Source organism: Rhinoraja longicauda, chromosome 9 (assembly GCF_053455715.1).
Source record: "Rhinoraja longicauda isolate Sanriku21f chromosome 9, sRhiLon1.1, whole genome shotgun sequence".
In the NCBI taxonomy this organism is placed as follows: Eukaryota; Metazoa; Chordata; class Chondrichthyes; order Rajiformes; family Arhynchobatidae; genus Rhinoraja; species Rhinoraja longicauda.
The window spans coordinates 35188856-35437474 of NC_135961.1; the positions used below are offsets into that span (position 1 = coordinate 35188856).

Here is a 248619-nt window from a genome sequence, read left to right on the forward strand (position 1 = left end):
GATACTGCCCGAAAGGTTTCATGGTCATAAATCATCGGAGCAGAATTAGGTAATTCGACCTATTGAGTCTACTCTGCCATTCAATCATGGCTGATCTCTATTTCCCTCTCAATCCCATTCTCCTGCCTTCTCCCCATAACCTTTGACACCCTTACTAATCAAGAAACTGTCAATCTCCTTTTTTAAAATACCCAATGATGGCCTCCACAGCCGTCTATGGCAATGAATTCCATAGATTCACCACTCTCTGACGAAAGAAATTCCTCCTCATCTCCTTTCTAAAGGTACGTCCTTTTATTCTGAGGCTATGCCCTCTGGTCCTAGACTCTCCCACCAGTGGAAATACCCTCTCCACATCCACTCTATTCAGGCCTTTCACAATTCAGTAAATACTCATTTCTAACAATGATATCTTGAGGTGGAGATTATTGACTCCCAACAACCAAAACCCTTTGTGTTAAGTCCATGAGTAGTCTTCCACCCTCCTGCATTCCCCGCACCGCCCCCATACCCTCCACTGCCCCCACCCCTAACAAAATTCCCATTGGTATAATTTTTACCAGGGCATCTCAAGAACACGTTCAGTGCAAGGTTTGAAATACCTGCTCTCTGAAATTCAACACATTTGTCCTTGTTTGGACTGATGCTTTATTGAGGTATGGGGCTGAGAAGTCCTTGTGGGATCCTGACCAATATTACTGAGTAAGTAATTGGTTATATTTTAGATGTTATAAATAATATTTAAGGTAAATCATTGTGGACTTGGCTATGGTACCCAAGCAGTTTATTACAAATCAAATAATCAGAGGCACGTGTCCATGTCTCACTGTGGCAACTAGGGAATTTAATCATTAACAGTTAGCATCTTGCTTTAAATCTGGATTCCAACATTACTGTCTTCTTAGATACTGTTTAGTTTAGTTTAGAGCTACAGCATGGAAACTGGTCCTTCGGCCCACTGAGTCCATGCCAACCATGGATCACTTGTTCACACTAGTTCTGTATTATCCCACTCATCCTCTTCCAACACACTAGGGGCAATTTGCACAAGCTGATTAACCTACAAACCCGCATGTTTTTGGGATGTGGTACCCAGAGCAAACCCACGCGGTCATGGGGAGAACTTGCAAACTCCGCACAGAAGGCACCCAAGGTCAGGATCGAACCTAGGCCTCTACCAGCGGCACCTCCATGCCACCCTGTCCCATAGCAAAGCTGAGCATTGGAAGTACAGTTAAATTCCATAGAGGATGATCAAGATATTGATAACAAGAGAAAATATAAAGCTGATAAGAAAATCACCAAAAGATATATATATTAAAATATATAAAATGAAACAGAATTAAATTTGGGTTTCTTACATGCAGAGGCAAGAGAATTTATAATGGGCAATAAAGAGATCAAGTTAATGATTGGTAATTGCATGATAGAAGGCAGAAAAACACCCCAGAATTTGTGGAGAACCAAAAATATGCTTAGAATGAGGAACATACAGAAATTAGTGTGGGTTAGGAAATGGTTCTGGAGATGTTAATGAGGCTGAAATCCACAGAGCCCCTTGAACTGGAATTCCTTCATACAAGTTTTCATTAAAGGGAGTAACCAAAACAAAGTTGATGAATTACCTGATCCTGCTGGATGTCCTACATATCTGAACAATCACCACACCTTGGAAGGTGGCAACATTACAGCCTCTCAAGAAACAGCTTAGGGCAGAATCCAGAGGAAAGATAAAATTACTTGAACATAATAATTCCAACTAGGATGCCCAAAGAATTGACAACTAATGAGGTACTTCTGAATTGCATTCATTGAGAGTTAGCTAGAGTTAGAGCAAGCGGAATCAAGGAGTATGGGGAGAAGGCAGGCACGGGTTACTGATTGTGGATGATCAGCCATAATCACATTGAATGGCGGTGCTGGCTTGAAGGGTCGAACGGCCTACTCCTGCACTTATTGTCTATGTAAATGCTATAAATAATTTGAACACTAAGCTCCTGCAAATAACTGTGATAAAAAGCAAATTATATTATTGTAACGTTGCCTTAAGGGTTAGTTTTGGCCTAAATATCAGAGACAACTCCTCTGTTCTTCAATACCATACCATAAGATCACTTACATTGATCTGATAGATTAAGCAGCACCTAATTTAATGTTGCGGTACAGCAGTAGAGTTGCTGCCTTACAGCGGCAGAGACCTGGGTTCGATCCTTACTACCGGTGCTGCCAGTACAGAGCTTGTACGTTTCCCCCTGTGACTGCCTGGGTTTTCTTCAGGTGCTCCAGTTTCCTCCCTTACTCCAAAGATGTACATTTTGTACATGTACATGTAATTGGCTTCGGTAAATTTTAAAATAAATTGTCCCTAGTGTGTGTAGGTTAGTATATGGGGTGATCGCTGGTTGGGGGATCTTGGTGGGCCAAAGGGCTTGTTTCTGCACTGTTTGTAAATCTAAAATCTCACCTGACAGACAGGACAATCAATGGTGCAGCAATCACTTTATTATTCACCAGAGGGGCATCTAGATCTTAGACAATAGACAATAGACAATAGGTGCAGGAGGAGGCCATTCGGCCCTTCGAGCCAGCACCGCCATTCAATGTGATCATGACTGATCATTCTCAATCAGTACCCTGTTCCTGCCTTCTCCCCATACCCTCTGACTCCGCTATCCTTAAGAGCTCTATCCAGCTCTCTCTTGAATGCATTCAGAGAATTGGCCTCCAGTGCCTTCTGAGGCAAAGAATTCCACAGATTCACAACTCTGACTGAAAAAGTTTTTCCTCATCTCAGTTCTAAATGGCCTACCCCTTATTCTTAAACTGTGGCCCCTTGTTCTGGACTCCCCCAACATTGGGAACATGTTTCCTGCCTCTAACATGTCCAACCCCTTACTAATCTTATATGTTTCGATAAGATCTCCTCTCATCCTTCTAAATTCCAGTGTATACAAACCTAGTCGCTCCAGTCTTTCAACATATGACAGTCCCGTCATTCCGGGAATTAACCTAGTAAACCTACGCTGCACATCCTCAATAGCAAGAATATCCTTCCTCAAATTTGGAGACCAAAACTGCACACAGAACTCCAGGTGAGGTCTCACTAGGGCCCTGTACAACTGCAGTACTCCAGGTGAGGTCTCACTAGGGCCCTGTACAACTGCTTCGTGTTCAGGGCTGGAGGTTTGGTATTTTAATATAAAGAGCGCTTCCAAAGGGCCACAGGTGATACAAGTTAGTGTTAGATTAAAAGCTGGAAACTTTTAGTGAGTTAAAGTAAGACTAGGTAAAGTCAACAGTGGTGAAAACACAGAACAGTACAGCATAAGAACAGGCCCTTCAGCCCACAAGGGCTGTGCCGAACGTGATCTAAGACCAACTCATCTGCCTGCACATAATCCATATTCCTTCATTCCTTGCATATCCATGTGCCTATCCAAAATCTCTTAAGTGCCATCAACCACCACCCCTACAGGTAGATGACCAGACAATACAGTGGCAGATCAGGTTGAGAAATAAGTTAATAAAGCTTGCAAAAGTATCAATTTATCAATTGGATATTGGTGTTTAAATGTAGGGAAATCATGCTGAACTTTAATAAACATATAATAATACAGAGCAGGAACAGGCTATTCAGACCACAATGTCCATACCGAACATGGTCAAGTTAAATTAATCTCCTCTGCCTGCATGTGATACATATCCCTCTATTCCTTACATATCCATGTGCCTATCTAAAACTCTTGAACGCCACCATCATATTTGCCTCCATCACTACCCTGGCAGCGTGCTCCAGGCATTCGCCACCCTCTCTGTAAAAAACTTGCCCCACGCATCTCCTTTAAACTTTTCATTCTCCTTAAAACTATGCCCTCTTGTCATTCATTTTTCCATCCTAGGATAAATGTACTGACTGTCTACCCTGTCAAGAACTTTCATAATTTTATGTACTTCTATCAGGCCTCCCCGCAACAATCCAAGTCTATCTAACTGCTCCTTGTAGATAATCCAGGCATCATTCTGGTAAACTTTCTCTGCACCCTTCCAAAGCCTTCACCTTTTTTCCTGTAATTGGGCGACCAGAACTGTTTGCAATACTCCAAATGTGGCCTAAACAAAGTCCTATAAAGCTGCAACATGATTTTCTGCGCCATAACTTTGGGGCAGCACAGTGGCGCAGCGATAGAGTTGCTGTCTCACAGCGCCAGAGAACTGGATTTGGCCCACCAGTCCTGACTACGGGTGCTGTCTGCAGGTTCTCCGGTTTCTTCGCACACTCCAAAAACGTGCAGGTTTGCAGGTAATTGGCTTCTGTAAATTGCCCCTTGTGGGTAGAATAGAACTAGAGAATGGGTGATTCTGGTCGGCATGGACTCGTTGGGCTTAATGGCCTGTTTCCATGCTGCTAAAACTAAAACCATTCTATATTTCTATGAAGGCACAAGTGACTGCAGATGCTGGAATCTTGAGCAAAACACAAAGTGCTGGAGGAATTCAGTGGGTCGAGCAACATCTGGGGAGGAAATGCACAAGCACCGTTTGGGAAGGTCTGAAGACCCAAAATGGCGCCTGTCCGTTCCGTCCCCAGATGCTGCCTGACGCCCACTGAGTTCCTCCACCACTTTGTGCTCTGATTTTGTGACTTTGTGAATATGTCAGAGTAAGGTACCAAATATATAGTGATGAAGAGAATATATAGTGATGAAGAGAAATGTCTTAACTCATTGGATTGTGAATCCTTCGAATGTTTTTTGTACCCCACTGTCAATTGTCAGTCATTGAGCATATTTAAGAGAGGGAGAAATAGATTATTCAATATTGTAGGAACCAAGGAATATGGGCAAACTGCGGAAAGTAGTATTGAAATATTATATAACTGTTCTTATTGAATAAAGAGCAGTCTCGACGGGCTAATTAGCTCACTTGCTCCAATTTATTATTTTCTGTGGTAAGGTTCAACTTTGCTGCCTTTACACAAGCCAAAAGGCAGAGAATTAAGGCGAGAAAGCCAAGGTCCAAAGGTTTCCATGGTCAGGGCAAATTTGCACATTAGTTACAGGACGATCTCTTGCTCAGTGTTGGTTTTATGAGCTGCACTGTTGTTACACCAGCCGCAAATCCAAACTACATACCAGAGTGAGGTGTGGACAGAGGGTGGAGTCATTTAACTAACTCACAACTCCCAAATTACTCTATTAATCATAACAATTATCTTTTCAAAATCCATCCTCAATTTCCTTTATCAACAAATAATTATGTTATAACATACATAGAATAGTTCACAGTATCAATCATGAATTGGAAAAACAAACACATTTTTAAAAGGGCAATTAAAAAGTAAGTATTTTACATGGACTTTTCAAATCCTTCAACCTTTTTATTTTGGCATTATCTTCCTCTCTGCAGACTTAAATGGGTTGAGCATGTAGACCCTACTTTCTAAATAAACTGATCTATTCTATTTTATCTACCCTCGTTCTCTTTTCAATTTGTAAGATTACATTTGATGTAAAAGGGAATAATGACGAGCAGCCCCTTTTAATTTAGAAACTGGCTACCATAATAGAGTCATACAGCGTGAAAACAGGCCCTTTGGCCCAACTTGCCCACACCGACCAATGTGTCCCATCTATAGTCCCACCTACCTGTGTTTGGCCCATATCCCTCTAAACCTGTCCTATCCATAATGATGACTACACTTCCAAAATTGTTGTAAAGTGCCTTGTGACAAGATCAAGATCTTAAGTGCCATAAAAGATTCATCTCTCTTTTCATGCCTTCACCCACATCATTCCTTAGCGAGACCTTTGGCAAGATCCCACATAGGAGGTCAGATTACATGGAATTCAGGGTGAGCTGACCAATTGGTTACAAAATTGGCTTGGTAGAATGAGACAGAGGGTAGTTTTTCAGATTGTAACCAGCCTGTGATCAGCGGTATGCCGTATTGATCTGTGCTTGATCCACTGTTGTTTTGTCCTATATATTGATGATTAGTAAGAGAACATAGCACGTATGACAAGTAAGTTTGTGAATGACACCAACATTGGAGGTGTGGTGGACATGAAGAAGTGCCTACAACAGGATCAAAATCAACTGGGAAAAGAGCACAAGGATTGGCAAATGGAATTTAACTCAGACCAATGCAAAATGATGAATTTTAGAAAGTGAAACCAAGACAGGACAAACTCAGTAAATGAAAGGGCCCTGGCGAGTGTTGTAGAGCAGAAAGGGTTACAAGTAAATAGTTCCCTGAAAATGGTGATACAAGTAGACAGAATGATGAAGAAGGCTTATGACATGCTCGCCTTGACAGGGCTTTGAGTACAAAAGTTGGGGCATCATGTTACCTGGAATATTGTATACAGTTCTGGTCACCATATTATTGGAAGGATGTGATTAAGCTAGAGAAGGTGCAGAAGATATTCATAAGAATATTGCCTGGACTGGAGGGCTTGAGTCATAATGAGAGATCGGATAGGCTGTAACTGTTTTTCCTGGAGTGAAGGTGACCTTATTGAGATTTATAAAGTTACCAGTGTTGTAGATAAGGTGGGCGGTCAGTTTTTTTCCCCAGGGTTGGGGTTGAGGTAGATACGATAGTGATATTTAAGAGACTTTTGGATAGGCATATGGAGAAACAGGGAATGGAATGTTTGGTATGTGCTGGCAGATAAGAAGTGGTCTTGGCATCATGTTCAGAACAGACATTGCGGACTGAAAGACCTGTTCTTGTGCTCTCCTGTTTGACATCCTATGTTCTCATTTTTATTGATTTATGGAATCTACCTCACAATTTTATGTTTCTTTATCCCAGGAACCTTCCAAGTAAATCTATTATCTGAGCACCCTTCCAGTTCTGTGAAGCTAAGGAGTGCCATGTCCTACTGTTGTCTGCTTAAAGTTTAATATGTGCTTTACCAATACAAATTTCTGACATTTGTCTTATTTGTTTTTCCTATTTTGATGGCAATCTAATTGGCATCTGCCACTTTTTGTCCATTTAACAATTCTCTTATACACATCTTCTTCCAGTTTTCTTTGGCTTTCAAGATAATTAGAAATGACTCTAATTTTGACATTACCTGAAGTTTGGATTCCATTAGATATTATTACCAACTGCACTGAAAACAGCCCTTTGTTCCAACTCTGTTTCTTCCCTTCCAACCAGTTTTGGTTGCCTTTGGTGGCAAAGCTTTCTATCCAATATATTCCCTCCCACTAATTAGACAAAGCATCAACAGTTTCTGTAGATTGATCATGTCTATGGATTTTTTTGCAAAGAAACCATCTGAATATTATCTGCACTTACTGCCAAGAAAGCACGTCAATGCCTCTACTTCCGCAGAAGGCAAAGGAAATTCAGCATGTCTCCAACTAATCCTACTAATTTCTACAGATGTACCACAGGAAGCAACCGATCTGGATACATCACAGTTGGTACAGCACTGTCCAAGACCGCTAAAAATTTGCAGCGAATTGTGAAAGCAGCCATGTCCATAATGGCCCCGAACCGAAACATCCCCTATCCATGTTCTCCTGGGATGCTTCCTGACCTGCTGAGTTACTCCAGTCTTTACTTTAAACACAAATGGGTGGCACAGTGGCACAATGGTAGAGTTGCTGGCCTACAGCACCAGAGACCCGAGTTCACAAGAACACAAGAACAGAAGAAAATAGGAGCAGGAGTAGGCCAACCGGCCCCTCGAGCCCGCTCCACCATTCAATATGACCATGGCTGATCCTACCCCAACCCCCTTCCCACTATCGCCCTTCTTCCCACCCAAAAGAACCGTGTGATCTCCTGGGAGAGGCGAAAAACCGGATAAAAACCCAGGCCAATTTGGGAAAAAAATCCGTGAAATTCCTCTCCGACCCCAAGCTAGGCGATCGAAACTTGTCCAGGAGATTACTCAGGTCTTACTATACTAACCATAGCTCTTGTCCACTTCCCGCTCCCCGTAACCCCTAATTCCCTTGTCTATTAAAAAACAATCTATTTCTGTTTTAAATTTATTTAACGTTCCTGCATCCACAGCTCCCTGAGGCAGCGAATTCCACAGAGTAACCACCCTCTGAGTGAAGAAGTTTCTCCTTATCTCAGTTTTAAAAGAGCCCTCTCTTATTCTAAGACTATGCCCCCTAGTTCTGGTCTCCCCGATCATTGGAAACATTTTTAGCGCATCCACCTGATCAAGGCCCCTCACGATCTTCGATCCTGACTATGAGTGCTGTCTGTACATAGTTTGCGCATTCTCCATGTAACCCCGTGAGTTTTCTCCAGATGCTCTGGTTTCCTCACACACTTCAAAGATGTACATGTTTGGAGGTTAATTGGCTCCTGTAAAAATGGAAATTATCCCTAGTCTGTAGGAGAGAGCCAGTGTACAGGGTGATCGCTGGTCAGAGCGGACCCGGTGTACCAAAGGGCCTGTTTCCGCATTGTCTCTCGAAAGTCTAAAGATTTCCTTTACACTTCTTGCTGCCTCGGGAAAACAGGCAACGTAATCAAGAACCAATCCCACCCTGGTCATTGGTTCTTCTACCCTTTCCTATTAGGCAAAAGATACAAAAGTGTGATAACACACACCTCCAGATTCAAGAAAAACTTATTTCCCACTGTTATCAGACTCTTGAATGGGCCTCTCATAAGCTGCGGGTGAATTCTTGACCTCCCAATCTACCTCATTACGGCGTACACACTTCTTGTAACATGCACTTTTTAATCTGCATTTTCTCTGTAGGAATCTGCAGGGGTAACTTTTTCACACAAAGGGTGATGGTGTAGGGAACGAGCTGCTGGAGGAGGTGGTTGAGGCAGGGACTGTTGCAATGTTTAAGAAGTGTTTAGACAGGTACATGGATAAGACAGGTTTCGAGGAATATGGGCCAAATGCAGGCAGATGGGACTAGTGTAGATGGGGCATGATGGTCAGTGTGGACAAGTTGGGCCAAAGGGCCTATTTCCACACTGTATGATTCTATGAATAATAAAGCAATATTAATTCCAATTTCAAAGTTAAAACCCAATTATAACTTTGTTATTATTAAAGCTAATATCGTTAGGGGGCTACAATTGTTATGAAACAAAAGATATGGAGAAGATGTGGAGATCTGTCCTTTTTCTTTGCTTCAGCCACTAGACTCCGCATGGGCTTTGCAGCATTGTGTGCTAGGTTAAAGCACATGCTTGAGGCTCTCTCTTTCTCACACACCTGCTTGAGGCTACGTAATCACAAAAATGCTGAGCTTGCTAAAGCTAGTAGTAATCAGTAGCCCAAACCGCTGAATGTTCCAGCTCATCTTCAGAGGAGAAAAACACAATGTATAAAGAACATAAACAATAAACAGACGCCGACTAAACCTTGAACAATAGCATGTTAGAACCTTATATGGGAAAACTGACTTTGTTCCAACACTCGGCCGTATAAGGGAAAACTGACTTAATTCCAATATTGATTGGTTGTGATACTTGTAAATAACTGTGAATTCTGCGGTTTTGGGGGATAAAAGGGGCTTAATTCTAGGGGCTGGTGTGACACGTTTCCACTGGCCCCGGAGTCCGCAACTCTGTGTGTGCTTTTAGAAACCTGTCCACGAGATCTCTAATAAACTAACAGGTAAAGTCTGTGCCGTCTCTGATTATTGTCATCCAACTGACTGCGAACGCAAAGTCGAACTCGACAAAGAGATTTGTTGTCAATAGCAGGCAATCTGCACTTTAGTCAAAAACAAAGTGCTGGAGGAACTCAACGGGTCAGGCAGCATCAGGGTCAGGAGAAAACAGACAGGCGATGTTTCAGGTCGGGACCCTTCTACAGAAGGGTCCATTCCCTCCTCAAATGCTGCCTAGCCTGCCAAATTCATCCAGCACTTTGTGTTTTGCTCAAGTTTCCAGCATCTCCAGGCCCTTATGCCTCCAACATGCAAATTAATAGTAGCTGCACATTCTGCTCTGCTCATAACATTCACAAGGGAACCAAATTGCAGAAGGGCATTCAGCACTTCAGGCAAAGGTTGTGTCCTAACCAATGCTGCTACTTGCCAAACCAGTTAAAAAACGATTTAATTATCAAAGTCATTCTCTATCAGACCTACAAAGTACCCTATCAAGATTTCAAGATCTCAAGATCAATTTATGTACCAATTAAGCTACAGTGAAATTTGAGTTACCACATCACATGTATATTGAGTTACCACATCACTATCACATGTATATCTATAGTTATGTATGTACATGGGGAAGTCAGTTTGCAGGTAGCAGGGCAGACCCTTCGGGTCTGAAGAGGGGTCCCAACCCGAAACGTCACCTGGATATTCTCTCCACAGATATTGCCTGACCTGCTGAGTTCAGTTCAGTTTCGTTTATTGTCATGTGTACCGAGGTACAGTGAAAAGCTTTTGTTGCATGATAACCAGTCAGCAGAAAGACAATACATGATTACAATTGATCCATTTACGGTCCTCCAGCACTCTTAGGCTTTCCTATACTCATCCATCAAGATTATTGGCCTAAATCCACTTAGTCCAATTCCCTTTGCCTTTATCCACTGGGGTCAGAGAGTTTATGCTAAATATCCTGTTTCATAAAAGAAGCCAGGATGTAGATGAAGAAGCAGTCACGCTTGGCCAGCTAGTTAAGCTATGCCCCAGGTGATGGAACAGGAATACTTGACTTAAAGTTCGTGTGCTTGTGTGTGTGTGTGTGCGTGCGCGCATGCACGCGCGTGTGTGTGTTGGTTGCTTTGGGTAGGTGTGCTATTTTTTAACTGTAAAAGGAATGGCATGTATCGGTTCACCCTCAGGTTGGTTTTATTGTTTCCTGGCCTATTCCAGAAGTCTGAATTTTAAGTATCCCTATACTTATCCAGATTATTTTTGTTTCACGTTCATTTTATTAATGGTGCTATAACTTTTCAATCGCTCTTTGTCTCAAAACTAGCCAATTTGTACAGAAGAATGTAGAAATGAGAAACTGCGGAGGACACAAAGTGCTAGTGTGATCCAGCGAGTCAGAAAAAGGGTCTCAAAACGAAACGTCACCTATCCATGTCCTCCAGAGATGCTGCCAGATCTGCTGAGTTTAATTTAATTTAAAGATACAGCGTGGAAATAGGCCCTTCAGCCCACCGAGTCCGCACCGACCAGCGATCCCCATTACATGAGCACACACCACACACTAGGAAAACTTTACCATTTTTTTTACTGAAGCTAATTAACCTACAGACCTATACGTCTTTGGAATGTAAGAGGAAACTGGAGCACCCGGGGAAAATCTACATGGTCACAGGGAGAATATACAAACTCCGTACAAACAGCATCCGTAGTCAGGATTGAACCTGGGTCTCCGGCGCTGTGAGGAAGCAACTCTGCCACATTTGGCGTATGGTATAAACTTCTGGTTGTTGTTCATAAGTTCATAAATTTTGGGAGCAGAATTAGGCCATTCGGCTCATCAAGTCTACTCCGCCATTCAATCATGGCTGATCTATCTTTCCCTCTCAACCCCATTCTCCTGCCTACTCCCCATAAACTGACCCCGGTACTAATCAAGAATCTGTCAATGTGTGCATTGATGATGCCATAAAAAGTGCCGCTACTTCCAAAGGTAGTAATTTTCTGTCGAAATTGTAAGCTGTGTATACTTTTGTGATTTTACTCCAAATTGAAAGAGTGAAATTCTTTCTGATTTTTTGTGTCACTAACACATTGATATCTAGAGAACACATTTTTCATCTACCTGAGGATGCTCAAGGATCAAATTGGCAGACTCAAGAGGAATAGAAACAAAGTGTTAAGTACTTGTCTTTAGTACTCAGTTGTACTAAGTAACACTGAGTAGTTTGTTAGTTTAACAATATATTACTCGACCTCTTGGCCACAATTATTTACACATGTGATAAGTTTAAATACACCTTGTCTCCCCAATTAGTACAAGACATTATAGAAACATGTAAAATTATAAAAGGACTGGACAAGCTAGATGCAGGAAAAGTGTTCCCAATGTTGGATGAGTCCAGAACCAGGGGCCACAGTCTTAGAATAAAGGGGAGGCCATTTAAAACTGAAGTGAGAAGGAACTTTTTCACCCAGAATTTTGAATTTGTGGAATTCTGTGCCATGGAGGGTAGTGGAGGCCAAGTCACTGGAAGAATTTAAGAGAGAGTTAGATAGAGCTCTGGGGGCTAGTGGAATCAGAGGATATGGGGAGAAGTTGGACACAGGTTACTGGTTGTGGATGATCAGCCATAATCACAATGAATGGTGGTGCTGGCTCGAAGGGACGAATGGCCTCCTCCTGCACCTATTTTCTATATTTCTATGTTTCTATGTAAGACAGTGAAATTTACCCTACCATAAAACAATTTTGACAGTCTTTGATAGTTTTGTAATGCAATCAAGATCAAAACTGATTGCTTAGTGAAGACATACAGGATTATTTAGAGAAAAAAGACATAAAGTGTCAGAGTAACTCAGCGGGCAGGCAGCACCTCTAGGTGACATCTTGGGTCGGAATCCTTTTTCAAGATTATTTGCTTTCTATCTAAATCAATTGACAATTAACTAATTTCTGTCTGAAGAAGGGTCCCAACCCGAAACATCGGCTATCCAAGTTCTCCAGAGATGCTGCCTGACCTGCTGAGTTACTCCAGTATTTTGTAGAATTTCTGTACAGCCAGATCACCATTTCAATTTGCAATATTAAATCCCCATCCAAACTTTGGCAGAGGGATCTGATAGATAAACCTAGGCAAGTTTATAGGCAGCCCACCAAATGACGTGGTTCAATCAGTCTGGTACTAAGCCCAAGCCAGAACTAAAACTGTCCTAAGTTAAGATTTTTTTAAACTATTTTTCTGCACATTCACAAGAAAAGACCACTCACCTGCCAGCTATGTCTTGATGCTTTAGTAGTTACTGACTGAAGTGGAATCAATGTTCCCCTGAAGTACAAGATATCATTCGGTGTGTTCAGAGAAAAGTGTCTTCATTCTCCACAGCTTCTTTGTTGCTTCTCCTCTCAGTGTAGCAGGTGTACAGGAACAGTGACGCTCTACACCCGTTGTCTCTATCAACTGCAAAAGTCATCAGACAGGTTTATCAGAAAGTACACTGGGCAGGTGTGTTTTAAAATCCCCTCAAGGAGGGGCCTGGACGCATACACTGGTTTAGTCACTGAGCAATTCAACACAACATAGGCAGCCTGGAAACACAACATATCTTTGCCTACTTCCTCCTTCTTTTCCTGTGTTCACTTTAGCAAAGCTTATTGAGCTCTGCAATAACATTGCCAGAGTGAATAATTTACAAAGTGCCTGATAGGCAAATTTCTGGCCCAAAGCAAGTTAAATAAACAATTGTTTCTACACTCCCTCGTGGTTAGGGTAACTGAGTCCCACAAGCCGGAACAGTGCCAGGTTCGAAAGGGGGACAGGGATCAGATAGCTGCATTTCCCTTGATCATTATTTGGGATCACTGTGAGTAGCAGGGGTATTTGGGATCACTGTGAGTAGCAGGGGGATTTGAGATCACTGTGAGTAGCAGGGGGATTTGAGATCACTGTGAGTAGCAGGGGGATTTGAGATCACTGTGAGTAGCAGGGGGTATTTTGTTTAAAGATAAGTGTAAACGGTACTGAGTATGAGATTATTGAATATTAGTTTTAGTTTAGTTAATATTGTCACATATACGATGGTACAGTCAAAAGTTTTTCTGTTGCATGCTGTTCAGTCAAAGAAAAGACTATACATGATTACAATCAAGCCGTCCGCAATGTACAGATACAGGATAAAGGGAATAATATTTAGTGCAAGATAAAGTCCAGTAAAGTCTGATTAAAGATAGTTCAAAGGTCTCCAATGAGGTAGATGGTAAGAACTGCTCGCTAGTTGTTGACAGAATGGTTCAGTTGCCTGATAACAGCCGGGAAGAAACTGTCCCTGAATCTGGAGGTATGCTTTTCAAAATTTCATCATCCCTTATTCATTCAAGGTGTTGTCAAGTCTATTCCTTCAGAATTTCATCAAGGATAGCAAGAATCTGGAGGTATGCATTTTCAAACTTCTGTACATCTTGCCTGATGGGAGAGGGAAGAAGAGTGAGCGGCCAGGATGACACTAATACTAGATTATGCTGGTGACGTTGCTGAGGCAGCGTGAAGTTTAGATGGAGACAATGGAGGGAGATTGGTATACGTGATGGTCTGGGTTACGTCCACAAAACTCTGCAATTTCTTACGGTTTTGGATGGTGCTGTTCCCAAACCATGCTACGATACATCCCGACAAAATGCTTTCTACAGCACATCTGTAGAAGTTGGTGAGGGTTGTTGAGGACATGCTGAACCTCCTAAGCCTTCTAAGGAAGTAGAGGCGTTGGTGTGCTTTCTTGACCATTGTTTCAATGTGGCTAGGACAGGACAAATTGCTGGAGATATTTATTCAAAAGAACTTGAAGCTATTGACTACCTCTAGTTCGGCGCCATCAATGTATACTGGGATGTGTGTACCGTTTTGCTTCCTGAAGTCAATCTCAATCTCTTTTGTCTTGCTGGAACTGATAGAGAACGTATGAAGAGATTTTGTTTTGTGTATATTTTTAAATCTGAATGAGGTTTATTTTTGCAATTTAATTTTTTTTGTTGTAATCAGTGGGTAGGTGCTTATTGCAGCAATGTGGGGCTGAAGACAAATATTAGAAAAGATCTTATTGAATGACAGCAAAACACAAAATGCTGAAGTAACTCAGCGGGTCAGGCAGCATCTGTGGGGGGAAATGAACAGGCTATGTTTCAGTACCCCAACAAGAATTTTACTTTTGAAATCCATGAGGATATTCATTATTGATTTTTTTATTTCTGTATTGGGTGTGGTGTATGGAATGAGTTGCCAGAGACAGGTACTATAACAACATTGAAAAGACACTTGGACGGATACATGGATAGAAAAGGTTTAGAGAGATAGAACAGTACAGCACAATAAAAGGCCATTCGGCCCACAATATCTGTACCAAACACGATGTCAAAACCAACTCTTATCTTCAGGATATGGGACAAATGCGGGCAAATGGGACTAGCTTAGATGGGGCATTTTTGGTCAGCATGGACGATTTGTGCTGCAGGGCCTGTTTCTGTGCAGTATGATTCAATGACTTTGCTTCTGCCGATATTATGTTCTAAAGTTCCCACAACACATAAAGTTACCCACCTGCCAATTCCCTGATACCACGGCTTCCTCTAAAGAATTATTTAACACGAGTAAAAGTTCCTCTGTTATTTCTGTTAAATCTGGGTGTTCTTTGCTTATCTGCCAATCTACATCAGAAAATGGCATAATTTTTTGTCAGCTTGGATCAAAGGAAACTGATCCTAATTACGTGTACAGTTTTTGATGCTGGAAAGGTATCTTACCAACACCAAAATCAAATTGGAAACTTAATGTCTGTCAGGGAATGTTGCAAACTGGCCCACTCCAGTGCAGGAGTACGTTCTGAGGTACGTAATTAAACTTGGTGCAGCTAATATCAAGGCTCTGAGGAGTAGGACCACAGTCTTGGGTTCTTCCACTGCTGATATTGTGAGGCCAGCCCTCAAACAGGGAAGGAACATCACCTGAGGGGCCACATGAGTGGCAAGGATACAGCGCCGGAGACCTGAGTTTAATAAACAATAGACAATAGACAATAGGTGCAGGAGGAGGCCATTCGGCCCTTTGAGCCAGCACCGCCATTCAATGTGATCATGGCTGATCATTCTCAATTAGTACCCCGTTCCTGCCTTCTCCCCATACCCCCTGACTCCGCTATCCTTAAGAGCTCTATCTAGCTCTCTCTAAAATGCATTCAAAGAATTGGTCTCCACTGCCTTCTGAGGCAGAGAATTCCACAGATTCACAACTCTTTGACTGAAAAAGTTTTTCCTCATCTCAGTTCTAAATAGCCTACCCCTTATTCTTAAACTGTGGCCCCTTGTTCTGGACTTCCCGAACATTGGGAACATGTTTCCTGCCTCTAACGTGTCCAACCCCTTAATAATCTTATACGTTTCAATAAGATACTGACTATGGGTGCCGTCTGCATGGAGTTTGTATGTTTTCCCTGTGACCGTGTGGGTTTTCTCTAGGTGTTCAGTTTCCTCCCACATTCCAAAGACATACCGGTTTGTAGATTAATTGGCTTCTGTAAATTGTCCCTGGTCTGTAGGATAGAACTAGTGTACAGGGGACCACTGGTCGGTGGGGATTCGGTGGACCGAGTGGCCTGTTTGCATGCTGTGTCTATAAACTAAACTAAACCAAACTAAATTACTGAGTATGACACCATTGAATATGTAGACACGGAGATTGTCTAAGGAGTTTTTGCAGTTCTTATATTTTTTAACGTAAAAAAAGTTTATTTTAGGGGAAAAATACACATTGTAGTTCTGCAGAACATTGGGCTTTTTGTCTTGTGATTCAACTGAAATAGTATCTCTGCATCCTACCGACACTCTTCCCCCGCTCCCCCACATTCTTCTTGTTCCACCTGTTTGTTTCAGTGCTGTGCAATGTGTCCATCTCACAAGAGACGTGGTGCTAAAAAAAACAAATTGACAGCAGGCATTGATCAGATCTCAGATTGCAGGCAGCATTCTCACTGCGTTCCTGGGGGAGAGGGTGGGAGCTGGCAAGGCAATGCTAGTAATTACAAAAACAAAGAATTGCAGATGCTGATTTATACCAATGATAGACACAAAATGCTGGAGTAACTCAGCGGGTCCGGCAGCATCCCTGGAGAAAAAAGACGAGTGATGTTTTGGATTAGGATCCTTATTCACATTGGAGATGGATCCCAACCTGAAACATCACCCATCCTTTTTTCCAGAGATGCTGCCTGACCCACTGAGTTACTCCAGCACTTTGTGTCCATCGCCAGTAATTATAGGTTGTGTGTGCAGTCTTCCATTGTTGTACTCTCCTCCGAGCACTCTGCACATTCTGCAGCCCAGGGGTACCAATCAGTAGAGGTTGCAAGTTACATTTGGAACGGCAGTTCCAATAAACATCTCAGGGAAGACTCTTGCACGTTCCGAACTCTATATTCCACGTGTCCACAATGGAGTTCCCTTTGCTCGAAGTACATGGTGCCCTCAAGACAGCTATGAAGATCATAGCTCTAGTTTTAATTTTAGAGACTCAGCATGGAAACAGACCCTTCAGCCCACCGATTCCACACTGACCATTGATCATCCATTTGCACTAGTTCTTTGTTATCCCGCTTTCGCATCCACTCCCTCTCACAGGGCGCCCCTCAAGGTCCCTTTTAAGTCGTTCCCCTCTCACAAACCTATGCCCTCCAGTTTTAGACCACCCAACCCTGGGGAAAAGATTGTGACAGTTCACCTTATCGGTGGGGTGGGCGGCACAGTGGCGCAGCTGGTAGAGCAGCTGTCTCGCGTCACCAGAGACCCAGAATCCCAAAAAACCCAATCAAATTCACAAGTCCTGATTTCCCACACACAAAGCTACACTGTCCAAACCTACTCAGTCCTTATCTTTCAAAATGCATGTAAATCCTATCTCTAAGAATCTCTCCAATGACTCTCCAATGAGGCACATGATATGCAAGAAATGGAGGGATATGGATTATGTGCAGGCAAATAAGAGAAGGTCTCGACATCATGTTTGTGGGCCAAAGGGCATGTACTTGTGCTGTGCTGTTCTATGTTCTATTTTTGTTCCTCAAGACATCACTGCGAACTTCCCTGAGTTCCTAGCATTAAAGTATTCTCTCCGGTGAATATAGACAAAAAATATTAATTTAAAACCTCACCCAACTCCTTTGGCTCCACACATAGACAACTTTGTTGATCTTTAAGGGGCTTTTTTTCTCTCCCAAGTAACTCTTTTGTTTGTAATATACTGTAATATATTAATATCCAAACTTTTATTCTTGGATTCTCTGTCAAAGGTGTCTCTTGTCCCCCTTTTGCACCCCATATTTCTCTCTTGAGTACACCCCTACATCCCTCAAGAGATTCACGATCCCAGTTGACTCCACATGAGGTTTTTGTCCTTTTTCTGGACCAGAGCCTCATTATCTCTTCTCATCCAGGGTTCCACACTTCTGCCAGACTCTTACCCTTCACTCTGATAGGAACACGTTCCTTAGAAGGCTTAGGAAGTTTGGCATGTCCCCACGACCCTCGCCAACTTCTACAGATATACCGTAGAAAGCATTTTATCAGGATACATCACAGCATGGTTTGGGAACAGCTCCATCCAAGACTGCAAGAAATTGCAGAGAGTTGTGGGCGCTGCCTAGACCATCACGCAAACCAACCTCCCTTCCATTAACTCCATTTACACTTCCCGCAGCCTCAGCAAGGTCGCCTGCATAATCAAGGACCAGTTTCACCCTGGTCACTCCCTCTTCTCCCATCTCCACCAGGAAAGACGTATGGAAGTGTGAAAACGCTCACCTCCAGATTCTCGCTATCCTTGATGACATTATGATGGAATAGAGTTGGCAACACCATGAATGAATGAGGGATGCTGAAGGGTCTGAAAAGGGGTCCCAATCCAAAACCTTACTATCCATGTTCTCCAGATATGAGTCTCCATGTTCTCCAGTCAGAGTATTTAGTATAAAAGTTGTAAGGTCATGTTGCAATTGTATAGACATTGGTGAGACCGCATTTAGAATATTGTTCTTCATTTCTGCGCATCATGTTATAGGAAAGATATTGTCAAGGTTGAAAGGGTTCAGAAAAGATTTACGAGGATGTTGCTAGAACTAGAGGGTTTGAGCTATAGGGAGAGGTTGAGTAGGCTGGGTCTCTATTCCATGGAGCGCAGGAGGATGAGGGGGATCTTATAGAGGTGTACAAAATCTTGAGAGGAATAGATCGGGTAGATGTACAGAGTCTCTTGCCCAGAGTAGGGGAATCGAGGTCCAGAGGACATAGGTTCAAGGTGAAGGGGAAAAGATTGAATAGGAATCCGAGGAGTAACTTTTTCACACATAGGGCGGTGGGTATATGGAACAAGCTGCCTGAGGAGGTAGTTGAGGCTGGGACTATCCCATCGTTTAAGAAACAGTTAGACAAGTACATGGATAGGACAGGTTTGGAGGGATATGGACCAAGCGCAGGCAAGTGCGATTAGTGTAGCTGGGATATTGTTGGCCGGTGTGGACCGAAGGGCCTGTTTCCACACTGTATCACTCTATGACTCTGTAACTTAAAAGCTTCTGTAATTCTCCAAAGCAAATAGGGCAGAAATTAATTCAACCACATCATGTTACTATAAATAGCAATGCAAACTAATGGAGGCACTTAGCAATGGTAACTCAGCAGAGAATCCTGAACACACCATCTCGTCCTAGAGATAATTTTAAGTTGTATTGTTGCACAACAAATCTGCAATGACAGAAATGTTACCCAAAGCTGTTTAAAGAAAATTCCTCTTGAGACAGTAGAATTCCACTACAACAAACAAACTGCATTGGTAAAGATGCTTGGAATTCTGACACGATAAAGTTAGCCTTTTTTTTTGTTATGTTCTCACCTCACACTTCTTGTCTTCCCATCTCATTAATGACTCTGAAAATGAAATCATCGTGGCCTTATCAAACATAAGGTTTAGCACTACACGTTACCAATCCCAGCTGTGGAGACATTGGTATAGTTGTCTCGTTGTAGGACACTGATTTTTTATTATTCTTGGTTTTAAACCATGTATTGTGCTTTTGTATGTAATTTATTGTGCTTTTGTATGTAATTTATTGTGCTTTTGTATGTAATTTATGTATGTAATTTTTGTATGTAATTTATTCTATGTAATGTCTTGTCTTTTATCCGGACCGTGAGTCTGTAATAAAGTATAGGGCGACACGGTAGCGCAGCGGTAGAGTTGCTGCTTTACAGCGAATGCAGCGCCGGAGACTCAGGTTCGATCCTGACTACGGGGGCTGTACTGTAAGGAGTTTGTACGTTCTCCCCGTGACCTGCGTGGGTTTTCTCCGAGATCTTCGGTTTCCTCCCACATTCCAAAGACGTACAGGTATGTAGGTTAATTGACTGGGTAAATGTAAAAATTGTCCCTAGTGTCTATAAGATAGTGTTAGTGTGCGGGAATCACTGGGCGGTGCGGACTTGGTGGGCCGAAAAGGCCTGTTTCCGCGCTGTATCTGAAATATGAAAAATATGAAATATAAATTGATTGATTGATTGATTGATAGTCATAGAGCGATACAGTGTGGAAATAGGCACTTCAAAGCTGTCCTATCCATGTACCTGTCTAACTGTTTTTTAAATGTTGGGATAGTCCCAGCCTCAACTACCTCCTCTGGCAGCTTGTTCCATACACTCACCAACGTTTGTGTGTAAAGGTTACCCCTCAGATTCCTATCAAATATTTTCACCTTCACCCTAAACCTATGTCCTTTGGTCCTCGATGCACTTACACTGGGCAAGAGACTCTGTGCATCTACCTGATCTATTCCTCTCATGATTTTATACACCTCTATAAGATCACTCCATATCCTCATGCGCTCCAAGGAATAGAGTCCCAGCTTACTCGACCTCCCCCTACAGCTCAGACCCTCTAGCCCTGGCAACATCCTCGTAAATCTTTTCTGTACCTTTTCCAGCTTGGCAACATCTTACCTATAACATGGTGCCCAGAACTGAACACAATACTCTAAATTCGGCCTTACCATCGTCTTATACAACTGCAACATGACTGCCCAACTTCTATACTCAATATTCTGATTGATGAAGGCCAATGTGCCAAAAGCCTTTTTGACCACCCTGTTTACCTGCGACTCCACCTTCAAGGAACCATGCACCTGCACTCCTAGATCCCTGTGCTCTACAACACTCCCCAGAGTCCTGTCATTTATCAGGCAATTTAAATTGGTGATATAAGCAAGGCTCACAAAAGGGTGCAGCCCTGTTCAGGTGCAGCCCAGTGAGGGAAGTGCCCAGTGAGAAAAGTGCGAGTCTTTGGCTGCGAGTCTTCGGCGAGGAGGCTGAGGTGAGGAGGATACCATTGTTTTAAGCCAGAGCTGGTTATAGGCACAAGGTGATGGCGGAAAAGTTGGTGCGGTGCGTTTCCTGCAGGATGTGGGAAGACAGGGACGTCGCGGGAGCTTCTGGGAGCTACACCTGCAAGAACTGTGTCCAGGTGCAGCTCCTGAAGGGACGTGTGGTGGAGTTGGAGAGGCAGTTGGATGACCTCAGGGCCATCCGGGAATGCGAGAGTTTCCTCGACAGGACCTATTGTGAGGCTGTCACGCCAAGGGTCCAGGTCGAGCGAAGGTGGGAGACTGTTTCCGGGGGGAGTGGACGTGGACTACAGGAGACCCCAGTGGCTGTGCCTATTGCAAATAGGTATACCCTCTTGGGAACTGTCGGGGCAGAAGACGTTTCCAGTCCGAGTGGCGGACCTGTTGGCAAGGATACACGACAGGGGAGACCGAAGTCTGGAAGAGCCGTAGTGGTCGGTGACTCCATAGTCCGAGGGACGGATAGAAGATTCTGTGGCAGCAGGAGGGACTTGAGGATGGTCTGTTGCCTCCCTGGTGCCAGGGTTCAACACATCACAGACCGGCTTCAGAAAATCCTAGCGAGGGAAGGCGATCAACCTGAAGTCGTTGTGCACGTGGGCACGAATGACGTCGGGCGGAAGAGGAAGGAGGTGCTACAGCGGGAGTTTAGAGAGTTGGGAAAAACGCTGAGAAGTAGGACGTCGAAGGTAGTTATCTCTGGACTGCTACCGGTACCTAGTGCTGGTGAGGCCAGGAACAGAGAGATAGAGGGTATGAATTTATGGCTGAGGGACTGGTGCAGAGAGCAGGGATTTAGATTTCTGGACCACTGGGATCTCTTCTGGGCTAGGGGTGACTTGTACAAAAGGGACGGGTTGCATCTTAACAGCAGGGGGACAAACATTCTGGCAGGCAGGTTTGCTAGTGTGACACCTGTGGCTTTAAACTAAGTAGTGGGGGGGAGGGGTTAACAAATTGTGAATATGAAGATGAGGTAAAAGGGAATACAGGAGATATTGCAAAAGACTCTAGGAAGAATGGGAACAGAAGTTCCAGAGCGGAAAAGAAATTAAGGGCAGGGCCAATTGTGAACGATGTGAGAGGGGAGGTAAATACAGAAGTTAAAGTGTTGTACTTAAATGCGCGTAGTATAAAAAATAAAGTGGATGAGCTTGAGGCTCAGTTAGTCATGGGCAAGTATGATGTTGTAGGGATCACTGAGACATGGCTACAAGAGGACCAGGGCTGGGAACTGAATATTCAGGGGTACACAACGTATAGAAAAGACAGACAGGTGGGCAGAGGGGGTGGGGTTGCTCTGATGGTAAGGAATGATATTCATTCCCTTGCAAGGGGTGACATAGAATCAGGAGATGTTGAATCAGTATGGATAGAAATGAGAAATTGTAAGGGTAAAAAGACCCTAATGGGAGTTATCTATAGGCCCCCAAACAGTAGCCTCGACTTAGGGTGCAAGTTAAATCAGGAGATAAAATTGGCGTGTCAAAAATGTAATGCTACGGTGGTTATGGGAGATTTCAACATGCAGGTAGACTGGGAAAATCAGGTTGGAAATGGACCCCAGGAAAGAGAGTTTGTAGAGTGCCTTCGAGATGGATTCTTAGAACAGCTTGTACTGGAGCCTACCAGGGAGAAGGCAATTCTGGATTTAGTGTTGTGTAATGATCCTGATCTGGTAAGGGGACTAGAGGTAAAAGAGCCATTAGGAGGCAGTGATCACAACATGATAAGTTTTACTCTGCAAATGGAAAGGCAGAAGGGAAAATCGGAAGTGTCGGTATTGCAGTATAGCAAAGGGGATTACAGAGGCATGAGGCGGGAGCTGGCCAAAATTGATTGGAAGGAGGCCCTAGCAGGGAAGACGGTAGAACAGCAATGGCAGGTATTCCTGGGAATAATGCAGAGGTTGCAGGATCAATTTATTCCAAAGAGGTGGAAAGACTCTAAGGGGAGTAAGAGACACCTGTGGCTGACAAGGGAAGTCAGGGACAGCATAAAAATTAAGGAGAGGAAGTATAACATAGCAAAGAAGAGTGGGAAGACAGAGGATTGGGACTCTTTTAAAGAGCAACAAAAGTTAACTAAAAAGGCAATACGGGGAGAAAAGATGAGGTACGAGGGTAAACTAGCCAATAATATAAAGGAGGATAGCAAAAGTTTTTTTAGGTACGTGAAGAGGAAAAAAATAGTCAAGGCAAATGTGGGTCCCTTGAAGACAGAAGCAGGGGAATTTATTATGGGGAACAAAGAAATGGCAGACGAGTTAAACCGTTACTTTGGATCTGTCTTCACTGAGGAAGATACACACAATCTCCCAAATGTTCTAGGGGCTGGAGAACCTAGGGTGATGGAGGAACTGAAGGAAATCCACATTAGGCAGGAAATGGTTTTGGGTAGACTGATGGGACTGAAGGCTGATAAATCCCCAGGGCCTGATGGTCTGCATCCCAGAGTACTTAAGGAGGTGGCTCTAGAAATAGTGGAAGCATTGGAGATCATTTTTCAATGTTCTATAGATTCAGGATCAGTTCCTGTGGATTGGAGAATAGCAAATGTTATCCCACTTTTTAAGAAAGGAGGGAGAGAGAAAACGGGTAATTATAGACCAGTTAGTCTGACATCAGTGGTGGGGAAAATGCTGGAGTCAATTATAAAAGACGAAATTGCTGAGCATTTGGATAGCAGTAACGGGATCGTTCCGAGTCAGCATGGATTTACGAAGGGGAAATCATGCTTGACAAATCTACTGGAATTTTTTGAGGATGTAACTAGGAAAATTGACAAGGGAGAGTCAGTGGATGTGGTGTACCTCGACTTTCAGAAAGCCTTCGACAAGGTCCCACATAGGAGATTAGTGGGCAAAATTAGGGCACATGGTATTGGGGGTAGGGTACTGACATGGATAGAAAATTGGTTAACAGACAGAAAGCAAAGAGTGGGGATAAATGGGTCCCTTTCGGAATGGCAGGCAGTGACCAGTGGGGTACCGCAAGGTTCGGTGCTGGGACCCCAGCTATTTACGATATACATTAATGACTTAGACGAAGGGATTAAAAGTACCATTAGCAAATTTGCAGATGATACTAAGTTGGGGGGTAGTGTGAATTGTGAGGAAGATGCAATAAGGCTGCAGGGTGACCTGGACAGGTTGTGTGAGTGGGCGGATACATGGCAGATGCAGTTTAATGTAGATAAGTGTGAGGTTATTCACTTTGGAAGTAAGAATAGAAAGGCAGATTATTATCTGAATGGTGTCAAGTTAGGAGGAGGGGGAGTTCAACGAGATCTGGGTGTCCTAGTGCATCAGTCAATGAAAGGAAGCATGCAGGTTCAGCAGGCAGTGAAGAAAGCCAATGGAATGTTGGCCTTCGTAACAAGAGGAGTTGAGTATAGGAGCAAAGAGGTCCTTCTACAGTTGTACCGGGCCCTGGTGAGACCGCACCTGGAGTACTGTGTGCAGTTTTGGTCTCCAAATTTGAGGAAGGATATTCTTGCTATGGAGGGCGTGCAGCGTAGGTTCACTAGATTAATTCCCGGAATGGCGGGACTGTCGTATGTTGAAAGGCTGGAGCGATTGGGCTTGTATACACTGGAATTTAGAAGGATGAGGGGGGATCTTATTGAAACATATAAGATAATTAGGGGATTGGACACATTAGAGGCAGATAACATGTTCCCAATGTTGGGGGAGTCCAGAACAAGGGGCCACAGTTTGAGAATAAGGGGTAGGCCATTTAGAACGGAGATGAGGAAGAACTTTTTCAGTCAGAGGGTGGTGAAGGTGTGGAATTCTCTGCCTCAGAAGGCAGTGGAGGCCAGTTCGTTGGATGCTTTCAAGAGAGAGCTGGATAGAGCTCTTAAGGATAGCGGAGTGAGGGGGTATGGGGAGAAAGCAGGAACGGGGTACTGATTGATAGTGATCAGCCATGATCGCATTGAATGGCGGTGCTGGCTCGAAGGGCTGAATGGCCTACTCCTGCACCTATTGTCTATTGTCTATTGTCTAAAATACAACACCTCACATTTCTCTGATCCTTGTGCACCTATCTGCCAATCAACCCCACCCTCACCTGTATCCATCCATCACTTCCCAAGCTTTCCACCTCTCTTCCAGCTTTTCTCCCCACCCTCAACCCCCCCCCCCCCCCCACCCCACCCCCTCACTCCCCCTGCCCCCCACCACAATCAGCCTGAAGAAGGGTCCAGACATAGAGTATGCTTACTTTCATGGGTCAGGGCATTGAGTTTAAGAGTCAGGAAGTTGTGATGCATCTTTATAGGACTTTGATTAGGTCACATTTTAGTATTATGTGGAGTTTTGGTCGCCCATTACAGGAAGGATGTGGATACTTTGGAAAGAATGCAGAGGAGGTTTACCAGAATGAGGCCTGGATTAGAGTACTGGCTACAGAGAGAGTTTGGACAGACTTGGATTATTTTCTCTGGAACGCTGGAGGTTACGAGATACCTGATAGAAGTATATAAAATTAAGAGGGATAGGTAGGGTAGAGAGTCAGAATCTTTTTCCCAGGACGGAAATATCAAATACTAGAGGGCATAGCATTAAGGTGAGAGGGGTAAAGTTTAATGGAGATGTGCAGGGCAAATGCTTTACACAGAGGGTGGTGAGTGCCTGGAATGCACTGCCGGGGATGATGGTTGAGGCAGATATGTTAATGGCATTCAAAGGATTTTTGTATAGGCACATGTATATCCAGGGAATGGAGGGATATGGGTTAGGTGCAGGCAGATAAGTGTTGGGTAGGAAGGAACTGCAGATGCAGGTTTACACCGAAGAAAGACACAAAATACTGGAGTAACTCAGCGGGACAGGCAGCATCTCTGGATAGAAGGAATGGGTGACATTTCGGGTTGAGACCCTTCTTCAGACTGAGAGTCAGGGGAGAGGGTGACACAGAGATAAGGAAGTATAAGGTGTGAAAACAACACATCAAAGGGGATGCGGCTCAAGGAAAATGTAGAATAGATCATTGTCAGCTAGGAGAAGTAGACAATAAAGTATACAGAGAGAACAATTAATCAGCGGGGACAGTCAGACTGGTCGGAGAAGTAGGAAGGGGGTGGGTGGAGAGAGAGGGAAAACAAGGGTTACTTGAAGTTTGAGAAGTTAATATTCATACTGTTGGGGTGTAAGTTGCCCAAGCAAAATATGAGGTGCTGCTCCTCCAATTTGCAGTGGCGAAGGCCCAGGACAGAAAGGTCAGTATGTGAATGGGAGGGGGAATTAAAGTGTTTAGCAACCAGGAGATCAGGTAGGTTTAGGCGGACTGAGCGGAGGCTTTCAGCGAAATGATCACCGTTGGTCTTTGCATCATGTTCGGCACAGACATTGTGGGCTCAAGGGTCTGTACATGTGCTGTATTGTTCCATGTTCTATGACCTGAAACCTAGCCTATCCATGTTTTCCAGACATGCTGCCTGAACCACTGAGTTACTCTAATACTTTGTGTCTTTTTTAGAATAAAATTTACTTTACTTTAAAAAAAAATCAGGCTACAATTGCACAATATGCTGAGCAGGAGAACAACATTTATTTGACCAGTCGGATTACCAGTTGACACGCGTTAACTTCTGGTTCAAAGAATTTACTAGTGACCCAAATGAACTTTGAAAGGTTCTTTTGATATGTTCATGGTTGCTGGTCAGTGGAGAGAGGCAGCAATTGCTACTATGATGGGATTTGGCTGTTAGATAACAACCCCAACAAGGCTTATTCGTAAATATTCCACAATCGTGCTTTTATCCAAAGGAATAGGTGCAACAGTTTTTACTGTTATTCCTGAGCTTTTCCCATGCTTAGTTCTGTCGACCATTTGTTGCATAGTGATGTCTTAGTTCCGTCCAGTGCTAAGGCGAGGAAATGCAGGAGGAGGGAGGGGCACTTGAACGGGCAGCAGGTTCCAAGTAGGTCTTGGATATAGGGAGGTCATGGGACTAAAGCTCAGAATAACCACAGTGCAGGTGGGTCTGAGGGGAAAGCCAAGCACGGCACTGTACTCCGGCAAGCCGAATCCCGGCAAGGAGGATCCCAGGAAGCCACGGCCAACCCTCTGGAAGACCCAGCCCGTCTCTGAATGGAGAGAAAATATCCACAGGTGCTTTCCCTTCCTTTAAAAAAAAAATAATGCCATATAATCCTAACATTCGTCCAAAAGGCAAACAATTGTTTTGGCTAAACAAATAGCATGGTCTACTCTTCATTTTGATCAGTCTCGATTGTTATTCTCATATCTTTAAAGTGGGATACGAGCCCAGAATCTTCAGACCAAGAAACAAGTGTGTGCTATTAAGTTTGCTGATAAAAACCTTTGTGCAACCATGCCTGACATTGTCCATTTAGTTTCATAGGTTGATCATGCAAGAAACAAAACCGGTGTGCTTAAGTTCCAAAAAACACCATGAATGATTGGGCCTCTAAGTCCCAGTAGGATTCTCTTCTTGTAATGAATTTTAATTATGAACGCTGACTTGTCATAGTCACACAGCACAGAAATAGACTCTTCAGCCCATCTATGCCAACCAAGATGTCTCATCTAAGTTAGTCCCACGTGCCCACATGTGGCCCATATCCTTCCACACCTTTCCTTCCCATGTACCCATCCAAATGATGTTTAAATGCTTTATTGTACCTGCCATAACGACTTCCTCTGGCAGCTCGTTCCATATATCTACCACCCCCCCTTTGTGTAAAAAGTTACCTGTTGGTTTCCTAATAAATCTTTCCCCTTTCACCTTAAACTACGGTCCTCTGGTTCTTGATTCACCTTATTATGGGTAATGGACTCTGTGAATTCATAAAAGTATCTGTGCTTTAAACCCCAAGGACCTGTCTCAATGGAACCTAATGATCTTACAGATACGGATCATGTGTAGGCAGAGGAGATTAGTTTAACCTGACATCATTTTTGGCACAGACATTGTGGCCCAAAGGACCTGTTCCTGTGCTGTGCTGTTCTATGTAAAGTGGTTGTTAATGCAAATGACTAGGAATGAAGGAGATTAGAAAATGTGGTGAACACTACCCAGTCCATCATGGGTACTGATGACCTCACCATCGAAGGGTTCTATAGGAGGAGCTGCCTCAAAAGGCAGCCAACATCATCAAGGACCCACACCACCCTGGCCACGTTCTCATTTCACTTCTACCATCGGGAAGAAAGTATAGATGTTTCAAAACTGTAATGTCCAGGTTCAGGAACAGCTTCTTCTCAACTTCTATCAGGCTATTGAACACCATGAACTCTAACTAAAGGCCGAACTACAAACTGCCTCGGTTGCACTAGGGGCTTCGAGCTCTGTTTTGTTTTGCACTATATTGGGTTTGTTCTGTTTATTATGTTATCTGTTGAGTGTTTGCAAACCTGTTATGCTGCTGCAAGTAATAATTTCATTGTTCTGTTTCAGTACATGTAATAATTAAACACTCTTGACTCTTGTGAATAAATTGTCCGAGGAAGTGGTGAAGGCAGGAATTCTCACAATGTTTAATAGGTATCTCGATGTGCACTGGAATTACTGAGGAATGGGAGGCTGCAGCCCAAAGATGGACTGCTGACAAAGATGGACTAACTAGATTACTGCCGAATGGGTATGGGTGTTCCCCAAACGCTCCTGTCCTCTTGTCTTTCACATAAATTATGAGTCATGCATAAAAAAACCCGACTGCATTCTTTGGCTCAGCTACCTGATAATCTGCAGAACTAAATCCAGTCCCTTTTACTTAAAGTCATAGAGTCATAGAGTGATACAGTGTGGAAACAAGCCATTCGACTTCCCTTCCTTTTTAAAAAAAATAATGCCATATAATCCTAACATTCGTCCAAAAGGCAAACAATTGCTTTGGCTAAACAAATAGCATGGTCTACTCTTCATTTTGATCAGTCTCGATTGTTATTCTCATATCTTTAAAGTGGGATACGAGCCCAGAATCTTCAGACCAAGAAACAAGTGTGTGCTATTAAGTTTGCTGATAAAAACCTTTGTGCAACCATGCCTGACATTGTCCATTTAGTTTCATAGGTAGATCATGCAAGAAACAAAACCGGTGTGCTTAAGTTCCAAAAAACACCATGAATGATTGGGCCTCTAAGTCCCAGTAGGATTCTCTTCTTGTAATGAATTTTAATTATGAACGCTGACTTGTCATAGTCACACAGCATAGAAATAGACTCTTCAGCCCATCTATGCCAACCAAGATGTCTCATCTAAGTTAGTCCCACGTGCCCACATGTGGCCCATATCCTCCCACACCTTTCCTTCCCATGTACCCATCCAAATGGTGTTTAAATGCTTTATTGTACCTGCCATAACGACTTCCTCTGGCAGCTCGTTCCATATATCTACCACCCTTTGTGTAAAAAGTTACCTGTTGGTTTCCTAATAAATCTTTCCCCTCTCACCTTAAACTACGGTCCTCTGGTTCTTGATTCACCTTATTATGGGTAATGGACTCTGTGAATTCATAAAAGTATCTGTGCATTAAACCCCAAGGACCTGTCTCAATGGAACCTAATGATCTTACAGATACGGATCATGTGTAGGCAGAGGAGATTAGTTTAACCTGACATCATTTTTGGCACAGACATTGTGGCCCAAAGGACCTGTTCCTGGGCTGTGCTGTTCTATGTAAAGTGGTTGTTAATGCAAATGATTAGTAATGAAGGAGATTAGAAAATGTGGTGAACACTACCCAGTCCATCATGGGTACTGATGTCCTCACCATCGAAGGGTTCTATAGGAGGAGCTGCCTCAAAAGGCAGCCAACATCATCAAGGACCCACACCACCCTGGCCACGTTCTCATTTCACTTCTACCATCGGGAAGAAGGTATAGATGTTTCAAAACTGTAATGTCCAGGTTCAGGAACAGCTTCTTCTCAACTTCTATCAGGCTATTGAACACCATGAACTCCAACTAAAGGCCGAACTACAAACTGCCTCGGTTGCACTAGGGACTTCGAGCTCTGTTTTGTTTTGCACTATATTGGGTTTGTTCTGTTTATTATGTTATCTGTTGAGTGTTTGCAAACCTGTTATGCTGCTGCAAGTAATAATTTCATTGTTCTGTTTCAGTACATGTAATAATTAAACACTCTTGACTCTTGTGAATAAATTGTCCGAGGAGGTGGTGAAGGCAGGAATTCTCACAATGTTTAATAGGTATCTCGATGTGCACTGGAATTACTGAGGAATGGGAGGCTGCAGCCCAAAGATGGACTGCTGACAAAGATGGACTAACTAGATTACTGACGAATGGGTATGGGTGTTCCCCAAACGCTCCTGTCCTCTTGTCTTTCACATAAATTATGAGTCATGCATAAAAAAACCCGACTGCATTCTTTGGCTCAGCTACCTGATAATCTGCAGAACTAAATCCAGTCCCTTTTACTTAAAGTCATAGAGTCATAGAGTGATACAGTGTGGAAACAAGCCATTCGACCCACTTGCCCACACCGGCCAACAATATCCCAGCTACACTAGTCCAAATTGCTTGCGCTTGGTCCATATATCCCTACACCTGTCCTATCAATGTACCTGTCTGCCTCTTAAACGATGGGATAGTCCCAGCCTCAACTACCTCCTCTGGCAGCTTGTTCCATACACCCACCACCCTTTGTGTGAAAAAGTTACCCCTTGGATTCCTATTCAATCTTTTCCCCTTCACCTTGAAACTATGTTCTCTGGTCCTCGATTCCCCTACTCTGGGCAAGAGACTGTGCATCTATTCGATCTATTTCTGGAGGTGCGTGTTTTCACACTTCTGTATTGTCACATGTGTTCTTTTCTGAGAAACAGTCAAGTAGAGTATCACCATACCACCCCCGATTAGCAGTTGTAAAAATTTGTCTATCGAGCCCACATACAAGAGATGCCATGTTTGGCTCCATTTTCCAAGTCCAGTCCATTAGTTAAGAGCGGTGCCCGATTCAGGCAAGCCCCAGGATTCTGTGGGCCTTCAGCTGTCACCTTCCTCGGTCGCCTAGCAACCGAGTCCTCTCCTCGCCCTTCCACCTTTGTTCCCCCGGGGAGCCAATCAGATAGTAAGGGATTTAATTTTTGGACAACTTAAGTCAGGCATTTGATACAATTCTTACAAAGTTTCTCATTCCACAGAGAGTTTCTGGGAGTGGTGCACGGGTGGATGCCAGAAATGCTTTTGTTTTTTCTGGTAACTAAAGGAGACGCCTTAAACATTTAGTCACCTGAGATCGCAACCACAGAAATCTTACCGCCAGGCCAATCAAAGCTAAAATAAGGAAGGAATTTTGGCATGTGCAATATTTATGCAGTTGTTATAAGCAATATAGTCACAGGGGAACACAGCAAAACTCACAAGAAGGATGTAAGAAGGAACTGCAGATGCTGGTTGAAACCGAAGATAGACACAAAAAGCTGGAATAACTCAGCGGGACAGGCAGCGTCTCTGGAGAGAAGGAATGGGTGACGTTTTGGGTTGAGACGAGTCTGAAGAAGGGCCATTCTTAGTCACTTGTGACCAAAAATGTGAAAAATTGTGGAATACATCTCTTCTAATTCTGAAAACATTACAGGTATATTGTTTTGTACTGTATATATGGCTTATATATGTCAAAGTTTATCAAGTGAAATTTTTATATGTTATGCTGACAATGTTTCTTTACGGTCAGAGGTTAATTAATTCTGGTCATGTGTGTGTCCTCATGAGATCACACACGTGACCAGTCATATTTGACCTCTGACTCTAAACAAACATTGTTAGCGTAACATATAAAAAATTCACTTGATAAACTTCGACATATATAAGTCATATATACAGTACAAAACAATATACCTGTAATGCTTTCAGAATTAGAAATATATTCCACAATTTTTTACATTTTTGGTCACACACGTGACTAAGAATGGCCCAGAAGGGGTCAAGTCAAGTCAAGTCAAGTCAATTTTATTTGTATAGCACATTTAAAAACAACCCACGTTGACCAAAGTGCTGTACATCTGTTTAGGTACTAAGGAAAAAATGAAACATACAGTAGCACACAAACATAACAGCACATACAAAACAGTTCACAGCGCCTCCTCAATGGGCCTCAAACGCTAGGGAGTAGAAATAGGTTTTGAGCCTGGACTTAAAGGAGTCGATGGAGGGGGCAGGTCTGATGGGGAGAGGGATGCTGTTCCACAGTCTAGGAGCTGCAACCGCAAAAGCGCAGTCACCCCTGAGCTTAAGCCTAGACCGCGGGATAGTGAGTAGCCCCAAGTCGGCCGACCTGAGGGACCTGGAGTTAGAGAGGTGGGTTAGAAGATTTTTGATGTAGGGGGGGGGGGATGTCCATTTAGGGCTTTATATGTGAATAGGAGGAGCTTGAAGTTGATTCTGTACCGTACAGGGAGCCAGTGGAGAGAGGCCAGAATCGGCGTGATGTGGTCCCTTTTACGGGTACCCTTCAGGAGTCTCGCTGCGGCGTTTTGGACCAGTTGCAGGCGGGACAGGGATGATTGGCTGATCCCAGTGTATAGGGAGTTGCAGTAGTCTAGGCGGGAGGAAATGAAAGCGTGAATTATTTTTTCAGTGTCGTCGAATTGGAGGAAAGGTTTGATTTTAGCTGGTACGAAGTTGGAAGAAGCTGGCTTTTACCACAGCGTTGACTTGCTTGTCAAACTTTAATGCAGAGTCAAATATCACGCCGAGGTTTTTGACATGCGGTTTGACTAGGCAGGATAGGCTTCCAAGACTGCCTGTTATCGATTTGATGGAGTCGGGGGGGGCCGAATAGGATGACCTCAGACTTGCTCTCGTTTAATTGGAGGAAGTTCTGTGCCATCCAACATTTTATGTCCTCAAGGCAGTAAGAGGCAGTTTAAATTTGACCGGTTGTTGGGTTTCAGGGGAAGGTAAAGCTGTGTGTCATCGGCATAGCAGTGGAAAGAAATGCCGTGCCTTTGAATGATTTGGCCAAGGGGGAGCATGTATAGAGAGAAGAGAATGGGGCCTAGGATGGAGCCTTGTGGAACTCCGCAGGAGAGGCTAGCTGGAGAAGAGGAATAACTGCCTATGTTGATGGCGAAAATCCTATCTTTGAGGTAGGAAACGAACCAGCTCAGGGCAGTGCCATCAATGCCAACCGTGTACCGGAGACGGTCAATAAGGATGGTGTGGTCCATTGTATCGAACGCTGCGCTGAGGTCGAGAAGGAGCAGGATTGCACAGTCGCCGTTGTCGATGGCGAGAAGGAGGTCGTTGTGTACCTTCAACAAGGCAGACTCTGTGCTGTGGTGGGCTCTGAAACCTGACTGGAAACTTTCCAGGATGGTGTTTTGGTGTATGTAGGGCACTAATTGGTTTAGAATTGCCTTTTCAATGACTTTTGACAGGAATGGCAGTTTGGAAATGGGTCTGAAAAGGGGGGGTATAAATAGACAAAAACTGTCCCTGAATCTGCAGGTGTGCGTATTCACACTTCTATACCTTTTGCCCGAAGGAAGAGGGGAGAACAGGGAATGGCCAGGGTGCGACTAGTCCTTGATTATGCTGCTGACGGGTCCTCCTTTATTCTCGACGTCTCTAAACTAAACTAAACTGAAATGAACTGAACTGAGCTATCTTTCTACCATTGACAATTTGGTCATCTGCTCTCCTGGTATAGTTAGAAAGCACCTGTGGATATTTTCTCTCCATTCAGAGACGGCCTGGGTCTTCCAGCAGGTTGGCTGTGGCTTCCTGGCCTGGATTCGGCTTACCGGAGTACAGTGCCTTGCTCTGCTTTCCCCTCAGACCCACCTGCACTGTTATTCTGAGCTTTAGTCCCATGATCTCCCTATATCCAAAACCTACATGGAACCTGCTGCCAGTTCAAGTGCCCCTCCCTCCTCCTGCAATTCCTCGCCTTAGCACTGGATGGAACTAAGACATCACTATGCAACAAATGGTCGACAGAACTAAGCATGGGAAAAGCTCAGGAATAACAGTAAAAGCTGGAGCATCTATTCCTTTGGAAAGAAGCACTATTGTGGAATATTTACGAATAAGCCTTTTTGGGACTGTTATCTGATAGCAATTGCTTCCTCTCTGAGTAGCAATTGCTTCCTCTCTCCACTGACCAGCAACCATGAACCTATCAAAAGAACCTTTGAAAGATCATTTGGGTCACTAGTAAACTCTTTGAACCAGAAGTTAATGCAAGTGTCAACTGGTAATCCGACTGGTCAAATACATTTTGTTCTCCTGCTCAGCATATTGTGCAATTGTAGCCTGATTTTTTTTTCAAGTAAAGCAAATTTTATTCTAAAAAATACTCAAAATATTAGAGTAACTCAGTGGTTCAGGCAGCATGTCTGGAAAACATGGATAGGCTAGGTTTCAGGTCATAGAACATGGAACAATACAGCACATGTACAGACCCTTGAGCCCACAATGTCTGTGCCGAACATGATGCAAAGACCAACGGTGATCATTTCGCTGAAAGCCTTCGCTCAGTCCGCCTAAACCTACCTGATCTCCCCGTTGCTAAACACTTTAATTCCCCCTCCCATTCACATACTGACCTTTCTGTCCTGGGCCTTCTCCACTGCAAATTGGAGGAGCAGCACCTCATATTTTGCTTGGGCAGCTTACACCCCAACAAACTTCAAGTAACCCTTGTTTTCCCTCTCTCTCCACCCACCCCCTTCCGAGTTCTCTGACCAGTCTGACTGTCCCCGCTGATTAAATGTTCTCTCTGTATACTTTGTTGTCTACTTCTCCTAGCTGACAATGATCTATTCTACATTTTCCTTGAGCCCCATCCCCTTTGATGTGTCGTTTTCACACCTTATACTTCCTTATCTCTGTGTCACCCTCTCCCCTAACTCTCAGTCTGAAGAAGGGTTTCAACCCGAAATGTCACCCATTCCTTCTATCCAGAGATGCCCCTGTCCCGCTGAGTTACTCCAGTATTTTGTGTCTTTCTTCGGTGTAAACCTGCATCTGCAGTTTCTTCCTACCCAACACTTATCTGCCTGCACCTAACCCATATCCCTCCATTCCCTGGATATACATGTGCCTATACAAAAATCCTTTGAATGCCATTAACATATCTGCCTCAACCATCATCCCCGGCAGTGCATTCCAGGCACTCACCACCCTCTGTGTAAAGCATTTGCCCTGCACATCTCCATTAAACTTTACCCCTCTCACCTTAATGCTATGCCCTCTAGTATTTGATATTTCCGTCCTGGGAAAAAGAGATTCTGACTCTCTACCCTACCTATCCCTCTCATAATTTTATATACTTCTATCCGGTATCTCGTAACCTCCAGCATTCCAGAGAAAATAATCCAAGTCTGTCCAAACTCTCTCTGTAGCCAGTACTCTAATCCAGGCCTCATTCTAATAAACCTCCTCTGCATTCTTTCCAAAGTATCCACATCCTTCCTGTAATGGGCGACCAAAACTCCACTTCTTCAGACTGATTGTGGTGGGGGCAGGGGGTGTGGTGTGGATAGAGGGGGGGGGGGGAGGGGGGGGAGAAAATCTGGAAGAGAGTTGGAAAGCCTGGGAAGTGATGGATGAATACAGGTGAGGAGGTGAGGAGGTGAGGGTGGGGTTGATTGGCAGATAGGTGCACAAAGATCAGAGAAATGTGAAGGGTTGTATTTGGGAAGTCTAAGATAGGCTGGACCTACACAGTGAATGTTAGGGCTCTGGGGAGTGTTGTCGAGCACAGGGATTTAGGAGTGCAGGTGCATGGTTCCTTGAAGGTGGAGTCACAGGTAAACAGGGTGGCACATTGGCCTTCATCAGTCAGAATATTGAGTATAGAAGTTGGGTAGTCATGCTGCACTTGTAAAAGACGTTGGTAAGGCCGAATTTAGAGTATTGTGTTCAGTTCTGGGCACCATGTTGTAGGTAAAATGTTGCCAAGCTGGATAGGGTACAGAAAAGATTTATGAGGATGTTGCCAGGGCTAGAGGGTCTGAGCAAAAGGGAGAGGTTGAATAGGCTGGGACTCTATTGAAGGTTTTCCTTCAGCCTCCTACGCTCTAGAGAAAATAGACCTAGCCTATCCAACTTCTCCTTATAACTCAAATCTGCCAGCCCAGATATCCTGGAACTTCCTGGCCAATTGCACTTCCTTGGCCCTTCACTCGGAGGACTGAAGTGGTTCAAGAAAGCAGCTCATCAAAAATATAAAAGTATTGTTTTCTCTCTGCACTGTTTTAACCACAGTGCAAAACAAGAGAATATAGTTAAAGGCATCAGTTATGAAAGAATTCTGATCTTTCCTAAATCTTTGTCCTTAAGTCTCGAGCCAAATAATCAAATTGGTTTGGAGACACAGGAACTGCAGATGCTGGAATCTGAACCAAAACACAAAGTGCTGGAGGAACTCAGTGGGTCAGGCAGCATCTGTGGAGGGAATGGACTGACAATCGTTCCTAAGTTTCAATTAGGTTTAGACACAAGGAACTGTAGATGCTGGTTTACAAAAAAGACACAAAGTGCTGGAGTAACTCAGCGAGTCAGGTAGCATCTCTGGAGGACATGAATAGATGTATCATTTGGCAGACTTTGTCTCCCCCACAGCTATAATCAGTCTGAAGAAGGGTCTCGACCCGAGATGTCACCTATCCATGTTCTCCTGAGATGCTGCCTGACCCACTGAGATACTCCAGCACTTTGTGTCCTTTTCTTAATTAGATTTGATTATCTCTGAACCTGGAGGGAAGCATCAAGGCTGTGATGCTTATTTGGCTTCTACTAGCCCCAAGCACAGGACAGATTCAGAGTGATATCTAATTCTTAAAAAGACCAGCTATGTCACATCGGATCACGTGTGCTGGGTGTAACACCACTCTCGTTTAGTTTGGATTTCAAAACTGTAAGAGGTTGAGCAAGTCTTAAGTAAAAAATAACCTTTCTTTACCTTATTCACTGGCCATCATCCTCCGTAAATGAATGTGTAAGGTGAGAGGGGCAAAGTTTAAAGGAGATGTGCGGGGCAGGTTTTTTTCCACAGAGAGTGGCGTGTGCCTGGAACCCGCTGCCAGCGGTGATGGTAGAGGTGGTTAAGATAGTGGCTTTTAAGAGATTTTTAGATAGGCACGTGGATATGCATGAAATGGAGGGATATGGTCACGTGCAGGCAGTGGAGATTAGTTTAACTTGGCATCATGTTCAGCACGGACATTGTGAACCAAAGGGCCTGTCCCTGCGCTGTACTTTTCTATGTTCTATGTCCAGTCATTTATTGAAAACAGCCCTCAGCAGAATTACATCTCATCAAAGTAAGACGTGGATATATCACATCCTAAAGAGGAAAAAGTGAAATATATTTTTTACAACTTGCTGGTTTTCTAACTTCCCCTTCTTGCTTTATCTCTCTCCTTCCTCAATTCTCACTGAGGAGGCTACCCCACCACCGGACTAAACTCGTTTAAACCCTTTCTAATAGCGTGAGCAAACGTCCCTACAAATAAATTAATATCAGCCATGCTGAGGTAAAACACATCTAATCTGTACAGCAACCTGTCCCCAATGTGCTTCCACTTCATCAGAAATCTAAACCCCTTTCTTCTGCAGATTTCTTTGGTATTGGTATATTACTGTCACGTTTACCGGCATTCAGTGAAAAGCTGCTGTTTGCCTGCTATCCAATTAAATCAGATAATACTGATTGTACATGAATATAATCAAGCCATACCTAAATACAATAAGCAGAGATTTAAAAGAGTGGAGGGAATGTATCGAATGATAGTAGATCCAATTCTGGGACCAGTATGCAAAGAGTCACTACGCTCCAATGTCATCTTGCTTGATTCGCCATCTTTCCAGCTGTGCATGTATCTGCTTAATCCTTCTGCTTTTCTGAAAGTATTAACGGGACCAATTCTGAGATTACAAGCTGTGAGGACCTGCTATTTAATCTCTTTCCCAGTTCGGTGGACAGGTTTGATTTAGTTTAACTTGGCATTATGTTTGGCATGTACATTGTGGGCTGAAGGGCCTGTTCCTGTGCTGCACTGTATGGTTCTATGTCATATGAACAAATTCTTTACTTTGACTTTATTGAGAAGAGTTTCTCCATAAATTATCATTGTACTTTAGAGTTGCAATGGTTAAGTAGATGGAAGTGCAGAGAGCAGAAGAGAGGCTAGCCATCGTGCCCTCAATAGCACTGTGAACCTGTTGCTGCTGACTGAGAGACATTAGTGGATGAACACACACTCTGTGACACAGGGTGTCTCCTGGAACTCAGTAACTCCTGGAACTCAGTAACTCCTGGATTAAAGGAAACAGGGGAACAATAACCTCCTGAAATTTTTTTCTCTGAAAATATTGAACATTTTTGTGTGATTCAGATCACAAATTCATCTCGAACACCGGGTACAAGCAGACAAATAGTTTGAATGATTATAATTCCAGACATATTTAAGCATTTGCATCATACTGGAATTTTGTAATAGACACAAATGACTTGGATTGAAAAGGAGGGGGCATCATCTGCAAATCAAATTAGTTGTGCGGTTAGAGTCATAGTTATACAGCACGGAAACAGGCCCTTCAGCCCAACTCGTCCATGCCGGTCCATGTCCTCCCTTCTTGCCCTCTTCCTCCAACCTAGTTGTTTTACCAGTTCCACATTGTTTCTCTGAGATCACACCTTCCCTAGCCAACAACGGACATACCAGGCAACACCCTGCCTGAGGCTATTTGTAACCAGCTCTGATTGGTCCTGGCCATTTCTTCCCTCCAGCTCTTCACCCACTCCTACTTTCAGTTTGAAGAGGCCCGACTTGAAACATCACCCATCCCTTTCTCCAGACTCGCTGTTACTGCAGCACTTTGTGCCAACCAAATGTCTTGCTCTGTAACTGTATATTTTTGCACTCACAAATTGTTTCTTTGATGTCTTTTTATTTCACTGTCTTGCAGAATTTACGCATATTTGTGGATAATTTATGATGTTGGGTGTTGCCTGAGTCAATGTCTGTTGCAAGCAAGATTTTCGTTGTACCTGTACCTCACTGTAGTTGCGCACATGACAAAACATGAGTTAAAGTGTAAACACCAATTGTGCCATTTTCTTTATTTTTCTCCTTGTGGTTTTAAGTAACAGTGCAGGAATGTACTGGCCTGCTGTTGACGTTTGTTCCACCTGTGGGCGGCCTTGCAGCTGCATCTCGGAGACGTGACCCGGGCGTCGTCACCCGGGCAACGGAGGAACGGCAGAATAAGTGGGTGGGGGGAAAAACCACAAATGAAAATATCATTGTCGATTGTCGGACAAAACATTTCTAAACCAAGAGGTGGATGTGATAAATGTGTTTAATTTACCACCCGACAAGAATGAGAGGGGACGGACCCAGGGTTCCCCGGGGCCTCCACTTCCTCTGCGCTTGAAGATGGCGGCCATGGTGGGTGCGTTAAACGTGCTGGGGCAGCGCACCTCGGGAGACTCCATCCGCACTCAGAATGGTGAGGGCCGAAGGTGGTGAAGGACATGACATGACATGACGGCCGCGGACTCTCCATCCTGGGAATGATGGTCTGCGGGAGGTGGGGGGGACACACAGATACGGTCACGGGCGCCGGCTATGCCGGCCGGCCTGCCCGCCCGGGAATGTTCCAGAACCTTCTCCTTTGTTCTCGGTGCGGCCGACGGGCCGAGAGTCGGACTGCTCCCTGTTTCGGGGCCGGAGAACGGGCGAGGGCGACAGCCCCTACCCCGCGGCTGCGGTGGGCGCGCTGCCACTCGCAGCAGCGACCGGCCATCATCGGCCCGGCTCCCCATCTCCGGGCCATTGCCCAGAGCCGCCTTCCTCGTGGAGCCCCACTGACGGGCACAACCTGTACGGGCCCGTATTATGATTCAAAAGGTGGCATTAGATAACTCGGCATGAATAAAGGGGGATAAGTTGATTAATAGATAAATTGTGTGTGTATATATATACACACACATACACAATATGTGTATATATATATATATAGAATGGGTGACGTTTCGGGTCGAGACCCTTCAGACATCAGTCTGAATAAGGGGCTCGACCCGAAACGTCACCCATTCTCTCCTGAGATGCTGCCTGGCCTGCTGAGTTACTCCAGCAATTTTGTGAATAAATACCTTCGATTTGTACCAGCATCTGCAGTTATTTTCTTACACTATATATATGTGTGTGTATATACTATATGTAGATTATATATATAATATATATATATAATATACATATAGTATATTAGATTATATATATATAATCTTTTAAAATCATTAATTTGTGAGAGCATGTGCATCTCTATAATATATATATATTATATATATATATATATGTATATACAGAAATAGAAAAGGTGAAATTAGGTAACTTAGTATGAATAAAGATGGATTAATGGATATATTGAAGGGTTTTTATTTATGTTTTGTATATTGATTTATATATTTAGCAAATAACTGGGTTATGGATAAATTGAGAGTTCTTTATATACACATGTAAAAATATATATGTACGTTTCCCCATTTATCCATCTAATCATTTATCCCTCTTTATTCATGCTGAGTTATCTAATATTGTCTTTTTAATCTTGATTGGACCAAGTGGACCTGTTGGGCCAAAACCACTCCTGCAATGGTGCAGAATCCCCTCCTCCCATCCTCCTGCAGTTGCCGTAGCAACCTGCCTTCCGGCCCGGGCGGCAGCCATTAGTGGAGTGGTGGGGGGGCGAAGAATCCTGTCCCGTCCCGGTGCGGGGATGTTCAGTGATAGACGGTGGTGGCTCTCCCACTGTTGCTGAGCCGCTGGACTCTGGGCGACGTGGGGAAGGCGCTGAGCTGGCCGGGGAGAGGAGGGGGACGGGGGAGCCGAGGCCATGCCCAGGCATTATGTTTGGCATGTACATTGTGGGCTGAAGGGCCTGTCCCTGTGCTGCACTGTATGGTTCTATGTCATATGAACAAATTCCTTACTATGACATCATTGAGACGAGTTTCTCCATAAATTATCATTGTACTTTAGAGTTCCAATGGTTAAGTAAGTGGAAGTGCAGAGAGAAGAAGAGAGGGTAGACATCCTGCCCTCAATAGCACCGTGATCCTGTTGCTGCGGACTGAGAGACATTAGTGGATGAACACACACTCTGTGACACAGGGTGTCTCCTGGAACTCAGTAACTCCTAGATTAAAGGAAATGGGAACAATAACCTGAATTTTTTTTCTCTGAAAATATTTCACATTTGTGTGATTCACATCACAAATTCATCTCGAACACTGGGTACAAGCAGACAAATAGTTTGAATGATTATAATTCCAGACATATTTATGCATTTGCATAATACAAGTCATACTGGAATTCTGTAATAGACACAAATGACTTGGATTGAAAAGGAGGGGGCATCATCTGCAGATCAAATTAGTTGTGCGGTTAGAGTCATAGTTATACAGCACGTAAACCGGCCCTTCAGCCCATCTGACCCATGCCTCGGCCTCCAACAACGCCCGGCGTTGCAGCCACTGCTGCGGCCTTTCCCCTTGGCCCAACTCAAGCTCGCGGTTACCTGATCACGTCCAGGCCCAGGCCCCGGCTGCTTCCCCCGGCACCAGGCCTGGCTCGGGCCCCCAAGAGCCCTGCTCAACGGGCCCCAACTGCGCAGGCGCGGACGCGTTTGTTCTGCGCACGCGCGGATACGACGGCCATCTTAAGTAAGTACCAGATCAACGGAGCCTCAACTGTGCATGCGTGGTTTTTGAATATTAAATTGTGAATAACTTAAAAATATAAGCTTCTTTCATGGGACCACGGGACGATGGTGAGTAAGGTGGGCCTAAAATTGTCGCGCTATCGTGTACTGTTTTGGCAGTAGTTCAGGAACAGGCGAACAAACGAGAGTTTTAGTATATAGATGTGCTCTAGAATTTCTCTACTTCAGCTGTAATCTGAACACTTGAATTAATACAGAAAAGCACAATAAGTGCTGTAATAACTCAGCAGGTCAAACAACATCCCTGGTGAACATAGATGGGAGAAGTTTTGGGTAGGGACTCTTCTTCAGACTGATTATAGGGGTGGGGGGGGGAGGAAGAAAGCTTGAAGAGAGGAGAGGCAGGACAAAGCCACAGTCTGCCCAAACCTTCCATGCTTTGTCCTGCCATCCTCCTCTCATCCAGTTTTCTTCTCTCCGCCCTCCCCCAATTAGTTTAAAAAAGGGTCTTGGCCTGAAAATCACCTATCCATTCTCTCATGGGATGCTGCCTGACCTGCTTAGTTACTCCAGTACTTTGTTCTTTTTTGCATTTTATTAGTTGTACTGGTATGGAACAGTTGAATGGGCAGTAATGCTGAAGCGATGATGATTATTCTAATTTGCTATCTTGCACTGTTATTTTTGTTTTATTTTAGTGATGGCAGCAGCCTCTATTGCCAACATTGTGAAAAGCTCCTTGGGGCCAGTTGGTTTGGATAAAATGTTGGTGGATGATATTGGTGTAAGTAGAATATATTATCTTTTGGTATAGTCTAATTGGCAAAGGGATTGAATGAGGAAGTGAGAAAGTGTTTTGGTTGGAGGAAGGATGGCTACAGATTGGGGCGAGGGAAGAGGATGGATGCTTGAGGGCTGGGCAGGGGAAGGGTGGAGAGTATCAGGGTGGCCAAGGCTGAGCTGCGGAGAGGTTACGCCCCTTTTTTAGATTGGATTGCAGAAAGTTGTTGGGAAGAGCATTGATGGTGAGAGTCCAAGACAAACTACTGGGCCTAATTTTTAACGATTTCTGGTTTTCTGTGCCTTGTTTTCTTTAAAATAAAATATTTACTTATATTTAAGTAATTGGCCTGTTCATCTTCCCTGGCGATCTGTTTCTGGTAGTTAAATCCAAAGATTTCAGATTTTACCTTGGTTGAGTAATCACAAGGAGGATATGTTACACTTTTATCAGTTCTCTTTCTGTTCTGATCATGGATCAACTGAAATGTTTCTCTTTTTACAGATGCAGACTGTACTGCTCAGTATTTTCAGATTTTTGAAGCTCCTTTTTAAATGTTACTGTAATTATTGATGAAAGCAGCATAGTGGCGCAGCTGCTGCCTCAATGCCAGAGACCCAGGTTTGATCCTGACCTTGTGTGCTGTCTGTGGAATTTGCATGTTCTCCCAGTGACCGTGTTGATTTTTAAAACACTAAAATACTCCATCAATGAACTAAAATACATGCATTGGGAATTGGCGTGCTTAATAGCACCGTTGGACATAACTGGAGGAGAGAAGATTGGGGAAACGTGTGCTTTATGACTTGTCGGTCAGAATAACATCCTGATCTTTGGCATTTGATGAAATTGTGCCTGCAGACACAGGAGGCTGAAATCTTGAGCAAAAGCAGCTGCAGGAACTCTGGGTCCGGTCTGGGGGGTGGGGGTGCAATGTTTTGGGATGGGGCCCTCCAGAATATGTGCAGAATTCTGAGAAAATAAATGTGTTTAATTGCTTTCAGTACCAGCACTATGTAAATCACATTGATTTTGTGATTAGTGACTGATTGATTGAAAGATACAGCATGGAAACAGATGGTGCATGCTGACTATTTATCACCCGTTCACACCTGTTCTATGTTATCCGACTTTCTCATCTAATCTCTACGCATTAACGGCTTTTTGTGAAGGTCATTTAGCTTACAACCCCGCACATCTTTGGGAAACCCATGTGGTCACAGGAAGAACATGCTATCTCCACGCAAAAGCTAGGATGGAACCTGGTCTCGGCTGTAGGACAGCAGTTCCATTTGCTGTGCTGCCCTTAAATTTTTTTAATGATATCAATGAAAAGAAGTTTGTAAAAGTATCTCAGGGAATGAAACAGTAATTTTTTGGGGGCATATTTCCAAATTGTATATATTTCTGATCGTGTAGGATGTCACCATCACCAATGATGGAGCTACAATTCTGAAGCTGCTTGAGGTAGAGCATCCAGCTGCCAAGGTATTATGTGAACTAGCTGAGCTTCAGGACAACGAAGTAGGAGATGGCACAACATCAGTGGTGAGTGCGTTTTTATCATGTGTTGATCTGTTTAAAAATTCAACGAAGCCTGAAATATGTTTATTCTGAAATATTTTAATGATTTAGCTATTTTACTTTGAACTGGGGTGGGGGTTGCTGTGGGGTAGGTTATCGGTAAGTTCTAAGATTCAGAGTTTTAACTAATTCTGGGAAATGTGCTTTATACATATTCTCGTGAATGTAATATATTACACAATGTAATTTTACACATTAATGCTAACTTTATTTATTTTAGGAAAATGGAATGCATTACCATTTATTCTAGAAAGTCAGCAGGGATAGACCTAATAACTAAGTTGCAACATCAGTGGCAGAGAAAATCCTGAGCTATGTGATTAATCTCCATTTGGAAAAGTGGGGATTAATCAAAGATGGCCAGCATGTATTTGGGGGGAAATCAAGATTGCACATGGAGATTGGTCGAATAGAGTATGAGATCCAAGGGAAAATGGATGCAAAGTAGGGCGAATGGGAGGGTGAATGTGATGGTAGAGGATTGTTTGTGATTGTAGTTTGTGACCAGTACTGCAGGGATCGAAGCTGGGATTGCACTGTTTGTCATATACATTTTATGATTTGGAGGACATAAATTGGTGTCGATAGTGAGGAGGGTAGAGTTGGGTTATGGGAACATTTTGGCACAATGGGCAGAACAATGGCAAATGGAATTATTCCTGATCAATGCAAGGTGAAGCACTTGGGGATAATGAATGAGGGTGAGACATGCATCAGGAATGGTAGGCCTATGGGGAGTATTGATGAACAAATAGACTCTGCTGCACGTGTTTTCTCTGGAACAGAGGAGGTATAGGTGTTAAGAAATAGAGGATCGATGTTTGGGGTAGGGGTAAAGATGACCTAAGGAGCAGTAGTTGGAATCTGGTATGGTTGTTGAAAGTGCTAGCTCTCAACATTTGGGAAGTATCTATTTAATTATTTAAATTACCAAGACGGAGAAATCTGCTGAGCAAGTGCTCGTAATTGGGATTTGTGTGGGTGCTTACTCATTTTGCATGGGCATTATGGGTCGATGGGGCCTCTTTCTATGCTTCATGACTGAAATAGGGATCTGGCCTTTCAGGAAACATTTCTTCACCTGGAGAATCGTGATTCTCTGGAATTGTCTGCTGAAGAGCATAGTGGAGTCTCAGCTACTGTATTTTTTCAAGAGCGACTGGTACATTTTTAGATATTAAGGTGTTCAAGAAATATTAATGTGAGAAGGTGGTGTCCAAGTAAATAATCAGCTGTGTAATTGATAGCAGAGCACATGTTTGGTCTTAATCCTGCCTTTATTGTTCACATTGTATATGGATAAGAAAATGTGACTGAATTATTTTGATTAAACATGTATGGATAATTTTTTTCACTGTACTTCAAAGCATTTCCAGGATCTTAATTTTGTACGTGGGTTAGGTATGTCTGTCTTTGAATTTGCTGATTATTTTTGACCATGGGGAGAATTGTCGTTACTTACGATTTACAATCCATTGTCCGTAATGCAGGTTATTATAGCTGCAGAGCTTTTGAAGGGTGCAGATGAATTGGTCAAACAGAAAATTCATCCAACATCAATCATTGCTGGTTATCGTCTTGCTTGCAAGTAAGTTCTGACTGAAGAGGTAATAAATTAGTCGATCAGATGCAGGCTGTGTAATTTATGGAGTAGTTTACAGTATATGTAGATTTTAACTAGCTATTAGGTTATAATTTGCAAGCTGTTAAAATAATTGCTTGCCCTATTCCTGAGTCAAGAATTATACAGCATGGAAACAGACCTTCGGACCAACTAGTTTAGTTTAGAGATCCAGTGCGGAAACAGGCCCTTCTACCCACCGAGTCTGCACCGGTCAGCAATCCCCACACATTAACACTATCCTACACACACTAGGGACAATTTACACATACACCAAGCCAATTAACCTACATACCTGTACATCTGGAGTGTGGGATGAAACCGAAAATCTCAGAAAACCCACAGGGAGAACGTATAAACTCCGTACAGGTAGCACCTGTAGTTGGGATTGAACCCGGGTTTCCGGTGCTGTAAGGCAGCAACTCTACCACTGCGCCTCCATGGCCGCACCAATCAAAGTGCCTAACTGAGCAAGTTCTATTTGGCCTTTCCAAACCATGTACCTGTCCAAATGTGATTCGGATGCTGTAATTGTATCTGCCTCTACCACTTCCTCTGGCAGTTTGTTCCATATGCCCATCATCATTGTATGAAAATAGTTGTCCCTCAGTTTCCCTTTAAATCTTTGCTCTCATGGTAAACCTGCGGCCTCTAGTTTTATACTCCCCTATCCTGTGAAAAGGACCTGTATCCATGCCCCTCATCTATTTATATACTAAAACTCTTGTTTGTTTGTTCCTGAACTACAGCACAATAACGGTACTCAATTTTAGGCCCACCTTACTCACCGTCGTCCTTTTGGTGCTAATGGAAGAAGTTTCATCGAAATCTGTGTTATATTTTTAAAGTTATTCCCATTTTAAAGTTTAAATTTATCTCCTAGGGAGGGAGGGAGAGGAGGGAGGATAAGGGAGGTTGAGGGGGATGGAGTGGGGGGGATGGGGGGAGGAGAGGGTGCTGCACCAATGCAGGAGAGGTTTGGGCCCAACGGGTCCACGTGATCTAGTGATTTTATAAACTTCTGTATGTCACCCTTTGCTCCAGGGAAACCAGTGCCAGCCTATCCAGTCCCTTCTTTATAATTCAAGCTGTTGTCTCCTTGTGCATATTTTCTGCATCCTTGCAGCCTTTTAATTACTCTTTCCTATAGCATAGCAATCAAAATAGCACATTGTACACCAAGTGTGGTCTCGTCAATGTCTTGTACAATTATAACATGATGTCCCAACTCTTGTATTCAATGCCCCAACCAATGGGTGCCATGTACATACTTCACCGCCCTGTCTACCTGTTTTGCCAATTTAGTTTAAAGAAACAGCACGGAACAAGGCCCTTCGGATCACCGAGTCTGCGCTGACGAGTGATCCCCTCACACTTGCACTATCCTACACACACACTAGGGACAATTTACAATTATACCAAGCCAAGTAACCTTCAGACCTGTACGTCTTTGGAGTGTGGGTGGAAACCGGAGATCCCGGAGGAAAGCCACGCAGGTCACAGGGCGAATGAACAAACTCTGTATAGACCCACCCGTAGTCAGGATCAAACCCGGGTCTCTGGTGCTGTAAGGCAGCGACTCTACCGCTGCGCCACTGCGCTTCCCTATTTTCAGGGTCTTAGTTCTACAAGTCTCCAGGGTCCTGCCATTCACTGTTGTGCCCTGGTTTATTTTCCAAAATGCATCACTTCATGTTTGTCTAGTTAAATTCGATCAATCATTTCTCTGCCCACTTTTCTTGATCATGTAAAAAAAACCTGGAAAATTGTTCCCTGCAGGTAATGCTGATATGGTGTTTGTCACTTTGTTCCTCGATAATCGTTGCGGCTGACCCTTAACCATCTCCTCCATGATCCAAATATACGTGTTTCACCATCTATTTGTTGCAGTTAGACATAGGAGCAGAATTAGACCATTCAGCCCATCGAGTCTGCTCTGTCATTCGTTCATGGCAGATCTATTTTTCCTTAACTCCATTTTCCTGCCTTCTCTCCACAGCCTTTGATGCCGTACTAATCCAGAACTTATCGATCTCCACTTTAAAAATACCTAATGACTTGGCTGCCACTGCCGTCTGTTGCAATGAATTCTACAGATTCACCACATTGTGTTTTTTGCTGATTAATTCCATTTGAAACACAAACTGAACAGCTCCATGTTGCTTTGCTACTATACCGTCTGCACTTTAAACAAGATTGCATGTGATGATTTACAGGTGCCCTCCATAATGTTTGGGACAAATACCCATCATTTATTTATTTGCCTCTGTACTCCACAATTTGAGATTCGTAATAGAAAAAAATCACGTGGTTAAAGTGCACATTGTCAGATTTTAATAAAGGCCATTTTTATACATTTTGATTTCACCATGTAGAAATTACAGCAGTGTTTATACATAGTCCCCCCATTTCAGAGCACCATAATGTTTGGGACGCGGCAATGTCATGTAAATGAAAGTAGAAATGTTTAGTATTTTGTTGCATATCCTTTGCATGCAATGACTGCTTGAAGTCTGTGATTCATGGACATCACCAGTTGCTGGGTGTATTCTCTGGTGTTTCTCTGCCAGACCTGTATTGCAGCCTTCTTTAGCTTCTGCTTGTTTTGGGGGTTAGTCTTCGGTTTTCTATTCAGCATATAAAAGGTATGCTCAATTGGGTTCAGATCGGGTGATTGACTTGGCCACTCAAGAATTGACTTTTTTTTTGCTTTGAAAAACTCCTTTGTTGCTTTAGCAGTATGTTTGGGATCATTGTCTTGCTGTAGAATGAACCGCCGGCCAATGTTTTGAGGCATTTGTTTGAACTTGAGCAGATAGGATGTGTCTATGCACTTTAGAATTCATTATGCTACTACCATCAGCAGTTGAATCATCAATGAAGATAAGTGGGCCAGTACCTTCAGCAGCCATGCATGCTCAGGCCATAACACCCCCAGCTTTGTGTTTCACAGATGAGGTGGTATGCTTTGGATCTTGGGCAGTTCCTTCTCTCCTCCATACTTTGCTCTTGCCATCACTCTGATATATTAATCTTCGTCTCATCTGTCCACAAGACCTTTTTCCAGAACTGTGGTTGCTCTTTTAAGTATTTCTTGGCAAACTGTAATCTGGCCACCTACTTTATGGCTAACCAGTGGTTTTCATCTTGCAGTGTAGCCTTTGTATTTCTGTTCATGAAGTCGTGTGTGGACAGTGGTCATTGACAAATCCACACCTGACTCCTGAAGAGTGTTTCTGATCTGTCGGACAGGTGTTTGGGGATTTTTCTTTATTATGGAGAGAATTCTTCTGTCGTCAGCTGTGGAGGTCTTCCTTGGCCTGCCAGTCTCTTTGCGATTAGTAAGCTCACCAGTGCTCTCTTTCTTCTTAATGATGTTCCAAACAATTGACTTTTGTAAGCCTAAGGTTTGGCTGGTGTCTCTAACAGTGTTATTCTTGTTTCTCAGTCTCATAATGGCTTCTTTGACTTTCATTGGCACAACTTTGGTCCTCATGTTGATAAACAGCAATAAAAGTTTCCAAAGGTGATGGAAAGACTAGGTGCTGAGAGCTCTCTTATACCTGCATTAAAGAGGCAATTAAACACACCTGAGCAATTACAAACACCTGTGAAGCCATGTGGCCCAAACATTATGGTGCCCTGAAATGGGGGGACTATGTATAAACACAGCTGTAATTTCTACATGGTGAAACCAAAATGTATAAAAAATACCCTCTAATAAAATCTGCCAATGTGCACTTTAACCACATGTGATTTTTTAAAAATTACAAATCGCAAATTGTGGAGTACAGAGGCAAATAAATAAATGATGGGTCTTTTTCCCAAACATTATGGAGGGCACTGTATAGCCTCAGTTTTTATTCGTGATTCTAAACCAAATATAGCTGAATTTTTATCTGGTGATTTGTATTGCTGAATCATGACCACTTGACAAATTTGATAAATAATTGAAAAGTATTAAACCCACTTCGTTTGGCTAGCTTGACTTGTGTGGTGACTTGCTAGTTATTGTTTGTGGGGAGAGAAATATTGCCATTCACGATATTGTGCTGAATTTATTTCTGCAAAGGAATTATATGGCAATACAGATCTTTATGCCGTTAACTCTAAACTGTGGGATTGTTCCAGTGCAAAAGGGAGCAGATAGAACCCCACTATTTAGGAAAGGAGAGAGGAAACGAAGAAAACCTGGACCTGGTGGACATTTCAGTAGCAGTTGTACAGCACAGAAACAGGCCCACTTTCTTCCTGTCGATTTTATCTATCTATGCTAATCTCATTTGTCTACACGAGGTTTCTAGCCTTCCATACCTTGGAGATTCAACTACTTTAAATGCTGCTTTAATGTTGTAAGTGTTCCTGTCTCCACCTATTTAGGTGGTACATTCCACAGTCCAACACCTTGGGTGGAAATACCTCCAACTCTTGAGTCCCCTACAAACCATGCACTGTGGTGAAAACCTGGTGGCAACCCAAGGGCACAACGAACTATCGGCTCTAGAGGGCGGCGTCTTGGTGTGGGAGGCGCCAGGCACGGGGGCGGTATCTGTGTTGGTATTTAAGGCCGGGCAACGCCCGTGACCGGGGGAGTAGTAGGGAGCTGTACTAGAGAGAATAAACATGTTTAGTGCACGCAACCCGTGTCCGATTAGTTTTTGGCTGGACTCCATCGCGTTCCTGCCACAGCACCTCCCTTCTTAAATCTGTGCCCTCTTAGAAACATAATAAAATAGGTGCAGGAGGAGACCATTTGGCCCTTCGTGCCAGCACCACCATTTATTGTGATCATAGCTGATCATCCACAATCAGTAACCCGTGCCTGCCTTCTCCCCAATCCCTTGATTCTGCTAGCCCCTAGAGCTCTATCTAACTATCTTTTAAATTTATCCAGTGAATTGGCCTCTACTGCTTTCTGTGGCAGAGAATTCCACGAATTCACAACTCTGGGTGAAAAAGTTTTTTCTCATCTCGGTTTTAAATGGCATCCCCTTTATTCTTAGACTGTGGCCCCTGGTTCTGGATACCCCCAACATTGGGAACATTTTTCCTGCATCTAGCTTGTCCAGTCCCACCGGTGTCTTATCTTAGACACCGGTGGGACAAAGTTCTTACCATGTCTTATATAAGCAGACCCAGCCATGATGCATCTGAAGAACGGTCTCGACCCGAGACGTCACCCATTCCTTCTCTCTGGAGATGCTGCCTATCCCGCTGAGTTACTCCAGCATTTGTGTCTATCTTCGGTTTAATCCAGCATCTGCACATAGGATTTGTTTAGTTTCTGCACATAGGATTTCCTTCCTGCACATAGGATTTGTTTAGTTTGACATTATGGTCAGCAGAGACATCATGGACAAAGGGTACGCTGGCAAATCAAATGCCCAACCAAACGGAATGCATCATGGCTAGGTCCCTTTCGATAGGATCGATACTAAAAAATGTTGACTGAAGGGTGTCTAAGAGAAGAAGTCATAGATTTGTTACAGGTATATGGTTCAGAGGGGGTCTGTTCCTGTGGTTGCACCGTTTTATCTTCTATCGGCCACCCCCGCCCCCTCATAATTATATATGCCGCTTTTGGGGCTCCTCAGCCACCCCTACTACAATTGAGACAACCCTAGCCTATCACTATTTGTAACTGAAATGTCCTGGTGAATCTCACCTGCACCATCCCCAGTCAAAATATATCCTGCCTACTTTGCTGACCAGACCTGTACATGCATTAGATCTAGCTAATGTTTTATAAAAACGCACCACAACATCCTTGCTCTTATGTTTTGCGCCATGGCTAAACAAGGCAAGTATTCACCTGTGCAGCCACATGCTGAGATTTAGTTTAAAAAATATGTATTGGTGTTTTCTTCTTTGCTTTTGTAAATGCTTTTGAATAAATTTGAGATGAAATGTATATATTTTTTGTTTACAGGGAGGCTGTCCGTTACATCCAGGAAAATCTGACTGTTAATACAGATGAGCTGGGCATAGAGTGTCTGATCAATGCTGCTAAAACATCTTTGTCATCAAAGATAATTGGAGTGTATCTTTCTAATGAAAGTGGATGAGGCATTTTTATGTAACTTTTTATTCCCAGTTGATTTCACACTGAGCAAAATGGTTCTGTTATAGGTTCCTTAGTGGCTCTATTTTTATTTTGACTGATTTTTACAAAGTAGCTTGTCCTTGTTATTAACCAACACCTATTTGCTGTAATGTTTCAACATATCTTGTGTGCCTGTTGATTACCACAACTTGGATATTCCAGCAATTTAGATATACAGGCCCTCAGCCCACCAAGTCCACGTCAGCCATCAATCACCTATTCACACTAGTTCTATTATAATCCTCTCTTTTTCATCCTCCCTACTCACTAGTGGCAATTTACAGAGACCAATTAACCTACAAACCCACACATCCTTTGGGACGTGGGAGGAAACTGGAGCACCCGGAGAAAATCCACACGGTCACAGGGAGAACGTGCAAACTCCACGCCCAAGGGCAGGATCGAAACTGGGTCCCTGGCACTGTGAGGCAGCAGCTCTACCAGCTGCGCCACTGCAGCCCTAAAAGTCGGCAGCTTGTTTTGTGTGGGTTAGAAATGCTGCAATGATGCAACTATCCACAGCTATTTTATGCCTCACATGTTCATACGTGACCTGGTATTGAGGAATATAGAGAAAAAAACTAGATGTTGGTTTAAACCGGTTGACTCAAAATGCTGGAGTAACTCAGCGGGTCAGGCAGCATCTAGGGAGAGAACGAATGGGTGAAGTTTCGGGTTGAGACCCTTCAGACTGATGTCAGGGGAGGGGGCGGGACAAAGATAGGATGTAGTAGGAGACAGGAAGACTAGTGGGAGAACTGGGAAGGGGGAGGGGATAGAGAGGGAAAGCGGGGACTACCTGAAGTTGGAGAAGTCAATGTTCATACTGCTGGGGTGTAAACTACCCAAATGAAATATGAGGTACTGTTCCACCAATTTGTGCTGGGCCTCACTCTTGACAATGGAGGAGGCCCAGGACAGAAAGGTCAGATTGGGAATGGGAGGGGGAGTTGAGGTGCTGAGCCACCGGGAGATCAGGTTGGTTAAGGCGGACTGAGTGGAGGTGTTGAGCGAAACGATCGCCGAGCCTGCACTGGGTGTCCTGATGTAGAGAAGTTAACATCTGGAACAGCGGAAGATGAGGTTGGAGGAGGTGCAGGTGAACCTCTGCCTCACCTGGAAAGACTGTTTGGGTCCTTGGATGGAGTCGAGGGGAGAAGTAAAGGGACAGGTGTTGAATCTCCTGCGGTTGCAAAGTAACTAGGGAGGGGGTGGTTTGGGTGGGAAGGGACGAGTGGACCACGGAACGGTCTCTGCAGAAAGCAGAAAGGGGTGGAGATGGGAAGATGTATTGAGGAATAGTATATTTAATACATATTTCCATCCTTTATGTAAATTTTGAATTTGCTTTATTTGGTGTATTAAATTTTTTAAACTCGTATCTTTACAAACCTTGACCTGACATACAGCGATGCAGACTTCTTTGCCAATATGGTGGTGGATGCTGTACATGCAGTAAAATTCACAGATGCCAAGGGCCAAGCTCGATACCCGATCAAATCCATTAACGTGCTAAAGGCACATGGACGCAGCCAAAGGGAGAGCATTTTGGTGAATGGATATGCAATTAACTCTACTGTTGGTTCACAAGGTAGCGTACAAGTTTTTTTTTTCTTTTATCACTCCACTATTTACAGCTGAATGTTTCACCTTAGTCAAAGTATGGAACTGTGTTCGATATCAATCTATCAAGCGCTTCAGGAACCAGTTGATGGTTTTGTGGTATTCCAAGGGTGTCGGGTGTTGCAAGCAGATTGATTAGTAGGACTGGCTGTTACAATCCCTGATGTCTGTTCATCCCATTTCATCCTAGAGCTGTGGGTATTATCTGTCCCATCAACTGTGGACCAATAGATGTGGCATGCGGGTTCAATCCTGTTTCAGGATCAGTTCCTGTGGATTGGAGGGTAGCTAATGTTGTCCCACTTTTTAAGAAAGGAGGGAGAGAGAAAACGGGAAATTATAGACCAGTTAGTCTGACATCAGTGGTGGGGAAGATGCTGGAGTCATTTATAAAAGACGAAATTGCGGAGCATTTGGATAGTAGTAACAGGATTATTCCGTTCCGTCAGCATGGATTTACGAAGGGGAAATCATGCTTGACTAATCTTCTGGAATTCTTTGAGGATGTAACTAAGAAAATTGACAGGGAAGAGCCGGTGGATGTGGTGTACCTTGACTTTCAGAAAGCCTTTGACAGGTTCCACATAGGAGATTAGTGGGCAAAATTAGAGCACATGGTATTGGAGGTAGGGTACTGACATGGATAGAAAAATGGTAGACAGACAGAAAGCAAAGAGTGGGGATAAATGGGTCCCTTTCAGAATGGCAGCCAGTAACTAGTGGGGTACCGCAAGGCTCGGTGCTGGGACCGCAGCTATTTACAATATACATTAATGACTTGGATGAAGGGATTAAAAGTACCATTAGCAAATTTGCAGATGATACAAAGCTGGGTGGTAGTGTGAACTGTGAGGAAGATGCTATGAGGTTGCAGGGTGACTTGGACAGGTTGTGAGTGGGCGGATGCATGGCAGATGCAGTTTAATGTGGATAAGTGTGAGGTTATCCACTTTGGTGGTAAGAATAGGAAGGCAGAGTATTATCTGAATGGTGTCAAGTTAGGAAGAGGGGACGTACAATGAGATCTGGGTGTCCTAGTGCATCATTCACTGAAAGGAAGCATGCAGGTACAGCAGGCAGTGAAGAAAGCCAATGGAATGTTGGCCTTCATAACAAGAGGAGTTGAGTATAGGAGCAAAGAGGTCCTTCTGCAGTTGTACAGGGCCCTAGTGAGACCGCACCTGGAGTACTGTGTGCAGTTTTCGTCTCCAAATTTGAGGAAGGATATTCTTGCTATTGAGGGCGTGCAGCGTAGGTTTACTAGGTTTATTCCCGGAATGGCGGGACTATCCTATGTTGAAAGACTGGAGCGACTAGGCTTGTATACACTGGAATTTAGAAGGATGAGGGGAGATCTTATCGAAACATGTAAGATTATTAAGGGGTTGGACACGTTAGAGGCAGGAAACATGCCCCTCTAAACCTTTCCTATCCATATTTGAAGCGCAAGTTGTGCTTCTTGACCTGCATAGGCATTAGCTCCAGGGTGTCGAGGATATACTTTCAAGTTATTATTAGTTTTATAGAAATTGGTTAGTGATAGAGTATAATTGGGAAGGATGAGTGGTTCGTGGCTTATTAAGAAGGATGGTGGCATTTGAGGCTTTTGGATAGGCAGAGAATGCAAGGATATGGATTACGTACAGGCAGAGGATATTAGTTTTCTTGACATCATATTTGGCATAGATATGGTGGGCTGAAGGGCCTGTTCCTGTACTGTACTATTCTATGTCTGCATAAAGAGGAACAAAGAGAGACTGGTTGGTGATGTTGACCATTCTGTGCATGAAGGTGGTCATGTAACTTGTTGCTACTTGGGCTCTTGTATTACTTTAAATTAATTAAGATTAACTGAAACTTTCTTGTGTTTAGGGATGGTCAAAAGAATATTCAATGCAAAGATTGCATGTTTGGACTTCAGCTTGCAAAAGACAAAAATGAAGCTCGGCGTTCAAATTGTCATTACTGACCCTGAAAAATTAGACCAAATTCGACAGAGGTATGACAGGTTTGAAGCTGAGATTAACTCCCTTGACAATAACTGGTGAATGCTGTATCTTTTAAGCCTCTAAATTTAAAGAACATGAGAGATTTCTTGAAGGTTGTAATAAGATTTTCTTCAGATGTTTGGTTTTGTTTCAATTGACAATGAGAAATTAATTTTTTCTCTTCCACCCTTTCTCCCCTCATAGAAACCTAGAAAATAGGTACAGGAATAGGCCATTCAGCCCTTCGAGCCAGCACCGCCATTCAATATGATCATGGCTGATCATCCAAAATCAGTACCCCGTTCCTGCTTTTTCCCTATATCCCTTGATTCAGTTATGCTAAGAGCTAAATCTAACACTCTTGAAAACGTCCAGTGAATTGGCCTCCATTGCCTTGTGGCAGAGAATTCAACAGATTCACAGCTCTCGGGGTGAAAAAGTTTTTCCTCATCTCAATCCTAAATGGCCTACCCCTTATTCTTAAACTGTGACCTGTGACCCCCTGGTTCTCTCCGAAACTCGTTCATGAGACCCTGCATCCTTCTTCCACTTTCCATAAAATAGACTTGCAATATTAGCCTTGCTGTTCCTCCTGAAGTGTTCATTTTACATTTTGGTGTACAATAGAGATACTAATAATTCTGTATTTTACCTACAGAGAATCTGATATTACCAAAGAGCGAATCCAGAAAATTCTGGCTTCAGGTGCCAATGTCATTCTGACCACTGGTGGCATAGATGATATGTGTCTAAAATATTTTGTGGATGCTGGTGCTATGGCAGTACGTAGATGTCTAAAGAGAGATTTAAAGAGAATTGCAAAGGCAAGTGGAGGTAAGATCAAGAATCTGGTTTGTTGGTCTGACTACCTCTTTAGGCAATAGAAATTTACCCTTGCAGAATTCACAAATCACTGCCAAAGATTCTGCGATTTGGAATAAAAATTCACTCATGAAATTTATATGAAAAGAGTAAATGGGTAAACAATAATATGGTGCACAGCTGGTAAAGCTACTATCTCACAGCGCCAAAGACCCAAGTTTGATCCTGACCTTGGGTGCTGTCAGCGTGGAATTTGCATGTTCTCCATGTGACTATGGGTTTGTTCTGGATGCTCTGATTTTCTCCCATATCCCAAAGGCTTGTGGGTTTGCAGGTTAATTGGCATCTGTAAAATTGCCTGTGCAGTGTGTAGGGAGGAGTGGATGCGAAAGTCAAATAACATGGAACTAGTGGAAATGGGTGATCGGTGGTTGGTGTGGACTTAGTGGGTCAAAGGGTCTGTTTCCATGCTGTATCTCCAAAACTAAACTAATTTATAATTTGCCAGCCACTTCTGGAATCTTGCGCAGACGATGCAGCTTTGTGTTGCTGAAAACATTGTCGAGGAATGCAATGACCCCTTAAAGCAGGGTTTGTCTGTATCTGATCACATCTGACTCATTTGCATCTTTAAACTTCCCTTATAAATAAATAGTGATTCTTCATTCTGCTGAAGAGTAGATTTGTTTCAGTTTCCTCAAGAGTGCTTCATTGCCAAATGCACAGAGAATGGAACAATGAAATTTCTACTTGCTGCGGCTTTACAGGCACTTCAGTGTAACAACACAACAAATAAATATACAATAAATGATCAGTTATATTGGATATCCTGGCAATAATAGTGCAAGATGATTTATGTGGTGCAGTCTATCTATGTAGATCCCATTTCCTAGCCCATGCTCTTGTCAGATTCTATGCCATGACATTGCAGGTGCTCATCTTATTAGTTTTGTTAGACCCTGCCTCTCTCCTGGTTAAAATAATCTTCCTCAAAACCCTTGCAAATCTCCTAACTGTTGTCTGGGGGAGAGAGAGAATGGGGGGGGGTCTGAGAATGGGGACTGGGGATGGGGACAACAGGGGTCGTTGCGGAGGGGGCTTGGTGGTGGAGGAAAGAGGGGTACTGGGAAAAGGGGAGGTCCCCTTCACCCCTCAACCCCTTCCTCCCCCTCCTTCCCATCTCCATCCCCACTCCCTCCCCCTCCCTCCCCATCCCTCTCCACCTCCCTCAACCCTCCCCCCTAACTCCCCCCCTCCCTCCTTCCCTCCATCCCTCCCTCCCCCACTCCCTCCACCCTTCCATCCCTCTCCCCCTCCCCCTCCTTCCACCCTTCCTCCCCCCCTCCCGGTTACAATGGAAACCCTACGGGGACGGGCCCAACGAGGAAAGAGAGGTACTGGGAAAAGGGGAGGTCCCCCTCCCTCCCCCCCTTCTCCCTCCACTCCACCCTCCCCTCCCTCCCCCTCCCCTGCTCCCTCCACACCTCCCTCCTCCCTCCCTCCCTCTTCCCTCCCTCCCATCCTCCCAGTTACAATGGAAACCCTACGAGGACGGGCCCAACGGGCCCACTTGGTCTAGTCTTATATAAACCTCTGTCTGGTAATAGGAAGGAATCTTTGTTAAGGAGTGAAATTTCTCACTATCTGGGTCCCTTGTGATTTTGCATACTTCAAATCAGACTGTGCCCCCCCCTCAGCCGTCTCCAAAAAATATATTTAACCATTCCACCTCCTGGGCAGTGATACTGGTGACTGATCTCTCTATTCCCCGCCAGTGGAACCACATTCATCCAGTATGGCAATCAGAACTACATTCAGCTGAGATGCACTTCGGGCTAAGGACTTGATGTGGCATCATGTTCAGCATCATTCTGAGGAAAGGAATAATCTGTTTGTCACTCCGCATTTTAATGATGCCATTTGTATATCGCTGCATTGATTAAAGGCAAAGGCAGACTTCAACTGTTCCTCTTGTTTGCAGCAACACTCTGTTCAACACTGACAAACCTGGAAGGAGACGAGACATTTGAAGTTTCCATGTTAGGCCACGCGGACGAAGTGGTTCAAGAAAGAATATGTGACGATGAACTAATTATGATTAAAAAGTAAGTGTCTGCTGGGAAAGTGTACTACTTGAATTTTATACCCTGCATTTTTTATTTGTGGAGTAAGGGCTTAGGGATCCCAATCAGTAGCTCTGGATATTTTTCTGCTGAGACCATAAGTCCAGCTGTGGTCTTACCACACCATTATACAATTCCCATAAATGCCTTCCTAATTGCTTGTTGCAACTTGGCTTTCAGATATTTGTGTAGAACATCAACACTCTCACCATTTAAAAAAACATTCTGCTTTATTGTTAAGTGGACACCCCCCCCTGCACAGTATTTCACTTTGTATTGCATCTGCCATGTTGTGGAAGCTGGAATGTTTGATATATCTAAGATGGAGATAAATTCAAAGGTTGGTGAATTGAGGGTTGTGGGGAACTGCTGTAGAAAGGGTACACGGTCAGAGTTGATCAACTGTGATCATATTGACTGGGGGGCAGACAAGGAGCCCAGTGGCCTACTCTGCTCCTATTTTGTTCTATACAGTTAGAGCACTGGCAGCACAGTACTGGAACACAGCGCCGGAGACCCGGGCTCAATCCTGACCTCGGGTGCTACCGGTGGAGATTGCATGTTCTCCGTATGACCACATGTGTTTCCTCATGGGTGCTCAGGTTACCTCGCTCATCCCAAAGACATGCAGATTTGCAAGTTGCCCCTAGTGTGTAGGGAGTGGATGCGAAAGTGGGATAACATAGAACTAGTGTGAACGAGTGATTGAATATCGGCATGGACGCTGTGGGGCCTGTTTCCGTGCTGCATCTCTAAAACAGGCATCTAATCGTAATCATACAGCACAGAAATGTGTCCTTCGACCCAACTCAATCACACCAACCAAGGTGCCCATCTATGTCAGTCCCATTTGCCTGCATTTGACTCGTATCACTGGGGAATTTCAAATATTCAACACCCCCCACATATTCCTTACTCCTAGTTGGTTGAGGAGATCAACACTAGTCGATGTGTTCCACCAAAGTACATTGCTCGGTGCTTCGAAATGCTTTGTGGACGTTGAGGACAATGTCTAGGTTGTTTCAGTCAAATTTAAGATTTCTTTCTAATTCTAATCTGGGATTATTTGTGATCTTTGATTCTGGAACTCCCATTTATTTGCTGCCACACTTATCAGTAGTGTGACCAGTTATACGCGTGGGACAAAGAGAATTCAACCATGTCGTACTACAGCACTGCTATTGTGTTGATAGTAATGACATGGTCTGACACAAGCCTCATGCTGTTGCATGTACTCGCTACAGAGTTGTTTAGGTAGTGGGCTCATTTAGAGTTAAGTGACTTGGGTGAAGGAGCTAAATGATGGTTTGCAGATAGTACAAAGCTGGGGATGGGAATATGAGCATTTAGCACGATGCCTGTGTGATTTAGTTGGGTGAGTGGGCAGATGTAATTTAAAGTGGATAAATGTGAAGTTACCCACTCTTATTGAGTTGTAAAGCCCAAACGGGTCCTTCTGCCCACCATGTCCATGCTGCCCATTGTACCAATCCACACTTGGCAAATCGTACTCATCAAGATGCTGATTCAATGCTGTGGGAGAACTTGTCTCCTCTCCGGGCAGTGCTTTCCAGGCTCCCGTCACCATCTGTGTGGAAAAATATTCCTCTAAGCTTCCTCCCTCCTGATTGCTGGTGGGGCCAAACCAGAGATCACACCCTCCGTATACAGGGTATCCTATTTAAAAATGAGCTCAGGAGAAGTCCCTTCACCTGAAGGGTGGTGAACAGATGGAATTCGCTGCCTCGGAACAGTGGAAACTGAATTACTATTAAAATACAAAGTACCTTTGCTATAAATATCTAAACCCAGCAAAGGAAAACCAGGTTAAGCGCTCAACCAAGAAAAACAAGTCCAAAGCCAAAGTCGTAATCTAAACTGTTTATACGCACTTGTACTATAGGATAATAACTAACTGTATGCAATAATAAGCTGTCTATGATAACAAGCACATTAAAAAAAAAACAGCACGGGTGTTTCGTTGAGTTAGGGCTACGATACTGTGGGAAGGTTCAACAGTTAGTTCTGGTGTCCCAGAACCCTCAATACCTGCTCTCGCCACCTATACTACCAGTATCTACTGAATAAAGGAAACTATAGATGATTAATTCACTGAAGCAAATGCTAGACACTTGCATCCTGTCTTATGGTTATCTTAACCCATCATTAAACAATTATAGCGCCACAAATGTCAACATCTCGTATAAAACCGGGCTGCATTTAAACGGAATATACTTGCAAAGAAATACAAATACCGCGCGTTATACATTTCCTTCTGCCACCATCTGACACTCTACCAAATCCACCTACTAGCTTGCTCTGCTGCCTCTGACATCTCCTTTACGGCCTGGCGCAAAATGAATAGCTACACTCTCAGTCCTGATGCTTACTGAATTCACCTGTGCTCTCTCAATTGCTGCAGCTATACACTTCAAGACTTGGTTATGCACTGACCAAGAGAAAGACTAGTCTTACATCCTGACCAAATATGCCTCAACGTTGCCACCTCTAAACACGGGACACACCGGGCCTCCAACGACCCACTGAGGTTCTGCGGCGATGATAGTACATCATAAATAGTTCCTATAAGGAAACACATGACCCGCCTCCATGCACCAGAGGTCCCTCCAACTAAACCTCCTCTTTTCTATACTTTCCCATTCATCCACTGCCCCTGCATAACCTAGATCTTGCTGCTTCCTCCTGATGATGTACCTGTCTACAACCAATTTCCTCCCATCTATCGGACTTGCCTTACTCCACGCTGGTTTCCCACTGCTAAGCCTTAGGCCTCCTTTCCCTTGCTGTACCCTACCAACAATGTGCATGCTTTTTGTACTGCCTGCTTTGAGTTCCACTTCCTGCCTCTAGTTATATCTGGCACCAGATTACTAACTAAGGTGTCCTAGCTCCCTAATAATTGCAACTCTAACCTCACCCTAGCACACCCTAGCACACTTAAATTCCCATGTTAGACCAGACAATGGTAAATGGGGAATGCCTTTCCCACATTGCCAAGACACCATGGAACCCCTCGTACATGAATTAACCAATCTCTCAACCCTTTCCACCTTCGATACTGGCACCTTGTTTACTGTTAATGGCCACATCAACACCACAAATTCAACTTGCCTGGAAGCCCTGACCTCTATCCTTTCTAATCCATCAATAACATATTTTCTAAGTTGCTGAACCTGTTCAGTGTCATCCAACTTCTTGCTATGCCAAAAATAGTTATGTTATGGATTCATCCCTCCAGCGGGACACTTTTGCCCCTTTGTACACATCAGATTTCCTTTGCTGGGTTTAGATATTTATTTGTTAAGCTTTGTAATTTGTTCTCCTCTAAACCATTTATTTCCATCCACCAGCCCGGTTCTCTCTTTGTCTTTCTCAATGCTAAGTTCTGTTTGATAATTCATTCTGTCAAGTTCCTTGGTTTTGCATGAATGTGTATGTTTGTGCTAGTATAAATTTAAATCTCTTTCAAATTGTGACTTGTTGACCACTTCTGATGGTGCAGTAAATTAAAAATGAGTAGAATTTGATTTTGTCTTGTCAAATGGTGCTCTCGTTGATTGGACTTTTCATCTTAATTTTAAGCACAAAGAGTCGTACTTCTGCTTCCATCATCTTGCGTGGAGCAAATGATTTCATGTGTGATGAGATGGAGCGCTCCCTCCATGATGCGCTCTGTGTGGTGAAGAGAGTTCTTGAATCCAAGTCGATTGTGCCAGGCGGGGGTGCTGTGGAGGCTGCCTTGTCCATCTACTTGGAGAACTATGCAACTAGTTTGGTAAGTATTTTAATTTAAACACGCGCTAAAAAGTCAATGTATAACTTTCTTGTTTTCCCTCCTTTTCTATATTTAAATAATTTAATCCTCTTTTGATACCAGTCTAGTTGCACCTCAAGATAGTGGTTTAAAAAAGGAAAGGTTGGATTACTTGTCACTGATTTATTTTGGTGAAATTGACCTAGTTAGTGAGAATATTTAAAGTATTTGAAAAAATGTTTTCCTTTCAGGGATCACGTGAGCAGCTGGCAATTGCTGAATTTGCCCGGGCCTTGTTGGTTATTCCAAAGACTCTGGCAGTAAATGCGGCTCAGGATTCCACTGACTTGGTGGCAAAATTGCGTGCATTCCACAATGAAGCCCAGGTTAATCCTGAACGCAGAAATTTGAAATGGTAAGTCCAGATTTCTGCTTCAGTTAGCACATGTCATCTGTATTTGTGATTGTGGCCTGCTGAATGACTCTCAAACCAGAGAAAAGGCTGGTTAAACAAAACCTTTAAAACCTGTTAAAAGTTGAATTGTATTTTTTATTTACACTGTAGTAGGCAAGGCTCCTATTTTGTTATTTACGTGCTGTATAGTAACAAAGGTTCATTTAATCTGCCCAAAGATCACATTTCCAGTATCTAATAGGACTGGGGAAAGGACTACTGGACTATAGTCTGAAGAAGGGTCCCAATCCGAAATGTCACCTATCCATGTTCTCCAAAGATGCTGCCCAACCCAGAGTTACTTCAGCACTTTGTGTCTTAAGCTGTCTTTTTAATTGTCTTCTGCCTCATCTTATTGCATGGAAACATGGAATCAAAGTTGCACAGCAGTTCCACTTGCCTGTGTTGGCCCATATCACTTCAAACCTTTCCGATCCATGTTGAATACAGAAAGGAAATAGTGAGGGAAAAACATAATGAAGTCAGGAGGAGGAGAAGACATTAAAAAAATCCCAAAAGTTTATAAAATTAATGTTTAATTGGCAGTAACAATCAAATTTTTTTTAAAGGGTGCGTACATTGAAGTGTTAAGTTTACTGTTTAGTTCGGGCAGGGAATGGAGGGAGAGTTGAGAGTGTTTATTGTCTTAGGCACCAGGGAATGGAATGATGAAATTATTTGATATAGTTTTTACAGGCACATTAATGCAACACAACAAATATACAATACACCGTCGTAGGAAAATAACTGCAGATGCTGGTTTCAAATTGGAGGTAGACACAAAATGGTGGAGTAACTCAGCGGGTCAGGCAGCATCTGGAGAGAAGGAATGGGTGACATTTCGGGTTGAGACCCTTCTTCAGACTGACTCGGTTATAGTAGGTAACCAGACAGTATTAGTGCAACCTTATACAAAGTCTCTATTGGGTTGGTGCTGAGGTAAGGTTATGGTTAAGGTCATGCTGGGTGGTTCAAGAGCCAGATGGTAGATGGGAAGAAAGTGTTCTTGAAACGGGAGGTAACAGTTCTCGGGCTCCTGTACCACTTTCTCAATAGTAGCAGCGAGATGAGAGTGTAGCCCGGCTGGTGTGGATCTTTAATATCAACTGCCTTCTTGAGGCAGCGTCTCCTCTAGTTCCTTTCAATGGAGAGGTCAATACTTCTGGGCTGGGCAATGCCCACCACGTGTAAGGACAGACATTGTGGGCTAAAGGGACTATTTCTGTGCCGCACTGTTCTGTGTTCATGTTCACAGTAGATAAAAAGGCAGCTTTGAAGCAGGAATTGGAGAAGACAAAAGCAACTGTAACAGCTACATGTGCATTAGAATTTAGCTCTGACATGGTGGTCATTTTGAAGGGTTTTTATCCAATCTTGCTGGGTAAATTCTCTTGCTGACTGAAGAGGCAGAGAAGTCTAAAAATATATTTTCCTTCCCACGGTAACAGATTTGACTTGATTCAAGAATGGAGTTGAGAGATGAATGGAAAGAGGAATGAGATTTGGGGATGGTTTATTGTGGAGCTCATTGGTGGTTTGGGAACCTATTGTGTCACAGTCAAGCTCTAAGTAAGATCATTACAAAGATTGACACAAAGAGCTGGAGTAACTCAGTGGGTCTGGCAGCATCCCTGGATAACATGGATAGGTGACCCTTTAGACACCACTTCATGTACTCCAGAGCTGCTGCTGAGTTTGTGTCTTTTTTTGTAAACCAGCACCTGCAGTTCCTTGTCTACATTTTATGCAAAGGATACTTAATCTGATTGCCAAGCCTAATTTTTAAATCCCAATTTGAAATGTGCAAAACATTTTTCTTTCCTTAACAGGATTGGCCTTGATTTAGTGAATGGCAAACCGAGGGACAACAAGCAGGCTGGTGTGTTTGAGCCAACAATGGTGAAAACAAAGAGTCTGAAGTTTGCAACTGAAGCAGCCATTACCATCCTTCGCATCGATGATCTCATCAAGCTGTATCCAGAGGAGAAGCAAGACAAAGGAAAGAGTTACCATGATGCAGTTCAAAGTGGAGAGCTGGATGCTTAAAGCAACTATAGTACACCCATATCTGTCAAATATAATTTGCACTCTGTTAGTTAACAAATTACAAAATAAAATGTTCCCAGCCCTGTTGTTAGTTACAGTACACATAGTGAATATTTAAGTTACATCCATGTGTAAAAGAGGTAGGATGAAAATCCCCATCCTGTCCTCGTTGTTTTGGCCTCCAGTGGTCTGAGGGAGGCGTGTCAGTTTCTCAGCTGATAAATTGTGTGCCCTTCATTACTGGCTTGAATAAACGTCATAAAGAATAGAAATTGTGTGTTGGCTTCTGTTTCATCTCAAGTTGACAAGAGCATTTTCACATTCGCGTAATGAAATGGTGAAATAAGATCAATAAAGCTGTAAGTTGTACAGCGCCAGCTATCTTGAAGACTTGTCACACTTAAATATTCTCTGTGTATAGTGCTCTGAAGAATCATTCTGATAGCCTGCTGCTGCTTGTGTGAAATAAGCTGAAATGAGGAGTTTGAATAGGTAATGGGCTCATCTAGATGCATCTTAAACATCATTGCTTTTATTTTTGTGGTACAGGAAGATCACTCTCCCACACAATCCAGACTTTGCAACAGCGATTCATTCTTTCTAGGTTTGGTAATCATGCATGACAAATAGGCTTCAGCATTGCTTACAGAATGGACAGCCCTGGTTTTCAAAAAGCGACCATGGTCATTTCAGCAGTGCCTGTAGGTGTGCTACATTCACCACCTATGTCTTCACTTTAGAATCACCTCTTGTTTCTACTCCCACTCTGGTCATGGCCAAACACCTCTTCACCAGCTCTGCTCCTAGCTCGCTAGCTGGCTTCTTGCCCATCACCATGTCTTCAGCTGCTGAGACTTGAAGCTCTCGAAACCCCTGACCTCCCAGCCTAATCATAAGCTCACCCATCTCTCCACCACAATTAGCTCAACTGCGTTAATAGGGGGTGTGTAAAGTGGGAGCTTGGACATGTGCACAAACCAAGTGATGGAGTCATACAGCACAAAAACAGGCCCTTCAGCCCATTCATCCCTGCTGACCAAGATGCCCATCAAAGCTAGTCTCACTTGCTCATATTCCTACAATTTTTTCCTGTTCATGTGCTGGTCCCAAGTGTCTTCTCAAAGTTGATATAATACCTGCCTCAACAACCTCTGGCAGCTCGTTCCATAAATTCATTTAAAGTTGCCCCATAGATTTCTATTAAATCCTTTGCCTAGCTTTGCCCTCTAACCTTGAATTCACCCTATCATGATATACACCTCTATAAAGTCACCCTTTAGCCTCCTATTCTCCAAAGAATAAAGTCTTGATCTGCCCAGCCACTCCCTACAGTTCAGGGTTTCCAGTCCTGGCAACATCCTTGTAAATCTCTGTACTCTCCAGCTTAATTGCATCCTTCCTATAGCAAGGCGACCAAAACTCAACACAATATTCCAAATGCGGCTTCACCAACATCTTATACAGCAGTAACTTTGGACAGCCTGTTAATGGGCCAGTGGCTCCAACTTTCAATAGGTTAACAACATTCATGTGAATGCACGAGGTATGATAATGATGATGGCATAAACATGGTTGGAGGTGTTGATAGGGGGGTAGTCTTCAGTTGCAGAATTATATTGATCAACTGGTAAATTGGGTAGTGCAGTGGCAGTTGGAATTTAATGCTGATATATTATGAAGATCTAAGAGCAGGACATACCAAGCAAGAGTGGTTGGGGCCCAGGGAGCACTGAGGAGCAAAGATCTCTGAAGGTGGTAGGTAGCCCAGGTAGATAAAGGGGGCATATGGTTTGCTAGCCTTCATTACCCTGGGGCATGGAATACATGTGTTGAGATGCCGTCACAATTTTACGGAACTTAACAGTTCTGATCGCCACACGATAGGGAGGATATAATTACAATGGAGAGTACACAGGAGATCCCCTCGGGTGGAAGGTTTCAGTCATGAGGAGAGACTGGACAGTCTGGGTTTGTTCTCCTTGGAGCACAGGAGGCCGAGAGGAGACTCGATAAGAGGTCCACAAAGTTATGAGGGGCTTAGATCGATCATTAGCAAGAAACCTTTCCTCAAGGTAGAGGGATACGATTTAAGGTGAGTTAGAGGTTCAGAGCGAATCTGAGGAAGAATTGCATCACCCGAAAGGTGGTTGGAACCTGGAACGCACTGCCGGAGGGGCTGGTGGAGGCAGAAAGTCTCACAATATTTAAGAAGCATCTGGACTTGCACTTGAATCACCGAGGTGTAGTTGGCTACAGACCAAGTACTGGTAAATGGGATTAGTGTGGGTTGGCATAGACAAGGTGGGCTGAAGGGCCTGCTTCTATGCTGTAGACTCTGATCCTGTGTTTGTTCCTCTTCCTCACCAAGGGCTGCTTTTTTACCCAGCAAAGGCATAGCTGTGAACCTCTGGCCCAGCTTGTTGAAGGGCAAGGCCGGTGACAACAGGCAGGATGTGATCTGTCTTCCCTGCCCTTCGTTCATACCTAGGGTCCCTGCTGCCAGCCCTCTCCTCCGTTCATTGCCTCTCGACGCACATGGCTATTCCCATCCCACCACCGATGCATAGGGCGGCAACTCCACGGGCTCCTCCCGTCCTCTCCAACGCATGCAGGAGCGTGACGAGGATCCTGCAGCCAGACATTCCCAGCGGATGGCCCAGTGCAATTGCGCCGCCTTGGATGTTTACCTGCCAAGAAAAGATGCAATCAATTGCTGCAGCTGGCTGGAATTTCCTCATCACTCCTGGCACCCGCCACTCTTTATGTAATAAAACTTGTCCTGTACATATCCTTTAAACTTTGCCCTCCTCACATTAAAACCATGCTCTCTAGTCTTTTGACATTTCTACCCTAGCAGAAAGGTTCTGATTGCCTACCCAGCTATGCCTCTCATCATTTTATAAACTTCTATCAGGTAATTCCATTATCTCCGTTGTATTTTCTCCGATGTTGAGACTTTCTGCACGATTTTCTCTGAAATTCTTCCTCATCTAAGGTATCCCCTCTCCCTTGGTTATCCAGAAGATCCTTTGTTTTGCAAAGGAAGAGGACTTATCCCGATATCTCTTGCATCTGACTTGCTGCAGATAGTTGCGTGGGAGCTGGAAGATTCCCAATGACAGGGAATAGACAGACCAATTTTCAACACAATAAACTAGTTTCTCCATCAAATATGCATTTATGTTACTTTCAATTCTCAGCTGGGGTAATCGTGATTCTGCACTCTGTATCTTCCCAACTGCTCTAACTATTGCACTTGAATCTGAACTGATTGTATCCATGTATGGTATATCTAATCTGTTTGGACAGCATGCAAAACAAAACTTTTCACTTTATCTCAGCACATGTGACAATAATGAACCTAAACCTAATCACAAATGTGAGGATTATGGGATCTCTTGATAGAGGTATCCAATGGTGAATAAAAATGTTCGCTAAAGTTAAAGCAAGCGAGTTTCCTGCAGAATAAAAGACACGGGCTGGGAGTAAGCGGTGTGGAGCAGACACTCACTTGTCTGGTCTGAACTCTGTTATACTGCTCTTTGACAATGTTCTCAGCCAAACTCACTCTCAGCCACTGGTCTTTGCTTTATTGCTCCATTATCCAAACAGCCAGGCCTCTGGCAGCTGGTTGTTAGAGCAGAGAACAGTATAGCACAAGAACAGGCACATCAGCCCACAATGGCCGTGTCGAACATGATGCCAAGTTAAACTAATCTCCTCTACCTGCACATGATCCATATTCATCTACTCCCTGCATATCCACATGCCAATCTAAAAGCCTCTTAAACGCAACTATATCTGCCTGGCAGTGCATTCTAAGTAGCCATCACACTCTTTGAAAAAAACGTAGCCTGCACATCTTTAAACTGTGCTCTCCTCATCTTGAAACTATGCCCTCTAGTTTTTGATTTTTCTATCCTGGGAAAAAGGTTCTGACTGTCTACCCTATCTACACCGATCACAATTTTATCTACTTTTATTAAGTCTCCCCGCAACCTCCAGCGTTCCAGAGAAAACAGTTCAAGTCTGTACAACTCTTGCTGTCGCTAATATTCTCAAATCCAGGTGACATTCGATTAAATTTATTGACCATCTCTAATTGCTCATTCTGGTAAACCTCTCTGCACCCTTTCCAAAGCCTCCATATCCGACCTGTAATGGGGTGACCAGAACTGCACACAATACTCCAAATGTGGCCCAACCAAAGTCCTATAAAGTTGTATCATGACATCCAAACTCTTACACTCAATGTCCTGACCTAAGAAATCAAGCAAACCATATGCCTTCTTTACCACTCTATCTACTTGTGTAGCCACTTAGAAGGAGATTATGGACTTGGATTCCAAGACCTCCCTGAACATCAATGCTGTAATACCCCGCCTCCATCAGGTCATACCACTTCGCTCTAAGTCATATCAATACATGATTGGCTCAGATCTGTGCTGTACACGGTGTCACAGCGGTAGAGTTGTTGCCTTACAGCGCCAGAGGCCCGGGTTCAATCCTGACTACGGAGTGTATGCACTGTATGTAGAGTTTATACGTTCTCCCTGTGACCGCATGTGTTTTCTCTGGGTGCTCTGGTTTCCTCCCACACTCCAAAGACGTACAGGTTTGAAGGTTAATTGGCTTTGATAAAATTGTAAATTGTCCCGAGTGTATGTAAGATAATGTTAGCGTGCGGGGATTGCTGGTCGGCGGGGGGGGACCTGGTGGGCTGAGGGCCTGTTTCCACGCTGTATCTCTAAACTAAACTGTGACTCTGGATATCGAATAGAGAGAGGCAGGAGTGGACTGTCATTTCCAATAACTCCCTGAGTTTTCTTGTGGGGAGGACTTCTGCATCGATCACTCACCTTGTCTGGGCTCAAACCCAGCTCCTTAACAACAGCGATCGACTGTGCTGCAAAAGCTTCATTAATTTCAAACAGGTCAACTGTATCCAGCTTCCACCCAGCCTTCTCCACCTGGTGAATTGATGAAAAAGGCAGCAAATTTACCAAACAGATCCCAACAATTCCACACAGCGTGTTTTCCTCTGACCGCCGACAATACTCTCTGTCAGACTCTCTTGTCAACACTCTGCTGTGTCTCTGAAGTAAAGTCTAAAGTAAGGTAATGAGGTGACAAGGAAGGTTAATAATAAGATCTGACAGTTTCAGGAAAGGAAACGTTCTATTAATGCAAGGAAGAATTATAGAGCAGAGGGATATAAGAGTACATAGTTTCCTGAAAGTGGACTCGATGAGCTGAATGCCCTAATTCCGCTCCTCTGTCTTATGGACTCTCCTCGCGTCTACACAGATGCTGCTTGTCCGTGAGTAAGCCATATCTCCTCGTGTCTACTTGGAGTGACCTGTCCCTGTGGACCAGAAGCAGGAGCTAGCAATTTGGCCCCTCCAGGCTGCACCGGTACTCCGTGAGACCATGGTAGATCTTTTACCTCAGCATCAACTTTCCTCCAATAACCCGATCTCCATATTTCTGAAAACGTGTCTTACCGCTTTCTTTATTGCTGGGATAGGACCGGTGCCCATAATAGCAGGGTCCAAGCCAGCCTCTGCCCAGGATACAATGCGAGCCAATGGTGTCAGACCTCTCTCCTGGGCCATCGACGACTTCATCAGAATCACAGCTGCAGCCCCATCATTTATACCTGGAGGGAACAGGTACCCAAATAACATCAATTCCATTGAGATTGCGGGACCCATCCCTCTGATGCAGCAGGTGCAAGGTGCTCACTCACCAGTAGCATTACCAGAAGTGACACTCCCAGTCCCGTCACTTAAAAAGCACGGCTTCAGGTTTGATATGGTTTTGTAGGTGCTCCCGTGGCGGGGAAATTCATCTTCCACCACCTCAACATAGCCTGAAGACAGATAATATCCATGTGAGCAAAGCCAATGCTGAGAATTCAGAACAGCATTGATTACCAAAAGTTCACAGTTCAACAAGCATCCGTGACAAAAGGAAAAGTTTTTTTAACACACAGAGGCTGGTGAGTGCCTGGAACATGCTGCCAGGGATGGTGGTGGTGGAGGCAGATATAATAGTGGTGTTTAGGACTTTAGGATAGGCACATGGATATACAGGGAATGGAGGGATATGGATAAACTCTACACCTCCAACCCCCACCAGGAAGGCCTTAAAGCTCTCCGTTTCTTCCTTGACCGCTGAACCATCCAATTTCCCTCTACTCACTCTTTTCCGCCTAGCGGAGCTGGTCCTCACCCTCAACAACTTCTCCTATGACTCCTCCCACTTCCTCCAAGTCCAAGGCGTAGCTATGGGCACCCACATGGGCCCCAGCTCTGCCTGCCTCTTTGTAGAACAATCCCTGTTCCAGGCGTACACTGGGCCTATCCCCAAACTCTATCTCCGCTACATTGATGACTGCATCGGTGCTACCTCCTGCACCCATGCAGAACTCATGGACTTCATCCACTTCACCACCAATTTTCATCCTGCTCTCAAATTTACTTGGACCATCTCCAACACCTCCCTCCCTTTTCTTGATCTCGCAGTCTCCATTACAGGAAATAGACTAATGACTGACGTCTATTACAAACCCAATGATTCCCACAACTATCTTGACTACAATTCTTCCCACCCTGCTTCCTACAAAGACTATCCCCTACTCCCAATTCCTCCGTCTATGCCGTATCTGCGCCCAAGATGAGGTGTCCCATACTAGAACATCCGAGATGTCCTCATTCTTTAGGGAACGGGGGTTCCCCTCTCCCATCACAAATGAGGCCCTCACTCGTGTCTCCTCGGTACCCCGCAGCTCCACCCTTTCTCCCCCTCCCCCTAGTCCTTCCACCCCATCAGCCGTCGCATACAACACATAATCCTCCAAAATCTCCGCCACCTCCAACAGGATTCCACCACTAGCCACATTTTCCCATCTCCACCCCTTTCCACCGCCCACAGAGACCATTCCCTCCGCAACTCCCTGGTTAACTCATCCCTTCCCATCCAAACAACCCCCTCCCCAAGTACCTTCCCCTGCAACCGCAGAAGATGCAACACCTGTCCCTATACCTCCTCCTGCGACTCTGTCCAGATACCCCGACAGTCCTTTCAGGTTAGGCAGAGGTTCACTTGCACATCCTCCAACCTCATCTACTGTGTCTGTTGCTCAAGATGTGGACTCTTATACATCGCCGAGACCAAACGCAGACTGGGCGATCGTTTTGCGAAACACCTTCGCTCAGCCCGCGTGAACCAACCTGATCTCACGGTTGCTGGACACTTTAATTCTCCTTCCCATTCCTAAACAGACCTTTCTGTCCTCGGTCTCCTCCATTGTCAGAGTGAGGCTAAATGCAAATTGGAGGAACAGCATCTCATATTTTGCTTGGGCACCTTACAGCCCAGTATTATGAATAATAATTTCTCTCACTTCAGGTAGCCCCGGCATTCCCTCTCTCTCTATCCCTCCCCCACCCAAGTCGCACAAGCTTCTCATTTTCACCCCACAAACAGCTCACAATGGCCTGTTTCCTTTATCATCGTTACTTTTTTGCATATCTTTCAGTCATCGTTCTTTATCTCTCCACATTACCGTCTTTATCTCTCGTTTCCCTTATCCCTAACCAGTCTGAAGAAGGGTCTTGACCCGAAACGTCACCCATTCCTTCTCTCCAGAGATGCTGCCTGTCCTGCTGAGCTACTTCAGCTTTTTGTGTCTAACTTCAGAGGGATATGGATCATGTGCAGGCTAGATTATGTCCCAGACAGGTTCAGAAAGGGGGGGGGGAGAGATTACTTGCACTGCTCTCTCTCTCCAGACCCACAGCTGGCTCACGATTGGTGGTGAAGACGGTCGCCACTGCATGAAAGGACTTAGTCCGTACCTTTCCTGGATGCGACAGAAACGGGGACAATTTCTTTCCTGAAATATCCTGCCTTTTGTGCCATCTCCGTCTTCTCCTGAGATTGCAGAGCAAAACGGTCCTGGGCTTCCCGGCTCACGTCCCAAATCTTGGCCACGTTTTCGGCTGGGGAGTGAGAGGAGAACAGCATTATAAAACGCCACTGGAGAAAAGAACTGATTCTGCCATCAGCAATTTCAGGTTGAAGTAGGGGACTGTGCGACTTGATCAGGCAGCTGATCCATTTCTGGGGTGGCAGAGCGCAGCGGTGATAAAGTCCTGGTTCTGTCTGAACAAGCAGCAGGAGCTGCTCTGAGGGGTCAGGGGGCAGAGTTTACCTGTGATTCCCATGTGGTAACTGTGGAAGGCGTCCATCAACCCGTCACACAGCAGACTGTCCCGAAGAGGCACTTCACCCATTTTGTGCCCGACTCTCATCTGCACCAAGTGTGGAGCCTGGTGAACAGAAGCAAAGCAACACTCACTCTCATGCCCAGCACCAGTCAGTGTTTGCCACAGGTACACTCAGCGAAAGGCCAGAAACCTCATCATGGCAGCATAACTCCATCTGCCAATCATACGCCACTTCTACACCTCTCCCTCATTGAGGTTCCTTGGATTCTGCCCACCTCCTCACTGTTGACCACAAAGTCATACAGCGTGGAAACTGACCCTTCGGCCCAACTTGCCCACCGACCAACATGCTCCATCTACACTAGTCCCACTTCCCTGCATTTGGCCCATATCCCCCTAAACCTCTCCTATCCATGTACCTGTCTAAATGTTTATTAAACGTTGTAATCGTACCTGCCTCAACAATCTCCTCTGGCAGCTCATTCCATATACCTACCATCCTTTGTGTAAAAAAATGCCCATCAGGTTCCTATTAAATCTTTACCACCTCACCTTAAACCTATGTTCCCTGGTTCTCGATTACCCTACTCTGGGTAAAAGTCTGTGTTCATCCATTTTATTCCTCTCATGATGTTATACACATCCTTAGTCTGGTCTCATCTTCAGACTTTACTTTCCGTTCTCAAGTCAAGTCAAGTTAAATTTATTTGTCACATACACATACTCGATGTGCAGTGAAATGAAAGTGGCAATGCCTGCGGGTTGTGCTCAAAAAGAATTACAGTTACAGCATATAAATAAAGTTAATAAGTTACTAAACATAGCACAAAAAGTGTCGACAAAAATTTAGTCTCTGGGGTTATAAAAGTTGACAGTCCTGATGGCCTGTGGGAAGAAGCTCCGTCTCATCCTCTCCGTTTTCACAGCGTGACAGCGGAGGCGTTTGCCTGATCGTAGCATCTGGAACAGTCCGTTACTGGGGTGGCAGGGGTCCCTCATGATCTTGCTTGCTCTGGATCTGCACGTCCTGATGTATAGGTCCTGCAGGGGGACGAGTGTAGTTCCCATGGTGCGTTCTGCCGAACGCACTACTCTCTGCAGGGCCATCCTGTCCTGGGCAGAGCTGTTCCCAAACCAGACTGTAATGTTGCCGGACAGGATGCTCTCTACAGCCCCAGAGTAGAAGCAATGAAGGATCCTCAGCGACACTCTGAAATTCCTCAGTTGTCTAAGGTGGTAAAGGCGCTGCTTAGCCTTACCCACCAGTGCGGCAATGTGCGTTGCCCACGTCAGATCCTCTGCGATGCGGACTCCCAAGTATTTGAAACTGCTCACCCTATCCACAATAGACCCATTTATCTCGAGTGGCGTGTACGTCCTTGGATGTTTAGCCCTTCTGAAGTCCACAATCAGCTCCTTTGTTTTAGTGACATTCAAGAGGAGGCTATTGTCCTGACACCAGAGTGCCAGATCAGCCACCTCCTCCCGGTAGGCCTTCTCATCGTTGTTGGAGATCCGGCCCACCACCACAGTGTCATCAGCAAACTTGATGATGGAGTTTGAGCTGAACCTGGCCCCACAGTCATGTGTGTACAGGGAGTACAGTAGGGGGCTAAGGACGCAGCCCTGGGGGGATCCTATGTTCAGGGTGAGGGAGCTAGATGTGTGTTCCCCCATCCTGACCACTTGGGGCCTGGCAGTGAGAAAGTCCAGGACCCAGGCACACAGAGGGGTGCTAAGCCCCAGTTCCAGCAGCTTCTCAACCAGTCTGCTGGGGACTATTGTGTTGAATGCTGAACTAAAGTCAATGAACAGCATCCTCACATAGCCCCCCTGGCTGTCCAGCTGAGAGAGAGCGGTGTGTAGAACCTGGGAGACCGCATCATCCGTGGACCTGTTCGAGCGGTATGCGAACTGTAGTGGGTCCATGTTGCGAGGAAGGAGGGCGCAGATGTGCTTCTTGACTAGCCTCTCAAAGCATTTCATGACAACCGAGGTGAGGGCCACCGGTCGGTAGTCATTTAAACACGCTGGAGAGGCATTCTTTGGCACCGGTACAATGATGGATCTTTTGAAGCATGCAGGGACCTCGGACTTTGCCAAGGAGAGGTTGAATATTGTGGTGAGCACTGGAGCAAGCTGAGTAGCACAAGACTTTAGTACTCGCCCAGATATACCATCTGGGCCTCCAGCTTTCCTCGTGTTCACACGCGTCAGAGCCCACCTCACCTCATGCTCGGACACCGAGAATGTGTGCACATCCCCGGCGGTGGATCCCCCTCCAGCCTCGCTAGCCAGCGCCCCTTCGGTGCTGTTTTTAGACGGCGAGCTGGTGGTGTTACCCGTCTCAAACCGTGCGTAAAAAGAGTTCAGGTCATCAGCTAAGGAGGAGCCGGCACTTCCGGTTGAAGGGGTGCTGGACCTGTAGCTAGTTATAGTCCGTAGCCCCTGCCAAAGGCGCCTGGTGTCCTGCTGCTCCATTTGTGACTCCATCTTGTCCCGGTACCTCTTTTTTGCATCCTTCACTGCCCTTCGCAGTCGGTAGGACTCTCCCTTGTAGTCGTCCATGTTGCCGGATGCCAGGCCGGAGTTGTAAGCAGCGGTGCGAGCATTCAAGGCCACGCGAATAGACCTGTCCACCCAGGGTTTTTGGTTAGGGAAGATACTGACCCTTATCGTGGGGGTCTCGTTCGACAAATATCCCATGCAGTTATTGCGGTACCTAGCAATGATCCCAGGCAGCAATTCCAGTGGTCCCAGTAGCGGGCAGGGATCAAGGGAACTGATCCTGGCACAGAGCAACAATCCTATCTTCATGCCGTCCATAGGCTGCCTCCAGTGGCTCTTTGTTTTGACAAAAGATTACTGACCGTGATCTTCATTAACCATTTTACATCACTTGCACTAAACATTATACCCTTTATAGTGTACCCTATACCTGTACATTGTGGATGGCTTGATTGCAATTCATGTATAGTCTTTTTGTTGACCTTAATAAAACTGAAGCACTACTCAGGTTTTATATAGATCAGCTATAACCGCACGATTCCATACTCCAATTGCACTTAACGCGAATGATGAATGAGGGAACATTATTTGTAATACCCAGGCTAAATTAGTCAATATGCCATTTCAATTGAGAACTAGAGAACCATGTAAAATTTAACGTGTAAATTCACAAGCAGAAACCCCCCCACCCCGGGCCACTCCCTCATTTCCCCTCTCCCATCAGGCAAGAGGTACAGAAGTGTGAAAACGCACATCTCCAGATTCAAGGAAAGTTCCTTCCCAACTGTTATCCTATCACCAAGTAGAGATGACCTCCCATCTACCTCATTAGAGCCCCTCGGACAATCTTTAATCGCACCATCTTGTACTAAACGTCATTCTCTTTATCCCGTATCTGTATACTGTAGACAGCCAGATTGTAATCATTAGTTTTTCCGCTGACTGGATAGAACGCAACAAAAAAAAATTCACTGTATCTTGGTACACATGACAATAATAAACTAAACTAAAACAAAGCTAAAACTAGCTTGGGCTGGCTGCCACTGTAGACCGCAGCGCCCAATGCTATACCGGGCACTCAGCAAGGTGGGAAGAGCTGGGCTCACCCACGGCCACTCTTCTATGGTGGTGGATGTGAGGGATATGGTGGTGGATGTGAGGGAGAGAGACAGTGCCGCACCCATACCTTGCTCATGCTCTCCATGCCTCCGGCAATCACGATATCGGAGCTCCCGGTCAGGATGGCCTGTGCAGCCAGGGAGACCGCCTTCAGTCCAGAGCCACACACCATCTGACAGCCCCACGCGGGCACGTGGTAGGGGATTGCTGCGGCGATGCTGGCCTGCCGGGCCGGATTCTGTCCTTGGCCTGCAGAGCAGAGGAAGGTTATCGCGGGAGCACCACCACGGTACCGTACCCCACACTGCCAACAACAGACAACCCAATGTCCCTCAAAAGCATGTCCTTCTCTCAAGCACGATAGACTGTTTCGTTGCATGTGTTTAAACATTCTCTCTCCTGAGTCACTGGTCCCTATACTGGTTCATACTGGTCACTGGTGCATTCTCCCAGTATCCCCAATCCCACACTCCCTAAACACATAATCATACTTTATTAGCCATGTTTGGCAACATACGAGGAATTTGATTTGCTATAGTCATACCAATCAAAAGCAATAAGGCACGCAAAATACATTTTAACATAAACATCCACCAATGACCTCTCCACATTCCTCACTGTGATGGAAGACAACAAAAAAAATGATCTCTTCCCTTCTTTGTTCTCCTACTCTCATTGGGGACTCAATCCCATGCTCCCGATAAACTCACTGGAGATGTGACCCCTCTCTCCCAATAAACCTATTGGGGCCTGACCCCACACTCTCAATAGACTCACCCGGGACCTCACCTCAGGCACCCTATAATCTCACTGAGGACCTGACCGAACTCTCTCATTAAACTTACAGGGACCAGCTCCCTGTAAACTACCCGTGGATCCACTCCCACGTTCCCTGTAAACTCAGTGATCTTACCCAACACTCCCTGTAAACTGACCAGTGACCTTACCCCATGCGCCCTGTAAACTGACCAGTGACCTTACCCCATGCGCCCTGTAAACTGACCAGTGACCTTACCCTACACTCCCTGTAAACTGACCAGTGACCTTACCCTACACTCCCTGTAAACTGACCAGTGACCTTACCCCATGCGCCCTGTAAACTGACCAGTGACCTTACCCTACACTCCCTGTAAACTGACCAGTGACCTTACCCTACACTCCCTGTAAACTGACCAGTGACCTTACCCTTCACTCCCTGTAAACTGACCAGTGACCTTACTCCATGCGCCCTGTAAACTCAGTGACCTTACCCCATGCGCCCTGTAAACTGACCAGTGACCTTACCCTACACTCCCTGTAAACTGACCAGTGACCTTACCCTACACTCCCTGTAAACTGACCAGTGACCTTACCCTACACTCCCTGTAAACTGACCAGTGACCTTACCCCATGCACCCTGTAAACTGACCAGGGACCCAAACCCATGGTCGCTGTAAACTGACCAGGTAACTGATCCCATGCTCCCTGTAAAGTCATCAGGGACCTTATCCCACACTCTCTAAACTCAGTGACTTTATCCCATGCTCCCTGTAACCTCACAATTACCTTACCTCATAGTTCCTGTAAACTGACTGGGGACCCAGACCCATGGTCCCTGTAATCTCACCAGGGATCTTGCCCCACACTCCCTGTAAACTCATCAGGGAACGGATAGAAATACTCCCTCTAAACTCACTGAGAACCTTACCCCATGGTCCCTGCAAACTCAGCGGAGATCCCCTGTAAACTTACTAGTGACCTTAGCCCAAGGGGTCAAACTACCAGCCCGCAGGCCGTATCCGGTCCGCAAAGGGGTCCAATCCGGCCCGCGGGATGATTAGGGGGAAAAAAAAGTATATTCACGACCTCCAGCAGTTTGTGTTTTGTTTGCTCAGATTTTTATATAAATGCAGCCGGCGCGGTTAGATTATACACAGAAAGTGAGCTACATGACCGCTTAAACTCGCAGGAAATATGAATTTTGCACAGAAGGAAAAGGCAAGTCTGATCTGCAGCTGTCAACCCCCCACTGCCCAGCTCCCGGGGGTGAGTGGAAACTACGCCCATATCCGGCCATGCGGTGACGCGGGCGGGAAGGGGCCGGCGCTGGGGAAGGTGGGGAGTCTCCGCATTGTCATGGACACAGGGAAGTGCCTGGACTGCCCCCACAGAGACTGCCACCATGTACTTGAGATCCAAGTGAATGCGTGGATAGAGGCTGGTGGGAAGTCGCCGCAGTGTGAATGGTACAGCAGCCAGCGATCCAAAATCTGAGCTGCTCTCCAGGGTGGGGGCTCTGGGTTTGGGTTAAGGTTAGGTGGGATGTGAAGACGTGCTGGTAGTTATGTGGGAATAGGGAAGAGAAGGTGGTGGTAAAGGAAGGGGAGGGGGAGCAGATGAGGGAAGGGAGGGTTTTTAGGGATGAGGAAGGGAAGAGGGGGTGTCGAGGGAGGGGAGTGGGGGAAAAGAAAGGAAGTAGGGAGGGAGGGGGTGATGAAGGGAGCAGATGAGAGAAGGAATGGTGTTTCGGGATGAGGGAAGGGAGGGGATTTAGGGACGAGGTAAGGAATGATAGGATGAAGTAAGGGAGGGAAGTGGGGGAATAGTTGGAAGGAAGGAAGTGGGGATGAGAGAAGGAATAGGCTGAGGAAAGGAAGATAGCAGGTGAGGGAGAAGGTGAGGGTAGAGGACATGAGAGGTGAGGGGAGAGGATGTGAGGGGGAAGGAAGAAAGACATAAGGAGAAGGATGGGAAGCAGGGCCTTCAGGTGAGATGATGGACAGACCATCTTTCACCAGCTGCTGTTTGGCTGTTCACCACCCAGCCAATCCATTGTGGGCAAAACATAAACACTGTAAGAAGACTATAAGACAGGGGAACAGAATTAGGCCATTTAGCCCATCATGTCTACTTTGCCAATCAACCATGGCTGCTCTATTTTTTCTCATCCACATTATATTGTCTTCTTTCTCCCTGTAACCTAATCAAGACCTATCAATCTCTGAGAATAACTGAGAAAGGGAGGCAATGCCTTGAGGCAGCAGAGGACTAGCAGTGCCTCTGAGATTAGCAGTAATCCAGCAGTCTGAAGGGTCTCAACTGGAAATGTCAATTATCCATGTCCCTCTACAGATGCTGCCTGATCTGCTGAGTTCTCCCAGCACTGTTTTTTGCTCAAGATCCCAGCATCTGCACTCTCTTATGCCTCAGTCTACTCTCTTTGCCCCATCCATTCCACCTGCCACAATTTCAACTACTTTTGTTTTCCATCACTATTTCCCAGTTCAGATGGCAGGTCTATGATCAGAAACATTACCACTGTTTCTCTCTCCAGATGCTGCCTGACATGCTGAGTGTTTCCAGCATTTACACATTTCCAGTGTGTGCAATTTATCCTTTTTTTCCTTAAGCAATTCAATTGAAAATTTGTGTGAAATCTCCAACTTTATTATAACTCATTTCCTGTACTGTACCTGCAGTTAAAACCTGCCCTAAAATCACTTCAGACACATCTTGTGGTTGTACATTTGCTTTCTTCAGAGCTTCCTTTATCACCACTGAGGCCAGTTGATGGGCATCCAGACTCGAAAAACACCCATTGAAGGAACCTGCAATGACAATTAAATTCAAAGCATCCAAATGACCACAGTTAACACAAGTAAATGCAACATAAATGAAACTTTGAATATAACCTCACAAAGCCACGCCAGCTAATTACTGCCTGATCACTCTAGCCTCAAACAGCAGAAAAGTAATGAATATTAGAGGGATATGGATCATGCGCAGGCAGATGGGATCAGTTTAATCATGATTAGCATACACATAAGGTGAGAGAGGAAAGATTTAATAGGAATCTGCAGGACAACTTTTTCCACACAGAGGGTGGTGTGTACATGGAACAAGTTGCCAGAGGATGTAGTTGAGACAAGTACTATGACAACATTTAAAAGACATTTGGGGGGGGGAGAAGGGAAAGACATTGTGGCCTTCCATCACAGTGAGGAGAGAGAGGACTGGAGGAGACTCACTGTGATGGATGTTTCTTTGATGGATGTTTCTTTTTTTGTGTGTTTTTGGGGTTGGGTAATTTTAATGCCTATTTAATGCTTTTATTGTTGGACTGTGTTTTGGGGGTTTTGGGGTTGTGTAATTTTAATGCCTATTTAATGCTTTTATTGTTGGACTGTGTTTTGGGGGTTTTGGGGTTGTGTAATTTGAATGCCTATTTAATGCTTTTATTGTTGGACTGTGGGTGACCGAATTTCGTCCAATATTGGATGACAAATAAAGCTATCTTGATCTTGATCTTGAGATCTTGATCTTGAAAGGACAAGCAAGGTTTAGAGGGATATGGGCCAAACGTGGGCAGGTGGTACCAGTGTAGATGGGGCAGCAAGTCAATGACAATCGAGGGTAAAACATTGCAGTTTTATGTTTCATGTTTGTTGGTTTCTCCAATTAGTTCCAACACTGGTATCTAACTGACAATGTGGAAAATTACCCATTTCACTAAAACAGAGAGCAATCCAATTCAACTGCCCAACCAGTCAACTCCCAAATCATCAGCAATGTGATGGCAAGTGGCAACAGCTATGCCATCCAGCAGAACATGTTCGCCAGTAATTAGCCACCAATGCCCAGTTTGGCCAGTCATTTTTAGATATCACAGAAAAAGACACAAAGTACTGGAGTAACTCAGAGGGTCAGGCAGCATCTCTGGAGAACATGGATAGGTGATGTTTTGGGTCGGGACCCTTATTCACGGGTCCTATCCAAGTTCTCCACAAATGCTGCCTGCCCTGCGAAGTTACTCCAGCAATTTGTGCCTTTTTTTGTAAACAAGATCTGCAGTTCCTTGATAAACACATCAGTTCCTTGTTTCTCCAGTTGTTACAGCCTACGTCTAGAGATGAGGCAAGTGGGAAGGCAGGTTTTTCACCTGAGGAGAGATGAGGCAGACTGGTTTTGAACTGTCTTCCTCACCTGTATCCACCTTTTCCTTGCTAGGCTTTGCCTCAACCCTTAACATTGTTTCTAATCTCACCCCCCATTCCATCAGACTGCGAATGTCCCGATCCAAAACATCATATGCCCATTCCCTTCACAGATGCTGCACATATATATTAAGAATGGTCGTGCTAATTGGTCTGATATTTATAAGAATTAGGGGAGGGATTCTGTACAATGCCAAGAAATTCTGACAGGACTGGACAAATTAGAAGGAGGAAGGGGAAGGACCCAACCCAAAACATTTTAGTTTAACTTAGAGATACAGCGCGGAAACAGGCCCTACGGCCCACCGAATCCGCGCCGACCAGCGATCCCCACGCATTAACACTATCCTACACACACTAGGGACAATTTGCATACACCAAGCCAATTAACCTACACACCTGTACGTCTTTGGAGTGTGGGAGGAAACCGAAGATCTTGGAGAAAACCCACGCGGTCACGGGGAGAACGTACAATCTCCGTACAGACAGCACCCATAGTCGGGATCGAACCCGGGACTCTGGCGCTGCAAGTGCTGTAAGGCAGCAACTCTACCACTGCGCCACCGTGGCCACCCACTTTCTGTCTATTTCCCTCCAGAGATGTCGTCTGACCCAGTGAGTTCCTCCAGCAGTAAAATGGAGATACAAGCAACTGCAGATGCTGGAATCAGAAGCAAACCATAAAGTGCTGGAGAAACAGCACGTCAGGCAGCATCTGAGGAGGAAATGGACAGGTGACATTAAAGTTCAGGAGATTTTTTTCAGAGTTTTTCCAGCAGTTTTTTTTCAAGAGTCAAGAATGATTAACTGTTCTCCAGAAATGCTGCTTGACCTGTTGAGTTACTTTGTGTCATTTTATCTTTAATTGACATTGGAACTGACAACATAACAATCAGGCATGTGAGTGAGGACAAAAAAAAAGAGGAAGTGCCAAGCGCTTGCGTACAAAGGGGGTCAAAAAATTGGAGACATTTTGAATATTTACACAAATAATTACCAGTTTCAAGGCTCTTTTAGTGCATTTCAAAGTAAAAACAGAGTACAAAATAATGTGAATATATCACTGTACACTAATAACATTCAAGTAAATTCGCACATTAATTGATAATCAACCCAAAAAGGTGGTAATTGGCTTTTCTGCTGTTTTATATATTAACCTCAGTTTTAAATGGCCTCCCCTTTATTCTAAGACTGTGGCCCCTGGTTCTGGACTCCCCCAATATTGGGAACATTTTTCCTGCATCAAGCTTGTCCAGTCCTTTTATAATTTTATATGTCTCAATAAGATCCTCTCTCATCCTTCCAGTGAATATAAGCCTAGTCTTTTCAATCTTTCCTCATATGACAGTCCCGCCATCCCAGGGATCAATCTCGTGAACCTACGCTGCACTGCCTCAATTACAAGGATGTCCTTCCTCAAATTAGGAGACCAAAATTGTACACAATACTCCAGATATGGTCTTACCAGGGCCCTATACAACTGCAGAAGAACCTCTTTACTCCTATACTGAAATCCTCTTTTTATGAAGGCCAACATGCCATGCCATCAGCTTTCTTCATTGCCTGCTGTACCTGCACGCCAACTTTCAGTGACTGGTGTACAAGGACACCCAGGTCTTGCTGCACTTCCCCCTTACCTAACCTGACACCATTGAGATAATAATCTGCCTCCTTGCTTTTGCCGCCAAAGTGGATAACCTCACATTTATCTACATTATACTGCACCTGCCACGCATCTGCCCACTCACTCAACATGTCCAGATCACCCTGCAGCCTCCTAACATCCTCTTCGCAGTTCACACTGCCACCCATCATCCAAATCATTAATATATATTGTAAATAGTTGCAGCCCCAACACCGAGCCTTGCGGCACTCCACTCGCCTCTGCCTACCATTCTGAAAAGGACCCTTTTTACTCCTAATCTTTGCTTCCTGTCTGCCAACCAATTCTCTATCCATGTCAACACCCTACCCCCAATACCATGTGCTCTAATTTTGCTCACCAATCTCCCGTGTGGGACCTTATCAAAGGATTTCTGAAAGTCTAGATACACTACATCCACTGGCTCCCCTTCATCCATTTTACTTGTCACATCCTCAAAAAATTCCAGAAGATTAGTTAAGCATGATTTCCCTTTCATAAATCCATGCTGACTTGGACTTATCCTTTTACTGCTATCCAAATGCACCGTTATTACCTCTTTAATAATTGACTCCAGCATCTTAAGGATAGCGGAGTCAGGGGGTATGGGGAGAAGGCAGGAACGGGGTACTGATTGAGAATAACATAACATAACATAACATAACAACACTTTATTGTCACTCGGCACAACACCGAGCGAAATTTCAGCAGTCACACAAAATACAGCAAAAAGAAAAGAACACAGGACACCCGACCCCAACACAAACATCCATCACAGTGACTCCAAACACCCCCTCACTGTGATGGAGGCAACAAAACTTCCCCTCTCTTCCCCCCGCACCCACGGACAGGCAGCTCGACCCCTACCAAGGCAAACGACACGCACAGCCCCCGCAAGGGGATGGAAGGCCCCCCGGCCGAGCCGCCCCGGGCACCGAAACGTCCCGCGGCCACACCGGGCGATGTTAAGTCCAACGGCCGAGCCGCACCGGGCACTGAAACGTCCCGCGGCCGAACAGCGCTGACGATGTTAAGTCCAGCGGCCAAGCCGCACCGGGCACTGAAACGTCCCGCGGCCACACCGGGCGATGTTAAGTCCAGCGGCCAAGCCGCACCGGGCATTGAAACGTCCCGCGGCCGAGCCGCACCGGGCACTGAAACGTCCCGCGGCCACACCGGGCACTGAAACGTCCCGCGGCCACACCGGGCGATGTTAAGTCCAGCGGCCGAGCCGCACCGGGCACTGAAACGTCCCGCGGCCGAGCCGCACCGGGCACTGAAACGTCCCGCGGCCACACCGGGCACTGAAACGTCCCGCGGCCACACCGGGCGATGTTAAGTCCAACGGCCGAGCCGCACCGGGCACTGAAACGTCCCGCGGCCGAGCCGCACCGGGCACTGAAACGTCCCGCGGCCGCACCGGGCGATGTTAAGTCCAGCGGCCGAGCCGCACCGGGCACTGAAACGTCCCGTGGTCGAGCTGCGCCGGCAATGTTAAGGCCCGCAGCCGAGCCGCACCGGGCACTGAAACGTCCCGCAGCCGAGCTGCGCCGGCAATGTTAAGGCCCGCAGCCGAGCCGCGCCCCGGGGAAGAGACCTAATAAAATAAAGGTTTCCCCCCGCCCCACCCCCCCACCCCACCCCACACCCCCACCACACACCCCCACCACACATACACAGCCAAAAACAGAAACAAAAACCATCCCAACACCGACACAAACAAAAAAAAAGAAAAAAAAGACAACAGACTGCCAGAGAGCCGCAGCCGTTAGGCGCAGCCAACTCCTCCCATCAGCCATGATCACATTGAATGGCGGTGCTGGCTCGAAGGGCCGAATGGCCTCCTCCTGCACCTATTGTCTATCTTCCCCACCACCGATGTCAGGCTAACTGGTCTGTAATTTCCCATTTTCTTTCTTGCTCCTTTCTTGAAAGGTGGGATAACATTAACTATCCTCCAATCCACAGGAACTGATCCTGAATCTATTGAACATTGGAAAATGATCACCAATGCGTCCACTATTTCTAGAGCCACCTCCCTGAGTACCCTGGGATGCAGACCATCAGACCCTGGGGATTTATCAACCTTCAGTCCCATCAGTCTACCCAATACTATTTCTCGCCTAATGCAAATTTCTTTCAGTTCCTCTATCCCCCTAGATCCTCTGTCCTCTAGTATATCTGGGAGATTGTTTGTGTCTTCCTTAGTGAAGACAGATCCGAAGTACCTGTTCAACTCTTCTGCCATTTCCTTGTTACCCATAATAATTTCACCCGCGTCTGCCTTCAACGGACCCACATTTATCTTTGCTAATCTTTTTCTCTTAACTTTTACTGTCCTTCTTTATATTCTTGGCCAGCTTCCCCTCGTACTTCATCTTTTCAGCCTGTATTGCCCGTTTTGGTACCTTCTGTTGTCCTTTGAAAGTTTCCCAATCCTCTGGCTTCCTGCTACTCTTTGCTGTGTTATACATCTTTTCTTTTAGTTTTATTCCATCCCTAACTTCCCTTGTCAGCCACGGTTGTCTCCTACTCTCCTTAGAATCCTTCTTCCGCTTTGGAATTAAATGATCCTGCATCTTCCGGATTATGCCCAGAAATTTCTGCCACTGCTGTTCCACCGTCATTCCTGCTAGGATCCCTTTCCAGTCGACCTTGGCCAGCTCCTCTCTCATGCCTTCATAGCCCCCTTTGTTCAACTGCAAAACTGACATTTCAGATTTAACCTTCTCCCTCTCAAATTGTAGATTAAAACTAATCATATTATGATCACTACCTGCAAGCGGCTCCTTTACCTCGAGTTTTCTTATCAAATCTGGTTCATTGGACAACACTAAATCCAGAATTGGCCTTTCTCTGGTAGGCTCCAGCACAAGCCGATCCAAGAATCCATCTCGGAGGCACTCTACAAACTCTTTCTTGGGGCCAGAACCAACCTGATTTTCCCAGTCTACCTGCATATTGAAATCCCGCATCACCACAGTGGCATTACCTTTGTTACATGCCAGCTTTAACTCCTGCTGCAACTTACACCTTACAACTGAGCTACTATTTGGGAGGTCTGCAGACAACTCCAATTAGCGTCCTCTTACCTTTACAATTCCTCAACTCTATCCACAGTGACTCTACCTCGTCAGTCCCTATGTCACCCCTCGCAAGGGACTGAATTTCGTCCCTCACCAAGAGAGCTACCCCACCTCCTCTGCCCACCTGCCTGTCCTTTCTATAGGATGTATAACCCTGAATATTAAGTTCCCAGGCCCGATCCTCCTGCAGCCAAGTCTCTGTAATCCCCAGTCATATCTACCAATCTCTAACTGAGCCTCAAGCTCATCTACTTTACTTCTTATACTTTGCGCATTCATATACAATATTTTTAATTCCTTACTCATCTCACCTTTCACATAACATTCTGTAAACACAATACTCATAGATAACATATAATAAACAAAAAAAATCAATGTTTTACTAACTGCATTACTAGTGCAAACAAAAAAGACTGATAGCCTTTTACTTTTATAGGTACAGGACGTTCCGGACAGCTGCAGAGGCAAAGTACAAGGGGTCACACCACGTAGGAATAAAACAAGATATTTCGTCACTTAGAGGATGGTGAATCTGTGGAACTCTACGACAGAGGGATGCAGAAGACAAATTGTTGAACATATTTCATGGAGTTGCACATTGTTCTTGAGGTCGCTGGAAGAAGGGAGAGGACTAGAAGGGAGAAAGTTAGAAGGGGGAGGGCTGAGTTTGCGTTTAGTTTATTGTCACGTGTACCGAGATACAATTATAAGGTTTTTGTTGTGTGCTAACCGGTCGGAGGAAAGATAATACATGATTACAATCGAGCCATAGTCTAGATGTATGATAAAGAGCATAACGTTCAGGGCAAGTTAAAGTCCAGTAAAGTCCGATTAAAGACAGTCCGAGAGGGAGATGGCTGAATGTGGATGGTCTGCCATGAATGTAGTGAGTGGAGGAGCGGTAGCCTTGATCTGCATTCCAGGCTGTTCTCGTGATCAGTCCCCGTGCAGGTTAACAGGACGGCTCCCGCAGTGGGTGCAGACGCCACACCGCGGCCGCTCCAGCAGAGCCCGGGTGCGGCGGCACCGCGTTGGGTGCAGACGCTGCAGTGGATGCCGGCACCGCGGCCGCTCCAACAGAGTCCGAGGGTGGCGGCACCGCGTTTGGTGCAGATGCCCCCAGCAGGCTGGAGAACACAGCCAATCACTGCACAGCCGCGCCGCCGGTCAGCCAATCACTGCACAGCCGCGCCGCCAGTCAGCCAATGACGGCACAGCCGCGCCGACCGTCAGCCAATCACTCTCAGCCATTCTCAATCACAGTCAGCCAATCACCGCACAGCCGCGCCGCCGGTCAGCCAATCACCGCACAGCCGCGCCGCCGGTCGAGCGATCATTCGAGACGTGTCGCGAGCTGTGATTGGCCGAGGCCGAGGCTTAGGCTGCGCTGGGCCCGGGCGCGAGCTCCTCGGCTCGAGCCGGCCAGCCGTTGGTCCGCGGGACGGAGCGACCGCGGGCCCGCAACCGCCGCCGATCCCCCCACTTTCTTACCGATGGGGCTGCGCACGGCAGCAACGATCACTACAGCGTCCAGCTGGTTCATAGTGCGGAGGCAGAGTGGGAGAGGGCGGCTCGATACACGTCTCCACCCCCGATCCAACCTCCGTGCCCGGCCCCGCCCCCAGCGGGTGAACACCGCCCACCCCGGCGCTGACCCCGCCCCCAGCAGGTGAACACCGCCCACCCCGGCGCTGACCCCGCCCCCGACTGTCGCTACAGCCTTTCTGCGGCTGCAAGGATCGAGATTGTTTAATTGCCCTCTGCATCGGAAGCACTGTTCCCTAAAATTCTTACGTAGGTCATAAATGATAGTAGAATGAGGCCATGCGGCCCATCGCCTACTCCGCCATGGCTGATCTATCTCCCTCCCAAACCCATTCTCCTCCCTTAACCTCTGACACCTGCACTAAACAAGAATCTATCTCTGCCTTAAAAATATCCAGACTTTGCCTCCACAGCCTTCTGTGGTAAAGAATTTCTTAGATTCACCACCCTCTGACCAAATACATTTCTCCTCATCTCAATCCTGCGATACAACCAGTCAATATGTTCTCTACCATACTGTAGTAGATCAATAGAGTATTCAATCTTCTGAGGAAGTGGAGGTGTTGATGAGCTTTCTTTGTATTTGCATCAATTTAATGGGCCCAGGACAGATCTTCAGAGATAGGCATGCCCAGGAACTCGAAGCTGCTTGCTCTCTCCCACATCACCCTCCGATGAAGACAGGTTAATTGATATCTGGTTGTCCACTTCTGAAATAAGCAGATTTTTTGACAACTTTGAGAGCAAGATTGTTGTTCGGGCACTATTCAATTTGGAACTCTTACGCCTCAATCACTGACACCCGCCACATCACCTGGGGATCTGTGCACTGAACCCCACCCATAGCACCTATGGATCCTGGCACTGACACACACCACAGCCGAGGATCCCTGTACCTGTCAGCTCTGGCAATGTTGTTGAGATGGGGAACAAACAAATTCAGAGAGTAAATGGCTTCAGGTCATTGTGAACGGTGGTCGTAAAACCTTGTTTGTGTGTTAGCCAGTCAAATCATGCTGTGCATGAAAACTATATGGCCATACACAGTTAATACATTGAGAAAAATATAATGCAGAATATAGTGTTACAGCATTATAGCATTACAATTATAAAGAAAATGCTAATAAAAAAATGCAAGGGCCACAATGAGATAGATCGGAACTATACCCTTAGCTAATAAGAGGACTGTTCAGTAGTCGGATAATGGTGGGGAAAAATTTGTTGGTACTTGCTTTTCAAGCTTTTGTGACTTCTGCCCAGTGATAGGGAAGAATGACTGGGGCGTGAAGTGTAGAAGGGGTCAATGAGGGAGGAGGAAGGGAGGCTAGTCTGTGTGATGGACTGGGCTACATCCACAACTGCAATGTCTTGCGGTCTTCGGCAGAGCTATTGCCAAATCAAGCTGTTTTCTCATTCTTATGTTGGCTCAGTTTTCTCTAACATCACCTGCTGGCATTTCTCAGTTCTCAGTTTTACATTCCTTTGTATTTCCTTTCTCTCTAACTGCCTTAATTAACTTCTCAACCAGATAACTTTCTGTTTATCATCACAGCAACCCTGTCATCACCATGTTGAAGATATTCCTTTGTCCTACCCATCCCTCTTTTACTCACTCTGCAACTATGTTCTCTTTCTTTCTCAGTGCTTGCCTTTCCTTATCGATTTCTTGGTTCTTCTTTGTCAAATTCAGTAATGCTCCCAATCACAAGGCCTACTAGTATTTCGGACTTTATAAGACCCTTTAGATTTAGCACCATCTTTAATTTCTCTTGTCAGCCCTGATCACTTCTACTGTTAGATAGACCCAAAGTGCTGGAGAAACTCAGCCGGTCAGACAGCATGTCTGGAGAAAAAAGATGGGTGATGTTTCAGGTCGGGACCCTTCTTCAGATGGAGACCCGAAACATCACCCATCCTTTTTCTCCAGAGATGCTGCCTAACCGGCTGAGTTACTCCAGCACTTTGTGTCTATCTTTGGTATAAACCAGCATCTGCAGTTCTTTGTTTCTTCACTTCTACTGTTTATCTGATTTACCCTAGTTCTGCATTGAACTTACTTTTAAATTCATAATCCATTTCTGATCTCTTTTTCCAAACGCTGTTTGACAAAAAAATGGTCAAAACAAGATCCAATATAGCCTTTTTCTTTAATGTAGAGAAGTAACATAAAAATTCCATGAATTAACCTTCCATCTTATTCCAGCAAATTCAATTTGTGCAGGCTATATATATGCAAGTTATCATCTTCAATGTTTAGTATGTTACCCCCCATTATTCCAACCTCTAATTCCAGTTTATGTCACACCAATCACAACTAATATTCGGTTGCCTTTCAATAACTTATTCCTATATTTTCTGCCCTAATCTTAATAAATCCATCTTAACTCTATGCCATGATCTGTTACTCCAAGATAATTTCTCACCAATGTTTTCCCCTTCAGTTTTATCACCTTTCACATCAAATAAAACAAACATTAGTTTTAAAAAAAGAGAATGTTTCTCTCCTTGTAAGGATATGTGGATGTCAATGTCATCATCAGTCAGAAACTTTATAGGAACATCCACATAAACACAAGGAACTGCAGATGCTGGAATCTTGGCCAAAAACAAATTACTGGAGGAAATGTAGACGGTTGATGATTATGGTTGGGACACTTCTTCAGACATCCACATCAATACGCTGGCCACAAAAACAGGTAAAAAGATGGGCTAATCTGAAGCAAGTGGCTCACCTCTTGAAACCCAGTACCCTTCCACCATCTAGATGCCACAATTCAGAAGGTTCCCCATTTGACCAATGAACGCAGCTCAAACAACATTTGAGAAGGTGGGAAAGGAAAGGTTGAGAGGGATATAGACAAACACAGGCGAATGCGATTTTCAAGGATGGAGCACGAGTTGGGCCAAAGGGCCTGTTTCCTTGCCGTGTCACTCTATTGCCACCATTCAGAGCAAATCATTTCTCTTCATTGGCATCACATCCACCAGTCAAAACATGCACTTCAGCACCACGGTATGTGCATTGTGGTTAGTTGTCAGGGCTACAATGACTATACTTTACAAATGCACAACTCCTACTTTAGGCAGTGGGTGCATGGCAACACCATCACCCGCAGTTCCTCAAGCGCAGACCAATATGACTCAGAAATAAATCCCTGCTCCTTCATTATCGCTGGATCCAAACCCTGGAACACCCCCTCAACAACATTGTGGAAACACCTTCAGCAGCAGGATTAAGGTGGTGCAAGGTGGGGCCTCACCATCACAATCTCTGTTTAATTAGGAACGTGTTGTCATTGCCCATAAAATCCAAATTGATAATGGTACATGCCAAAAAGTCATACATTTGTGACATATTCCAATATGTATACTTAATAACAGATGACAGCCATATAGTTCATTCTGTTCCATTGTTTTAAACATCAGTCGTTGTAACTGCATGCTTCCTCCTTACCAACCCAACATTGAATTTGGTCGTGCAATCACTATTAGGTAAATGTTATACTGTCTCAAAATAAATATATCTATCTGTGACAGAGATTGAAAGAACCAACAAGGGTATCTTGGCGGCAACTTTTTCAGAGGGGGGCGAGTACGAAGAACATGTTACCAGAGGAAGTGGTAGAGGTGGGTCCAATTACAATGTTTAACAGATATTTGGACAGTTACATGGATCGGAATAGTTTAGATGATTATGGACCAAATGCAGGCAAATGGGACTAGCTCAGTTAGGGAACTTGATCAGCATGGACAAGCTGGGCCAAATGGCCTGTATCCATACTATATAACTCTTACCACTCTAATGATCTTCCTTTCTTCAAAAGGGGATGTCCACTCACCCTCAGCAAATGAAGTGCCCATGCAGCAAGACATAGATAACTTTTCGGCGTGGGCTGATAAGTGCAAGAAGCATTCATACAATAAAGGCACCATACAATGACCACCTTCAACTAGACTCCGATCATCCATCAAAACAATTGCAATTACCAAGTTCACCATTCCATTTTGGGAGCCAATATTGATCAGAAACTCAATTAACAAGCTATATGAGCAGTTCACAACACTCAAAAGCGTTTCTAGCATCTACAAAGCACACATCTGGTAAATGAAGGAATACCTTTCACTTGTCTGGATGAATGCAGCTCACACAACACTCAAGAAGCTCATCGCTGTGGACGGCTTGATTGTAATCATGTATAGACTTTTCTTTGACTGGATAGCACACAAACAAAAGCTTTTATTGTACCTTGGTACACATGACAATAATAAACTGAACTAAACCCATTTTGATGAAGCAACATTAAACTTTTACTCCCTCTCCCACTGCACTGTTATCGATCCGCAAAATATATTCTAGGGCTATGCTCACAGCACCTGCCAAATCAGCAACTATTCCATGTCAGTGTGCAGGTGCCTGGGATCACCATCGCCTGCACGCTTTTCTCCAGTTGGAAACCACTGAGAAATAACAAGGAACTGTAGATTCCACCAGTGTGACTTGGAAATAAATAATCTTTCCCTAATTTTCGCTGATTTTTAACCTGGAACCCTCCCAAAGAGGGCGGCGGTACTTGACGACTCTTTCTGTGCTCACACAAAAGAGTATCTACTAACATGCTCTACTCCTTTAAATCTCATTTCCACCTTCAAATCTAGCCCCTTTGCTCAACCTATTGCACTCAAGTTTAGCCTGATTGTATTTATGTAGTGTTATCTGATCTGACTGGATAGCAAAACAAAGTTTTCAACATACCTAGGTATCTCAGACATTAAACCTAAATGAAAGAAATACTGCAGTTCAAAAAAAGTACTCACCATCATCTTCTCAAAGGCAACTGGGAATATACGTCCTGCTAGCAACACCCAAGTTCCAAAACAAAATAAATAACAATAGACAATCAAGCATTTCTTCATTTTGATTTTAGAGAAGTCAGAATCATACAACATGGAAACAGGCTCTTCGGCCCACCGAATCTGTACCCACCACTGAACACCCTATTTACACTAGGTTTAGAGGGATATGGGCTAAACACAAACTGATCTAGCTCAGACATCTTGGTAGACAAGCACAAATTGGGCCAGAGGGCGTGTTTCTATGCTGTATAACTCTAGTAAGACTTTAATCCAGTAGACCGCTGGATAAACTGGTAAACTGCTCTAGTAGACCGAGCGGTGGGCAGACCAAACTTTGGAAATGGCGCCAAAACAGGATGGCACCTGGATCGGTAAATATGCAAAAGAAAATTCACTGTGCAGTTGCACTTGTGACAAATAAAGTACCATTGAACCTGTTGTCTTCTCCACTTCCTTATTAACTTCCCCCAGATTCTAACGCTCACCTCCACTGTGGAGAAATTTACAGCAACAATTAACCAACCAATTTGCACAACCTCATGATGTTGGAAGAAACCAATCTGGGTGAAACCCATGCAGTCACAGGAAAAACATACAAACTCTATACAGACAACAGTTCCATCTGCAACATCACAATGTTGCACTAAAAGTACAGTAAAGGAACAAGAAAATAACTAAAGATATTAACAAGGATACATGGAATTTGACCTGAAATGGTCAACCAGATACCTCTCAATCACTTCATCAGTAGAAGTAGAATGATGTCATGCTCCTTTCCTTAAAATGAGTCAAATAGCTCAATGTTCCCGTAGAATCCTGTAGATACTATTTCTGTCTCCATGTGAACATAGAGAATGAAATTGATAGGCTGCCTAGTTCCATTTCATTTGCATCAGTGCACCGTCTTTGTAATTTCGTTCGCATCGTGGCTACAAAAATCACATTAAAGCAGTTAGATCATTTCAAAGTGATTGAACCAAAGAACAAATTGCCTTGATGCTTGAAAACCAGAATTTGAAAAAGAGAGTTCAAGGTTCTTGATTGGAATGTCTAAGATTTACAAAATGACCTTTAACACAAAAGAAAAATTGGCTGCTTGGACATGAGGAGTAATCAAGTTTTGACTGCCATCAAGAAAATCAATGCATTCATAACAAAAACCTACGTACATTCCATCCATACTGTGCCTTACAACCAATTGAGGGCAAAAACGATTTCTGGTCCATAAACCAATTAGAATGACAGGGGCATTTTTGACTTGAATAGGAACAGAAATAGACACTTTAGTCGTAAGCATGTCTGACCCATTTCCATATATCTAGGTTGCCTCTTATCTCACATCTTTAGTTGACAGATCTTATTCATCTCAAATCTTAAACTATAGGCCTAGAAGAAGTGTCATACACTGCTGCCACGGTCTGTGGTTGTGTGAAAGTGTGTCTTTATTTCACTCATTAGGTCTGGCTCAGATTATTAGACCATGGCTCTTAATGTCTGACTCCTAAACTAGCGGAAAACTATGTCAGTTCCCCTTTCTAACTGCAGATATTTAGCTATCACTTGAATCTTCTCTTGGTTGGTTTCAGTGGCACAAATCTCTAGAAACAAGGAGATAGAATGACAGAATTATAAGAGAGTATGATAGTTAAAACAGAAGGGTTGTTAAGTATTAATAATTAAACTTAAAAGGAGCCTAGGAGGATTTGGAAGCACGGGCATCATAAGTATCAAAGCTCATGTCGAGGATAAACATTAAGTCAGTCAGAGATAGACACAAAGTGCTGGAGTAACTCAGTGGGTCAGGCAGCATCTTTGGAGAAAAAGGATGGGTGATGTTTCGGGCCAGGGTCCTTCTTCAGACTAAGTCTGGAACGTCACCCATCCTTTTTCTCCAAAGATGCTGCCTGACCCACTGAGTTACTCCAGCACTTTGTGTCTATCTTTGGTATAAACGAGCATCTGCAGTTCTTCGTTTCTATATCAAGACAGTCAGGTTGGGTCACCGTTTGCGTACCAGTTTTAATTTCTGAAACAGTTAAAAGATGAGTCAAACAAACAGCAACACACGTATCAGTAGACAAGTCAAATAAGCCACAAGGAGCCTAATGCTGTCTAAAATGCCATTTTTCACATCATTCTGCAATCTAACCTTGAGGAGTTGTATTTCGTGACAACAGAACATGGAAAGTATGCTTCAAAGAATTTTAAAGAGCCGTGTATACTGCGGAGTAATGGGATTAATTAGGCACTCAATCACTGGCATAATGAGCTTAAAATATTTTTTTTCTGTGTCGTTCAATCGAAATTACAGACATATTGTGGCAATTTCCAATGTGCCAGTGTGTATCCAGGTTTGTATCTGGAGAAGTCCACAGATTTTCACGTTAAATCTACTGTTCGAAGAGGGTCAAAACAACAGAAATACAAGTCCTCCAAATTCCACATAAGTAGCTAGCAGTTAACACGGTAGAGGGCATTTGGTTTACCCCAAGCATGGCTAACCTAGAGAAGGAAAAGACATTTTAGCAGGAATTATGTATTAGTCTGAACCTGCAAGACCTTGTTCCATATATCACATCCGGCACAAATAACTCAATAGAGTGAAGTTCAAGATATAGGCTATTAAAAGACTTTATTAAGTTTGGTCAGTACAGGTGAGGGATTTCTGGGGATTTCACAGAATATGCATTACACAGGAAACAACTCTTGCCTAGAAACTGGGTAACAATATACACTAATTTTTTTTAAGCACAGCCATGTCACTGGGGATAATGCACACATATGGATGGTGTAAAATGTCACTGTAGTTAATACAAACTACACGAGACTTCCCAAACCTGAATATGCCAAGTACAACACCCAAACTTCCTTTGGAAAAGTAACTACTGCATTTGGCAAGCTAACATAATCATCACACACATTTGTGGTGCAACTTTTTCTTGTTGCAGGACTGTATAATGGGGTGGGGTAAAACGTCAATAACATTCCACTGGACTTCTAGATGTACCAGTCCCAGTTTTACACAATTTCTCCCCATGTTAAAGTTGTTATAATACATTTTATTCAGATTAAATCATATAAAAAAATAACTCGGGTCTACATGTATCAACATCGTTTCAGCAACAGCCAACGCAATTATGATGCTTTTAAAAAAATTAAACAGTAGCAACAGTTTTACAAGAAAGCAAAACACAAAAAGGCTGAACTTTTAACAGAAGTTACACACTACCTTTATCAGTCACCGGACAGCTGTCAGCCAAATGAAATTACACTATATAAAAAAGACTGCAGACAAAGCCCGTTAAATGTTACAAAACTGACCCCTGTGTGCTGACAGAGTCCAACCCATTCTGAACATGGCGGGAACCCATAGTTCTAGTACCTTTCACAAGAAGTGGTTTATCTTCCTGAGGGTCATTGATGGAGTCTGTGTCATTTGAGTGCTGTGTAAGAGAGTTCTCACTACCAGTAGGGGAGTCTACACTCTCATATCCAGGACCTAGCTGATACATGCTACTGCTGCCTGCTCGGTCCAGCCTTTCTTCACCGTGGTTTGAAAGTTTATTTCCACTCCCCGGAGATGATGAGAAATCATCCTCCGTGCTGCTTCCTTCGCGGTAGAGATTAGTCTTGTCTTGGTAAGCAGCCGCTGCTCTTCCTTGCGGGGATGAATCACCATTGGTTGGTCCATTGACGATTCGGTTGCAGTCTTTGCTAATGGTCTCCACCTGTGCAGAAGGCTCAAGGACTGGAGTCCTGCAGGTGCCATGGGGTAGCACCTGGTGATGCTGCTGTTGTCCTTGAAGCTGAGCCAACTGCTGGCGTGCCTCCTTCAGTTGCTGCTGCAGAACCATGATCGTACTTTGCATCCCTTCTACCTCCTCATCCAACTGGATAATGAAATCATTCAGCTCTACACAGGGAAAACAGAACAATTCAATAGAATCTTTTTCAAAATGAAAAACATCGGCATCAGACCGCCACACGTTTTAAAGAAACATTTTACACTTTTGAGCACAATTTACGTGCAAATAACCTCAAGTTCTACTGCTTTATCAAATCTGATCGTCAAATTACTATCCAGATACATTATATGTGCGCAATGGTATATAAAGACTTCCATATTATTTTCTATTAATATTTTTCTTCAAAAAAATTGCATTTTCCAGGCAGACCTCCCAACATTTGATTTTACAAATTTGTAACTTTGATGTCCAAAATTCAGAATTTTACATCAAAATGTGGCGCATAATGCAACTTTTCAGCAAAAAAAAAGGTATTCACGCTAAATGCGCATTCATGTGTGAAAAACTACTATTATTTCCAACAGTCTGTAGTTCCTGGACTACATGTACAATGTCAGGCCTATCATTATATTCTGCTATTTATAGAAAGGTTATTGAACAGAGATACTTTTTGCAACACATAGAAAAAATTGTTTTGTTTTGTTTTTTCTATTTTGCTTTTTCCTTACACATCCCAAATCTCTTGGTATTGAATAAAAGAACAATGGTCATAAAATGTATGACTAAGTTATGAAGAGTTGATATATGCGACTCGACTAAGCATACGGAAGTACTTGTTGAAGTAAATTCGCACATTAATTGATAATCAGCCCAAAAAGGTGGTAATTGGCTTTTCTGCTGTGTTTTATATTTTAACTCCTTCTTAATGAATTAATATAGTTATATAATCTTGCACTTAAATTTAATATTTACTCATTACAATTCCACCATTGATTTTCTGGCACTCTTGGTTCCAGAGCTTTGCTGGTTTATCCAGCCGTCCAAGGAAGTCAGCTATGGAGATAGATGTGCTGGCTCCAGCTGGGCTGGAGTTCCAGAGCTCCGGCCGCAGGTTGCAAATCTAATCCACCGATCGGCTGTGGAAGTCCTGATGAGGTCGAGATTGGCTGCCTTGCCCAGCATAGGTGCCACATTTTCGGGGAGACTTCCAGGGCGGGGGGATTTCTCGCGGAGCCCCTAGCGGCCGAATTGCCAAAATTGCAATTATCGACTGTTTTGCGGAAAAATGAGGCGAAATCGAAATGGCGGAAATGAAATAAGAAAGCGGAAACTTTCCGCCAAATTCGGAAGGGTTGGGTGTCCAGGGTTACAGGAAGCTGGAACATTTCTACATGTTTTGGCTTTGTGGCTCAATTGGTCATTAACACAGAATACCGTATCATCATACACGATTCTCTAGCCTCAGCATTTAAACAGATGTTTGTTGAAGTCTAAAGGAATTATAATATATCCCCAAAAAGTGTGGGTTTGTAGGTTAATTATACCTTTATAATTGTCCCTAGAATGCAAGGAATGCATGAGAAACTGGTGTGAATGGATTATCGGCGATCACATGGGTTTGGTGAGATGAAGGGCCAGTTTTTCATGCTGTATCTCCAGACTAAACTAAACTACGTAAAAAGGCTCCAGTTATTCACATGAAAATCAAAAGCTAAATCAAAGCTTCCTGCAATTTGTCTGCATCCTAAACAAATTATATTAACAGATGTTAGGGATAGGGTAGATCTACCTTCTCTCCTAAAAAGCTGCACATCTTTGAAGCCTCTCCGAAAACTTGTTTCAATGTGGAAAGGCAATTAGTAAACAAGAAATCAAATAGAATTGAATTATCTGATCCAAATTCTCGGTCCTTAAGGCCAAATGTTTCCATGGGCTAAATTTGGACTGCGTGTGGACTGCCCTTCTCAAGATTTCACACGACAATTTTCAGTGTTGCATGGAAGTGACATTATAAATAGTGATGTGAAATCCTACCTTACCAAGTGCACGATAACTGAATTTGCAACAGCATCAACTGGCTTTAACACCAGAAACAGGCATCTCCCCCCCTTACACCACTCCGATACCCATTCTATTCATCAAATAGTTCAAATCCTTTTATAAATCTGGACTTTTTCCTTGAATATTCTTTACTTAGCAAAACATTTTTCTTGGCTATTTTATTTATCCATGCTTTCTTCTATCACAGAAATTAAATAAAACTGAAATAAAATTAACATTAGACAATACAAACTGTTTATGTAGACTTGACACTTGATTTCTTCTTGGATTAACTCAAGCAAGAGTTCAAATAGTGTTGCAAAATTCTGGAGAAAACTTAACAAGTAGAACTCCAGTGCTCAAGAAAGTAATGACCAGTCGTGGCAAAATACATTACATTTTTGCATGAGTGCTCTTATGTAATGGATGAAGTAGCAGAAAATGGAGCTGAAAAATAGGTAACTGGCAGTGTTGAAGAGGCTGGTGGCATTTGAAGCAGAAAAGTAATTTGATCTAAATTCATGTATCCAAGGTGCTGAGGGAAACAAAGGTCAAAGTAGCCCAAACCTTGGTAAAATACATCTTAGTTTTAGTTTTTACTAAACCATCATTTTGTAAACTAAATTATTAAGAAGAGTAAACATAAGGAACTACAGATGCTGGAATCGTGAGGAAAAATCACAAAGTGCTAGAGTAACAGAGGATCGGGCTGCATCTGCAAAGAACATAGAGAGATGTTTCAGATGGGGATCCTTCTTCAGGCAGCTTGTAGGGTGGAGGGGAAAGCTGTGAGAGGTAGGGGGTGGGACAAAGCCCGGCAAATGATATGTGGATACAGGTGAGGGGTTGATTGGCAGATAGGTGTTAATTTGAACTGAATATCAGTTATCATATGGATGACAGAATCAGAATGGGGTTTATCTGACTGGAGAAAACTAGTGGAGCACCCCTGGGATTAGTTCTTGGCACTCAGTTATTTACTATCTATTAACAATCTGAAGGAGAGAGACGGAGTGCAAGGTATCCAAGCTTGCCAATGAAAAAACATAGGAGGGGGAAGTCACAAAGGTATTTGAACTATGCAACAGGATATAGATAGGCTGTCTGAGTGGGTAAAAACTTGGCAAATTGATTTTGATGTAGAAAAATGTGAGGTTGTACACTTCGCTAAGAAAAATCAAAAGGAAGACAGTTATCAAAATAGTTTGCAGAGGATTGAGGTTCAGAGCGATCAAAGTGTTCTTATGCATGATTCACAAAAGATAAACAGGCAAATGCAGTAAATAGTTAGTATGGTACATAGTCCTTTATTGCAGAGGCTTGGAGTTTAGAAATAGTATGTAGTTTTCTAGGTGTACAGGGTGTTGGTGAGACACTTGGAATCCTGTGCAGTTTTGGTCCCCTAATCCAAAAAAAGGGATACAGTCGCGTTGGAGGAAGTCTGAAAAAGATTCACAGCGCTAAATCCAGGAAGACAGTAGGAGAATGGTTCAGAAGTAAACAGACACAGATTAACTGTGATCATACTGAATGGCATGTTAGACCTGATAGCCAAAACTAGTGGCGTCTCCAGCCAAGATGTACTACAGCTACACTGGCATCATTTCATAAGCAGAATTAGGCCATTCGGTCCATTGTGTCGACCCCACCATTCAATCATAGCTGATCTATCTTTCCCTCTCAATCCCATTCTCCTGCCATCTCCCCGTAACCTTTGACACCCTTACTAATCACAAATCTATCAATCTCCGCTTTAAAAATACCCAATGATGGCCTCCACGGCCATCTGTACAAAATGAATTCCATGTTTTGGGGCATCTACCCAAAATGTGGAAAATTGTCGTGTTCACGAAAAGCAAGACAAATCCAATCCAGCTAATTACTCTCCTATCAATTACTCTCCAAAATGACAGAAGGTGTCAACAGCTGACCAGACTATCAGCTACAGAAATACTGTGACTGCAAGAGTAAGTTAGAGATAGGGTTCTGTAGTACGTGACTCACCCCAAGACCTTTCCACAATCTACAAATCACGAACGATGTGGTGAAACATTGCACTGTCCACTTGCTTTGATAATGCAGTTCCAACAATACTGTCTCTTTCTCTGGGAACTCTGGAATGAATAGTACATCAGAGAAATAGGCCCTTCTTCCTACAATGTCTGTATCGAACATGAGGCGTACTTAAACCAATCCCTTCTGTCTGCCTGTGTCCATCTGAAAGCCCTTAAAGAGTACTTTCATATCTACTTCCACCATCACCCTTGGTAGTGCATTCTCACTGCGCAAAAATATTGCCCTTCTTTAAAATTTCTTCCTCTGACCTTAAAGCTTTGGCCGCCAGTATTTGACATTACCACCCTGGAAAAAGGTCCTGAATATCTACCCTATCTATGCCTCACATTATCTTACAAACATCTCTTAGATGTTTCCCTCAGCCATTGATGCTCCAGAGAAAACAATCCAAGCTCACTCCCTCTATCACCAGCTTACCTTAGCTGGAGCAAGAAACATCCACAAAGTGTACTATAAGTATTCCACAATGCTATTTGAACAACAACTTCTCAATCTGCAACTCGGCCACCAAGAACATAGGTGGCAGGCATGCAAGGATACCACTGCCTCTTTCCCTCTATATCACGTAAATTTCCCTCTATGTCACATTTATTCGAATTTGGAAATATACTGTTGTTAAATGAGTCTAAATCCTGGAACACCACTGATCAATTGTAATTAAATCACAGCCCCTTAAGTGTTCATAATTTCATTCCATTTCTGAGATTCAATTGAAAGATCAGGGATGCCTTAACCATCAGGACCACATCCCCAATGCAAATAATGACCCTTATGAAAGGGGATGTGCTGACGGCCAAAAAGATCAGCGAGGAAGTGGTGGGATTCCGTAGGGCGGTTCCTGTGCTGTACAATCTTCCGATTCCTTGGCTATTAGCCAGAGATTCCATCATTTTTGAGAGTGGCATGGCAAGTAAAATTAGTCATTAAATACCCCACTGCAGTGGGTTTTCCAGTTTACTGGCAATATTGAGCAGATATAAATGCACTTTTTAGAAATAACTCACTTGTCCGGAGATGCAATATTGTCTTGTGACAGTACAAGGTGGTGACCTTTCCTAATTTTGAGGTACTTCACTTCGTAAGTTTGTTCGGACATCAAGAATTCACTAAGTGAATATACTGCAACTTTATTCAGTACAATGCAATTCAGCGTCAATTGCACAAAAATCTGCTGTTGCATTTTTAGACAGATTCAATGGCTAAATGTGCCATGCTCAACAAATTGCTTGAGGCACAGATGTTAACCAGGGCATTCAGTCCTCTCCTTTGAATATGACCACTGTATCTTTACCTAAACAACTAGAACATTTTCACCTACCACCTAAAAGAGGTTATAATAATAAATAAATAAAAGAAGTTTGATAATAAAGCATGTTCTAAACTACACTGCTATGTTATCCTTGAGGATGAGCTCATCCTGAAATCAATGCCAATTCACAACAGTCTGACTCTGTGGAGAGTGATGCTCGACCTAATCATGATACTTTACAAATCTGAGCAAATGAGAAAATTTGGAATAAAACATCAATTAATACAAAAAACATGCATATAATACTACACAAGCCCATCCAATTCCTTAACACCAATTCCTGTAAAAATACCTTACTCTACCACCTCATCACAACAAGAACAGTTAAGAGCCCAACACTGAACTCCACTCACCATCCTGGCTGCTTTTGAGCTCCTCACTGTACTTCTTCTGAAGAGCCAATTCAGCTTCCAGCTGTGCAATCCGTCCCTGGGACAGCTGTCTCCCCAGTTCCTGGTTTTCCTGAATTAACATCCGACACTTGGCCATCAGCTTTTTTCCCGTTTGGCTGTAAAGACAGACACTTACCATCACAGAGGGAACCAACAGTTCTTCATAAACTGGAGTTCACCAAACATGATCACATACTATTAAAGACCAAACATTTCTAACCCACTTTGGTTACGATCCCATTTTCAAATCAAGTACCAGAAACAACCATTTAAATGTTTTCCATTTTTGTTTTTATAAACACAAGTGGAAATAACATCAACCAGTTCCTGCAGGACTTTTGGTTGCAACATCAAGGCTATATTCAGTTAACATATTCACAGAGATCGTACAACAACTGGAAAAATGTCACGGTTAAATAACAAAAATCACAAGTTTACTGCATTGAAAATAACCTAAAGCATTAATGTACATAAGCAATTAACAGTAAACTCACGCCAGCTGGTGTTCAAACCAATGCATCTCAGCCGTGTCCAAGGACTCTGGTGACTACTCAGGATATCAATGACCATTAGAGTGACTGCATTTTGGGTAGGTGCCATGGGAGAAGGCAGAAATCGGCTGGGCTTCCCATTTCAGTTTAGTGCGCCCCTGTTAAGCAGCGCACTTGTACATTGGACAAAGACAGTGGAAAGTTTAGGTTGGGCTATTAATGAACAGTGGCCTACTAACATACAATAAGAGTTTGGGCTTGAGGCATTGGTGCACGTAGAACTGCACCATAAGCAATTCATGCAAGCTAACAAATATCACAAAATCTTTAAATGGCCTATGCTGTACATTCAAAATATTAAAACTAAAATGCTTCCACTGTGGATTTAACATAAGAAGCATTGAAAATAAATTGCATCCGGCCCAAATTAATAAGTCTTCAAAATTGGCTAAACAACAAAGCAGGCGATCTAAACTAGAGCTCTCATGTGTTACAAAACATAAGCTGTCACAAGCTCTCTGGTTTATGGATGTACGAATTTCAAATTCATACAATGTTCCTCAAATCTACAGATTTTAACTTTGACAACCAGGGTTGGCATCAGCAGCGGAACTACAGGAAACCAACGTATTAATCAATCGCAGCGCTCAAGGGCACCGGAACCTGTATTGTGTAGATGGAATTCTGGATCAAAGCACATTAATACAATTCTATTCCCTGCTCTCCAACTCCATTTTTTCCCACAAACCTCCCACCACCTCCAAGAAAAATAAAAGCCCCGCCCAGCCCCGATGGTGCAAATTCATCACCAAAGTGTGGGCGTCAATAGCTCAAAATGTTAAACCAGTCTGACATGAAGATATACTGCGATGCCTGGTGCTCAATTCTTACAGAACTCAAAAGAAGAATCAAACAAGACATTGCAATGATAAACAGAACGTCTGATGAGATGGAGGTTTCTAATCCTCAAGAAATGAATATATCGTTGAAGCATATTCACCATCATATTAGTTGCTCTTTTGAAATATTTCCAGTATAACATTGTGACCCGAACTTGATTGTTGGTCACATGTCATGTTGTGGCATGCAGTTTTTCTTCAATATATAAAATTAACAATTGATACACATTGACAAACAGCCACACATACCTACATGATTCATATTTTAACAAGAACACAGCTGGATTATGATGCAAGACGCAATTAATGAAAATAAAGTTTCACATATTCATACATCCCTATTTTGTTGATATACTTTACAGACACAGCCATCACTGCAAGACCTGGATGAAATTTTCCACAATATCAGTTGTCATAATATTTGAGAATGGGGTCAAACATGGTTAAATGTTGTGGTCTTTGAGAACATGCATATAGTTATGTGATCATAATCGTTTTTCAGTCAAGAGCAAGGGCATGTGCTTTTAATCAAACGTATTCTCCCAAAGGTTTGGGATCAACTTGATTAAAAAGTTAATTTCGCTGAACAGTATGAATCTCCACCAGCTTGATCTTCAACGCTTCTCGTATGGAAAGTTAGCAGCAATGGTTACCCTGATGCAATACAAAACATTTTATGAAACATGGAAATTAGTTTTTCAGTTTTAGAAATACATTTTTTTTGTTGAGACAGGCCATTTTGCAATATTGAAATAAATTAAACAGAATATGGTACAATAACTAAAAAGACCCGTACGGAAATGGGAAGAAGGTTAGACTATAATTTGCAAATTGCACTGTGACCTTTACAATGAACACTTGGAAAAACAGCAAGATAAAAGAAAACAGTGTGTACTTTGATATATATTTTCTCCCTGCCAGTTAGGAAAATAGACACGGGTTCAGTACAGAGACCAGTGATAAAAGTCCCTCTCAATTAGTACTACATTACAACTGAATTCAAATTTTAAAACCATCTACTATCTAAAATTTTGCTTCAGGAGCAATTAGTGCATCCGAGGGTCTTTATTTTTTTTTTAAACTTCCCAATATGGTTCAGAAGACATTGCAAGTAAAGCAAGTGATGCGGTACATACTCAGAAGTCCATTTCCCCCAAGGAAACCACAACCAACTTGGCATTCTCAGCTCGGAGTTGTGGAATTGGCTGAATTATGAAGTGGTACACATTTGGTGTGCCACACTGCAGGACTGGGTCTGATTTTCATTTGATACCCCATTAGTTTGCTTAGATCACAGTAATTAAAGTAACCAGCACATTTGAAAAGCCCAAGTTTGATAAAACACTGTATAATGAACCAACAAAATTTATATAATACCTAAACCAACTAGAAACATGTAGCTACAGACGTCATTCTGGCATGAATATTAACGATGTCATTTAAGTTGTATCTCTTTAAACTGTAAGGGTACATAATCTATTACCTCAAACATTTAAATCGTCTCCCATCAACGACAAAGATAAAGTTTTCCCGGAGTGACATTGCATGTCAATTTTATCCGATGCAAACCTTTTAAATGTACAGTTATTACTTGCAATTCCTGGAATTAAAACTAAATTCATTACACTTGGGTTCTACCATAGCACAAATGTGTTTCCAGACATGTCACCAGTGGCAACGTTTCAGAAATCAAGGCCCCATTACAAAAATGGCATACGTTTTAAAAACAACATTCCCTCTAATAGATAGCCGGTGAATGAGATTTAAATCTCACCACCAAAAAAACTAACCAAAGAGATAGATTTCAAGTTAAGTGCTTACATTTGTAAGTCTGCTCATCGATTGGCACATACGTTTGTTAGTTAATGATGTTAAAGAAACCATATTCACAATAGAGGGAAGGTTGCTGCAGAATGAATCAATACGAAAAGATGGCTTGCAAGTTCAACTCTAGAGTGGTGACCAGTTCAAAAAATTATTCAAATCTTTCAGACTGTGCTCTAAAGTCACTTCAATGTTTTTTCAACTCTTGACAGTTCACCGTGAACAAGCAGGAAGTCTTCAGTCTTACACCAAACTGACTTCCAGTGTCTATTGGTCACTAGCGCAACATTTGGAGTGCAGGGCATTCCACTACTTTAAACGAATTTACACGAACTCAATTCAGGCAGTGTCTGAGACGAGAAAAGCTATGTTCTCTCCTCCAAACTCAGTCTGCAAACACAGCCACCAGAACAGTGTGCAACAAACAGACTTTACACTTCCCTTTTTTTGTGCAGAAAAGTGACTTCTTTTCCTCCCTTTATTTTCTTCTAAAAAAACCAAATTTCAAGTGTCTAAACTGGGCAAGATTTTTTTTAAAGTTGGAGGCAGGCCACCTCTTCGGAACAGTCCGACTCCTTCAGGCCTCTGAAGTAGAAGGGGGGAAAAGCTGAAACAGAATGTTCATCTGATAATGTTTTACATTAAGCATAACAAGCTGAGCAGTAAATGAATCGGATTTTTTTTGCTCAAAGGCTGAGGCTGTCTTGCTCTGATAAGAGAGTACTTGGCCATCCCACCATAGCATTCTTGCAGTGGGATTGTCAGGGAAGTCTTGACTGGGGAGTATTTTGTTTGTTTACCTATCAGGTGTAAACTTCCAGGCACTCAGTTCATTTTGAGCTTGTTCCAGTTTGTCTTTAGTCTGTTCCAGTTCAGTCTTCATTTTAAGGAAAAACAAGTTAATGGAAGGGTCAACCAAGGTGCTTCGGAGTTGAGCAGCACTGGGCAGTTGGACTTGCTTGAGGTACTGAATCTGGTTCTGTTGGAAGCAAAAATCACTGTCAAAAAGGCACATTTTATTGAATAAGACAATACTAATATAAATGAGTAAGATGTTAATGTAATTCCTTTATTTCTCTAACACCATCTTAAACAGACTGCAAGAGTGCTTGATAAGGATTTATTGCCCACAGCTACATTTTCCTTTCTTTACAATCTATATTACACATACTCCAAGATTTGTATTTAAATATTTGCTGCTGGCTCTTCAGTAATGCTATGTCTCAATGCTGTAACTTCCTAATCAGCAAATGGTGGTAGAACCTTCACCAGTAGGACTGCAGAGGTTTAAGGCAGTAGTTCATCCAATACTTGGTCAAGGGCATTTAGGGATTTTATGAATGCCGGCCCTTTCAGTGATGACCAAGTACTTTTAATGGAAAGAGGGAAGTGTCTTCGCCACAGAGCTTAATCAGTCTTGTGTTATCATACAAGCAAACGCATTGTTTTCTACATGAGATCTGGCCTGTAAATCATATAAATCTAAGAGTGCCAAAGATTGGCATGGCGGGCACTCCACAGAAGAGACTGATTTGGAACTATACAGACGATCCCATTATGTATTTTAGCCACCGGTATCATTTATAGCTTGGTATCTTAAGGAAACCATTGAATTTTAATCTTTTGGATAGTATTTTGCAATGTTCCAATTGCATCTCTTATGTACTTGTTTGCACAGTGAATACAAGACCCCACATAAAATTTCAGGCAGTCATCATTTATTTACACCTCAAAATTTCTTAAAATAGTTGCTCTGAATAGAAGATACTATAGTCGTTCAGTTCTAAAGAGCTGATACGGAGGATATCCGCATTTGCTGCTCCATCTCAATGGTGATCTTCCCAAACCATTTTCTTCCATGAGCATTACTGCAAACACAGACCCGCACTCACTGCTCAAGATAGTTGAATCTTGCGTGGGTTTCCCCGATCAGTTCAAGACAATTTTTTGCTACAACTGTGCCTTTGGAGGCTTCATTCAGATCAGTTTAAAGAGAAACAACCTTCTGCTTTGAGGGAGGTTTGGTGGGAACACTGATTCTAAAACAAGCGTTAGAACATTATTTTTAAACTAGTTCTAAAAAGAAAATCTACACTAGTTCAGCAATCTGATCCTACAGCAATTCAGGTTGATCTACAAGAACCAATGCACTGGTCAAAAAGGACAGTGGCCTCTGAAATAAAAATTCCAGAGCATGCTCATTTGTAAAGCAAATATCACCAAGATTGGCTATTTTTGTTTTGTAAAGAATCTTGCCGTGATTTTAATTGGTCTCTTTGGTAATCAAAATAACATGCCAGCTTTTGGATTATGGATCCTACAGTACTGTGCCATGGATTAATTGAACAGACAGCCTCAGGTGTTGATGGGTGGGATTTTCAGCAGCCGCCGTCAGAATTTCCTTGCACTTACCTGGAGTCTATTAACACGTCAAATTCATAAATAAAGCTACCCAAATATTTCAAGAGAGGCCCTATGCAACACAGGGCCTTCCAGTTGTAATTGGCATCTCAAGAGTGATGTCTGAATAAGACTATCTCACAGAAATGCGTTGACACCAATTAAACCCCACATCTTTCCTCTCTACCCCAAACTTAACTGGCTGTCAAAACATTAAAGTACTGTTTGTAAATGTTGCTAACCTTTAAACATTCAAAGGAAAATTGCACAAAAAAACCCAAATTTAAAACAGAATAACCCAAATACATTTAGTTAACTCAAATCAAATATTGGAAATCTCTTCCAGCCATTCTTTTATGAAGAGCGTAAAATAGATCAGCCATGATTGAATGGCAGAATATACTCGATAGGCCAAATGGCCTAATTCTGCTCCTATGTCTTATAAATGGAAATGAAAGAGTTGCTCTACCTGTGTCATTACTAAATTGAGCTGGGTCCAGAACTTCCTATCTAACCAACAAGAAATCTCAGAACATTAGCACTTCACTGCCGGACTGTGAAGAATGCAACTGGGAAATCAATCATTGGAGGTGTCTTCACGATGCACATTCATACTGGATTTACTGAATATGAGTTAATGAATTTACATTGGAAGTTCCAGGCTGAAGTGCTCAATTTCTCAGGGAAGTCTTGATCATGCAAGTTAGATATTGTCAGTTTAATGGAGAAACAAGACGGCAGATTCTGGAATCTGTAGCAAGAAACAACCTGCTGGAGGAACTAGCCGCATCTGTGGAGGCAGAGGAATAGTCGACGTTTCATAGCAGGACTGAGTCTAAAGGGGGAGGTTGCAAGTATTGAGAGGTTGGCAGGCGGGATGGTGCAGGAGCTGGCAAGTGGTAGGTGGATTCAGTGAGGAAGGGCTTGATGAGCAAATGGAGCAAGGAGGGGGAGGGAAGATTGAAGACAGCTTCAGGAACTAGGAGATGATAAATGGAGACAAAAGGGTTGCAGATGTGGAACCTGATAAACCAAAAAAAGGGAGGGATGTTGGGGAAATGGGAATAGTTTGGGGAAGGCCAGATGAAGGAAGGAAAAGAAACTGAATGATAGGGGACGGGGTGGGCGCTGGAAAGAAGAGGGTGCGAAAGGACCTGGATACATCAGAAGGAGAGGGAAATGAACAGAGGGGGGGAAGTGGGTTACTTGAAATTGGAGGATCCAATGTTCATGTTGGGATATAATTACCCTTGTGGAATACAAGGTCCCTCCAATTTTGGCCTCAACCTGGCAGTACAGGAGACCGTAGAGACAGGTTAGTATAAGAATGGGAAGTGATAATAAAATGGCTAGAAACGGGGAACTCCTGGTGAACAGAGTGCAGGCGTTTGGCAAAGTCAACTACATTGGCCTCACCAGTGTAGAGGCCAAAGAGAGCACTAAATACAATAGACAAGCTTGGAGGAGGTGCAGATGAATTTCATCGCCTGGAACGGCTGTTTAGGTCCCTGGGTGGAGGTGAAGGAAGTGGTGCGAGGACAGGCGAGGAAAGTGAAGGGTCTCGACTCGAAACGTCACCCATTCCTTCTCTCCAGAGATGCTGTCTGTCCTGCTGAGTTACTCCAGCTTTTTGTGTCTATCTGAGGAAAGTGGACTTTCTCCAAGACTCCTTGCAGTAAGTAGATAGGTGCGTCAAATGACGTGCTAGACAAGAAAAGCAATCCCTATTCTATTTAGTTTAGTTTATTGTCACGTGTACCGAGGTACAGTGAAAATGTTTTTTGTTGCATGCTATCCAGTCAGCAGAGTATACATGATTACAGTCAGGCTGTTCAGTGTAGATACAGGATAAAGGGAATAACATTTGGTGCAAGATAAATTCCAGTAAATCCTGATTAAAGATAGTCCAAGGGCCTTCAATGAGGTAGTTGGTTGGTCAAGACCGCTCTCTAATTGGTGATAGGATGATTAAGTTGCCCTTAACAGCAGGGAAGAAACTGTCCCTGAAGCCAGAGGTATGTGTTTTCACACGTATCTACCTCTTGCTTGAAGGGAGAGTGGAGAAAAGAGTGTCCAGGGTGAGACTCAACCTTGATTAAACTGGTGGTCTCGCCGAGGAGATGGCAGGGAGCAGAAGTGTCGGAAATGGTGGAGATGCGGGTGGGGGCTCAATCAACCACAAAGCGACGTTTCTTCCAAAAGTAGGCCATCCGAGATGTTCTGAAGTGGAAAGCCTCATCAAGAACAGATGCAGCGGAGAAGGAGAAACTGAAAGAAAGGGATGTTGTCTTAAAAGAGATACGGCGGGAGAACGTGTAGCCTAGGAGGTTAATGAGTTGTTGGGCTTATGGTAATTCAGTGAATAGTTTGTCTCCCGAGATGGAGACAGAACCAAAAAGGGGAGAGGTGTCAGAAATTTGAGGGCAGGATGGTAGTCAGCAGCGAAGTTGATAACATTGACAAGTTCTACACAAGTGTAGTCACCAGCAAAAATACAGTCTTCAATGTAGTGGCGAAAGAATTCTGGAGTGGTGAGAAGAATCAAAAGAAAAGTTGTTTAGGACGAGAAGAAGTACTGCCAGATGTATGGGATTGTTAGTTGAAGCGAACTGGTTGGATTAATGTTTTCGAAAGAAAGGGCCCGAAGGTCTTTCTGATGGTGGACGGGTGTATACGGGTTGGATATCCATGGTGAAGATGAGGTGGTGTGGTCCAGGAATTGGAGGTGTTGAAATGGCTCAGAATGTGCAAGGTATCGTTGACGTGAGTGGTTGGGGTGGGGGTAGGAGGGAAATAAAATAGAATCTGGGTAATGAGAAAGCAAGTACAGTGGGGAAAGAGGAGGCAGAAACAATGAACCTACGAAGACAATCCTGTTTGTGGATCTTGAAGAGGAAATAGAAATGGGGATTGCAGGGATGGGGCACTATCAGGTTTGAGGCTGTGGAGGAAGATCCTCTGGTGTGCCGAGATCAGTAATCATGTGGGAGACAGTGTTCATTGGTGGAGTCATGGTCCAAGGGTTAGCTTTATATTGCATAATCATAAACAAACCTGCATGCCCAGTGACTGGCTGATTAAGAAGGGCTGAATTGATTTGTTGACCTTTAAAGAATGTCTTCTTCACCAAACTACTTGTGTTATCACTTTTGAGGAACTACCTCAAGGTCTCTCGATTCTACAACATTCTCTAGAGTCCTACCATTTGTTATATAAATCTTGTCCAAGTTTAACTTACCAAAGCGCAACACCTTACAGATGTTTAAGTTAAATTGCATCTGCCATTTTTTGGTCTACTTCCCCAATTGATTTAGACACTTGTAACTTAGATAACATTCCTCACTGTTCGGTACACCTTCAATTTTGGTGCCCTCTGCAAATTTACAAACTATGTCAAAATGTCATCCAAATTGATAATATAGATCACAGTAAACGGAGCACTGTCCACTAGTCACAGGTCTCTAGTCTGAATAACAACCACCCTCTGACTCCCTTCACCAGGTCATTTTGTACCTAATTGGCCAGCTCACACTAATCCCATGTGATCCAACCTGCCAGACAAGATTCAACATGCAGGACCTTGTCAAAAGCATACATAGACAACCTCCAGTGCCTGCCCTTATCAGTCCTCTTCAAAACTCGATCACATTTGCAAGGCCCAATTTCCCATGCACAAACCAATGCTGACTAATCTTCATCAGTGCTTGCCTTTCCAAATGCTGGTAGATCCTATCCTTCAGGATCCCTTTAGCAATTTTCCTACCACTTATAGTTAGGCTCACCTGCCTGTAGTTCCCTGGTTTGACCCGGCAGCTCTTTTTAAAGGCATAAAATTAGCCACCCTCCAGTCCTGTGGTACCTTACCCAGAGCTAAAGATGTACAAATATCAATGCAGCAATTTCTTCCCTAGCACTTTTCCATCACTTTGGGCAATGAAAATGGCTACCTGGTGCCCCTGGTTACAAGCCATTTTAATTCCTCTTCCCATTCCAACCTGCCTGTCCTTGGGTTCTTCGACTGCCAGGGTGAGGCCAAACACAAACTAGAAGAATGGTGTCTCTTATTCTGCCTGGGCAGTCTACAATCCAACAGCATGAGCATTGAATTCTCAAATTTCAGCTCTCCCTTTGTACCTTTCTCTCTTCTTCTGAGCTATCCAGGAACATAGCCAGGTCCTCTCCCATACCTTTCCACCCTCCTATCACCATTTCCTTCCTCTTCCCCCTCTACGCTATTTGCCTATCACATACACACTCCTCTTTCGGCTTCTGCTTGCTGACCCATCCATTTTTGATTCCACTCTTCCTTTCTTATCAGATTCCATAACATTCAACCCTTTGTTTCTATTTATGCCCTCCAAGCCTGTCACTATCTACCTCTTCCATCCCACACTTATCACTACTCCACTCTTCCCTCTCAGCCTGTCACTATCTCCACCCCTCCCCCACCCGGCTCCTTCTACCAATCACTAGTCCTCACCTTGATCCACCTACTGCTTGTTAGCTCTTGCCTCACCCCTACTCCTCACCTATTTATACCGGCCATCTCCTCTACTCAACATTTGACCCTAAATGTCAAACGTCCGTTACCCTCCACAGATACTATCTGGCCCAATGGGTTCTTCCAGCATTTTGTCTTATGTATCACACCATGTACATTACAAGTACAAACATAAATGGAAAATAAAGTGAGGGCAATAAACTACTGCAATTAAAACGAATAATTACAATTTAGGACAGTCCAAAAATCCTGTACTGAGCAGTGAAAAAGTTTTCACTAACTGTAATTTTTAAACAATGCCCATTTAAATTGTTTGATTGCCCTAATTTAAACTAAATTCTCTGCTTCTGATGTTTTATTAATCCAATAATGTTTAAAACTACCCAGTTACCAACTAATTTACCACCCAAATCATGCAAGTCAACTTAAAATGAATGTTAGTCCAGAGAAGGGGAAAAAAAACATACCTCATGAGTTTTAATATCCACAAGCATAAAAATACAAATATAGTTTAACGGCTGTCAATCAGCAACTTTATGTCCTGGTCAGCGTCAGTGATCATTAGTTCTCATCCCTGGTTTAATCTATATACTAAAACTCTCATGTTTGTTGTTTGTTCCTGAATTACACGACAGTGCAACAATTTTAGGTCCACCTTACTCACGGTCGTCCCTTTGGTGCTAATGGAAGAAGTTTCATTGAAATCGGTGTTATATTTTTTAAGTTAATCAAATTTTAAAGTTTAAATCTATCTCCTAGGGAGGGAGGGAGAATAAGGGGGGGGGGTTGAAGGGGATGGAGTGGGGGGAGGGGAAGGGGGAGGAGAGGGTGCTGCACCAATGCAGAAGAGGTTTGGGCCCACTTAGTCTAGCTGTTGATTAAAAACAAAATGCACATGCCTATTGGGTAAAGCCAAACATCCCTCTATCTTTAATAGTGTACAATGCTTATAATGGGCGTATAGTTTTAATTCAATTTGCCCAGAATCAGCATTTAATAAGGACTGAAATATAAACATAAACTGCTGTAAATTCTTAGATGAGGCAGTATCTGTGGAGACAGAAAGAAAGTAAATTTATCAGGTTGAATGACCATTAATTGGTATTGAAAAGGTAGAAACAAAATAATAGTAAAAACGGAAAATGCTGGAAAGTCAGCAGGTCAGGCTGTGAAGAAAAACAGGTAACATTTCAGGTCTGAAACCCTTTGTCAAAACTGGGAAAGACTTGAATTGTTAACTCTAACTTATTCCTAGATGTTGCCTGACCAGCTGAGCGTCCTAGAGTTATGGAGGCACACAACACCCGAGGTCAGAATGAACCCAGGTCTCTGTGCGGTGAGGTAGCAGCTTCATTCGCTGAGCCACCGTCCTGTCCAGTTCTTCTAGCATTTTCTGTTTTTATGCGATTTCCAGTATCTGCAACGTCTTGATTTTCAGAAACAAAACAAGCCTTAACATATTGAAGACAGGGTGGAAAGGATGGCAGCACAAGGACAGTAGGTTGCAGCTCCGAATACATTTCCCCCATGGAAGAGTACATCACTCTATCTATTGATTGTAGCGCAAGCCCTCCACAACTGGGAATCTAAACAGAAGAATATTCTGCTGTGCATTTCCACTGAATTCAATTATTTGATTCCAAAAGCCCCATCATCGATTCTCTGTACCGCTTTAAAGAAGCTCAACAAACAGCACTCCATCTCCAAGCCGGCGTTTCAAGTCTGTCAGGCTAAACATAGGATGCCAGTTCCTTGCTATTCCCAGTTGCAACTTTACTAAACCTTATTTGTCTCAGTGTCACCTCATTGTCAGTTAATCATTCTTGTCTTCTATCTTTTTACTCCACCCTCTTTATAGTTACCTCCAAGCTCTCAACAGGATTTTAGTATTTATTTTGGCTGTAACATTTCCTAGTTATGACAAAAGGTAATTAGCATTACTTCTTTTTGCAAAGATGCAGCCTGGCCCGAGTATATCCAATGTTTTGTTTTTATTTTCTAGCACCAGAGTATTCTGTTTTTATAACAAAGCTTAGTAATGATTGCAACAATGAGGCTAGTAGCAAATATTAGAACTATACAGTCAGACTGAAATGGGCACACACAGCAGGAGACGTTAATGCAAAAATGTGAAGCAATGTTTATTGGAAGGAAAAGAGATGCAGGGACAGGAAGTTTGAGGTGTACACTCACACACCAATCATTGAAGCCGATTCACATTTGTGAATTATTATAAGTGTACAAATCCTAGAAAGTCATGTTATGCTTTTATAAATCACTGTTTTACTTCAAATGTAGTATATTAGCACCTTGGAAAAGGCGAGGATGATATTTAACAGAATAAATATTTGACCAGTTATGTGGTAAGATTAAAAAAACTGAGATTGTTGTTCTTAAAAAGTGAAAAAGGGTAAAATCCCACATTAATCGCATTGTTCATTCTCACCACATTCTCCTCAACTCCCGTCAAATCAATTTTAAATTTGAAAAGGAAACTAGATATAGAATTGAAAAGGAGAGGTTTGCAGGAATAATGTGAAAACAATGAGGGGATTCATAAATTAAATATTTCTGACCATATTTCTGTGCTTTTCGTGCTATAATTGTGGAATGGCAAAATAAACAGCTGTAGGAAGCCTGCACTCCAAATACTTTTAAAGAATTACAGAACAGTTGAGATATATTTGAAAGAGCACAGTATTTGGTATGAAGCAACCTCCATTGCACTTTAATCTCTTTGCTTTTGCAAAATTAGTACACCGTTGACTTATTAATAAAGGTGGGAAACTATTAAATTGCCAAAATGTTTTATGCATTACTCTTTTTCTGTGATGGGGAATGCTCAGGGTCAATTGATTGCTTAAAGATGGTAGCCCAAAATTATTATGGCAACAATTATACCGAGATGGGTATTAATAGGCTCGAGATAATGCTTCTTGATGGCAATATATAATCAAGGTAGCAACCAAGCTTCTCTAAAAATCTTCAGCTTCAAACTTAAATGTACAAGTTGCTATCGCCTTTACAAGCACAAAATTTAGTTAAAATAAAATGAATTAAAACGCAGAATAAAATTAAGTTGTGGATATTAGATCAAGATGCAATTTATTCACAGAACGTGGGCATCAATAGCATTGCGAGCAATTAACACCATCTGTAATTGGCTATGACTAAGTGCTGGTAAACCACCACCCGAACCACTGCAGTCTCTCTGGTGAAGATACTCCAATACCGTAGGGTGTTCCACGAGTTTAACCCAATGTTGAAGTAACCATGACATGTTTCTAGCTAGAAAGTACAGGAGATAGACACAAAAAGCTGGAGTAACTCCACGGGGCTGGCAGCATCTCTAGAGAGAAGAAATGGGTGACGTTTTGGGTCGAGACCCTTCGTAGACTAAAGATAAAGGGAAACAAGAGATATTGACAATGATGTAGAGAGATAAAGAATGAAAGATATGCAAAAAAGTAACGATGATAAAGTAAACAGGCCATTGTTAAGCTGTTTGTTGGGTGAACACGAGAAGCTGGTGCGAATTGGGTGGGGGAGGGATAGAGAGGGAATGCCAGGGTTACTTGATGTTAGAAAAATCAAAGTCTGTAGAAAGGTCTCAACCCGAAACGTCACCCATTCCTTCTCTCCAGAGATGCTGCCTGACCCGCTGAGTTACTCCAGCATTTTGTGATACCTAGAAAAATCAATATTCATACCACTGGCCCAAGCTGTCCAAGCGAAATATGAGATGCTATTCCTCCAATTTAGCCTCACTCAGACAATGGAGGAGGCCTAGGACAGAAAGGTCAGTGTGGGAATGGGAAAGAGAATTAAAGTGTTTAACAACCGGGAAATCAGGTAGGTTCAGGCGGACTGAGCGAAGGTATTCAGCGAAACGATCGCCCAGTCTACTGGTCTTGCCGATGTATAACCAACGGGATCCCAACACTAGTCACATCTTCACCCTTTCCGCCTTCCGCAGAGACCGTTCCTTCTGCAACTCCCTGGTTAACTCATCCCTTCCCACCCAAAACACCCCCTGCAACCGCAGAAGATGCAACACCTTTCGCTATACCTCCTCCCTCGACTCTGTCCAGGGACCCCGAGAGTCCTTTCAGGTTAGACAGAAGTTCACTTGCACCTCCTCCAACCTCATTTACTGTATCCATTCTTCAAGATGTGGACTCTTATACATCTGCGAGACCAAACTTAGACTGGGCGATCGTTTCGCTGAACACCTTTGCTCAGTCTGCTTGAATCTACCTGATCTAAGGGCGGCACGGTAGCGCAGCGGTAGAGTTGCTGCTTTACAGCGAATGCAGCGCCGGAGACTCAGGTTCGATCCTGACTACGGGTGCTGCACTGTAAGGAGTTTGTACGTTCTCCCCGTGACCTGCGTGGGTTTTCTCCGAGATCTTCGGTTTCCTCCCACATTCCAAAGACGTACAGGTATGTAGGTTAATTGGCTGGGTAAATGTAAAAATTGTCCCTAGTGGGTGTAGGATAGTGTTAATGTACGGGGATCGCTGGGCGGCACGGACTTGGAGGGCCGAAAAGGCCTGTTTCCGGCTGTATATATATGATATGATATGATCTCCCGGTTGCTAAACACTTTAATTCTCCTTCCCATTCCCACACTAATCTTTCTGCCCTAGGTCTCCTCCATTGTCAGAGTGAGGCTAAACGCAAATTGGAGGAACCGCACCTCATATTTTGCTTGGGCAGCTTTCAGCCCAGTGGTATGAATATTGATTTCTTTAACTTCAAGTAACCCCGGCATTCCCTCTCTCTCTATCCCTCCCCCACCCAAGTCGCACCAGCTTCTTGTTTTCACTCAACAACTAACAATGGCCTGTTTCCTTTATCAGTTACTTTTTTGCATATCTTTCATTCATTGTTCTTTATCTCTCCACATCATCATCAATAACTCGTTTCCCTGGCCCGTGACTTTCAGTCTGAAGAAGGGCATCGACCCGAAACGTCTCCCATTCCTTCTCTCCAGAGATGTTGCCTGTTCCGCTGAGTTACTCCAGCTTTTTGTGTCTATCTTCGGTTTAAACCAGCATCTGCATGTATCTTCCTACATAGAAAGTACAGGATGTGGAATGTGAAATTTCCATGGACTTTCTGCCTTTTTTCTTCTTAAGATACAAGCTCTGTTTCGATGGTGCTGTGAAGAATCTTCAGCACATTTTGTAGATGTATAATTTGCAATGCATGTGATGGAGGGAGTGAAGTATAGTGACACACGAGGAGCACCAAACTTCAAGTGTCGTTTGAAATGTGTCCATTAAGACATGGAGATTATTCCATCTTGACTAAACCTTATACATGCAAAAAGGCTTTAGAGATCAGAGGTGAGTTAAAATAAACTGCCCAGGTTCTACCTAGTCATGTTGATTATGCAGCTGATCCAAATTATTCCTGTAAATTGATGAGAACATTGATGCCATGGTAGTGTGGGGAGGAGGAGAGTGGAATGGAAGAGAAAAGGTTTTAGCAATGATAATGCAGCTGAGCATTGGACTGCTACTGCAATTCACCACAGCAACTACATGTAAAAGTTCAGCAAGAGAAAAAAATTGTTAATTCATTAACTTTCTATGTTGTATCTCTAAAGTAAACTTGTTTTTCGATGTGGAAGAAACAAGTTAAAGAAAGGAATTCTGCTATTTAAAAAAAATTCAAGAAGAAAGTAGATGCATGTCGACATCCTAAAGGGATCGCGGTATGCAAGGAAAAGGCAGGAACACAGGCGTGGTGGGTGATCAGCCAGGTTCTCTGTGAGTGGAGGAGCAAGGCCAAATGGCCTCTGCCTGCTCCTAGTTTTAGAAACATAGAACAGTGAAATATAGGTGCAGGAGTAGGCCATTCGGCCCTTCGAGCCAGCACCGCCATTCAAAATGATCATCTAAAATCAGTACCCCGTTCCTGCTTTCCCCCCATATCCCTTGATTCCTTTAGCCCTAAGAGCTAAATCTAACTCCCTCTGATGTTTAATCAGCAAGGGTCACCAAAGCAAATCCCAAAATTTTCTGATCGAAGAATCAAGGAAAGATCATGTCAAATCTGAGGAAAATTGAACATTAACTTAAATTTCACAGGTGAGATTAATATTATCGAATCACTTCCTGACAAGAGCATTTAGAGTTGGGTTACAAAATATTTCTTCCATACCCGCCATTAAAATGACAGCAACAAGGCGATTTACCTTCCCTGCATCATGAATACATTAGAGCTGTGCTTGCTTGATTAGAAAATTTCAACATCTAAACTTTGAAGGAGCATATTCTTGTGTTTGCATCATCTTGTGATGCAAATTCTATATTACCAATAATATACAAAAAAAAGGACAAGAATTGTAATATGCTAAAAATGTTAATACATAAGGAGCTAAAGGAGAAGAGTTTTAGGACTTTGTAACAAAATGTAAGCTCTATAAATCGAGGCACTAAAAAGGAAAATTATATAACGCCTTTTATATATTGTCAGCTCTCTTTCAATTTTATTCAAGAGCTGGAATCCAGTACAAGAAATACCTCACTAACACCTAATAATAATTTTAATGTGATCTTTGTGCACAAGAAAATACTTACCGTACACTCTTGCATTTCATGTTCTTTTGTAGCTAGCCTCATAAGTAGGATGTTCTCCCTTCGGGCGGACTCATGTTGCTGCTGTTTTAGTTTTTCTTCTGACTCTCTTAATCCGCTTACATCATTTGCTGTTGACAGATAGAGTGCAAACAAATAAACATGATCAAATGCTTGTTCAAAATATAGCATTTAATGTCAGCTAATTTCAAATGTTATGATTTTAACAGGCAGGAATATATTTCGTAAATCTGTTTTAGTTGCATTAAATCTAATTCTGAGACTGATTTTGAATGTATTAATGTCAATTTTCAATCAGATATTGTTTACTCAAAAAAATCACTGCACATGTCAATTTTTCATTGTGGTTATATATCAATGTAAACACAAAGACTTTACCCGTCTACAGATTGTTAGTTACGCAATGTTTAAGAATATGATACTCATTATTTAATTATTTCACTTGACAACGAAATGGAATTAACTTTCCAATAGCAGCCATCTTAAGAGGAAGGTCTAACATCCCACCCCACTACCATTTGATCTATCAGTCATGGTGTCCTATAATGAGGCCCAACGCAAGCTTGAGGAAGAGCACCACAGTACGTTCCAGGCACCCACCATTCTCTGTATAAAAGAAAAACTTGCCTCTTTAAACTTTCCATTTCTCACCTTAAACCTGTGCCCTCTCGTATTTGATATTTCCACTTTGGGGAAAAAAGACTATCTACCATACCTGTGCCTCTCATAATTTATAAACTTCTATCGGTCTCAGCCCGTGACACCCTGGATAAACCAATCCAAGTTTGTTCAACCTTTCCTTATGGCTAAGACTCTAATACAGGCAACGTTTTCTTTTGCACCCTATCCAAAGCCTTCATATCCTTCTTGCAATGTGCCAACCAGAACTGCTACTCCAAATTTTGATATTTTGAATGGAGCCTAACCAAACTTTTAGAGCTATATCGTGACTAGCTAAGTTTTAAACTCTACACTCCAACCAGGAAAGGCGTATACTTGTGTTGCCACTTACAGAAAATTATACTGCCGAGGATTTCTTGTTCAAGTTTCCCTGTCCCGGGACAAGATCTCTAGAAAGTCCCTAATCAGTCCAATGCAAGAAACATTTCCCAGGATGGAAAGATCAAAGAAGAGGGCATAGCTTTAAGTTGAGAGGGCAAAGTTTAAAGGAAATATGCAGGGCATGTTATTTTCTGCACGGAGGGTGGTGGGTGCCTGGAACACGCCACCAGGGTGGTGGTGGAGGCTGATAGATTAGTGGTGTTTAAGATATATTATAAGAAAATAACTGCAGATGCTGGTACAAATCGAAGGTATTTATTCACAAAATGCTGGAGTAACTCAGCAGGTTAGGCAGCATCTCAGGAGAGAAGGAATGGGTGACGTTTCGGGTCTCGGGACCCAAACGGCACCCATTCCGTCTCTCCTGAGATGCTGCCTGACCTGCTGAGTTACTCCAGCATTTTGTGAATAAATACCTTTATATATCAAAACTCCTATGGGTCCTGCCGTGTACTGTCCCCCCCAAAAATTACAATAATTGTGTATTTCAAGAAACATTGCAGATTCACAAGAATGGATCATCAAGATTGTGTCTGTGCCCTGTAAATTGATGAATCCAAAATGAAGCCTCTATCATCCCACTGAGGTGCTCCATGATGTACAATCTGAGCCATTTAGCTGTATCAAGAGAGTTCATTTCTATCTATTCTTTACCTGACTGGATTATAGAGAATCGATTTGTATGGGTGTCAGGAGTTATGGAGGGAAGGCAGGAGAATGGGATTGGGAGGGAATGAAAGATCAGCCATGATTGAATGGTGGAGTATACTTGATAGGCCGAATGGCCTAATTTTGCTCCTATAACTTATGAATAGGTCAAATCTCACGCTCAAAAGCTAAAATTCAATTTTAAAAGAACCTCCAGGGAAACTGGCAAACTGATCACAAAGGACCACAATGAAAACTTGACTGATTTACTATTGTCATGAAGGGAACAAAACCCCTAGTCTTACCCCTAGTCTGAAAAAGGGTCTCGACCAGAAACGTCACCCATTCTTTCTCTCCAGAGAAGCTGCCTGTCCCGCTGAGTTGCTCCAGCATTTTGTGTCTCCCTTCGATTTAAACCTGCATTTGCAGTTCTTTTCTCCACCCCTAGTCTTATCCTGATTGTTCCATGTGTGATCCTAATGCTGCCACAGAAATTGTCTGGCAAACCACTCTGCCAAGCCACACACATATTCCAGTAATAAATATTAAATAACTTTATTTCCACCGTAATAAAGATTTGGCTTTATAACAGATCTAAAAAAATATAATGAACTTGCATTTTTGAGGTATACAGCTGATGAAGCAGTTTAATTGGAGATTTTCCTCCAATAGTTGCACAATGTTGAACTACCACAGATCATCATTTCAGCATAACATTGATCACCAGTTAGCTCAGCCTCACAGCCATGTTAGTGATGGCAGACAGACACATGTAAGTTTTTTCGTTCTCTATGTCATTTTTACACTAATTTGTTTCAGCTTTTGCCTACAATTGTCTTCATTCTAGTGACCTCATTAATTTTTCACCATCTCTACTCATTTTCTCCCTATTTTTTTCTTTTAAAGACAATTTACCTGCACAAGTTCCTGAGGCAGCAAGTTTACATACTAATCACTCGAGCAAAGAAATGCATCACAAATTCCGTAATGGATCAATTTGTAACTCCCGCAAATATAACCCAGTTTGGATTCCCGTTCATGCATATCCATTCCTTTCTTCTACCTTTTAGTTCTCAAAGCCATGTTTTTGGTCATTTTCACTAATACTGCCAGTTCTGTTTTAATTTTGTTTGAATACCATCTGCAAACTGCTTTGGGATATTTTGCGATGTTAAAGCTAGTTAATTAATTTTAAATTGGTTCTGATATTATCTTCACACGTCTTTTATTGCACTTTCCTCAGCACCATGATGGTTATCTACACTAATCACATTTGCCTGAATACATGCATGCAAACAGGATTAGCATCAGTGGCTTTACGGTCAGCATGAATAAGGTGGGCCAGACAATTCCATGATCATATTTATTTACAAAATGGAGACTTAAGTGCAATTCGACCAGGTAATAACAACTATGCTTATAGAAATATCACTTAACCAGTTTTTTTTAATATCAAAGGACACTTTAGCCAATGGTGTTCTGATCTTTGAAATATCCCTCTAATTTGGTTGTACGCAAAATTCATCTCTTTCTTATCTGCTACACAATGGCATGCAATGCCTGATCTTGACCAAGACCCAATCTCAGCACAGCTCAGTGTCAAAAAGCTGTTAGTATCCTCCAACATTTTCTCAGTTCTTTCATAATGTAATGTCGCAGCTCAATTAACAAACTTTCCTCGAGTGGATCTAATCAACAGAACAAACCAAAAACTTTCCAAACCCAAATCACCTTCATCAAGAACAATTTTGGTGGTCAAGCTTCAGCATACAGGTGATGTGTGTACAAACTTCATGTCATTATAGATTTGTTCACAAAAGCATGCAGAGCTTGAGGTGTACATTTAACACCTGTAAAACTAAGGTTAACTACTTGTATCCAACATCACCCCTCTGGTGTTAATGCTAACAAGGAGACACATGAAAATGTGCATGACTTCTCATATCTCAGGAGTCATCCTTTAACAAAAGTAAACACCAATGATGAAACTTGCCGTCAGTGGAAAGAGCGTTTGATGATCAAGGCCTCACACCTAGCACAAAATTCAGTCTACTGGACAGAAGTGGCATTGCCTTCCTGTACGCTTCTGACACCTGCACTTTCTACAGTACCTCAAAGCAAAGGGCAGGTACCCACCATTGCTGTTTCTGGAAAAACACATCTAAATCCACCGGCAGGATGTGAACTAATGTCAGCCACCTCACCCATGCCAACATGCCATACTTTCATGGCATTAATTAAACTTCGTTGGCTTAGACAGGCAACAGTGTTCACAGCCCGACATTAGAACACAAAATTTTAAAACTTGTCCAGGAACCCCCCGTGAGAAAGTAAACCCAACATGCCAGATTGATAGACATCCTTGGAAATCTGGAGGCACATTTTGGTGGGACTTTTGTTTGTCTGTTCTAAATGGTCATAAAAGATATTCAGCTCATCTGGTAGAGATGCTTCATTACTAGGGTTCACCCCCGACTTTGGCTTGTAGCCCATGATGGTATTCAGACACTGGCATAGTTGGCTGGCAGACACAAACTGCTGGAGTAACTCAGTGGGACTGGCATTTCTAGAGAGAAGGAACGGGTGACGTTTCGGGTCGAGACCCTTCTTCAGTCTGAAGGTCTCGACCCAAAACGTCACCCATTCCTTCTCTCCGGAGATGCTACGTGTCCCGCTGAGTTACCCCAGCAGTTTGTGTCTACCTTTGATATAAACCAGCATCTGCATTTTTCTCCTACACATAGTTGACTGGCATCTGCTTGATTTAATTAAAATCCAGAATAGGCTAAAGACTTTCTCTTACCAACCCTGATAGGTTTACGGATATTATATTTTTGGCCCTCATACAGTATAACATCAAATAAAATGACAATATACGCACAATTTGTTAATTTCAAAGCTGTTGAGGAAGTCTCTCTGCAATATCTTCCAAAACAAAGCCCATTAAATTATGGGTGTTGTGAAGAGTAGAATACATTAAGCATTCTGTCGTATTATGTTCAATTCTGGGCATAACATTACATGGGAATGTGAAGGCTTTGGAGAAGGTACAGAGAAGATTTATCTTAATAGGAATACAGGAATCACTGGCAATGGCAGGATTTATTACAAATCCGTTATTACCCCTGAACAGAGTGACCTGCCAGGCCATGTAGGTGTCACCCACATAGAGACCAGATATTGCCAATACCTCGATAGGTCACAAAGTGGCGAGGAAGGCAAATTTTCTCAGCTGAATGTCTTCATAGAGCCAGACAAATTTTTCATGACATTTTATCCAGTAGTTATGTCAGATTAGCATTTTTCTATAACATTCCCCGTCATTAAATTAATTCAAATCTCACTGTAGCCCCTGGGTTCTGGAATACTAAGACAGCAACCAAACCACAGCCATGTACCAGAATGGACCCGGGGGAAATCTGTACAGCGAAGCAGAGTTTGATCTAGAAAATACAAAGAATAAAGCTAATGTGGGCTTGTAAACCATGCACGGTGTAGAGATGTTAAATAATATTGTTTCTAATAGCTGAAGGAAAGCAGTAGACTGCAATGGTGATTTGCAAAAGAACAAGTGCCATATGATAAATTTTATTTGATATCACATTTAGGATTTGGAATACAGTGCAAGGTTGGAAGTTGCATAGAAAATTCAAAAGGAGCCTTCTACAGGGAGTTGGATAATACTTGAAATACATTTCTTCAGTGATTTTGTGTTCGAGCAGAGAAGTGGAAGATACAGACGGGATGATTTCAATGCTTCCTTTTGTTTAGTTTATGCTAATTCTTGGGCATGATGTATGAAAATCGAAAAGCAGTCCCTTTTTGAGGACATGCATTCAATGCAATAATTCTTTATGCTTTGGAAAGTACCCATGTCCCTCCCATATGCAACAAGCCACGAACTATTTATTGCATGCCACGAAAAATGCAAAAATAACCTCATGCATGTTCTTATTAGAAAGAGCATTTTGAAAGTGCATTATTTGAAACATTTAAAATTTTGAGCCACATAAGTTCAGTGTTCCACTATATCTAGCTGCTTTTCAAATAACAAGCTATTTAAGTCTGACAGGTTACACCTCAAGAGGACTCAAACCGTTATACATATGCAGGGCAGTCTGCTAGTGCTTTTGCGAAGGTGGCAATTTAGCTTAGTCAGTGGAGAGGAATATGAGAGGAGGCTCAGAAGGGAGGGAAACCAAATTAATAGGCCGTGCAAAAGGCATACAACAAATAGGATCAGAACATGGAAAAGTGACAAAAGACCAAATTTAAAGGGTATCCTATCTAAATATACACTGTATCCATTGCAAGATGGATGAATGAATGGACAAATAGTTGTAAATGGTTATAATCTGACTGCCTTTATAAAAATATCGCTGAAGGTTGACCAAACGTAAAACCCAAACATTCTGGACTAAGACAGGCACCAAGGAAAATGAGGTTGCACTACTAAGGTATGACATCAGTATAGTGATTAGTGTATCTTGGCTCAGAAGATTGTGTTCTTGAGGTAGAATTTGGCTGCCTGGAGCCAAGAAGACACTAGCCCGAGTGGACCCGACACGTTGGGTCCATGACTCTCCTGATTGCCATTCCGCCTCCTTCCGGTCCCGCTTCTTCCGTTCCACTCCCCCCCCACCATTGGTTGCTGCTCCCGTCACTAGTGCGGGTTCCGCCCCCTTCCTTCCGGCCCTGCCTCTCCCGCTCTCCTCACCCTCCCCTCATTGGCCGTCACTTGGACGGGTCCCGCCCCCGCGGCCATCTTGGGCTCGGCAAGTGGAAAAGCCATTTATTAAAGTTTAAATGGTATTTTTTAAAGTTTAAAAAGTGAATAATTTTTTTAATATATCAACCATGTGAACCACAGGCCAATGTTAAGGTGGGCCTAAAAGTGTTAAGCTATCGTGTACTGTTTTGGCTGTATTTTGGGAACAAATCTATCCACAAACCCACAAATATACAAGATGAGAGTTTTTAGTAATATATATACTAGACCAAGTGGACCCGTTGGGCCCATTCCTCGTAGAGGGGGGACAGGGAAGGGGAGAGGGTGTGACTGAGGCCACTCTCCCCTCCCCCACCGCCACTCTCCCCCACTCTCTCTTCCCCCCACCCCCCCATTCTCTCCTTCCTCACCCCCCTTTCCCCCACCACCAACCCCCCTCCCCCGCTGTCCCCCTCCCCAGTCACACTCTCCCTCCCACCACCACTCTCTCCTCCCACCCCCCCCACTCTTACTCTCCCCCACCCCCCCTTTCCCCACCAGCCCCCTTCTCTCCTCCCCCACCTCCCGCCTCCGTCCTCCCCCCTACCCTCACCCCCCATCCTACGCCCATTCTCCCCTCCACCCACTCGCTTGTTATAAACAGTCGCTGCGAGAGTGGTGATTAAAGTGGCGCAAAAATTGTGGGGCTTTGATTTGGCCAAATCACAGAAATAGATATATAGATACATACGGATATATATATATGTACACACACTAGACCGTGGGCCCGTTGGGCCCATTCCCCCACATTCTCTCCTCCCCAGCCCCACTCTTACTCTCCCCCACCCCCCTTTCCCCAGGACCCCCCTTTTCCCCACTCTCTCCTCCCCCCACCGCCACTCTCCCCCACCACCCCCTTCCCCCCATCCCCACCTCCCCAGCCCCACTCTTACTCGCCCCATCCCCTTTCCCCACCACCCCCCTTTCCCCCACTACCAACCCCCCTCCCCCTCACCCCCACTGTCCCCCTCCCCAGTCCCTCTCTCCTCCTCCCCAGTCCCACTCTCCTCCTCCCCCCCGTCCCACTCTCCCCCACCGCCCCTTCCCAACCAGCCCCCCTCTCTCCTCCCCCACCCCCCCCACTCTCTCCTCCACCCACCCACCCTCACCCCCCTCCTCCACTCCACCCACTCGCCCCCCCACGCCCACTCCCCTCCGCGGACCCATTGGCGGCGAAAGCCACTTACCGAGCGCCGGAGTGCGGCCGTTACTGTGGCCTGTCCGAGCCAAGATGGATAGAGTGGCGGCGCGCTTGGCTCGGGCGATAGCAGGGAGAGCATCGCCCTCCTGCTCGGAGTGTCCCCCGGGTGTGGGAGAGTGGGGAGAGAGGAGAGAAGCGAGGGGAGAGAGGAGAGGGGAGCCCCTGATTGCGGGCAGGCGGCTCCGCTAATGGCGTCCATCTTGTTTGTGCGAGTGAAGAGAGAGGCCGTGCGTGCCCTATGGTGATGTCATATGCACAGCACTTTGAAAAAGTGTTTAGAAATGAGTTTTAAACTATCAAATGTCTGTAACTTTAAAAAAATACTACCAATTTAAATAAAACTTGTTATAAATAGTCACCGCGAGAGTGGTAATTAAGGTGGAGCAAAAATTGTGGCGCTACGGTTTACCGTTTTGACAAAATCACAGAAATACATACGGATATATTTATATATATAAAAAGATCTGAGTTTTAGTAGTATGTAGATAAAATATATATAGATAATATATAGAATGTTTCCAGAACTAGAGTAAAAATGATGCGGGGTATACAACAACTGAAATTAGAGGTCGTAACCTCTTACAGTAATTGCCCCACCATAAGTTATTGTTCTCAAGGCAGATTCCCAGATGTTCTTTGAGGAATAAACTGGCTATCAGGCCAGATCAGGAACTCTCCAAAATTGCACATGATAGATTCTGGAATGGTTGCTGTAGTTGGAGGGTTATATGTGCCACTCAGCTATTGCAGCAGAGAGGAAGAACGGAATGATTGATTTGTTAGCCTGCCCATACCAGACCCATGCCTCCTTCTTTTTCCTGGCTAGAATCTCAATTTCACTCGTCATGCAGGGTTCCTTACTCCTCCTACCGGCCCTGTCCTTCACTCAAACAGGAACATGCATACCTTGAACTCTCAATGTTGGACTTTTAAAAGCATCTCACTTTCCGGACGTCCCATTGCCAGCAAACTGATTCCAATCAATTTTTGCAAGTTCCTGTCTATAACCAAATTCGGCCTTCCCCAATTTAGAACTTCAACTTGTGGGCCAGGCCTGTCCTTGTCCATAACTATTTTAGAAACATAAAAAATAGGTGCAGGAGGAAGCCATTCGGCCCTTCGAGCCTGGCCCACATCATCTACAATCAGTAACCTGTGCCTGCCTTCTCCCCATATCCCTTGATTCCACTAGCCCTTAAAGCTGATAGAACTGTGGCCGCTGGTAGAAAAGTGCTCATGCACTGAAACTCCAGCAGTGAGCACAACCAAACTATCAACGTTTACAGGACCTTTGCTACTTAAAAAAATCTGTTGCAGGCTATAACCAGAAATACAACGAGTTATAAATAAACTAAAACAACTTACAGCTGAGCTCTGAGCACTTAGTCTCTAATGCATGTACATAGACTTCTTGTTGTTTCCACCTGGAGGAAGAAAGAGTTAATTAGGCAATGAATCACAACTACAATGAAGTAAAGCATGTTTTGTTTCATTGTCATATATCATTGAATTTGGAAAAAAGATAGAGGTAAACCATTTTACTTTGGCTGATTTATTCTAAATTACAGTCAAGCTCTATTTTAACTTATTTTATCCAGTATGATTCAACAAATTCAGCCCAACTCGGTATAAAATTGTTAGCCGACCTGGACATGAATATACCACAGCCTCACTAATATGTTTGCAAAATGATCACACCTCAAAAAGATGGCTGTAATTTTAAGATTATACCAATGCTTCTGTACTCTGTCCGAGGAATCACTTTTTTGCTATCTCTCCCATCATGTCATCTTTTTATTATATTAATCTCCTGTAAGAATTTCATTGTTCCTTTTTAATACATACGACAATAAAACATCCCTGACTCTCTTGCCTTGACTCAATAACATCAACTCCTAATGTTTCACATTTTTTAACTATTCATCCATGGAATTTAACCAGCTTTACCTCCTAGTTAAATTGAAAGGGGACCATTATCCTTGCAGGGAAGATTTCTCATGCTTCTCAGGACAGTTTAAACTAATTTGACAAAAGGCTAGGAAATCCAATAGCAATGTGCCAGGTTGGAAGATTGACCTGAATGTAGAGGATAAATTAAGCATGTCCAGTGGGCAGAACAGAAGCATGTTAGGGAGCATGGGACTCAAATGCATTTACTAAGGCAGATGAGCTTAGAGCGTTGATCATCACGTGGAATTACAATATTATAACAATCACAGAAACATTGTGACTGAAAGGCAAGACTGGCAGCTTATAGTTCTGGGCTATAGAAGTTTAAGACATGACAGAGGATGATGCAAAAAAGGGGAAGCTGCATTACTGATTAAGGAGAGCATCTCAACAGTACTTAGGGAGGATATCCTGGGGATGTATTCACACAGGTAGAATTTAAGAAGAGAGGACTTTAGAGATACAGCGTGGAAACTGGCCCTTTGGCCCACCAAGACCACGCCAACCAGCAATCACCCTGTACACTAGCTCTACCCTACACACTAGGGACAGTTTTTACAATTCACAGAAGTCAATTAACCTACGAACATGTACCCTTTTGGAGTGTGGGAGGAGACTGGAGCAGCTAGAAAAAACTCACGTGGTCATAAGGAGAATGCACAAACTCTGTACAGACAGCACCCATAATCAAGATCAAACCTGGGCCTCTGGCACTGTAAGGCAGCAACTCTACCGCTGTGCCACTGTGCCACCCCAACAACTTTGATTTTATTGAATGGTGGAGCAAGCAGGTTTATGGGGCCAAATGGCCTACTCCTAATTTTATTTTAGTATTTCTTAAGGCATCCACCTAACTAATTGAAAGGAAAATGTATAAAGGTGCAAAAATAAAATGAGAATAAATTGGCAGGTAATGTAAAAACAGGTGTAAGATTGTCTACAAGTATGCTACAAGGGGTTACAAAAATAAGCATCAGCCCTCAATAAACTGGTTGCAGGAATTAGTAATGTACAATTTTTTTTTAAAGACTACAGACCAGCCACCTTAACATCAATTGTTGGGAAAATACTAATTATTATATAATAAATGGGCTTCCAGAAATTCAGAACATGGGCATTGGAAAATCAATATTGTTAAGATGACATAATGAAACTACAAAGATACATAGAAAAGCTTTGGCAGAGGACAATGTGAAAAATTGTGAAATCGTCTTATTTTGACAGGAAAAATAAAAAGTAGAGGATTCTAAAATTAGAGGGCATAGGCTTCGACTGAGAGGGGAGTGATTTAAGAAGGACCTCAGGGGAAACATTTTCACTCAGAGGGTGGTCTGTATCTGGACTGAGATGTCAGAGGAAGGTATGGAAGTTGATACAATTACGACGTTTAAAATACATTTGAACAGATATATGGACAAGAAGGGTGTAGAGGTATAGGGGTCAAATGTAAGCAAATGTGACTAGCCCAGGATGTTGACTTGGTCAATATGGACAAGATGAGCCTTAGGGCCTGTTTCCATCCAGATCAAAGCAATCTTCTTGAATAACATCCTTTCCAGAATCATATTGATTTTATCTACCAATGGCACACAATGGCTGAGGCAAGTGCCATTCACAAAATGCATTGCATCATGCTACCCCGAAAGCAATTCCCAAATCTGTGATCTCTGCCACTAAGGACAAAGGCAGCAATGGCCAAAGGACACCACCAGCTGCAGGTTGCGCTCCAAGTTACACACCATCCTCAAATGGAAATTCATCACTGATCCAAATCTAAAGAAGGCACAGGAACATTGATCCAATCTCCCCTTTCCGTGATGTAGTATTTCACGAACATAATTTTTGACAGTTGTTTCAATCTGGATTTTTTTAAACATAAACACCAGATTAATAAATGATTAGGATTAAAGGTAGGGGCGATATACTGGAGAAGGAGTTTTGATGTCTGGACTGGAACATTTGCAGATCATGTGCATTTCACACAAAATATTCCTTTTAAACTTGCATTAATCCAATCAATGGGAAATACGGTACATGCAGTTTCCTGTTAAAAAGACTTTATTAAGAAGCAACAACACAGATATTCTAATTGTGACTTATTTTAATTTAAAAAGTGGTTCCAGTATAAAATTGGAGAAATAACCATTGCTGAAAGCAAAAGTCCCTGAATCTAAAACTGGAGAAAACATTGGGAGCAAATGGTTACTAATTGAGGAAGGTTAGAAAGTTTCCTTGTCTGTAACATAGCATATCAGTACGAACTGAATGGAGGACACCTGCTATAGATCATCAGCAAAAAGACCCATGCTATGCTACTATTAGATATCACTTTACTGGGTGCTCAACATCCTTTCAGTAAAAGACTATGTAGCAAATATCAGTTGGAAAAGATCACTATCTGGTGTCAAACTGCGAAAATCTTGAGTCAAATAAAAAAACAATAGAATAAGAAAAGGACACATCACTTGCATCTCTTCCAACATCATCTATTGCATTTAGTGCTCCCATTGTAGCCCCCACTATATCAGCGACTGTTTCACTGAACACTGCTCTGTTTAGTTTAATTTATTGTCACTTGTACCGAGGTACAGTGAAAAGCTTTTGTTGCATGCTATCCAGTCATGCAGAAAGACAATACATGATTACAATGTTCACCAAGGACTGCTGGTGTTCCTGACTGCTATCCATTTTAACTCCCCTTCCCATTCCAATGTTTCTGTACTTGGACTCAACTGCCAGTGAGGCCACACACAAACTGGAAGAATATCACCTCTGCATGGGTAGCCTACAATCCAACAGTATGAACACAGAATTATACTATTTCAAGTAATATCCCCCCCCCCCGACCCCTGCCCCTTCTGTTCACCCAACCGCTAGCCTTTATCAGTATCTCCGTCTATCAGCCAATCACCCTCACCTGTATCCACCTATCACTCACTTTGCTTAGCCTCACCTCAACCTTTCTCTATCTTTCTCCCCCATACTCTATCAGTCTGAAGAAGGGTCCCAACTGGAAACACGTCTGTCCATTTCCCTTTACAGCTGCTGTATGACCTGCAGAGTTCCTCCAGCACTTTGTTTTTTTTTTGCTCAGGGTTCCAACATCTGCAGTCTCTTATGTCTCTACAATACTTTCAGGTGCTATACTAAAAAAAATGAAAGCAGGCTTGTTAATTTTACTTATTCGCAAAATGCTGGAGTAACTCAGCAGGTCAGGCAGCATCTCGGGAGAGAAGGAATGGGTGACGTTTCGGGTCGAGACCCTTCTTCAGACCCTTCTTCTGAAGAAGGGTCTCGACCCGAAACGTCACCCATTCCTTCTCTCCCGAGATGCTGCCTGACCTGCTGAGTTACTCCAGCATTTTGCGAATAAATCGATTTGTACCAGCATCTGCAGTTATTTTCTTATACTACTTGTTAATTTTACTCTTGGTTTCAAAATTCAATTCATTAATCATTACCTGGAACATAACTCATCTCGGGACAGAGTCTTGAAGTCTGATTCACTTAAGCGAACCTATTTGTGAAAGAAAACAAGTCAGCATTATTTTCTGCAAATGACAAAGATATTGCCTTGTTGAAGTTTATGGAAAATGTACACTCCTTTGTACTTACCTTCTTTGGCAGAGGTTCTTCATTAGTCATTCTGATTCCTGAAAAAAAAAAAATGGTATTTTAAGATAATAATCTAAACATCAACGCACTATCTTCACATAATTTGTCAGGAATTATAGAATCAGAGACATCAAAGCATAGAAACTGGATCTTTGGCACATCAAGTCCCACTTTAAGATATACAATGAAACCCACTCGGTCACAGGGAGAATGAGAATACAAAGCCGCTGAGGTCAGTATTGAACCTGCGTCATTGGTGCTGAGGCTTCACCAAATGCACCACCTGCAAATTCTGTTAATATACTACTCCAAATTCGTCACACAATAACAAATCTTACTATCAGCATGTTCCCATCCCTAAAATTTTGCATATCACAAAATAGCAAACAAAATCTACAATTCAGTTTGATTAAAAGGACTTAAATTGATAATTTCCCCACATAGCCAAGACAAAATTTCACAATGTCACTGAAATCCTAATGGCAAAATGCATTGATGGCCTCAAAGTTCACACATGCAATGCATCATGTAATACTAAAATTTTCTATTGGAAAGAGTGCATACATTCTTCAACATTGATCCTAATCTGAAAAATTTGGAAACTAAAGAAAAGTACAGCATGCCTAATTCAAAAGCACTTCAAAACCTCCATTCATTTCAAACCACTGAATTTAGTTCCTTCATATTCATTGCCATAGAAAAACACCCTATGGAACATAGATGCGAGCTGTATAGAAAAGAACTGCAGATGCTGGTTTAAATCGAAGGTAGGTACAAAATGCTGGAATAACTCAGCGGGTCAGGCAGCATCTCTGGAGAGAAGGAATGGGTGTCGTTTCGGGTCGAGACCCTTCTTCAAACTGATGTGAGCTGGCTGGGAAAAGAAGATATGTAGCATCCACAAAGGCATGAAGAAAATACACACAGAGCAAGAGAGGGAAAAGAAGATGGCAGATGTAATTTCAAGCAAGAAACTGGAGAAGTTTGCTGTAGCGGTATTAGAAAAATCCTATAAATAACAGATTCATCTAAATGGTTACATTTATTCGAAGATCTTGATTTGGTGAATCATGAAAGTAGCCTGATGCCGTTTATTGCAAGGGATTTGGGGTACATAACTAAGGAATTATTTTTACAAAGTACATCAATTTGTGTGAGACCACAACTTGCTAATTATCAAGCAATCCATGTAAATTCCATTAATTCATCTCATAACAATTGCATTATCCATTCAGACTGAGTGCCATAATTTTAATATCTGATCTGATGTCTCTATATAATTATTAAATTCTTTGTCACTTAGAGGTACAACACCAAATGGAGTTATTAATGCTGTACAATTCGTACATAAATTCATATTATACCAATTTAATTACACAAATTCTGCAAGTCAGCGGAAAAAAAACAAATCCTGGGACGGGTGAACAGTGGACCTTGTAACTGTCATTGCAATGACCATTTAGAACGTTTTGCCTTTGGTGTCCTATTCTGTTCCTTCAGTTGCAACAGCTGTTAAGCTCTGAACTTCACTCTACCATCTCCTTTATGCTATTTTAATATTATACTTTCTTAAGGCATAGGAAGTCGAGAGTCAGAGTATTTAATTGAGATATATGCACTGCCAATGGAACAGTGAAATTTTTACTTGCTGCCGATTTACAGTCCCATTAACACAACACACAAATAAACACACAATTATACAATAAGCAGTAATACTAGGTAATCAAACCATAATGGTGCAAATCCAAAGTATGGGTCGCAACCAAAGTCCATAGTAGATCATAGTTGCCCAAGTAGGATTGTTCCCATAGGTAGCAACAAGATAAGAGCATGGCCAGGGTGGTATGGGTCTTTGGTGATATTCGCTGGTTTTCTGAGGCAACACCTCCTGTAGATTCATTTGATGGGAGGTCAGTACCCATGATGGACTACCAGTGTCTACCACTTTCTGCAGCCTCCTTCATTCCTCTGCATTCACGTTAACGAACCAGACGACGATACACCCAGTCAGTATGCTCTCTACTGTACACCTGTAGAAGTTCAACGGCGTTTTTGGTGACATACTGTACCTCCTCAATCTTCTCAGGATGTAGTTGAGGAGCTTTCTTCATGATTGCATCAAATGGTCAATCCAGGACAGATCTTCAGAGATATGCATGCCTATGAAATTTAGTTGCATCGTCGTCCCATCGATGAAGACCGGTTCATGAATCCTCGGCTTTCCCTCCCTGAAGTCAACACATCAGCTCCTAGATCTTGCTAATGTTGAGAGTGAGATTGTTGTTCTGGCATCATTCAATCAGATTATCAACCACCCTCCAAGACTCTGACTTACCATTATCTGTTATTCAACAGTGGTATTGGCAAATTTAAAGATGCTGTTAAGCTATGGCTAGCTACACCGTCATAAGTAAAGAGGGTAGATCAGGGGACCGAGTACACTGCTTTGAGGTGGCTGTGTTGATGGTCATCGAAGAGGAAGTGTTGTTGCCAACTTGAACTAACTAGTCTACCGATGAGGAATTTTAAAGTGGATGATTGGGTTGAACACATAGCTGCAGTTGATGAAACACAGTCTGCCGTATGTGTGCTTATTGTCCAAATGGTCCAGTGCAGAGTGGAGAACCAGTGAGAACTCATCTGCTGTCGATCTGTTGTGGTAGCAGGCGAATTGCAGTGGGTTGAGGTCCTTAAGAAGGTACGAGTTGAGATGCATCATATCCAACTTCTCAAAGCACTTCATCAAGACGAACATCATTGCCACTGGTTTGTTTTCATTGAGACATGCCACCTTGCTCTTCTTGAGCACCAGTACTATCGATGTCCCTTCAAAGCACGCAGGGACCTTGGACCTTAGTAGTGAGAGGTTGAAGATGTCCACAAAAACTCCAGCCAGTCGGTCTGTGCAATTTTTAAGAACGTTTAGTTTAGTTTATGGTCACATGCACCAAGGTACAGTGAAAAGCATTTTTTTGCGAGCTATTCAGTCAGCAGAAAGACGATGCGTGGCCAAGTACACCAAAAGGTCCAGATGCTTTCTGAGAGTTCACCCTCGTAAAGGACCTTCTGACGTTGGCCTTGGTGACTGAGATTAGTGTGTTATTGGGGGCTTTAGGGGCCTGAGAAGATACATTGATATTCTCCCTTTTGAAACAAGCATTGAAAGCACTGAGTGAAACGCCATTGTGACAGGCTACAACTTGATTTCTCCTTATAGGAAATAATGGCCTGCAAGTCCATCCACAGCGAATCCCAATCCCCAAATTATTTCCCAGTAACCTATTCCCTCATCCAGACTACACCTCGATTTCAGACTAAGGATACTAACCTGCCAACCAGCACATTTTCCAGAAGTGGGAGGAAAGCAGCGCACCCTGGGGAAATCCAGTTGTAGAACATACAACCTCCACATGAAATACAGATACAGCACCAGTGTTCAGGATCAAATCCAGATTTCTAGAGCCACAAGGTGTTGCCCACAACCATTTCATCAGCTGCAATAAGATCTCATGCACCAATTTTTCTGATAATACTCTTGTAAAGTGGTTTGGGATGTTTTCCTGCTCTAAAAGAGATATATAAATGTGTAGGAAGGAACTGCAGGTCTTGACCCAAAATGTCACCCCTTCCTTCTCGCCAGAGATGTTGCCTGTCCCGCTGAGTAACACCAGCATTTTGTGTCTATCTGCTATGTAAATGAGTGTTCATCCTCAATGACGAGACCATCTACATCAGTGAGACTAAGCAACCGCTTCTCCAAACACCTGCTCTTTGTCCGTCAGGGGCATCTTAGCTCCTGGTTGCTAGTCCTTCAATTCCTCCTCCCAATCCCATACTGACTTGTTAGTTAGTCCTCAGCCTCCTCCACTGCCAACATGAGCCATAACAAATTGGAAGAGTAGCACCTCATGTCCCACTTGGGTAGCCAGCATGAACAATCTCAGGTAATCCCACTTTCCTTTTCTCTATCTAGCTCCCCCTTCCCACCATCCATCAATCTAGTTATACATTTTACTCCCTACTTTCCTTTATCCATTTAAAGCCATTTGTCTTCTCCACTAATCACCTCCATTACGATCTCCACCCATGACCATACCTAACTCACATGTCAATCAAATCCTCACTATATGAACCCATCTATCACTTGCCAGTTCTTGCCCCACCCCTTTCCCTCTTTCTGCCAGTTATCACCCTCTAGTCCATCAGTCTGAAGAAGGATCCTGACCAGAAATGTTGCCTGTTCTTTTCTCTTCATGGATGCTGCCTGATCGCCGAGTTCCTCCAGCAGTTTGTTTTTTGCTTGATTCCAACATCTGCAGTCTCTCTCGAGTCTCCTTTTGCTCACATCAATGGATTTTAAGGTGGAGAAAGTTACACACCATGGAGGTGGTGCTGCAACGAGGCCTGGGAATGTACAAAAAGGGGAGGATATTGAGTGCTATACAGGAGCAATGGGACCTTGGATTGAACTTCCACATATCCTTAAAGGTAGCAGGATAAGTCAGAAAGGTATAAAGGCTTAGAGGCTGCCTTCTTTTATTAGCTAAAGGTAGAGAAGGACAGGGAAGTTATGCAAAAAACCTACACACTATTTACATCAGTTTGGGTGCTGCATACAGTTGTCACATCATACAAAACTTTCAGAATGTGGACAGGATTAGAATATTGTAAGAATTCATCAATCTGAGACCATTTTCTTTGGAAGACTGAATGTAGTTATTTTAAACTATAATGGTCCTAAATATAGTATATAGGAAGGACTTTTTCTTTAGTGAAGTAATTAGTATTTCAGGGGAGTGAATGAAACCTTTTTTGCCCAGAAAGCAAGAAAAATTATAAAGGCAGAATATTTAATAAAAAATACTTGCATCAGCCATGACCTGCATAACTTTGGACTTCAATACTCAAGGTAGGATTAAGAACCAAAACAGAAGTGGAAAAGGTGAAAATAAATTAATCTGTATAATTTCACTTCTCCCTTCAGAAATGCTGCCTGATCTGTTGAATGCTTTCCGTTCCTAATAGCTGACTTTTAATTTTATTTTTCGAAGTGCATCACCTCACATAACTTTATTTTAATCCACAGCAACAAAGTTAAAAAATAGTCCAACAATCTGAAAAGCAAATAATTACAGATGTTGGGATGTGAATGAAAGCAGAAATGCTGAATACGCTCGGTCAAATTTTACAAAGAATGAAAATACCCAAATTTTCAGAACATCGAATGAAAGACCTGGAGCATTTACAGCATTCTGTTTTCGCTCCAATACTTCAGCTAAGTAATCTGAGCAAAATAAAAGTGCCATATGAACTCAGCGGATCAGGCAGCATCTTTGGAAGGGAAATGGAGAGACGACGATTCGGGTCGGGACGTCTCTTCAGGCAGTATTTAGCAATCGGGGTAATCCCTCGGAGCAATCAGAGGTCGGAAGCTCTCAGGCTCCCGCCTAAAGGCTTCAACTGTCAACAAAAGAACCACCACTACTCATGCCCTCCAATGAAAAAAATGAACACGTCGCCACCATTTCAAGTCAGGCATGAGCTCTCGTCCACCCCGCATCGTTGTAAGAGCTTTCTGAACTCCCCATCATCCACTTACAACCGGGGGTTATGTTATGATAAACGACATATTTTTATACTCAGCAAGCAATGCAGGGAGAGCGCCAGCACCTCCCATCTTTCCTCTCCTCAGGGGGAAAGCCACAGCCATGATAATAAGATATTTAAATCGGTAATTGCACGAACTAACCGCCTCGGTCCCGGGCCTATCCGAGCTAGAAACGGGCACGCCGTCGTCTGCTCCGCTCCTGACCTGACCCAGGGATGCAGGCTGCGGGCCTGTGAGTCCAACAGCGAGCCTCCGGGACCGGGAACCGCTTAGGAAATAGAGCAACGAGGAGGTTACAAAGCGCACGATCCCGGTCAGGTCCCCGGCGGAAGGAAAGGCAAGGCTGGCCGCTTCGCCCTGAACTCGGGTCCGTTCTTCGGCAGCGACACAAAATGGCGCCCACCAACCTGCCGGCAGCGGCCCCGCCCGCCCAACCTTCCCTCCGGTCCCCTGTCCGCGGGGGTGGGGCTCCGCGCCACCTCCAGTGACTCCCGTTCCACACACCGTGTCTAACGCCGCCCCCGCAGTGCTCTTCAACGAAGCGCAGGGCGGACAGCGAGCCGACGATTCAGCCGAGCCAGGCGCCAGCAGCCGTCAGCGTCCCCCGTCAGAGCCGCCATATGCAGGAGGGATGCGGCGTCCGCCCGCGAGCCGCCGGAAGGTGCGAGCGCGCGCGCCGAGCACAGGGGCGCGCGGGAGGAGCGCGAGGCCGCGCTTCAGGCGGGCGGAGTCCGACGTGCGGCGGCGCGGCTCTGCGGGCGGAGCCGAGGACCAGACGTTGAGGGGCGGCTTCCAACCACTTGGCGGGCAGGTTCATATCCGGGTGAAGGGCGCAGGGGTGGGTCTAATAGCAGCCAAGCGAACTGCTGCGTCTGTCTCTCCGTGTCCTTGAGCGGCGCCTGGGTCCCGGCAACATGCTCCGTGGAATCGGCCAGCTTCGTAGGTTAGTCTCCGCTACTCAAACATCAACCGCCACTGCCCGTCCTCCCCGAGGAAGGCCGCCCTCCTTTATGCCGCGCCCGCCTGGCGGGAACGACCTTCTCTTCAGCCTCTCCCCAGTCATTCTTACACTCCCAAGCTCTCCAACCCCCTCCCCCTCATCTGTCCCCCTGCCTACCCGTTGTTTATCCACCCCACCCTCCTCGTACCGCCCTACCCAGCCCACCTCCTACCACCGCATGCCATTGGTAATGTCCCCCTCCTGACCACCCCCCACAGCTTCCTTGGCAAATAGTTCGCAGCATTGAAGCGCTTCAGTTCCCCAGACAATGTCCAATGTTCTCATTGGGGTGGAGGTGAATTGGGCAATATCCTAGATGGAAGAATAACAATATCCTTGTTTATGGAAACGAGAAATTGTAGCGAGTTGTAGATGTTGCCCAGTCCCTGTGAAGGACGGCCACATCTACACTCTACAATTTCTTGCTGTCATCGGGCACAGCTGTTCTCAAACCAAGCTGTGATGTAACCTGACTGCTTTTGTGTATCTGTGGAAGCTTGTAAGAATTAGAGACATGCTGAATTTTCCTCAGTCTCGTCGGAAGGTTGAGGCATTGGTTGCTTTCTTGGCTGTTGTGTCAATGTGGTTGGTGCACGACAGGTCATTGGTAATGTTAACACCAAGGAACTTGAGGCTCTCAACCATTTCCACATCTGCACTGATTGGTGCATGTACTCCACCATGTTTACCAGAATGATGCCTGGATGAGAGGATATAAACTATTAGGAGAGGTTGGACAAACTTGGATTGTTTTCTTTGGAGTGTCAGAGGTAGAGGGAAGATTGATAGAAGAATGCTAAATTATGGAAGACAATTGCAGGGTAGGCAGTCAGAACTTTTTGCACCATGCTATAAAAGTCAGATACTGGTAGACATAAGTTTAAGGTGAGAGGGAAAAAAGTTTAAACAAGATATTTACACAGAGTGGTGGGTTACTGGAACACGCTGCCAGTGGTGGCGGTGGAAGCAGATATATATGATAGTGGTGTTTAATAGGCTTTTTGAGAGGAACATGCATATCCATGGAATGAAGGGGATATGGATTATCTGTGGGTAACTATTAACTTGCATTATATTTGGCATGGACATCATCGGCCAACAGGCTTGTTCCTGTGGTGTAACGTTCTATGTTGTAACTTGTTTGCCACTACTGTTAGATTCATTACCATTTGCCCTCCTTGAATGAAGACAAATGATTCTTGTAACTTTCCATAACTGATGCTTTGATGCTTGTTTTAATCCTGACTGCTACATCCTTTCTTTACATTTATAACTTCCCAACCTAACACACTATTAGAGTCATAGAGTGATACTGTGGGGAAACAGGCCCTTTGGCCCAACTTGCCCATACCAGCCAACATATCCCAGCTACACTAGTCCCACCTGCCTGCGTTTGGTCCATATCCCTCCAAACCTGTCACCATGTACCTATCTAACTGTTTCTTAAATGTTGGGATAGCGGCGGCACGGTAGCGCAGCGGTAGAGTTGCTGCTTTACAGCGAATGCAGCGCCGGAGACAGGTTCGATCCTGACTACGGGTGCTGCACTGTAAGGAGTTTGTACGTTCTCCCCGTGACCTGCGTGAGTTTTCTCCTAGATCTTCGGTTTCCTCCCACACTCCAAAGACGTACAGGTATGTAGGTTAATTGGCTGGGTAAAATGTAAAAATTGTCCCTAGTGGGTGTAGGATAGTGTTAATGTACGGGGATCACTGGGCGGCACGGACTTGGAGGGCCGAAAAGGCCTGTTTCCGGCTGTATATATATGATATGATATGATATGATAGTCCCAACATCAACTACCTCCTCTGGCAGCTTGTTCCATACACACATCACCCTTTGTGTGAAAAAGTTACCCCTCAGATTCTTATTAAATCTTTTTCCATTCACCTTAAACCTATGTCCTCTGGTCCTCGATTCACCTACTCTGGGCAAGTGGGATTCACCTACTCTTCCCATCCATACACAGCTGGTTAAATTGTTTTTTTAAATTAAGTTCTCCAATCTAATTTTTGCAGCAAATCCAGTTTCTGCTCTTAGTTTAGTGTTTCTGCTCGTATTTTGCCTCCAAAAAGATAGATGTGTACAGTATTGATTTTATGTCTGTCCTCTCCATCAGCATTTATTGAGTCTCTATTTTGTACATGTTATAAGTTTAGTTTATTATTGTCACGTGTACTGAGGTACTATGAAAAGCTTTTTTGTTGCATGCTATACAGTCAGCGAAAAGACTATGCATGATTACAATCAAACCATGTACAGATACAGGATAAAGGGAATAACGTTTAGTGCAAGATAAAGTCCAATTACAGATAGTTCGAAAGTCTCCATTGAGATAGATGGGTGGTCAGGACTGTTCTCTAGCTGGTGAGAGGACGGTTTCATTTGCCTGCTTTCGTTCATACTATTGTGTTGTAACCCCTTTATGTAGCTGAGCCATCCACAGTGCCGTAAACTTGAATCTGCCTCACGAAATGTAAATTTTACTGTGTCGTAACGATGCAGGTACTTATCTCTGTACCTTGTCCCCTCAGCCTGGTCATATTCTGCGAGAAGATTCCATCTGTTTAATTGATTTTTGTTGTTGCTGTTTTGACATTTTTTTAAATATTCACATCTGAGTTCAGGAAAGCCACTAGCAGATTGGAAAACTGCAAATGTGACTGTTCAAGAGAATAAGACAAAAAAAAATAATGAAAAGCCTGTTAACTTAGCATCTTTTGCTGGCAAGATGCTAGAGTCTATAATCACTAATTGTTCAGAAAAGCTTATTCTAATTGAACCAAGTCAACATGGTTTTATGAAAGGTAAATCATGTTTGACAAATTGCTGGTGCTCTGAGGATGTTACAAGCAATGATGGAGGGGAAAGGACATCAAGTGCTGGAGTAGCTCAGGTGAGGCAACACATCTGGAGAACATGGATGTGATGTTTCGGAGACATTTTGGGTTGGGCCCCATCAAAGGGCAGCCTGAAAACTTAGTACATTTGGAATTTCAGAAGATAAATTGGCACATACAAAGCTGGTGCACTTGAGAAGAGTTCTTGGCTTCAGATGAATTGTATTAATGTAGATTGAAAATCAGTTTAGTTTAGCGATAGTGTGGAAATAGGCCCTTCGACCCAAGTCTGCACTGACCAGCTATCATTAGTTCTATCCTACAGTCAAGGGACAATTTACAGCAATCAATTTCACAAGTGGCAAGAAATTTGATCTAAATCCTGCGAGGGCTTGACAGGTTAGATGTGACCGTGTTTCCACTCACTGGAGAATCTTGAATACATAGAATACATAGCAGTTATGTGCTTGGGGGCAGTCATGGAACACTCTATAGGAACTTTTGGTGGTTGGTCGCTACGATTCTTTGTTCCAGAGGGTTGTGGAGGCTATGTCATTGGAGTCATTTAAAGAAGACGTGGCTAAATGTGTGAACTTTTTGAAGGTTTTGGGAACTGACACGGAAACGGAGTTACGGTTTGGAACAGATCAGGCAAGCTAATATTGAATGGGAGGGCAGGCTTGAAGGGCTGAGTGGTCTCCTCCTGCGTGTATTTTCCTATGTTCTTGTCAGCAAATTAAAGTCCAGATTCTGCTTTGGGGATTGAATTTGCAACTTTACACTTAGATGTTGTGCTGAGTGAACCTCTCAAAAATGTCCCTGCTACCGCCTGAGAAGCTACATTTGAACAGTGGATCTTTGATATTTGTTTTATTTGACAAATGATTACTTTAGTTTAGTAAACTGAGTTGTTATCAGACTTCTGAGCAGTCTGTCTATAAGCTAGGGTACAGTCCTGTTTTTCCAACTTACCTCACGGCGGACATTGGACATTTTCTCTGGAATTGTTATTGTTACAATACTGAGAAGCTATATTCTGCACTCTGGTATTTTTCTTTTTGGTCTACCGGCTATACTTGTGTATGGCTTGATTGTATTAGTGTACAGTATTATCTGATTCAATTGGATAGCACACAAACAAAAGTTCTTCATTGTGTCTTGGCACTCGTGACAATAATAAACAAGCATAAAATGATATATTTATCAATTTAGATCTATTCTTTTTTTAATGTAATTTAATGTATTGATTAAGATATAGTGGGAATCAATAAGCAAATATTAACGTGTAGATCAAGTAAAATTAGTCTTATTTTGAAACTGCAATTTTTTATTTTGACTGCATGGATAAGGTTTACATTTCTATTCATTGGACATACTGGGGTGGAAGCAGTATTTGCATTCTTCTCTCTACTTACCTCATTGTCCCATAGATAATAATGGGAAAACTATCTTCCAAGTTCTTCTGCATAGGTGAGACATTATCATTAATGTCATGATTATCATAATCATGGCCTTGGACAGGCAGTACAGCATTTGGGAATCCCAGCCGTGAGTAAGAGGTCGCATGTACCCAGACGACTAAACAATTCGATGCACATACTATTTTCGTTCTGGCATGGAGGTCCACTTTCTTAACTTGCTTAATTTAGAGATAAAGCATAGCCACCGACTCCACGCTGACCATTGATCACCCGTTCATACTAGTTCTAGGTTATCCCACTTTCTCATCCGCTCCATTAACCTAAGGGACAATTTTACAGGTGCCAATTAACCTCCAAACCCTCATTTCTTTTGGGATGTGGGAGGCAACCAGAGCATCCGGAAGATCCCACACGGTCATACGAAGAAAGTGCAAAATTAGCACTAACAGCTCCCAAGGTCAGGATTGAACATGGATCTCTGCTGATGTGAGGCAGCGGTTCTAGCAGCTGTTCCACTGTTCGTTATTCTTTTGGAAACTTACATGGATGCATTCAAAACTATGTTCCAATAAAAGAGTAACAGCCTTTTTACAGATTGTACACAGAATTGGCAGAATATTAGCTATGGACCCAATTAGCAGCACCTTGAATCCCATGTGTCTTCGTCTTCTAGACCAGCCTACAGGGCCCTGCAAAGTGCCATGCTGTAGTCCATATAAACAGTGTCTACCACCTCACCTTCATCAAATTCTTTAGTGACCTGCAGAATTTGCTCTCGAATTTTCTAATGTGATTTATTGTGTGTGTTCATGGGGACTAATTAAGGACGGTCATTCGGAGATGTTAGTGTTTCAATCATCAGGCTTTGTTTGACAAGGCTGTGTAAGATGCTGAAGTATTTTAACGTTTTAAATATTTGATGCTGGGAATATTTGTTTTTATATTCAATGGCTAGTTAATTGATTTTTATTTTGTGTAGATGTGCTTCCATCACTTCTCCAGGTTTGCGTTATCTAGCATTCAAGCAGAAGCATACGCTGCCTGACCTGCCTTATGATTATGGTGCGTTGGAGCCACATATCAGTGCAGAGATAATGCAGCTGCATCATAGCAAGCATCATGCCACTTATGTCAACAACTTAAACACTGCTGAGGAGAAATATGCAGAGTCCTTAGCAAAGGGTAAGTGAGCACAAGATTTACAATGCAACTAAAAGCCTGAAAGGGATGCACAGGTCGATATTTAGTTTTAAAATGGACAAATTTTTGGCTGAATTCGTTCATCATATTCAAAGTGCTGTCAGGATGGACAATATAAATGGACTTGAAATATTGGTGATTAACATCAGTTACCAACATACATTACATTTTGATCTAATGTTCCTGTGAATTGTATGTTGCAATACAAAGCCATGTAGAGAGAGAGAGCGCGCACAGAATCGTGCCCCTCAGCCCACCAATTTCACACTGACCACCAACCATTTACACTAATCCCACTATTCTCCCCACAGTCCTATCAACTCCAAGATTCTACCACTCACCAGCACACTTGGGGCAATTTACAGCCACAGTTAACCTACCAACCTGCACATCTTTAGGATGTGGGAGTAAACCCACATAGTCACGGAAAAAATGTGCAAATTCCAAAGAAACCGCACCAGAGGTCAAAACTGAACTTGGGTCTCTGGAGTTGTGGGGCAGCTGCTCGACTAGCTGCACTGCCCCATACAGTGCCATTGGTCAGCAGACTTCCCAACCAGTGGTCCTGTTTAGTCCTTTGTTTGCATAGATGCAACATTTGCTGTTTGTTTCCCTTGCCTCTGCAGGGAGTTGGTATTTAATTCTATAATCAGATAATGGTTGCAATCTGCCCCTTACCACAACATTTCAACAATGACCTGGACTTTCCAGTTGTAACAATGTAGATGCTGCTAATTTTATAACATTGTAAAACTGACAGCAACCTTCTGAGTAAATGCACGCAGACATGAGAATCCAGAAGATGGCAACAGTGTCTCCCCATTCTTCTTTGGAAACCAGTGATTTGACATGGACTATTCTTGCTGTGAGCTTCTATCAAAATATCAGGCTTTGTGTGTGATCATTTTTGCCATAATTACAACAAAGAAATCGAGGAAGAACAGTGACATCATGCTTCTCCAACAACCATTTCCATTCAAGAATTCCTACTTTAGACTTTAGAGATACAATGTGGAAACAGGCCCTTTGGTCCACCAGGTTCATGCCAACCAAAGATCACCCCATACACTAGCACTATCTGACACACTAGGGAAAATTTACAATTTTCACTAAAGCCAATTAGCCCACAAACCTGTAGGAAGGAACTGCAGATGCGAGTTTACACCGAAGATAGACACAAAATGCTGGAGTAACTCAGTGGGACATTTCTGTTGTCTTTGGAATGTGTGAGGAAGCTGGACCACTCATAAAAAAAAACCAAAAAACATGCAGTCACAGGGAGAAAGTAACAAAATCCATACGGACATAATCAGGATCGAACCCAGGTCTCTGGCGCTGTAGGGCAGCAATTCTACCGCTGTGCCACTGCACCACCTATAATACAAAGCGAACAAGGAAGGGAAAAACAACCAATGTCTGAAAAAGGAAAGTCTGTGCCATGATTTGCATGCTCAGGGCAAGAGATTTGAGAATATATAAGAATTTTTTAACATTATAAATGGAAGTAACCTGCAACTCAATGCCTTTGAGGGTGGTGGAAGGACAATGATTTCCAAAAGAAATTAGATTGGCACACGAAGGAAATAAACGTGCAGGGCTGCAAAAATTGCACGGGGCTGGATTGGTCCACCAAGAACCTAATGATATCTAGGCTGCTATCATAACTCATGAGGCTTAATGGGCTGTTTGCTTCCATGTGTTTAGAAATATGAAACCGAGATGAAAATAGGTGCTGGGAAAAATCTGTATTGAAAAGTACTTGGTAACAGCAAAAACAAAGTGCTGGAGGAACTCGGCGGTACAGGCAGCATCTGTAGAGGGAATGGACAGACGTCATTTCGAGTCAAGTTATAGAAAGGTCCTGACCCAAAACATAGTCTGTCCATTCCCTCTACAGATGCTGCTTTACCTGTTGAGTTCCTCAAATTTTATTTTGCTCCAGATTCCAGCATCTGCAGATACTTGTCTCCACTTGCTAAAAGCAAGTTTTAGTTTAGTTTAGCGATATAGCGCAGAAACAGGCCCTTTGGCCCACCGAGTCCGTGCCGACCAGCGATCCCTGCACATTAACACTATCCTACACATACTAGGGACAATTTTACACATACACCAAGCCAGTTAACCTACTTACCTGCACGTCTTTGGAGTGTGGGAGGAAACCAAAGATCTCGGAGAAAACCCACGCATGTCACAGAGAGAATATACAAATTCCGTACAGACAGTATGGGATCGAACCCGGGTCTCCGGTGCTGTAAGACAGCAACTCTGCTGTTGCGCCACCGTGCTGTCAGCGTTGTTTAAATCATGAAGCTAAGTATTGGAACAGGTTAATTACAAATATGAATTTTCAAATATGAACGGAAATGCATATTACAACTGAAGCCCATGGCACATTGGTTACGTGAATGTATAGTGAGTTAGCATTAGAAAACAGCAATGGGAAGTGTCCATATTTCAAATTTAAGGGGGATGTTTAGTGTTTTCACAACAAAGTAGCTCAACAATGGGTCATGGAGTCATACAGCATGCAAACAGCCCGTTCGCCCCAACTTGTTCCTGCTGACCAAGATGTCTATCTTAGCAAGTCCCATTTTCTATATCACTCTAAACCTTTCCTGTCCATGTACCTGTCCAAATGTCTTTTAAATGTTGTTATTATACCTGCCTAAACGGCTTTCACTGGCAGCTCGTTTCATACAACCATCTTCCACCTTGTGGGAAAAGTTCCCAATCGAGTCCCCTTTAAATCTTTCCCCTTGTCCTTGAATGGACAGACTATGTTTCGGGTCAGGACCTTTCTACAACCTGACTCGAAATGACCTCTGTCCATTCCCTCTACAGATGCTGCCTGTTCCTCCAGCACTTTGTTTTTGCTGTTAACAAATACTTTTCAATACAGATTTTTCCCAGCACCAATTCTTATCTCGGTTTCATATTTGTAAACACATGGAAACAAACAGCCCATGAAGCCTCACGATTTAAGAGTTATGATAGCAGCCTAGACATCATTCGGTTCTTGGTGGACCAATCCAGCCCCATGCAATTCCTGCAGCCCTGCACGTTTATTTCCATCATGTGCCAATCTAATTTCCTTTGGAAATCATTGTCCTTCTACCACCCTCAAAGGCATTGAGTTGCAGGTTACTTCCATTTGTAATGTTAACATTTTTTTATACGTTCTCAAATCTCTTGCTCCGAGCATGCAAACTATGGCACAGACTTTCCTTTTTCAGACATTGGTTGTTTTTCCCTTCCTTTTTGGTTTGTATTATGGGTGGCTCAGTGGCGCAGCGGTAGAGTTGCTGCCCCACAGTACCAGAGACCTGGGTTCGATCCTGATTATGGGTGCTTGTCTGTATGGAGTTCGTTAATTTCTCCCTGTGACTGCGCGTGTTTTTTCTGGGTGGTCCGGTTTCCTCCACATTCCAAAGACGACAGAAATGAGAGAATTAGATTTTGCTCTTAGGGCTAAAGGAATCTAGTGATATGGGGCAAAAAGCATGAATGGGGTACTGAGTTTGGATGATCAGCCATGATCAGATTGAATGGCGGTGCTGGCTTGACGGGCCAAATGGCCTACTCCTGCACCTATTTTCTATGTTTCTCTCAGCTTAAAACTGAGCCCTCTAGTTTTAGATTCCCCTATCCTCTTGGGAACTGTATACCCTCTTGGGAACTGTCGGGGCAGAAAACGTTTCCAGTCCGAGTGGCGGACCTGTTGGCAAGGATACTCGACAGGGGAGACCGGTCAGGAAGAGCCATAGTGGTGGGTGACTCCATCGTCCGAGGGACGGACAGAAGATTCTGTGGCAGCAGGAGGGACTTGAGGATGGTCTGTTGCCTCCCTGGTGCCAGGGTTCAGCACATCACGGACCGGCTTCAGAAAATCCTAGTGAGGGAAGGCGATCAACCTGAAGTCGTTGTGCACGTGGGCACGAATGACGTCGGGCGGAAGAGGAAGGAGGTGCTACAGCGGGAGTTTAGAGAGTTAGGAAAAAGACTGAGAAGTAGGACGTCGAAGGTGGTTATCTCTGGACTGCTACCGGTACCTCGTGCTGGTGAGGCCAGGAACAGAGAGATAGAGGGTATGAATTTATGGCTGAGGGGCTGGTGCAGAGAGCAGGGATTTAGATTTCTGGACCACTGGGATCTCTTCTGGGCTAGGGGTGACTTGTACAAAAGGGACGGGTTACATCTTAACAGCAGGGGGACAAACATTCTGGCAGGCAGGTTTGCTAGTGCGACACCTGTGGCTTTAAACTAAGTAGTGGGGGGGAGGGGTTAACAAATTGGGAATATGAAGATGAGGTTAAAGGGAATACAGGAGATATTGCAGAAGACTCTCGGAAGAATGGGAACAGAAGTTCTAGAGGGGAAAAGAGATTAAGGGCAGGGCCATTTGTGACCGATGTGAGAGGGGAGGTAAATACAGAAGTTAAAGTGTTGTACTTAAATGCGCGTAGTATAAAAAATAAAGTGGATGAGCTTGAGGCTCAGTTAGTCATGGGCAAGTATGATGTTGTAGGGATCACTGAGACATGGCTACAAGAGGACCAGGGCTGGGAACTGAATATTCAGGGGTACACAATGTATAGAAAAGACAGACAGGTGGGCAGAGGGGGTGGGGTTGCTCTGCTGGTAAGGAATGATATTCATTCCCTTGCAAGGGGTGACATAGAATCAGGAGATGTTGAATCAGTATGGATAGAAATGAGGAATTGTAAGGGTAAAAAGACCCTAATGGGAGTTATCTATAGGCCCCCAAACAGTAGCCTCGACATAGGGTGCAAGTTGAATCAGGAGATAAAATTGGCATGTCACAAATGTAATGCTACGGTGGTTATGGGAGATTTCAACATGCAGGTAGACTGGGAAAATCAGGTTGGAAATGGACCCCAGGAAAGAGAGTTTGTAGAGTGCCTTCGAGATGGATTCTTAGAACAGCTTGTACTGGAGCCTACCAGGGAGAAGGCAATTCTGGATTTAGTGTTGTGTAATGATCCTGATCTGATAAGGGGACTAGAGGTAAAAGAGCCATTAGGAGGCAGTGATCACAACATGATAAGTTTTACTCTGCAAATGGAAATGCAGAAGGGAAAATCGGAAGTGTCGGTATTACAGTATAGCAAAGGGGATTACAGAGGCATGCCAAAATTGACTGGAAGGAGGCCCTAGCAGGGAAGACGGTAGAACAGCAATGGCAGGTATTCCTGGGAATAATGCAGAGGTTGCAGGATCAATTTATCCCAAAGAGGCGGAAAGACTCTAAGGGGAGTAAGAGACACCTGTGGCTGACAAGGGAAGTCAAGGACAGCATAAAAATTAAGGAGAGGAAGTATAACATAGCAAAGAAGAGTGGGAAGACAGAGGATTGGGACTCTTTTAAAGAGCAACAAAAGTTAACTAAAAAGGCAATACGGGGAGAAAAGATGAGGTACGAGGGTAAACTAGCCAATAATATAAAGGAGGATAGCAAAAGTTTTTTTAGGTACGTGAAGAGGAAAAAAATAGTCAAGGCAAATGTGGGTCCCTTGAAGACAGAAGCAGGGGAATTTATTATGGGGAACAAAGAAATGGCAGACGAGTTAAACCGTTACTTTGGATCTGTGTTTACTGAGGAAGATACACACAATCCCCCAAATGTTCCAGGGGCCGGAGAACCTAGGGTGATGGAGGAACTGAAGGAAATCCACATTAGGCAGGAAATGGTTTTGGGTAGACTGATGGGACTGAAGGCTGATAAATTCCCAGGGCCTGATGGTCTGCATCCCAGGGTACGTAAGGAGGTGGCTCTAGAAATAGTGGAAGCATTGGAGATCATTTTTCAATGTTCTATAGATTCAGGATCAGTTCCTGTGGATTGGAGGATAGCAAATGTTATCCCACTTTTTAAGAAAGGAGGGAGAGAGAAAACGGGTAATTATAGACCAGTTAGTCTGACATCAGTGGTGGGGAAGATGCTGGAGTCAATTATAAAAGACAAAATTGCTGAGCATTTGGATAGCAGTAACAGGATCATTCCGAGTCAGCATGGATTTACGAAGGGGAAATCATGCTTGACAAATCTACTGGAATTTTTTGAGGATGTAACTAGGAAAATTGACAGGGGAGAGTCAGTGGATGTGGTGTACCTCGACTTTCAGAAAGCCTTCGACAAGGTCCCACATAGGAGATTAGTGGGCAAAATTAGAGCACATGGTATTGGGGGTAGGGTACTGACATGGATAGAAAATTGGTTGACAGACAGAAAGCAAAGAGTGGGGATAAATGGGTCCCTTTCGGAATGGCAGGCAGTGACCAGTGGGGTATCGCAAGGTTCGGTGCTGGGACCCCAGCTATTTACGATATACATTAATGACTTAGATGAAGGGATTAAAAGTACCATTAGCAAATTTGCAGATGATACTAAGCTGGGGGGTAGTGTGAATTGTGAGGAAGATGCAATAAGGCTGCAGGGTGACTTGGACAGGTTGTGTGAGTGGGCGGATACATGGCAGATGCAGTTTAATGTAGATAAGTGTGAGGTTATTCACTTTGGAAGTAAGAATAGAAAGGCAGATTATTATTTGAATGGTGTCAAGTTAGGAAGAGGGGATGTTCAACGAGATCTGGGTGTCCTAGTGCATCAGTCACTAAAAGGAAGCATGCAGGTACAGCAGGCAGTGAAGAAAGCCAATGGAATGTTGGCCTTCGTAACAAGAGGAGTTGAGTATAGGAGCAAAGAGGTCCTTCTACAGTTGTACCGGGCCCTGGTGAGACCGCACCTGGAGTACTGTGTGCAGTTTTGGTCTCCAAATTTGAGGAAGGATATTCTTGCTATTGAGGGCGTGCAGCGTAGGTTCACTAGGTTGATTCCCGGAATGGCGGGACTGTCGTATGTTGAAAGACTGGAGCAATTAGGCTTGTATACACGGGAATTTAGAAGGATGAGGGGGGATCTTATTGAAACATATAAGATAATTAGGGGATTGGACACATTAGAGGCAGGAAACATGTTCCCGATGTTGGGGCAGTCCAGAACAAGGGGCCACAGTTTAAGAATAAGGGGTAGGCCATTTAGAACGGAGATGAGGAAGAACTTTTTCAGTCAGAGAGTGGTGAAGGTGTGGAATTCTCTGCCTCAGAAGGCAGTGGAGGCCAGTTCGTTGGATGCTTTCAAGAGAGAGCTGGATAGAGCTCTTAAGGATAGCGGAGTGAGGGGGTATGGGGAGAAGGCAGGAACGGGGTACTGATTGAGAGTGATCAGCCATGATCACATTGAATGGCGGTGCTGGCTCGAAGGGCTGAATGGCCTACTCCTGCACCTATTGTCTATTGTCTATATCCTGGGAAAAAGACTGACCAACTACCTGGGGTAGACACAAAATGCTGGAGTAACTCAGCGGGACAAGCAGCATCTCTGGAGAGAAGAAATGGGTGAGGTTTCGGGTCAAGACCCTTCTTCAGACTGATCTCGACCAGAAACATCACCCATTCTCTCCAGAAATGCTGCTTGCCTGAGTTACTCCAGCATTTTGTATCTACCTTCCATTTAAACCAGCATCCGCAGTTCTTTCCTACACATGTCCAACAACCTTATAAGTGGCCTTCATTATTTTATATACTTCTGTAGGTTCACTCCTCGGCCTCCTACACTCCAGTGAAAACAGTCCCAGCTTAGCCAGCCTCTCCTTAAAACTCAAATCCTCCAGTCCTGATATGCTGGTAAATCTTACATTCGCCCTATCCAACTTAATAACATTCTTCCTAGAGCAGGACGATCTAAGCTGCATGCAAAACTATAAGTGTGATATCATCAATGACATACAATTGGAAGATGATGTCCCAAATATACTCGGTGCCCTGACCAATGAGTCAAGAGTGTTTTATCATCATGTGTCCCAAAATGAAACAATGAAACTCTTACTTGCAGCAGCACACCAGATATGTAAACAGAAAAGTTCTGTGTGTGTGTACGTGTGTGTTTATGTACGCACACACACACACACAATAATAGTGCAGGCAAACCTTTGAAACACCATCTTCACTACCAGATAGTATCACAGCATTTAAAAAAACATTTGGACAAGTACATGGATAGGGTAGGTTTAGAGGGATATGGGCCAAATGCAGGCATGTGGGACTAGTGGTAGATTGGGCATGTAGGTCGGCGTGGGCAAGTTGGGCTGTAGGGGGTGTTTCCACGCTGTATGATTCTGGCTCCATCCTTTACCTTTCTGTCCACTTTCAGGTAAATATATACCTGTACCCCTAGGTGTCTGTTCGACAACACTTTCTGACCATTTACTGAGCTATTTACCATTTACTGCCGTTTAACTTGCCAAAATGGAACACCTTGCACTTGAACGAGTTAACTTTCATTTGCCATTCCTTCACCCATTTCCCTAATTCATCTCAATTCTACTGTAATCTTAGATAACTCTTTTCACTGTCCACCCCATTCTGGTGTCATATGCAGACTTATCAACCATGTTAACAACAATTTCATTAAAAAATAGATATAAATTACATCCAACAGTGGACCCAGCACACCATTGGTCACACCCTTCCAATTGGAACAGCAACCTCCACTATCACTCTGATTCCATCCACGATGCCAATTTTGTAATCAAATGGCAATTTCATCCAGGATCCCAGATGATCCAATCTTCCAGACAAACCTTTCTTGCGGAACCTTATCGAAGGCCTTGCTAAAATCTATATAGAACGCGTCTTATTGCACTACGTTCATTGTTCCTCGTTGTCACCTCTTAAACCTTGTGCAAAACAATTTCCCGAAAGATCACTCCTCATCAGACTTTGCCTTTCCAAATACAGGTAGATCCTGTCTCTTAGAATCTCTTGCGTAACTTCTCACCACTGATGTTACTGGCCTGAAGTTCCCTTGCTTTTCCTTGCAGTCCTTTTTAAATAAAGGCACACCAGAAGCCACACTCCAGTATTACACAACCTCACCTGTGGCCAACAATGATACAAATATCTACACAAGGGCTCCAGCTATTTACTTCCTGGCTTTCTACAGAGTCTTTGGGTACACTCGATTGAATCCCAAAGATTTAACCAGCTTAACATGCTTTAATGTCGATAAGTTGCCATTCATCATCCTTCATCTATATACTAAAACTTTTGTTTGTTTGTTCCTGAACTACACACGATAGCACAACAACTTTAGGCCCACCTTACTCATCGTCGTCCCGGGTCCTATGGAGAAAGTATCATTGAAATCGGTGTTATATTTTTTAAGTTATTCACATTTTAAAAGTTTAAAATGTGATCTGGTACTTACGTAGGATGGCTGCCGCATCCACACATGCGCAGAACAAACGCGTCCACGCCTACGCAGTTGAGGTCCGTTGATCTCGGGTACAAGCAGGGCTCGGGCGCCTGTCTCTTCGGGGTGGGAGAGCCAGGCCTGGTGCCGGGGGAAGTAGCCGGAGTCTGGGCCTGGACTTGTCCGGGTAACCGCGAGCCTGAGGTGGGCCAAGGGGAAAGGCAGCAGCAGCAACGGCGGTGAGGCCAGATGTTGGTGGCGGCCGAGGCCTGGCTCCCCCGTCTCCCTCCACTCCCAGGCCGGCTCAGCGCCTTCTCCACGCTGTGGGGGGGAGTGTGGGAGAAGAGGGTGCTGCACCAATGCAGGAGTGGTTTGGGCCCAACGGATCCACTTGGTCTAGTTTGCTTTAATTCCCTAACTACTGGTGACTTACTCTGTGATAAATACAGATGAGAAATATTCATTTAAGATCTTGCCCATCTCCTGTGGCTCCACACACAGACAAATACGTTGATCCTCAAGTGGACATATTCTTACTCTCGTTAGTCTTTTGCTCTTAATATACTTGTTTAGTGTAAAGATCCGGCATGGAAACAGGCCTTCCAGCCCACCGTCCATGCTGACCATCGATCACCCATTCACACTGGTCATATGTTATTCCGCTTCCTCAACCACTCACTACAACCCTGGGGCTATTTTTAACCTACAAACCCACATGTCTTTGGGATGTGGTCTAATCTGGCAAATTTGATGGGGCTGCTGGGAGAATTAAATAGTATTTGGGGTTGGTAGTAGTAACAAAATGAGTGGACCGAAGGGTCTGTTTCGCTCTTTATTTCTCTGTGAAGTAGTGACAGTGTTCATGTGGACATGGCTGGTGAAATAAACATACTTTTGGTTGAACTGTAATGTGCTCTTTCCGCTGACTGGTAGCATGCAACAAAAGCTTTTCACTGTATCTCGGTACACATGATAATAAACTAAACTGAAAATGGACTTAATGGGGGAAAAAGACAAGAACTAAACTAAATTTTAGGCGCAGGAAGGATTATTTTGAGGAAATGGTGAATGCATATACCCAAACCGTTGAAGGTGGTTGACACTGGTGATTCTCATTTTGTGTAGTAATATGAAAAAGATAATAAAGAAGTTATAATAAATCGTTGAAGCAGTGAAGAAGCCCTCTGCTTAATTTTCCAGTCAATTTTGACTACTGTTTGGGAAGAAAATCTTGAAAGTGCAGGGAACAGTTGCTATATTTGCCACAGGAAAAGATACAAAAGAATCAGGGTAGTTCTTACAGCAATCATGGAGGAGGAGGGATTAGCGAGATCCAAACACATTTCCTTACTTCAGTAGTGGGTTATGTAAACTGGGTTGATACAAATCTCACTCTTTGGTTTTCCACTAAGGAAAGATGTGGTTTAATTGTGTCCATTCTCACACATAGAATAACTGTTCATACAATGAGTTGATCTTAATAACTTCCTTAATATATTTTAGGTGATGTCACAGCTCAGGTTGCTTTGCAGCCTGCATTACGATTTAATGGTGGTGGTCATATTAATCACTCGATCTTCTGGACTAATCTGTCTCCGGGCAGTGGAGGGGAACCTACTGGTAGGTTTGAATCGTGGAAATTTGGACAATGTGGAATGCTTTTGCTCAAACAACTAAAAACAGCACATTGCATTTGTAAAATAATGAATTTATTATTTTTTAAAGTACAATATTGCAAAACCACGTATGGAATACATTCCTACACAGACTCCTTTGTCCTGGGTTTCCTCCATTGCCAGAGTGAGGTGACATGTAAACTGGAGGAATTTCACTTTGTATTCCACTTGGCTAGCTAACGATCCAATGAATCGGAATCAGAATAGCCTTTATTGTCATCCAAAAAAACAAGTCTTTTGGACGAAATTCCGTTATCCACAGTCCAACAATAAGAGCAATAAAAATAAGCAATACACACAATCACCAACCAACACAAAACAAAAAAAAGAAACACCCATCACAGTGTCTCCTCCAGTCTCCTCCTCACTGTGATGGAAGGCCAGAAAGTCTTTTCTCTTCCCCTGCCGTCTTTTCCCGTGGTCAGGCTGCTGAAGTTGCCACGTCGGGGCTCCCGACATTGAAGCCCCCGCCGGGTCGAGAAAATCCCGCGGCCTGTAACAGGCCGCGCCGGACGGTGAAAGGTCCGCAGCGGGCTGACCCAAGCCCCGCGATTTGGGGCGGGCGAAGACGCTGCTGCTGCCGGAGCTCCCAATATCGGCCCCCGCCCAGGGGCCTGCGGGCTTCCGATATCCACGCGGCCCACTCCAGAGCCTCCGAAGGCGAGTCGCAGCCGCACGCAGTGCCACCACAGCCTCCGAAGGCAGCCAGCTCCGCAGATGGTAAGTCCGGTCCGCGGGCTCTGCGAATCAAAGCCCCAGGTGGTCCCAGCTGGAGGCCGCTAACTCCAGGTGTTTGGCCGATGGTAGGCCGCAGCGTGAACGGAAACACGACCCAGGAAAAAAAGGTCGCGTCTCTGTTCGGAAGAGACAATTTTAGTTTCCCCCCCCCCCCACACATAGTACACAACCTCAAAAAACACTACAACACATCTAAACAGTACAATTAAGACAAAAAACAACAAAAAACACAAAAGACAAACGGACTGCAGGTGAGCCGCAGTTGCTGCACTGCGCCGCCACTTCCTGGTATTGTATGAACATTGAATTCTCCAATTTTAAGCAACATCTTTCCCTCCGGCCTCTTCTCACCCTCTGGCTCTTTCCTGTGCTCCCGCCCCAATGCGCACACATTTATTTCACTATCCAGCCTCTCTTACCCGCTCCTGTTGCCTTCCATTTATATCCCTCCCTCGTACATTACTTTTCACTCCTCTCCTTATCTTACACACTTTTGCCTCCTTTTCATCTTTGCTTTTGTTATTCCACCCATCTAATTGAGTAGGAAAATAACTGCAGATGCTGGTACAAATCGAAGGTATCACAAAATGATGGAGTAACTCAGCGGGTCAGGCGGCATCTCTGGAAAGAAGGAATGGTGACGTTTCGGGTCGAGATCCTTCTTCAGACTGATGTCGGGGGGCGGAACAAAGAAAGGATATAGGTGGAGACAGGAAGACAGTGGGAGAACTGGGAAGGGGGCGGGGAAGAGAGGGACAGAGGAACTATCTAATATTAGAGAAGTCAATGTTCATACCGCTGGGCTGTAAGCAGCCCAAGCGAAATATGAGGTGCTGTTCCTCCAATTTGCGGCGGGCCTCACTATGACACTGGAGGAGGCCCATGACAGAAAGGTCAGACTGGGAGTGGGAGCTGAAGTGCTTGGCCACCAGGAGATCAGGTTGATTAAGGTGGACTGAGCGAAGGTGTTGAGCGAAACGAACGCCGAGCCTGCGTTTGGTCTCGCCGATGTAGAGAAGTTGACATCTGAAACAGCGGATACAATAGATGAGGTGTCTTGGACAAAGGTGGGGAGGGATTTGACATGGGGGGATAGGATGGAGTCGAGGTAGGTGGAAATTAATTTGGTGTGTCTTGGACCGAATTAATTTCACCGAATTAATTTCCACCTACCTCAACTCCATCCTATCCCCCCCTGGTCAAATCCCTCCCCACCTATGTCCAAGACACCTCACATGCTCTCGGTCTCCTTAATAACTTCCGATTTCCAGGCCCCCACTCCCTCATCTTTACCATGGATGTCCAGTCACTCTACACCTCCATCCCCCACAACGATGGTTTTGAAGCCCTCCGTTTCTTCTTCGACCGTAGAACCAGCCAATCTCCATCTACTAACACCCTCCTCCGCCTAGCAGAGCTGGTTCTCACCCTCAACAACTTCTCCTTTGACTCCTCTCCTTCCTCCAAACCTGAGGCATAGCTATGGGCACTCGCATGGGCCCTAGCTATGCCTGCCTCTTTGTCGGGTACATCGAACAATCCCTGTTCCAGGCCTACACTGGCCCCATCCCTGAACTCTACCTCCGCTACATTGACGACTGCATTCGTGCTACCTCTTGTATCCATGCAGAACTCACTGTCTTTATACATTTCACCACTAATTTCCATCCCGCTCTTAATTATGCTTGGACCATCTCCGACATCTCCCTACCGTTCTGGATCTCACCATCTCCATCACAGGAGACAGACGTGACCGACATCTACTACAAACCCACTGACTCCCACAGCCATCTGGACTACATTTCTTCCCACCCTGTCTCCTGCAAAATGTCTATCCCCTACTCCCAATTCCCCTGTCTACACCGCATCTGCGCCCAGGATGAGGTGTTTAACACTAGGGCATCAGAGATGTCCTCATTCTTTAGGAAACAGGGCTTCCCCTCCCCCATTACAGATGAGGCTCTCATTAGGGCCTCCTCTATATCCCGCAGCTCCGCTCTTGCTTCCCCTCCCCCCATTCGTAACAAGGACAGAGTCCCCCTTGTCCTCACCTTCCACCCCATCAGCCAATGTATCCAACAAATTATCCTCCAACATTTCCATCGCCTCCAACGGGATCCCACTACTGACCATATCTTCCCATCTACTCCACTTTCTGCTTTCCGCAGAGACCGTTCCCTCCGTAACTCCCTGGTCCACTCATCCCTTCCTACCCAAACCACCCCCTCCCCAGGCACTTTCCCCTGCAACCGCAGGAGATGCAACACCTGTCCCTTTACCTCCCCCCTCGACTCCATCCAAGGACCCAAACAGTCTTTCCAGGTGAGGCAGAGGTTCACCTGCACCTCCTCCAACCTCATCTATTGTATGCGCTGTTCCAGATGTCAACTTCTCTACATCGGTGAGCCCAAACGCAGGCTCGGCGATCGTTTCGCTCAACACCTTCACTCAGTCCGCCCTAACCAACCTGATCTCCCGGTGGCTGAGCACTTCAACTCCCCCTCCGACTCCCAGTCTGGCCTTTCTGTCATGGGCCTCCTCCAGTGTCATAGTGAGGCCCACCGCAAATTGGAGGAACAGCACCTCATATTTCGCTTGGGCAGCTTACAGCCCAGCGGTATGAACATTGACTTCTCTAACTTTAGATAGTTCCTCTTCCCCTCCTCCTTCCAGTTCTCCCACTGTCTTCCTGTCTCCACCTATATCCTTTCTTTGTCCCGCCCCCCCCCTGTCATCAGTCTGAAGAAGGGTCTCGACCTGAAACGTCACCCATTCCTTCTCTCCAGAGATGCTGCCTGACCCGCTGAGTTACTCCAGCATTTTGAGATCCCACCCATCTAATAATTACATCACCCTCACATGTACCTACTGATTGCCTGCCCCCATCTCTTTCCCTGCTTTCTCACCTCGATTGCCCCTCCCTTCCCCCTCAGCCAAATACAATCAGTTTTGAATAAGGGTCCCCACCCAAAAAGTTGCCTATCCATTCCCTCCACAGATGCTGCCTAACCCAGTTATTCCAGCACTTTTTTGTCTTGCTGTGCAGCAATGCTATTTTTTCCTCTGATGGGTTTATGATCTGAAAGTACCATATGTGACCTAGAACCTTTTGGGCAAGAGATAACATTAATGTATCCGAGCTTAATTGGCTGTGATCCAAAACAGTGTCCTGTTGATTTATTTGTGCTTTTTGGTCATTTGTAACTGCATTGGTTGCCACTTTTAAGAGATGAGCATTGTCTTTTGTCACATCTGGAGATATTGCGGTAATACTAGACCAAGTTGGGTCCAAACCTCTCCTGCATTGGTGCAGCACCCCCTTCACCCCTCCCCTTCCCTCCCCCTTCCCCCGACCCCCTCTCCCATCCCCTCCCCCTTCAACCCTTCCCCTACCCCCATCCCTCCCCTCTCGGCCCAACCGTGGAGCCGTTGCCGGGCGGGGAGTGCCCCCGTGGCCGTGTGCCAGCAAGCGGGGAGAGGGAAAAAGCAGTGACGTCAGCCCCGTTTCTCCTGCGGAGCCGAAGCGTCTCCTGCAGCTCGGCTGCGATCTGCGGCGGGAATAGGTGGCGACGGCAAGGACCCGTTGCCGGGCGAGGTGCGTCTCCCAGGGCGCGAATGGACAGGGAGAAGGCACTGACCTCGGCCCCATTTCTCCTGCTGCGAGCGGCGGGGACGGCCATCTTGTTGGACTCTCTGCCACAGCCTCTGTCCCATTTCTCCTGCCAGCCGGGCGTGAAACCGAAGCCTCTCCTGCAGCTCAGCTGCGATCAGCGGGGAGCGGTGGGCGACAGCCATTTTGTTGGACCCTGTGTCACTGCCTCTGCGGTGCGCTGCAGCATGGGAGGAAGTTCAGGTGCAGGGCGCACCGGGACGGGCGTCGGTCCTCCCGCTGGTCCTCCGGGGGGTGGGGGGGCACATTTATTAAAGTTTATACGGTAAATTGTTTTTAAAAAGTAACCAAAGTGGGTTTATTCACACCACAGGGGAATGGTGAGTAGGGTGAGCCTAAAATTGTGGTGCTATGGTGTACCGTTTTGGCTGTGTAGAGGGCATGGTACACACACAAACACAAACAAACCGAGTTTATATAGATAGATGATTATCCATTCCTGATCTGAAATTGGAGGGAGACCCGGTTTTATTGCCCCAATTTTTGCATGGAGGTTGCTGCTTAATGATGTTCCAACTTTTTAATCGGTTTGTTTAATGTCCACTTCCCCTTCAACTTATTCCAAGACCACAAGGTCATTATCCAAAACCCTTGATGTCTTGAGTATTTAGCCATTACCCAAGGTATCAATTCCACTTTTCATACATTTCTCTCATTTTTTATTGTCAAAATGCACCTCCCCCATATACACACAGGCTATCTGAAAGAAGGCATGTATCAAGACCCTCATTGATTCCTTGACATTTAAAAGAGCAGGCAGCACCAATTTAGTTTGTTATTCATTGAAGTGAATTAGCAAGAGAACCATCATACTTGTTTTTGAGGGTTAACTGAACGCAAAGTTCTGGAAGAACTCAGCAGATCAGGCAACATTTGTAGAGGGAAATGGACAGATGATATCATATCATATCATATATATACAGCCGGAAACCCACCAAGTCCGTGCCGCCCAGTGATCCCCGCACATTAACACTATCCTACACCCACTAGTGTTTCAGTTCCCAGCCTGAAACATTGTTTGTCCATTCTCGCACTGTTTTTGCTCTATATTCCACCTACTGCAGTATTCTCCATTTGAGAATTATCCAATTTTAAGTAATATCCTTCCCCCTCCCCCAGCCCCCTCCAAACATCTGGCTCTTTCCTGTGCTCCCACCCCAATGCGCACACATTTCTTTCACTATCCAGTGAATTCTCCATTTGAGAATTATCTATTTTCAGAATAACAACTTTGTCTCTCATGTCTATGCAGCTGTATGGAGGCAGTTATTCAAAGATAAATTATGTGAATTGTTTCATCAGTTCTGTACATTCTACAGTGTGGATCTATACTATGTACTCTCTCTAGCACACAACAAAAGCTTTTCACTGCACCTCAGTACATGTGACAATAAACTAAACTTAAACTCTCTTGGGATATGGTGAAAAATATTGGTTAAGCATTCTCATTATGTCCTCTGAAATGCCCATGGCAATTTAAATGTTCACATTCTTTAATAATTACGATTTTGCCATGGAAATTCTTTTGTGAGAAACTACATTGATGTTAGATGAATTGATGAATGACTCTTAACCACATGTTTCTTTTCATTTGCAGGAGAGCTAATGCAAATGATCAAACGAGACTTTGGTTCCTTTGAGAAATTTAAGGAGATGATGTCTACAATGTCAGTGGGTGTTCAAGGCTCAGGATGGGGATGGCTAGGATACAAAAAGGATTCAGGAAGGTTACAGCTTGTAACTTGTCCCAATCAAGACCCTCTGCAAGGAACAACAGGTCAGTTTCTTGTGTCTCCATTTGAGGATTAGCTATTTAGCATCTGATTCATCAGATGGGTTGGAGTGTTTGGATGCACACTGGGATGCAGTAGTACCATGTTGTTCTGGGTGGATTCAGAGTAGCAGCGAGGGGTTTGCTGCCAAGGGTGATGTAAATAAAAAAACAAGGAAGATGCTTTGTGTAGGAAGGAACTGCAGATGCTGGTTTACACCGAAGATAGATACAAAATGCTGGAGTAACTCAGCAGGTCAGGCAGCAAGTCTGGATAAAAGGAATGGGTGACGTTTCGGGTCGAGACCCTTCATCAGAAAATCCGTTGTTGGACTTACAACACAAAAAGAAAGCCACGATTCAATTAATATGCTTAGGTAGCCATTTTGTCCCATGTTTCTCTTCATTTCCATTTTAAAAAACATAATCTGAGATTTCATTGATTTTGCAAGGGGATTAACTCATAAATTTGTGTTCCAGGTCTAAATCCCTTACTTGGAATAGATGTGTGGGAGCATGCCTATTATCTTCAGTACAAGAACGTAAGGGGCGATTACCTAAAAGCTATCTGGAACATTATAAACTGGGAAAATGTTGGAGAGAGACTCAAAGCCGCCATGAAATGAATGTCCTCAACTGGAATTAGAGCAGCAGAGTCCTGCCAGCACTCGTTTGGAATGGTGTTATTAAACACAGTTTGCACTGTTATGGGTGATGTTTAAAGCATTAAAACATTTTAAAAATATTCCGCCAATATTCACAATCTTTATTGTGCTTAACAAATATAATTGCACCTGTGATGAGTGTTCTCTAAAAATGCTTGGGTCTGTGGAATTTGTGGAGGAAAACATGTACACCTGTGTGGTTTACTGACTTGGAATGAGGTTACCATAGCATGGCAAGGCAAGCAGCTGACTACGGGTGCTGCACTGTAAGGAGTTTGTACGTTCTCCCCGTGACCTGCGTGGGTTTTCTCCGAGATCTTCGGTTTCCTCCCACACTCCAAAGACGTACAGGTATGTAGGTTAATTGGCTGGGTAAATGTGAAAATTGTCCCTAGTGGGTGTAGGATAGTGTTAATGTACGGGGATCACTGGGCGGTCACTGGGCGGCACGGACTTGGAGGGCCGAAAAGGCCTGTTTCCGGCTGTATATATATGATATGATATGATATGATATTGGGGCCCACTTTGACCACGCTGACCAAATTAGCATACTGGGAGGTCACATTTGCCTGCACTTGGCCCATGGCCCTCTAAACCTTTCCCGTCCATATATATGTCCAAATTTCTTAAAAGTCGTAACTGTATCCACTTTTATGTTGTTTCTTTTTTTTTTTCCTAATCAGATGTGCAGCACTTTGGTCAACGTGGGTTGTTTTTAAATGTGCTATACAAATAAAATTGACTTGACTTGACTTTTATGGCTTTTCCTGAGAGCTCATTTCAGATATGGATTACCTCTGAGTTAATAAGTTGCCCTGAGATCCCTTTTAGATATCTCTCATCACCATAAGCATATGCCGCCCTCTTGGAATTCTCTGCCCTGGGAAAAAGACTATGAGCGTTCAATTTATTTGTGCCCTTCATGATCTTGTACACCTCAATAAGGTCACCCAACATCCTCCCATGCTCCAAAGAATAAAATCCCAGCCTATCCAACAACTCGCTTTGACTCAAGCCTGCAAGCCCAGTTAACATTGTGGTGAAATTGTTAGAAGACTGAGGAAATTCAGCATGTCTCCAATGACTCTTACAAACTTCTATAGATGCGCCTGCTTGGAAAAGCAGCCAACATAATAAAATATGTCCTGTCGCAGTCATTCCTTCCCCTTCCTGCTCCTGTCAGTCAGAAGGTACAGAAGCTTCAACACCAGAATATTGAACATCTTCTTTCCGTTCGTTATCAAGCTTCCATAAGCTAGGGTACTGTCTGATTTACCTTTACCCCCATTGTGGACATTGGACTTTGGGTCGGGAACTGATGCTCTACTATGCTGAGAACTGTACCTTTCCCTTTGCTCTATCTATTGTACGTGACATTGACGATTATATTTGTAAAATATCTAATTGGATAGTATTCTTGATTACTACGGGTGTCAAGGATTGTGGGGAGAAGGCAGGAGAATGGGGTTAGGAGGGAGAGATAGATCAGCCATGATTGAATGGGGGAGTAGACTTGATGGGCCGAATGGCCTAATTCTGCTCCTATCACTTATGAGCTAATGAGCATGCAAAACAAAGCTGTTCACTGTACCTTGGAACATGTGACAATAATAAACCTAAACTAAAACACAAGGAACTGCAGATGCTGAATCTTGAGTAAAACAGAGTGTTGGTGGAACACAACAGGTCAGGCAGCATCTGTGGAGGGAATACATAAGCAACGTTTCGAGTCAGAACCCTTCTAGATTGGTACCTTAGATTTTGGTTGGGCCTGAACAGAAGGAACTGGAAATTGAACTGAAAGCCATGTGGACGTTGACAGCACAGGCAAGTGTTGAGGAAACACATATGGCTGTAGTAGTGAATCTGGGTCAGATCATGGTCGAAGAACAGGAAATCCCCTGACCGAAAACATTGCCTATCCATTCCCTCCACAAATGCTGACTTTCTCCAGCACTTTATATTTTACTTCACATTCTGATGAATCTCTTTTGCATCCTTTCCAATTTAATAACATCCTTCCTATAACTGGGTGACCAGAACTGCACACAGAACTTTTTGTTTTTCATGGAACACAGGAGGCTGAGGGTGATCTTGTAGAAGTGTATAAAATCACAAAGGGAATAGATAGGGTGAATACACAGTCTTTTATGCAGGATAGGGGAATCAAGAAGAGGGCATAGGATTAAGGCGAGTAGGGAAAGATTTAATAGGAAGCTAAGAGACAATTTATTCCACAAAGGGTTGTGGGTATATGGAGTACAGGGGGGAAATTGATCATCTGATTGAATGGTGCCAGAACAACAATCCTACTCAGAACGTTAGCAAGACTAAGTAGAGGATTGTTGACTTCAGGAAGAGAAAGCTGGGTATCCATGGAACTATCTTCATCAAAGAAATGTTGTTGGAGTATATCAATAATTTCAAGTTACTGGGTATGCACATCTCTGTTGATTTAGATTTTTTAGATTTAGAGATACAGCGCAGAAACAGGCCACCGGGTCCGCGCCGCCCAGCAATCCCCGCACACTAACACTATCCTACACCCACTAGGGACAATTTTTACATTTGCCCAGCCAATTAACCTACAAACCTGTACGTCTTTGGAGTGTGGGAGGAAACCGAAGATCTCGGAGAAAACCCACGCAGGTCACGGGGAGAACGTACAAACTCCGTACAGACGGCGCCCGTAGTCAGGATCGAACCTGAGTCTCCGGCGCTGCATTCGCTGTAAGGCAGCAACTCTACTGCTGCGCCACCGTGCCGCCTTTTGCATCCAGCATTAACACAAAAGAAAGCTCACCAATTCCTCTCATGTTTGAGGAGATTTAGCATGTGGCCGAATACTCTACCAAGCTTCAACAGATGTACGGCAGAGAGTATCCTGACTGGTTGCATAATGGCCTGGTTTGATAACTCGAATACCCAGTAATGAAGGAGACTGCAGAGTAGTGGATATTGCCCTGTACATCACAGATACTGACCTCCCTACCATCAAAGGGATCTGCAGGAAGCGCTACCTCAAGATGTCAGATCATCAAAGATCCACATGCTGTATCTAAACAAAAACTAAGCAAAACCACTTGCTTCACTTGAAAGGACACGGAGTCATTGGAAGGAGGAAGTGAAGATGATGTAGGGCAGATTTGAATTTACAGTTTTGTGTGTGTTCATTTCATAGCCTGAATGATCCTAGTAACAGTTTACAAGGGCAGAGTATTCAAGTGACACCAGTCACATCCTCAAAGAGCTCCAGATTTTCCTTTGATTAAACCATTCTGACTGCTCTGTCCTATTATTATGTTCAGGGAGCTGATTTATTGCATAACCAAGCAGAGCTGATGTGATTTTGTGGAATGGACATTGTTTCTGTCAGATTGGTAACTTCTATGAGGAAGTACCTGGCAAGGGGTGGGGTGAATGGGAGAAAATGTTTCTACATTTTGAACCATCACTTGGTTATTGGCCACACAAGCGGATTCTGCACAAGAGTCCTCTGCTGGCAGCTTGCAGCCCAGCGGTATGAACATTGACTTCTCCAACTTTAGATAGTTCCTCTGTCCCTCTATTCCCCTCCCCCTTCCCAGTTCTCCCTCTATCTTCCTGTCTCCACCTATATCCTTCCTTTGTCCCGCCCCCCTGACATCAGTCTGAAGAAGGGTCTCGACCCGAAACGTCAGCCATTCCTCTCCTGAGATGCTGCCTGACCTGCTGAGTTACTCCAGCATTTTGTGAATAAATATGAGAGAATCAGAATCAGTTAATATACAGAGGTGCTGTCCACCTAGTATACTGTTTCACAAATCTGCGTTTGGCCTCTCCTGGCAGTGAAGGAGGCCAGGGACAGATAGGTTAGTGTGGGAAGGGGAATTAAAATGGTTTGCAACCAGGAGCCCCAGGTGGCCATGCAAACAGAGTGCATGTGCCCAGCAGAGAGGTCGCCTAATCTACTTTTGGCATCACAGATGTAGAGGAGGCTATATCGAGGGCAGTGAATGCAATAGACAAGGTTGGAGGAGGTGCAGATGAATCTCTGTCTTGGAAGGGCTATTTAGATTCCTGATTGGTGGAGAGAGGAGGTGCAGGGACTTCTTCAGTTGCAGGAGTAAGTGCCTGGGGAATGGGTGGGATGAGCAAATCATGGAATGACAGAGAGAGTGATGCCTGTGAAAAGCCGAAAGACAGGTGGTGGGATGGTGAAATATCGAAGAATGATGCATTGGATGCAGAGGTTGCTGTGTGGAAATGTGTTCTGTTGGGTGGGAGATAGGAGATAGCAGATGTGTGGGATGTAGAGGCGGTATGGGTGGGCATGGTCAACCATGGGGGAGGGAGGCGAGGGAGGGAGTCGTTTTCTATAAAAGGAAGGCCTCAGATTGAGACCAGATGCAGATACAGAGAAACTGGGAGAAAGGGATGGTGTCCTAACAAGAGAAAGAGTGGGAGGAGGGATAAACCAGATAGCTATGGGAGTCAACCTATTCACTGACATTTAGTACAAATCCACTGACTCCCACAGCTACCTGGACTATAATATACCTCTGACACCTGGAAGGGCAGTTGTGGTCCCTGTGGAGGTGAGAGAGGAGGTGTTGTGAGGTGTTGCATCACCTGTAATTAAGAACAACAAAACACAGCACTGGAATAGGTCCTTCAGCTCTGTCTGTGTTGATCTATGCATGAAGCTGAGTTGAACTAATCTCCTGTGCCTGCATATGATCCATATCCCTCCATTTCCTGCATACCCATGTGCCTCTCTAAAAGCCTCTTAAGCACTACTATCTGCTTCCAGCACCATCTCCGACAGCGTGTTGCAGGCACTCTTTGCGGAGAAAACTTGCCCCACACAGAAGGCAGTTCTTTAAACAGTCTGACACCCTGGTAAAAAGATTCTGACTGTCTACTCTATCTAGGCCTCTCATAATTGTATATAAATACATTAGTTCTCTCCTGGGGTCAAGGAAAGAGCGTTCATGTCACGGCCCTGTTTCCACCAATCTTTCCACCACTATGCACAAGAAAGTGCAAGAAGCCAATGTATGCAGATACCAAGTGTGTTCAGCTCTGGCTGAACAATTTCTAATCTTGTGATGTGGACTCAATAAGAAGTTCTCTCCTCAATCTCTGAGGCTCTAAAGAAAGCAATTCAAGATTGTCAAAGCTCTCCTTATAACTAATACCCTCTAATCCAGAGATAAACCTGTTTTGTGCCCGTTCGAAGCCTCCACATCCTTCCTGTAAATGGGGTGACCAGAACTGCGCACAATACTCCAAATGTGGCCTAAGCAAAGTTTAATAAAGCTGACTTACTAACTCTTATACTCAATGTAGATACAAGGAACTTCAGTTGTTGGTATATATACCAGATGCCCCAACTGATGAAGGCAAGCATGCCATATGCCTTCTTACCCACTCTAGTGATTAGAATAGCAGGTTGGCTGGATGGCAGAAGACAGAGTGGCAATAAAAGAGGCTTTTTCAGGTTGGCTGCCAGTGACTAGTGGAGTTCGGTGCTGGGGCCGCTACTCTTCACGTTGTATAGTAATGATTTGGACAAGGGGATTGAAGGCCTAATGGCAAAGTTTACAGATGATACGAAAATAAATGGAGGGGCAGGTAGTTTAGAGAGAGCACGGACTTTGCAGAAGGACTTGGACAGGTTGGGAAAGTGGGCAGAGAAGTGGCAGATGGAATATAGAGTAGCAAAGTGCGGAGTCATGCATTTTGTTAGTAGGAATAAAGGTATAGAATATTTTCTAAGTGGGGTGAGAATCCAGAAATCGGAGGTGCAAAGGGACTTGGGAGTGCTGGTGCAGGATTCCCAAAAAGTTAATCTGCAAGTCGAAACAGTAGTAAAGAAATCAAACTCAATGCTTGCATTTATTTCAAGAGGGCTTGTATACAAAAACAGGGATGTGATGTTGAAGCTGTATAAGGCGCTGGTAAGGCCACATTTGGAATATTGTGAGCAATTTTGGGCACCATATCTGAGGATGTGCTGGCTCTAGAGAGAGTCCAGAGGGAGTTTACAAGAATGATCCCAGGAATGAGTAGGTTGACCTATGATGAGTAGGAAAGAACTGCAGATGCTGGTTTAAATTGAAGGTAGACACAAAATGCTGGACAGGCAGCATCTTTGGAGAGAAGGAATGGGTGACATTTCGGGTCGAGAACCTATGATGAGCGTTTGTCGGCACTGGGCCTGTACTCGCTGGAGTTTGGACGAATGAGAGGGGACCTCATTGGTTCGGTCTGGGGTTAGGAGGGAGATAGATCAGCCATGATTGAATGGTGAAGTAGACTTGATGGGCTGAATGACCTAATTCTACTCCTATCCCTTATGACCATATGAATTGTATGGAAAAGTGCCTGGGGAGAGGGAGGGATGAGTGAACAAAGGAATCATGGAGAGAGAGGCCTCTGGAATGGAGTGAGGATGGGAAGATGTGATTTGAGGTAGGATCACCTTGAACCTGTCTTGCTACCTTTTAAGGATCTTTATTCCAAAACTTCTAATCCCTGTGAATTCATAATGATTACAACTTCTACTGGACATTATAATATTAAAATGTGAGTGTTTTTTTTAAGATACAGGACTTTTTTTAGTGAGATGAAAATCTCAGTCTGAAAGGTGGTACAATTTTCATTTAGCAAGGTGAAAAATTCATACTTGCACTTCAAATACCGACCTCTTGGAGATAAATTGAAGTGCTTCTTTTGGACAGGCAGTGAGGTAATAATGGAGGGAAAGGGTTAAGTTGCCTATTCACTGTGTGTATCACTGAGCTGCTGAACTGCAGCCTGCGTCTCATTGATGCACAGATGGCTCTATGTGTTTTACCACCCAACATCATCTCTTCTGAACAAAAGGTCAGCTGATCTGCTTTCATCACAAAGAATAAAACGATGTTTCCTTGGATCCTGATGACTTCATATTCATTGTTTCCAGAAGTTATAAAAACTGAACGAGGATTGTTGCTACACTAGAACCAGCAAGCTATGGATGCAGATTATCCTTCCTTTGAAAATCCCCTCTACAAAGAACTAAAATATTTCTACAAGAAGATGAAAGGTGCTTACATGGATTTAAAGGATGAACTGACTCCCTACAAAGATGATCGGTACTATAGGTAGGAAATATATTATATTTAACTGTCCTTGTAAGATACCAAGCTGTTCTTTCGAGGTCAATAATGGAGCTTGTCTGCAAGTCTGACGTTGGGAGATATACATAAGAGGGTGAGGCAGACTGCAGCATTTTCTACCCACTGCATTGGAAACACAGCATTGAAATAGGTAGCAGACTGCGGATTGCTGTAAAAAATAATGTAAATGAAGGTTCCCAACAGGCTTTGATTTCAAAGTAATTCAGCAGTGATGAAGCTGCGACCCATTTAGGCCTAACCTCCCCGCGGAATTATAATGAGCAGAATGGTTACACTGTATATAAGAAGACAACAACAGAAATTCCAAGCAAGATGTACTTGAGCGTAAAAGTCTGATAATCATTTATCCCTTTTCTCACCAGGCCCAGTTTTGTGCAGTTTATCTTTTATAGATATGTTATATGTATGGTGCAGTTCTTCCTGAATATGCTTGAAAATACTGTTGCAATTGCCCTGTTGCTGTGGTTGTTAAAGGACTGAGAAATAATTTGTGGATCATGAATAATTTATGAATTGGCAAGTATCCTTCATTAGGAAGTAATGAAATAGATTAAAAACAAACTAACAAATATAGAACATAGAACAGGAGAGCACAGGAACAGGCCCTTTGGCCCACAATGTTTATGCCAAATATAATACCAAGCTAAATTGATCAACCTTGTCTGCATGTGATTCATATCCCTCCATTCCCTGCATACCCATATGTCTATCTAAAAGCCTATTAAATGCCACTATCGTATCTGCTTCTACCGCCAACTCAGGCGCCACCCAACTCACCCAACACTTTTAGTGTCAAAAGATTCCCTTAATCTTCCCTTATACATTTTTTTTTTTTAAACTTTCCCCCTTTCTCTTATCTTAAAGTTATGGTGTCTAGTCATTGACATTTCCAACCTGGTTCTGTCTGTCTACCCTATCATCTCATTTTATCAGGTCTCCACTTAACTACTGAGGCTCCAGAGAAAACAATCCATGTTTGTCCAATTTGTCCTTATAGCTAATACTCTCTAATCCAGGCAATCTTCTTATAAACCTCTACTGCACCCTCTCCAAAGCCAACACATCCTATGATGGTGTGACCAGAACTGCACACAATGCTGCATATGTAGCCTTACCAAAGTCCTATAAAGCTCAACAAGACTTACTGACTCGTACTCGATGCCATGATCCATGAAGGAAAGCATAGCATATGCCTTCTTTCCCACTCGATTTATTTGTGAAGCCACTTTCAGGAAGCTGTGGATTTGGACTCCATGATCCCGCAATAATGTTAACCCTTTACCTCCAAAGTGCAATGCCTCATGCTAACTGTGATTAAACAGATCTTAGTTAAATCTTGGCAGCTGAGGAATGTTGTGATTTCAAATAATTCCTATAGAGGACATAGGTTTAAGGTGAAGGGGAAAAGATTTAATAGGAATCTGAGGGGTAACTTTTTCACACAAAGGGTGGTGGGTGTATGGAACAAGCTGCCAGAGGAGGCTGTTGAGACTGGGACTATCCCAACGCTTAAGAATCAGTTAGACAAGTACATGTATATGACAGGTTTAGAGAGATATGGACCAAACGCGGGCAAGTGGGACTAGTGCAGCTGGGACATGTTGGCCAGTGTGGGTAAGTTGGGCCGAAGGACCTGTTTCCACGCTGTATCACTCAATGACTCAAAATGTTCATTTGAGTTTTATACAGGAGTGAATGTGTTTCAAGTATGTAATGTTCTGCATCTGCTCAGGCTTGCTCATTCACCACCTCTCCCAACCAATTTCTCCATTACTACACCTATTTACTTGCAGCCCTGCTGCTGGTCCTATCATAATGGAGGCCTGGATGCTACATGAGGCAGAGTGGTCCGCAAGACTGTCTTTGCCTCATGAAGGCAGATCATTAAGGATCATTAATTTGGAGAGGGTGCAGTGGAGATTCAACAGGATCTGACCTGAACTTGAGGGCTTGAGTTATAGAGAGAGGTTGGATAGGCTGGGACTTTTCTCTTTGGAGCGTAGGAGGCTGAGGGGTGACCTTACTGAGATGTACAAGATCATGAGGAACACGGATAAAGTGAATGCTCACAGTCCGCAACTTTGGAAACAGTGACCATAATTCTGAAAATTTCAAGGTAGTTTTGGAAAGGAATAAGGTTGGTCCATGAGTTAAGGTCCTAAATTGGGGGAAAGGCTGATTTCAAAAGCACAGGAGGACCTTGCAGAGGTAGATTGAGTGAAGATGTTTGTGGATAAAAAGACAGTTGACAAAGTGGAAATATCTCAAAGAGAATCAGCAAGAGTTTAGGGCCAGCACATTTGAGAAGTGTGAAAGGCAAGGATGATATGATTAGGGAACCTTAGATTACAAAGGTGAATGAAGGTTTGATCAGGGAAATAAAAGGAATCATATGTATAGGAAGAAACTGCAGATGATTTATACCGAAGATAGATACAAAATGCTGGATTAAGCCGGTCAGGCAGCATTTCTGGAGAAAAGAAATAGGTTACGTTTTAGGTCAGAACCCTTCAGACTGAAAGATAGATGAAAGATAGATTTGTTCTGGCCTTCTCTATCTTTCAGTCTTAAGAATGATTCTGACCCAAAACGTCACCTATTCCATTTCTCCAGAGATGCGGCCTTGATCCGCTGAGTTACTCCAACATTGTGTGTCTATGAAAAGGAATCATATGACAGGTATAGGCAACTGGAATCGAGGACATTCTATAAGTATGTCTGGAGCAAGATGGTAACTAGGAAAAGAGTGGTTCTCCTTAGAGACCTAAGGGGTAGTCTATGTGAGGAGACAGGCGATGTGGGCAAGATGCGAAATAAAGACCTCATCTGTATTCATGAAAGAATGTGGAAGATAGTGAGTTCAGGGAGAGGTCTGGAGTAAATCAGATTTGAGAGCGACAAAAATCAGATGTCATAAAGGGGGTTGATCAATCCCCAGGGGTAGTTGAAATCTATTCCAGGTTGCTATGGGAAGTAGGGCAGGAGATAGCCAGGGCCCTGACAGAGATTTTTTGCCAAACAAGGGACTGCAAATGCTGGTTAACAAAAGTAAACCACACAAAGTGCTGGAATAACTCAGCAGGTCAGGCAGCATCTCCGGAGAACATGGATAGGTGAGTTTAGTTGTTTATTTCATGTGTACTCAGGTACGGTGAAACGCTTTTTGTTTCATGCTACCAGTCAGTGGGTAGTCTATACATGATTACCATCCACCTGTGCACAACATACAGATGCAGGATACAGGGAATAACGTTTAGTGTAAGATAAAGTCCAGTAAAGTCCAATTAAAGATAGTCCAAGGGTCTTCAATGAGGTAGATGGTAGGTCAGGGCTCTCTGCTGGTTCAGTTGGCTGATGAAAGCTAGGAAGAAAGTGTCTCTGAATCAAGGGTGTCAGGTGACGGGAGAATTTCCATTACCACTTCTGAGTGACGGTAACAGTGACCGGCTCCGACCAACCAGCCTCTCTGCATCGCCCGCCTGCCTACCTGAGGGCCGGACCATCCACCTGAGCGCTGCCGCTGCCGCCACCTGGTGACGAGCGCGGGCTCCTCGCGCCTGACGTCACACACGGGCTCCTCGCGCCTGACGTCACACACGGGCTCGAGCGGGGGCGGTTGTGAGGTGGCGGTTGGCGGGGCTGGCGATGCGCTGCTGTCATGGAGCTGTGAGTGTCGGGGGCAGCGTCCCGGGAGCGGGCGGGGGGCGCGCGCAGAAACGTTTGGTCAGGCGACCGGATCGGGGTGTGGTGTTGGAGACCCGAGGGTCCGGGCAGCAGAGCCAGGCTGGGCCATGCCATTCAGTCCGCCGCCGGCCAGTTCCTGGTCCTTTCCACCGCTGTTCTTAGCTCTGTTCTCATGCGCCGGGCAGGACGTGAGTCCCCGTCTGCAAAGCGCCGACAGCGAACAAAACTTCACAGTAGCGTGGTGTTGATGAGGCTTCCGTGAACTTGCATTTTCCCCATCTTCCGTGTTTACATCTTTCTCTGTGCATTTTATGCATGTAAATCTTTTTAAATAGGCCGCAGTCTAGAAAGCAAGGAATGGGAACTAAACTAAAAAGGACAGAAGGAAAGTAAGGACACAAAGTGCTGTAGTAACTCAGTCGAGATCCGAAATGTCACCTATCCATGTTCTCCATTGATGCTGCCTCATCTAAGATAGACATAAAGTGCTGGAGTAACTCAGCGAGTCAGGCAGTTTCTCTGGAGAACATGGATAGGTGACACTTCGGGTTGGGATCCTTCTTCAGATTGAAAGTTGGCAGGGGAGGGAGGGAGGGGGACTGATTAGAGAAAGTCAACATGGCTCTGTGGGAAATCATGTCTCATGAATCTGGGAGTTTTTTGAAGAAGTTACAAAGAGGAATTTTGAGGGCAGAGGAGTGGACATTGTCCACATGGACTTTAGCAAGGCCTTTGACAAGTTTGCACATGTAGGCTGGTCTGGAATGTTAGATATCATAGAATTTTAAGGTGAACTCGCTATTTGGATTCAAAATTGACAGAGGAAGGAATAGAAGATAGACACAGAAACCTGGAGTAACTCAACGGGACATGCAGCATCTCTGGGAGAAGGATTGGGTGACGATTCGGGTAGCGACCCTTCTTCAGGAAGGTGTAGAAAAATAACTGCAGATGCTGGTACAAATCGAAGGTATCACAAAATGCTGGAATAACTCAGCAGGTCAGGCAGCATCCAGGAGAGAGGGAATGGGTGACATTTCGGGTCGAGACCCTTCCTCAGACTCGATGCTGCCTGACCTGCTGAGTTACTCCAGCATTTTGTGATACCTTCTTCGGGAAGGAATCACAGGGTAGTTGTTCTTGGGTTGTTTTTCTGACAGTCCTCTAACCAGTGGTGTGCCACAGCGGGTCAGTGCTAGGTACACTATTGTTTGTTATCCAATGATTTGAATGACAATGTAGTTAACAATGTTCGTGAATTTGCAGGTGACACTGGAATTGGTGATATAGTAGATTGTGAGGAAGGATATCTGTCTACAACAGATGTAGATCACTCAGGAAGATGGGTCAAGGAATGGCAAGTGGAGTTTAACTCTGACAAGTGTGAGGTGTTGCACTTTGGTATGTCACACCAGGACTTGCACAGTTAATGTAACTCCCAGAGAGTGGTATTGAATCGGAAAGTTGAATCATCATGATATGGCTGTACAAGTCATAAGTGTGACCATACTTGCAGTACCCTGTGCAGTTCTGGTCACTCATCATTTGCAAAGATGTCATTAAGTTGGAAAGGATGCAGAAAAGATTCACCAGGGTCTAGCAGAGACATGAGCTTGAGTTATATGGAGCGGCTGGGACTTTTTTTTCTATGGAGTGTGGAACACAGAGAAAAGACCTTATTGAAGTATTCAAAGTCATGAGGGGCATTGATAAAGCGAATTCTCACAGTTTCTTTCCCAGGGTAGATGATTCTAAAACTAGAAGACATAGACTTAGGTGAGAGGGGAAATATTTAAGAGGCACCTCAGGGGTAACTTATTCACAGGGATAGTCTGTATGCAGAATTAGTTGCCAGAGGAAGCAATAGATCATACTTTTATATGCATCCCTGCTTTCTGCCATATTTCAGAGTCCACAGAATTGGTGTTGACCTATGTTGTCCTCGTTCCCAAGGGACTGCCATAGTGAAGAGACAGAGCTGTTATTTAAAGCTTAAGCTTGCGCATTCACTCATGACTGGTGCAGGGGAGCTGTCCCCAGTGTCCTTACCCATATTCACCCAATCATTATTAGCTGGCTATTAGCACTTTAATGTCAGTGGATGCTTCCTATATACACTTTACCTGTTGCGTTTTCTACAATGAAATGACACACGAGTTTCATAATCAGCTGCTAAGTACATTGGCGTTTTAGCGATGGATGTGAAAACTATTGAAATTCATTATTGCAATTATATGGTTAAATTATGCTGAGGTCTACAAGCACCTTGTGTTTTGCGCAGGGGTTACATGCTTGAAAAGCATTGCGTAATTCAAAAACGTGTAAATTAAACATATACGCGACTACGCTGTCAGCAGTAAATTTGAGCACAGTATTCCAAAAATACCAGCGCATAAATCAAGCTTTGGTATTAAAGTAACAAGCGCATTTTTTCAAAAACGCATAAATCAAACACTGAAAGCGCAGGGTTCCTGTATTTTGCTTATAAAAGAAAAACTATTTAAAAAACAATAATGTTGAAAATACAAAATAATAACAAATGCAAATACTGTAAAGTCAAGTCAAAGTCAACTTTATTGTCAATTTTCAGTTAGTTTACACAGACAGAAAATTGAAATACCGTTTCCCACAATCCCGAGGAATAAAGTGCATTAAATTAAGTTAAAATTAAAAAGGCACAGCAAACAACAATCAATATAAAATATAGTCACTTCAATGAAAAAAAGATGAAGATGAATATATTACAATAAAAAATAATGAACAGTAGTGCAAAGCCTGTCCATAGCAGCGTTAAAAAAAGTGTCTGGTGCTGGATGTGCGTGTGTGTGGGGTGTTAAAGTCCAGGTCCAATGGGGGCAGGGGAGAGAGGAGGAAGGGAGGGGAGAGAGTTCAGCATCCTGACAGCCTGGTGGAAAAAACTGTTCTTTAGTCGGGTGGTGCTCGACCTCAGGCTGCGAAACCTTCTCCCTGAAGGCAGGAGGGTGAAGAGGCTGTTGGAGGGGTGGGAGGGGTCACCCACAATGCTCAATGCTTTGCGGGTGAGGCGGGTGGTGTAAAGGACCAGGAGTGTTGGGAGTGAGGCGCCAGTGATCCTCTCAGCAGTGTTCACTATGCGCTGCAGGGTCTTGCGGCTGGAGGCTGTGCAGCTTCCGAACCACACAGTGATGCAGCTGCTGAGGATGCTCTCGATGGCGCCTCGGTAAAAAGTGTACAGGATGGGTGTGGGGGCTCCCGCTATCTTCAGTTTGCGGAGGAAGTAGAGGCGCTGCTGGGCTTTCTTGGCGATGGACGTGGTGTTGTTGCTCCAGGAGAGATCCTCGGTGATGTTCACCCCCAGGAATTTGGTGCTGCTCACCTGCTCCACAGCAGCACCATTGATGGTCAGTGGGTGGGGGTGTTGGGTGTGCGTTCTCCTGAAGTCGACAACAATCTCCTTTGTTTTCTCCACATTCAGGAAGAGATTGTTGTCTGTGCACCACGCGGCCAGCTGGTTCACCTCCTTCCTGTAGTGGGTCTCGTCGTTGTTGCTGATGAGACCCACCACGGTTGTGTCATCCGCAAACTTAACGAAGTGGTTGGAGCTGTGGGTGGGTGTGCAGTCGTGGGTCAGCAAGGTGAAGAGCAGGGGGCTTAGCACACATCCTTGTGGGGCCCCCGTACTCAGCGTGATGGTGTCCGATGTGTTGCTGCCGACCCGTACAGACTGGGGTCTGGCAGTGAGGAAGTCCAGCAGCCAGTTGCAGAGAAGGGGGCTGAGGCCCAGATTTGTTAGTTTACAAACCAGCTGCTGGGGGATGATGGTGTTGAATGCTGAGCTAAAGTCTATGAACAGCATCCTAACATATGAGTTTTTAGTGTCCAAGTGGGTGAGGGCTGGGTGTAGAGCAGAGGAGATGGCATCCTCAGTGGACCGCTTAGCTCGATATGCAAACTGAAACGGGTCCAGGGAGGGGGGGAGGTTGGATCTGATCTGCTTCATGACCAGCCTCTCGAAGCACTTCATGATGGTTGAAGTCAGCACTACAGGGCGGTAGTCGTTGAAGCAGGATGGAGAAGACTTCTTGGGCACAGGTATGATGGTGGTTTCTTTGAAGCACGAGGGAACAACAGCCTGGCTCAGGGAGATGTTGAAGATGTCTGTGAGGACATCTGTGAGCTCAGCTGCGCAGTCTTTTAGCACACGACCAGGAATGTTGTCAGGTCCAGAAGCTTTCCGGGTGTTAATCCTTAACAGTGTGCTCCTCACGCTGCCTGGAGACAGACAAATAGCCTGGTCGTTGGGGGGGGGGAGTTGTTTTCTGCGCAGGTGTGTTGCTCTGTGCTTCAAAGCGTGCGAAGAAGCCGTTGAGGTCGTTCAGGAGAGAGGTCACTATCACAGGTCTGTGGTCAGAGTTTGTAGTCTGTGATAGTCCTAATACCCTTCCACAGGCTCCGTGTGTCTCTGTTGTCACTGAAGTGGGCTGTGATGCGCCGGGTGTAGTGTTGTTTGGCTTTCCTGATGCCACTGGAAAGGTTGGCCCTGGCTGCTCTGAGACCGGCTGGATTGCCCTCTCTGAAGGCAACGTTGCGGACCCTCAGCAGCCCATGAACCTCCCCTGTCAGCCATGGCTTCTGGTTAGCCCGGATGGTGATGGCTCTGGTGTGGGTAACATCATCAATGCATTTGGTGATGTAGCCTGTAACTGTCTCTGTGTATTCCTGAATGTTGGTTGTGTTGTTGTATGTTGCTGCCTGCTTGAACATGTCCCAGTCTGTAGTCTCAAAGCAGTTTTGGAGTGCAGCTGTGCTGTCCTCTGACCACACACGTACCTCTTTTGAAACCGGTTTGGTGACTTTCACCCGGGGTCTGTATGCCGGTTTCAGCAGAACGGTGAGGTGATCAGAGAGGCCGATGTGGGGGAGGGGGGAAGCCTTGTATGCTCCTTTGATGGTCGTGTAAACAAGGTCCAAGGTGTTGTTTTCTCGTGTTGGGAAATCAACATGCTGGTATACTTTGGGCATGACAGTTTTTAGGTTAGCATGGTTGAAGTCCCCAGCTACGATGAGAAAGCCATCTGGGTGTGCTGTCTGCTGCTCAGAGATGGCCCGGTACAGTTCGCAGAGTGCCTCCTCTCTGTCCTTGTTGTTGGAACTGGGAGGGATGTAAACAGCGACTAACAGGATAGCTGTTAGCTCCCTCGGGAGGTAGAAAGGCCGGCACTTCACAACCATAAACTCCACCAGCGGTGAACAGTGTTTGTAGACCAACACAGCGTCCCGACACCAAGCATCACTGATGTAAACAATCACACCGCCTCCGCGAGTCTTCCCCCCGCTAACCGTAGCTCTGTCCGATCGGTAGCATGTTAGCCGGTCGAGCTGAACAGCGGAGTCCGGGATGTTGTCATTAAGCCATGTTTCCGTAAAAACGTAAACACAGCATTCCCTCACCTCACGCTGGGTCGACCGGAGAAGTCTTATAGTGTCCATTTTATTGTCCAGTGAGCGCACATTAGCCATTAGCATGCTCGGAATAGCCGGTCTGTGTGGGCTAGCCGCTAGCCTAGCCCGGATGCCTCCGCGTTTACCCCTCTTCTGCTTCCTCTCACACCGCCTGCGGCGTCTCCTCTCACACCGCCCGCGGCGTCTCCTCTCACACCGCCTGCGGCGTCTCCTTTCCAGCCGAGGGGCAGCACTCGAGGCCGAGGTCAGGCAGAGTATTCTGAGGCCGCTAAGTTCCTCTGCAAGCGTAGCGTCCAGTGTTGATGATGTTGTTGTTTTCTTGTCCAGCAAGAACTCACGACTATACTGTCTACTGCTGACTGTCCAGAGTTGTTGAAGTGACAAACTTGACGAACTTGAAAAAACATTAAAAACACTCGAAAAATCGGGAGAGCGTGGGGCCGCTGCGTCTGCACGCGCCGCCATTTTGTGAAATAAAGACTGAAAATGTTGAAAATACACAAGTTCAAGTTATATCCAACAGTCTGATGAAAGTTGTAGACCTGAACTGTTGACTGTTACCAACGAGATAGATTGGGAGATCATGAATTTATGGACTGCAGATGCTGGTACAAATCGAAGGTATTTATTCACAAAATGCTGGAGTAACTCAGCAGGTCAGGCAGCATCTCAGGAGAGAAGGAATGGGTGACGTTTCGGGTTGAGACCCTTCTTCAGACTGATGTCGGGGGGGGGACGGGACAAAGGAAGGATATAGGTGGAGACAGGAACATAGAGGGAGATCTGGGAAGGAGGAGCGGAAGAGAGGGACAGAGGAACTATGTAAAGTTGGAGAGGTCGATGTTCATACCACTGGGCTGCAAGCTGCCCAGGCGAAATATGAGGTGCTGTTCCTCCAATTTCCAGGGCCTCACTATGGCACTGGAGGAGGCCCATGACAGAAAAGTCAGACTGGGAATGGGAGGGGAAGTTAAAGTGCTCGGCCACCGGGAGTTCAGTTTGACCAACGCGGACCGAGCGCAGGTGTTGAGCGAAGCGATCGCCGAGCCTGCGCTTGGTTTCACCGATGTAAATAAGTTGACATCTAGAGCAGCGGATGCAATAGATGAGGTTGGAGGAGGTGCAGGTGAACCTCTGTCTCACCTGGAAAGACAGTTTGGGTCCTTGGATGGAGTTATGGGGGAAGGTAAAGGGACAGGTGTTGCATTTCGTGCGGTTGCAGGGGAAAGTGCCCTGGAATGGGGTGGTTTGGGTAGGAAGGGATGAGTTGGCCAGGGAGTTACGGAGGGAACGGTCTCTGCGGAACGCAGAGAGGAGAGGGAATGGGAAGATATGGCCAGTGGTGGGGTCCCGTTGTAGGTGACGGAAATGTTGGCGGATGATTTGTTGGATCCGCTGGCTGGTGGGGTGGAAGGTGAGAACGAGGGGGATTTTGTCCTTGTTGCGAGTGGGGGGAGGGGGAGCAAGAGCGGAGCTGCGGGATGTAGAAGAGACCCTAGTGAGAGCCTCATCCATAATGGAAGAGGGGAAGCCCCGTTTCTTGAAGAATGAGGACATCTCTGACGCCCTAGTGTGAAACACCTCATCCCGGGCGCAGATGCGGCGTAGACGGAGGAATTGGGAGTAGGGGATAGACTTTTTGCAGGGGACCGGGTGGGAAGAAGTGTAGTCCAGATAGCTGTGCGAGTCAGTGGGTTTATAGTAAATGTCCGTCACTAGTCTGTCTCCTGTGATGGAGATGGTGAGGTCCAGAAACGGGAGGGAGATGTCGGAGATAGTCCAGGTATATTTAAGGGCAGGATGGAAATTGGAAGTGAAGTGTATGAAGTCAGTAAGTTCTGCATGGGTACAAGAGGTAGCACCAATGCTGTCGTCGATGTAGCGGAGGTAGAGTTCGGGGGTGTACGCCCGGAACAGGGATTGTTCGACGTACCCGACAAAGAGGCAGGCGTAGCTAGGGCCCATGCGAGTGCCCATAGCTACGCCTCTGGTTTGGAGGAAGTGGGAGGAGTCAAAGGAGAAGATGTTAAGGGTAAGAACCAGCTCTGCTAGGCGGAGGAGGGTGTTGGTAGATGGGGATTGGCTGGTTCTACGGTCGAGGAAGAAACGGAGGGCTGCGAGACCATCCTTGTGGGGGATGGAAGTGTAGAGTGACTGGACATCCATGGTAAAGATGAGGGAGTGGGGGCCTGGGAACCGGAAGTTATCAAGGAGATGGAGAGCGTGTGAGGTGTCTTGGACGTAGGTGTGAAGGGATTTAACCAGGGGGAATAGGATGGAGTCGAGGTAGGTGGAAATATGTTCGGTGGGACATGAGCAGGCAGAGACAATGGGTCTGCCGGGACAGTTCTGTTTATGGATTTTGGGTAGGAGGTAGAATCGGGCCGTGCCCTCCCATCCCCTCCCCTCTCTGCGCTCCGCAGAGACCGTTCCCTCCGTAACTCCCTGGTCCACTCGTCCCTACCCAAACCACCCCATCCCCGGGCACTTTCCCCTACAACCGCACGAGATTCCACACCTGTCCCTTTACCTCCCCCCTCAACTCCATCCAAGGACCCAAACAGTCTTTCCAGGTGAGACAGAGGTTCACCTGCACCTCCTCCAACCTCATCTATTGCATCCGCTGCTCTAGATGTCAACTTATTTACATCGGCGAAACCAAGCGCAGGCTCGGCGATCGCTTCGCTCAACACCTGCGCTCGGTCCGCGTTGGCCAAACTGATCTCCCGGTGGCTGAGCACTTCAACTCCCCCTCCCATTCCCAGTCTGACCTTTCTGTCATGGGCCTCCTCCAGTGCCATAGTGAGGCCCACCAGAAATTGGAGGTACAGCACCTCATATTTCGCCTGGGCAGCTTGCAGCCCAGTGGTATGAACATCGACTTTTCCAACTTTAGATAGTTCCTCTGTCCCTCTCTTCCCCTCCTCCTTCCCAGATCTCCCTCTATCTTCCCGTCTCCACCTATATCCTTCCTTTGTCCCGCCCCCCCCCCCCCTGACATCAGTCTGAAGAAGGGTCTCGACCCAAAACGTCACCCATTCCTTCTCTCCTGACATGCTGCCTGACCTGCCGAGTTACTCCAGCATTTTGTGAATAAATACCAATGAATTTATGGACAGTGTCCTGACTCTTGGGATATTTGGGATTCAAGCCATGATTTAGGCTGGTATTGGGGTGGAGGGTGGGTTCAGGGAGACGATGGGTGGATGGAAAATTGAAAAAAGTAGGAGTAATGCAGCAACTGACTGCTTTTGCATGGTAGAATTTAGTTTGTGCCAGAAAGCAGAATTGAAGCTAAGCTGCATTGTTTGAATTCAAAGAAAGGGAAATGTTTATTGCTTGGTTGAAAGCAGTATTTATAATTACAATTAGTTTTGTTTTGAATGATGAATTATGAGACTTCTAGGGAATTATTGGATCCACAAAAATGTAATTATACTTTCCTTCCCTGAACTGAAATACAATGCCTTAAATAATTATTTATTCATATTTTGTGGTATCTCATGACATAAAATGCGATGGCACTGATGCGTCGGAAAAATGCTATTGGTGTTAATTGTAACATTTATTACTCAGATTTCTTCTTACATTGATAATTGTAATCTCTCCTTTTTAGAATAGCGCCAATGAGATTATATACACTTTCCAAGAGGCACTTTGTCCTAGTGTTCATTGTGTTCTTCATCTGTTTTGGAGTGATAGTTTTGATCGGAATAGCTGGTGAGTACAAAATGATGGAACTTGATATATTGTATTACGTAATTGTCAGCTTATTTTTTAAATGTACGATCATGTGAAGAGATTTCTGCACTTAATGTGTAAGAAAGAACTGCGGATGTTGGTTTAAATCAAAGGTGACACAAAATGCTGGAGTAACTCAATGGGACAGGCAGCATCTCTCCAGAGAAGGAATGAGTGACGTTTTGGGTCGAGACCCTTCTACAGACTGATATCAGGGGAGTGGGAGGGACCGAGATAGAATGTAGTTGGAGTTAGTAAGACTGGTTGGACCCACCAGTCTTCCTGTCTCCGACTACATTCTATCTCTGCAGCTGGAGTGTTACTCCAGCATTTTGTGTCTACCTTTCTACACTTAATGGCAGGTTGATTTCTAGAAAAGATTCAGGATGTGGGTAACATTGGTACTGCGTTGCTTCACATCAACCTTCAGCGTCCCTGAATTAATTGCATGGCATGGCAGAGCAGAGGTGGCAAGCACCTCCCTCTCTGAGGAAAATAAGTGATCCATTGGATTTTTGCAGCACTCCAGCAATTTTAATATTCGGTGCCAAACCATTAAATATCAGATTAAAACATTATCTATAGTAAGGTCACATTCTGTGCATATTTTAGGAATTCAAAGTATATATTTGGCACAGACTGTCTTCCAAGCTTAACCGTACATATTATACACAAAAATGTGATCTGGGATATTGGACAATGGTGAACTAGGTCAAATAATTAGATAAATAATTGTACGTTCTCCCCGTGACATGCGTGGGTTTTCTCCGAGATCTTCGGTTTCCTCCCACACTCCAAAGACGTACAGGTATGTAGGTTAATTGACTGGGTAAATGTAAAAATTGTCCCTAGTGGGTGTAGGATAGTGTTAATGTGCGGGGATCGCTGGGCGGCACAGACTTGGTGGGCCGAAAAGGCCTGTTTCCGCGCTGTATATATATGATATGATGATATGATAATTATACTTGCATTAAATAAACAATACCAAATAGGTATATTATGGTGCTGTCACTGCAACGCATGCTAGCTTATAAAGATTGTTTTACCGCTGTAATTCATATTGCATAAGTAATGGTACAATCATCAACTGGCAGATCGACGGCAATCCTGCAGACAATATTGGAGATAACATTAATGACCTCTATCTTAAAATGGAAACTAAAACTGCTGAGTTCACAATTACAGAAATACGCTCTCAGATTCAATTTTGACTCCATCATCAATGATGACTTTGTAATCCTTGTAGTTTGTAAAACATATTAAGGCTTAAAGGTTTATGTAAAGTTTGGACGAAAAAGGAATCCTTTGTGCTGTTACGAGGGCAGATGTTAACAGCTAGGAAGAAACTGAGTATTAGATATCTTGGACTAACGCATGCGAAATTGGATGACAATCTTTGAATCATCGGAAATGCTTAATGAGCTGCTTTGTCTCTTCTGTGTAGATCAGGACTGTGAAAGTAGATGGTCATTTATAGGATATGCGTTGAACCTGGAGACATTCACACCCTAATTGCCCTTCAGTTGCTGCACGCATTGCTGTTAGCTAAAGTTTTGGTCCAACAATGTTGAATTAACCCAGATGGTAATGACGTGGGAAAACTTGAACTTCCTGCCATTAATACAATTGGCAGCTACTGTCAAATGAACCTTGGTAATTTTCTGCATTGCACTTTATAGTTCGGGCACAATGTAACTACAGTACTCCACTGGTGAAGGGAATATGTGGTCATGGTGGTGGTTTTGTGTGTGCGTCAAATGACTTGCATTCAAGTACTGGAGTTCCACTCAAGGTAGGTGAGGTGAGAGGGGAAAGTCATGAGCCTGGGGTGCAGGTTTTTCACTCAAAGAATGAAGCTGCAAGAGGAAGTAGCTGAGGCAGGTATCATAGCAGCATTTAAAAGACACTTGGACAGGTACATGGATAGGTAAGATTTAGAAGGATACGAGCCAAGCACGGCCAGGTAAAACTACCTTAGATAAGACATCTTGGCAGGCATGATTGAGTTGGGCCGAAAGGCCTGTTTCCAAGCTGTAAGACTGTGACGTGTCTTAATATGATGAAAGTGGATGAATCATGCCACATAATACCAAGCCTTTGGCTTTCTCTTTGCAGCCACTACGTTGTGCAGGTCAGTGGTTACCACGATGTTAATGGTGGCTGAATTGTTTCCCTTTCCATTATAATTAACTTTAGTAGGGCTACTTGATGTTGCACTTAGTCAAATGCCAAAGGATGACAGCTGATTGGCTAGCTTTTGAGGCTCTCGTCTCTTTTTATTTATGTTTGGATCAAACCCTTAATGATGTGAAGATCTTTACGCATCTGAAATAACTCAAACTAAATTAGCAGATTGTGCTGATGGAGTGCTGCTTAATAGTCAAGAGTAGCCGGGTTATATTTTGCGCAGTTGGATTTGTTCTGTTTGTGGACACGACTTCCCTGGACACTTTCCATATTGTTACATATATGTTGGTATTGTAACTGTAAAGGATCCATCTTGGCAAGAATGATTTCAGTGAGCTGTTTTCTAAAACATGAGTAGCTGCCAGAAGATGGGCATAGTACATCTCCCATCCCATTGATAACATTGACCCAGCCCCCCCCCCCCCCCCCCCCCCTCCCCTTCCCTTACCCTACCATATCTCAAGATTTCATGCTGTTCATGGGCATGTGGTGGGTCATTATGGAGCAAACAAAAGTAAGTTCTGTGATAGAGTGGAAGGCAGGAGTGATTGTGAGTGAAAGTGGTGGTGAGTGAAAGGCTATTGAATAACAGGAATTATGGCTGGAAAAGGGTAAAAAGGAAGAGATGATTTAAATCTGAATTTGAGGAAGGGAAAAAAAGCTGTTTAACATGTGACACAAGATTGAAATAGTTGTTTATCAACAAAAAATGACTGGGAGTAACTCAGTGGGTTAATGGAGAAAAATGGACAGACAATGTTTTGGGTCCAATGTTTTGAGACCCTTCACTCTGAAGGAGTCCTGACCCAAAACATCTGTTAATTTCTCTCCGCATATACTGCCAGGCCTGCTGAGTTCCTCCATCAGTTTATTTGTTTCTCATTGAATGTAGACGCTGATGGCTTGATTAGTGAGAGCAAAGGAACCCTTTCGGTGTTGTGCTTGGAGTTTCATTATCATTACAAACTTTTTCCGGGGAAGAGCAACTGATTGAACTGCTGTTACTCCACATGGAAGCTTATTCTAGAAGTTCTCAAAAATGAAACAGGTTATGTGTCTGTTCATCAGTGTATAGGATAGAAAGATAAAGGGAAAGATATTAATTTTCCACCTCCCTTCCTTCTTTACCCTGTACATATTGGTGCATTATTTTCACGTACACGCTGTCTGATTACAGGTCCAGAAATTATTACATCCAGAGCATTGCCTCCAATCTCACCCACCACAAAGGGTAATCTGGTAAGTGAATAACATCAAGCATGAATTGAATGCACAAACTACAGTTGCAGGAAATACACTCTTGGTCAGGAAGCATGTGTGAATAGAGAAATGGTTTGCATTTCAGGTCTGTGAAATCTCTTACTGAGATTTTAAAATACTTTACCCTTTGTTCTTATTTTGCAGGTTACAAAGGTTTTAATAAGATCACAAACTTGTAACATTATTGGTAATTCATGAAAATATTGAATACTGTTAGAGATATGATCTCCCAGAACAGAATATTATATCAAGATGAAGTTCTGAGAATATCCCTTTGTTAGGGGGCATTAACATTTAGCCTGTTGTCCTGTTATCACTGTTCAACAACACCAGGAATGGGTGCAAGGGTAATAGTTTCTTGAACATTGATGAAAGTTGTCTGATCTGTGGCTTAAAATTCACCTTCCTGACAAATTTGCTGTAGACTGTAAATGTCTGCTGTGATCTTGAATATATATAACAATTCAACAATCACCATTCTCTCGGATTGGGAATTCCGAATACTTGTCTCAAGAAAATTTTCCCCCACAATTTGTCATTAGTGGGTCAATTATTGGGACTCCCTGCTAGGCGAAATATCCTACAATATGTAACTGAACACCACTGAATATCAAAATCTAGATTATCTGGTTCTTCGGGTGTCCAGAGCCCATTCTGCATAATTCTTCTTCATAAGACCAGGAACATTACCCCAGGAATTACATTTATTCACAATAACCCTAACCCTAATGTCCTTACCATTTTGTGTAGGAAGGATCTGCAGATGCTGGTTTACACTGAACATAGACACAAAATGCTGGGGTAACTCAGCAGGTCAGGCTGTATCTCTGGAGAAAAGGAATAAGTGAAGTTTTAGATCGAAACCCTTCTTCAGACTGAGAGTGTCTCCTTTTCTCCAGATGTGAAGGCCATCCCAGGCCAGGCCTCTGGCCATCTAATATTCTCGCTCTTTCCACTAACTCCAACCTCCGAACCATTCCCAGCCCTGATGCAACCTCTTGATTGTCCATAGGTACTTTTTTTCCCAAGGATTTTCTGCCCAGCCTGACATTTGTCTGTCCCCTCCATCTGAGTGTTCTGTTTCTAACTCAGTTCTTCACTGCTCTAATGCGCATAGCAACTCCAAATACAAAACTTTGTAAACTAAATTCAAACTACTAATGGATATTCAAAATTAGCCCGTTATTGATCTTAAATTCTCAGATAGCCGAGATCAAGCTGAATTATCTTGATTTCATATAAAATTGAAATAATTTAGATCATCATCTGGGGGTAAAATTTAACTTTTCTTTCTTTCTTCTCCAGACAAGCCCTTTAAAACTGCAAACACCTGGACTGTCCACATACAATCAGGAATTATGGTTAACATGTCAGTTTGAACAGAATTCAGGTAGGGAATAACTGAATAAAGAGCAAGCTATTCTGCTTTACACTTTGAACATGTGCAATTGTTCCTGACCTTCGAGTCCCTGACCAACCTCTCAGGCACTGTAAAAGCAGGTGAGAGGATTGGAAGGATAAATTACATTTATTTCATTGCCAGGAGTCTGATTGGTAAGGCAGATAAACTTGGAGTATTGATCAGTACATGGGAATATGAAATTATTGCAATCACAGAGATGTGGTTGAAAAAGAAGCAGGGCAGGCAACAACATCCAGAGTACAGAAGTTTAAGTTGTGATCCGGCAGGAAATAAAGGAGGGCGCATTGCAATAATAGGGAAGGAGACAATCACAGTAATGAGGGAGGACTTCGTTTTAATTTAGAGATACTGCATGGAAACAGGTGCTTTGGCCCACATTGACCATCAATTATCTATGTTGGGATAACATAGAACCTCACTAGTTCTATGTTATCCCAATCCCTACAAATTAGGGGCAATTTATGAAGGCCACTTAACCTACAAACATGCACATTGTTGGGATGTGGGAGGAAACCCACAGAGTCATGGAAAATGTGCAACCTCAACACCTCAACACAGACAGAACCTGGGTCTCGCACTATGAGGCATCAGCTCTACCACAATGCTGTCCCCGAAGGCTCTTTGAGTGAGGACATAAAAAGGGGAAATCACTTTGCTGTGATTAGACTACAGGCCTCCCAAGAGTCAGCAAGAGATGGAGGAGCGGATATGAAGGTAAATCACAGAGGTCTAAGAATAAATCTTTGGGATTTCAATTTAGGATTACCTTGGTATGAAAGAATTAGATGGTGAGTTCTTTTTAAAGTGCTTCCAGGGAACTGTTTGCACTAGTAATGCTTCCAGGGATGGGACAGTGCTCGAGCTAATCCTTGCCAGTTAAGGGGGAAAGTGGATGTAGTGTCAGTAGGTGAGGACTTTGAGGATAGTGACCATAACTGTAAGTTGCAAAGTAGTTATGGAACGGATAGTTAAGTTTCTGAATTTGGGGAAGGCCATTTTCAGCATCATCAGGCAGGACCTGACAAACGTAGATGGGGACACAAAAAACTGGAGAAACTCAGCGGGACAGGCATCATCTCTGGAGAGAAGGAATGGGTGATGTTTCGGGTCGAGACCCTTCTTCAGACTGGTTAGAGATAAGGGAAATGAGAGATATAGACAGTGATGTGGAGAGATAAAGAACAACGAATGAAAGACATGCAAAAAAAGTAACAATGATAAAGGAAACAGGCCATTGTTAGCTGTTTGGAGGGTGAAAATGAGAAGCTGGTGCGACTTGGTGGTGATGGAGAGAGAGGGAATGCCAGGACTACCTGAAGTGAGAGAAATCAATATACTTAATTTGAAACCACAGGATTGCAGTATCTTCTTGGCAATAATATAAAAATATTAAGTTCCTATTAAATCACAATTTTGATTTTTCAGCTGTGGAGATCCGGACGAATGTGTCCATGATGGTTACAATAAGTGGAGTCACGCAAGACACCAGTGTGCCAAACATCAGGGTACATCCCCATAACCACACTCGGACTCTTCACTGTGTAAATGTAAGTTTCGGCAACTGTTAATCACAACTGTTCACATAACCTCTGATAATCACCCTCTGGTTTTTTACAGTTGTACCTATATTGTGAAATATAGTGGGGACTGGTTCATCTGTGGGTCAGGTTGTTATAAAGTTGAATGTAAGATGAGGAAATCCTACCCAATCTTGATCTACAAAGTTCGTGCCAGGTCCCCATTTTACACCCTCTATTCTGATGACGATCTTCTCCCAGTCCAGTTACCCTGTTGGCGACCTACCATTTGGAATTCTCAGTTCCAAAGTTAAAAATAAAGTCAATATTTTAATTTTATACATCGGGAGATTGCTCTTTTGATATTTTTTAAATTGGACGCACGGTTGGTGCTGCTACCTTAAAGCTCTAGGGCTTCATTTTCGATCCTGACGTGTGTTGCCAGTGGGGAGCTTCTACATTCTCTTTGAGGTTTCCTCAGTGTTCTGGTTCCCTACCACAAAGACATTGCTGCTGTAAGTTATCCCTTAGTATTGGTTATTGGCAAAAAGAATCAGAAGGATTAATCAACATGATATGTAGAGGCACAGGGGAAATGCGGTGAAGATAAATTGGGCCAATAAGGTAGTCCCCTGTAAGGGAGTTTCTTGGACCCAAATGGCTGATAGATTCCTTTATTGGCATTAAAAATATAAAATATAGAATTGCGGATGATGATGTCAGAATATAGAAGCGAGATCGATCGACTGACCAAACGGTGCCAACACAATAACCTTGCTCTTAATGTCTGTCAGACCAAGGAACTGATTGTGGACTGTGGAATAGGAAGGAAGGTTGGGGGGACCAGTGCAGGTACATCGTTCTCCCTTTCAAAGTGAGCGTAGAAAACTCTGATATATGTATATAAATATATGGGAGGAAACCGGAACACTCAGAGGAAACCAATGTGGTCACAGGGGGAACATGCAAACTACGCAGCACCCAAGGTGAGGATCGAGCCAGGATCTTTGGCGCTGTAAGGCAGCAACTCTACTAGCCACACCACTGTGCCGCCCACAAGCTGTTCATCTGCTATTTCTAGTATTTCCTGGTTTCCAACAATTTTGTAATTCTGTTGGTGTTCGTGGCAGTATTAGTACAGTTTTACATGTTTATAACATATGCTATATAAACATAAGCATCTTCGCTTTTCGTTTAAACATAAATATGGTCAAAAGTTGTAAAAGTCGGATGTGTACCCCATGCTGTAATATATCATTCAGCTACCATTAACCCACTTGATTATTACTGTTGCACCAATATTTTTGTTATAAAATGACTAATCAGCATTTCTATTTTATTTCAAAGCGGCTCTGTGATGAAATAATTGTGTTACATCTCGGTTATCTGAACTACACAGAGTATGTGATCACTGTTACCTTTTACAATCTAATGAGCTCAGAGTTTCCAATTAAAGATGTGAATTTCACTGTAAGTACACCATCCATTTTTGTTTTTCATTATCAACTGTTTTGTGAATTTAAATCCTTTGTTTTTACAAACAGTACATGTAAATACACCTTTTAAAGATCCCTTATTTAGTTATAGTGTTCAAAGGTGTGTAAAGTTTTTTTTCTTCATAAGTGCACCTTGCTGGTGTGGCTGGTTATATATTGTTCATTTAACTGCATTGCCTTTAAGTAATTGTAAAACAGAACTGTGTGAGATTTTAACATGTGACTTAAAAACACATCATTTCCAGATTACCTGTATTACTCGTTTTCACTTTTCTGTTAACAATTTTCCCCTCCATTTAGTATTTGCTTTATTGAAAATACCATGTTTTAACTGACATTCTCTGATAGGCAACCTTATGGGGTTTGGTGAAATGGGTCTTGTACAATTATTGTTGTTTTCCAGGTATCTTATAGGCTGGCAACTGGAGAACTCAACAGCCAAAAAAAGCATAGCTAAAGGTCTTAACAACTCAGTTTAGTTCCTGTAGGATCAAGGAACCGCAGATGCTAGTTAATGCACAAAAGGATACAAAGTGCTGGAGTAACTCAGCAGGTCAGGCAGTCACTCTGGAGAACATGATTAGGTGATGTTTCGGGTTGGGACCGTGTTCTCCAGAAAGGCTGCCTGACCTGCTGAGTTACTCCAGTACTTTGTGTCTCTTCTTATAAACCAGCATCAGTTGTTCCTTGTTTCTCCATATCGACAGCCACACGGTCTGAAGATACAGCCTCCTGTATATTGACTAAGTCGTTTTATGTGGTATATGCTGCTTGGAGATGGCAGCTTGATCAATTCTAAATGGACATTACATATCTACTCTCTCTTAATAAATGGATGAGAAGAAAATTAAAATGTAATTTATCCCTGGATGAAAATGATTTAAAGATATTATTTGGTCTCTGTAATATTGCTGTTCTGGGAGCTTCAATTGCACAAAGTCGCACTTCCTATATCACAGTGACCAACCTCAAACACATTGGAATAACCATAGAAATGCGGGTCAGGCAGCATCTCTGGAGAACTTTGATAGGGAACATTTTGACTCAGGACCCTTCTTTAGACTGATTGAATGGGGGGGGGGGGGGGGATGTAAGCAGGGAGAGAGGAAAGGCAGGACAAAGCATGGCAGGTAATATAATAGGCGGACACAGGCAGTGGGTTTTGATAGGCAAATGGCTGGAACAAAGACCAGAGATTAAAGCAGATGTGAAACAGATGGATTGAAGAGTTGCAAATTGTGAAGGCAGAGGAAGGAATGTAGCAGGAGGGGAGAAATGGGTGCTTCTGGAGAATCATTTAATGCTTGTATTATATTATCTCCTGGCAGCTGAAGATGTATAATGCCTCATTTTCACAAGTGGAGATCTGGTTCCGATTCATCTTTGTCGTTTTCACTTTCATGGTTACGGTAAGTACAATGTGTTCCAGGAGTGATTTTTATTTTGGTGGATGACGATATTTTGAATAATAGTACTTAGCTTCCATCTTGACATTAAAAAATGAAACAGATCTAGATTCATTCAGCACACAAACCAGCAATCCAACTCACTATGTCCATGCTCTATCAAATACTATCCATTGGCAAGATCCTGGTGTCACTAATCATAAATTTGGGTGGCGCAGTGGTAAAGTTGCTGACTTACAGTGCCAGAGACCCGGGTTCGATCCTATCTACGAGTGCAGTCTGTATGGATTTTATATGTTCTCCCTGTAACCATGTGGGTTTTCTCCGGGTGCTACAGTTTCCTCCCACACTCCAAAGACGTACAGGTTTGTAGGTTAATTGGCTTTGGTTAAAACAAAATTGTAAATTGTCCCTAGTGTGTAGGATAGTGTTCCTGGAGGATTGCAGGTCGGCATGGACTCTTGGTCAAAGGCCTGTTTTCGCGTTGTATCTTTGAAGTCTAAAGAATAGCTAATCACTTAGGAAAACTAAATGTAATTAAACCTAATTAACATGGTTTAAGGAAAAAATCATGTTTGACAAATTTGCTCGAATTCTTTGGAGGCATAAGAGAGAGAGAGAGAGAGAGGGAGAGAGAGAGGGTTGAAAGAGTGGAGCCTACTGAACCTACATGATCAGTTCTTGGCCCATTTTTGTTAACCATTTACATTAAAGACCTACAGGAAGAAAGAATATAAGGTTTCCAAATTTGCCGATGAAACCAAAATAAATGGAAAGGTGTGGTGTGATAAGGACACTGTGAATTTGCAATGGGATATAGATTAAAAATGATTGGGCATAAACCTGGTGTGAGGTCATGCACTTTGCTAAGAGGAATCAAAAGTCAGATTAATATCTAAATGAAGAGGAACTGCAAATGTGTGAAGTTCAGATGGATAAAGGTGTTCTAATGCATGAATCCCAAAATGTTAGCTGACAGGTCCAACAAGCATTTTGGCCTTCATTGAAAAAGGGTTGGGGCTTAAAATCAGGGAGGTTTTGTTGGTGCCGCACAGGGTGTTGGTAAGGCCACAGCTGGAATACTGTGCTCACTTTTGGTCCCCTTACCTAAAGAAAATACAATAGCATTGGAGGCAGTCCAAAGTAGACTCACCTGGCTAATTCCTGGGATGAGAGAGTTGTCGTATAAGAAGACTAGACAGTTTGGGCCTGCATTCCTTGCAGGTTAGAGAGACATGTTGCACGTTTGCTTGGAAGCATGCAGGGAGGTGTGATTGCTACACACTAAGCGATACTCACCCTTTTCCTGCTTATGTACTTGCGTGTTCAGATTTTATTTTGATCTTGTTTTCCCACCACTATACCTTTCCAAATTTTTGCTTTTAAATTCACTGTTTTAATTTTGATAATCCTCTAAGACTTCCTATCCTCTTCAGTTCTCGTTTCTAACCTGAAACCTTTGTTCACTTTGTCATCTACGGACTCATATTGGGCAGTCCCACCATTTTTTGTGCAAATCTGGTTATCTGAATCTGCTCACTGCAAGGCTTATTGGTCTAAAACTGAGCTTCCTTCAAGAATCCAGTTCCAGTCCACTTCAAATCACTTCATAATCTCGTAAAGTTGGTCTGGTCATTTTAGAAACTTTACTCCGATATTGTTTTGGTTCTTTTCCATAATTGTGCTAAATCTAAATGAAATAAGATTTTTTTTAAATCTTCCTCAGACATTCCTTCCACTCCTCACCCTTATTTTCTGAAACTCCAGAAATGTTCCTTCTACTACTTTTAGGCTTGCTATACACTGGCAGTTTAGGAATTCTGTGTCCTCGATTCCTTTCACACTGACTGTATCCCATTAAGGTATCTGAAATCTCTATCTATAACGATCCCTGGTGTCACCTGTTATCCGCAGCGCACTGGGTGGCACAATGGCGTAGCGGTAGAGCCTGTGTTCGATCCTGATTCCTCGGGTACTGTGAGTGAAGTTTGCATGTACTCTCAAGTGACCACGTAAGTTTCTTCCGAGTGCTCTGATTTGCTCCCACATCCAACGGAGGCGCAGGTTTGTAGGTTAATTAGCCTCCATAAAATTCCTCTAGTGTGTAGAGCAGATGAGAAAGTGGGATAACATAGAACTAGTGTGAACGGGATGATTGATGGTTGGCATGGACAGTGGCTGAAGGGCCTGGTTCCATGCTGTATCTCTAAACTAAACTGTACCTCTTGAGCACTTTCTGTTTTTAATCTTACGTGATGATCATTTAATACATCATCCCATCTCGCAGCTGTATTTAGAAATTTTTTTGGACATGCCTTTCTTGATGGATAGGGTGGTGTTTTGCATCTAAATTTGTGATAATCTTGATTGAAAGGTTTTCAATGTCTAAAATGGTAATCCCTGAAGAATTTTGTGTTGATTCCACAGTGCCTGTTTGCTCACTCTTTGAGGAAATTTTCATTGCGAGATTGGGCGATTGAACAGAAATGGATGTCTATCGTACTGCCTTTATTACTGCTTTATAATGGTACGTGTTATTCATGTGCACTTCTTGGTATTGTTATTGGTTTATTATTGTCACCTGTACTGCGATTCAGTGGAAACATTTGGTTCTGCATGTTATCCACGTAAAACATCCATACATGAATATAATCAAAACCATATTTGAGTAAAGTAAGCGGTGCACAAAGGGAAGGGAAACAGAGTACAGAATATAATGTTACAGATATAGGGAGCTGGGGTCCATGCCTGCGATCAATCCCATTGGAAGATTAGGAATCCCAATTTATGGTCTGTCCCATTAAAATCTTGGGGTTCCCATTCAATGACATGTTTCTTTAGGATCTCAGAAATCCAAGCTTAAGATCTGTTTCACTGTTGGACTGGAAATCCTTGCATGCGGCCTCCGAGTGAGCACAAACCATGGTCTGTTCTTGCTCCTGGAAAATTTAGGATCTGGACAAGGATGTATTTTGAGTGGGGAAACAGGGTGGGAGATTTTTTTCAATATTTCTTTTAAAGATGTACTCTGAAATGTTTGAAACTTTTTGCTGCGTACTGTTGCTGTTTGGGTTTCTTTTTATGCAAAAGTGAAGAATGAGATCCTTCCATATATTGAAATTATTTATTTAGGTTATTAAACAACTTTGTTTCTGTCTTTTTCTGGTGAGCTCTTTGTACCTTTATTTACATTTTGAGGAGTACATGCAGCAAAAATTCTCCCCATATGACCTCATTGTACAAACCCACCAGGATCTATTCATGTGACTGTTAATGACAGAGTGATGCTTTGCTCCAGATTTTTTAACAATTGTGATAATATTGATTCTGTGTTGATAATCACTTTGCTATCATATTTTTGTTGATAATTGCTTTTATGTTAATTCCACAATGCATATCTACTCAATCTGTGAGAAAGTTTTCTATGATGGATGCCTATTCAATCGTGTGTGTATGTGTTTGCTAAAGTGAAGCAGGATGAAGTTCTCTGAACTATTTAGTGTCTTTGAAAGTTGAAGTGTCCTGAGACAAGGGTGGCACAGTGGTGCAGCGGCAGAGACCCGGGTTCAATCCTGACTACGGGTGCTGTCTGTTCGGAGTTTGTACGTCCTTCCCCGTGACCTTGTGGGTTTTCTCCGAGTGCTCCGGTTTCCTCCCACATTTCAAAGACACGCAGGTTTGTAGGTTAATTGGCTTTTGTAAAATTGCCCCTAATGTGTAGGATAGTGCTAATGTACGGGGATCGCTGGTCGGCGTGGACTCGCTGGGCCAAAGGGCCTGTTTCCACACTGTATCTCAAAACTAAACCTCAGAATGGCAAACTAGGAACTTGTTTTAATAAGAACATGTGGTAGCGCACAAATATTGTAAAATGTTTGATATTGCTTTCCTTTCATTTTTAGACCCGTTCTTCCCACTCTCATTTCTTGTGAGCAGCTGGTTTCCAGGAATGCTCGATGACCTTTTCCAAGCAATATTCCTCTGTGCATTGCTGCTATTTTGGCTTTGTGTTTACCATGGATTTCGTGTGCAGGTACAGTGGAACTTGGCAAAATGGCATTGCTTCTTAGTACAGAAACAGGCCCGACTGCATAACTTGCCCATGCCATCCAAAATGCCCCATCTGCTCCCCTCACTCCCTGTCACTAATTAGTGCCTGTTTAGTGCAAACTGTGATTTTATGGATTTATTGGTCCTCAATATTTTTACTTTTCTTTCAGGGAGAGAGGAAGTTTTTAACTTTTTATTTGCCCAAACTGATTATTGTTGGTCTTCTCTGGCTGGCTGCTGTCACTCTGGGGATATGGCAGACGTGAGTATTATTTTAAAATCATGTCTTTCATCTGGCTTTCAACTGAAAACTTGTTGCAGATTCCAAGGATCTGAAATCTCTTGGGTTTTTTTATAAACTAAAAAGTGTTGGTTAATGGCAGGTTAACCATTAATTTACTGTTTTGGTAACTTTTTGTAGATTTGGAAGGGTAACAATCAGTCACTATTTTTATGGCTTTTCGCTTTTGTAAAGAAAGGCTTGCATTCATTTAGTACTTTTCATGATTTCACGTGGCTTCATATTTTTTCAAAATCAATGATGTGCAGTATGGTGCCATGTGGTTGTAGGGACACAGTCATTTTTTTGCACACAAACTTCAGCAAACAAGTGATAATATTTGCATTGTGCCGCAGTTCAGAGCTTCTGCTTAATAATCCATTAAAGTAAGACGGCTCTGCTAATCCACATGAGTACTTGGCTAAAGCTTAATACAACTATTTGAATAACCAAGCATGGTATTTCAACATTTTTAAAAGGAATAAAGTGAAAGTTAGCAAGAGTTCAGGGCCAGCATGCTCCAGTAATGATGAAAGATAAAGATGGCAAGATTAAAGAATCTTAGATGACAAAGGATATTAAAAGTTTGAGGAGGTGGGGGGCGGGGGGGGGGGGGGGGAGGAGGAAACCTATGGCGGGTACAGACAATTGGGATCGAGCGAGTCTCTTGAGCAGTATAGAGGGTGCAGATTGGGTTCCGCCAGTATCGCTTAGTTCCTGACATTACAAACTTGGTCTAAACATGGATAAAAGAACTGAACTCAAGAGGTGAAATGATGGTAACTTCCCTTGACATCAAAGCAGCATTTGATCGAATGTAGTAAGAGTCAAGAGTCATAAGTATTTTATTGTCATATGTCCCAGACAGAATGATAAAATTCTTACTTGCAGCAGCACAACAGAATATGTAAATATAATATTCTGTAAATAATATAAATGAAAAAAAAGTTCAACATGTATTTTATATTTTTATATACTAAAATTTTGATATACTAAAATCTATATACTAAAATTCTCATTTGTTTGTGTATATATATATATATATATATATATACAAAGAAAATGAGAATTTCAGTATATAGATAATCTATATACTAAAATTCTTGTTTGTTTGTTCTTGAACTACAGCCAAAACGGTACATGATAGCGCGACAATTTTAGGCCCAACTTACTCACCGTCGTCCCTTTGGTGCTAACTAGACCAAGTGGACCCGTTGGCCCAAACCTCTCCTGCATTGATGTAGCAACCTCTCTCCCTCCCCTCTCTCCCGCTCTCCCCCGCCCCTCCCCCCTACCCGCTACCCCTTCCCCTCCCCCTTCTCCTCCCCCCCCCCCCACTCCATCCCCCTCAACCCTCCTTATCCTCCCTCCTTCCTCCCTCCCCCTCCCTCCCTAGGGGATAGATTTAAACTTTAAAATGTGAATAACTTTAAAAATATAACACCGATTTCAATGAAACATCTTTCATTAGTACCAAAGGGACGATGGTAAGGTGGGCCTAAAATCGTCGCGCTGTCGTGTACCGTCTTGGCTATAGTTCAGGAACAAACAAACAAACAAACAAACAAACAAGAGTTTTAGTATATAGATGGAAGAAGTTTCATTGAAATCAGTGTTATATTTTTAAAGTTATTCACATTTTAAAGTTTAAATCTATCTCCTGGGGAGGGGAGGGAGGGAGGGAAGGGGGAAGAGGAAGGATAAGGTGAGTTGAGGGGGATGGAGTGGGGGGAAAGGGGGGGGAGGAGGGAGAGGGGAGGGGTGAGGAGAGGGTGCTGCACAATGCAGGACAGGTTTGGGCCCAACGGGTCCATTTGGTCGAGTATGCACATAAAATCAAACAATTAATAATAGTGCAAAAAGACAAGGACATTTGACAAGGTGCCATATAAGAGGCTGGTGCATAAATTAAGAGGCCAGGTTATTGGAGGAAATGCAATGATCAAAAACTGGCTGTTACATAGAAAACCAAGATTTGGAATAAATAGATCTTTTTTCAGGCTGGAGGAGGGTTGTGGCTTTTTAGAGAATCTCAGTCAGCTCTTGGCACTCATTTGATTACTATTTACAATAATAATGTGGAGGAGAGAATGAAATGCAAGGTCTCCAAGTTTGCTGCTGATACAAAAAGATATGATGAACATGCAGTGATGAGGATATTGTGGTTTTGCAGCAGGATATAGATTGGGAGGAGTCGGCATGATTTTGTGCCGGGGAGATCATGTTTCACAAGTCCGAGTGTTTTGAGGAAGTGACTTAGAAAATTGAGACTCTCGGCAGAGCTATTTTCTCCGCTGGATTTTTATGAATAAAGACCTTCACTGGCTGGCCCTTTGACTCTTTCCTATCCATGTATCTTTCCAAATATCTTTTAAGTGTTGTAATTGTACCTGCCTCAACAATATCCTCTAACTCATTCCATGGACCGTCCGGCGCGGCCTGCAACCACAACAACCTGACTGCGGGCGAGGACAGCGGGAGAAGGGAAAGACATTGTGGCCTTCCATCACAGTGAGGAGAGGACTGGAGGAGACTCACTGTGATGGATGTTTCTTTGATGGATGTTTCTTTTTTTGTGTGTTTTTGGGGTTGGGTAATTTGAATGCCTATTTAATGCTTTTATTGTTGGACTGTGTTTTTGGGGGTTTTGGGGTTGTGTAATTTGAATGCATATTTAATGCTTTTATTGTTGGGCTGTGTTTTGGGGGTTTTTGGGGTTGTGTAATTTGAATGCCTATTTAATGCTTTTATTGTTGGACTGTGTTTTGGGGGTTTTTTGGGGTTGTGTAATTTTAATGCTTATTTAATGCTTTTATTGTTGGACTGTGTTTTGGGGGTTTTTTGGGGTTGTGTAATTTTAATGCTTATTTAATGCTTTTATTGTTGGACTGTGGGTGACTGAATTTCGTCCAATATTGGATGACAAATAAAGCTATCTTGAATCTTGAATCTTGAATGTACCCACCACCATCTGAGTGGAGAGAGTATCTCTGGTTCCTATTTAACCTTTCACCCTCTCACCGTACACCTAAACTCTCTAGTTCTTGATTCATCTACCTTGGGATAAAATACTATGCATTTGCCCTATCTAATCCATTCAAGATTTTGTATATCTCCCTCAGAATACCCATCTGCCCTAGGAATAAAGCCAGCCCAATCTTTCGCTGTAGCCCAACATCCCCGTAACAGCCTACTTCACCCAGTCTACCTGCAATGTCACTTTCAGGAAACTAGGTATTTGTACTCCTAGATCCCTCTGCTCTACAACAACCAGGGTCCAACTACTCACTGTTAAGTTCCTGTCCAATTTTGACTTCCGACAATGCAATACCTCACACTTATCTGAATTAAACTCCGTTTGCCACTCCTCTCTCCTCTGATCAAAATCCCATTGTAATTCTTGACAGCCAACTTACAGTCTACGCTACCACCTATTTCAGTGTCATCTGTACACTTAATAACCATGCATTACACATTCTCATCCAAATCATTGATAGAGATGACAAACAGCAAAGATCCGTGAGGCACTCCACTGGCCTCCAGTCCGTAAAACAACCTTCCCCAACACCTTCAAATTCCTACCATGAAGTCAATTCTGTGTCCAGTTAGCTAGCTCTCCCATGCAACCTAATCTCCCAGAGCAGCCCATCATGTGGAAGCTTATCAAAAGCCTTGCTGAAGTCCATATGGACCGTGTCTACGGCCCTACCCTCATCACCCTTCATGGTTACTTTAAAAAAAAAAGTCAATCAAGTTTATGAGGCACAATCTCTCATGCACAAAACCATGGTAGCTATGCCTTGTCTTTCCAGTTCAGATACCTGGGGTCCAGTGTGTTCCATACTTTCATGCTGTGACGTGCTGGCCAATTGTCCAGAACATATTCCTGGTCGTTCCCTCTGGAGCTGCCAGTCACCATCAGGTGATCCAGTCCAATGTAAAGCTCTAGGTTCAGTCATCTAACTCAGAGTAAATCACCGCAACTTTTCTTTTTTTCTTTACAGCTAATGATTTAATTGTTTTACTTTTCCTCATCTTTTCAGTATTTGCAGTTTTCCCTTTTCATTTTAACCATTCTTTGGAACCTTTTCAGGGTGAATGAATTACATGACCCAACGTATCAATACAGAGTGGACACAAGCAACTTCCAGGTGAGGAATTCTTCAGTCTTGAAAGCTTGTGAATGTAGCTTAAATAATTACTTCGATTAATATAAGTACGAATAATCAGGTGCTATAAAAACACAAGCTGATAGAGCTACTGTCTCTCTTGGCCAGAGACCCAGGCTTGATCCTGACCTCAGATGCTGTCTGTGTGGAGTTAGCATATTCTCATTGTGACCGAAAGGGTTTCCTCCCACATCCCAAAGATGTATAAGCTTGTAGGTTAAGTGGCTTCTATAAATTGTTCCTGTGGTATGGGAAGTGGATGTGAAAGTGGGACAACATGGAACTAGTATGGTCAGCATGGGCCAAAGGGCCTGGTTCAAGCTGTTTATTTCAATCAATATGAGTGCATAGACTGCTAAATTGTGTTTTATTTGCCTGCAAAAGCCAACAGTTTGTAAGTTAAAAGCATACATGCGAATGCTGAAATGACCTTCATACTTTAACTGTTCTATTTGCTGACATTGTTTAAAGATTCTGGAAGCTTACTGTGGGTGTGCGAATGCATACTGCTTTGGATTAATTTCTGTAGCCTTACTTTTAAAATATTTACTAGACCAAGTGGACCCATTGGGCCCAAACCTCTCCTACATTGGTGCAGCACCCTCTCCTCCCCACTCCCCCCATCCCTCCCCCCCCCCACTCCATCCCCCTCAAACCCCCCTTATCCTCCCTCCTACACCACCCTCCCTCCCTCCCTAGGAGATAGATTTAAACTTTAAAATATGAATAATTTAAAAAATATAACACCGATTTCAATGAAACTTCCATTAGCACCAACAAGGGACGACGGTAAGTAAGGTGGGCCTAAAATTGTCATGTTATCGTGTACCGTTTTGGCTGTAGTTCAGGAACAAACAAACGAGACTTTTAGTATATAGATAATGGAACAAGTCTGCAAGCTCTCAACAATAACAGCTAATTGAGGTGTAAACTCTAAAATGGTATGAGTTGAATTGCTTGTAGGATTTGAACTAATCAGCATTTTGTTTTCCCATGGTTTATATGAAGCACACAACTGACACAACTGATACAATTCTATTAGGGTGGAACAATGTCGTAGTGGTAGAGTTGCTGCCTTGCAGTGCCAGAGATTTGGGTTCAATTTTGACTGCGGATGCTGTCTTTACGGAGTTTATATGTTCTCCCTGTAACCGCAGGTGCTTACTCCGGGTGCTCCGGTTTCCTCCCACATTCCAACGGTGTGCAAGTTTGTTGGTTAATTGGCTTCTGTAAATTGTCCCTAATGTGTAGGATGGAAATAATGTACTGAGTGATTGCTGCGGTCAGTGCGAACTCAATGGGCCAAAGGGCCTGTTTCCATGCTATATCTCTAAACTAAACTCAGCTATTGGCAGAATGGATTGTTGCATTACTTCTGATTTTGTCTCTACATAACATAAGACATCACAAAGATGCTTGAGTTTAATAGATCAATACCTTTAACCAGCTATTAATAGAATGCTTAATTGTGTGTAACGTCACTTGCTTCCTATGCATTTTATTACATCTATATACTAAAACTCGTTTGTTTGTTTCTTCCTGAACTGCAGCCAAAGCAGTACACGATAGCGCAACAATTTTAGGCCCACCTTACACACCGTTGTCCCTTTGGTGCTAATGGAAGAAGTTTCATTGAAATTGCTGTTATATTTTTTAAGTTATTCACATTTTAAAGTTTAAATCTATCTCCTAGGGATGGAGGGAGGGGGGGATGGAGGGAGGGGGGTGGAGGGAGGAGGGGGAGGGAGGGAGTGGGGATAAGGTGGGATGGAGTGGGGGGGAGGAGGAGGGAGGGGATAAGGGGGGTTAAGGGGATAGAGTGGGGTGGAGGGGAAGGGGGAGGGTGGGGAGTGGAGGGAGGAAGGAGGAGGGGGGTGTGGGGAGGAGAGGGTGCTGCACCAATGCAGAAGAGGTTTGGGCCCAATGGGTCCACTTGGTCTAGTTAAATAATAAAATTGATGACAATGTCATGCCATCTAGGCTCAGTTACCTTCTCCTCTATCTAGATTTTCACGGTAACCTCAACTATACGATATTTGGAGAAGTACTGTCCTTCAGCTGGGACTGTTGAAGTCCTGCAGCCTATTTGAAAAGTCTAAGAGTTTTATTTTGTGTCTTGGGCAAAATGTTCACTGGAAATGGATTATCACCTCATTGTTTCTGGACCTTGGTGTGTGAAGCAAGGGTTTAGGTTAACTTTGTAGAATGGTGGCAGAGCATTGGTTAGAAAGAGCTTTGCAAACAGCCTGAGAACAATAAATCAGCGCCACAAAAATGCAACTTTGTTTTCATGTATTGGTCATTTGCCATATTAGCATTCTGTTGTAGATTCCTCTTTGCATTATTATATTAAGGAATTTAATTAATTTAATTATTTTTTGTAGGGAATGAAGATTTTCTTTTTGATAGTTGGTTCCGTCTACATACTATATCTGGTTTTCCTGATTGTGAGGGCATGCTCTGAACTGAAAAATATGCCATACTTTGGTGAGTGAAATTTATCGCTGCATGAATCAATATATCTATCGGGAATATTCTGTTCAAATGACAGATTAGGCCTGGTTGCAAGTTTCAGGACGGTAAAGGATCCTTTGGCCCATCTTCCCTACACCAACCTCACCAACTTCAGAGTCTGAAGAACTGTTCTGACCAAAATCGTCACCTATTCCTTTTCTCCAGAGATGCTGCTTGACCCGCTGAGTTACTCCAACAAATTGTCTATCTTAGGAATTTCTGTATGTTTTTTTTGCCCTGTTGTCCTTTTAACCTGACCCATTCATCCCCTGCCACCTTCACTGCAATTTAAATTTACGTTTCTGATCGCTCTTTCCCAATTCTAACCTGAAACATTAAGTCTTTTTTTCTTTCCACAGATGCTACTGCTAAATCATTCTAGTGTTTTGGTTCATATTTTCAAAAGTTGCAGTATCTTTTATTTGCTTTCACTGCAAACTTTCTTATTACTACATTGCTCCATCTTCCACTTATTCTTGTTATTTCCTTCATGTCACTCCTGAGCAAGGTGGGCTAAATTTCCAGATGCCATTGGGCGAGGGTAATGGCATCACGGGGGGAGAACACTATTTGCAACATAAGTATTACGGTGAAGAAACAAAGGACTGTAGATACTGGAATCTTGAGCAAAACACACAGTGTGGGAGGAACTCAGGGGGTCAGGCAGTATCTTCGAAGAGAACGAACAGGCGATATTTCGGGTTAGGACCCTTCTTCAGACTAATTGTCGTAGGGGGGAGAAACCTGGAAAAGAGGTGGGGGTAGGAACAAAAATGTTGTGTATGTTTCCTAGATTAGAAACGTTCTATAGGAAACTAGATGTTGCAAACTGGAAGTTTGGCAGTCCAAGACTATGTTCATTCTAATGTTCACTGAAAAAGCGGGCAAAGAGGTTGGCTGAAAAGCAACTTTACTATACGTTTAACTCCACTTTAGTAAAGGAAATGTATGCGAAAGACATTTACTTATTGCACATTACCTGGTGTTAGTTATTGAATCTTCTATTAAGTTTCTTAGTTTTATATCATCCATTCCAATGAAGATGCAGATGAGGTTTACCAGAATGCTGCCTGGATGAGAGGGTAATAGCTGTAAGGAGAGGTTGAGCAAACTTGAATTGTTTTCTCTGAAATATTGGAGGATGAGGGTAGACCTGATAAAAGTATAGAACATTATGAAAGGAAAAGATAGGATAGATAGTCAGAACCTTTTCCCCAGGGTGGAAATATCAATGACTAGAGGGCACAGCTGTAATGTGAGAGGGGCAAAGTTAAAGCAGATGTGTGGGGCAAGTTTTTTTTTCAAGGTTCATGGAACGCGCTGCCAGCGATAGTGGTGGAGGCAGATACGACAGTGGCATTTAAGAGGCTTTTAGATAGGCACATGAATATCTAGGGAATGGTGGGATATGGATTACATGCAGGCAGAGGAGATTAGTTTAACTTGACATCATATTTGGCATGAACATTGTTCTATGTTCTATACATATCTGATTTCTACTGCACAAATAACAGTGTTTGTATTTTTTATTTCAGATCTCCGCCTGAAATTTTTGACTGGGCTAACATTTATTGTCCTAATTATAAGGTAAATGGCATCTGTGGCGGAGCCTGTTAAATAATAATACTATAGAGAACAATGGGTCTCTCTGGTGCACCTGCTCTTTTAGGTGTTGTGTGGCTTTCTAGATATTGTAAATGGTGTCTGACAGTACACTCATCTAATGAGACTCCACTTACAATAACTAGAAAGACTCCATTTACTCCATCCTTAGTTGAGGTTTTTCTCCGGGTGATCCGGTTTCTTCCCACACTTCAAAGGCGTACAGGTTTGTAGGTTAATTAGCTTCGGAAAGTTGTTAAATTGTCCCTAGTTATGTGTAGGTTGGTGTATGGGGTGATCTCTAGTCGCCAAGGACTCGGTGGGCCAAAGGGCCTATTTCCGTGCTGTATCTCTAAAGCACTAAAGTAAAGTACACATACGGATGGAGAAAGGGAGTAGTCCAAAGGTATAGGATTCAGTATTGAGTGAGGAAAGCTGTAGTGTACCCAGTCAGAAGATGGGGTGGTCTTCCTCAAACTCATGTTAGCAAGAGTTCAGGGTGACAGGCAGGTTGGAGTTGGGGTGATTATCTGTAGGTAAAGTTAGCAACGTTTTCAAGTCTTATTTAACCAGACAAAATGGATTACTTAATGTAAAGAAAAGTCGAGTATTAGATTTCTGACCATATTTTCCAGAGATTTCCTTTTAAAATCCTAACTAAACTAGATTTTAAAATTATTTTGCTGAAGCTCTTCACATTAACACTTTAAAACGTTGTTAATTAGCCCACAAGAGGGATCGTTACAGCCACATCTTTTCTTAGTAACTTTAATAATTTAATTTAGTGTTAATAACATAATTTAGTATTTTCTCCTTCGGTTTCATTGTTGTTTTATCATAATATAAAAGTTTTGGCTTAAATTTGTTTTGTTTTTTTCAGCATTGTCATAATGTATCTGAGGTTTGGAGCAAAAATCCTGCAAGATAACTTTGTGGCTGAGCTCTCCACTCACTACCAGAACTATATCCTTCACTGTGCTTCATCTCAATAGTCAATAGTCAATAGTCGTTTATTTGTCACATACACATAAATGTGTAGTGAAATGAAACATTACCCGCAGTTGAACAATAAGACCAATAAGATTAATCAATAAAAATGCAATAACACATACAATCACAACTAACACCAAACAAAAAGAAACATCCATCACAGTGAGTCTCCTCCAGTCCCTCCTCACTTTGATGGAAGGCCAGAATGTCTTTTTCTCTTCCCTGCCGTCTTCTCCCGCGGTCAGGCTGTTGGAGTTGCCACGTCGGGGCGGTCGGGGCTCCCGATATTGAAGCCCCCGCTGGGCGGTGAAAAATCCCGCGGCCTATTTCAAGCCGCGCCGGATGGTGAAAGGTCCGTGGCGGGCCGACCCAAGCCCCGCGATTCGGGGCGGGCGAACACGCTGCCTCTGCCGCTGCCGGAGCTCCCGATGTCGGCCCCCATCCAGGGGCCTGCGGGCTTCCGACGTCCACGCGGCCCGCGCCGGAGCCTCCGGAGACGAGTCGCAGCCGTTCCCGCAGCATCAGCCAGCGCCGCAGGTGGTGAGACCGGGCCGTGGGCTCTGCGAACCAGAGCCCCAGGTGGTCCCAGGTGCATGGCCGATGGTAGGCCGCAACGGGAACGGAGACACGACACAGAACAAAGGTCGCGTCTCCGTTCGGGAGAGAGAACGTTACAGTTCCCGTTCCCTCCCGATAGAAGTAAAAGAAAGATTGAGCTTTGATTTGTTCCTTTGTCTTGCTTTCTTTCATTAGTTCTTTGTACCTCTTCATATCTTTAGTTTCCCTTTCCCCTGACTCTCAGTCTAAAGAGGGATCTTGACCCGAAACATTACCTAATCCTTGCCCATATTGCCTGTCTACACAAATAGATTACTCCTTTAGTCCCTAAGGAGAACCACTCTTTTCCTAGTTACCCTCTTGCTCCTGACAAACGTATAGAATGTCCTCGATCCCAGTGCCTATACCTGTCATGATTCCTTTGATAGACACAAAATGTTGGAGTAACTCAGCGGGTCAAACAGCATCTGTGGAGAAAAGGAATAGGTGATGTTTTGGATTGGAACTATTCTTCAGACTGAAAGATAGAGAAAGCCAGAACAAATCTATCTTTCATCTATCTTGAAGGTGTTTCGACCCGAAATGTCACCTATTCCTTTTATCCAGTGATGCTGCCTGACCCGCAGAGTTACTCCAGCATTTTGTGTCTATCTTCGGTGTAAACCATCATCTGCAATCCCTTCCTGTACAGAGATTATGCTTTGTCCTGTCTGCATGGACTCTGTGAGCCTGACATGTGATTTACGGGAAAAGTGAAATGGGAAGGGGATATGTCAATGTCAATTGGATAAAGCAAAGGATACAGAATTGTTGAGATACCTGGAGACTGGGGTTTAGGGTTATTATTGTCCGAGGTACAGTTAAAAGCTTTGTGTTTTGTATGCTATCTGAACAGATCAGATATACCATACATGGATACAATTAGTTCAAAATCAAGTACAATGGATAGAGCGAAGGGGAAGATACAGAGTGCAGAATATAGTTCTCCATAGACAAAGTCCAATGTGGGATGGAGGTGAATTGAGCAGTGCCCTAGCTTATGGAAGAAGGACTGTTCAAAAGCTTGATAACAGAGAGGATAGAAAGGGAAGCTACGTCTTAGTATCCAAGTTTGTTGGGAAAAGCCAATAAAGGATAATGGTATTTGGGTGAGGAGAGATCTAATCAAACTTTATATGAGGCATGGATAGGGTAGAGAGTCAGAACCTTTTTCCCAGGGTGGAAATGTCAAAGATTAGAGGGCATAGCTTTGAGGTCAAAGGAGGAAAGTTTAAATTAGATGCATGGGGAAAGTATTTTTTTAGACAATGTGGTGAGTGCGTGAAACTTGCTGACGGGTGGTGGTGGAAACAGATATACAAGCTGTGTTTGAGAAGATTTTAAAGAGGCACATGAATCTGCAGGGAATTGAGGGAAATGGAGTACGAATTGGCAGAAGGGAGTAGTTTATTTTGGTATCATGTTTGGCACAGATATGGTGGGCTGAAGGGCCTGTTCCTGTGCTTAATTGTTTTTATTTGCAATTATCAGATTACTTTAATCCAGTGAGTTATTGTTGGAGAATTCAGTGTTGGCAAGAACAAGTTTTTTGTACATTGGTTCTCTTCCTTTACGAAGACTACCAGCTGAATTTCTGTCCTTCTACGGCCTGCTGAACTTCTATCTGTACACGCTGGCATATGTTTACTCCCCTTCGAAGAATGCTGTGTATGGTAGGTGGAACTTAAAATAAGGTGAGGTTTATTTGTGCTCGGGTAGCCTTGGAGTGAACATCGCCACGGACTCAATGCTAAGGATTTACCGGATTACGCACTAACAACGTGTCAAATGAAACACGAAAAACATTTTTCAACAGTTGGCTGAATAGATTTTAACCAGCACGATATAGAACAATTTGTACGTTTATTTGATTTTATTCGGGAGTGGTTTCAAAGAACGAGCTTGTGCACATACTTTGCATGTTTTTAACATACCTAACAATCAGGTTTTATAAGAATCTGATCCACTCTAAACTAAACTAATTCCTACCCACTCTAAACTAAGCCGCAGCCCACAAGTCTCACAAGCAGCACTAACATCAAAATCTGTATTTCCTCCAGTTTATGTAGGAAGGAACTGCAGATGCTGGTTTAAACCGAAGATAGACACAAAAAGTAACTCAACGGGTCAGACAATTTCTCTGGAGGGAAGGAATAGGTGACGTTTCGCTCGAGACCCATCTTCAGACTCAAGAAGAGTCTCAACCTGAAATGTCATCTATTCCGCCTAGCAGAGCTGGTTCTTACCCTCAACAACTTCTCCTTTGACTCCTCCCACTTCCTCCAAACCAGAGGCGTAGCTATGGGCACTCGCATGGGCCCTAGCTACGCCTGCCTCTTTGTCGGGTACGTCGAACAATCCCTGTTCCAGACGTACACTGGCCCCATCCCCGAACTCTACCTCCGCTACATCGACGACTGCATTGGTGCTACCTCTTGCACCCATGCAGAACTCACTGACTTCATACACTTCACCTCCAATTTCCATCCTGCCCTTAAATATACCTGGACTATCTCTGACATCTCCCTCCCGTTTCTGGACCTCACCATCTCCATCACAGGAGAAAAACTAGTGACGGACATTTATTACAAGCCCACCGACTCGCACAGCTATCTGGACTACACTTCTTCCCACCCGGTCCCCTGCAAAAAGTCTATCCCCTACTCCCAATTCCTCCGTCTACGCCGCATCTGCGCCCGGGATGAGGTGTTTCAGACTAGGGCTTCCGAGATGTCCTCGTTTTTCAGAAAACGGGGCTTCCCCTCCTCCATTATAGATAAGGCTCTCACTAGGGTCTCTTCTACATCCCGCAGCTCCGCTCTTGCTCCCCATCCCCCCACTCGCAACAAGGACAGGATCCCCCTCGTTCTCACCTTCCACCCCACCAGCCAGCGGATCCAACATATCATCCACCAACATTTCCATCACCTACAACAGGACCCCACCACTGGCCATATCTTCCCATCCCCTCCCCTCTCTGCATTCCGCAGAGACCGTTCCCTCCGCAACTCCCTGGTCCACTCGTCCCTTCCTACCCAAACCACCCTAACCCCGGGCACTTTCCCTTGCAACTGCACGAGATGCAACACCTGTCCCTTTACCTCCCCCCTCAACTCCATCAAAGGACCCAAACATTCTTTCCAGGTGAGACAGAGGTTCACCTGCACCTCCTCCAACCTCATCTATTGCATCCGCTGCTCTAGATGTCAACTCATCTATATCGGCGAAACCAAGCGCAGGCTCGGCGATCGCTTCGCTGAACACCTGCGCTCGGTCCGCATTAACGCAACTGATCTCCCGGTGGCCCAGCATTTTAACTCCCCCTCCCATTCCCAGTCTGACCTCTCTGTCATGGGCCTCCTCCAGTGCCATAGTGAGGCCCGCCGGAAATTGGAGGAGCAGCACCTCATATTTCGCCTGGGCAGTTTGCAGCCCGGTGGTATGAACGTCGACTTCTCCAACTTCAGATAGTTCCTCTGTCCCTCCCTTCCCCTCCTCCTTCCCAGATCTCCCTCTATCTTCCTGTCTCCACCTATATCCTTCCTTTGTCCCACCCCCGACATCAGTCTGAAGAAGGGTCTCGACCTGAAACGTCACCCATTCCTTCTCTCCCGAGATGCTGCCTGACCTGCTGAGTTACTCCAGCATTTTGTGAATAAATCGATTTGTACCAGCATCTGCAGTTATTTTCTTATATAGAGCATTGACATATGTTTATTTCCTTCCAAGAATGCTGTGTTTTGTAGCTGTAACATAACTATGAGGTAATCCAGAGGGATATAGGTGTAAAGGCATAGAGCTGTACAGCATGGTATCAGGTCCTTTGCTGCCAACCATCTTGATGAGTTGGACCAATGTATCCTCAGTAGTTTCACTTGGAAATATTTAGTTTATCATTAATACCAAAGCAATACTGTGAGTGTACAATTAACTACCTGCATACTTTTAATAGCATCATGGGGACAGGAGTTATTTTAAGGATCTTTTTCAGTTTAGAGATATAGCATGGATATGGGCCCTTCAACAATCACTGATTCTATCCTACACACCAGAGACAATTTGCAGAGGCAAATGAACCTACAAACCTGCACTTCTTTGGAATGTGGGAGGAAACTGGAGCTCCCAGTGGAAACCCAGGCAGTCACAGGGAGAACGTTCAAACTCAGTACAAACAGCACCCGTAGTCGGGATCGAACCCGGGTCCCTGGCGCTGTAAATAAGCAACTTTACCGCTGCAGCACTGTGCCGCTCTGACACATCTTGACACATTTTGTGATTGATCCAACCTAAACTTGTCAGCACAGTTGACGTCCATGGCAAGTAAAGGAGCTCTGCATCATCTGGAGAGAAACAGCATTAATACTTCAGGTCAATTGGCCTGTTTCATGTTAATGTGAAATAGGCTTGGGGATGGCAATATGGGAATTAATCTGACCGGATAAAATTGGGGCTGTTGTCACCAAGAGGGATTTAGGTTAGTTTGAAGTTTAATAAATATTCTGCTGTTCCTGGCCTTGTGTTAAAGTTTGCAGATGAGATAAATCTAGAAAATGTAGTAAAGAGGATAGGGGCACAGGACATACTCAATTGAATATGTTGCTGAGGCCGCATTTGGAGCATTGTGTTCGGTTTTGGTCACCTGTTAAAGAAAGCATGTTGTTTAGCTGGAAGGAGTAAAATCAGTCTCTAACCCATTACCCAGCCTTCATAGGCGGCATTTCATGGTCTGGGATGGATTGAGTAGACAGATGATGCATCCTTTTCATCTAAAATTTCTTGCATCATGAATAAGGGAAAATAAAACCCTGTTATTGCCTGCTGACCTGCTGAGAGTCCGCCATGATCTGTCTCTGCCCCCAGGGTCATCTTGCACAACTGACCCCTGCATGAACCTTTTTTGCACTTTACCTTGTTTCCTTGTCCCCCCCTTTGTTTTAGTTTTCGCTGTGATTTATTTATTTATTTTATAGCATCGATATGGAAGTGGCATTCTTAATCTCGTTGTACTTGTACAATGACAATAAAGATATTATATTGTATTATGAGGTGTAGAAGTCTTGTAGGCAGCGGGATCAATTGAAAAGCCTGTCAAACCTGGCTGTCCAATTTGAAGTACATTTATTTAATCATTTTCTGAAAATGTTCTCACCAAAGGCTCTTTCTTATCTTTCCTAGAATCCCAGCTAAAGGATAACCCAGCCTTTTCCATGTTAAACGATTCTGATGATGATGTGATTTACGGGTGAGTTAAGTGCTGCTATGGTTTACAGTTTTATCACCGTGCTTTGTTTTAAAAAAACTTTTATTTTCCTGTTGTTTTCTAAGAAATTTTCATGCAGTAATGCAAAGTTTTAATATTGGTAGCTCCCACTAAGAGGAAAGTTGTTCATTTCCAATTTAGGATCTTTGATAAAGTATTTAACATTTTACTGTCCTCTAAAGGATCTGTACTCTTCACTTGCCTTTGCATTGTTTTGTAAATTTTCCGATGATGTATCTGAGCAAGTATATCAGCCTGTGGGATAACTAAATGAATGCCTGCAAGTACATTGCTCATGTTTCTTTGCACCACTTGATCTGAGGTATTGTCTGGGATAAAGGTTCACAATTGTAGTGTGCGCACTTATAGGATTGCACAATACATCACTAGTGTTGATTTGTAAGCATGTGGATATTTTAAGTGGCAGATGTTGGAGTGGGCTTGGTTGAATGATAGAATTATAGAGTCACATAGCACAGAAACAGGCCCTTTAGCCCAACTTGTCCAGACCGATTAAGATGCCTTCCTGAGCAAGCCCCATTTGCTTGCCAATATCCCTCTAAATGTTTTCTCAGCATGAACCTGTCCAAATGTCTTTTGAATATTTGTAGCCACCTCTATGTCTTGCTATGGTAGCTTATTGCATTTATCCATTATCCTCTGTGTGGGAAAAACGTGTCCTTTGGGTCTCCTTTAAATCTCCTTTAAATCTTTCCCCTTTCACCTTAAATCTATGCCCTCTAGTTTTAAACTAGACAGTGACCATATCTATGCCCCTCATGATTTTATAACCCTCAACAACGTTGGTCTGCAACTCCCTCTGCTGCAGGGAAAACAATTGCAGCCTCCAATTTCTCCTCATAAGCTCTCCAGTCCCAACAATATCTTGTCAGGACCCCGACGGTCATTTCAGGTGAGGCAGAGGTTCACTTGCGCCTCCTCCAACCTCATCTACTGTATCCGTTGTTCTAGGTGTCGACTCCTATATTATCGGTGAGACCAAATACAGACTCGGCAATTGTTTTGCTGAACACCTTTCCTCAATCTGCTGGGCCCACGCGATCTCCCGGTTGCCAAACACTTTAACTCCCACTCCCATACTGACATTTCTATCTAGGTCCCCCTCTACTGTCAGAGTGAGGCCAAATGCAAATTGGAGGAACAGCACCTCATATTTTACTTTGGCAGCTTATAGCCCAGCAGTATGAATATTGATTTTTTTTTTAACTTCATGTAACCCTTGCATTCCCTCTATCCCCGTCCCTCACCCACCCTAGTCCTCCAACTAGTTTCACCGTCCTGATTAATTTTACTGTTTGTATGGCTCGTTGTCACCTTCCCCTCAGCCAACAATGAACTATTCTACATTTCCTTGATCATCGTCTGCTTTGATCTGTCCTTTTCATACCTTATATTCTTTTTGTACCCTTCCATATCTCTTTATTTCCCTCCCCCCTGACTCTCAATTTGAAGAAGTGTCTCGACCCGAAACATCACCCATTCCTTCTCTCCAGAGATGCTGCCCGCTGAGTTACTCCTGTGAACATCTTGTGAATAATTTTTGCACTCTTTCTAGTTTAATCACATCCTTCCTAAAGTATGTTAACAGAATTGAACATAGTGATGGCAGTGAATGGTACTTTGCATCTGTTCTTCACTAAGGAAGACACAAACAATCTCCCAGATGTACTAGTGGACAGAGGTCCTAGGGTGACGGAGGAACTGAAGGAAATTCACATTAGGCAGGAAATGGTGTTGGGTAGATTGATGGGACTGAAGGCTGATAAATCCCCAGGGCCTGATGGTCTGCATACCAGGGTACTTAAGGAAGTGGCTCTAGAAATTGTGGACACATTGATGATCATTTTCCAATGTTTTATAGATTCAGGAACAGTTCCCATGGATTGGAGGGTAGCTAATGTTATCCCACTTTATAAGAAAGGAGGGAGAGAGAAAATGGGAAATTATAGACCAGTTAGCCAGACATCAGTGGTGTGGAAGATGCTGGAGTCAATTATAAAAGAAGAAATTGCGGAGCATTTGGATGGCAGTAACAGGATCGTTCCGAGTCAGCATGGATTTACGAAGGGAAAATCATGCTTGACTAATCTTCTGGAATTTTTTGAGGATGTAACTAGGAAAATGGACAAGGGGGAACCAGTGGATGTAGCATACCTGAACTTTCAGAAAGCCTTTGACATAGGAGATTAGTCGGCAAAATTAGAGCACATGGTATTTGGGGGTAGGGTACTGACATGGATAGAAAATTGGTTGGCAGACAGAAAGCAAAGAGTGGGGATAAATGGGTCCCTTTCAGAATGGCAGGCAGTGACTAGTGGGATACCGCAAGGCTCGGTGCTGGGACCGCAGCTATTTACAATATACATTAATGACTTAGATGAAAGGATTAAAAGTAACATTAGCAAATTTGCAGATGACACAAAGCTGGGTGGCAGTATGAACTGTGAGGAGGATGCTATGAGGATGCAGAGTGACTTGGACAGGTTGTGTGAGTGGGCAGATGCATGGCAGATGCAGTTTAATGTGGATAAATGTGAGGTTATCCACTTTGGTGGTAAGAACGGGAAGGCAGATTATTATCTGAATGGTGTCAAGTTAGGAAAAGGGGAAGTACAAAGAGATTTGGGTGTCCTTGTTCATCAGTCACTGAAAGTAAGCATGCAGGTACAGCAGACAGTGAAGAAAACCAATGGCATGTTGGCTTTCATGACAAGAGGAGTTGAGTATAGAAGCAAAGAGGTCCTTCTGCAGTTGTACAGGGCCCTAGTGAGAGCACACCTGGAGTACTGTGTGCAGTTTTGGTCTCCAAATTTGAAGAAGGACATTCTTACTATTGTGGGAGTGCAGCATAGGTTCACTAGGTTAATTCCCGGAATGGCGGGACTGTCGTATGTTGAAAGACAGGAGCGATTGGGCTTGTATACACTGGAATTTAGAAGGATGAGAGGGGAACTTATTGAAACATATAAGATTATTAAGGGATTGGACACGCTAGAGGCAGGAAACATGTTCCCAATGTTGGGGGAGTCCAGAACAAGGGGCAGTTAAGTTTAAGAATAAGGGATAGGCCATTTAGAACGGAGATGAGGAAAAACGTTTTCACTCGGAGAGTTGTAAATCTGTGGAATTCTCTGCCTCAGAAGGCAGTGGGGGCCAATTCTCTGGATGCTTTCAAGAGAGAGTTAGAAGGAGCTCTTAATGATAGCGGAGTTAGGGGGTATGGGGAGAGAGCAGGAACGGGGTACTGATTGTGGATGATCAGCCATGATCACATTGAATGGCGGTGCTGGCTCGAAGGGCTGAATGGCCTACTCCTGCACCTATTTATTGTCTATTGAATGGTTGGGGAGGTGATCTTTCATATTAGTGGTGAATAGTATTTGATAAATCAGCCATTGAAAGAAAAAAATCATAAAATCATAGAGTCAGACAGCTTGAAAACAGGCCCTTTGGCACAACTTTCCTATGCCGACAAAGATGCCCCATTTACACTAGTCCCACCTGCCCAATTTGCCCCATATCCCTCTAAACCTTTCCTATCCCTGTACTGGTTCAAATGTCTTTTAAATGTTGTAGAAGAAGCAAGAGATTTTTATGGGCTTTTGGCAAAATAAAGTGGTGCTGTTTATTGTCAATTTTTTATATAATAATTGCCATTTGGATTGGTAGTTTGTAGATCGTCATAAACCTGATTTTCTTCAGCTACAGCTAGCTCTCCCAACAAAAGCACAGTGATCAAGATTGGTTTATCAGCTCTTGGTAGGAAGGTTGCACAAGTTGGATCATGCATTTAATAATAATAATAATGCATTTTATTTATATAGCGCTTTTCATATACTCAAAGACGCTTTACAGAGATTTAGAGAACATAGGGAAATGAATAAATAGATAAATAAGTAAACAAGTAAACGAACAGAGAAAGGAGACAGAAGGTGAGGTGACCTTCAGTGGTTGAAGGCAGTACTGAACAGGTGAGACTTCAGCGATGTTTTGAATGTGGTGAGTGTGGAGGAATCTCTAACGGTTTGGGGTAGTGAGTTCCATAGGGTGGGAGCAGCGATGGAGAAAGCCCTGTCCCCCCAGGATCTGAGTTTGGTCCGGATGTGGGGGGATAGGAGATTGGCAGCAGCAGAGCGGAGGGTGCAGGTGGGAGTGTGCCTGTGGAGGAGGTCGGTCAGGTAGGATGGGGCCAGGTTATGGAGGGCTTTGTAGGTTATGAGGAGGATTTTGTCCTGGATTCTCTGGGGGATGGGGAGCCAGTGGAGTTTGTAAAGGACGGGGGTGATATGGTCACGGATCGGGGTGTGGGTGAGTAGACGGGCAGCGGAGTTTTGAATGTATTGAAGTTTACTGATGATTTTTGAGGGTGCGCCATAAAGGAGGCTGTTGCAGTAGTCCAGACGGGAGGTGATGAAGGCGTGGATGAGGGTTTCTGCAGCTGTGGAGGAGAGGGATGGACGGAGACGGGCAATGTTTTTGAGGTGGAAGAAGGCTGTCTTTGTGATGTGTTTGATGTGTTTGTCGAAGGAGAGGATTTGATCAAAGATGATTCCAAGATTCCGGATGTGAGGGGAGGTGGATATTGGGAGACCATCAATGTTGAGGATGAAGTTTTGGGTGGATTTGGTGAGCGTTTTTGGACCAATGATGATGATTTCAGATTTGTTGCAATTGAGTTTGAGGAAATTTGATTGAAGCCAAGATTTTATTTCAGTGATGCAGTTTGTCAGTGTAGAGTGTGTGGTGGGGGAGATTGACTTGGTGGAGATGAAGAGCTGGATATCATCGGCGAAGCAGTGGAAGTTGAGACCATGACGGCGGATTAATTGACCAAGGGGGAACAGGTAGAGGATGAAGAGGAGGGGGCCAAGGACTGAGCCTTGGGGGACACCTTGGGGGAGGGGAGCGGTGGGGGATTTATAGTTGTTAATGGAGATGAACTGGTGTCTGTCAGAGAGGTAAGATTTGAACCAGGATAGGGCTGTGCCGGTGATGTTAAGGGAGGTTTCAAGTCGGGTGAGGAGAATGGAGTGATTTATGGTGTCAAAGGCGGCGCTGAGGTCAAGTAGGATGAGGATGTTGAGGTTGCCAGCGTCGGAGGAGAGGAGAATGTCGTTTGTGATTTTGAGGAGCGCAGTTTCAGTACAGTGGTTTGAGCGGAATCCGGATTGGAAAGTTTCATACAGGTTATTGGTAGAGAGGTGGTATTTGAGTTGGGAAGCTACAGCACGTTCCAAAACTTTGGACAGAAAGGGTAGGTTGGAGATTGGTCTGAAGTTGTTTGGGGTGTCAGGGTTTAGACCAGGTTTTTTCAGAATGGGGGTGACAGCAGCGATTTTGAGGGATGGCGGGACGATGCCAGTGGACAGGGAGGAGTTTATTGTTGCAGTGATAAGTGGAGAGAGAGCAGGAAGGCAGGCCTTGACAAAGCTGGAGGGGATGGGGTCCAGAGAGCAGGTGGCAGTTTTTATTCCTGTGAAGAGGTCAGAGAGGTCGGTGGTGGAGATTGGGGAGAACTGAGGCAGGGGCTGACTGGATAAGGGGGGGCAGGTGGTTTGAGGGGGAGCAGGTGCGTTGGTGGTTAAGGTGCTGTAGATGTTGTCTATTTTGCTTTGGAAGAATGAAAGGAAAGTGGTGCATTTGTCAACTGTGAATGATTGGGAGATGGTGTCCAGGGGGCTGAGGAGTTTGTTTATTGGAGAGAAGAGTGTTTTGGGGTTTCCGGAGCCAGAGTGAATTATTTGAGAGTAGTAGGTGGAGTGGGCGTGGGAGAGGGCATCTTTGTAGTGCTGCAGGTGGTCTTTGTAGGCTTGGGAGTGAATTGTGAGACCTGTTTTGTTGCGGAGTCTTTCAAGTTGGCGGGCATGAGTTTTCATCATGCGGAGTTCAGGGGTAAACCAGGGAGCAGAGTGGGTGAAGGAAACTGTTTTGGTTTTTATAGGTGCAAGCTGGTCGAGGCAGGAGGAGAGAGTGCGGTTGTAGTAGTCAGTGAGGTCAGAGGGGCTGTGGAGGTCAACGAAGGGAGAGGCAGACATTATTTCAGAGAGGGAGGATGAGAGCGAGGTAGGTGAAACAGAGTTCAGCTTACGGAAGTTGATTTTGCGTTTTTGCTTTGGAGCTGGGGTGGGAATGTTGACAGACATGGTGATGGCTAAGTGATCAGAGAGGGTGGGGTCGGAACCAGAGAGGTGATGTAGATTTAGTCCAGTGGAGCAGACAAGGTCCAGAATGTGCCCACGGTTATGGGTGGGAAAATTGACGTGTTGAGTGAGGTTAAAGCAGTTGAGTATTTCAGTGAAGTCAGCGGTTATTGTGGAGTCAGTGGAGTCCATATGGATGTTGAAATCACCGAGGAGGAGGATTGAGGGGGAGAGAGAACAGAACTGGGTCAGAAAGTCAGAGAAGTCAGAAAGGAATGATGGGTGTGGTTTGGGAGGGCGGTAGAGAACTGCCATGACTAATTGTGTGTGGCCAGAGAGTTTGAAAGCCAGGTGTTCAAATGAAGGAGCAGATGAGATGGAGATGAGGTTGATCTTGAAGTCCTGTCGGTGAATTACGGCAATCCCACCACCTCGGCCTTCCGAGCGTGGTTTATTGATGTAGGAGTATCCGTTGGGTGTAGTGAGGTTGAGTGGGAGGTAATCCAGAGGTTGTTGCCAGGTTTCTGTCAGACAGAGGAAGTCCAGTTTATTTTCCAGGATGAAGTCATTCAGAATGTGGCTTTTATTGTTGAGGGACCGGATATTGAGCAGAGTGAGCTTCATGTTGCTTTGTGTGGTGTGGATGGACACGGGTGATTTAGCCAGGGCTTGTAGACAGGGGGCACGCTCATGTGCGTTGTTGTGATGACGTAATGGACGAGTGGAAGTCCGATCAGCTGACCAGAGTGCAGGGATGGAGTGACCGGTCTGGGAGTAGACAAACTTGTGACCGGAGCCTCTGTGGATGTATCTGGGTCGTCGTAGAAGTCCGTGGTTGATGATGGCAGAGATGCATGGCGGAGTGGAGTGGTTGTTGAGCTGGAGCAGCCTCGCAGCGAAGTACTTCAGTGCCATGCCAGGCAGGAGCGAAGGAGCATAGAGCCCGGAGAGATCAAAACGGCACAGCAGGCACAACAGGCTGATCCAGAGCAAGGCCTATGAGGACCGAGGAAGCTGAGCAGCCTGAGGGTTAATAGGGAGCTGAGGACGTGCAGGCAGAGGAGGTAGCCAGGCAGCTGTTAGCGTTAGCAACTAGCGAGTTGATGACTGCAGCGCTAGCTGTCAGGTAACCCACAGGGGAGCAGTCCAAGCCAGCAGAGACAGGAGCACAGACAGGAGTGAGAGGTCCAAGGGTGCGAAGTCCAAGGGTGCGGAGGCAGCGGTGGAAGAGCTGGGCAGATGATACCAGGAGGTCAAGCAGAAGGATTAGTTCAAGCAGAGGGATTTTTGCAAACAGAGAAAATCTTTCCAAAAACGGCAAAATTAATACAAACAGAGAAGTGGTGAGAAGCGGCGAACAAACAACGCCAGCGTCCTCTCACGTCACTTCCGGAGCAATTTGGCCTATTATCTCCAATTTTGTGTGGAATAGTCGAGCATTAAAAAAATCTGCATATGGCAAATGTACAATGAAATCTCTCTGGGCAAATGTAATTTGGGGTTTGAATTACTAAAATAACATTTGCTAGTATTTCAGTTTATTGAGATTGTACAACATGTACAATTAATCTACCTTGATTGTTTAAACCGGATCTTTTGAAAATTGTGTTTTGGTTCGTAACTTTGGAATTTTCTTTAAGGAGTGATTATGAAGAGATGCCTCTACAAAATGGCCGTGCCAATAAATCAAAGTATCAGGATGAGTCTGATAGTGATTGAAGTACATCTTCAGAGGACTCATCGTTTCCAAGGACTTATCCATCTTGTTAAATTCTGAGAATGGATTATGAAGCCAAATTTTCTTTGAACTGATTTTCATGTCGGCATCTTCTCAGCTGAGATCTCTCACTGGTAACTCCATCTGTAAATATTTAACCATTTCACACTCTGCCACCTCATCTAGATGTTCTGTCCTCATCGATATCTTGAAGGATCAGATTACCGTGCTGACGATGAGCATTTTTTTTCCTTCAATGGGGATTAATTGGAGTGTACAGTTTTATCAGAAAACAAATCATGTAGCTTCTAAAGCCATTTATACCTTATGAACAAGTATAATGATACGAATGTTTGTGTTGTGAGCCTGTTTTTAGACTAGATGCCATACACAAGGTGATCCAAACCCTAAAGTGGGGTAATGAGGTAACTTTTTAAAGCAACATTTTGGATGGTGCTTATGATGGTGTTTTTAAATCAAAAATGTCTAATAAATAAATTAAGCTGTGGGCCGGAGATTGACATTCTAGGCTCTCCTGGAATTAACACTATGACAATGCTGTGCTTTATAAAGTTAAAGCTACTCTTTAAACAAAAATCTAGTGTAAATCAAGATTGAAATTTCAATCTCTTTCTTTTAGAACATGATACAATTTTAGATACTTATGTAAGTTATACCTGGCACTACAATTTAAGAGCTAATGTCAGAAAGGAAAGTTAGCTCAGTTCAGACTACTAAAGCATTATTGTTTACAGGAATTATTCCTCACCAGTAAATTACCCTCAACTGCCCTGTACTTGAAACCACATGGATATTTCTTTGGATGTTTCTTTTATCATGGTCTGACTTGCTTTTCTGGATATCATGAAAGGGCATTTAGTTCTGCTTTAGAGAGTATAATTGCCGTAACATCTAAATACCTGCGCTTTAGGATAATAACCGTTTGTAATTAATCTTTCTCACTATTGCTATCTCTAACTATCCTTCCCCTAATCCTACCTAGCTAAATATATTCCTTTGTCCTTATTTATTTTGATCTCGCAAAAGTATTTAAGCTTTGGTTTGATTGAAAATCAGTATTTTCCAATGTTCCAGGCAATAAACGGTTAACAGAACTGAAAATATTTATTTTGAAAACATTACTGTTCCACCCAAATGTATGGTTATTTGACATTCCCGATTTTGGACATAAATATAGTGCAACATATACAAGGAGGATGCAAGTAATTTTTAAATTAGTTTTCGTACTCTTTTCATGAGAAGGAATAAACTTGTATTTATAATTGAAGCAAATTTGCAAAGTAGACACATCTGCCATCTTGGTCTCATATCTATGTGTGGGTCCTACAACCCTTAAAAGAGTGAGCAGCTAATCTGTTTTTTTGCTGCTGATTAAGATGAGAATAAAGGCAGGACTCTGGCAGAATCTCACCTTTGGGTTGATTCAAGTTGAGCAAGGTGCATTTGTGGCTGCACTGAGGAATTGTAACACATGCTCTGTCCATGATCGTTGCAGTGTACACTCGGGAAGTCTAATAACCCAGCTTCCGATGCAATTTTCCAACATTTTTGGTTTACCAGCTCATAAATCCTTTGCTGTATGAAAGGGAGGGGTCACTGACATTAAAAATTCAAAATCAGCTTACAGCTTCAGGTTGTCTCCCTGAAGCGAGGCCTACTTTCTCTACTGCAGATCTATATCTCAAACAGGATTTAATCATATCTGGTCCGGCAATTATAATGTTATTTTTTATCAGATATTCGTTAGATCTTAAAAGTAAAACCCTTCATATAACTGCATGATTGGGCATAATTCTTAGAATAACACGTCCAACCCCTTGGTGTGTCATAAAGGCCCATGCTTCAAGCTCTATACCTCACCAATTACTGGGTGACTCTGATTTCCTCAACAGTGGTGTCACCCTGTACAACATCATCAATATATGTTCTAGCCATCATATGACTTGCATTCCCATCTCCTCAAATAAATTGTTCCTAGCAAACTTGGTGACAAACCAACCAAATTGCCTCTAGCTCTGTAAACTATCCATCTTCAGCCATTCCACCTCTGTGACAATTAAGACAACTAGAGTGAATGCCCTTAGTTACTGGAATATATGTAGATACAATCCTCCCTTTTTCTTGCAGTTCTTGATGGTCTCTGATACTTTCACAAACAGCATTTAGATGTCTTAATTGGCTATTATTTATTGAATGGGCTAATGCAACATCAATCCATTTTGGCAACTGAAGCTGTGGAATGATTATAGGTGTGAGGGACTTTGGTTTTGTGGTAGACTGAAGGCGTTGTGGTTGTTCTTGAATCAGAGGAGATAGCGGATCCAATAAAGGTGTTAAAAATAATTAAATGTCGAGACTAAGAAGCAGCAGGGAGCGGTGCAGCAGTAGAGTTGCTGCCTTACAGCGCCAGAGACCCAGGTTCGATCTGACTACGGGTGCTGTCTATACGGAGTTAGTAAGTTCTCTCTGTGACCGTGTGGGGTTTTTTCCTGGTGCGCTGGTTTCCTTCCACACTCCAAATAAGTTTGTAAGTTAATTGGCTTTGGTTTAAAATTGTAAATTGGCCCCAGTGTGTAGGATAGTGCTCGGTGGGCCAAGGGGCCTGTTTCCGCTCTATCTCTAAACTAAACTAAAGTTTATTTGTACTAATGGAGGAAGGGTCAAGAACTAGAGGCGTTGAATGAAGATAATGGCAAAAGAACAAAGAGTGACAAAGGGAATATTTTTTTGTGCGTTGAGTGACGGGGTCTGAATGCAGTTCTGGAGGAGGAAGGAGGTAGATTTGGTTCTTGAATTCAAAGGATATCTGAAAGGACAAAATTTAGGAGGGTGGTGGGGTTGGTGGCACAAGCTCTGACATTGGTGAGCTGTGATGGACCCACTCCTGCACCATAACCATTCTGTGATTCCTCCCACAGTATTAAGTTAAAATCACTGAATGTGTTGTAGTTACATTGAGCAAATGAGATATGACCAAGACAATACACTCCTGGTCCTCATTTAATCATTTTGCATTTCACTTCAAAGAATCACCTACAGGCAACCCTTCCAAATGACGCAGAACTCCCTCAATTAGACTGAGTTGGCCATGGGGCGAAGGTTAAAACTCCAACTTACCGATTGAGGTGAAAGTACTGCCATTGTTGTAAACTGTTGAATCACTGTTGATTAGATTAGTGTCAAATGATACTATCCTATTCAACATATCCACTGCTAAAATACTCCATAATGAATGAGGATCAGCACTGATTTTTCTAGGTTAAAAGAGCAGCAGAATAAACAACATCTGGGGAATCTCATTGTCTCAGTCCTCCATTCCCTCATTACACTGACAATTCTGCACCTATTTGTTAAACCTTACTTCTCGTCCTTTGATCCCTACGGTTATCGCAGTCACAAAAGCTTAATGTGATTATTTTTAAATTAAAAAACTTAACATTTGAAACCAGTCCATACTTTGCACACTCTGCAAAACATTTTTCTTAACATCCCCCTACTATAATTTTTCTTGAAATGCTCTCTAGGTTTTAGCACTGTGATTTTGATGAATTTGTGGTGTTTTACTGTTTAATTTAGGTTTGTGTGGTTGCAAAAATATGAACTTGATATTTATAATAGATCATAATGCCAATTCACATCAGCTGGAGCTGTGAGTATTCCAATGTCAATGTACAGATCGATGGAGATATTCTAATTAAAGTAACTCATTTTAAAGATAAGCATGGCTTTATTGATTTGTCAATTATGGATAATGTAAGAAATTGTTATGAATTAAATGACAATTATAAACATTCAACTTTTTTGTACTTTTTGAATCAGTATTTATTAATGATGACAAAGGTCATGCTATGATTAATCAAGACATCTGAAGTGTTAATCCAACTATGCTGAAAGCTTATTGAGCACAAATGTGGTGCATTGTAAAAACAAGGAACTGCAGATGCTGGTTTACAAATAGTAGGTACCTTAGATGCTGGTAGATTCTTGTTGGCCACATGGAACACGTCACCATCACATTTGCAAGCAGTGCTTTCCAGACTCCAAAGATTATCCTTGTCACTTGATTCTCTTTCCCTTTGGTCCTCAACCATTTTACAGCCTCTCATTGTCCACTTTTAACAGTCACCTCGTATACATTCCTGTCAAATATCCGGTCTGCCTTCTCCATGGAAAACAAAGTTGGACAATTTGTAAGGTAGTGCCCTCCTTGGGCATGGCCTTGACGTTCTCGGTACTATCGCAAAGCTACTCCTCCACTTTGAGTAATTGCAAGCCAGTAATTCCCAGTAGAACTGTTGTATTGTTTAAACTTTGACCACTACTTTTTCTGTTTGCCTGGTAATCTCTTCCCATTAACAGAGCAAGGAATAGTGTTGGTTTTGGAAATTGGTTACTAGGTAACTGAAGTTTTTAACAATGGGAATATTGGTTGAGGAAAGGACATTGGTTTGTCCTTCCAGTGACTATGAAATATTTTGTGGAGACAGTTAGGAGACATCCTTGTGATGGAATGCTGAGCACTCCTATACTGGAAATGCCATGCATGGTCTCCAGCAGGAGTACAGTGAATAAGTAGACACTGACAAACTCATCATCCGAGTCCTGTTCAAGCTCTTGTGAGCTATTCTTTCTCGATTCCTCAGCTGCACACAGTTCACGTGCAGCTACAGCAAAGTAGAACTTAGGATCCCAGGCTTCAAGTAGCGCAGAGAAAGAATTTCTGAAGGTTTGTACTGAACACATGGAAAGATGAAAACAAGGTTTAAGTTAAACATTCCATATTTATTTTAAAATAATATAACATTACATGAAAACAATGTTACGTTTCTTTTTATGCAACAGAATTAAAGAATGGCATGTAAAAATTAAAATTGTTGGCATCGAAGTAATACTGAAGTGGAGATGTTGCACTTGTCAAAAGGTGTACTGTAGGTGCACACAATACACCATATCGTGCTTCACAGTCATGGTCTTTGAAAGGAGGTTGAATATGGTATCTGGTAGTAAAGATTTCAGATGCCCAGCCCAAAGACACTGACAATACAATACATGGTCTTATTCTCCCATCTCACGGTACAGCTCCCTGAAAGCAGGTAAAGGGTGGGGTTAAGAATTGTTTCCACATCATGAACATGCTTGTATAAACTATTTGACAGATTACATGTTACTTTCCTTTCCAGGTAAACCATATAGCAGCCCCAAGAATCAGAATTTGGGTGGAGTGACACTTAAATGAAATGTGATCCCACTTCTGAAACCAAGCTTTGGTTCTCCAGCCCACATGATGTTGCAATGAACTTACATCCAATGGACTGAAATATTATATCATATTACAACACTGAAAACTATAGTCTCTGCGCCAAATTGGCACAATTGTGGAATGAAGCCCAAACTACTTTATCCTGTTATCCACTATAATAACTATTTAATTAACTCTGCCTATTAGTCATAAATAGAAAATCTTAAGGACTGTCAGATACAAAAATCAGTAGTTCCAGCCTGGAGAGAATAAAGACGACTTAACATGATCTTTAATTGCAATACATCCTGAAAAGAAATGGACTGAATTTATTTTATGAAATTACTGTGCTGGTGTCCATGAGGTTAAAAATAGTAGATCTAACCGTGCTTGCTGCTAATGTAGAATATTCAGGCTAGAAACAACCAGTCCATAGTGTTCTGGTTCCATTTAAGCCTCTCTCTGTTGTCCTTATTTTGGTCTGATAGTGTAGTCATATATTCCAGATGTTTTTTCAAAGATATACACAAAAAGCTGGAGTAACTCAGTGGGTCAGGCAGCATCTCTGGAGAAAAGGAATCGGTGACGTTTCGGGTCAAGACCCCTCTTCAGACTCAGTGGGTTAGGCAGCATCTCTGGAGAAAAGGAATAGGTGACCTTTCAGGTCAAGATCCTTCTTCAGACTGCAGTCACCTATTCCTTTTCTCCCAAAATGCTATCTGACCCGCCAGGTTACTCCAGCTTTTTGTGTCTATCTTCAGTTTAAACCAGCATCTGCAGTTCCTTCCTACACACTCCTCATTTTTTTTCCAGTTTACCCTGACAGATCGACCCCAGGTTACAACAAGGTCCTTTTCCCAAGAACTGTCTATAACCCAAACAATTTGTAAGCTGGAAATTTGGCCGCCAGGCAATATACTTACATAAAAGCGGTGGCCAACTTAGGACAGGATGTAGTTAAGCCAGGATGCAACCTTGTTGGCTGCAACAAGGTAATCCCTTGGTGATTTTTTTCAATGTGGGAAATTTAGAATGCAAGTCAGGGACAGCCTGAAACACTTAAATTCAAGGTCGGCAGAGGAGCAGCAGTTGGAATGAGTGTGGGGATTGGCTGGGACATCTAAATTAGTTAATTGATTAGCAATTAAAAGTAGGGCTAGGTCTAGTGGAGTGGCCTGTTGGGAGTGGCCTTGTTGAGGTGAAGTGCCTTGGGAGGTAAAGTGTAAGTGAGTCTGGCTCGAGAGTCCTTGGAAGTAAAGTGTAAGTCTTTGGCTCAGTAGTCTTCGGCGAGGAGGCTGAAGTGAGGAGACTACTGGGATTTGATTTAAATTTGACGGTTAAGTTGCAAAGGAGGGTCAGCTGATTGGTAAGTAGGTTTATGTAAGTAATTCCTTTCCTTTTTCCACTACTTTGCAATTTAGTGATCTAGGCAGAGACAGGGTCCCTGTGTGAGGAGTGTTGAGTAAAATAAATCCCCAGTGAAACTAGTTTGATTTAACTCAACTTAAATTAAGGGTCATGTCATGGCAGCACAGCTTGGCGCTGTGTTATGTTCCTGTGCAATGTGGGAAATCAGAGATGCCTCCATTGTGCGGGAAATGTGTCCAGCTGCCGCTCCTGGCAAGCCTCACTGTGGTGCTGGAGCTGCGCATGGATGCACTTTGGAGCGTCCGCAATGCTGAGGGTGTCGTGGATAGCACGTTTAGTGAATTATTTACACTGCAGGTGAAGGTTGCGCAGGCAGAGAGGGAATGGGTGACCACCAGACAGCCCAAGAGAGGGCAGGTTGTGCAGGAGTCCCCTGCAGCCATTTCCCTCCAAAACAGATATACCCTTTTGGATACTGTTGGGGGACATGGCTTAGCAGCAGCCAAGTCCATGGCACCATGGAGGGCTCTGCCGCACAGGAGGGCAGGAAAAAGAGGGAAAGGTATAGTGATATAGAGGTTTCCATTGTAAGGGGAATTGATAGGCGTTTCTGCAGTCGCAAAAGAGAACTGGTATATGTTGCCTCCCTGGTGCAAGGGTCAAGGATATCTCTGAGCGGCAGCAGGGCATTCTGCAGGGGGAGGACGAACAGCCAGTTGTGGTGGTGCATGTAGGTACATAGGTAAAAAACGGGATGAGGTCCTACAAAGTGAATTTAGGGAGTTAGGAGATAAATTAAAAAGCAGGACCTCAAAGGAACTACTACCAGTGCCACGTGTTAGTAAGAGTAGAAATGACAGGATATTTCGGATGAATATGTGGCTTGAGAGATAGTACAAGGGGGAGTGATTCGTATTCCAGGGGCATTGGGAGAGGTGGAAGCAGTACAAACCGGACAGTCTTTACCTGGGCTGGACTGGAACCCATGTCCACGGGGGAGTGTTTGTTAGTTCTGTTGGGAAGAGTTTAAACTAATATGGCAGGGGGATGGGAACCAATGCAGGGAGACAGAGGGCCGTAAAATGAGGGCAGAAGCAAAAGGTACAAGAGAGAAAAGTAAAAGTGGAAGGCCGAGAGACCAATGGCAAAAATCAAAAAGGGCCACATTACATCATAATTCAATAAGGGCTAAGAATGTTAAAACAAAACTGAAAGCTTTGTGCCTTAATGCGAAGAGCATTCATCATAAGGTGGATGAATTGAATGCGCAGTTAGTTGTTAACAGATATGATATAGTTGGAATTACGGAGACATGGCTCCAGAGTGACCAAGGTTGGGAGCTCAACATGCAGTATTCAATATTCAGGAAAGATAGTAAGGGGAGACATTAGCTTGGATGCTGTAGAATCTGTATGGGTAGAACTGCAAAATAGCCAAGGGCAGAAAACACTTGTTGGAGTTGTGCAGACCACCAAACAGCAGTAGTGAGGTTAGGAATAGCATCAAACAGGAAATTAGGGATGCGTATCGTAGCAAAGGTACAGAAGTTATCATGGGTGAATTTAATCTACGTATAGATTGGGCTAACCAAATTGGTAACACTGAGGAGGATTTCCTGGAATGTTTACGGGGATGGTTTTCTAAGCTAATATGTAGAGGAACCAACTAGAGGGCAGGCCATCCTAGACTGGGTATTGCCCAGGCCATCCTAGACTGGGTATTGTGTAATGAGTAAGGATTAGTTGGCAATCTTGTTGTGCAAAGCCCCTTGGGCAACAGTGACCATAATATGGTAGAATTCTGCATTAAGATGGGGAGTAACACAGTTAATTCAGAGACAGAGTCCTGAAGAAAGGTAACTGATGATATGAGACGGGAATTGGCTAGGATAGACTGGCAAATGATACTTAAAGGCTTGACTCAGCAGGTCAGCCACCATCTCAGGAGAGAAGGAATGGGTGACGTTTCGGGTCGAGACCCTTCTTCAGACTGATGTCAGGGGGGCGGGATAAAGGAAGGATATAGGTGGAGACAGGAAGATAGAGGGAGAACTGGGAAGGGGGAGGGGAAGAGAGGGACAGAGGAACTATCTAAAGTTGGAGAAGTCAATGTTCATACCGCTGGGCTGCAAGCTGCCCAAGCGAAATATGAGGTGCTGTTCCTCCAATTTCCGGTGGGCCTCACTATGGCACTGGAGGAGGCCCATGACAGAAAGGTCAGACTGGGAGTGGGAGGGGGAGTTGAAGTGCTCAGCCACCGGGAGATCAGGTTGGTTAAGGCGGACTGAGCGAAGGTGTTGAGCGAAGCGATCGCCGAGCCTGCGTTTGGTTTCGCCGATATAAAGAAGTTGACATCTAGAGCAGCGGATACAATAGATGAGGAGGAGCAGGTGAACCTCTGTCTCACCTGGAAAGACTGTTTGGGTCCTTGGATGGAGTTGAGGGGGGAGGTAAAGGGACAGGTGTTGCATCTCGTGCGGTTGCAGGGGAAGGTGCCCGGGGATGGGGTGCTTTGGGTAGGAAGGGATGAGTGGACCAGGGAGTTACGGAGGGAACGATCTCTGCGGAACGCAGAAAGGGGAGGGGATGGGAAGATGTGGCCAGTAGTGGGATCCTGTTGTAGGTGACGGAAATGTTGGAGGATGATTTGTTGGATACGCTGGTTGATGGGGTGGAAGGTGAGAACGAGGGGGATTCTGTCCTTGTTATGAATGGGGGGGGGGGGAGGGGGAGCAAGAGCGGAGCTGCGGGATGTAGAAAAGGCCCAAGTGAGAACCTCATCTATAATGGAAGAGGGGAAGCCCTGTTTCCTGAAGAACGAGGAGATCTCGGAAGCCCTAGTTGAAACACCTCATCCCGGGCGCAGATGCAGCGTAGATAGAGGAATTGGGAGTAGGGGATAGACTTTTTGCAGGAGACCGGGTGGGAAGAAGTGTAGTCCAGATAGCTGTGCGAGACAGTGGGTTTATAGTAGATGTCAGTCACTAGTCTGTCTCCTGTGATGGAGATGGTGAGGTCCAGAAACGGGAGGGAGATGTCAGAGATAGTCCAAGTATATTTAGGAGCAGGATGGAAATTGGAAGTGAAGTGTATGAATTCAGTGAGTTCTGCATGGGTACAAGAGGTAGCACCAATGCAGTCGACGATGTAGCGGAGGTAGTTCGGGAATGGGGCCAGTTTACGTCTGGAACAGGGATTGTTCGATGTACCCAACAAAGTGGGAGGCATAGCTAGGGCCCATGCGAGTGCCCATAGCTACGCCTCTGGTTTGGAGGAAGGGGGAGTAGTCAAAGGAGACGTTAAGGGTAAGAACCAGCTCTGCTACGCGGAGGAGAGTGTTAGTAGATGGGGATTGGCTGGTTCTACGGTCAAGAAAGAAACGGAGGGCTTCAAGACCATCCTTGTGGGGGATGGAAGTGTAGAGTGACTGGACATCCATGGTAAAGATGAGGGAGTGGGGGCCTGGAAACCGAACGTTATCGAGGAGATGGAGTGCATGTGAGGTGTTTTGGACCTTGGTGGGGAGGGATTTGACCAGGGGGGGGATAGGATGGAGTCGAGGTAGGTGGAAATAAGTTCGGTGGGACACTTCCACCCCATCAGCCAGCGGATCCAACAAATCATCCTCCAACATTTCTGTCACCTACAACGGGACCCCACTACTGGCCACATCTTCCAATCCCCTCCACTTTCTGCGTTCCGCAGAGACCGTTCCCTCCGTAAATCCCTGGTCCACTCGTCCCTTCCTACCCAAACCACCCCATCCCCGGGCACCTTCCCCTGCAACCGCAGGAGATGCAACACCTGTCCCTTTACCTCCCCCCTTAACTCCATCCAAGGACCCAAACTCTTTCCAGGTGAGACAGGTTCACCTGCACCTCCTGCAACCTCGTCTATTGTATCCGCTGCTCTAGATGTCAACTTCTTTACATCGGCGAAACTAAACGCAGGCTCGGCGATCGTTTCGCTCAACACCTTCGCTCAGTCCGCCTTAACCAACCTGATCTCCCGGTGGCTGAGCACTTCAACTCCCCCTCCCACTCCCAGTCTGATCTTTCTGTCATGGGCCTCCTCCAGTGCCATAGTGATGCCCACCGGAAATTGGAGGAACAGCACCTCATATTTCGCTTGGGCAGCTTGCAGCCCAGCGGTATGAACATTGACTTCTCCAACTTTAGATAGTTCCTCTGTCCCTCTCTTCCCCTCCCCCTTCCCAGTTCTCCCTCTATCTTCCTGTCTCCACCTATATCCTTCCTTTGTCCAGCCCCCCTGACATCAGTCTGAAGAAGGGTCTCAACCCAAAATGTCACCCATTCTTTCTCTCCTGAGATGCTGCCTGACCTGCTGAGTTACTCCAGCATTTTGTGAAATAAATACCTTCAATTTGTACCAGTATCTGCAGTTATTTTCTTACACTTAAAGGCTTGACAGTACATATGCAACGGCAAAGATTTAAAGATCGCATGAATGAATTACAATTGTTCATCCCTGTCTGGTGTAAAAATAAAACCGGGAAGGCAGCTCAACTGTGGTTAAAGAGAGAAATTAAGGATTTCCAAGGAAGAGGCATATAAATTGGCAAGAGGAAGCAGCAAACCAGAGAACTGGGGGAAATTTAGAATTCAACAGAGGAGGACAAAGGGGTTAATTGAGAAGGGGAAAATAGAGCATGAAAGAAAGCTTGTGAGGAACATATAAACTGATTGTAAAAGCTATAGATAGGTGAAGAGGAAAGCATTAGTGAAGGCAAATGTAGGCCCTTTAGTCAGAAACAGGTGAATTTATAATAGGAATCAAAGAAATGGCAGACAAGTACTTTGATTCTGTCTTTACTAAGGAAGACACAAACAATCTCCCAGAAATACTAGAGGACCGAGGATCTAGTGGGAGGGAGGAACTGAACGAAATCTGCATTAGTCAGGAAATAGTGTTAGGTAAACTGTTGGGACTGAAGGCAGATAAATCCCCAGGGCCAGATGGGTCTGCATCCCAGAGTATTCAAGGAGGTGGCCCTAGAAATCGTGGATGCATTGTTGATCATTTTCCAATGTTCTATAGACTGGATCAGATTCTGTGGACTGAAGGGTAGCTAATGTAACAATTTTTATGAAAGGAGGGAGAGAGGGAACTGAATTATGGACCAGTTAGCCTGACATCGGTAGTGGGGAAGATGCTTGAGTCGATTATTAAAGATGTAATAGCAGCATATTTGGAAAGGAGTGACAGTTCGGTCAAAGTCAGCATGAATTTATGAAGGGGAAATCATGCTTGACTAATCTGGATTTTATTTTGAGGATGTAACAAGTAGAGTGGATAAGGGAGAGTATTGGGGTAGGCTATTGACATGGATAGAGAACTGTTTGACAGACAGGAAGCAAAGAGTAGGAATTAACGGCTAATTTTCAGAATTGGCAGGCTGTGACTAGTGGGGTGCCGCAAGGCTCAGTGCTGGGACCCTTTAATTACAATATTAACGATTTAGACGAAGGAATTAAATGTAACATCTCCAAGTTTGCAGATGACACCAAGCTGGGTGGCAGTGTGAGCTGTGAGGAGGATGCAATGAGGCTGCAGGGTGACTTGTATAGTTTGGGTGAAAGGGCAGATGCATGGCAGATGCAGTATAATGTGAATAAATGTGTGATTTCCCACTTTGGTGGCAAGAACAAGGCAGATTATTATCTGAATGGTGTCAGATTAAGAAAAGGGGAGGTGCAACGAGACCTGGGAGTTCTTGTACATCAGTCACTGAAAGTAAGCAAACAGGTACAGCAGGCAGTGAAGAAAGCAAATGGCATGTTGGCTTTCATAGCGAGAGGGTTTGAGTATAGGAGCAAGGAGGGCCTACTGCAGTTGTACAGGGTGCTGATGAGACCACACCTGGAGTATAGTGTGCAGTTTTGGTCTCCTAATTTGAGGACGGACATTCTTGTTATTGAGGGAGTGCAGCGTAGGTTCACCAGGTTACTTTCCGGGATGGCGGGACTGACATATGATGAAAGAATGGATCGACTGGGCTTATATTCACTGGAATTTAGAAGGATGAGAGAGGATCTTATGGAAACATATAAAATTCTTAAGGGATTGGACATGCTAAATGCAGGAAAAATGTTCCCGATGTTTGGGGAGCCCAGCACCAGGCGTCACAGTTTAAGAATAAGGGGTAGGCCATTTAGGACTGAGATGAGGGAAAACTTTTTCACCCAGAGAGTTGTGAATCTGTGGAATTCTTTGCCACAGAGGGCAGTGGAGGCCAGTTAACTGGCTGTATTCAAAAGAGAGTTAAATATAGCACTTACGGCTAACGGAATCAAGGGATATGGGGAGAAAGCAGGAACGGGGTACTGATTTTGGATGATCAAATATGATCATATTGAATGGCGGTGCTGGCTCAAAGGGCCGACAGTCCTACTCCTAAAATTCTATGTTTATCTCACCTGTTCAGATGCTTGCAGATCTGCAACAGACGGCATGTCCATTTCCCTGGTCTCCCAAACAATGGCCGGTATGTACGAGCTGTACATGTCGGGCATTGTAACATGGGGAGGATCTGTAAGTGTATTTATTGCATCTTGTTCAACTATTTTCTGTGAAAGCAATATTCGCATTCCTGCCCACTCCCTAAGGATTTCTTACAAATACTCCATTTGATTCTGTGTAAATTTTGTTCTAAAGAGTTCAAGTATCCTCTTCCCCACAAATGGAATATGTGCCTGCCATACCAAAACATTTCATAAAACTTTAAAGATCTCCATTAGTTCTCTCCCCGCCATCTCTTTTTGAATAGAAAGGAGAATGAGCTTGTGCATTTTTGCCAAATCAATTCATTACTCCATAAGGTGTTTTAGCAAATCTCTGTCCTCTTCTCTATTCAACATCCTTAATTGTACAGTGACCGCAACAGTACCTTAAATATACCTGGACTATCTCCGACATCTCCCTCCCGTTTCTGGACCTCACCATCTCTATCACAGGAGACAGACTAGTGACTGACATCTACTATAAACCCACTGACTCGCACAGCTATCTGGACTACACTTCTTCCCTCCTGCAAAAAGTCTATCCCCTACTCCCAATTCCTCCGTCTACGCCACATCTGCGCCCGGGATGAGGTGTTTCACACTAGGGCGTCAGAGATGTCCTCATTCTTCAGGAAACGCGGCTTCCCCTCTTCCATTATGGATGAGGCTCTCACTAGGGTCTCTTCTACATCCCGCAGCTCCGCTTTTGCTCCCCCTCCCCCCACTCGTAACAAGGACAGAATCCCCCTCGTTCTCACCTTCCACCCCATCAGCCAGCGGATCCAACAAATCATCCGCCAACATTTTCGTCACCTACAACGGGACCCCACCACTGGCCATATCTTCCCATCCCCTTCCCTTTCTGCGTTCCACAGAGACCGTTCCCTCCATAACTCCCTGGGCCACTCGTCCCTTCCTATCCAAACCACCCCATCCCCGGGCACTTTCCCCTGCAACCGCACGAGATGCAACACCTGTCCCTTTACCTCCCCCCTCAACTCCATCCAAGGACCCAAACAGTCTTTCCAGGTGAGACAGAGGTTCACCTGCACCTCCTCCAACCTCATCTATTGCATCCACTGCTCCAGATGTCAACTTATTTACATCGGCGAAAACAAACGCAGGCTCGGCGATCGCTTCGCTCAACACATGCGCTCGGTCCGCGTTAACCAATCTGATATCCCAGTGGCTGAGCACTTCAACTCCCCCTCCCATTCCCAGTCTGACCTTTCTGTCATGGGCCTCCTCCAGTGCCATAGTGAGGCCCACTGGAAATTGGAGGAACAGCACCTCATATTTCGCCTGGGCAGCTTGCAGCCCAGTGGTATGAACATTGACTTCTCCAACTTTAGATAGTTCCTCTGTCCCTCTCTTCCCCTCCCCCTTCCCAGATCTCCCTCTATCTTCCTGTCTCCACCTATATCCTTCCTTTGTCCAGCCCTCCTGACATCGGTCTGAAGAAGGGTCTCGACCTGAAACCTCGCCCATTCCTTCTCTCCTGAGATGCTGCCTGACCTGCTGAGTTACTCCAGCATTTTGTGAATAAATACCTTCGATTTGTACCAGCATCTGCAGTTATTTTCTTATACAACAGTACACCGAGTCAATGTGATCTAATCAAAGTGTACTGCGAATCTGGCATTACTTTCGAAGTTTACCTTTCTTTAGAGATGATGAAGGTGATTGATGGTGAAGGTGATGAGTGGTAGACATTATCTACATGAACTTGAGCAAGGCATTTGACAAGGTCACTCATGTGAAGCTAATCCACGTGGTATACATGGAGACTTGGTAGATTAGATTCAAAATTGGGCGACCCATAGAAGACGGTGTATTGTGGTCTGCCTTAGCCTTTGCTGCGACTGTTACCTCTTCAGAGAATAGGTTTATGTTGTTAAAGAAGATTTTTCCTTTTAAATTACAGTTGACTATTCATCAGTTTTCTTTTTGGATGCTTAATGTAGGGATTTCACTATTTAAAATTGGTAATAGCATCTTTGTATTTAAAAGTGACGTGTTACCGGACTGTTGGCTTCTGAACATCAAACTAAGTTTAATCAAGTCATTTGGCATTGTCTATAAGGAAAAGAACCGAAAGCGACACAATGGCGCAGCTGGTAGAGCAGCTGTCTCACAGCGCCAGAGACCCAGGTTTGATCCCTACCTCGGGTGCTGTCTGTGTGGACTTTACATATTCTCTCTGTGACTGTGTGAGTTTCCCCCAGGTGCTCTAGTTTCCTCCTGCATCCCAAAGACATGCGGGTTTGTATGTTAATTGGCTCTCTGTAAATTGTCCCGAGTGTGTCGGGAGTGGGTGCAAAAGTGGGATAACATAACTAGTCTCAACATGGTCTTGGTGGACCAAGATCATTTTCCATGCTCCATCTCCAGCTAAACTAAAATAAGGTATACAGTCTTGCTGAGGCATAGTCTTGCCTTGAGACAGTCTCATGTTGAAATGTTTCCAAGCTCCAAGCTCCACACAAAGCATCGATTTTAGTCATGTGGCGATTCTTCAGAAGGGCCGATTAACAGTTGTCAGCGCGAGACTTACCATCAGCATTGTTGTCCCAGTAACAGGAACTAGCTGTGTGTAGACCAGCTCCATTCTTCTGCATGATCACAGAGGTCACTGCAGTCAAATACAATTAAAAGGTTGAATATCCCAACCGGCAAGTACTTTGGAGAACTTCTAACTCCCACTACACCAATTTTACCACAATTTTAACGTATTAGCTGGATAAAATGTGCTGCGTGCAAAGAATTGAGAAGGATGATGATGGATGTTCTGGCTGAAGAATTAGTACAATGACAGATACATTAGAAATCTGTCATTCCAGCACTCATTTAGATTTGAACGGTGCATGTTTCAAATTCAACATCAATTTCCTCTGTATAATTTCACTTCGGATGTGACAAATTCAAAGAATGGAATAATTGAGTCAATGCAGATTTTCTGCCACTTAGGATTTCTAGATAGGCAAGGTATCAGGTCAGGACCCGACCCAAACATTGCCTGTTCATTCTCTTCACAGGTGCTGCCTGACCCGCATTTAAGGACCTGCATTAAACTGCGATTTTTCAGACTGGAAGCAGATGTCTGTGCCGACCATCAACCACCAATCCCATTTACCAGCACTTGGTCCAAAGTTATATTCAAGTGTTCGTCTAGATAATTCATAAATGTTATGAGAGTACCTCCCCCAAATGCACTGGGTTCCAGATTTGAAAAAGTCTCTGGGTGGAAACAAATGTTCCTCAGATCTCCTTTAAATTAATATCTTAAACCTGTGCCCTGTGGGTTTTAGACCTCCACTCTGGGGAAACATATGGTCCTCATGATTTTGGTCACCCTTGTATTTTGTCATTACAAATTATGACATAAAACTGTAAAAATGTCATGTGTTTATGAACTTGTTTTGTTGTTTTTTACAGAGTACTATGTTTACATATCTGTTGTGCTGCTGCAAGTAAGAATTTCATTGTTCTGTTCTGGAACAGATGACAATAAAACACTTGACTCCCAGCAACATCAACCCGCAGCAGCAAATACTTCACAGTCAGTCTTGGAGAGCACTTACCAATATACTTGAATGGTTTGCCCAGTTTGGTGAGCTGGCTTAGACAGAGTTCGACCACACTAGTAGTCCACTGGTGAACTCTGTTTGGCTGATATGCATTTCCACCGATTGCAGTCTCTATTGACTAGGAAAAAGTAAAACTTTTATGAATTTCAACAGCTGACAACCTTGAGTTAAATTTTTTTTTAATTGTCCTACATTGCCTTACCTCTTTGATAATACCACTTATTTCATCAACAATAAATATAGTCTGAAAAAGAAAAGATACAGGTTTGTTTTACCTTTGAAAAGATTTCCAGGTGGAATTTATTCATAGTACTGATTAGCAGGTGGCCTCCCACGGGCATTAAATATTAAACGGTATCAATTAAATGTTTTGTGAACATTAAAACTGCCTATGTGCTGTTTCTTTCAATGTTTATGTTTTTTGATTGCAAGCTAATTGATTTTGCTGATAACATTTTATTCTACACCGACTGGAATGATGACATGAAACATCAACTGGGCCCTTTTCCAGGGTTACGTCCGAGCCGGGGTGTCCCTCGAAAAGGAACACACAGTCACCACAGGGATTTCCGGGTCCGCTGGGCACCACAGGGTTGAATGCATCCTAGACCAGCAATGTAATATAGTTATTTAATATTTAGCATTTAGAATATTTGATAATTTTTGTATTTGGTGGTGGGTTTTACTGTTAGTTTTGTAAATATTTTTGTTGTGAATAATTGAATACATTTATTTTTGGTTAAAAAAAAGAAACATCAACCAGGGCTGACAGTACATTGACCATCAACCACTTTCATCCATAGAAACATAGAAAATAGGTGCAGGAGTAGGCCATTTGGCCCGTTGTGCCAGCATCGCAATTCAATATGATCAGGGCTGATCATCCAAAATCAGTACCCTGTTCCTGCTTTTCCCCCATATCCCTTGATTCTGTAATTCATCCAACACTGACATCAGGCTGTTAGCAGCACTAAGTCTATCCTCCTATCCATCTGCTTACCTGTTTGCCCTCCAATGCACCTCCAATACCTTACACCCCTCACCTCACATACCTGCTTCCCTGCTGGTACCTCTCCCACTCCTCCACAACCACCATGACCACCTCCCAAACTCCCTCAACCACCCTCCTCTCTCCCACCCGGACCCCCTTCCTCATCCTCCACTGACCTTTCCTCCTCCATCCGTCCCTGACCACTCTCCTCCCCCGCCGTGCCCTGTCCCACCCCGACCCTCCTCACCCACCCTCACCCCCTCGATCTCCCACCCCTGATCCTCCCATTCATTGCCCCTCCCTTAAACGCTGCAAACATCAACCCTCCAGCCCCCAATCATTACACTTCAACTCCCCTCATCCCCACCTCCTCCCCGGTTTGATATTCGTCCATCTTCCAACCGCCTCCTTTTGCTCGCGGCTCCCGGCGTCAACGGGGCGGGGACTGCGTCCGTGCGTGCGTGCGTCACAGGGGGCGGGACTACCAACATCACGTCATCGGAGGCGGGGCTGATCCGGCGCGTCACAGGGGGCGAGGCTGCTGACGCACTTCATGGGGAGCAGACTGCAGGGGGCGAGGCTGAGCAAGCGGGATCGTCATAGGGGGCGTGGTCACTGAGTTGCGGTGGGAAGGTGCTGGCGGTCCCGCGCAGGCGCACTGGCAGTAATCTCGGCCCAGGTATCCTGTGGCGCGCCGGTCCCACCGCCACCTCCCCTGATCGCTGCCGACTGAGGGCGGAGATCGGCGGACTTCCTTCATCTCTGCCGGAGGGAGGCAGTGGATCCGGCTCCACCGTTCAATAAAAGGCAAGCAGCTCGGAAACGGCCCTTCGGCCCATCCTGTCTATGCTGCCCCCAGCTACACTCATTGCATCACCACAATATGGAAACAGGCCCTTCGGCCCACTTTCTGTATACGTCACCCACCTACACCCATTGAATCACCACAACATGAAAACAAGCTCTTCGGCCCACCTTCTGAATGCAACCAATGATAGACACAAAATGCTGGAGTAACTCAGTGGGACAGGCAGCATCTCGGTCGAGACCCTTCTTCAGACTACTCTGAAGAAGGGTTTCCACCTGAAACGTCAGCCATTCATTCTCTCCAGAGATGATGCCTGCCCCGCTGAGTTACTCCAGCATTTTGTGTCTCCGTATGCTACACCCACCTACACTCATTGAATCACCACAACATGGAAACAAGCTCTTCGGCCCACCTTCTTCATGTTGCATCCACCTACACATTGAATCACACAGCACGGAATCCGGCCCTTTGGCTCACCCTCTGTGTGCTACATCTACCTACACTCATCGAAATACCACAACATGGAAACAAGCTCTTTGGGCCACCTTCATGCTGCGCGCTCTTGCACTCAGACAGTCATGCAGCACATAAACAGACTCTTCAGCTCGCATGGATGAGTTGAGCCACTTGCCCATGCTGACCAAGATGCCCCATCTATGCTAGTCCCATTTTCCTGCATTTGGTCCATCTATCTATATAATAAAACTCTCTTTTGTTTGTTTGTTCCTAAACTACAGCCAAAACGGTACATGATAGTGTGACATTTTTTGGCCCACCTTACTCACCATCATCCCTTTGGTGCTAATGGAAGAAGTTTCATTGAAATTGGTGTAATATTTTTTAAGTTATTCACATTTTAAAGTTTAAATCTATCTCCTAGGGAGGGAGGGGGTGGGGGGAGGAGGGAGGATAAGGGGCGTGGAGTGGGGGGAGGGGAAGGGGGAGGAGAGGGGAAGGAGGGGGAGCGGAGGGCGGGGGAGAGGGTGCTGCAACAATGCAGGAGAGGTTTGGGCCCAACGGGTCCACTTGCTCACATATCCCTCCAAACCTTTCCTATCCATGCACATGTCCTAGTTTAGTTTATTGTCACATGTACTGAGGTACAGTGAAAAAAATATTTTGTTGTGTGCTACCCAGGCAGCAGATCGGCAATACATGATTACAAACAAGCTGTCCAGAGTGTACATGATGAAGGAAATATCATTTAATGTAAGATAAAGTCCAATAAAGTAGGGTCTCCAAGGAACTAGATGATAGTTTAGTTTAGAGATATGGTCCACTGAGTCCACACCGACCAGCGATCCCCGCACATTAACACTATCCTACACACACTAGGGACAATTTACACATACACTAAGCCAATTAACCTACATACCTGTACGTCTTTGGAATGTGGAAGGAAACCGAAGATCGCGGCAAAAACCCACACAGTCACTGGGAGAATGTACAAACTCCGTAGAGACAGCACCCATAGTCGGGATCTGACCCGGGTCTCTGGCGCTGTAAGGCAGCAACTCTACTGTTGCGCCACCATGGTGGGTTAGGTTAGGTGGTCGGTTGGATAGATTGTCAAGACCTGTAAAAAATCTATATGTTTTAAGAAAGTATATACCCTGTCTACCTAATCTCTCCACTCAGCACATAGCTGGAATCCCAAGAATTGGTCTGACAAACATCTGGTGAACTCCCTAATGCAGCATTTTCTTCCTACATTGAGGAATCAGATCTCCATACAATTAGACTCCAGAACTCTGTATAAGACATTGGTGAGACCTCATTTGGAATATTGTGTTCATTTCTGTGCACCATGTTATAGGAAAGATATTGTCAAGCTTGAAAGAGTTCAGTGAAGATTTACGATGATGTTGCAAGGATTAGAGGGTGTGAGCTATAGGGAGAGGTTGAGTAGTCAAGTCAAGTCAAGTCAATTTATTTGTATAGCACATTTAAAAACAACCCACGTTGACCAAAGTGCTGTACATCTGACCAGGAAAAAAAAAGAAACATACAGTGGCAGGCAGCCAAACACAACGGCGCGGCCATCTTGAACAAAATGTTAATTCAATCACCCACAGTCCAACAATAAAAGCACTAAACAGGCACCCAAAATTACCCAACCCCAAAAACCCCCCAAAACACAGTCCAACAATAAAAGCATTAAATAGGCATTCAAATCACACACCCCAAAACCCCCAAAAACACAGTCCAACAATAAAAGCATCAAACAGGCACTCAAACCACCCAACCCCAAAAACACACAAAAAAGAAACATCCATCAAAGAAACATCCATCACAGTGAGTCTCCTCCAGTCCTCTCTCTCCTCACTGTGATGGAAGGCCACAATGTCTTTCCCTTCTCCTGCTGTCCTCGCCCGCAGTCAGGTTGTTGTGGTTGCAGGCCGCGCCGGACGGTCCGCAGCGGGCCGAGCCCAAGGCGCGTCGCGTCGCAGCCGCTCCCGCAGCCTCCGAAGACGGCCGGCTCCGCCGATGAAAAGTCCGATCCGGGGCGGGCGAACACGCTGCTGCCGCTGTTGTTGCACGTCGGGGCGGTCGTGGCTCCCGACATTGAAGCCCCCGCCTAGCAGAGAAATATCCCGCGGCCATCTTAGGCCGCGCCGGACAGTGAAATGTCCGCGACCCAAGCCCCGCGATCCGGGGTGGGCGAACACGCTGCCGCTGCCGGAGCTCCCGATGTCGGAATCCACGCGGCCCGAACCTAAGGCGAGTCGCAGCTGCTCCCGCAGCCTCCGAAGACGGCCGGCTCCGGTGGTGGTAAGTCCGATCCGCGGGCTCCGCGAACCAGAGCCCTGGAGGCCGACAGCTCCAGGAGTTGGGCCGATGGTAGGCCGCAGCAGGAACGGAGACACGGCCCAGAAAACAAAGGTCGGGTCTCCGTTCGGAAGGGACACACTAATTTACAGTGTTAGTTTCCCCCTCCCCCCCACATACACACATAGTACATAAACACAAAAACACCACATCACAACTACAATTAAGACAACAAAAAACAACAAAAACACAAAGACAAATGGACCGCAGGTGAGCGGCAGCTGCTAGGGCAGTGCCGCCATTTTGTAGGCTGAGTCTCTATTCCTTAGAGTGCAGGAGGATGAGGGGTGATCTCATTGAGGTGTATAAAATCATGAGAGGAATAGATCGGGTAGATGCACAGAGTCTCTTGCCCAGAGTAGGGGAATCGAGGACCAGAGGACGTAGGTTCGTGGTGAAGGAGAAAAGATTTAATAGGAATCTGAAGGGTAACTTCTTCACACAAAGGGTTGTGGGTGTATGGGACACGTTGTCAGATGATGTAGTTGAGGCTGGGACTATCCCAACGTTTAAGAAACAGTTAGACAGGCACATGGTTAGGACAAGTTTGGAGGGATATGGACCAAGCGCAGGCAGGTGGGACTAGTGTAGCTGGGACATGTTGGCCGGTGTGGGCAAGTTGGGCCGAAGGGCGTGTTTCCACACTGTATCACTCTATAAGCTGCCTCGGCAGTCCCTGCTCTTCATACTAAGCAAGACCCCCCAAGCAGGGATACAAAACGTCGCACCACAGTCCTTGAAAGTCTACACACTCAATACTGCATCACTCTTTAATTAAAAAGCTGAAGGGAAGACACTATAATCGTTGAATAAGCTGTTCATCTCAAATCTCATTATGATGAAATTATTCATCATTAATGAATGAATGAATGAATAAGTTTATTGGCCAAGTAATTGCATATACAATGAATGTGCCTTGGTACTCCGCTCACAAATGACAACACAAACATACAGTTAACAATTAAGAATAAAGCATAACCACATCAAAACAATAAGGATACAACATTACAGTCTAAACATGTGGGTGAAAATAAACCAGAGCAAAAAAGAAAAGAATCATTGTTTGCAGAATTACAAATGGAATTTTATTTACTTAACTTATTTATTAAACTTAAGTTATATATCTTTTTACTAGTATTTACCGTAAAAGCCATAATCAACTATCCAATCATTCACAAATCCTGATGGTTTAGGACTTGGTTCTCCAGCTAATCGTTGCCACGCTACCCCATGACAGACTGGGGCCACAGTTACCGCTCCCCACTTATCAAGGCCCTGGTTCCTGTTCTTTCCCAATCACTGGGGCATTGATTCCTGTGTTCCCTTCCCACTCACCAGGGCTCAGTGGGAAGGCAACCTAATTGAAAGCAGAGTGCTGGAGTAAGCCAGTGGGCCAGGCAGCATCTCTGGAGAAAATGGTATTTTTGCTTTCTCATCCTTTTTCACTAGAGATTCTGCCTGACCCACTGTTACTCCAGCACTTTGTTTCTACCTTCTCTCACATAGTGTAGGAAGGAATTGCAGATGCTGGTTTAAACTGAAACATAGAAACATAGAAAATAGGTGCAGGAGTAGGCCATTCGGCCCTTCGAGCCTGCACCGCCATTCAATATGATCATGGCTGATCATCCAGCTCAGTAGCCTGTACCTGCCTTCTCTCCATACCCCCTGATCCCTTTAGCAAAAAGGGCCACATCTAACTCCCTCTTAAATATAGCCAATGAACTGGCCTCAACTACCTTCTGTGGCAGAGAATTCCACAGACTCACCACTCTCTGTGTGAAGAAATGTTTTCTCATCTCGGTCCTAAAAGACTTCCCCCTTATCCTTAAGCTGTGACCCCTGGTTCTGGACTCCCCCAACATCGGGAACAATCTTCCCGCATCTAGCCTCTCCAACCCGTTAAGAATTTTATATGTTCCTATAAGATCCCCCCTCAGTCTTCTAAATTCCAGCGAGTACAAGCCCAATTCCAGCGAGTACAAGTACAAAATAGACACAAAAAGCTGGAGTAACTCAGCGGGCCAGACAGCATCTCTGGAGAAAAGGAATAGCTGATGTTTCGGATTGAGATCCTTTTTCCGACTGAGAGTCAGGGGAAAGGGAAATGAGATATAGACGGTGATGTAGAGAGAGAAAGAACAAATGAATGAAAAAAATGCAAGAAAGTACCGATGGTAAACGAAGCAGGCCATTGTTAGCGTGTTAGGCGAGAACAGGTACAGACAATGAGACTCAACAAGACGACTTTGAAGCTGGTATGACTTGGGTCATACCTCCCTCCCCCACCCAAGTCATACCAGCTTCAAAGTCGTCTTGTTGAGTCTCATTTATTAAAATTTTTATTGCTATCTCTGTGAATCTCTTAGAGTCGAGTGTGTTTTATTTTCATATATGCCAAATAGAATAATGGAATTCTTACTTGCAGCAGCACAACAGAATATGTAAACATATGACTGTAAACAACATAATAAAAGAAAAAAAATTCAGTGTGCATATATATATATAAAGTATTTTATGTGTGTATATATATATGCACATGTACATAGATACACACACACACATACATATATATACACCTAAAAACATACAAACAATAACTGCAACAACAAAAAAAACAATGCCCCCAAGTCTATGTTCAAAGCTTATTTGATGGTTGGCGTATTTAATACCCTAACGACTAGGGAAGCTGTTCCTGAACCTGGATGGTACAGTGAAATGAGTGTGTGGCCAGGGTGGTGTGGGTCTCTGATGATGCTGGCTGACTTTTTGAGTCATCGCTCCTGTAAATTCCTATGTTTATGGTGGCAAGATGGTACATAAAATGGCAGCAATGAAACATTAACCCCACTGCAGCAGGTGCTGTATATTCTGACACCATGGATTTGGCCCATGAAGCATCCACTGGGAAAAGACAACAGCGTGGAGTCCTGGAACAGTGAACGGAACATTTTAAGGTCTCTCCCCAATAACATGTATCGTACTTGATGCAGTTAATTAGCCCTTTGAGAACTTATGTTGTCTGTTTACTTGGAAATAATTTTTTTTAGTAACTCATGAAGAGAATAAACTGCCGAGTTACTGTATGTCTGGGGATTATTACCCAGACTGCACAGGGAGAAGGAGAAGCAATGCTGTCCTCTGGGTACGTGGCTGGTGTTAGTCTTCTCCGCAGAAATATGTGGCTCTAGATATTTGGAAAACATTCTGTGTGTGAGTAACAAGTTGAATTTCATACTTTTGCAAACAAATAGGATGAAAAATAATGTTACACTTTGCTTTAAAATCAATGGCAGTCACTAATTCTTAGTTGGCATGTCTCACGGATGCTCTATGTGGAAAGTAGTTTAGTGTGAAGGTAGGCTCAAAATGCTGGAGTATCTCAGCGGGTCATGCAGCATCTCTGGAGATGACGTTTCGGGTCAGAACCTTTCTTCAGAACTCCCCCATAGTTTTTTGAGAGAGCAGTTGTGCTAACTAGTCTAAAGTCAGTTGCTCGAAACGTCCCTATTTTACTTATTTCTGTAGTCTTTTCGTAATGGCTCTCTGCTTATTTAAAAGGTGTTCTTGATTGAAGTAATTTGTTTACCTGGAGGTAACAGGTGATATCAGTAACTTCATCATGAGCGGTCTCTTGGGATGTATAGACTTGACTCTAATTGGTGAAACGCAAGGGAAATGACACTTGGGAGACTTTGAATGGTTCAATGGTAGTGTAATGATACTTTGCTTCGACCTAGTCACGCCAGATGGAATTTGGTCTTATCGTGTCTCTGCTACACCTTGGACATGATAAAATAACTTTTTTTTTCCAATCTTGTGTCAACGCCTGGTTTAAGGCGTACTGACAAAATAACCGAGATAAGAAATTAATTGGTTTGGTGAAGGTTCTGCAGAACCTTTGGAAACGTGCCCCCCAAAAAATTGCTAGGGGAACTCAGCGGGTCAAGCAGTAACTGTGGAAGAAAAGGAATGGTCAACGTATCCATCATTCTGCAGTCTCTTGTCTCCAGATACTTATACCGTCCAAATCAAGGCATTCTCACGAAAGTAGTCAATGCATTTAAAGGATTAAAAAGGGAAAAAATGTATGTCATTATGCTTCTGCGCTTTGAAGTTGTATTCTAATCGGCTTTGCCGTAACAGACTAATTTAATTGAAGAGGTAACAAGCGAGTTATTAGCTTTTGTGCATTGATACTTCAATATTGTATAAAATGGACCTCCGATTGTATGTACAGTTCAGGTATATGGTTTAGATTAGACAATAGACAATAGACAATAGGTGCAGGAGTAGGCCATTCAGCCCTTCGAGCCAGCACCGCCATTCAATGCGATCATGGCTGATCACTCTCAATCAGTACCCCGTTCCTGCCTTCTCCCCATACCCCCTCACTCCGCTATCCTTAAGAGCTCTATCCAGCTCTCTCTTGAAAGCATCCAACGAACTGGCCTCCACTGCCTTCTGAGGCAGAGAATTCCACACCTTCACCACTCTCTGACTGAAAAAGTTCTTCCTCATCTCCGTTCTAAATGGCCTACCCCTTATTCTTAAACTGTGGCCCCTTGTTCTGGACTCCCCCAACATTGGGAACATGTTTCCTGCCTCTAATGTGTCCAATCCCCTAATTATCTTATATGTTTCAATAAGATCCCCCCTCATCCTTCTAAATTCCAGTGTATACAAGCCCAATCGCTCCAGCCTTTCAACATACGACAGTCCCGCCATTCCGGGAATTAACCTACGCTGCACGCCCTCCATAGCAAGAATATCCTTCCTCAAATTTGGAGACCAAAACTGCACACAGTACTCCAGGTGCGGTCTCACCAGGGCCCGGTACAACTGTAGAAGGACCTCTTTGCTCCTATACTCAACTCCTCTTGTTACGAAGGCCAACATTCCATTGGCTTTCTTCACTGCCTGCTGTACCTGCATGCTTCCTTTCATTGACTGATGCACTAAGACACCCAGATCTCGTTGAACTCCCCCTCCTCCTAACTTGACACCATTCAGATAATAATCTGCCTTTCTATTCTTACTTCCAAAGTGAATAACCTCACACTTATCTACATTAAACTGCATCTGCCATGTATCCGCCCACTCACACAACCTGTCCAAGTCACCCTGCAGCCTTATTGCATCTTCCTCACAATTCACACTACCCCCCAGCTTAGTATCATCTGCAAATTTGAACCATATCTCTGAATTTGAGTAAATTGTGAAATCAAATAGATTACTTTAATAGTTCATAAGTGTAATATTCTTTATAGCTTTCAGACCGTAGCATGAATCCAGTCTATTTTTTTTTAAATCCACATTTCGGCACCTTCAGGGATAATTTGATTGAATTACAAATAATAGGCCATTTGGACCTAAGTTTAATTACAAAGCCAGAGGCACTGCAATTTTAATTAATAAAAATATTACTTTTGAACTATTGAGCTCTATTACTGATCCCAATGGACATTATGTTATTGTATCAGGTGTCATCCAAAACACTCCCGTAGTCCTTGCTTGCATATACGCACCAAATTGGGATGATAGTCAGTTTATCTCTAAGTTATTTTCTACATTACCCGTTCTTGACAACAGTTTTTTAATTATAGGGGGGTACTTTAATATGGTTCAAGATACAGCTCTTGATAGGTCATCCACCAAGGACTATGTCCCTTCCAACTCTGCCAGGGTTTTGGCCTCTCATGCTGAACAGATCGGCCTAACCGACCCCTGGAGGTTCTTCTTTCCATCAGCCAAAGCATATTCTTTTTTTTCTCATCCCCACCATACATACTCTCGGATAGATTTCTTTCTTGTGGACGACAGACTTTTATCAAACCTTAAGTCATCTGAGTACCACAGCATTGCTATATCCGACCATGCCCCCACTTCTATGGAGATCAATTTATTAAAACGCTATGTTCCATCGAGGCAGTGGCGCTTTAATTCCCCAATGCTGTCTGATAAGATATTCAAGGACTATCTTACCTCTCAAATTGGATTTTATTTTGAAAGTAACAAAACTCCTGATGTCTCCCAATCAATTCTATGGGAAGCTTTTAAGGCTTATTTAAGGTGTCAGATAATATCTTTTGTTTCATATGCCAAAAAGTCAGAGGCAAAGAAACTATGTCAAATCTCTGAGGAAATTTTAAAATTAGACAATCAGTATGCGATATCCCCATCTCCTGCTCTGTACAATAGGCGCCTGCACCTCCAGACTGAGTTTGACATGTTATCAACAACCAAGGCTGAAACACTTTTGCTTAAGTCTAGGCAACGTGTTTTTGAGATGGGGGACAAAGCAAGTAAACTTCTAGCCTATCAAGCTCGTTCAGTTGCTGCCTCCAGGCTGATTACTAAAATTAAATCACCCACTGGTGCTATTCTGTCTGATACAAGAGATATAAACAAAGCCTTTGCAAACTATTATTCCGATCTTTACTCGTCTGAAAGCCCCCCAGATATCTGGGACCAGGATCACCCTCTTAACAGTATATGCTATCCTGTACTTGATGAAATGGTTTCCAGCAACCTCGGAAGACCGATTTCACTTCTTGAAATCCAAGAAGCCATTAAAGCCATGCAAAATGGTAAATCCCCAGGGCCTGACGGATATAGAGTGGAGTTTTACAAGACATTTTTTCATCTTCTAGGCCCCGAACTACAAATTATGTACAATGAGTCGTTCCAGAAAGGCCAGTTGCCAGAAACATTGTCTCAAGCCTCTATTTTCTTGTTGCTTAAGAAAGATAAGGACCCGCTTCTGTGTAGTAGCAGAAGACCAATTTCTCTTCTCAATGTGGACCAAAAGATCTTGGCCAAAGTCCTTTATAACCGTCTTCGACATGTGGTCCCAGATTTAATATCAACGGACCAAACAGGCTTTATCCAGGGGAGGCACTCCTTTTTTAATACAAGTCGCCTGTTGGACATAGTTCATGCTCCAATTTCTGAACTCCCTGAAATTGTCCTCTCGTTGGACGCTGAGAAGGCCTTCGACAGGGTAGAGTGGACCTATCTTTTTTTTGTTCTTCAGAAAGTGGGGATTAATGAAGATTTTATTTCATGGATTAAACTTTTATATTCAGCCCCTGTAGCTTCCGTTATCACTAATGACTTACACTCACCTTTCTTTCCCCTCAAACGAGGTACTAAACAAGGTTGTCCTCTATCACCGTTGTTATTCGCAATCGCCATAGAACCTCTGGCTATCTGGCTCCGTAGCGAGGTTAGGTTTGAAGGCATTGTCAGAGGGGGGGTCACCCACAAAGTGTCTTTGTACGCGGATGATCTACTTTTATTTATATCTAACCCCAATTCTTCCGTTTCAGTTATTATATCTATGCTTGAGCAGTTTGGTAGATTCTCCGGGTACAAACTGAACATTCAGAAAAGTGAGCTTTTTCCGATAAACCCCGCAGCCACAAGAATGCCTCATTCACTTTTCCCTTTTAAGCGCATGGATAGTGGGTTTAAATACCTTGGCATTGTCATCACTAAATCCTTCTCCCATATTTTTAATGCAAATTTTCTCCCCTTACTAGAACGTTGTAAACAAGATTTTAACCGTTGGTCTACTCTGCCCTTATCACTGGCCGGTCGCATTGGTCACGTGGCGGCGCCTAACGGCAGCGGCTGACTAGCAGTCTGTCCGTCTTTTTTTTGTTGAGTGTCGGTGTTGGGATGATTTTTATATATATTTTTTTGGTTGTGTATGTGTGGGAGGGGGTGGTGGTGTGTGGGGGGTGGGTGTGGGGAACTTTTTTCTTCCTCACGGCGCGGGGTGCGGCTCGGCTGCGGGGCCTAACATCCCCCGGTGCGGCTCGGCCGCTGGACTTTACATCCCGGTGCGGCTGGCCGCTGGACTTACATCGCCCGGTGCAGCTCGGCTGCGGGGCTTAACACCGCCCGGTGCAACTCGGCTGCGGGGCTTAACACCGCCCGGTGCAGCTCGGCTGCGGGGCTTAACACCGCCCGGTGCAACTCGGCTGCGGGGCTTAACACCGCCCGGTGCAACTCGGCTGCGGGGCTTAACACCGCCCGGTGCAACTCGGCTGCGGGGCTTAACACCGCCCGGTGCAGCTCGGCTGCGGGGCTTAACACCGCCCAGTGCAACTCAGCTGCGGGGCTTAACACCGCCCGGTGCGGCTCGGCCGCTGGACTTTACATCCCGGTGCGGCTGGCCGCTGGACTTACATCGCCCGGTGCAGCTCGGCTGCGGGGCTTAACACCGCCCGGTGCAACTCGGCTGCGGGGCTTAACACCGCCCGGTGCAGCTCGGCTGCGGGGCTTAACACCGCCCGGTGCAACTCGGCTGCGGGGCTTAACACCGCCCGGTGCAACTCGGCTGCGGGGCTTAACACCGCCCGGTGCAACTCGGCTGCGGGGCTTAACACCGCCCGGTGCAGCTCGGCTGCGGGGCTTAACACCGCCCGGTGCAGCTCGGCTGCGGAGCTTAACACCGCCCAGTGCAACTCGGCTGCGGGGCTTAACACCGCCCGGTGCAACTCGGCTGCGGGGCTTAACACCGCCCGGTGCAACTCGGCTGCGGGGCTTAACACCGCCCGGTGTAACTCGGCTGCGGAACTTTACATCGCCCGGTGCAGCT

The 248619-nt window shown here is 43.9% G+C and overlaps 6 protein-coding genes across 14 annotated transcripts; 3 read left to right on the forward strand and 3 right to left on the reverse strand.

The window, feature by feature from the left end:
* Nucleotides 1–39376: 39376 nt before the first annotated feature.
* tcp1 (t-complex 1) lies at nt 39377–64907 on the forward strand. The gene is made up of 12 exons (XM_078405109.1): nt 39377–39501; nt 42414–42499; nt 43916–44044; nt 45571–45668; nt 51631–51741; nt 53214–53395; nt 55300–55426; nt 56074–56249; nt 58219–58342; nt 61964–62156; nt 62387–62550; nt 64419–64907. The coding sequence occupies exons 1-12, from the start codon at nt 39429–39431 to the stop codon at nt 64633–64635; spliced, it is 1680 nt and encodes a 559-aa protein (XP_078261235.1). The 5' UTR covers nt 39377–39428; the 3' UTR covers nt 64636–64907.
* On the reverse strand, nt 63106–87818 carry acat2 (acetyl-CoA acetyltransferase 2). Its single transcript, XM_078405110.1, has 10 exons — nt 87689–87818; nt 79949–80083; nt 76564–76745; nt 72854–72971; nt 72498–72641; nt 70385–70507; nt 70140–70294; nt 69495–69605; nt 67120–67322; nt 63106–64560 (listed from the first exon to the last, which is right to left on the reverse strand). The coding sequence occupies exons 1-9, from the start codon at nt 87738–87740 to the stop codon at nt 67152–67154; spliced, it is 1191 nt and encodes a 396-aa protein (XP_078261236.1). The 5' UTR covers nt 87741–87818; the 3' UTR covers nt 63106–64560; nt 67120–67151.
* Nucleotides 87819–95199: 7381 nt separating this feature from the next.
* wtap (WT1 associated protein) lies at nt 95200–138489 on the reverse strand. Of its 6 annotated transcripts, none has more exons than XM_078405111.1 (9): nt 138239–138489; nt 136352–136530; nt 132127–132164; nt 131973–132028; nt 127927–127985; nt 118865–118992; nt 106174–106352; nt 102121–102275; nt 95200–96509 (listed from the first exon to the last, which is right to left on the reverse strand). In XM_078405111.1, the coding sequence occupies exons 2-9, from the start codon at nt 136437–136439 to the stop codon at nt 95905–95907; spliced, it is 1308 nt and encodes a 435-aa protein (XP_078261237.1). In that variant the 5' UTR covers nt 136440–136530; nt 138239–138489; the 3' UTR covers nt 95200–95904. The 6 variants fall into 6 exon arrangements, with proteins under 6 accessions (XP_078261237.1, XP_078261243.1, XP_078261238.1 ...); XM_078405117.1 differs by having other exon boundaries at nt 136506–136530; nt 138239–138486; XM_078405112.1 differs by lacking the exon at nt 138239–138489 and adding an exon at nt 138142–138223.
* Nucleotides 138481–162738, forward strand: sod2 (superoxide dismutase 2, mitochondrial). Of its 2 annotated transcripts, none has more exons than XM_078405119.1 (5): nt 138481–138677; nt 143998–144177; nt 154970–155086; nt 161148–161327; nt 161802–162738. In XM_078405119.1, the coding sequence occupies exons 2-5, from the start codon at nt 144090–144092 to the stop codon at nt 161945–161947; spliced, it is 531 nt and encodes a 176-aa protein (XP_078261245.1). In that variant the 5' UTR covers nt 138481–138677; nt 143998–144089; the 3' UTR covers nt 161948–162738. The 2 variants fall into 2 exon arrangements, with proteins under 2 accessions (XP_078261245.1, XP_078261244.1); XM_078405118.1 differs by having other exon boundaries at nt 138529–138677; nt 143975–144177.
* Nucleotides 162739–168770: 6032 nt separating this feature from the next.
* Nucleotides 168771–222422, forward strand: tmem181 (transmembrane protein 181). 2 transcript variants are annotated; one of them, XM_078405120.1, is made up of 17 exons: nt 168771–169116; nt 181895–181998; nt 185384–185445; nt 186772–186856; nt 188315–188436; nt 189754–189876; nt 191231–191311; nt 193736–193835; nt 195211–195341; nt 195529–195620; nt 199732–199789; nt 202192–202294; nt 203857–203908; nt 204804–204886; nt 207094–207183; nt 210686–210752; nt 218572–222422. In XM_078405120.1, exons 1-17 carry the CDS (start codon nt 168986–168988, stop codon nt 218648–218650), a joined length of 1563 nt encoding a protein of 520 aa, XP_078261246.1. In that variant the 5' UTR covers nt 168771–168985; the 3' UTR covers nt 218651–222422. The 2 variants fall into 2 exon arrangements, with proteins under 2 accessions (XP_078261246.1, XP_078261247.1); XM_078405121.1 differs by lacking the exon at nt 168771–169116 and adding an exon at nt 172725–172818.
* A 41-nt stretch (nt 222423–222463) lies between these two features.
* Nucleotides 222464–236871, reverse strand: LOC144596605 (dynein light chain Tctex-type 1-like). Of its 2 annotated transcripts, none has more exons than XM_078405122.1 (5): nt 236742–236871; nt 235586–235627; nt 235378–235501; nt 234351–234428; nt 222464–223402 (listed from the first exon to the last, which is right to left on the reverse strand). In XM_078405122.1, exons 1-5 carry the CDS (start codon nt 236766–236768, stop codon nt 223080–223082), a joined length of 594 nt encoding a protein of 197 aa, XP_078261248.1. In that variant the 5' UTR covers nt 236769–236871; the 3' UTR covers nt 222464–223079. The 2 variants fall into 2 exon arrangements, with proteins under 2 accessions (XP_078261248.1, XP_078261249.1); XM_078405123.1 differs by lacking the exon at nt 222464–223402 and adding an exon at nt 223436–223752.
* Nucleotides 236872–248619: the final 11748 nt, after the last annotated feature.

Bases quoted from the DNA above. Each gene is read 5' to 3' on its own strand.
- tcp1 (XM_078405109.1), top strand. From the start codon at position 39,429: ATGGCGGCCATGGTGGGTGCGTTAAACGTGCTGGGGCAGCGCACCTCG. The intron at 55,427-56,073 runs GTATGACAGGTT...TTTTACCTACAG, and splicing joins TTAGACCAAATTCGACAGAG to AGAATCTGATATTACCAAAG. The intron at 58,343-61,963 runs GTAAGTGTCTGC...CTTAATTTTAAG, and splicing joins GAACTAATTATGATTAAAAA to CACAAAGAGTCGTACTTCTG.
- acat2 (XM_078405110.1), bottom strand. From the start codon at position 87,740: ATGAACCAGCTGGACGCTGTAGTGATCGTTGCTGCCGTGCGCAGCCCC. The intron at 76,746-79,948 runs GTACAGTACAGG...TCTGCTCTGCAG, and splicing joins AGGGCAGGTTTTAACTGCAG to GCCAAGGACAGAATCCGGCC. The intron at 69,606-70,139 runs GTAAGACACGTT...TCAATTCACCAG, and splicing joins TCCCAGCAATAAAGAAAGCG to GTGGAGAAGGCTGGGTGGAA.
- wtap (XM_078405111.1), bottom strand. From the start codon at position 136,439: ATGTTGGAATCAAGCAAAAAACAAACTGCTGGAGGAACTCGGCGATCA. The intron at 132,029-132,126 runs GTAAGTACAAAG...TTTCACAAATAG, and splicing joins AAGAACCTCTGCCAAAGAAG to GTTCGCTTAAGTGAATCAGA. The intron at 96,510-102,120 runs GTGAGTGGAGTT...TTCCCTGTGTAG, and splicing joins GCTCAAAAGCAGCCAGGATG to AGCTGAATGATTTCATTATC.
- sod2 (XM_078405118.1), top strand. From the start codon at position 138,649: ATGCTCCGTGGAATCGGCCAGCTTCGTAG. The intron at 155,087-161,147 runs GTAGGTTTGAAT...TTTCATTTGCAG, and splicing joins CAGTGGAGGGGAACCTACTG to GAGAGCTAATGCAAATGATC. The intron at 161,328-161,801 runs GTCAGTTTCTTG...TTTGTGTTCCAG, and splicing joins CCCTCTGCAAGGAACAACAG to GTCTAAATCCCTTACTTGGA.
- tmem181 (XM_078405120.1), top strand. From the start codon at position 168,986: ATGGATGCAGATTATCCTTCCTTTGAAAATCCCCTCTACAAAGAACTA. The intron at 191,312-193,735 runs GTAAGTACAATG...TTGATTCCACAG, and splicing joins TTTTCACTTTCATGGTTACG to TGCCTGTTTGCTCACTCTTT. The intron at 202,295-203,856 runs GTGAGTGAAATT...TTTTTATTTCAG, and splicing joins GAAAAATATGCCATACTTTG to ATCTCCGCCTGAAATTTTTG.
- LOC144596605 (XM_078405122.1), bottom strand. From the start codon at position 236,768: ATGGACGAATATCAAACCGGGGAGGAG. The intron at 235,628-236,741 runs GTGGGGATGAGG...TTTCTTTTTCAG, and splicing joins AATATCAAACCGGGGAGGAG to ACTATATTTATTGTTGATGA. The intron at 235,502-235,585 runs GTAAGGCAATGT...ACTTTTTCCTAG, and splicing joins TAAGTGGTATTATCAAAGAG to TCAATAGAGACTGCAATCGG.